Genomic DNA, 288358 nt, shown 5'->3' on the forward strand with positions numbered 1-288358 from the left:
ACATATCTCATCCACACTGAAATTTGCAGCATTCCAGTTTTTGTAGTAGATATTCACCAGGGATTTCATTCTCATTGCATTGCATATGGTAAAATCCACAACAAAAGCCATTAAAAAGATGTGAAACAAAATTCACATGTAAGGGCTCGTTCACATCATGTTTTTCACGTCAGTTTAACTGATCAGTTAAACGGATCTGTTATTTTAATCAAAAAACTGATGCAAACTGATGTCAATTCAGGCATCAAAAAGACTGATCCGTTAATGGATGTGCATCTATTTGCATCAGTTTTCTGCTAAAAAAATCGGATCAGTTTTTATGTTTACCTTGTGAAGCACTAATTAACCCCTTAGCGACCTTTGACGTACTATTACGTCATGGACGCGAGGTACTTCGCGCACCATGAAGTAATAATACGTCATGGTTATAAACAGCCTCCGTGTCTCAAGACACGGAAACTGTAAGAAGGTTGCTGCTGTCCATGACAGCAGACAACTTTCTTTACATGAATCGGAAGATTTAACCCCCTCCCTGCCACGTGGATCGCTGCAATTGGACGATTGCTTCGCAATGTCCAATTGCAGCTTGCCGGCACAGATCCAATGATCTGTGCCGACAGATCGGTACAAAAGTGACAGTGATTGGAGCTACACCTTGCACCAATCCCTGTCGAGTGTTTGGGGGGCGTACAGTGGTGCGACCCCCTCCAGATGTTTTAATTGGTCAATCTGCCAGCATCATGGCAGATTGACCAATCAATTGCGTGCAGGGCAGTGTAAACTTCGGGCACTGCTCTGCTTACATCACTCCCTCTGGGAATTGCGAGCAGAGCAGAACCCGTGCTGCCCTGTGAGCCCTGTGCGTGAGATTGCTGCGTTACCGCTGCGTCATACCTCGATCAGATTCTGCCAGACGTCCTAGGTCCTCTCCCAGCCAGCCCTCTACTGCCCATCTCTCCCCTCTGCCGTCTCCCGTCCCCCCTCCCATCTCCTCTCCACCCTTTCCTGACCGAGGCATCTGAGACTGTCTGGCTCCTCCAGCTTCTGGGTCCTAAACTCTGCATTCTGTGCAGAAAAGAGACTCACTTCCCTCCCCTTTTTGAGAAAGCCCTTTTTGGCATTTCTCCAAATTTTAATTTTTTTTTTGTTAGGTTTTTTTGCATTTTTGCATTTTTTTTCCTTTTCTTTTTTTTTGTTTGTGCACAAGCTTTTTTTTTTTGTAAAACTCGCCACCGCAAATTGACCAGTAATAAAATATACGTTATTGGTCACATTTGTGATTTTTGGCTCAGTTTTTTTTTCTAGTAGGTAGAAAAGAGAATTTTGTTTGTGCACAAGCTTTTTTTTTTGTAAAACTCGCCACCGCAAATTGACCAGTAATAAAATATACGTTATTGGTCACATTTGTGATTTTTGGCTCAGTTTTTTTTTCTAGTAGGTAGAAAAGAGAATTTTGTTTGTGCACAAGCTTTTTTTTTTGTAAAACTCGCCACCGCAAATTGACCAGTAATAAAATATACGTTACTGGTCACATTTGTGATTTTGGGGGCAGTTTTTTTTTCTAGTAGGTAGAAAAGAGAATTTTGTTTGTGCACAAGCTTTTTTTTTTGTAAAACTCGCCACCGCAAATTGACCAGTAATAAAATATACGTTATTGGTCACATTTGTGATTTTTGGCTCAGTTTTTTTTTCTAGTAGGTAGAAAAGAGAATTTTGTTTGTGCACAAGCTTTTTTTTTTGTAAAACTCGCCACCGCAAATTGACCAGTAATAAAATATACGTTACTGGTCACATTTGTGATTTTGGGGGCAGTTTTTTTTTCTAGTAGGTAGAAAAGAGAATTTTGTTTGTGCACAAGCTTTTTTTTTTGTAAAACTCGCCACCGCAAATTGACCAGTAATAAAACATACGTTATTGGTCACATTTGTGATTTTTGGCTCAGTTTTTTTTCCTAGTAGGTAGAAAAGAAAATTTTGTTTGTGCACAAGCTTTTTTTTTTGTAAAACTCGCCACCGCAAATTGACCAGTAATAAAATATACGTTATTGGTCACATTTGTGATTTTTGGCTCAGTTTTTTTTCAATCTATATATAGCTCCATTTTTGATAGAAGGGAAGGTTTTTTTGTTTTTTTTTACATAAAATACACGTGTTAAAGCACAACACACACACCACACTGAAAAAGTTTCAAAGAAATAAAGTTTCAAAGAAATAAAGTTTCAAGAAATAAAGTTTCAAGAAATAAAGTTTTATATACTCAAGTAAAACACCACACACACACAAAAATGTCCCAATCATCCCAAAGAAGGTTTTCAGTAGAAGAGGCGTACGCCATACTGGCCTCTGACACTGATACCGCCAGCGAGGGAGAAGAGGAAAATGCCCCATTCCTTTATTTTTCCTCTTCTTCCTCCTCCTCCTCCTCCAGTGATGAGCAACCCCAAAGGAGGCGCCCCAGAACAATTGCTGAGTTAGTTGCCCCACCTGTAGAGCCCATGTGGACCCCACCCCCACAAAATTATGAGCCTCAGCTTCCTGACTTTGTTGCCCGGTCAGGAATACAAATTGAGACTGAGGGCTTCAGAGAAAATGACTTTTTCAAAATCTTTTTCTCTGATGAGTTTGTAGATCTTATGGTGGCCCAAACGAATTTGTACGCTGAACAATTTTTGGAACAAAATGCCACCTCTTCCTATGCCAGGCCACAGAACTGGACCCAAGTAAATGCAGCAGAAATGAAGATTTTCTGGGGTCTTATTCTGCATATGGGCATAGTGAAAAAACCTAAAATTCGTCAGTATTGGAGTACAGACGTCTTGCACAACACTCCAATCTATCGAATGGCTATGTCCAGGAAGCGGTTTGAAAGTATCCTAAAGTTCATTCATTATAATGATAATTCCCAGTGCCCGCCCCAAGATGCCCCAAATTTTGACCGCTTATACAAAGTTAGGCCAGTCATTGACCACTTTAGTTCCAAATTTGCAGAGTCCTACATCCCTGATCAGAACATTGCAATTGATGAGTCTCTGATCAGTTTCAAAGGGAGGCTAAAATTCCGCCAATACTTGCCCAGTAAGCGGGCACGGTATGGCATTAAAATGTATAAGCTATGTGAGAGCAGTTCAGGATACACTTATAAATTTAGGGTGTATGAAGGAAGGGACACAAGGATTGAGCCCCCAGACTGCCCCCCAATCCTAGGAGTTAGTGGGAAAATTGTGTGGGATTTGATGCACCCACTGCTGGACAAGGGTTATCACCTCTATGTAGATAACTTTTACACCAGCATCCCACTCTTTAGGTCCCTGAGTTCTAGAGGAACTGCAGTTTGTGGGACTGTGCACAGAAATCAAAGAGGCCTCCCTAGGGCACATATTGAGCAGCGCCTCAGAAAGGGTGACAGTAGTGCCGTCTGCAATGAGAATATGCTGCTGGTCAAGTATAGGGACAAGAGGGATGTCCTTGTACTGACCACAGCTAATGGCAGCGGCAGCACCTCTGTCCCTCTGCGTGGCACCAGTACCACTGTCTCCAAGCCAGACTGCATCCTGGCATACAATAAGTACATGGGAGGGGTTGATCTATCTGATCAAGTCCTAAAGCCCTACAGTGCCATGCGAAAAACAAGAGTGTGGTACAAAAAGCTGGTCGTGCACATGGTTCAGATGGCATTGTATAACTCTTACGTGCTATCACGATGTGCAGGCCACACAGGAACTTTCCTTGAGTTTCAGGAGGCAATTATCTAGTCCCTGATATTTGGGGACCTAGAAGTGCCAGGCCCCAGTACTTCTGAAACTCATGGTTCCCGTATTGTACCAGGGCAACATTTTCCCGGCGAAGTCCCCCAAACTGCTAAAAAAGGGAAAACTCAGAAAAGATGCAGAGTGTGTTACAAAAGAGGAATAAGGAGAGACACCATTTATCAGTGTGACACCTGCCCTGATAAACCTGGCCTGTGCATGAAGGAGTGCTTTAGATTGTACCACACTTCCATGGAATATTAATTTTAGAATTTATTTTCCATGGAATATCGCCTCCTTATACCATCACGTACTCTGCACACAATTACTTTCATCCGGTTATGCAGTAATTTCTGGATAATAAATTATTGCCATACAAGCTGCATCCAAATGTTTGCTATACTTCTTGGTAAATTTTTTAAGAGGTGTAATTTAACACTAATGTCACTGAAGTCAAGGGGTCTAGTTTCCAAAATGGGGTCACATTTTGGGGGTTTCCACTGTTTTGGCACTTCAAGGCCTCTACAAATGTGACATGGTAACTAAAACCAATTTCAGCCAAATCTACCCTCCAACTATTGTTCTATCCCACTGTGTGACCATACATCACTTTACGTCCACATGTGGGGCATTTCTGTAGTTGGGAGAAAATGCTTGACAATTTGTGGGGTGCATTTTCTCTTTTAACCCCTTGTGGAAATGCATAATTTGGGGTTAAAGCTACATTTTATAGCAAAAAATGTCACTTTTCCTTTTGTTGGGCCAATTCTGTTACACTCCTGTAGGGTCAAAGTGCTCACTATACCCCTTGATAAATTCCTTGAGGGGTCTAGTTTCCAAAATGGGGTCACACTTTGGGGGTTTCCACTGTTTTGGCACCTTGGGGGCTCTGCAAAAGGAACATGGTGCCTGCAATCTATTTTAGCAAAATCTGGCCTACAAAATCCAATTAGCGCTCCATCCGTTCTGAGAGCGACCGTGTGCCCGTACATTAGGGTACCAGCACATATGGGGTATTGTCGTGTTCGGGAGAAATTGCGTAACAAAATGTGGGGTGCAATTTCTCCTTTAACCCCTCGTGAAGATGAAAAATTTGGGGCTACAGTGACATTTTATTATAAAAAAAGTAATTTTTCATTTTCACTTCTCAATGGTAAAAAAATCTGTGAAGCACCTGTAGGGTTCAAGTGCTCACTAAACCCCTTGATAAATTCCTTGAGGGGTCTAGTTTCCAAAATGGGGTCATTTTGGGGGGGTTTCTACTGTTCTGGCACTTCAGGGGCTCTCCAAATGCAACATGGTGCCTTGTACAAACTCAAGCTAAATTTGCCCTCCAAAATCCCAATAGCGCTCCTTCCGCTCTGGACCTTACAGCGTGCCCATAGATCACTTTACATCCACATGTGGGGCATTCCTGTTTTTGGGAGAAAATGCTTGACAACTTGTGGGGTGCATTTTCTCTTTTAACCCCTTGTGGAAATGCATAATTTGGGGTTAAAGCTACATTTTATAGCAAAAAATGTCACTTTTCCTTTTGTTGGGCCAATTCTGTTACACTCCTGTAGGGTCAAAGTGCTCACTATACCCCTTGATAAATTCCTTGAGGGGTCTAGTTTCCAAAATGGGGTCACATTTTGGGGGTTTCCACTGTTTTGGCACCTTGGGGGCTCTGCAAAAGGAACATGGTGCCTGCAATCTATTTTAGCAAAATCTGGCCTACAAAATCCAATTAGCGCTCCATCCGTTCTGAGAGTGACCGTGTGCCCGTACATTAGGGTACAAGCACATATGGGGTATTGTCGTGTTCGGGAGAAATTGCGTAACAAAATGTGGGGTGCAATTTCTCCTTTAACCCCTCGTGAAGATGAAAAATTTGGGGCTACAGTGACATTTTATTATAAAAAAAGTAATTTTTCATTTTCACTTCTCAATGGTAAAAAAATCTGTGAAGCACCTGTAGGGTTCAAGTGCTCACTATACCCCTTGATAAATTCCTTGAGGGGTCTAGTTTCCAAAATGGGGTCATTTTGGGGGGGTTTCTACTGTTCTGGCACTTCAGGGGCTCTCCAAATGCAACATGGTGCCTTGTACAAACTCAAGCTAAATTTGCCCTCCAAAATCCCAATAGCGCTCCTTCCGCTCTGGACCTTACAGCGTGCCCATAGATCACTTTACATCCACATGTGGGGCATTCCTGTTTTTGGGAGAAAATGCTTGACAACTTGTGGGGTGCATTTTCTCTTTTAACCCCTTGTGGAAATGCATAATTTGGGGTTAAAGCTACATTTTATAGCAAAAAATGTCACTTTTCCTTTTGTTGGGCCAATTCTGTTACACTCCTGTAGGGTCAAAGTGCTCACTATACCCCTTGATAAATTCCTTGAGGGGTCTAGTTTCCAAAATGGGGTCACATTTTGGGGGTTTCCACTGTTTTGGCACCTTGGGGGCTCTGCAAAAGGAACATGGTGCCTGCAATCTATTTTAGCAAAATCTGGCCTACAAAATCCAATTAGCGCTCCATCCGTTCTGAGAGCGACCGTGTGCCCGTACATTAGGGTACCAGCACATATGGGGTATTGCCGTGTTCGGGAGAAATTTCGTAACAAAATGTGGGGTGCAATTTCTCCTTTAACCCTTAGTAAATGTGTAAATTCTAGGGCTAAATGAATATATTAGTGATAGAAATTGAAAAATGTAAATTTGACCTCCATTTTGTTTTAATTGCTGTGAAATGCTGAAAGGGTTAAGAAACTTTCTAACTGCTGTTTTGGATTCTTTCAGGAGTGCAGTTTTGAGAATGGGGTGACTTATGGGGGTTTTTACAAGAGAGGCCTCTCAAGTTCCCTTCAAAACTGAACTGGTCCCTTGAAAAATGTGTTTTGGAAATTTTCTTGAAAATTTGGAAAATCACTGCTTGACTTGTAAGCCTTATAATATCTGAAAAAAATGAAAGGGTGATTAAAATTTGACTTCTACATAAATCAGAGACATGGTTAATTATATTTATCAAAAAATTTGGGTAGTATGGCTTTCCATTTGAAAGGCTTGCAATTTCAAAGTTTGAAAACTGCACTTTTTTCCAAATTTTCATCAAATTTCCTATTTTTTCATAATCAAAGGCAAAAAATATCGACAAAAATTTTCTACTGACATGAAGTACAATATGTCACAAAAAAACAATCTCAGAATCACTTGTGTAAGTTAAAGCGTCTCAAAGCTATTGCCATTTAAAGTGACACATGTCAGTTTTGAAAAAAGAGGCCTGGTCCTTAAGTCACTTTTGGGCTGTGTCTCTAAGGGGTTAAAGTGTGTTGATAGAAGATGGTGGATGTGGGTTTGGCAGTTTTGACTTTTTTTCTCGCTATGGCGTTTACCGTATAGGAAAAATATTTTTATAGATTTGTAAAGCGGGCGTTTTCAGACACAGGAATACCTAATGTGTTTCACAGTATTTAAGTACTTGTATATGTGTTCTAGGGAAATGAATTAATACTTTTTATTTAAAAAATGTTTTGTTTTTTTTTTTGTTTTTTTTTCTTTTTTGCATTTATTAGACTCCCTAAGGGTCTTGAACCCCAGGGGGTCTGATCACTAATGCAATGCAGTATAATGTTAATGCATTGCAAAAATCAGGCATTTCTATTGCAGGCTACATAGTAGCCTGCAATAGAAAGTATAGAATGACAGACCGGCTCCCGGCTGTCATAGCAACGGCACCCAGGACCCAAGTACTACAAGTCGCAGCACAAATAACAAAAAAAATTGTGCTGTGACTTGTGCTTGGGGGACAACTCCTCTGCCACCCCCCACATGTGCTTCACATATTACCATTAGGGGTAGCACATGTGGGGGAGGAGCAGCCAAGTGTGCTGCCCCTAATGGCTGCTACCCCTTCCCCCACCCGTGTTCCCAGCACTAGATATTCTGCCATTGTGATCCCCTTAAAGTAAATGTCTGCCCCCTCCCTTACCTTGTCCCAGCAGGAATGACACCTCCACCTATGGTTTCTTTTATATGCTGCTCCGAGTGTTGCCCCTCCCCCACTTCTCACTGCTTGCTTGTCCCTGCTCCTGAATGCTCTACTAAACTCAATGTTCTATAGTTAAGAATAAAAGTATATGATGTTCTAAACTGAGCAGAACCACATGAGGCCAGGTTTTTCAACCATAATGCAACTGCATTTTAGGTCTCAGTATAGTGTAATAAAAAAACACGACATGGTGTTGAATGATATATTTTTTAATGGCCTTCTTCAAGCCAGTTATTTAATGACATTGGTATTGGGACCACACTGTTTATCCATGTAATATAAACTTGCAGTCACAAAAGGGCACCTAAAAAATACCTGAAAATAGGTTAACAAAATGCCAAAGAAAATAATGCAGCACATGGAATAGGCCTATCAAACAATATCGGGGAAGGCTGACGTGGAAAACTATACAGAACTGGGATTCCATATTTGAAGATGATATTAAGCTCTGTAAAGTAATAAAACTGAGGATTATAGTTGAATATTACCGGGGTATTTTGGGAAGCTGGACTCATGGCCGGAGAGAAAGAAATAAAATGTATGGAAATGTATGCAATAGTAAATGACTTGGTAAGGCTGCACTGGTAAAGATTTTGATGGATTGTAAACTTACCTTTAGCAACTAGTGCTAGGCAGGTGCTGTGAAAGAAAATAAAATTATTGTATTATCAAAGAAGGCATAGAAGTACAGGCTTTGGGCCTATATGGTAATATCCCACACCATGTGATGTCTGGGACATTATCATACAGGCCCGAAGCCTGCTAGGATTAACATCAGATCGGGGAGAGGTGAGTAACACTGTTTATTATTTTCCCTCACCTCTCCTGGGGCTCCGATTATTATACTCGGAGGTCTGAAAAGACCCCTGAGTATAATAATAGTTCATGGGTGTGCAGCTGTGGGGCATAATAGTTGGGTGGGCAACTTCGGGACATAATAGGGCCAAAGTGTCCACTGTGGCCCCTGTAACCTCTATTATGCCCCATAGCAGCCCCCCTGGACCCTCTATCATGCCCCACAGTCTATTGTGGCAACTCTGGGACATAATATAGGCTGCAGGGGACGCTGTGGGACATATATATATATATATATATATATATATATATATATATATATATATATATAGGGGTTGGGTGCGTGGAGAAGTGAGGAGTCAAAGATGTCTGTGTTGCAAACTTTACAGAGTCAAGTCACAGCTGGAAGAAGTGGTCATGGCAGTCCAATGAGAAGAGACGGAAATGTGGGAAGACGTCTCCTGTGAGTACTACTCCACAAAATATTATTGCATTGTATTTATTGTAATGTTACTGCTAGCACCCCCAGTAACTTCTTTTGATCGTCCGCCTTGGGCAGCAGAGAGACTAGGTTCACCATTGGGTGGAATCAAAGGTTATCCCAGAGGCAGCAGACCTGTGAGACTAGAAATATAGTGGAGTCACTAACTGTGACTGATACCGTTGTTGGTGGTGTGGCATTATGGGACTGATGCAGATGTTGGCCCCTTTGTGTGGTGTCTCTCTCTCATGTAAAATACATGACATAAGTTTGTACTTTCAGGACTTTTTTCTGTTACAAATGTAAACAAACATGATGGAGGAAGGTGTTCATAATGTTTTTAAACTAGAGTCAATGGGAATGGACACAGATGGAGGGGCCACCATCAGCATCTGTCACTCTACTATTACAAATGTCTGTTGTTCTCTTCCTATGATGGATAAGAGCAATGGACATTTATAACAGTAGTGTGAATGTACTTAACAGTATAGTTTAGAACATGATATACCATATATACTCGAGTATAAGCCTAGGGGGGAAATGCAGCAGCTACTGGAAAATTTCAAAAATTAAAATGGTCGGAGTTTTTGGGTGCAGTAGTTGCTGGGTGCTGGGAAAGGGGAGGGGGTGTTTTGGTTGTCTGTCTGCCCCTTCCCTGAGCGTGAGTACTGTTTTTTCTTCCCCCACTTGGAATTCAGTCTGGCTGTATATAGGGTATCTGCAGTGCTCCTATTAACCCATTCCCGACAGAACAGGAGCATTGCAGATACCCTATTGTTATGGTCAGCAGGGTTTATTAAAAAAAAACAACTAAACCCTACGGAGCCCTCTGGGCTACTGACTGCTAAACAACCTGGTGTGAACACTGTCTAACAGTTACTGTCACTGCCAGCTAAATAAAAGGACCAGGTGTGCTCTGGTACCATTCACAGAGCTCAGTGCAGTCAGAGCAGCTGCACAAATAAATTAACTGGCTAGCCTGCACTCCTGGACTAGCCAGAGACCAACAAACCCTGTGTGCTTCCAGCCACCCAACCACCAATGCAGCTACAGCCTAAAAACTGGTCAGTGTGAATACTGACTGACACACAAGGCAGCATGCTGCCCAGCTATAAATGGCATTGCTGTCTCTGGGGATAATTCTAACTAGGACCACTGAGTATTTACAGGCTGGAACACACACACAGACACACACACACACAGACACACACAGACACACACACACAGACAGACAGACAGACACAGACAGACACAGACAGACACACACACACAGACACAGCAAATAGCCCAGCTGCCCAATCCGAGCGTCCATTGGTCGACACACATGTAGATCAACCAGTCGACCACACCCGGCTGTTGCAAGGCAGATTAACCCCTGCAACCCTGGATTGTGCAGAGGAACAGACAGCGACGCCCATATCATGGCCACAGTTACTGCACAATCCTAACACCTATATTCAGCAGACCGGGCACTTTCAGACACAGTGATAACTAATGTATATGTGATTTACAGTAATTGTCTACTTTTGTATGTATTCTAGGGAAAGGAGAGATTTAGAACTTTTATTTTTTTTAAATCTTTTTTTTTTTTTTTGCACTATTTAATGCTCTATACATTAATATTGTAGCTGGTCATAGATGCCCCCTCCTAAAATAAATAAATATTTTATTTTTTTTTTGCTGACTCGAGTATAAGCCGAGGGGGGCTTTTTCAGCACAAAAACTGGGCTGAAAAATTCGACATATACTCGAGTATATATGGTAATATTTACACACTTGGCTAAACTTGTAGGTTTTTGCACCATTTTATGAACAATTTAGTGTAGAAATATTTCAGCTTCCCAAATGTTTTCTTTCTTACTTTCCATGCTAGATACAAACATTGGTAAAACAGAGACTGTCTCCGGTTACTGGGAAGAGTTTGACTTTGTTATATAAAACAGTATCAAATGTGGAAAACAAAAATGTAATTGCCTATAAATAGAAACTATGTCTTAAGCAATAAATTATAAGCTTTTAGCTAGATTGAGAAAGAATTTTACAATGGCAAATTTTTTGAATGGTGATTTCCTGAGCCATTTAATATTGATGGCACTAGAGTACTCTTTATATAGATATTACTCATTTTGGCTTTTCAGATACAAATAACATCTTAAAGGAAACCTAGCAGTAGATTCAACTTTGCTTTACACCAGAGTGTTTCAGAGAAAATGTACATGTAACTAATAGAGATGAAGATGAGCGAATGGCGTTCAATCGAATTGGTATTCGATCGAATATCAGGACGTTCAAGATATTCAATTCCAATTGAATACCACGCAGCAAATGCACTAAAAATTTGTATCCCCTCCCATCTTCCCTGGCGCATTTTTTGCACCAATAACTGTGCAGGGGAGGTGGGACAGGAAATACGACAATGTAGGCATCGAAAAAAAATTGGAAAAAGTAATTGGCTGGCTAAATCAGGTGACCTCCACTTTATACGAATAGTGGATTTCAGATTCGGGTCATATGAGACTGTGAACTATGCGACTGTGAGACTGGGATAGATGTACTGGCAGGGTTAGCTAGGGATTACCTTTATTTAGGTGGGAATTTTACTCAAACAGCTCTTAGGGGCTCTATCTCGTGACCGCCCATTATATGCTAGTCGGGATCCCTGTCAGCTTGCGTTATGCGGGAGCTGACTTTTTCTCATAGGAATGCATTCACCAGCGTTGATTGGCCGAATGCCATACAGTGTACAGCATTCGGCCAATCAACGCTGGTTCTGCCGGAGGAGGCAGAGTCTAAGATCGGGCCACAGTATTCTCCATTGTGGTCTGATCTCAGATGTAGCAGAGTTGAAACAGCTCTGCTACATCTCAGGTATAGCAGAGTTGACACAGCGCTGGTACATCTCAGATGTAGCAGCGATAAGCACACAGCACTGCAACATATCAGGTATAGCAGAGTTGACACAGCACTGCTACATCTCAGGTATAGCAGAGCTGAGTGGGAGACAGGGATAGATGTACAGGCAGGGTTAGCTATGGATTACCTTTATTTAGGTGGGAATGTCACTCACCCAGCTCTTTGGGGCTCTATCTGGTCGGGATCCCTGTCAGCTTGCAATATGCGTGAGCTGACTTTTTCCCATAGGAATGCATTGACCAGTGTTGATTGACCAAATGCCATACAGTGTACAGCATTCGGCCAATCAATGCTGGTTCTGCCGGAGGCTCGTCTGTGAGGAGGCGGAGTCTAAGATTGGTCCACAGCAGTCTCCATTGTGGTTCGATCTCAGATGTAGCAGTGTAGAGTGCACAGCTCTGCTACACCTGAGATGTAGCAGAGTTGTGTCAACTCTTCTATACCTGAGATTTCGCCTGAAAAATGTACGCAGTCAACAGGAGGCGGAAAATCCACGTGGAACTGGCAAAAACCGGGTGAAAAAAATGCTAGTGTTTTTTTCAAGGTCCATATACTGTGCTTCAGTTTGTTTTCAGAGCAGCCTGTCTTGGGCTAGTTTACAAAAAAAAGATAATTTTTGTTTTCTTGTCAAATTGCTGCCCCATAGAAAGTGCTGTCTGAGGCAACTGCCTCACCTCGCCTCATTAGCAGTGTGGCCCTGACTGTACCAAACATCCATGGATGGATTGTATAATTTATTTGCCTTGTTATATCACCTCCTTATACCGTCATATACTCTGCACAGATTCACCTGTCAACCTCTATTATGGAGTAATTTGTGGAAAATAAATTAATGTAATATCTGTGGGGTACTTGCAGGACTTTTCTCTCTATATTTTTCTGCAATATGGAATTCCCAAACAGTCATGCAGTGCTAGCGTGACCATAGCTTTAGTATGGAAATTGTGAAGCTTCTATAATAATATGTATGCAGTAAACTAGCTAGAAGCAGCCATAACTTAGCTCTATGTTTATACAGTACAAATGAATTGGAGCTCTGGACTGGAAAAACGGAGCTCTAACTGCTGCAACGAAGTTATAAAATGAGTCAGCTCAGAATGCTGGACCAAAAAAACCACACGGTTCTTAAAGCAGTCCTTCAATTTAAGGATATATAATTACTGATTTTATCAGTATCAATTCTAACAGCTTAAATGAAGCCATTTTGTGGCATTCGCTTATTATTATTCATGGAGCTGTTTGGGATATTAGTTAAAATAAGAATGTAATGCAACCCGCAGAACGTACAACAGTGTATTTTAATTACAGTTCTTTTTATATTTTCTAGTGATACTTGAAGAATAGAAAAGTAAGTGATTAAATAACTTCCCACAATACATATTCATTCTTAATTATGATGGTGACTACTCATAAATTTTTCCAATCTATATTGTGTGATTGTCTTTGATCAGGAGACATCTGTTTTTCGGTTTATTTGTTTCATCTTCTTTTGAAGTCAGTGTTGCTATTTCAATATAGCAGGAATGCAGTTCCTTCCATTCAATACACACTCATACATTCACTATTATTTGCTTTCATGAACATTTTGTTCTTTATTTCATTATATCACATTCTTCTTAAATGACACTATATATTCTAAAGGCAATGAATATATTATATCTGGATATAGGCTTGGAAACAAATTATATAAAAAAATGTAATATATAAAATGTGCTTGCAAATAAAATGTATATAAAGCATATTAAAATTATGATGTACACAATGCATTCGTTTTTGGTATAATATGAAAAAACTCAAATGAATCAAATACACAGAAACTGTAATTTTTTTTTACTAACACATAAAAGTCAAACCTTTCAGTACTACTGGGTATTCATATTATTTGACAAAAGTGGATATTTTCTGGAAAGCTTATATATATTCGTATGTGTATATATATATATATATATATATATATATATATATATATATATACTGTATATATATATATATATATATATATATATATATATATATATATATATTTCTATAAATGTGTATATAAAACATATAACAATGTCCTGCCATATTTTTTTTCTATTTATTCATTAAAATAACTTCTTAAAGAGGACCTTTCACCATATCTGGGCACAGGCAGTGTTATATACTGCCAGAAAGCTGACAGTGCGCTGAATTCAGCGCACTGTCGGCTTTCCCGATCTGTGCCCGGTGTGAAGAGCTTACGGCCCGATACCGTAGCTCTTCTATGGTCAGAAGGGCGTTTCTGACCATTAGCCAGAGACGTCCTTCTGCCTTGCGGCGCCAATCGCGCTGTGCTGTGGAGCGGGGAGGAACGCCCCCTCCCACTGCTCACACAGCTCGTCCATAGACGAGTATTATCAGGAGAGGGAGGGGGCGTTCCTCCCCGCTCCACAGCACAGCGTGATAGGCGCAGCGAGGCAGAAGGACGTCTCTGGCTAATGGTCAGAAACGCCCTTCTGACCATAAAAGAGCTACGGTACCGGGCCGTAAGCTCTTCACACTGGGCACAGATCGGGAAAGCCGACAGTGTGCTGAATTCAGCGCACTGTCAGCTTTCTGGCAGTATATAACACTGCCTGTGCCCGGATATGGTGAAAGGTCCTCTTTAAGGCTAAGGCCCCAAGTGGTGGAACACAGGCTAAAAATGCTGTGGAAAAAAACAGAGTTTTTCTCTGAGGTTTTTCTTCCCTTATTAAATCTATAGGGAAAACATTTCCACGGGTTTTTGAAAATGCAGTTTTTCCACATCATGGAATGGCATGTTATTAACCAGAATCTCATTCACTTTGCTCATACTGTATAAGGCTAATGCCGCACGGGACGACCCGCAGCTATAAAGCGCTGCGGGAAAAACCATGGTAGCAACGCATCACGGTTCTTTCTGCAGCGCTTTAAATAGATAGTTTGCGGTGTTTTCCTCCATGGACTTTCTGTTACAATTATATCTACAGGTAAGCCGCCAGCGTTTCCATAGATATAATTGACATGCTGCGATTTCCAAAACTGTGCTGGTTTTGGAAATTGCAGTGTGTCTGTGCTGTGGTTGTTACTGCAAAGTGGGCATGGGATTCGCAAGAATTCTTCCTTCTGCTCAATCCACTCCTGGCTTTGGCTCAAAAAAAAAACAAAAAAACAGCAAAATCTGCAACAGAAAAAGCTGCTTTTCCGCAATGTTTTTATCAGTTGCATTTCTGCAAGACTGAAGCCCAACATTGCGAAAACGCAGTTTTTTTTACAGCATCTGCAAAGCGAATCCCATACATAAATAGTAGAAAAAAAATCTGCAGCGTAAAATCTGCTTTTTCAAAATCTCTCGCATTTTTAAAAATCGCAGCATGTCAATTATATTTGCAGAAATGCTGTTGCTTTCCCTATAGGTTTAATAAGGGTAGAGAGTCCTCAGAGGAAAGCTCTGTAAAAATGTAATGAAAAATGATGTGGAAAAAAACAATGCGTTTCTGCCATAGTTTTTCCGACTGCGTTTTTTTTGCTGTGTTTCACTATGTGGAGCCTTAGACAAAAAGAAGTTTGAAAAATAGATATGATAGAATGATATGAATGTAAGAGAGACTCAAAGAATCAGGGCTCGGTAGACAAGAAATAAGAGGTATACATGTTATATTACAATTTGGACATGATTTTCAGCCAGACTGGTTTGTATTTTAGATATTATTTTATTTTGTACAAAATATTTCTATGTGGGAAGTCATACTCCATCTCCAATAGACCTGAATGTTGAAGCCAGTTCAAAATGAATGAACAAGATCCTTTGAATTTAGGACTGAAAGGAAAGAATATAAGTAAGTGTTTGTACTAAAGCTGAAGGCAGTCGATGCAACCTGCCTGCCATTTAGAACTAAATTGCTTGTAAAAATACCTTAATGGCTGTGGCTAGCTGAGCACGGAGCAAAGAATTACATTCAGTTCACGTCACAATACTCTGTCAGGGAAGAAGGCAAGTTAGGTTTACAAAATTATGCAAAAAGAATGGATTGTGACATTCTCTGTTTAGTGTTGAATGGATGTCTTTGGATAAATTCATTAAATGCTGTTTTGGATAATATCCTTCTTATCTTTTGATGACGTTTTTAACCCCTTCCCGCCGATGGCATTTTTTGATTTTCGTTTTTCGTTTTTGACTCCCCTCCTTCTAAACCCCATAACTTTTTTATTTCTCCGCTCCCAGAATCATATGAGGTCTTAATTTTTGCGGGACAATTTTTTCTTCATGATGCCACCATTAATTATTCTATATAATGTACTGGGAAGCAGGAAAAAAATTCAGAATGGGGTGGATTTGAAGAAAAAATGCATTTCTGCGACTTTCTTACGGGCTTTGGTTTTACGGCATTCACTGTGCAGCCAAAATGACATGTCCCCTGTATTCTGTGTTTCGGTATGGTTCCAGGGATACCAAATTTATATGGTTTTATTTACATTTTGACCCCTAAAAAAAATTCCAAAACGGTGTTAAAATTTTTTTCTAAAAGTCGCCATATTCCGACGGCCGTAACTTTTTTATACATAGGTGTATGGGGATGCATAGGGCGTCTTTTTTTGCGGGGTCGGGTGTACTTTATAGTTCTACCATTTTCGGGAAATGTTATTGCTTTGATCACTTTTTATTCAAATTTTTATCAGAATTAAAACAGTGAAAAAACGGCGGTTTGGCACTTTGACTATTTTTCCTGCTACGGCGTTTACCGAACAGGAAAAATATTTTTATAGATTTGTAGAGCGGGCGATTTCGGACGCGGGGATACCTAACATGTATGTGTTTCACAGTTTTTAACTACTTTTATATTTGTTCTAGGGAAAGGGGGGTGATTTGAACTTTTAATACTTTTTATATTTTTTTATATTTTTTTTACTTTTTTTTTTATTTATTTTTTTGCATTTATTAGACCCCCTAGGGGTGTTGAACCCCAGGGGGTCTGATCACTAATGCAATGCATTACAATGCTAATGCATTGCAATGCATTGCAAAAAATCATCATCTCTTTTGCAGGCTGTATACACCAGCCTGCAAAAGACAGAATTTGCAGACTGGCTGGGAGCCCTTAACAAGGCTCCCGGCTGTCATGGCAACGTGACATCGGCCCTGGAGCATGCTCCAGGAGCCGGCGATCCCTGCCAAAATGGCGCCGCCGGGAAGATGGCGCCTCCGGCGCCTTTGACAGCAGCGCCGGAGGGGTTAATGCCTCCGATCGGTCCCCGGCACCCGGCTATGACGGCCGCCCGGCTCCCGGGCGGTCGCCATAGTTACAGACCCGACACGCGCCGTACTATTACGGCGCATGTCGGGAAGGGGTTAAAAGCCTACCTGTTGTTTTCTTTGACATTTTAGGAGAAGCTGTTATTCGTGTGTACATGAGGAGCGACACTATTTCTCACCATTATATGGTTTGCATTTTGCAGTCTTTAGCGGTTTCCCACTCGACATGCTGTATCTATAGTATTCATTACTCTTGGAGCTGGTACGTGGAGAAGAGCTGCCTGATAAGAGCATGAAGAATCATTTCTTTTCGATAAGAAATGTTGCAAAGTTACTTACAGCCAGTGCTGTTCTTTCTTCCCCTCATTTATATAGAGTTTGTTGAGATGACATTGCCTATTCAAATTGCTGCCAAACATTTGGTAATATTTCTAGTACAGTGTTGCACTGCTCTACTATATCACAACTTTATCTATGTCTATCACCCTACTCATGCTTTACATTACTACGCTGGGTAATCTGTTTCTGTAATGTAATATTTAATATCCACAGTTTGGGTCATATCCTAAAATTGCATTATCACATTTCATCTTAACTCTTTCCTGTCCAATTCTTTTTGTGTTATTCCACCAAATTTGATCCTCTTATCTAAAATGATCCCACATGCTCCATACCTTTAAAGAGGACATTTCTCCCTCTTTACCAGTTCCAACTCTTTGCATTCTTTAACAGGTATCAGTCCACTGGTTTTGGCAATTTTTCTCTCTGGTCCCCACCATTTTTCAGCAGTCATTTCTGTTAGTTTCAGCACACAATATACTATGCTCCCTATTGTCAGATGGGTAGTCCAGACTGTTTGCTCTGGTCCAGAACCATCCACGTGACAGTAGAGAAACTAATAAGCATTAGGTGCCAAAAATAAAAACACTGATTACTCAGGAATGGTGGAGTCTATAGAAAACATTTGGAATCAATGGAGCAGAGAATTATTGAACAATCAAAGAGGTGGATTTGGTGAGTTATTGAAAGGTCCTCTTTAAATGCACTTCATACCTCGACATTGATAATGACTAGAGATGAGCGAACACTAAAATGTTCAGGGTTCGAAATCCGATTCGAACAGCCGCATTATAGTCTATGGGGGGAAATGCTCGTTTCAGGGGTACGCAACATTCTATCAAATCCCGCACTACAAGCGGACATGCGCAGTCGTCTCTGCCCAGGCCCGATGCCTGGCAGAATGAATTCAGAGCCGGAAGAGGATGCGGGGACGCTGCGCAGGGAGAAGATTTCTAAAGGTAAGAGAACAGCGTTTATTGGCAGTGTATAGCATTCTGCCAATCAACGCTGGTTCTGCATCGAATCTTAACTTCGAACAGCTAGTAGTACTCAATCGAGTACGAATATTTTGAATACCGTAGTATTCGATCGTATACCTACTCGATCGAGTACTACTCGCTCATCTCTAATAAAGACCCAGATTTACCATCACCTGTGGTGCATCTTGGCACAACTAATTTGTGCTAAAATTTTTAGACTTGTGGAAGTGGAAATCCCAAAAAAGAGGTGTGGCTTCAATGTGCCAAAATGTGTGCCACAATTGTGTCATAAAATTCTGACTCAAAGTGAACATAGACAGTCCACAGATATGCCATATTTATCTTCCAACATCCTCCACTGTTATAAATCTGACTTTTTTCAGACTGCCTGACTAAATTTGCAATGTCTAACTATTAATCTGCAGCTTTATGTATATAATATCTTTATTGTTGTATAAAAGATGACAGGACCATTGTACAAAGCAAGTACTTAACCTTCTGTGTCACCCTTATTTCCTAGTAGATTGTAAGCTCTTGCAGGCATGGCCATCTCTCCCATTGTTTTATTTGCCAATTATTTTATGAGAAGGTGACGTCTAGCTAGTAGGTAGTATGTCATATGATGTTTCGTATTATACATAATATTTGTAAAATGAAATTCTAGTTCCCTTTCCCACAATTATTTTTATATTTATGTTTTAATCTTTGTGAAAAGGTGACTTCCAATTAGTATGCAGTATATCGTATGACAATTAAAATTTAATATCTTATATATGTAAAACGAAGGGCAACATGGTAGCTCAGTGGTTAGCATTGTATCACTAGGGTCCTGGGTTCGAATCCTGCCAAAGACATCTGCAAGGAGTTTGTATGTTCTCCCCGTGTTTGCATGGATTTCCTCCCATACTACAAAGACATACTGATAGGGAATGATATAGATTGTAAGCCCTATATGGGGCTCACAATCTGCATTTAAAAAAAAATAAAATAAAATGAAGTTTAGGTACCACAATTTCCTTGTAGCAAATGGGGACAAATAATAGAGCAAATAGCTTTTGCGCCTCCATAGAGAAATATCTTTCCAAGTGAATGAACACCAATTGAAACTGACTGACCTTGCCAGACCCTGAAACATGGATGACGGGGGCACTGCATTTAAAGAATTACTTTAAGGATATCTCATCAGTCACTGTTAGTACAGAACCATTTTAGTGAAAACTTTAGATAAAACTTTGTAAGCAAGTACTGGATAAGGAAAGACCCCAGTCTATAAAAACAACGTAATATCCTGAACTGAAGATTGTTTTGAACATAGTACGGTGAATATATTGTAATATGTCTACATGAGAAGATATATATGTACACATTCATCTCTCTCTGTCCATATATATATATATATATATATATATATATATATAGAGAGAGAGAGAGAGAGAGAGAGAGAGAGAGAGAGAAAGTGACGCATGAATTTGAGTGCTGAGACTATAGAAAAGTATTTAGATATTCCATGCATTGTAGTTATGGCTTATGCAATTGATAATTCAAGTTATGTAGCAGTTTTCTGCAGGGAGGAGACATTGAATCTCTATCCTGCAGCCTTTGGGTTTATTTTGATCTCCATAGTTCTGTTAAACAGAGCCATAATACTTCTGACAGTTAAGCTAAGGCCCTAAGCATCATTTTCTGTTGTAGATTTTGCTGCCTTTTTTTTTTTTTTAAAGTCAGGAATAGATTAAGCAGAAGGGAAATGTTGAAGTGCTTACTTTATAATTTTCTTTCTTTTTCAATTCACTGCTGAGTATGGCTCAAAAAAGCTAAATCGCAACAAATAACAGTGTTTCAACTATGTAGGGCCTTAGCCTAAATGGGAGTCTCAGAGTATGTTTTTCTAAGGGAGCGTTCACACTACGGTCAGTGTCCAACAGGTAGCGTCCGCTGCTAATGTCTGTTCAAAATCTCGCACGGACATTAACAGCGGACACTAGCTGTGTCCATGACATTTTTCATTCATTTAAATGGCGATCGGGTGCGTTGTTTTACACTCCGTGCCTGTGCTTAAGTGTCCGTTCCTAAAGATGTCCGACTTTTCAAGCGGACAGCAAACACCGACATGTAGGTTAATTGCTGTCCGCTTGAAAAGTCAGACATCTTTGGGAACGGACAGTTAAGGACAGGCACGGAGTATAAAACAACGCACCCGATCGCCATTTAAATGAATGAAAAATGTCACGGACACAGCTAGTGTCCGCTACTAAAGGCCATGCAAGATTTTGAACAGACACTAGCAGCGGACACTACCTGTCGGACAATGACGGTAGTGTGAACGCTCCCTAATAACTAAGAAATGCCTTTTGTTATCCTCTATATTGGCAGGTATAACAATTACATTTTTTTAATATAAACTGTGTGCCATAGCATTTAACTTTATTTTTTTGTCTACAAATGGTGTTGAAAATAATAAAAATAATAAGGCATGCCAATAATTGCTGTGGCAATTCACAAAACAGCACAAAATAGTACACAAGCCAACACTATGCCGTTACGTTCACCTACAAACACTTGAAACGTTATAATAGTGAGAGATAAGGAGCTTACAATGAGCCATGTTCAATGTTTGGACACAAGGATTAAATGCATGAAAAAATAAACTGCACTGATATTAACAGCCATTTTTTTTTTTTACCATTAAATAGGACAGTCTGTTTTTCTTGTCATGCCCATTTCATTACACAATAAATAACCAGTATCCAGTTATTATTGCCTACATCACAATTCATGAATAACAATCTACTGATGTACAGGGTGAACTGATGAAAATAGAATTTGTGGAGGCATCTGTAGAATTTTTTCGGGAACAACCATTCAAAGTTGATTCACTAGAAGCCGCTCTTTTCTTATGGCTGTGAATAGACTTCGAGTTTTCACCATCACTTGGATCAAATACAACAGTCATGCTGGATTCCATTCTGGATACTGTATACAGACTGCTCTGTCTAGTTGGGTGGAATCGGGTAGATTTGAGCTCTAGCTCATCATAACTGGACACTTCAATAAATGGACACCATCTGAATGCTCTTTTGAAACCAGCACGGAATCTGTCAATAAATAAAACAATAAAAGGACTTAAAAGGTGAAAATAAGAGAGGAATTATATATATGACTTTTACATATCTGTTGTCATATAGTGTTGTTTATAGGAGAACTTGAGCCACATATATTAACATATTATAAGGTAGATCTAATGTACGCTGATGCACATAGAGTAGACAAAACATAGATCTGCCTACTAAGAAATGAAGTGACTTCTCCAAATTTAAATATACAAAATGAAATATATCCACTGTTGCATATACTAACTAAAAAAATTGTACATAAATTGAGAAGGAAGGGAAAGTTGAAGAGGCAGTGGATTTGATAGTAAAGTAAAATATAACAAGGTGTTGAGCTGGTTTGTTCTTCTAGTCCTATAATAAGAATTTGTGCAAGCTATTTCTGGCTATAATGTACTGCAAGTGTTAAATCACTTGTAGATATTACCCATAGGGCTATAGAACTGAGGCCTATTATCTCCATTGTTTCCTATGGGGCTCATAGTAGTGATGTTAATTAATAGTCTAGACACTCTTGGTATGTGAAGATAAATTTAGATGTAAAACTGAAGGCCATCTGTGTAAACCTCGGGACCAAAGCCTCGCAATACTCCGTGAGACTTCTCCACCATATTCTGTTTCAGAACAGCTGGGACTTTGTTTCAGTGTATCAGACCAGTAAATACTCTTAGTTCTGGTTGGTAAAGAGTTCATCTTAGTTGCTCTGTGATAGACATTTTACCTTCCAATCACATCGCAGCGGATTCCAGGTTTCACATATACACCCCATTAGTCCACACATGGGTTTTTGTTGTTAGTCTCTTAGAGCATGTCAGCATATTACTTTCTCTCTGATATTCTGTATTCTGACCTTGCTTTGACCTCTTGACTGTTTTTATGGGTCCAGATTTTGTACCTCGTTGCCCATCTGGTTCCGAAGCTTTGCCTAGTTTGACATCTCCTTCTTGTAGTTTGTCTTGTCTGCATTCTGTGTTTCACTTACCATAGGAAGGGACCATCATCCAGTTGTCCACTGCTGCTAGGGTATTCGTGGCAAGCAGGTAGAGACATGGGGTGGACCTAGTATCAGGGCTCAGTCTGCGTCTTATCAGCTCCTCCCAGGTTGCAGCAGCAGCTACTGGTGAATTGCCTATTGGGCATTTCTCTAACAATGAGGCTTCAAATCTTCACTAGTGCACAGAGCCTAGACACTGCGGCTACATGCCAAAGGTAAGTATCAGTACCAACTTTGTTGCCTGAAGCTTGGGTTGAAACAAAAGTGTTGCGAGTGTGTATTGGCAAAATATTCTACACAGTTAGCTAACAGCAATGGAGAATAGGATGGAGTTATTGGTGATCTATCTATGAATGAAATGCTTATCCCTACATGCGTTTTGTCAGTTAGATTATCTGGCGTTTTCCCTTGAAATCCGGGACCTTTTTTTTTTTCTGTAGATTGTGAGCCCCATATAGGCTTACAAAGCTGTAGTGCTAACCACTGAGCCACCATGTTGCCCCTCCTTTAATTACATGAGGTAGATTGACATCTCAATCGTCCAATTGGAACTGGAATCAGACAGTCAGAGCAAAAATTGATTAAAAGGCTCTCATATAAGGAAAAACAAATATTGAAGCTATTCTGTATCTATTTACCTACAGCATAGGCCCGGTTCACATCTGCATTCAGGTTTCTGTTCGGGAAGTTCGCTTGGAGACCCCCCCCCCCCTGAATGGAAACCTATGTCCATTAGAAAGCGGTTAGTTAAAAAAACCACACAGACCCCATAGACTACAATGGGGTCCGTGTGGTTTCCACTCAGTATCTGCACGAATAATGCGGAGAGAAAAGTACCTCAAGCAGCATTGTGAATTGGGCCATACCTAGTATATGAACTTACCTGGCTTATGCCAATGTTTTGTTATTTGTGAATACAAAACAAGCATGAAAATAAAATCGAATATTTATATTGGATTGCTTACTTCATATTACAATCTCCCTAAAAGGAACTTGGTATACATTTCCAAGATGTAAAGAATATTGTTACTAGATAGCTCCTAAATAAACAATTGTATGATTTATGCACAGAGGATTGTTATTATAATGCATGAATACACCTGGAAATAGCCAAGCTTATAGCAATATATAATTTTTGGCTGACAGTTTTTACACCTGATGCCTGGAAAATATATCTGTATAATATCTAGTCTGTATAAATGCCCAATTTATGTCAGTATCTAATTGTTTATTCATAAACGTCAATAATAAAGCTAGAATTAAATATACATATTGGATCATTTCAATCTAAAAAGGATCAGATGTAATTTTATGGAAGGAAAAGTATTAAGGTTGTATGACTTCTGGATTAATGGATACATGGTAATTCTTCCATTTGATACATAGATACCTATAATGCATAGACTCATCTGTAAAGTATCTTAACCCCTTCCCACCGATGGCATTTTTTGATTTTCGTTTTTCGTTTTTGACTCCCCTCCTTCTAAACCCCATAACTTTTTTATTTCTCCACACCCAGAGCCATATGAGGTCTTAATTTTTGCGGGACAAATTTTTCTTCATGATGCCACCATTAATTATTCTATAAAATGTACTGGGAAGCAGGAAAAAATTCAGAATGGGGTGGATTTGAAGAAAAAATGCATTTCTGCGACTTTCTTACGGGCTTTGGTTTTACGGCGTTCACTGTGCAGCCAAAATGAAATGTCCCCTGTATTCTCTGTTTCGGTACGGTTCCAGGGATACCAAACTTATATGGTTTTATTTACACTTTGACCCCTTAAAAAAAATCCAAAACTGTGTTAATTTTTTTTTTCTAAAAGTCGCCATATTCCAACGGCCGTAACTTTTTTATACGTAAGTGTACGGGGATGCATAGGGCGTCTTTTTTTCCGGGGCTGGGTGTACTTTTTAGTTCTACCATTTTCGGGAAATGTTATTGCTTTGATCACTTTTTATTAAAATTTTTATCAGAATCAAAACAGTGAAAAAACAGCGGTTTGGCACTTTCGACTATTTTTCCCGCTACGGCGTTTACCGAACAGGAAAAATATTTTTATAGATTTGTAGAGCGGGCGATTTCGGACGTGGGGATACCTAACATATATATGTTTCACAGTTTTTAACTACTTTTATATGTGTTCTAGGGAAAGGGGGGTGATTTGAACTTTTAATACTTTTTATATTTTTTTTATATATTTTTTTTACTTTTATTTTTATTTTTTGCCTTTATTAGACCCCCTAGGGGTGTTGAACCCCAGGGGGTCTGATCACTAATGCAATGTATTGCAATGCTAATGCATTGCAATGCATTGCAAAAAATCATCCTTTCTTTTGCAGGCTGGATAGACTACCCTGCAAAAGAGAGAATTTGCAGACAAGCCTGGGAGCCTTGTGAAGGCTCCCGGCTGTCATGGTAATGTGACGTCAGCCCTGGAGCATGCTCCAGGAGCTGGCGATCCCGGGCAAATGCCGGAGGGATCAATGCCTCCGATCGGTCCGGGGACCGATCGGAGGCATTAGAGCCAGTTGTCTACTGCTTAAAGCAGTAGACACTCGGCGGATATGGCAGCCGCCCGGCTACCGGGCGGTCGCCATAGTTACAGACCCGACATGCGCCATACTATTACGGCGCATGTCGGGAAGGGGTTAAAGAAAACAGCCAAAATTATAACTATTGTTTAGTCTGTTTTTGATTTGAAAATCGAACAGCTTTCCTCTTGTTACAGTAAATTATCCAAATTTCTGCTAAGGATATCTGTGCAAATATGGCGTATGACCCGTCCCTCCAATTCTTTATAATTGGAGTTGTGTTTATCTTTATAGTGTCTGACTACTGGTGGAACTAGAGTATTCTTCCGAGAATTATCTTCTTTTCACTGATCAACATTTTTAATGATTAAGATGCGTTCCCAATATCCTTGATATTACAAGTACATCAGAGGACGTGTATTACGTGTGTCCTTAGGTGATGAGAAAAGGTGGTTGTCTTTGGCTGGAACCATGCTAAGTATACAAAATATGTCAGCATATGGCATTGCTATATATGAGGTAGATAACATTGTATTTATATCGAGTTGTACTGAACCTGACCTAATCTAGTCTAATCTAAATTAGCTTTACTTTACAGTCCAACTAACGTTCCATTTCTGGATATCCTGATCAAAACTGTCCCACTGGGTAATAGTGGGATGGAACGTTGTAGAAAAGAACTTGCTACAAATGGATTACTGGAGGTTTGAAGTGTTCATGATCCAAGAACGAATAGAAGAATACCGAAGGGGGAATTCCTAAGATAAAGAAGGAATTGCTGCTATTTCCAGGACTTCAAAAGATAAGCTCTCATTAAGAGTGCAAGAAAGAAATTATTCTAATAGAGCTTCAAAGCAGTGTACAACTATGCCATAACAATAGGCAGATGAACACTATTACAACCAAAACCCAAAATAGAATCAGATAAGAAAATAAGGTATAAGTTATAAAAAGACCAAAAATATTGGAGATGGTTTGGTTCAAAGTCATTTCAGATGTATTTATTAGAGATGAGCGAACACTAAAATGTTCGAGGTTCGAAATTCGATTCGAACAGCCGCTCACTGTTCGAGTGTTCGAATGGGTTTCGAACCCCATTATAGTCTATGGGGAACATAAACTCGTTAAGGGGGAAACCCAAATTCGTGTCTGGAGGGTCACCAAGTCCACTATGACACCCCAGGAAATGATACCAACACCCTGGAATGACACTGGGACAGCAGGGGAAGCATGTCTGGGGGCATAAAAGTCACTTTATTTCATGGAAATCCCTGTCAGTTTGCGATTTTCGCAAGCTAACTTTTCCCCATAGAAATGCATTGGCCAGTGCTGATTGGCCAGAGTACGGAACTCGACCAATCAGCGCTGGCTCTGCTGGAGGAGGCGGAGTCTAAGATAGCTCCACACCAGTCTCCATTCAGGTCCGACCTTAGACTCCGCCTCCTCCGGCAGAGCCAGCGCTGATTGGCCGAAGGCTGGCCAATGCATTCCTATGCGAATGCAGACTTAGCAGTGCTGAGTCAGTTTTGCTCAACTACACATCTGATGCACACTCGGCACTGCTACATCAGATGTAGCAATCTGATGTAGCAGAGCCGAGGGTGCACTAGAACCCCTGTGCAAACTCAGTTCACGCTAATAGAATGCATTGGCCAGCGCTGATTGGCCAATGCATTCTATTAGCCCGATGAAGTAGAGCTGAATGTGTGTGCTAAGCACACACATTCAGCACTGCTTCATCAAGCCAATACAATGCATTAGCCAGTGCTGATTGGCCAGAGTACGGAATTCGGCCAATCAGCGCTGGCTCTGCTGGAGGAGGCGGAGTCTAAGGTCGGACCTGAATGGAGACTGGTGTGGAGCGATCTTAGACTCCGCCTCCTCCAGCAGAGCCAGCGCTGATTGGCCGAATTCCGTACTCTGGCCAATCAGCACTGGCTAATGCATTGTATTGGCGTGATGAAGCAGTGCTGAATGTGTGTGCTTAGCACACACATTCAGCTCTACTTCATCGGGCTAATAGAATGCATTGGCCAGCGCTGATTGGCCGAATTCCGTACTCTGGCCAATCAGTGCTGGCCAATGCATTCTATTAGCTTGATGAAGCAGAGTGTGCACAAGGGTTCAAGCGCACCCTCGGCTCTGATGTAGCAGAGCCGAGGCTGCACAAGGGTTCAAGCGCACCCTCGGCTCTGATGTAGGAGAGCCGAGGGTGCACTTGAACCCTTGTGCAGCCTCGGCTCTGCTACATCAGAGCCGAGGGTGCGCTTGAACCCTTGTGCACACTCTGCTTCATCAAGCTAATAGAATGCATTGGCCAGCGCTGATTGGCCAATGTATTCTATTAGCCTGATGAAGTAGAGCTGAATGTGTGTGCTAAGCACACACATTCAGCTCTACTTCATCGGGCTAATAGAATGCATTGGCCAGCGCTGATTGGCCAGAGTACGGAACTCGACCAATCAGCGCTGGCTCTGCTGGAGGAGGCGGAGTCTAAGATCGCTCCACACCAGTCTCCATTCAGGTCCGACCTTAGACTCCGCCTCCTCCAGCAGAGCCAGCGCTGATTGGCCGAATTCCGTACTCTGGCCAATCAGCACTGGCTAATGCATTGTATTGGCTTGATGAAGCAGTGCTGAATGTGTGTGCTTAGCACACACATTCAGCTCTACTTCATCGGGCTAATAGAATGCATTGGCCAATCAGCGCTGGCCAATGCATTCTATTAGTGTGAACTGAGTTTGCACAGGGGTTCTAGTGCACCCTCGGCTCTGCTACATCAGATTGCTACATCTGATGTAGCAGTGCCGAGTGTGCATCAGATGTGTAGTTGAGCAAAACTGACTCAGCACTGCTAAGTCTCTGCATTCGCATAGGAATGCATTGGCCAGCCTTCGGCCAATCAGCGCTGGCTCTGCCGGAGGAGGCGGAGTCTAAGGTCGGACCTGAATGGAGACTGGTGTGGAGCGATCTTAGACTCCGCCTCTTCCAGCAGAGCCAGCGCTGATTGGTCGAGTTCCGTACTCTGGCCAATCAGCGCTGGCCAATGCATTCTATTAGCCCGATGAAGTAGAGCTGAATGTGTGTGCTTAGCACACACATTCAGCTCTACTTCATCAGGCTAATAGAATACATTGGCCAATCAGCGCTGGCCAATGCATTCTATTAGCTTGATGAAGCAGAGTGTGCACAAGGGTTCAAGCGCACCCTCGGCTCTGATGTAGCAGAGCTGAGGGTGCACAAGGGTTCAAGTGCACCCTCGGCTCTCCTACATCAGAGCCGAGGGTGCGCTTGAACCCTTGTGCAGCCTCGGCTCTGCTACATCAGAGCCGAGGGTGCGCTTGAACCCTTGTGCACACTCTGCTTCATCAAGCTAATAGAATGCATTGGCCAGCGCTGATTGGCCAGAGTACGGAATTCGGCCAATCAGCGCTGGCCAATGCATCCCTATGGGAAAAAGTTTATCTCACAAAAATCACAATTACACACCCGATAGAGCCCCAAAAAGTTATTTTTAATAACATTCCCCCCTAAATAAAGGTTATCCCTAGCTATCCCTGCCTGTACAGCTATCCCTGTCTCATAGTCACAAAGTTCACATTCTCATATGACCCGGATTTGAAATCCACTATTCGTCTAAAATGGAGGTCACCTGATTTCGGCAGCCAATGACTTTTTCCAATTTTTTTCAATGCTCCCAGTGTCGTAGTTCCTGTCCCACCTCCCCTGCGCTGTTATTGGTGCAAAAAAGGCGCCAGGGAAGGTGGGAGGGGAATCGAATTTTGGCGCACTTTACCACGTGGTGTTCGATTCGATTCGAACATGGCGAACACCCTGATATCCGATCGAACATGTGTTCGATAGAACACTGTTCGCTCATCTCTAGTATTTATCTCATAAAGAGTGACAAAAAATTTTGAGGGCTTTTTTCCTGTGGTATCTGTATCGCATATCATATTTTGCACAAACGTGAAAAGAAATTATCAGATGCAGATGGGAATCAACACAAAATTCACAATCATATTACATGTGCCAAAAAGGGCATACTATACTACCACTGATGTACATGTAAGGCCGGGTTCACACGGAGTATTTTGGTTCGTAATGTGGAACGTAGACGCCGCAGGAGCTTTTGCAGGCCGTATACGCTCCCATTGTTTTCAATGGGAGCCGGTACCGTATACGCGGCACTATTTTGCGGCCGCTGCAAAATAGCGCCGCGTATACGGTACCGGCTCCCATTGAAAACAATGGGAGCGTATACGGCCCGCAAGAGCTCCCGCGACGTCTATGTTCTACATTACGAACCAAAATACTCCGTGTGAACCCGGCCTAACATCTACTATGAAGGTAAAACTCGGCAACAACTAAAAATCAGGATTTGGGAACACATCCTAAGCATTACAAATGTCGATCAGTGGGAATATACTTTACAGAAAAACACAACTGCAATTACAAAGAATTGGAGGGCTGGGGCGTCCATCGTATTTGCACGGATAACCATGGCAGAAATTTGGATAATTTACTGTTACAAGAAGAAAGCTGTTGGATATTCAAAGAGAAACAATAAAACTTTTCGAACTAAATAATATTTGTTTTCTTTAAGACACTTTACGGATGAGTCCATGTAATGTAGATTTCCATGTAACAAATGGAAAAACTGCCATCTATTAATCCAAAAGTCATACAACTTTAATACTTTCTCTACCATGAATTGACATCTGATCCTTTTTAGATTGAAGTAATCCAATATGTATATTTAATTCCAGCTTTATTCTTGACGTTTATGTAAAAAACAAACAATTAGATACTGACAAAAATTGAACATTTGTACACACTACATTATACGGATTATTTTCGCATTACCCAGACATCAGGTGTAAAAGCTGACAGACAAAGATAATATATTGATATAAATTTTCTATTTATAAGGTGTATTTATGCATTGTAATAACAATCCTCTGTGCATAAATCATACAATTATTTATTTAAGAGCTATCTAGTAACAATATTCTCCTCTCATTATTCTTTACTTCATGGAAATTTATACCAAGTTCCTTTTAGGGAGACAGTAATATGAAATAAGTAATCCAATCTAAATATAAATATGCTTGTTTTGTATTTACAAATGTCAAAACATTGGAATAATCCAGGTAAGTTCATATACTAGGCATGCTGTAGGTAAATTGGTACAGAATAACCTTGGTACTGGTTTCTCTTTATATGAGAGCTTGTGTCTTTTTTCGCTCTGACTGTCTGATTCCAGTTCCAATTGGACTAGTGAGGCCTGGTTCACATCTATGTTCAGTATTCCATTCGGAGAGTCTGCTTGGGAACCCCCCAAATGGAATACTGAACACATTGACAAGCGGTGAGCAATAAAAGCACACAGACCACATAGACTATAATTATAGTCTAATTATAATTATATATTATCTTTGTCTGTCAGTTTTTACACCTGATGTCTGGGTAATGCGAAAATAATCCGTATAATGTAGTGTGTACAAATGTTCAATTTTTGTCAGTATCTAATTGTTTTTACATAACCGTCAAGAAAAAAGCTGGAATTAAATATACATATTGGATTACTTCAGTCTAAAAAGGATCAGATGTCAATTCATCTCAAAAGAAGAAAGAAAAAGACACCGAGCAGACCGTAGTGTAGATCTGTATAATTAGTATTTTGGTGAATTTACAATATAGGCTCACCTTCAAAGGTTGTGTGGATACACAACACTTCATAAAACAACAGGATCACTGGACAGGGATCCTATAGTTGGATACAGCTGCGAGGTACCTCACACCCCATGGGTGTGTAAATATGCAAGAAAGGACCGTCTGTCTAAACATCACATCAGTGTTACTTGGAGATTGTTTATTTTTTTTTTTTATAAGATGTCACTGTTTAATGTTTTTTAATGGTATTTTACTAAACAGTATTTATATATGTTTTTAGTCACAGACTATCTTTGCCTACCATTACACTTTGTAGGAAAAGGACTCTTGTCTCTTTTCGTTTTTCCAATTTTAAAATGATGATGACGTATGTCGTTTTTATGTGACCGCAAAGGATTTTAGGTACATAATTTGCTACATGATTTTTTATTATTATTATTTGTCTAGAACTATTGCACCTGAGGAAGGGCAGAGTGTATGCCCGAAACGCGTAGTGTGTTGTTCCAATAAAAGTCGTTTTTTTCACCTAACCTATCAGCGCGGGTCCTTCTTGTCCAGGATTTGTAATCCCAAATCGACAAACTCGGTCCTTTCTTGCAGATGTCAATTCATGGTAGAGAAAGTATTAAATTTGTATGACTTTTGGATTAATGGATGGCAGTTCTTCTTTGTTACATGGAAATCTACATTGCATGGACTCATCCGTAAAGTGTCTTAAAGAAAACAAATATTACTTAGTTCGAAAAGTTTTATTGTTTCTATTTGAATATCCAACAGCTTTCTTCTTGTAACAGTAAATTATCCAAATTTCTGCCATGGATATCCGTGCAAATATGATGGACGCCCCAGCCCTCCAATTCTTTGTAATTGCAGTTGTGTTTTTCTGTAAAGTGTCTTCCCACTGATCGACATTTGTAATGCTTAGGATGTGTTCCCAAATCCTGATTTTTAGTTGTTGCCGGGTTTTACCAACATAGTAGACCCTATTATAGTCTATGGGGTCCATGTGCTTTCATAAGCTCACCGCTTGTCAATGCGTTAGTATTCCTTCAGGGGTTACCCAAGCAAACTCTCTGAACAGAATACCCAATGCAGATGTGAACCAGGTCTGAGCTGTCAATCTACCACATATGATAAAAGGTCCTGGATTTCAAGAGAACCTGTCCCCAGAAAAAAATGAATATTCTAACTGGCGAAACATGCGTTTCATTCAGGGACAGATCACCAATACCCCCATCCTATTCTGCTTCACTGTTAGCTTATTGTGAAGCATATTCTGCCAATCGTGCCATATACAGTAAATACCATGGACTAGCCGGGTTTAGCGCAGCAGGTATATACACTCACAACGCTAGTATTATTTAATATCCCTATTTGTATTATCTATCAATGATTTAAGACTTGCAGTACTTTATAACCAGAGATAGTTTGCATAAATTCTTATCATAGGACTATAAGAACAAACCAGCTCAATACTTTGTTAAATTGATAATACTGGGTGTACTATTAGCCATTTTCTTATAAAATGCATATGGGTTAACGGCATGTCTTATAACATACTGACATCACTTAGATCGATGATAAAATTTAGTTAAATCCCTGAGGAGTGCTAAAGAGGAAACTTATTGCTCAAGTTCACACAAATATAATTTTAATCATAATATATATTTATTTTAGGGATAAGTAATAAAAGTCATATTTGACTTTCCTTTCAACTCTACTGCCTCTTCCACTTTCCAATTTACATACATACCGTAGACATAAATTTCTTTTAACAATTAGGGTTCACAATTAAAGAACATTTTATGTCTATTTTATAACATTATACAGAAATACAAAGGACCTAATTTTTCAAGAATCTCTCACAGCGAAACTGTCTTTGTCGCCCAATGACCTCTGATTGGTTGCAACGGGCAAAAAAGACAATCTTACTATTAGGCAATTTAGATAAATGAGGACCAGAGCAGTAAGATAGTTTTAATAATATCATAGTTATAGACACTTGCTCAAAGACGTAATGCCAACCTTTGCTCTAGGGGCAAAAAGTGAGCTGACAACTATATAACTAACTTTATCATGTTATATCCAGTCAAATTATTCACTTACATAAACTATCTCTAAACGTAAGGTCAAAATTATCATCATTATCTCATAACAAAGGGAAAAATGCTTTTTAGTTTCACCTGTAACCCATCTGAATACAAAATTGTTTTCTACGTCAAAGCTTATGATGGATATGTATCACATGAAACATATTATTTCAGATCATTGACTCTAAATACTTCTAACACTAATTATAAGACAGAATCACAGTCTGGAACTTTGCCAAAGAATTTTTCCCTCCCTACAGATTGGCTTTTTCTGCCTTGTTAAACATTCTGAACGACTGATTTAATTCTTGAAGGGTAATTGTTATATCAGGTTCGCTAATTGATAGATCCGGGAGCAAGGTCTTCCTGCATGTTCTTCTTACCTTTTATTTAAACAGCAATATATTATGGGGTTGTACATCGTTGAGCTCATTGCCAGCCAAAAAATGGCCAAGTAGATTTGTTGGATGTATTTCCATCTTTCCACTTTGATATCAAGGGCAGTTACAATAAAAAATATATGGTAAGGAAGCCAACAGATTGCAAAGGTCACCACCACCACAATCATCATTTTTACCACCTGCAAAAAGAACAAACAAACTTATTATGACAGAAACTGATGGAAAAGTAATGTATCCATGCAAAACATTTATGTCTAACATTTAGAATGTTTGTATAGTATGCAACCCCGATTCCAAACAAGTTGGCACATTGTAAAATATAAAGAAAACAAGAACACAGTCGCCTATCACTATATTTTATTCATAATACAACAAAGAACACATTTCAGAAGTACAAATGTATAAATTGATGGAAAAAATATATCTGATAAAAACCGGCTTCAGAGTCACTTTTTAAGTAAGTCACATAACGGTCTATAAAAAGAGCATGTTAGAGAGGCAGAGTTTCTCAGAAACAAAGATGATCAGGGTGCAAGGGAATTGCTAGTGTGCAATTTCCTAGTGCTGATTCAGGAACAATGGAAGAAGGGAGACAGAGACAAGGAGTCCTAAACTTGACCCAGCCCCTGTCCCTATCTACTTGCTAGACCTGCCCTAGGCGACAGAAGGCAACTTGGTGACAGTCCCTTCTCAGAATAAGTGTAAAATAGAACAAGACAAGACAAGAAACACAGAAATGAAGTTAGCAAGCCAAGGGTCAAAGCCAGAATGAAAAAGCAGTACAAAATCAAAATCTGAGAGAATAGTCACAAGGGAATCCAAAGGTCAGAGGTCAGTAATATAGTAGAAAGAGCAGGTAGGAAGCTAGCGAGAATAAAGTGACAAGACAGAGTCAAAATAGCCAGCAAACTTGTGGGCTGATGACCTGTATATAAGAAGTCCAGGATTTGCCCCAGACTTGATTGAGAGACAGGCTGTCAATCACACAGGCAAGGCTATGATTAACTAGTAGATATACAGAGGGAAACAAGGTGCAGGAGATGGGTTTGGTGGAAATTCAATTACAGAGGATAGGTAATAGAACACTATTCAGACAGAGCAACAAAAAACTCTAAGCAAGGAATAAAAGTGTGCATGCCTCCCGCACCGTAGCGTGTGTACCAGGTGGCGCAAAGAACCAAAGAGGCAGAGATGTTACACAAAGATTCACCAATATGTGAAAAACTACTGCCTGTACTGTGACATCCTAGTTCACATCACAGGGATAAATCATAGTGGGGTTATGATTTTATGCAGCTTCCCACACAGCTGCTGGTGATATTTTGTTTCAGACCTCAGGAAAGAAGCAGGTAGGTGCTGGTGGTGGGAGGCAGGAGTAAAGGGCTGCCTGGTAGTTCAAATGAATTTGCTGAAGCGCAACTTTGCAGGAAGATCATACTGACGTGATCCGCCCATTATGTTAACAAGGGCTACATCTATATGTCATATAATGAATAGAAATATTGTGACACTTCATGTACGTATACATGACAGCTTGTTCTAAAAAGTCTAATGAAATGGCAGGTAGGCTTAAAATGACACATATCATATGTATAATCAATAAAGTATATTTATAATTTGTTCAATCAAGATTCATTGTCTCTGTGTTGGGGTTATATTTGTAGTGTTGATATTCTCTTGCATACATATAAGAATCATCTAAAATTTGTATCAGAGGATAATCATACTCATTAGGGAGTGTGCACCTACACAAGCATACGGAGACTTACAAGCCATTTCTGCTCCGCTAGGGATTATGGGTAAAAAATATGCAAATCTGTTCTCCAGGATGTAATTAGGAGAACAGTGCATCTGTTTGCTGCCTTCTAGGGGCAGCCCCTTAACATCATGCATGATTTGTTTAGTGAGCCTAATAACATAATGCGGGGATTATTGCCAAACTTGTATTTCTATGGCAATAATCATGCATGATGTTAAGGGGGCTGTGCCTAGAGGGCACATTTTTTACCTAAAATTTGTAGGAAGTAACATTTTCATCAAACAGAATCTCTCATCACAAACTCTACTCTTTATAAACTTGTAACTTCTTTATCATCTCAATAGTGCAAGTGGCTACTATCTTCTTTTGTTTGTTAATGTGAAGGGCATACAGTAGATAACAAATCACTGAGGGACTTCTCCATACAGTAGATGATATAGATCAGAAGAATATATATTTGCTTGATAAATTGTAAACAAAGTATTCCATTTAGAATGGAGAACACGAGAATTATTATAATTAACAATCATTCATGTATTAGAGGCAAATGAAAATCTGCCAATCCTCTTTTTACTGAAGACAGAAGAACGAAACATTTACTGTAACTAGAGAAACATTTCCTTTACTATGGCAGGAATTGATTTTGAGCCTTGCTAAGCTGTATTCCCAGCTGAAAGAAAATTAACTGGATGCCTTCTTAACATGATGCTTTATTGCTTAACTATTATTAACCAATTAAGACATACAAAACACCTGATCTAAACTACATAAGATTGGCCATGAACATAAAATGGCGGTACTTGTTGGACAATAATTTGATCAACTGTCATCAGGTTTTATTTGCCATTAGGCATAAATTTTCCAAGGATTTCAGGTTCAACAGGTTGGTTCAAAAATGGTCAAAGAATAACTATAATCAAACCAGAATATAATAAAATAATAAGTGTTTAATAAATGAAAAAATATAATACTTAGTTATGGTTACAAATGGTGTAATAGTTCACTGGATGGGGAGCCCCATTATATATCATGCACTGACATATACTCATTGTTCAATGACTTCCAGAGGTGCATGGCAAGTATTTTAATGATCCACACAATACCTCTATACAGTTTTTATAGTACCTTTGGGGTGGGTGAAGGGCTGAGTAGCCAGCTTGTAACATGACCATTTATGGTATAGGAATTTGAAGAAATTCTTATCTACTGATCAATATAGAGTGATCAGTATTGTATACAGAAGTGCAGGCAAAGCTACAGAGTGAACCTCCTAAAGAAATACATATAGACTGATTAGTAAGACATTACCTCTGTTATTTCAATGATTTGTGTAGAAAAAACATGTCCTATTACATTCTGAACCAGAAATTTTTGGGGTTTGGTCACCCATGATCCACTTTTATTCTCTGAGGTGTCTTTATACCCAAGAGTATAATAATCCAAAAGCTAGGGGAGGGGTGTAAACATAGCAAAGAGTTAAACTCACCTCTCCTAGGCTCCGGTACTGGTCCTTGTCCTCTTTGAGCCTCTGCTTATGTCTAAGAATCATAGCAATCCAGGCCATTCAAGTCTTCTGGTGGGCAAAAAAAGCCCAAAGAGGATGGACATCTACACCGGATACTGCAATGGAGCCCTCTGGGCCTCCCATTATTATACTCTGGGGTCTGAAGAGTATAATAATATTAGTTCTGGTTCAGACCAAACAAGTTAAGTTTGAAACAAGGCTCCCAGGCAAACTATGCAATCTTGCAAGGTTTGTCCAACACTGTTTATCATGAAAACAATATGTTCAGCTTTGTATACGTTATTTTCTTTCAGTGTACAATTTTGTATAATTTCTAATTAAGAGTTTGTCTTTCAATACTAATTAAACAACTGATTTAAAAAATCTGTCACGTCCAAATCTGCACCCAGATGCAGTGGCCAATGGCAAAGCATGTGGTTGCAGTCATCAGCCTTTAGACATTAGCCACTGTGGATTTATGAAGTAGTGTGGATATGGCTCGTTCTGTATTGTGTGTGGTCACCTCAAATATCCTAGTTACCCTTTCCCACATCATTGCCTAAGTAAAAAGAACCCCCTTACACCCAGAAATAAATGTAAAGGGAACATATCAGTATGATTTTGCCCCTAAGACCATCAGCAGTACCCTTGGCATCTCACTTATTGCCCAAACTGTCTGCATAATCTCTGAGCACTGAGTCTATATTTAGAACAATTACTTTTATTCAATATACAATTTAGGGTTTTACAATCAGTTCAGTGGTTCTTAAGCTGGTAACTGAAGCAGGGTGTACACAGGGGTGAACTTGCCTCTTTCGCTGCCCGAGGCGAACTACAGAAAGCCGCTCTCCCCCGGGAGGAGGGGGCGTGGTGGAGCGCAAGGGGCGGGGGCGAACCAAAGGGGGCGTGGCTTAGTGGCATTCGCAGGCAGAGAGCAGACACGGAGAAGACCTGCTCTCTGCCTGAGGGGAGGCTGCTGGAGCAGCGCTGCTTCAGTGGCCTCCCGAATCCAGCACTCGGTGCTAAGCCAGCCCAGGACAGCTTGTCCTGGACTGGCTTATGTAATCAAAAATGCTGCCCTCCCTGGGGCCCTGACATAGCGCCGCCTGAAGCGGTCGCTTCAGGTCGCCTCATGGGAGGTGCGGCGCTGGGTGTACATCCTTGGCTTCATTTCAGCACTGCGCATGGACCAGGAGGTCAAGGATGCATCTCAGTCAGGTGGCTTCAGTGCTGAGAGGTCCGTGTGTGCAGTCATAGTCAAGCCCAGCATTGAAGCCATCTGTGATGAAATGAAGTCAAGGATATACACCTAGCTTTAGGGGTAAAGCATAAGAACATGTACTGTGATTTAATGAGACAAGAGTGTGTACGTCACAGGGGCTGGGAATGGTACAGTGTGGCAGAAGGGAGGCAATAGGACATGAAGAGGTTGACTTTATATGCTAGCTCTCCACAGGTTTGGCTTCAAAACCCTCATTTAAGCATTGAATAAAAGTAATTTTGTGTGGATAGACACATTGCTCACATTGAGATTATGCAGACAGCATTGAGCAACAGGTGTCTCGGGTATTGTTGATGATAATGATAACTGGCTCCCTTTAGTGCAATACCTAAGCAGTTGTCTAGAACTTGGAGCATCCTCAGGAGTGGCTAGGGTGGGTGACTAAAGAGTGTTCTTCTGAAGAACATTGACACATATTGTGGCACTATCCCAACTCCCACAGGCAGTAAGTTAAATAGAATTCTTAAGTCTACCGTCATCCACAGTCATCCTTCATCGGCCCCTGGAGATATTCTCTAGTTTTCTAACTTTAGAGGGTGAGTTAAGGGGGTGATGCAGGACAACCGTGGACTTAAATAGGTTGCATGGAGTTGGAGCAATCTCAGGAGTACTAAAACCAACATTTTACTAATTTTTAATTTTCACATCTCAATATAATAAAATCTGTAAATATAAATGGTCGTTATATCCCTTAATAAATTTCTTAAGTGGTGTACAAAATGTGGTAACTTTTGGAGTGTTTTCACTGTACTAGTACTTTAGGGACTCTGCAAATGAGATCCGACACTTGAAAACTATTTTCACAAAATCTGGTTTTCAAGTGCCCAGTGGTGCTTCTTCTCTTTGGCAGTTTACATATACATGTGGTGGATTTCTGTGCTCAGGAGAAATTGCATAACAAATTGTGGAATGTATTTTTTCCTTTAACGCCTTTAAAGCATCTCAAAGTTATTACCATATGTAATGGGCCCTATCCTTAAGGCTGAGGTCCCACGTTGCAGAAATGCAGCTTTTTTTTGTTGCAGATCTTGTGTTTGTTTTTTTTGAGCCAAAGCCAAGAATTGCTGCAAATGGAATCAGAAATATATAGAAAGCTCTTATACTTCTAACTTCTCAATCCACTCTTGGATTTGGCTCAAAAAAGTGCAACAAAATCTGCAACAAAAAAAGTTGTGTTTATGCAATGTGGGGCCTCAGACTTATGGTCAGACTTTTGGTCATATCCTTATTCTGGTTTCTTCATTGAACAGCTCCTTAAGTAGAATATTCGTGACTTCTTATATTTAGTAATTTTTTGTTAAGTCAAAAGACAATATGTGGCAATCAAAATGTCCAAAACTAAATACAAAATAATTTCAGCAGACAGCACTAATAGGTTAATATCTCACTGGATACAATTAGAAAAGACAGGTTAATAAGCAGTAATTAAGAAGAATAAATGAATTAACTGCAGATAATTTAGAGTAAAGACACATTATGTACATGAATGTGGGTATACTGGGGTTACACGCTATGTACTTGGGTGTAAATATATATCTACTCAGTCCTGGGGCCACAGGTGCTGTCACTAATATATAAATGGTAAAGCAGGGACATTGAACTGGGGGCAACTGGGGTGGACATTAGACTGGGGGCATCTTGAGGGGGGCATTAAACTGTGGAGGCAGATAGAGAAGGAGATTAAACTGGTGGCAGCTGGAGGAAGACATTAAACTTGAGGTAGATGGATGAGGACATTAAACTGGTGGCAGCTGGAGGAAGACATTAAACTGAAGGTAGATGGATGAGGACATTAAACTGGTGGAATCTGGAGGAAGACATTAAACTGGGGGAAGATGGAGGGGGACATTAACCTGGGGGTAACTGGAGGGGACATTAGACTGGGAGCATCTCAAAGGGGACATTAAACTATAGAGGGAGATGGAGAGGGAGAATAAACTGGTGGCAGCTGGAGGAAGATATTAAACTCTGGGCAACTGGATGACATCATGTATTAAGCCATGTATTAAGCCTTATACAGTCAGAGAATAGACTGCCCAGCAAGACCCTACAGATATTTCAACTTTTCATGAAAACTTGTGTAGCCTTTAAAAGTTAATGAGCAAATAACTTGTGTGATCTTGCCGTGTAGCCAATAATCTGCTGCTGTTAGATGCTGTAGGTCTGGTATCTGATTACTTGACAATATCAGGTATTATAATACACATAACCAGTGTTATCATGCATTATCTCTCTGTATTATAAAAATGAAATCTTGTCTGTCTGCCTGTCCATCTGTCTGTCTGTTCTCTAATGCAAACCAAACGACTAGACCGATCTTCACCAAATTTGGTACAGAGATACTTCAGGTATCCGGAAAGGTTTAAGATGAGACTTCAACTTGCTTGCTTGCTGAGATTCAGCATTCCAAACACAATGCCCCCCTCCCCCTTAGCCAATACAAACCTGCAAGTCTTTCACTCATATTCCAACTGCAATACACACGGTCACTCCACATGCACAATACAACACTGATATCCAAACTGAGATACACGCATCAGAGGATTAGATACACAGATCAGCACACAGTATCACACGCCAGAGGATTAGATACACGCGTCTGCACACAGTCCCACACACCAGAGGATTAAATACGTGCTTCTGCACACAGTTCCACACACTGAAGGATTAGATACGTGCATCTGCACACGGTTCCACATGCCGAAGGATTAGATAAACGCGTCTGCACACAGTACCACACGCCGGGGGATTGGATACATGCGTCTGCACACAGTGCCACATGCCAAAGGCTTGGATACACACATCTGCACACAGTTCCACACACCAGAGCATAAGATATGCACGTCTGCATACAGTACCACATGCCGTAGGATTAGATACGTGCGTCTGCACACAGTACCACATGCTGTGGGATTAGATACGCACGTCTACACACAGTTCCACACGCCGTAGGATTAGTTACGCGCCTCTTCACACAATACCACACAGGGGAGGATTAGATACGTGTGTCTGCACACAGTACCACACTTTGGAGGATTAGATACATGCCTCTGCACACAGTACCACAAGCCAGCTAATTAGATACGCATCTCAGCACACAGTACCACACGGGGGAGGATTAGATACGCGCGTCTGCACACAGTATTACACACTGTAAGATTAGATACGCGCCTCTTCACACAATACCACACAGGGGAGGATTAGATACATGCATCTGCACACAGTACCACACGACTGAGGGTCAGATATGCGGGTCTGCACACAGTTCCACATGCTGAAGAATTAGATACGTGTGTCTGCACAAAGTACCACACAGGGGGATTAGATACGCACCTCTTCACACAATACCACACAGGGGAGGATTAGATACGCACATCAGCACACAGTTCAACACGCTGGAGGATTAGATACATATGTCTTCACATAGTACCACCGCCAGAGGATTAGATACGTGCATCTACACACAGTTCCCCATGGGGGAGGATTGGATATGCACATCTGCACACAGTTCCATACGCCAGAGGATTAGAAACACACGTCTGCACAGAGTGCCATATGCTGGGGGATTGGATACACGTGTCTGCACACAATACCACATGCCAGAGGATTGGATATGTGCATCTGCACACAGTTTCACACACCAGAGGATTAGATAAGCACGTCTGCACACAGTACCAAATGCCGTAGGATTAGATACGCGCGTCTGTTTACAGTTCCACATGCCAGAGGATTAGATTTGCGCGTCTTCACACAGTTGTACACACCATAGGATTAGATACGCGCATCTGCATACAGTACCATATGCTGTAGGATTAGATACGGGCGTCTACACACAGTTCCACATGCCGTAGGATTAGATACGCGCCTCTTCACACAATACCACACAGTGGAGTATTAGATACGTGCGTCTGAACACAGTACCACACTTTGGAGGATTAGATACATGCCTCTGCACACAGTACCACACACTGGAGGATTAGATACGCGTCTCAGCACACAGTACCACACAGAGGAGGATTAGATATATGCCTCTGAACACAGTATCACATGCCATAAGATTAGATATGCACATCTGCACACAGTTTCACTTACCGGAGGATAGATACACGCCTATTCACACAATACCACATGGGGGAGCATTAGATACACGCATCTGCACACAGTACCACACGCCGGAGGATTAGATATGTGCATCTGCACACAGTATCTTACCAACAAGGATTACATACTTGCGTCTAAACACAGTACTACATGGGGAAGGATTAGATACAGCTTTACTCCAGGTATTCATAACAATTGATCCCAGATTTTTCACTGATATCCAAAATGAGATACACATAATCACATGACACTTATGGACATACACACAAACCACATACAAAATACACCAATGCAAATACAAATATAAAATGTAATATACCCATGCGATATTTTGCAGGTGACATCTGCTGCGCTGTTCTCTGCTATAAGGATACTTTTGGAATCAGATGACCTTGCTATGCTCTCATATTATGTACTATAAAAGATATCACATGTGTGATCATGCATTATGGCCTATGTCGTGTAGGTGATAGCTGCTGTGATCTGATATTTGGTTACCTCTACTGTAAGGTATTATAGAGAATATATTCTGTGTTATCATACAATTTGTTACTCCTGTTGTTTCCTATAGAGTATATAACTTGAAAGACCATACACTATGTCATATATTTTACAGGTGAAATTTTGTGGTACCAGGCACTATAGAGCATATAACCTGTTTGATAATGTGTTATGTCCTATATTTTGCTTGTTGTAGCTGCCAGGGTCTACAATCTGATTACCTGTGGTCTCAGGTATTATAAACCATATGTTTGTGTGATCACGTATTCTGTCTTAGGCTAGGTTCACATCTAAGTTGGGAATTTGCTGAAAATTGGTGCAGTGAAAAGTCCTGTAAAATGAAAGAACTATTGTTTCCTATCTCAATGGGACATCACCATGTACCCATAGATGGATTGTCGTTCAGCTGGGCATGCATACAAATGTTTGTGTTTCTCCCGTCCCACTGATGCAATGTGTTCAGGAAGAAGGTGAACAAACAGATGGATGACATAGCCATGCTATTGACTTGTTCTCTAAAAAGGGACACATGTTGGGAACTATCAGTTTGACACAATTTTTTCTTACAGCAAGAACTGCTTCATTCTGATATCAACAATCTTTGTCTTACCTGAAGTCTCAGTAGGATAATGTAATACAATGTGGCTTGTCTGTTTACAATAGAGTATGGAAAAAAAACCAAAATCCTTCTCTTAACCATTTTTTATTTTTATAGGAGGGTTCCATTAATATAAGAGATATACTTAGAAATATTTACTAACAAAGTCTATAAACCATTTAGAGGTTCTGCATCCACTTTGAACAGTTCTATGGACAAGAGTCCCAGATTTATCTCAGAGCCACACTTTACAACTTCAGCAGTATTAAGTGAAGTCTCTTTGGAACATATCAGCAGGGCAGCAACCTCACATCACTTTCAACCTTCAGTGGTTACAGGGTTCAAATCCTAACATCTGAGGGTTCAGTGGTTCAGAAATTTTACCCAATAATTTGTATCTGGCATAATCCAGCCAAACTAACTTGATGAGTAGTGAGCCGAAATCTTTTCACTCGACTGACCAAAGTCTTGCAATTAACTCATAAGCTACATATAAGGATCTAAGAATAGCTACTTGTTTTAAGTATTTATAAATGAGATCACCAAAAAAAATCCCAAAATTATATTACATGAACATTTTGGACTGGCATTTGATTTTTTTCTCCAATGTTATATCAATTGAAGTCGTATAGCACATTCTATCTGCAAACATAAATTGAGTATCTTTTTCTGTTAAATGTATTAATGACTCTGTGAATGCAAAAAAAAGTTATGTATTTTGGAAGGCAGGAGGTAAAAACCAAGAATGCAAAATAAATAAATACATTTGTTATTAAGGGCTGTTGTACACAATTGTTTCTGCTTTGGATCCAATCCAAGCGTCTGTGTTTTTGCATCTATTTCCAATCCATGTGTCTGTGTTGAACCAATTTTAAATTTGTTTTGCATCTACTTTTCACTGATATTTTCTTGAATCTATCTTGGCAATGGACCACTGAAAAACGGAAGGAATTTTGATGCCATCTAAGGGCTGTTTTCTTCACTAGTGCTAAGACATCACTGGGTTTGTCCAGTCAATTAAAACAGACCTAAATAGGACATACTGTAAAGAAAATATGTAAATGAAGAATTGAATCAGTCCTTTGTGTGAAAATTGTAATTTAATATTGATAATTTATAGAGTGATTTCAATTCTTCATTTCCATATACTATGGTTGGGACCTTATTGTAGCACCCACTAAGCAATCTTCACTATGAGTGCCACTGTTAAAGTATGCTATACATGAATTCATCTTTTCTAATACGGTATACTTAAAGATTTATAGTATTACAGCATAGATCATTAACCCCTTAATGACCAAGGAAAATAATAGCAATAGTACGTCCTTGGGCACATTGAGATGTATGGAGAGGGCTCAGGAGCTGAGCTCTCTCCATACACAGTGGATACCAGCTAAATGTAACAGCGGCATCTAAAGTGTGCAGGTGCCATGGATTGTAATCAGAAGGTAACTATTGGTTGTCATGATAGTCGGGAGCCTATTGAAGCTGGGAGCCACAGGCAACCCCCCCCCCAAAAAAAAAAAAAAAGTTTAAGTTTAACAAAAGTAAAGAAACACTTTAGAGATCCTAGTGCTCAAGAATGCTCAAACTATTAAAATATCCAGTATGGTGAATGGTGTAGCGAGGTAAAAAAAATCAAAATAGCCAAATAGTATTTTTCCAATACTTTGCCTCCTAACAAAAATTGAATAAAAAGTGATCAAACCATCAGATCTTCCCCCAAATAGCAGCAACAAAAAAATTTCATCTTGTCCTGCATAAAAAGATGCTCTACCCAGATCCATACGTATAAATATGAAAAAGTTACAGGTGTCAGAACATGGCAACAATTTTATTTTCTATTTTGCAAAGTTTTTCATTTTTTAAAAGGTATCAAAACATTACAAATACTAAATAACTTTGGTATCACCATGATCTTACTGACCCGCAGAATACAGGTAACATGTCCTTTTTACCAAGTGAACGCAATAAAAATTAAACCCAAATGAAATTGGCTCAAATGTGTATTTTTCCATTTCCACAAGATATTAATGCCATTACAAAGTACAATATGTTTCGCAAACAATAAGCCATCATGTGAATCTGTGAACTGGAAAATTAAAAAGTTATGGCTCTTGGAATGCAGGGAAGTAAAAACGGAAATGCAAACACGAAAACTGTCCTTGTCCTTAAGGGGTTAATTATGTGCCGTAAAATGTAATTTACACAGTTAGCAGATGATGTGAGGATACCTGCTCACACATAGTAATAATACAGTTCCAACTGACTCAGCCTGGTCCACTGGTGAACAGATGAATAACTTTGCAGGTCCTTGAACTGGGTGGATCCCAAGCTCACCCTGGCATGGTACATTACATTTAATGCACTTCATACAGATGCTCCATATTGGGTAGATTAATTAAGAAACTACCCAGTTAATCTGTATATACAATAGACACATTGTCCAGCTAAGATGACATCTAGGTACAGAGTCAGTCCAACCAATATTCTTCTTCCCTGGGCACCATCTTCTCAATCACACTGCAGGGACCCCCATCACTAGTCATCTTGCAGCATCTTGCTGCTTGAGGTCTGCTGCTCTGTGGGCACATATCTCCAGCTCACCTAGCTAAGAAGGCCCTAGTTCAAAGAAAAGTCAGGCATCAGGTTATTGACAGGATCCCCAGATAGTCATAAATGCGAATGAATGTCAGGTAATATTTACAGGCAGCTGTATAGTGGGAGTCCAGAATGAATATTACTTTGGGGCTGTAGACACACCAGTCCAAAAATGGCTTCCAATAAGACTTAAGATTTCATTTTCTTAATTACAATTACAGAACATTTCATTTGATTAAATAGAGAAAGTATTTTTGTATCCTTGGATGGATCACAATCTCCATATAGCCATTTATTCTAAAATAACTATGCAAGTTATTAATAAGTGTCTTTTAAAAATTAAGCAACATTGTTTCATATCTTACATAAACATTTGGTATGGAATGCATAGTTAGGCCCGGTTCACATTTGCATTTGGTAATCCGTTCGGGGAGTCCGCATGCGGACCCTTTGAATGGAATACCAAAGGCATCGACAGAGCAGTGAAAGCACACGTACCACATAGACTATAATGGGGTCCGTGCGTTCTCCGCACGGTGTCCACATGCATCCTGTCATGCGGACAGAAAAGTAGATCATGAAGTACTTTCTGTCCGCATGTTCCGCAGACATTGCACGGAAAGCACACGGACCCCATTATAGTCTATGAGGTCCGTGTGCTTTCATAAGGTCACTGCTTGCCACTGTGTTCGGTATTGCATTCGGGGGGTCCCCAAGCAGACTCCCTGAAAGGATTACCAAACACAGATGTGAACCAGGCCTTAGCCCCAAAAATAGTTTTCATATTACTTTTAATATCAATATTGATGAAACAATGTGTTTTTCTTGGCATATCATCACAATGATAACAGATAGAATCCTAGATCAGAAGTGACATTTAATATGAGAATGATGATTAATTGTAAAACAATTATTTCAATGAAGTGCAGTCATTTATTTCTCTTACAAATCAATACTTTTATGAAGATATAAACATGAAACAAACAGCACATAAGTCACAGCAGGGATCTCTTTGCATCTGACAAGAATCCGAAAGAATGAAGCAAAAACACTGATTCATGTGAAGAGGGATGTCAGTTGTGCTCTAAATTACCACATAACACTGCACTAGATACTAAGTATGTAGCGTTAACTATAGCCTGTGATGTTTTGTAAATGTTATATGTTAATTTTAATTAAGAGAACTTTTTGATGATTTTTTTTTGCCCTTGACATTTTTACTATGTTCTTCGTTAAGATACTTGAATAGTCAAATAATATGTCCTTTCTTAAAGAGGTATTCCTGTGTACATATCCATTTTTAAATTTATAGACCATTTAAACATAAACATTGTTGTTGCTGAATTTTTAAAATTTCTCAAATCATCTTAGTGATGACAGTATTGATCAGTTGTCAATGGATATGACCATGAATGCAGGAGGTTTTTAAAATATGACATTTGTCAGTAACCCAACCATGATTTCCTTGTTGTGGATGGATTTTTCTGTTGAATGCAGAATCCCGGTCAGATAACCAATAAGGAAATCATGGCTGGGTTTCTGACAAGTACCAGACCATAGAAAGTTTGTGTATTCATGGTTGTATCTACCGGCAACTAATGAAGACAAAGGACGGTCACCATTAATATGATTAGAGAAAATCTTTAAAACTCTACAAAATTTGTGATTGCTAATATTTTCAAAAATGTTCAACTTTCAATTGTCTACAAATTTAAATATGGTTATGTTCATGGGAAAACATTTATCTAGCTTGTGGAAAAGCAGCTTTATTGTAGCAGATTTTCCTGACTTTTATTTTAGCCAAAGTCAAGAGTGGCATGAAAAGAAATGGGAAATTTGTAGGAAGTTCTTATACTTCTCCCTTCTGTTAAATCCATTCCTGGCTTTGGCTCAAATACTAAATGGCAACCACTGAGCCACTATGCATACTGGCATAGCCAGACACTAGAACTAACACTTGTTTTTACAAATATTAATATTTTAAACACTCCAAAATTATTTGGGAGACAATTTTGTGGCTTCGAGCCAAATTTAAAAGTGAAGGAAAAAGCTACCATAAATTATCCCTTGGTGGGAGCAGACGTGGTATTGTGGAATGTGATGGGGGACCAGGCCATAGCATACGTCTGGATGAGTGTTGGCAGTGATGGTAGCTTTGGCAACATGTGTGGTATTCTAGAAGGTTGTAATATGATAGGCCAGGACACAGGACATGTCTGCCTAAATGGTGGTGGGAACTATGCAGCTGTGGCAACATGTGGAAGTATTAAGCAAGGCATATGTCTATGTTAGCATATGTCTAGTTAGTTTAGCAATAGCAGCCAGCATCAGCATGCCATCAACATGCCTGGACTGGCAGTGGAAAAAGTTAGAATATCTTCTGAAGTGGAAAGTATTCTATGACCCTGAGAACCACACTTGGGAGGTAGAAAAGAACCAGTATGGCAGCAAATTCCATATCAACATTGTGTTTGCACAGTGACAATTAAACAGAATTTCCAGAAACTTTGGAGCACACTATCAGTGTGCCTGGCTGCCAGCTAAAAAAGGAGGACTATCTTCCAAAAGTGATCATTGTGTCTGCTGCTATGGTTGTGCGTGCACAATCAACTAGTGTAGTGACAATTGACATAATTTCCAGAAAAAATTGGACACACTATCAGTATATCTACTGCCTAGCTTGCCAGTTGAAGATGCTTGCTTAACTAACTCCAAAAATGATCATTTTGTCTGCAGTTTGCTGCATGCAGTAATCATATACTGCTAAAACTGGCACTTCAGCATGTGCAAAAGTGCCACTCAATATGCAATTCACTTAACAACCATGAAACAAGGGAGGGGGAGCGGAACCAATGGCTTGCCATAGTGAAGCTGGGGGTTCAAATGATCCAGAAAATAGGAACTGGAGGAGGTGGATGGGTCCCGTCTTTTGTTGTTGAAACAGTGCTTTGCACCTGTGAGGTAACGTCAGTACTAGAAAGCACTGGGCCTTGCTCTGCTTCTACACTGGGACCTCTGATGCTCAAAACATTAACCCAGTGAGCCATAAAAGGTTATGTAATGTCCCCTGCCCATAATTGATGCTCCACAAATTGAAGGTGGCTACCAAGCAGTAACAGTGGCGGCTAGGTATTTTCCATGGAGACTACGCACTTCAATCAGCATGACTGCACCTCCAGAAACTTGACCAGGTGGAAATTAACCCCTTCCCGCCGATGGCACTTTTTGACTTCCTGACCAAGCTCGATTTTTCAAAACTGACATGTGTCACTTTATGTGGCAATAACTTTGGAACGCTTTAACTTACCAAAGTGATTTTAAGATTGTTTTTTCGTAACACATTGTACTTCCTGTTAGTGGTAAATTTTGGTTGATATGTTTTGTGTTTAATTATGAAAAAATTGGAAATTTGGTGGAAATTTTGAAAAATATGCATTTTATAAAGTTTGAAATGATGTGCATTACATACAGATAGTCAGACCGCCAAAATTATATCATAAATCTCATGTCCCAGATCTCTGCTTTATGTCGGCATCAAACTTTAGTCACCCTTTTAATTTTTACGGACATTATAAGATTTACAAGTGAAACAACAATATTCAAAATTTTCAAGAAATTTCCAAAACCCATTTTTTAAAGGGCCTAATCCAGTTATGAAAGCGTTTTGAAAGACCCTTGTATTAAAGCCCCCCATAAATCACCCTATTTTCAAAACTGCACCCCTTAAATAAGCCAAAACAACATATACCTAGTAATTTAACCCTATAAGTGCTTAACAGGAATTAATACAAAATGGAGGTGAAATTTTCAAATTTGAATTTATTTTACTAATATTTTCGTTTAGCCCTAGAATTTGCACATTCACAAGGGGTTAAAGGAGAAAACGCATCCCACAATTTGTTAGGCAACTTCTCCCGACTACCATAGTACCCCACTTGTGGGTGTAAACTAATATATGGACACACAGCGAGACGCAGGAGGGAAGGCGCGCCAAAGAGCTTTTAGAGGGCAGATCTGGCTGTGATCAGTTTCAGGAACCATGTCGCATTTACAAAGCCCTTGAGGAGTCAAAACAGTGGAAACCTCTAGAAAGTGACCCCATTTTGAAAACCGCACCCCTCAAAGAATTTATCAAGTGATGTAGTGAGCATTAGTAACCCCGAAGTGAATATGTAAGCTGTGCGGAGTAAATTGGGTACACCAAATCCCATTCTATTTTCCCACTAGCTCCTATGACACGGACGGGGAAGAGGGGCATTCTGGGGGATCAGCGCTGGTGTCTTCTCTCTCATAAGCTCTAAATATAGGGTGTCCCCTGAAAACGCTCGCACCGCTTACACATTTCCTTCTAGTCGCAGCCACTTATGTCCTAATGATTTGGCGACTTTTGGGGTTTTTGTCTTCACATTGTACAAGGTAGATTTTTATTTTTATTTTCTGGCAATGTGGCCATATGAGGGCTTGGTGTTTGCGGTGTTAGATGTACTTTTCAATGCCACCTTTTTGGGGCCTGTAACTTATTGACTACATTTTATTAACTCTTTCTGGGTGGGATGTAAAAGGAAACATCAATTCTGGCATTGCTTTTTAGCATTTTTTTTTTCCCGTGCAGCGTACAGCATAAGTAACATGTTACCTTTATTCTGCGGGTCGGTACGGTTACGGCGATACCTCATTTATATGATTTTTTAATGCGTTGCTATTTGTGCAGAATAGAATTCAATTCAGGGAAAAAAATCTATTGTTTTTGCATCGCCATTTTCTGAAAGGCATAACGTTTTTATTTTTCGCTAGACAGAGCTGGTTGAGGGCTTATTTTTTGCGGGAAGACCTCTTCTTTTTATTGGTACCATTTTGGTTTTCATCTGACCATTTGATTACTTTTTATTGAACATTTTGTAAGGGAAAGGTGGTGAATAATCATTATTTTGTGCGGTTTTCTACGTTTTTTTTTTACGACATTCGCCGTTCGGGTTAAATAATGTTTTAATTTTATTGTTCAGGTTATTACGGACGCGGCGATACCAAATATGTAATGTTTTTTTCTATTTTTCTTTATTTTACATAATAAAACATTTTATATGGGGAAAAAGGGATTTTTGGGGCTTTATTTATTTATAATTTATTTTAAACTTATTTAAACTTTTTTATTTTTACTTTTTTCAAACTTTTTTTTTCTGTCCCTATGGGGGATTGAAGCAGTGATCGGCTGATCACTGCTTCAATAGAGATACGCTGCAATACACGTGTTACACGTGTATTGCAATGTATAGGAAGCTGTCAGCCTGTGTAGACGCACAGGCTGACAGCTTCATTTACGGCAGGATCGGCCAGGCGCGAGGACGGGGTAAGTGAAGGGGCAGACCCGGGGTCACTGATCAGACCCCGGGCTGCCCCCTACGAACACCGGCACCCCCCGAAACCGGTGCGGGGGGTGCCGATCGGCACCATATTACACTGTAACCCCGGAGGTGCCGGTGGTCATGTTGATCACCGGCATCTCAGGGGTTAACACCCGCGATCGGACCCGGTTCCGACCGTGGGTGTTACGGGGCATTGTCAGCCATGTATTACGGCTGACACCCGCTGTGCATGGTGCGCACACAGTTTCTGTGTGCGCACCATGCATCCGCAGTAATAGTACGGCGGTTTGCGGGAAGCCCTTCCCAGCAGCGCCGTACTATTACGGCGAATGTCGGGAAGGGGTTAAAGTTGCAGACCAGCCAGATGACTGGGTCATTTCAAGTGGGAGGAGAAGCATATGGAGTTGTAATAATGAATGCTAATGTGACAATAACCATGTGCTCGGTGTGGAAGGAATTGCACAGCCTTGCTCACTTGATACTACTTTTCCAAATATGCAAATGATGCCAGTTCATGTGAGTACAAAGAGTCCTAGTTCCTACATGACTACATGATAATTAGCCATGTACCAGCATGCCTATGGCTATCTGTCTGCAGATTTTGCCATCATTTTGTCATTTGGTAATTTTAAAAAAAATTACTATACAGGAGATGACCACATGTAGCAGCTGCCGCCATAACTGGAAAAGAAGTGTCTGCCAGTGTCACCTGAGCTTGCCTTAGATCTACCCCAGACAGGTCTATTGTATGTTGGGGCTACACTTTGGGTGGAACTATTGCACTTCTTGTGTCACTCTGTCACTCTGAACTGGTTTCCATATTTAATCTGTAATAGAATCATCATCAGTCTCTGTATCACCTTTCTCACTTTTTTGTGACTCATCAAGGCAATGGAATTCCTTTGGGATTAGAAATCAAATGAGAATACCCCACATCATTTTTCCCCTAGTTGCAAGTAGCATAATTAAAGTCTTGTGAACCCTGGTGAAATCTTTTGTCTTGGGCCCCCTACCTCGTTCCTACAGCAAATTTTTGATAGTGACAGTTACGGTGCACGGCATGTAAACAATATAATAACCACACAATGTTATTATAGCTTGTAATAATAATGTACAGCTGCTGTAAAACAGTTGGCGTGCAATGTGAATAGTGAAGGGGCAACACACAGTATAATATCATCAACAGTGGCCCCCATACAGTACAATATGTTCCACAGTGACCCCCACAAAGTATAATATACTCCACGGTGGCCACCACACAGTATAACATGCTCCACAGTGACCCCCCATAAAGTGTAACATGCTCCACAGTGACCCCCACAAAGTATAATATGCTCCACAGTGACCCCACATGGTATAATATGCTCCACAGTAGCCCCCACACAGTATATGCTCCACAGTGGGAGCCACTGTATACAGTATAAAATTCTCCAAAGAGCCCCCCTAGAGCTGGTGCTCTTATTATACTCTGGGATCTCCTTGGGCCTCAGAGTATAATAAGTAGAGGCCCAAGGGAGGGTATTAAAATAACAAACACTTTTATTCACCTTGCTTCACCTCTCCTGGGCATCCTTGCTCCATCCGGCTCTCTTTGGGACTTTCTTTGGTCCTCTTTTGCCTGTGACTGAGGTAAATGAGCCCTAGACGTTACTGCTAGGGCTTATGATTGGGCCTCAGCAGTCACGTGGGATATAATGATGTTATTACGCGTGTCAACTCAGTCACAGGTCGGAAGAGCCCCAGAGAGGATGCTGAGAATCGTATAAGTAGTTCTCATATTTAATTACCTCATGCGATTGCGATCGTTATGACACTGTTAGTGACCCTACCAGCACTACTAATAGCACTATGGGATCTGTTTCAGTGAAGATGAAGGAGAAGACATGGTGGACAGTACAGAAAGACAGCATGGTAAATTACTTGGTCAGAGGGAACACACAGAACCCTCACTTCATATTAGTGGTTCACTTCTTTCAAAAATGTTTTTATTCTCAGGCATGACAACACTGTGACTACTGGCGGTGCTGCTAAAAGCAGATATAGTGTCACTGCTTTCATCAACATCAAGCATTATAAAACAGCAGACACCCGGCAGCTATGGCAGCTACCTGGCTCCCGAGCAGCCGCAATCTTTAAACACCCGGCATCTGCCATACTAGTGCAGCAGATGTCAGGAAAGGGTTAATAATTTATTACTCTGTAATGTTTAATTTTATCTATACATGTACCTTATGGTTTGTAGGGTGCTGTGCAACACATTTGCGCTATATAAATAAAAATATTTTTCTCTTATTAGATGTTCTAAGATTTGAGACTAATGCACTTTCTTTGCAGCTACTCAAAGATGTGATAACAAGGTTACAAATAAAAACATTTAACGGAGTCATAAATATGTCGTAGAAGATTTATACTATTAGCTTAAGTGCTTGTGATAGCAATTTTACCGTTAAACGTTTAGCTCCTTATAAATAATAACTTATAAATACACACCATACATTTTATTAAGTAGCATAGATAAAAAATATTAGGCTGAACTAGAACCTTAAAAAATGCTTAGCAGTCTTGATGCTGAGAAAACAAGTTAGTGGAACAGTTTTGCTAAAATGAGATCCCTGACAGGCCTGGGAAGGCAATTAAATATATGTAGAGATTAGATAGATTCAAGAGGAGTAACTGCAACTATATTGGCAAAGACTTGATTATCTTTTCGGTTGATGACTCATGAGTCAAGAATGGAAAGTCGGATTTTATTTTATACAGATCACTTCTTCCTATTACGGTTAGGAGTGGAAATAGAATTTTAGAGAAGCTTGATTTATAAAGCAGGTCATGGATGATAATCTATGTATCAGCTCCTGAATGGACTAAAACTTGGTGAATTGGTGATCCATACAAACCCATATCACCTCAGACCAATCACATCATTAAACATTAAAATAGTTTTTATTTGTTCTACTTTACTTTACAGCATCAAGTGCTGTCAAAAATCTATTAACTTGTTGCATAACATTTACATTTTTTAGTGAAAATGGCACCGGTTTTGTAAATCACAGCGTGTCTGCACCATGGTTTTTACCACAAAGTGGGCATGAGATTCACTAGAATCCCATCCACTTTGCAGTTACTGTAACTTTATGTAACAAAGTGTAACTAAGAGAGTGTGATGAACAATGCACACAGCATTAAGGGGGCACACATGCATGACCTGGAAATATTACTTGTTCTCATCATGATCTCTTCAGCTCCTCTTTCCAGATGTTTTTTTTTTTCTTCCAATCATTTTTAACTTTTATTTAATTAATTGTTATTTATATATCACCAACATATTAAGGTATATGATAAGCCTGTCTAAAAAGATGTGCATTTAGAGCATGTTTGAAGCTGTGGAAGTTGTGTAATGCACATCCTTGCATAGCCTTTAGAAAGGCTATTCCACACATACCTTTTGTATGTTATTGTATGTATATTACCTCAGTAGTTTTTGAAGGAGCCTGCTTTTATTTATATGCTAATTAGCCTCCAGCGAGCATCGGAAGTCTCAGTGAGCACTATGTGCTATGTGTACAGCACAGGCTGCTGCTGCTGCTGAGGACTCATCTCCTTACTCTCACATAGTACACAGACAGTGCTCTCTGAAAATTTCTGTGCTCGCTTGAGCCTAATTAGCATATGAGTAAAAATGGGCTCATTCAAAAACTACTGAGGCGATTTACATATAAAAGGTACGTGTGGAATAGCCTTTCCAAAGGCTATGCAAGTAGACTTTTCCCAATGATAGAGCCCCTTTAAGGTAATTGGCTGAGCGGAAAGGATGGGTAGGGTGATAGACAGAGATGAGGGAGGAAATGTAGGTTGGTACAGCATTTTGGAGGGTCTTATGGGTGAGTCTGATAAGTAGATATTGTATTCTGAGGTGGATAGTTAACTAGTGCAGTGCACATGTATCTGTGTATTGCTTGAGTCTGGCTGTTGCATTCAAGACAGATTATAGAGCGGCAGTCTGTATATAATGTTCATTATCATTTAAACCACAAGGATGCAGGCACATCATGAATTAAGCATTTCCTGCGCTGGAACAGGAAACATCAAGATGGGTAACAGTTATTCATTGGACACATTTATAACATCTCAACTAGCTCACTTATGAATACTGACATACAATAAATACAATATTATAAATGTTTACTTATATCCACATACGATTTTACATGCCTATAACACCATAATACAATATAGAAGGTGGATAATATGATATAGAAGGTGATTGTCCTCTAGTTATAAAATTCGCTGTGCAGGCCAACTCCTCATGGTTTTTTAACTTATTAGGATTATTCCATTAGTTTAAATGACACATAATAATTATATGTTATTACAAACATAGCAGTTCATCCACCCCCTGGTTTTCATCTTACCCCTACCCTCATATTACCTTGTTACATAGTTGCATAGTTATTAGAGTTGAAAAAAAAGATGCAAGTTTATCAAATTCAGCCAAGGGATGAGAAAGGACATGGCTAAAACAAAGGGGTGAGGAAAACAGTCACATAACCATTAATGCTTTTTTGCTGTAAGGCTAGAGAACTGTGACAATAGGAGTTCCACTTCTGACATGAATTTCAGGCTGTTAAACCCAGCGAATACATGGAAAGAGCTTCACCGGTGAGTTATGTGAATCTAGCCATAGGGTGCATTCACATTGAGGAAAATGACATGGAATCCGCATGGATTTTGGTGCGAATCCACATGGAATTAGTGCGGAATCCGCGTCAGATTCCATGCAGAAAAAAAGCCTCCCACATATTTTTGTACGGTCCATTTAAGTATTTACACAAATTTGTTATGATCCACTTAGAGGCCACTTCTTAAGATTAACTAAGCACCTCCTTACCTCCATCTTATCAGTTTTGGGGCATTTCTTTACTAATCTATTCTAGATGAGTCAGCACTCAGCACCAATGATTGGTATAGTAGTAATATTAATGAGTCCTTGCACCTTTTAATACATGACATTATCTTGCTGATCTTAGAGACAGCTGGCTGACTTATGCTGTTGACAAGTTAAATGGAAGTTGCTGTTGGTGGAATTTGCAGTTGGTACCTTAGATGGAGCAGGGACAGAAAGTGGAACTCGAGGATGTTGTTCATGAATAATGAATAATGGGGATGACTCCCCTGTGTGGTTATTGAAATAAAACTCAGCCCACTGAACCAGACGAATCCCATTATCATGACAAGATAAGATGAAATGCTAATGGAAAATCGCTGTGATCTGGTATGAGAAGAAGCCCAATGGGCCACAGAGAGCTCTCCAGAACCTAGATGTTAAAGGTCTTGAAACAATGGAGCCAGACAAGTTAGCTAATTACCAAATAGAGATCCTTGAGATATTCCTTGAAGTGCAAGTCAGTACAGGTGACAACAGAAATAATATCATCCAGGATGACTGGAAGGTCACTGCAGGCAAGCTCATCTTTATTGTGCCCTGACAAACTTTCCTAGAAAGTTGATACAAAGGGTTCAATGTTCCAGACCAGCTCAGAGGAAAGGGTGTGGAACTACATGGCATATTCACGCATAGTCATGGGACCTATGCATGGTCCTATCAAACAATGATGCCGTAGAATAGCATAGTTAAGTAACTCAAACCATCTCAGAAAGGTAGTCAGTAATTCCTACAGGTTAACTGTTACAGGATAAGCTTGCTTCCAAGGCACTATTAAGACAAAAATTTCTTCTCTGGTTAGGAGGGACACAATAAACTGCACCTTGACACAGTCTGAAGCAAACTAGTGCTCATGCAGCTCAAATTAGTTGATGCACTGGTTGATGAATCCATGGCAGGTCTTTTTGTCACAACTGTAGCACGGTGGTATGCATCATATGCAAACCGATACTACTAACAGGAGAACTTGGCAGCAAAACTGTGGCTTAAGCTGGAGCAAGTACAGGAACAGCAAAGGTGTATAAATCTTGGAACAACTTGTCCTAGAGGTTATGATGGCTAGTAGGTATCTTGTACAGATAATGCATTATGACCTTGGTGTGTGTGTGTGTGTGTGTGTGTGTGTGTGTGTGTGTGTGTGTGTGTGTGTGTGTGTAGGGGGGCAGTGTGGTTTATGGCCTGAGTAAACTGTAATGTAGTGTGGACACACTGTGTCATTGAATGGATTTGACTTGGGACTACTCCTAGAGGAACTGCCAAAGTGCATTGCTCTGTATTCACCCTTTACCCCATATATGGTGCTGTGGTAGAATTTGGTTCTGATCCCCCAATTAGGGATCACCACCTTGTTGTCTGTTATCTTCTAATTATTAACGGTTACCTGGGTTTTTATATTGAAATATCTGCAGTGCCTTGTTGGGTATTTCATTTTATGACATATAAGCCTTCATATTTTGGGTTCTATCAGTTTTAAATGATCACATTATGGAAGCAGCACATAATACATTTCAGGCAGGGGGCATTCACAATAAGGAGTAGTCGTTTGCCCTGCCTTTTCCATCACTACTAATACTAGTTCCTATACATGTAATTCTACCAGGAGTAACTGTACAATTGCCAAAAATAGCTGAGAAAAGCCCAAGTAAGCATAACATAGGATATTCGGGAACACTGACTGCATATACATGCAGTCATTATGCAGCCTATAAGATCTGTGACACAGGAAAAGGAAACAGAAATTATATATATATATATATATATATATATATATATATATATATATATATATATACAGAGTGAGAGGGTTTAATTTTCATATCACACCTGGGTAATCGGGAATTACCATCCAGTCTTCTTTTGACAGAAACGGTTCATTTACTACTGATATTCCACTTCCAACACTTACTACAATCATGAGAGATGCCCTAAACAATCTGATCACTGCTGAGGAGGTAGACCTCTCCATAATAAAGTCAATTCTAAGGCAATGACACTATTGACTTCAGGTACAGAAAAAGCTTTCAATAGAGGCCCATGCAGTATTTATTAGCTGTGCTTCATGTATTTGGGGGCTTTTGTTGACTTTATTTGATCCCTATACTCCTCCCCTAAGGCCTACCTCCAATTACCATCTGTCATGCTATGCCCAGTAAAAAAAAAAAAATCAAATCTAGACATTATAAGGTTAATTTTTTGCAGATTTACTGGTAACACTGATTGTCTCTCCCTAACCTCTTGCCCATTTTAGATAAATTGTCCATGCACTCAAGTCAGGGATTATGTTGTAAGGCCCGGTTCCCATGGAGTAATGCGCGCTCCGTTCCCAAGGCTTACGCGCGCTACACATTGAAATCAGTGGGTTATAAAGCCTCCCATTGAATTCAATGTGTAGCGCGCGTAAGCCGGCACTTATTGAAGTCAATGGGATCTGTTTTGAAGCGCCTCGCTCTGACACATGTTTACGTGTCTAAATGAGTGGCACGTTACTCCGTAGGAACGGGACCTTAATGTCAACATAGTAACTCAAAAGCTGATTGATTTAAATTTTAGGTTCCTTGTATTCCCCACCTGAGGATCCACCTTACCTCCTCCCTCTCTTTCCTATATGCATCCAATTACTCCAAAATATACCAGTTCATTTGTAAAGACCTCCAGTGGGATTTACCTTTTCTGTCATGGACGGGGACAATTAATACAAACAAAATAGTAATACTACCACATCTCCTCTATTTATTCTGCACCTTGCCTATCTCTATCCTATTAACCCCTTAAAGATTAGGCCTTTTTTTGTTTTCGTATTTTCATTTTTCCCTTTCATATTCCAAGAGCCATAACTTTTTCATTTTTCAGTTCACAGACTCACTTGATGGCTTATTGTTTGCAAAACAAATTGTACTTTGTAATGGCACCATTGAATATGCTGTGCAATGTATTGGGAAACTGAAAAAAATTCTGAATGAGGTACAACTGGAGAAAAAATGCATTTGCACCAATTTCATATGGGTTTAATTTTTACAGCGTTTACTGTGTGGTAAAAATGACGTTATCTGTATTCTGTGGGTCAGTATGAACATAGCAATAAAAAATTTATATAGTAATTGCAATGTTTTGATACATATTTAAAAAATGAAAAACTTTGCAAAATAGAAAAAAAAAATTGGTGTCGTCATATTGTGACACCTGTAACTTTTACATATCCTCTAAGTTCATTAACTTAGAAAAAAATGCAATAACATTTTCAGTAAAGGAGAAGACAGTAAATATACAAATTAACCAAAGAGGCAGGAAAACAAACTCATATAATCCTCAAATATTTCTGATAGATACACTTACCAAATTGCAATCTCGGTAGCCTACTAGTCTTAGGGTGCTTTCACAAGAAGGAAGTTGGCACTGATTCTGGCTCGGACCCCGCGTCAGAATCAGCGCTGATAAGGAAGTCTCCCAATGACTTCAATGAGTTCCGTTTTCCACGCGGAACCGATTGAAATCAATGGGAGGCTTTTTCCCATTGATTTCAATGGGTTCCGTGCGGAAAAGGGAATCCATTAAAGTCAATGGGAGACTTTGTTTTCAACTTCCTCCATGTGAAAGCATCTTTAGAGTAAGGGCTAACAACTGTTTGTGTAAGTTAGTCCACACATCTTAAGTATTTTGTATTCCTTGACTGCTTCCAAATTCCAGGCTACCTGTATTGCAAACTGCACTCAGTAAAAGTCACCGGCCCTTCCTAAGTAAATGTAATAAATATTAATGGGATATTAGGCACTCAATGAAAACACAGTGTGTAAAGACTCAAGAGACATTCAGGGAAGTTTCCAGGGATAGAAAGGTCATGGTCCAGCAAGCTGGAACTTATTATAGAAAAAAAGAGAATCAATCTGTTTGTAAAGGGAAATGAGTTTGTTGCTGTTAGATTAGGCAAAGCATCAAAGTAAGTGCTTGGAACTATTACTCTGCAGAGATGAGTGAGTTATTTATAAAGCAGGTTATAACCATATCTATTAAAAACGGCAATTCTTCTCATTTGGAAAATGCAAAATCTAATTTAAAAGTTATTTTATGTGGTTCAAGAATAAGAAGCCTAGTGTGTTTCAAATGTCCTTATATTTCAGCAAAGAGTGCGGGAGTGACCTGCATAGTCTATTAGGCCTAGACAGAATATTTAAAGTCATGTGTGGAGGATGAATGCTATGCTCCCTTGCTAATATTAAGACACTGTATGTATGTTCCACTATACCAGACTGCTTTAATATGTTGTTTGTTAACTATTAGTTTGTACGTTTATACAACTTTGTACAAAATAAGGCTGTGAGCCAATGTTATTGTCTAGGTGTTGCATTCAGCTACCATGGAGCACAGCAAGACGGCAATAGAGGTTGTTATGGAGAATTATTCTCTTCAGCTATGAGTCCTACTTTTGTCTAAACAGAATAGTAGCCAGAGATTGATCTGGAGACCACATGGGCAACCCCATGAACAGGCCGTCACAAGAGAATGATCACACTGGTCCTACTCCCGGGATTATTGAGTGGGGTGGCACAGTTACAGTAGCTGACCCCCATTAGCATTCATTTTAGGTATTGATTTGATTATATAACTGGTGGTGCAGCTGTTTCTGCAAAGTATCACAGTATTTTTAAGATGACAATGCAAGACCACATTTTGCTCATGTTACTGTGTTTGTGTAGTCTAAATGTGCTACTATGGCCTACAACGTCTAAAGACTGGCTCACATTGAGCACATCTGGGATGCCATTACTTGGCAATTGTAAAGGGATTTGCCAGCAACCAATCTTGATGATTTGTCCATGTGCATTTACAGAATACCAAGAATAACCTCATTGATAACATGCCAAGGTGTGAGCAAGTGTATTTCACCATATGACACTCATACTCAATACTGAATAATTTGAGATGTATTGAATATAGCAGAATTTATAAAGCAATATATTTAGAAAAAGGCTTCAATTTACATAAGCTACCACTATAGATAGGACCCTTGAGATGGGACAACCCCTTTAATGCTTCGCAGACCAAGGAAATGGTGGTAGACTTTAGTAAGCTAAGAAGTGCTCCAAATTCGGCGGACAGGCATTGAGATAGTCAAGACCTATAAGTACCTGGGTGTGCTCCTCAATAATAAGCTAAACTGGGTTGATCACCTGGATGTTTTGCACAGAAGGGGGTCACAGCAAGCTCTACCTGCTTAGTAGGCTGAGGGCCTTTGGAGTCCAGGGGGCACTTCTTAGGGCCTTTTTGAACTCTATGTTAGCATCAGCCATCTTCTTCGTAGTGGTCTTCTGGGGGAGCAGGGACAGAAACACACTCGATAGGCTGATTAGATTGGCCAGCTCAGTCCTAGGGAGCTCCCTGGACTCAGTACAGGTAGTTGTTGACAGAAGGATACTGTCCATGGTGAGCTCCATGATGGAGAACAACTCCCATTCCATATTTGAAACTGTGACAGCACTGGGCAGTACTGTCAGTGACCCATTGCTTCACCCCAAATGTGAGAAGGAGCGCTATCAGAGGTCCTTCCTCCTAACTGCGGTTAGGCTGTATAATCAACATCAGTCTCTTTTTTTTCTTTAGTTGCTATAATTCCTAGTATCTTTTTTATCTGCTATTCTGAGCCTTGTATGTGTTATTTCTTGTAATATTATTGTATTTATCTGTGCTGCTGTAACACACTGCATTTCCCCATGGTGGGACTATTAAATGGTTATATTTTCTTATTTACTGTACTGCTGATGCTGCCAGCTATTCCTAAACAGCTAGACATCATCTCTTGCAGTCCTGTCTATCACATTATTCCGTGCTGTACTGCCACTCATGTTGCCACAGCTACCACCACAAAAAAGACTAATTGCCTATCGCCAAATAAACCAAATTTCCCATCTATGAAACAATAAAACTTAACTTTTATACACTTCCTAAAATATTGCCTGTGCTTCTAGCACTTCTCGATTCACTATAGATAGATAATTGCTTGTACTGCCAGCACCTATCAACTCAAATATAGATATATAATTACTTGCGTTGCTAATTTTCACAGAATTTCTCCTAAATTATTCACAACAGATAAGTCAGACACATTGCATGAATCGAAAAGTGCTGAAAGCGCAGGCAATTATACATCAATAATGGAATAAATAGATGTTGGCAGCACGTGCAACTATATAGCTATAGTGGAATTGATAGGTGCTAGCAGTAGAAGAGTCCATTCACATGGAGGAAAATGGTAAGGAATTTGGTGTGGAATTTCAGCGCTGGTAAAAAAGCCTCTCATTGACTTCACTGTGGACACCCATAAACAATTATTATACTTTGGGGTCTTTCAGACCCCAGAGTATAATAATCGGAGACCCAGGGGAATAAAAACATAAAAAAACACTGTTACCTGTCCCCCGACTCCACTGCAGGCCTCCTCTGTCGGCTTCCGCTGTTGACCTTCAATGACGTTGGACGTCACATGACGCAGGTCGGGTTCATGTGACGTCAGAGACGTCAGACAACTAGGCCGAAGCCTGCCCGGAGCCTGGAGAGGTAAGTAACACAGTTTTTTATGTTTCTTACATCTCCCGGGCCTCCGATCATTATACTCAGGGGTCTGCAAAGACCCCCGAGCACGATAATAGTGTAGGTGGGGTCGACGGTGTCACTTACCGATCCCGGCCCAGTAAGGATGGGTAAGTAAATAGGGCCCGTTACCGGCTGAAATAACTCCAGCCGGTAACGACCTATTAAGAAAAAAGAAAAAACGCGGTGGTAGTGGATGTCACCGGGCCCCCTAGTGTCCTGGGCCCTGTGGCAGCTGCCTCCGCTGCTTCCGTGGTAGTTACGCCACTGCTTTTATTGCATGTTATTTGGGAGGCGAAACAGCAAAGTTTGATTTATCTTCCCATTACAGTGTTCACCATACGGTATAAATATTTTTTATATTTTAATAACGCAGACATTTTTAAAGAAATACCTAACTTTTTTATGTTAATTTTTATGACAGTACTTATTTCCAATCTTGGACATACCTGTCGGGTTAATTTTGAGTAAAACAGCAGATAACTTGAAGCTATGACACCAGCTAAGATTTTGAATACATGTTATACTTAAATAGGCACTGTAATTTGCATAAACCTTGCATAAATGTATAACACAAGCTATTCTAAGAGACTTTGTAATACAGTAAAACCTTTCAATTTTTCATATCCTACTAATATTATAAATGTGAAAGTTTGTGTGTTTGGATGTTTGTGAGTTTGGATGTTTGTTCCTCAATCACGCTAAAACGCCTGGACGGATTTGCGTGCAATTTTCCACAAACATAGTTTTCCCTCAGGATTGAGTCACAGGCTACTTTTGGTGCCACTAAACAACATGGCTTCCTAGCAGGAGACTCACAAAAGCAGGACTCCTAGCCCCAGCTATAGACTCACACACACTGCCTGGCATTTCCTGCCTCAACCTGCCTGCAGACTTCTTACTGTCACCTCAGGAGTAGCCCTCACTCTACTCACTCACATTTTACATATAGCTTTCCACTATGTAACACATCACATTGTCTGTATCACGACATACACAATACAACACATCACATTGTCTGACACAATACAACACATCACATTGTCTGAAAATACAACACATCACATTGTCTGTATCACGACATACACAATACAACACATCACATTGTCTGACACAATACAACACATCACATTGTCTGTATCACGACATACACAATACAACACATCACATTGTCTGTATCACGACATACACAATACAACACATCACATTGTCTCTATCACGACATACACAATACAACACATCACATTGTCTCTATCACGACATACACAATACAACACATCACATTGTCTGTATCACTAGATACACAATATAACACATCACATCACATTTGCTAGCCCACCAAACTTTGTAAAGCACTTTTACAGTTTCACACGTCTGTGTCCGCCCAATTCTCCAATCACCGCAGACGAAGTCGCGGGTAAAAGCTAGTTAACAATATGCCTTGAGAAGACCATCCCCAAGATCACTTTTAATGCAATTTTAGTTGCTTTCCTCCCTCTACTAAAACAACTTTCACTGTGAAAATCCCTGATATGTTCATCTCAAGGCAGAGTGCAGATGACTCATCTCTTTACATGTCTAATGAGTGGGACAGTGGCATAACTACCGGGGAAGCAGCGTAGGCAGCTGCCACAGGGCCCGGGACATTAGGGGGTCCGGCGACAGCCCCTACCGCTGGATTTAAATTTTTTTTTAATAGGCCGTTACCAGCTGGAGTTACTTACGACACAGGCTCCTGGTCACATGACGTCCCTGACATCATTGAAGATAGCCGACAGCGGGGAGCGCAGGGATAGGTAAGTAACAGTGTTTATGTTTGTATCCCCCTCTCGGTCTCCGATTATTATACTCTGGGGTCTGAAAAGATCCCAGAGTATAATAATTGTTAATGGGTGTCCACAAAGGATCATAATACTGGGTGATGGGGCCACTATGGGGCATAATACTGGGTGATGGGGCCCCTATGGAGCATAATACTGAGTGAAGGGGCCACTATGGGGTATAATGCTGTGTGCAGGGGCAGCTATAGGGCATAATACTGGGCGAAGGGGACACTGTGGGGCATAAGGCTGTGTGCAGGGGCAACTATGGGGCAGGAATGCAGGGGGGGGGGGTTGGTCGGGGTCTTCGGCGTCGGTTGGGGGGGCCCATTTCAAAGATTCGCCATGGGGCCCCGCCATTCCTAGTTACGCCACTGGAGTGGGAGTTAGTCCATAAAAAGAGGAGAAAATAGGGGAAACTCAGGTTTAGACTGATGCTAAAGATGAATGGAATTCTTCTATCCCAAAGCAATTTACACACATCAGTCCTGCAAGGTCTTGAGACTATTTCTATGAGAGAGGATTTTCCTCTACTTACTGTGTGTACTGTATAGTTTCTACCCGACATCTCAGAGGATTGCAATTTTTAGACATAACATGCAAAGGAGAAAAAAAACTGGATAATATAAGTTATATAGTGGCCAGGAACAGTACTACTTCTCATGTGAACACATAAGGCAGCTTATTCTGAAAAAAATCAAATGAAAAGAACAGACATAGTTTACCGTGCCAACATCACTATAAGTGTAGCGAGAATGTCAGCAAGGCGTTAATTGTTCTTGTAATACTGCTAGACATAATTTCGGAACAATGAAACAAAAATAACAAAAAAAATTTTTCAGTTAGCCTATCCAGTAATAAGTGTTTTCTGACTCAATATTGATTTCCCCTTCAGTAATATCATTGATTCACTGGTGACAGGCCTGCGAAACAACACATATTAAAGGCGACAAATAAATCAGTGGGCTATATATTGCGAAAGTGTTTTACTCAAGTATATATGGTAATTGTCTGTTTATCGGCGTTTCACACATGTGCATACTTCCTGCACGTGTTTGTTACGGTTCTGTCTATATATATGAAAATAATAGTTTTAAATGTCGACAGAACCGCTAGACTACAGACACTCCAGTGAGGTCCACAAGCCCCAGGAGGGCAGCCATGTGTCTGAAATGCTAACCACCAGTTCACTACACTGGCAGTGATGTTTGTGCGGTTCTAGTGTGAACAGACTGCAACAAACTCTCACCAGTTAACTTCACTGGGAAAGTGCACCTGTGTAAAGCTGCTGGGCGAAACCAAATGAAGCCTAGCATTAGTTTTCTGCGAACTTCCAGAAGAGAGAGAGACTCTAGCACATGCTTCACCCTGCTACACAGGGAAGGCTGCCAGAGGTTAAACATCACCCCTGGTCAGAAACATAAAGGACTCCACAACAGCTTGGAGCTACAATGTAAATGGACAGTCCAATAGGCTATTCAGGTCCCTACCGGCAGTGCCAAGGAATCCTATCCTAGATGCTTAATCTGACAACCTGCCTCACTGGAACCTAGCCCTGATCTCCTGTCTCAAAGTTATTTTGTCAAAGTGTGAGCACCGGCGGGCGCCGGCTCACACTATAAAAAGGCAAGTCCCCGCCCACAGGGCGGTGGCCATAACGTCACTGAACATGCTCAGTATGGACAAAATGGGACTTAGTATCCGAGCGGTTCCAACAGGTCCGAGCATGCTCAGTAGGGAGAGAATGGGACTTAGCCTCTGAGCACCTCCAAAAGGTCCGAGCATGCTCAGTAGGCAGAAAACTGGACTTAGACTCCACACATCCCACTGCACTACGCCAAGGACTGACCCGCAGGTGGCGCTGTGTGCTGGAAGGGAAACCTGTGGGACCCCATTCTAACAGTGTTGAATGCATTGTAGCGCTACTTGCCTATGCCAAGATGAGCTGCATTTTTGGATATCAGGGAAGGGTGAGTTCTTATAATGTTTACTTTATTGTATATATATTGAAGAAGACTCTGACAAGTCACTTTTTCAGTTTTATATGTAAGGACTTGTTTTTTGGTATTAACATCAGATTTTTTTAAAGTTACTTTTTATTTTCGGTTGGATTTTTTGTTCCTCAGAGTCAACTAGTCATTTATCAAAATACAAAGAGCAATACAAATACTGGAAAGGAAAGAGTGCAAAGCTAAAGGAACCAAAGCAAAACTTACCGACTCGGATAGAGTTGGTGAGAGCATCAGAAACAAAATGAATAGTAGGATAGTGGTCATGGAACATGATTGGGGAACTATTAAAGAGAGGATGTCTCAACCCAGAGATGAGTTCGGGTCAGGTCTCGGGTGAAAGAAAACCACCAGACTAGCAATCTGAGAAACTTTCCTAAGAAAGTGGGAGAGAGATGAGGGCCATGGGAACAATAAGGATAAGGGTTTCAATAGCAATAACTGTTGTCCTAGGATTTGGGTCACATTGATCTACTGTAACTATGGGTGTAATGTGTCTTATTAGGCAATTAAAGAGCGCTAAACAAGTCCATCTAGTATCACTCCTATGCAAGGGAAGTGCTTTGCAATCAGAATTTCCTCCAGGGGTCCTGCATAGTAAAAAGTTTAGAATGGGTTCTGTTTTCACATCTTAGCAGTTCTTCCATCTGAAAGACCTGGTCAACTTTGATTAGACGTTTCTCAATGGCAGTTCCTTACTAATTTCAGTGTTTTCATCTGTCTGACCACCTGTACTAGGTAGTGGACAGGTCACCCTTCACAGGTTTCCAAAATGTATGTGGCAACCACAGTAGATACGTATCATGAGTGAGAATAAGGTTGAATGCACATTAATGGGTGCTTTGTTAGTGTGCTGGCTATGTTTTTTTAATAGATATCACACACTGTTCCATTATTTTCTACGACTACATACACTCACCGGCCACTTTATTAGGTACACCATGCTAGTAACGGGTTGGACCCCCTTTTGCCTTCAGAACTGCCTCAATTCTTTGTGGCATAGATTCAACAAGGTGCTGGAAGCATTCCTCAAAGATTTTGGTCCATATTGACATGATGGCATCACACAGTTGCCGCAGATTTGTCGGCTGCACATCCATGATGCGAATCTCCCGTTCCACCACATCCCAAAGATGCTCTATTGGATTGAGATCTGGTGACTGTGGAGGCCATTGGAGTACAGTGAACTCATTGTCATGTTCAAGAAACCAGTCTGAGATGATTCCAGCTTTATGACATGGCGCATTATCCTGCTGAAAGTAGCCATCAGATGTTGGGTACATTGTGGTCATAAAGGGATGGACATGGTCAGCAACAATACTCAGGTAGGCTTTGGCGTTGCAACGATGCTCAATTGGTACCAAGGGGCCCAAAGAGTGCCAAGAAAATATTCCCCACACCATGACACCACCACCACCAGCCTGAACCGTTGATACAAGGCAGGATGGATCCATGCTTTCATGTTGTTGATGCCAAATTCTGACCCTACCATCCGAATGTCGCAGCAGAAATCGAGACTCATCAGACTAGGCAACGTTTTTCCAATCTTCAATTGTCCAATTTCGATGAGCTTGTGCAAATTGTAGCCTCAGTTTCCTGTTCTTAGCTGAAAGGAGTGGCACCCGGTGTGGTCTTCTGCTGCTGTAGCCCATCTGCCTCAAAGTTCGACGTACTGTGCGTTCAGAGATGCTCTTCTGGCTACCTTGGTTGTAACAGGTGGCTATTTGAGTCACTGTTGCCTTACTATCAGCTCAAACCAGTCTGGCCATTCTCCTCTGACCTCTGGCATAAACAACGCATTTCCGCCCACAGAACTGCCGCTCACTGGATGTTTTTTCTTTTTCGGACCATTCTCTGTAAACCCTAGAGATGGTTGTGTGTGAAAATCCCAGTAGATCAGCAGTTTCTGAAATACTCAAACCAGCCCTTCTGGCACCAACAACCATGCCACGTTCAAAGGCACTCAAATCACCTTTCTTCCCCATACTGATGCTCGGTTTGAACTGCAGGAGATTGTCTTGACCATGTCTACATACCTAAATGCACTGAGTTGCCGCCATGTGATTGGCTGATTAGAAATTAAGTGTTTTAACAAGCAGTTGGACAGATGTACCTAATAAAGTGGCCGGTGAGTGTACACATGCATGTGTATTATCATGGGTTAACGTAGGGGACCTTGAGTTCAGGGCAAAACTCAAGAATGGTCCTTTACTACATGAAATGAATCCAGGAACCTATAGATGCATACATTCATGTGCATGTAGCTGAATAAGATAATTACAGATCCTGTTGGCCAGTCTCTCAATATTTAGTCAGTAATTCTTTATGAGACAGTGCCACATTATGTTCCCTAATGTACTTCTATCTACTCTGTGTCTCCAGTAAGACTCCAGTCTAAGGAGGGTGGATGTTTTATACCACTTGCTCGTGGTTTAATAGGAGTGTTCTTGGAGACATACACATCCCAAAAAGTCATGTAAATTATTATGTATGAATGCTACTTCTGGCTCTGCAAATATTCTATCCAGATCACCTTCCCATTGCCTGATGTAGGTTGGCATTATCTTGGAGGTAAAAAGACCTCAGATTGAGACTCATTTTTGTGAACCACCCCTGTAGCCATGTAATATCTGACTGGAGAAGAGTATATTACTTGCAATTGTTCAGTTCAGCTATGTTTTTAAAAAAGGGGGAATTTAATTTTCACTAAGGGGTGATGACTTGGTGGCAGTGGATTGGTCTTGAGATTCTTGAAGGGGACCTTTTACGAGCCGATCTGTGAAGGCTTTAAGAGGAAAAGTGGTAAGACTGTCTGACATCAAGGGGCAGGGTACAGAAATCAGGCACTGACAACTGTACATGTCTGCAAGCATTTGAGCTATGTATTTAGTAATACAGTTCAGGCTGTGGTGTGGTGGACTCACCAAGAATATATGTATTAAAGAAAAATATAGCATGTAATAAAATTAATTAGATACTTTAGTCTCAAAGGAGCAGGGACTTTATATTTAACAAAAAAATCAAGGCTTGCTTGAATCTCGTGCACAAGGAACTGAAAATGTATTTCATTAAATTATTTATTATTTATTCTTTATTTAACTCAAGTATACTAAAATGGTTCAATCTTCCTGTGTGTCAAGTGTCATGTAAAAGATAAGTAGCAATAGTAAATAGTAATACTGTGCTAAAAGAAACAAAAAAAAAACAAAACAAACTACTTCAATGATGCAGTAGGTACTTGTAACATATATATATATATATATATATATATATATATATATATATATATATATATATATATATATATATACAGTATATATATATTACAATATGTTGCAAGCAGGGCTATTTTCCTGCATTGTCCCATACTAGTACTGTACTTTATTTATATGTGCACAGTAAAATTGTTCTGGTGCATTATCAATCTTTCCTAGACTTTTTTTTTTTTTTTAACAGACTTTATTTCTATATTTTATTTATTTATTTATACTGTAATTTTTTGTAATAGTAAAAACATAATTTAGTATTATTTATTATATATATTTTTTATTATTTTGCATATGTTTTGCTCAACTTTCATGGTTGAATTTTTTGTGAGGTTTCTAAGTTTGTTCAAAAGGTGTCGTCTCTTTCAAGTTATGGCAGAGCCAGAAGTCCGTGCATAAGACCTGAGATATAAATATAATTTACATTGCTAATGGACATCTTTTACAGAGGTAATCATAATTTGTTTGGGTATACTTGTGAAGTAGATTGTAAGCCCTTGTGGGCAGGGCCCTCCATCCCACTGTGCCAGTCGGTCACTGTTAGTATTATATATGTTAGTATATTTTGTGTACTGTATGTAAACCCTCAAATGTAAAGCACCATGGAATTAATGGTGCTATATAAATAATAATAAAAGTAGGATTGGCGGCAAGTTCATTTGGTTAGGAGATTGAACAGAGCTATAGGGAAGAGAACCGTTTCCTATAAAGGAATGGCAGCATAGTGGTAAGGCATTCTGATTTGGAAAGGGCATCTGAAGAATTTTGAGCAGTGATGTTGTGCAATTGAAAACTATAGGCATTGACATGTGGTGCATTAGCCCATATGAAGGAGCTGAAACAGTATTGTGGGTGTGGAGGGGTAAACCTGTATAGGGGTATTCACATGCAATAGAAGAGAATACATTTTGGATTATGGAAATATAATTATCATACATAATTTGACATGTATTATAGTAAACTTTAGCAGGTTTCCTGTTTGGATGGAGGGCCTAGGAATTGTATTTTAGAGCTTAATGACCTCGAGTGAGAGTGGGAAGCGAAGAGATGTGGTGAAACCAGTTGAGTTGAGATTGAATGTGTATATCCACATTTGTAAAGGGTGCATGAAAATAATATATGTTAAGTGCTTGATGGCTTCAATGACCCTCTTTGACTCTGGTGGTAATGCATTTTTTGATGATATATTATACATATTGGTCATTTGCATATTGTTGATATAATATATGTTTGTTGCATTTCTTAATAAAATTGGCTTAAGTGGTCTTTTCACCAAGTCTTTTGTCATTGTAAGTAAGATTGGGTATGGGAATTGGTGGTGTGTGATGCACCTGAAACACTTCATGTACATATGCTTGAGGCGAAGCAGTGGCGTAACTACAAATCGCGAGGCCCCATGGCGAACTTTTGACATGGGGCCCCCCGCCCGACACCGAAGACCTCGACCAACCCCTCCTACGCATTCCTGCACGCTCTATTATGCCCCATAGTGGTCCCTGCACACAGTGTTATCCCTCATAGTGGCCCCTGCACACAGTATTATCCCCCATAGTGGCCCCTGCACACAGTATTATGTCCCATAGTGGCCCCTGCACACAGTATTGTACCCCATAGTGGCCCCTGCACACAATATTATGTCCCACTGTGGACAGCCATAAACAAATATTATACTCTGGAGTCTTTTCAGACCCCAGAGTATAATAATTGGAGACCCAGGGGGAGAAAAACATAAAAAAACCTCTGTTACTCACCTATCTCCTGGCTCCTACGATGTTGGACTCGGAAGTAATCCATCTTCAATGACGTCAGACGTCATATGACCCGGGACGCAGACTGGGGTCATGAGACGTCAGACGACTAGGCCGAAGCCTGCCTGGATCGTGGAGAGGTATGTAACAGTGTTTTTTATGTTTCTTACCTCTCCCGGGCCACCGATCATTATACTCGGAAGTCCGAAAAGACCCCCGAGTATAATGATAGCAGCGGTAGCGGCTGTCACCGGGCCCCTAATTCCCGGGCCCTGTGACAGCTGCCTCTGCTGCTACGGCGGTAGTTACGCCACTGAGCCGAAGCCAATTATACATGCAATTAACATACAGTAAACTGTATACAATGTTGGCATTAATAGTTCCAATAAATATTTTAAGCAGCTCTGAATGTATGTTACTATCTAAATATATGTTGGTCAGCCAAGGACACAAACAGCCATATATTGTAAATGAAAATTGCTAAATGTTATCTTGAAGTTTTTCCTATCAAAAAGGGCAACAAAACAAATATTTTCAGTTAATTAGCATTTCCCTTTCAACATCCTGAAATGTACATAGCAAGAAAGGAAATACTTGAATGAAAGCAGTACTCAAAATAAAAACACCATCAACTGCAATTTCCTTTATTGTATCTAGAGTGTCTCTTAGCCTTCATCTATATCTTAAGTGATGTGTTACTCTCTCACCATAAGAAGTGATGAAAGCAATCTTTCAACTGTGTACTTACAAAATAGATATTCATTCTTCTCAGCATAGACTGCTTACGCATTGCAACAAACTGCGTGAGACATAACACATCATAATGGATGATCAGTTTGAAAGATTTGAGATGTCTAAAAGGTTTTATAAAAAAGTTTGCTTCATTCCAAATATAATAAAATAAGTTTGTCGTTTTGGTTGTAATACTGTTACTATTGAACCAAGTTCTGTAACTTGAACACCTTTGTGCTCTCTCTCATTTTTTGTAGCAGGTACACCACACATCATCGCTATTACTGACCCTTTATTTAGTTTTTTTTGTTATTAACTACAATGTACCAATACTGTATCTGTATGTCTAGCTGGGGCTATTTAACACTTTGGTTGACTCAAAGAGAAGTTTTAATAAGATGGACCCCTTCCCCTACCCAGACGTATATCCCAATCATTAACGGACAGCAGTAGGTACAAATCTGGCTATGCATGAAGTTCTTTATTGTTGAGCCCCACCCTAATCCTGGCTTTGTTCCCCTTGATCCTCTTCCCATTCCCACTCAATTCTTTGAGATCTGCTTTATGTAACATAGTGAAGATGCCTAATCACCCTCACACAAAACAATGCTTATAATACCTTCTTAGTGACCTCCAAACAGTATAATTCCCCCTTAACCACACAATGACATGTTTGAAATGTCCATTTTTCAGGTTTCATACTTTGTAGAAGTGAACTGGGAGGAGTTCTCTCAAAGTATTGCGCCCCCCCCCCCCCAATCCTGTCCCCTACCCAGGCAAAAAGTTATGGCATGTATCAAAGGTACTGCCAATAAATTAAGCAGCAGGGAGGAGGAAATAGAGGGAGACGGCACCAGGCTAGGAGGCAGAACCACCTCCACCTATGAGTCAAAAGATGGATAAAAACACAGAGGGGCATGGGAGGGAGATAGCAAAACCTACACCCACAAATAAAACCCCAATAGCAGATTAATAGTTCAGTAGGTAGGGAGGATCAACATCTGATTAAAGTAAGTAATGCCATAAGTACCTCATGGCGAAAGCAATTGCAGTTCAAGCAACAGTTTGAGGAATAGGATATCTTAGAGAGTCAAGCAAAGGCAGACAGATTAGTGCTAGAAATCAATAGAGCTAGGACAGGATCATAGGAGTGAGGCCAAATCTGTTACACTGCTTACACAGATATACAGACATGGCTGTTAACCTTTTCAATGCCAATAACCCTTATTATGTTTCTTCATATTTATAATTTCATATGGTATATTTCTGATGTGTGCACATATAGATTTTTTCACATATGAATTTTCTTTCCACTTGGTCTATTTTCTATATTTTTCTTATTTATGTTTTATTAGTTTATGCACTTGAGAAAGGGCTGTGTGTATGCCCGAAATGCTGCTGTGCTGTGCCTTTGTTCAATAAAGCATACAGTTACTTCCTACATTTGTCCGTCCTCCTTGACCAGAGTGCGCCACCCTAACTCCCATTTGTACTTTTCCTGTCTCATTCCCTTTCACGTGTCCAGTGTCCGGTCTGGATCTTACATGTGATTATGTCATCGTCACAACCACTGCAGGTCAGAGGCCAACTGGTCCAAGTTTTATCCTTTTATTTATATATATTAAATCACTGGTCCAAAGCTTATTACAGGGGTAAATTCCCTACTAGTTAAGGAGGTAAAAACACCATCACTTATTTGATGCCACTTATATTACTGTGTCTCTATCCCCCTGAACTTCCTGATGCTCACTAGCCAGATAACCATCTCAATTGAATTATCAGTGGCAACATGAAAGCAAGTCTATTTTATTCCTTCATCTTATGATTGTGATAGTGAGAAGACCACATCCATTCTACACCTAATAATAATTCATTATCATCTTAATCCTCTTCTCCTCTTCCATGCATTCCCTGCACTCAGTCATCTGGCTGTTCTGCAGCTTTCACTTCCACCTGGCCAAGTTACTGATGTTGGAGTCAATACCGTGCCACTTAGTGGAATCCACTGCATTTCATCAACTGATTGAAGTGCACAGTCTCCATGAAGAACACCGAGCCACCATTATTTCTAGAAGAAAGTTTTCCCTGCTTGACGGTCATTTGGGCCTCTCCTTGTAAATGTCCATGTTGGGAAAGGTGCATGCTACACTCAATGACATAGGAGCATGAATTATGATCTGCGGGTAATAATAATCTGTCATGGCACACTGGGTCAATGTTTTGAGTGTCACAGTCTAGAAATGCAGGTTTCTAGTACTGACATCACCTCAGGGGTGCAGGGCAGGCACATTCAACATCAGAAGGTATCCATCTACCTCTTCCTGGTCCTGCACACTGAACCATTTCCCACCCCCAACTTCTCCAGGGCAAGCCATTGGTTCGACTCCCCTTTTTTTCTCCTAAATAACAATAATGCTGTAGCACTTACAAGTCATCAAAATGGGCTAATTTTTCTACAAAGCCATTGTTTTTCAAAATAACTTCCATGTGTATTAAAACAAAACACGAGCGATCACCTTTTCCCCTATAAAATGGATAATATTAGGAGTGTTTTAAATGTTAAAAGGTGTAAAAGCAAGTGGTGGCGCAGAGTATGGTTAAACTAGTTTGTATCCACGGTTTACCGTTAGATTATTTTTATGGATATACAACACTTTTAGGCTAAGGCCCCACGTAGTGAAAGGCAGCACAAAAAGCTGTTTAAAAAAAGTGCATTGGATTTTTTTTCTTCAATGTTTTTCACAGAAAGTTTTCCTTTGCGGACTTTCTGCCATTATTATACCTATATGGAAAACATCAGTGACGAGCTGCGATTTTCTAAAACGGGTGCATTTTTGAAAATTCAGCTTTTCCTCTGAAGATTTTTTTTCTGTAATGCGTGGAGGAGATTAGCCAGAATCCCATCCACTTTACTGTGACCAAAACTCTTCATTTTAGCAACATGGAGCTCCTGCCTTACTTTGACATAACTTCGACTTTGCCTTAGCTAGAAATTGGATAGATATGTTCCTAGGAGCCCAAAGAGTTTTCATCATGTTTTCAGACAAGTTACGGTATGGTTCAGGCTGAACTTGCTCAACCCAAAAACAATCTTGACCCTGAGCCAACTGAACTGAAAACAAAATGAATCTTGAGAAGTTTTCCATCTCTAACTAATACCCAAAACTTGCCTTGTGAAATGAAAAGAAAAAAATAATGAAAGACTGCCCACATTAACCTATGGGTCCATGATCCTAAAAAACTGAATGGTTTCTGAGCAGACTCAACTTTATGTGATTATATTTGCATACTTAGTGGTAGCCATATATGATTCAATAGGTAAAGATAAACTAGACATTGTAAAAATGTACCAGATTTATTATCCGGTATTAGCCACAGTGACAAATCTATCAGAAAATCTGCCCGCTGTGTTTAAGCTGTTACACAGAAAGGTATATTGACTTTCTCTAAATGATTATTGTACTCACAGTAACAATAATGGTTCTAATACGATAAAAGGAAAATATTACTACAAATCCTTGAATCGACATCCAGTAAACAAAATCTGAAGCATATTAATGAGGAATGTCCTTCCAGCCTCCTATGCTAAATTGCTCTTCTAGCCATGTAACTAGAACACTTCCAGGATACAGCTTGAAATGCTACTTACTAAAATAGCTATTGAGAAAATAGGATTTGTTTCAGCATGCATGCCTAAATATGCACAAGAGGATCTAAGCAGCCATTATAACAGACATTAGGAGCAATCACGGTGTTCTTACCTCTGAGAGATATAGAGTAGGGTCTTCTACAAATGGCACAATAGAACTTTGGGCATGAAGTTGTTACTTTTCTACTAAGATAAATGACAGTGACAGATACATAAACTGGCAGTTACTTTAGAGGAAGTGGAATGTCACTAAGCAATTCCCAGCGTTATGTCTCCCTTTAGACTGGGAACCAAATGAGATTTACAGACACATAAAAGTCATCAATGTGTTTATTTGGTAGCCTCGGTGAGTTAAGTTTATGGAGTTAGATTCCCCACAATGTGACAGTAACATCTTACGATTTGGCATTTTGGTGAATGTTACAATTCTCTTTAATGTAATTTTCTGCCAAAGACATCCTGCCTGTATATTGTTTATGCATATGCAAAGGGGATGGGTGTGCTCTGCCTGTAAATCGAGATCTGAGACAGAAGCCTAACAATGCTAAGGCAAACCCACAAATCCTGCAATATGTTGAAAAAGGTTCTCCTTTTTGCAGATGAAGCAGAACTATGACTCGAGTCAATATCCAGGTAGTTAAAATCCCCCATTAGGACTACTTTACTTGTCTGTGCCTCCGGCTCCATTTGTGTACACAGCTGACCTTCTATCTCCTCAGTTATGGTAGGGGGCTTGTAGATTAAACTAAATATATATTTTTTTTTTCTGCTTTTACCTCCCCTTCTATTTTTAACCACAAAGTGCCAAAATCCTCATGCAGACATACTCCACCACCTTTCTTATGTAGCCTGTCTTAGTAAAAGAGTGTCCAACCCTGAATATTAACATCCCAATCATGAGGGGAGTCTAGGCATGTCTCAGTCACACCAATTGCATCAATATGTTCATCTCAGACCAGGGCCTCGTGTTCCCCCATTTTTCTTACTAGACATTTCAAGATGCTTTTTACTTTTCCACATATGATTTCTAGAATTTTTGTGGGCATATTCCTATTTTATGTTGATTTCTAATTTAATCATCTAAATAAATCATCCCCCATGGTCCACTTCTCTACCTACCACTACAGTCTGCCCCCTCTCTTAGGCCAGGTTCACATTTGCATTGGATTCTCCATAGGAAACCCTGCCGCAAATTTGGGCTAAAATCGGGAGAGAGAAAAGTCCTCCATGCAGGTTTCAATATACACCCGGCAGACCTCATTATAGTCTATGGGGTCCATGGATATCCATGGGTAACTGTTTTTTTTTTTACAAGATAATCTCTCCGTCATTTGGGTTCCCATGTGGACCCGAATGACAGAAGGCGAAACACTAGTGTGATCTTTTATCTTTTTCTATGTCTGCCTGGTCCTCCCCTGTTATTCCTACTTTAAAGAGGACCTTTTATCAGATCGGGCACATGCAGTTCTATATACTGCTGGAAAGCCGACAGTGCGCTGAATTCAGTACACTATCAGCTTTCCCGATCTGTGCCCCGGGTAAAGCGCTATCGGTCCCGGTACCGTAGCTCTTTAGTGTCAGAAGGGCGTTTCTGACAGTTAGTCAGGGACACCCTTCTGCCCAGCAGCGCCTATTGCGCTGTACTGTGGAGCGAGGAGGAACGCCCCTTCCCTCTGCTCACAGTGCTCGTCCATAGACGAGTATTATCAGGAGAGGGAGGGGGGAGTTTCTCCCCGCTCCACAGTACAGCGCGATAGGCGCTGCTGGGCAGAAGGGCGTCCCTGGCTAAGTGTCAGAAACGCCCTTCTGACTGTAAAGCCCTACGGTACCGGGACCGATAGCGCTTTACACCGGGCACAGATCGGGAAAGCCGACAGTGCGCTGAATTCAGCACACTGTCAGCTTTCCAGCAGTATATAGAACTGCATGTGCCCGATCTGATGAAAGGTCCTCTGCAATCCCACCAAAATTGTCTCAACCAGCACAGCAGACCCCCTTCTATTTAGGTGCAAATTATCTACAGAAAACAGTTTGTACTCCAATGAAAAACAAACACAAAAACAGATGCAAAATATAAATTAAAAAGACACTTGTCTCGGATCCAAAATTGAAACAGTCTTATAGATGAGTCCTTGGATAATATAGATAATAGGGTAGGTAATGTTCTAGTATAGGAGTCCCATGTGTGAGGTGCAGGAGTGCAGGATGGTGTATACTCAAACACTGACAAGTGTAGCTAGCTCCTGATTAGAATCTTTTTTGCATAAAACTGTAAAATCCTTTTGGACAATGTCACCATGTATTCTTTATATCAGTCTTTAACCCCCTAACAGTCACAGTCACATTAAAATTGGAAAAACCCTCCCCAAAAATTTTATGGCAGATTTTGGATGTATGTCTCAGGTGCATTTTAACCCTTTTAACCTATCATTTTTTAGTCTTAAACTCCTTTAAGCTAAGGCCCCATGTAGCGAAATACAGCACAAAAACACATTTTTTTTCCATATCGTTTATCATTGCGTTTCTGCAGAATTTTTTCTGTAATGTGTATATGATATTAGCCAGAATCTCATTCACTTTGAATTACTGTAAAACCCTGCGTTTATTGCTCTCTGCATTCTAGCTTTCATAAATTTATGTTAATATAGTTTTATACGACCTTGTATTTTGTGGCTACATAAGACTTTTTAATCACTTTTTATTACTTTTTATTTTTGAGAGGAGAGATAAACAGAAAACAACTGGCATCTGAATTTTAAGATTTATTGCTTTTATCACGTATAAATAAATAATGTAAATAATATGCTAATTTTACTTTATGGGACCGTTACAGATGCGGCAATAGCAATTATCTGTTTTTTTTCATAAACAAGGGAAAAAAAATACTATTTTTACTTTTTTTTTGTAACACCGCTTAGGTGCTGTGGTTAGCATTGACCGCAGCATCTAATTGGTTAAATAGAAAGTATTCTTTATGATTGGAGGTTCATTCTACCCCCTCCTCTGGGGTCATCTGAGGTCACAGGGATAGGCGAATGAGAAAATTACTGCATTCTCTATACACTGCTTACGCTGGGTTCACTCCGTATTAGGTTTCTGTCTTCTACCGGCAGAAGACGGAATCCTATCATGCTGAGTCCGGCCGTGAGCGCCGGTGAGAGTTTTCAGCTCTCCACGGCGAAACCGTTTTTTTTAAAACCGGACACAGAGTACTGCATGTCCAACTCTGTGTCCGGTTAAAAAAAAAAACGTTTTGCCATGGAGAGCATAAAACTGCAGGTTTCCGTCTCTTGCCCTGTTTTGTGCAGGAAATGGAAACCTGCAGAACGGAGTCCCGGGTGCAGATGTGAACGAGCCCTTAGAGTTCATAGTGTATTTCAAGATGTGTAAGCTGCCCATGCCATAGGCATTAATGCAGCCAGATACCATTAGAGATGCAGACTTGTACAGAGCTGTGTGCTGATGATAAGTTGGATGGTCATTCTCCTTTTGAGTCATTAGGACATGGTGTCCATTGTTTCCCTTTATCATTTCACATTTTGATTCATCTGACCATAGAACTGTTTTCCATTTTGAATGTCTATTATAAATGAGCTTTGGCCCATAGAAGACGGTGGGTCTCTGGATTGTGCTGACACTGTGTTCACAGACAATAATTTCTGAAAGTATCCCTGCACTCGTGCAATGATTTACATTATTAGTTCATGCCTGTTTTTAATACCCACAGATCCAATGTAATAGTCTGCTCCTGTTGGTCTGCTCTCCCACTATACTCTACCTCCAGCTTTGCTCTAGTTCTCATAGTGTGATTTTTTGACTCTCTCTGCTGCTGTGTGCTCCCTTTGGTTGCTGCGCCTGGTTCAGCCCATTGGTCTATTTTTAGTTGGCTCTGCACTCTGCAATGTTTCAGAGCAATATGTGTCTGGCTGAGCAAAGTATGTGTCTTTCAGTTCCTTGTTCTATTTGTATGCATGTTTCTGTTTTGGTTTGCGTATGTCTAGTAGGTTCTTAGTCTTTATCTGTTCCTGTATACCTGTAGCCTCTGGACTTTCTGCAGTGTGTGTCCTGTATACCTGTAGTCTCCAGGCTTTCTGCTATATCTCTTGATTCCTGTAGGTTTCTTGTGTTTTGCTTATGTTTTAACCTGTTCCTGTTGGTGCTGGTTTTAGACAGTGTACACATTTAACATTTAGTTTGTCCTGTTTCTGTGGTTCTGTCTGCCTGTTCAGCTGCTATCAAACTGGGACCACCGCCATCTGACCCCCTCCCCAGCAGCAAAGTCCAGATCCCCTAGTGGGGTTGAAGAGTGAAAACTGGGGTGTCTTCTGAGACAACTCTCTTAGAGGTGGCCACAAGCCAAACCAGTTCAGTAGCACAGCGGGCCCACAATCCACTGCCTATGACATTGGCCATCGGCCTTGTCACGTGCGTTTGGATTTCTCAGGATTCTCTAAATCATTTGATGATGTTATATACTATAGATGTGGGATATTCGAAGTATTTTAATTTTTAATTTTAATTTAATGTCTTCTCAAAAGACATTGCTGCCCACTGTGAAAAAATTGTATACGGTCGTCATCAGGTCACTAACAAGAATTTGAATGTAGGATTAAAGGCATGGTTGGGAGACCTGCATGGAGAACTATTGGGCTCAGGAATTAGGGTAGTAAATGGAACAAATTACGTTCACATTAAAGAGGACCTTTTATTATCTCTACCATCTCCAGTTCTTAACAGGTGTGCTCCACAGATTCAGCTCAGTTAGAATCTTTATCTATCCCCTACCGTTCACAAGCAAGGAGTTTTGGTGCCTAATATGCTAATTAGACCTTCTACTGCTGAGTGTGTAGTTTCAGGCAGAAGCAGGCGATTCAGAGCTGCAGTCTGGATGTGCAGTGTCATAGCTCCTTGTCTGTTCGTACCTGACACCACCCACCTGACAGTATAGATCTTCAATATCAGACACCAAAACTATTTGCACTGATTGGTTGGAAACTGTGGGAGCTAGGGAAAAAAATTCCAACTGTGTTATAATTGATAAAGTGTTGCATACTAAAAAATGCAAAGAACTGGAGTTAGTGGAGGTGGTGAAAAGATATTAATTTATTAATGAACTCTTTATCATGCCACTGTTTGAAATACATAAGAGTTGGAAAGTCAGTTCTAGAATGACAGAAAGACCAATTTATCAATATTTTCCCAGCCACAGTAAATACAGATTCCTGCTACTTCTACTAGAAAGGATCAGTATGAATTCGGTAAATCTGGATGCAATCCTGTAGCATAAACAAATTACTCATCTGTATGGGAGGTCAGGAGTGTTATGAAAGTATTATCACAGTTGGCAGCATGTACGGTATGCTTCACTGCATTATGTTTTGGGAAGTAAAATTGGATTGGGGCCATTTCCCTTTGTTGTTTTAGCTGTACACCTGTTGTACCTGCACCTTCCACACTATTATTTGTTGCTGTTTAGATTTCTACATTTACATTTTTTAAGTATATTCATTGACAAAACCTGTAAATAAAAGAAAAAAAACACTTAGAAATTGAGTTTTATTTCTTGGAAAGCATTATTGCGATGTCTCTGAATGAGAATTAAGTATACTAATTGTCTCTTAATGAGGCAGACGATACGACGAGTAAATGTTCTGTAACAAACAACATGCTAGGATTTAATTGCTGAAGTTATTGGTGCTGTAGCCGATGAAGATTGCTGAACAGCTCCCAAAGCTAGTGAAAAAGCAAAATGGTAAAACTTAACTTTTATCAATCTGCAATTAGAAATAATACAACATAGACACTAACCAATAAAACACACTGGACCTGTGACCCACAAACAGAAGCCTAATTTGCATAAAAAAAGCGGTTACCAATGGAAACCGGTGGACCCCATAGACTATAATGGGGTCTGCGTTGTTTTGAAGGCAGCGCTTTTTCCCTGCATTATTTATGCGGAGAGGGGAAGGGAATCTGAATAAGGAAAGTCGATGCTGGTGTGATTCATAGAAAAATAGGAAAAAGTGGGCACTCACCATAAGGTGTTCATTAAAAGTAATCCAGTCTTTATTACAAAACTTCAGACATAAAAAGAAGGGAAGAGGCATGCTTGAGTGGAAAGAGTGACAACTGTTTCGTGCGAGTTGCACTTCCTCAATCTGGGTTGAGCACAAAACGGTCATCGCTCTTTCCACTCAGGCGTGCCTCCTCCCATCTTTTTATGTCTGAAGTTTTGTAATAAAGCCTGGATTACTTTTATTGAACGTCTTATGGTGAGTGCCTAGTTTTTTCTATTTTTCTATGAACTGCTCTTACACTTTTTTAACAGTTGAGCACCACCAAGGATTCAAAAAAGCGTACCCTACGAACCATTTACATCTGCATTTTTCGTCTAATCTCAAGCAGTAGTGCCACCTTTCCTTTCTACTTTTGGATTGCTGGTGTGAACCCAGCCTTAGCACCTGATAATGTGCTCATCTTATGACAGTCATTTGTTTCATGGTGTGAATCTATTCTTAATTTGTATTTGTCATAGCACCACTGGTTACTGCTGACCATGGCAGTTATTATTTGAGATTTATTTGGTCAATAAGTACACAATGTTGGGCTGTTTTTGATCTCAGTTTAATAGCATTTAACTCTTTAGTGACTAGCCTCTTCTGGGCCTTGATGGCCAAACCATTTTTGGGATTTTTCCATCATCACATAACAAGCCATATAAGTTTTGGACCCTGACTCGTGTGTAAGCCGAGGAGAGCTTTTTCAGCATAAAAAATGTGCTGAAAAAGTCAGCTTATACTCGAGTATATACGGTACTTACTTTTGCAAAATAAAACACTTTTTTGGGATAATTCTTTTCTAACGCCACTTCCCCAGACCCATAACTTAATTTTCTTTTCTTTTAATGGACTTGTCTGAGGGCTTATTTTTTGTTGGAAGACCTGACATTTTCATTGATGCAGTTTTGGGGAACAATCATTTTTTATCTCTGTTTATAACACTTTTTCAGTGGCTGACACATAAAAAGCATCAATTCTGGTATCAGGTTTGTTTTATGTTTTTTTTACACAATTCAGTGTCTAGTTAAACTTAACTTTTTAATACATTGTTCGGGTCGATACGGATGCAGAAATACCCAATATTTGTGTTAAAAAATTACACATTACAAAATAATATGTTAATGTGATTTAACAATTTTTTTTAAAAAAACAACTTTATTTTACATTTATGCTACTGTTTTTAGACTTTGACTTGTGATCTTCTGTTTGCTTTTATAATGCTTTGTACTTCCTATGTAGTATAAAGCATGCATTAAACAGTACTTCTTGTTATTTTCTGATAGGCATTTTATTAGTCTATTACTGATAGATAATTTAATCTCTAGACAAGGGGCAACATGGTGGTTCAGTGGTTAGCACTGCAGCTTTACAGTGCTGGAGTCCTGGGTTCATATCTGCAAGGAGTTTGTTTGTTCTCGCTGTGTTTGTGTGTATTTTGTTTCATACCCAAAAGACATACTGATAGGGAAAAAAAAATGTAGCTTGTGAACCCTGTATGGGGGACTCAATCTACTTATTAAATAAATAAATAACCTATAGACATAGACAAATGTTAGTGTGACAGTTAAAGAAAATTACCTGTTGTCCTACAAGCGGCACAATATGGGGTATTTCTGCCCCTGTGTGCTGGCAGGACAGGCGGAATTTTAATTAGCCTATTAATCAATCATGGCTTGCTCTATAAGAGGGCACAAGGACCTTCCCCCTGTGTGTTTTTTCTGTCCTGTGTGACCGGACAGGTGGGGGACCTTAGAGGACCAGACTGAGGGTTTTATCTTCATCCTGGTCTTCATTCTTTGCTCATTCTTCACCTTTCTCTCTTCTTTCCCTGTTGGGAAAGATAGGCTGTGTATTTAGAAAACTATGTGGTTTTCTCCCTCTTCCTACGCTTACCTGTCACGTGCTGCTGCACTTCACTGGCTAGCGTGTACTGGAAGTGCTTTTACTATGCAGGCCGCGACCTGCAATGTGGTGAATAGCCTGGTCGTCCTATGCTGGCTATATTAAAGGACGACCAGAGGGTCCCCTGGCCTAAGATTTTGAATTATAAGGCCAGGGCTAATGGAATTGAGGGAGGGTGGGTGATGACTCAGACTCGTCTGATGGAGAATCAGTCCATTCCAGCAGACCTACATTTCATTATGATCAAATCAACAGGCTGCTGAAATCCATCCGGTCTACAGTTGACCACGATGTTGATGGGGAAGCCTCCACGTCCACCACTGGAGGGCACATTACCTTCCATGCAGACGCCTCTCTGGCCAGCATCATGCTCCAACAGTGGAAGCAACCTGAAAAGAGACATTCCTCCACCAGAGTGTTCCTGTACCCCATGGACCCATCGCAGTGGGACAAGTGGGGTCCTCCCCCAAAGGTGGACCTCGCTGTTGCTAAATTATCACACCAGACCGTAGTCCCATTAGAAGATGGCTCAAATCTTCAGGACCTCCTGGATCGCAAGGTGGACTCCAACCTAAAGAAGCTGTATTCTGCCAGTTCAGCTCAGGCCTCAGTAGCCATAGCATCAACTGCTGTGTCTGATTATCTGCAGACCCGTCTTTCTCAACTTGAGCGAGACATTGACTCGTGGGTACCTCGTGATAACATATTAGCTTCCATGGGTAATCTCCACAGAGCAGTAGACTACATCTCAGAGTTGTCCAGACAACAGCTAAAGCTTGCCTCCAAATCCATGGCTATGTCTATGGCCACTAGGAGGCCTTTATGACTAAAACCCTGGAGAGCTGATATGCCTCAAAATTTGCGCTCTACTCCCTTCCTTTTGAGCTTGGGAAGGTATTCGGCTGAGGGCTGGATGACCTCATGGAAGGTCTAGCTGAGGGCAAAGGGAAAAACCTGCCACAAGCCTCCAGAGGAAGGAGACCTCCTCATCCAAAGGCTCAAGGGTCACCGTCCTAGAGGCGCGGGTCGTGGTAATCCCAGGAATGACTCCAAAAAAAAAGCTCTCTGTGGCCATAATTCCTGTTGGAGGATGTCTTTTCCATTTTTCAGCGGCATGGAGAACCCACATAGAAGATCTTAGCGTTCTACAGGTGGTAGAATGCGATTACTCCATAGAGTTCGATCATCTACCTCCTGACCGGTTTGTTACCACCTGGCTTCTTCCCATTGCTCAGCAATGCATCCTCGAATCTTCGGTTGCTAAGTACATCAAAAAAGGGGCTCTAGAAAGATTTCCTCCCTCAGATTCGGTCTGGGGGTTTACTCTCCAGTCTTCCTAGTTCCAAAACTTTCAGGAGACTGGAGAATGATTATCGATCTAAGGTACCTCAACCGATACATAAAAAGAAAATCTTTCCAGATGGAGTCTGTAGACTCTGTAACATCTTTTCTACAGCAGGGCGAAGTAATAATCACTCTAGATTTCAAAGACGCGCATCTCCATGTCCCTATTTTTTGTCCTCACAGGAAGTATCTCAGAATTGCCATTTATATGGCCGGCCACAGAGAGCATTATCAATTCGTCGCACTGCCATTCGGCATTTCCTCAGCCCCATTTGTATTCACCAAGGTGGTCGCTCTGGTCACCGCCACCCTCAGATTAAAAGGCCTATTCATCGTTCCCTACTTGGACGACTGGCTCATAAAAGCTCAGTCTGCTGCAATCCCCCAACAACATCTCCAGATAACTATCAACTTCCTACAGAAGATATGTTGGATAGTCAATTGGGAGAAATCAGAGATCGTGCCAGCTACCCGGAAGAAGTTCCTGGGGTTCATTGTGGATTCAGAGCCGATGCAGATCTTCCTTTCCAGCCCAAGGAGGTTGAGAATAGAGACTGCCGCCCACTATTTTGGACCCAGCGAGTTACCATCCGCACTGCCATGAGAGACCTCGGCCTGATGTCATCCTCGGCCAGGGCGGTCCCTTGGGCTTAATGGCATTTGAGTTCCCTTCAGACAGAAGTGTTGAGAGCCTGGAATGGCTCTCCATGGGAATTGCACAAGAAGATCTGTCTTTCTCCCAGTACCCATCTTTCCCTCAGATGGTGGATACACCTAAAAGACGGAAGGTCTATGGTCCCGACAGTGTGGACCTTGTTGACAACAGATGCATCCCATTTGGGATGGGGAGCCCATCTGGAAGACAAGACTAGACCGGAGTTGGGAACATCCAATATCAAAGAGCTCAGAGCAGTCTAGCTGGCGCTTCTTCACTTTGCTCAGGATCTCAGAGGCAAAGAAGTGAAGGTTCGTTCAGACAACATGACCACTGTAATCTATCTGAACAAACAAGACGGCACCCGATCTCCAGCCCTACTCAGAGAGGCAAATCTAATATTCTCATGGATAGAAAAGAATCTGACGCAGTTATCCGCTGTTCACGTCAAGGGCTCCCTGAACATAGTAGCGGATCAGTTGAGTCAGGGTATCACCGTATCAGGAGAATGGTCTCTCAATCCAGACATTTTTCAGCAGATTGTCCAGAGATGGGGTCTCCCGTAGGTTGATTTTATGGCAACCCGACTCAATGCCAAGGTGGGGACCTTCTGCTCTCTGTACCAGGAGGAAAATCCCTTGTCAGTGTATGCCCTGTCCATCCTGTGGAGGTTCAGGCTATTCTACATCTTCCCTCCAATTCCAATCATACCAGGTATTGATAAAAATAAGACAGGACCAAACTTCGGGAATTGCCATAATCCCGTTCTGGCCAAAAAGGGCTTGGTTTGCCCAGCTCATGAAGATGAGTCAAGGCATAGCCTTGGAAAGGAAAGGAAAACCAAGGAAAAGCCTGCAGAACCTTCTACGCCATCAGAAGACAACTGTACCACCTCAAACCACCGGTGAGGGTCTAGTTGAAGATATTTGACGCAGTCATCGCTCCGATCCTTCTCTATGGCAGTGAGGTTTGGGGCCCAGCCACCTACTCAGACCAGTCAAAGTGGGATTCCAGCCCAACAGAGACCTTCCACCTGGAGTTCTGCAAGTACCTGCTCCATGTCCATCGCAACACCTCCAACATGGCCTGCAGGGCAGAGCTAGGCAGACTCCCCCTATGGCTCACCATGCAGAAGAGGGCGCTATCATTCTGGACACACATACAGGGTAGCAGCCCTGGCTCTTACCACCACCAAGCCTGGCTGAACCACAGAGCCCGGAGAAAACCTGATGCCCCCCAACCAAGCATCAACCATCTGCCAAACCAAAACCCCCAACATGCCCTGAACAAGGCTCAAATAAAAGGAGTCATTGAGAGAGACAAAGAGCGGTACGTTGCATAATGGAGAAGCGCAATAAATAACTCCAAGAAACTCACTGTGTACCAGTCATTGCAAAGGGACTACACCATGGCCACCTACCTGGAGAGAATACGCCACCCCAAACACAGACAGACCCTGAGCCGGTACAGACTGAATGCCCACAACCTGGAGATGGAGATGGGGTGACACAGCCAGACGTACAAGCCATGGGAGAACAGACCGTGCCAACACTGTGACCAGGGGGCCCTAGAAGACGAGACCCACTTCCTGCTACACTGCACCAAATACTCAGCTGTGAGAGCGGTCTACTTTCAAAGACTCTCTGCCCACATCCCAGACTTTCACATCTGCAGACGAGAAGAGGAAACTCTATATCATACTGGGAGAAGAAGAGGCCACTGTGGAGATCGCTTCCCAATATGTGTCCAGCTGTCACCAAACAAGAGGTAGATGAGACCCCACGGACTGTTATACCCCAAACCACCCACCCCACCTCCCCATATAGTGGTCTCCAACTAGAAGGAATATGAGACTCCACGGACTGTTATACCCCAAATCAACCCCACACCCCACACCCCCATACCCACCAAACCCCCTTTCCCCCCCAACTCCAACTCCCCCCCCCAAAATATCTATTCGTGTCAATAAAGCCTGTTTGATTTGATTTGATATTGGAGGCTTCCCCCCCTCCTAGACCTGGTAACCCAAGGAGAGCTGAGATGCCAGGATCTGAGGAGACTCAACCTCGACAGCCTGGAGGTTGACCAGTCCCTTTTAAGGAACAAAGGACTGTTGCAAGCCGTTCTGAAGACTCTCGCAAGCGCCAGAGCTGTTTCTACTAATAACAACTACAGAAGTATTGGCAACATCTTCAATGCCTGGTGTCTTGAACATGAAGTAGACTCCTCCGATCCCCCAATAAGCGTGATCCTGGATTTTCTTCAGAACAGACTAGACAGAGAGATGGCTGCTGCCACCCTAAAGGTACATGTAGCTGCTCTGTCCACCTATCTGGGGAGTCATTTGTCTCAAGATCCTTTAATAAGCACCTTTATAAAAGGGGCAACTAGGCTGAGAACTGTGGTTTTCCGGATCGCGTTTAGCTTAGGTTCCTTCCGGGCTTCAGACCTAAAATTCTTTCCACCACAAATATAAACCAGCTGATCACCTTACCAGCTTTTTTTTCCATGTCTTTCATCTGCTGACGAAGAAAAGTTCCATACACTGGACCTTGTGAGATGCCTGAGAATCTACCTCCAACATACGCATTCCTTCAGTAAGTCTGAAAACCTCCTCATCAACTTCTTGGGGAGACACAAAGGGCTTAAGGCTTCCAAAGCCTCAATTTCATGCTGGGTCAGGGAGACAATTAAGATCTCCTATTCAACACAAGATTTATCTCCTCCGCCCCTTCTAAGAGCGCATTCTATGAGGTCGGTTTCCACCTCCTGGGCAGAGACAAAAGCCTTGTCTCTAAGTCAAATTTGGTCTGCTGCTTCTTGGTCCTCGGAGTCACCCTTTGTGTCCCACTACCGCCTGAACACTCGGGCTTTAGAAGCTACTGCTTTTGGTTGCACGGTTTTAAGTGCAGTTGGTGGTGAGGACCCACCCTAGGGGATTACTCGCTAACTCCCCAGATTGTGCCACTGGTAGAATGACCGGGAACGAAGGATTATGAAGATAAGACAAGACATCCCGCCCATAAGAATTTTGTCAGTATTATTAATATATTGTGTTACCTATGTATAATTAGGTTACTCTTGTATATACACTAAGGGGGGGAGGTCCTTGTGTCCTGTTATTGGGCAAGCCATGATTGATTAATTGGCTAATTAAAATTCCGCCTGTCCTGCCAGCACACAGGGGCAGAAATACCCCATATTATATTGTGCCTCTGTTAGGACTAAGGGAAACAAGATTATCTTCATAATCCTTTGCTCTTGTCTGTTACAGAACAATGCCTAAGCTTTTTGCTCCATTGCAGAACAATGTCCGGTGGTTTGCCGAGTCTCATAATGAAGGACTTTCGTAGTCTGTAGCTCTTATTTAAGACAGCAGTACCTTATAGAAGTAAATGTACATCAAAGTACAGTTAGCCATATGTTATGCTTTCTTTCTTAACTGGACTATACCACATAAAAGACTCTAGTTGGGACTTTATATGTGCTTATTATCTCAGATAAAATATCACATAATGGTAAATATTTAGATTTTGTTTAAAAAAACCTAATCTTTTTTTGCCAAAATAAGAAGTAGAAACAGAAGAAGAAGGAGAATTTCATATATATGAACAGCTCACGAAGCTCTTGGAATAAACGTAAGATAAATTGCAAGCTTCAGTAAGCAGCAGTCTGTTGTGCGATGATGAATCCAGAGAGCAACAGTTGGAAAAAGTCAAATATCTTTAAAGCCCTGATAGTGGGACACTTCCAAAGGATGAGTATTTCACATGGTAAGCCTACCTTCAGAAATGTGATTCAGCAAACGTCTTGAAATATTCATGCAGTTTCCTCATGAAGTAGACTAACATTTCAAGTTCAATAGAGAATGTGTTTATAAGGGTACCTTTCCCAAAACTTCTGTGCTTTTATAGCTTACATGAGTGCTGGTGCTTTCCTAAAGCCTGCGATGTATTTGGTAGTGTGTCAGCTGTCAGAATATCCACTGCACCAGTAGTGAAAGTCACTTCCTGAGGTATACCAATAATCGATATGCGGCTTTCATTAGAATGGCAGTATTAGATATTCTGACAGCTGATGGGAAGAATGGATTCTGCAGTTCCAGAAACTGTCAGGGCTTGTATGATTTGGTGATCATTTGACAATGTTTCCATAAATAATGTGTTCTGCAGAGGTGACCAAAGAGAGAAGGGGCACAGTTGACCACAAAGGTACACAGCCATAATACCTGGAGTTCAGCTGTCATCCTGCAATCATATTCTACATGTCAGCGGAGTAGACAACACATATCAGTACATTGGCTGCTGACTGTCATATAGTAAACTACAATAGTCAGGGGACTAAGTATTGTCATGATTTATAATATACAACAAAGCCTAACCAACAGGTTGTCAAGATTGTTGATGTTGAAGGGAAGACATGGCTTTCTAAAAACCCTCCTCATCTTCGAATTTGACAGTATATATTTAAGGTAAGATCAGCAGACAAATAGAATTTCAAAAGGAGGATGAATACAAAGACATTTAGCCGAAGGCTGGACAATTGCTTTGTGTTGAGCCATAAAACATTTTAAACCTCATTCAAGAGCAAAGTGCTTATTACAATGAATTGCTGTTGTCTTTAGAAATGGAAGGGAAAAATAAGCCTTAGGGATTGAACCTGATGCTTCATTTATTGCAGTCTCTAGCCTTTTGATATATTAACCATGATATGAGACGTCTCCTCTACGCCAAGTAAGAGAATAAAACTTCTGATGTATGCTGCAGGTTGTATATCAGCATAATTTCTCAATAATACAAAAGAATTTTACTTTAGCGATAAACATAAATACAATAGGAAAGAAGAAGGAGCATACGTTACCTTTCTTTTTGCCCTAAGTTGTTCATGATATTTGTCAGATGTGTCCCCCGGTATTTCTCCTCCCCACAGCGTAATTCCAACAATTGTGTATGTTATGCCCATGACAAGTAATGGGAAGCAGTACACAAACAGAACCACAATGATTTGGTACCTAAAATGTAGAAAACAAGATGATGTTTTATATTGTTTCATATTTATTGTGCTTATTAATATAAGGAAATGTTCATCTCCTCTGACAGTAGGTAAGTAAAGATAAAAAGGACAAAACTACATCAGATTTTCACACAAGTCCTCAAAGTAGATGTAGAGAACCAAATCAAAGAAATGAGTCAGAAATATTAGATTTGGTAACTTATTTTTAGAATGATCTAACATGTTTTCAATGAATAGAATGGCTTTATGTAAGAATCATTGATTTAGCAAAGTCTGATGTCCACAACACATGTATGTGGAAATGTATCAAGGCACGGACAAAGGAATTTTCTAAGGACCTTAGAAGAAGATTTGTTTATGCTCATCGCACTGAATAAAGTTGCATATTTTTACAAAAAAGTTAGTTTTTAGAGTGTTCCTTCAGGCTAGATCTTTTTCTACCTGTGGTGAAACTTAAGAGCACTAGTGTCAAAAATACACTAAAACAGAATCTTTTTTATGTGTTTTGGTTTGATGTCTATATTATACCTCTGGCAGGTTGTGCTATTGCACAGGATATATTATTGATGATTTATGGGGTACATGTCTGAGGACCATTTAACTGACTGATTAAATGTTTTAGTTTATTTCTGATACTAGTGTTGTTATGTTTGTACTTGGTGTCTTGATAAATTCGCTCCTGTAGGAGGTTGTGTATGTACCGAGTGTTTTTTTTTTTTGTGATCCTATTGCAGAGAATTATACAGGATTGTAATATAAAAGTAACAGGCAGCCTTAGACAGGGTCTTATAGGCACTCATGAGAAGACAGTCTACTTTTTGTATTGTTAATATGAGACTTCAGCCTGTTTTATTGCAAAGGAGCAGCAACTGAATGCCACCTTCATTCTGCATATATACAGTCCTATGAAAAAGTTTGGGCACCCCTATTAATCTTAATCATTTTTAGTTCTAAATATTTTGATGTTTGCAGCAGCCATTTCAGTTTGATATATCTAATAACTGATGGACACAGTAATATTTCAGGATTGAAATGAGGTTTATTGTACTAACAGAAAATGTGCAATATGCATTAAACCAACTTTTTGTATCCTTCCCCTGAACAACTATGTTGAACAATCTTTGTTTTCAGATCATTTGAGAGTTGTTTTGAGTAGCCCATGATGCCACTCTTCAGAGGAGATTCAAATAGGAGAACAACTTGCAATTGGCCACCTTAAATACCTTTTCTCATGATTGGATACACCTGGCTATGAAGTTCAACGCTCAGTGAGGTTACAAAACCAATTTTGTGCTTTCAGTAAAAAGTAGTCAGGAGTATTCAAATCAATAAAATGATAAGGGTACCAAAATTTTTGCACCGGTCAAATTTTGGTTTAATGCATATTGCACCTTTTCTGTTAGTACAATAAACCTCATTTCAATCCTGAAATATTACTGTGTCCATCAGTTATTAGATATATCAAACTGAAATGGCTGTTGCAAACACCAAAATATTTAGAACTAAAAATGATTAAGATTAATAGGGGTGCCCAAACTTTTTCATAGGACTGTACATATGTGGACAAAATTGTTGGTACCTCTCATTTAATGAAAGAAAAACCCACAATGGTCATAAAGAAAACCTTGAATCTGACAAAAGTAATAATAACCAAACTACATGTTGACGATCCGCAAAGCTTCTGGGAGAATGTCCTATGGACAGATGAGACAAAACTAAATCTTTTTGACAAGGCACATCAGCTCTATGTTCACAGAAGGAAAAATGAAGCATATCTTTAAAAGATCACTGTCCCTACTGTGAAACATGGAGGAGGCCCTGTTATGTTCTGGGGCTGCTTTACTGCATCTGAAACAGGGTGTCTTGAATCTGTGTAGGGTATAATGAAATCTCAAAACTATCAAGGGATTCTAGAGAGAAATGTGCTGCCCAGTGACAGAAAGGTTGGTCTCAGCCGCAGGTCATGGGTCTTGTAATAGGATAATGACCCAAAACACACAGCTAAAAATACCCAAGAATGGCTAAGAGGAAAATATTGGACTGTTCTGAAGGGGCCTTTACGAGCCCTGGCCTAAATCTTATTGAGCATCTTTTAAAGGAGCTGAAAAATTGCCATCTGGAAAAGGCAACCTTCAAACCCGAGACAGCTGGAGCAGATTGCTCATGAGGAATGGCCCAAAATACCTGCTGAGAGGGGCAGAAGTCTCAGGGCTCGTTCACATCTGCGCCCGGCACTCCGTTATGCAGGTTTCCTGCATAAAACAGAGCAGGAGACGGAAACCTGCAGGAGTCTTTCTCACCCATTCATATGAATGGGTGAGAAAGCTGTCCGGCCGTGAGCGGCGGTGAGCGTTTTACGCTCTTCGCTGCGAAACCAGGTTTTTTAATCCGGACACAGAGTCGGACATGCAGTACTCTGTGTCCGGATTTTAAAAAAACGGTTTTGCATAAAACGCTCACCGCCGCTCACGCCGGACCCGGTCTGTGCTTTCCTTCTTCTTGCATGTAGAAGACGGAAACACAGAATGGAGTGCTGAATGCAGTTGTGAACTTAGCGTCATTGACACTTACAGGAATGATTTGAGCGATTGCCTCAAAAGGTTGTGCAACAAAATTTTAAGGGAACCATCATTTCTGTCCAGGCATGTTTCATGAGTTTTAGTTTAAAAAAAAAATCTGTTGAAGCACGGTTAAAAAGCAATGTCTGACTTTCATTTGTTCATTTTCATATTATTTATTATTACTTTTGTCAGATTCAAGTTATTTCTGTGACCATTGTGGGTTCTTCTCTCAATAAACGAGGGGTACCAACAATTTTAACCATGTGTGTATATACCATGAACACTTAATTATATACAGATGTAGCAGAGTTAACCCAGATTTCTGTAGTTGTTTAAACTGCTGCAACATGATATCTTATCACAGAAGATAACAAAAACCAATGAAAAGTCATTAGAAAAATATCTTTCAATGACTGTTCATAGTTTTTTGTTTTCTTCTGTGAAAAGGTTTTAAGCTGCAGCAATTTAACAATTGCAGAAATCAGGATTAACTACATTTGTATATGAAATATAGTTTTGTCTTTTTTTTAATTCCTGTATCTGTAGTTATATGAAAAATCAATCCATGTCTGCTTATCAGTGTCCAGAAAGTAAGGATTACAATGACAGATTAAAGGAACACTACACATAGAGCATACAAAAAATATAAAAGCAATTCCACTATTATCCTTTTTTATCCTATTTTGTTTCATGTGCAACTGAAAAAGAGGAACATATAAAGAAATCTTCTTTATGTGTCCAGTCTACGCTCACCGTCCTTGCAATCCTGCGTCTTTCTGAAAGACACCTAGCTAGTGCAGACCTATCTGCAGATGGGCGCAAGGATTGTTAAGACATGTCACCTTGGTTGAAGCTCATGTCTCAGTCGCTTACCATCCAAAATGTGGGAATGATCAGTAGGAGATGAATCCTTGTGTTCTTTGCTTATTTTATGTGTAGAGCTTATGGTACTACCTATCCCCCTCACCTCCCCCTAGCCGCAGCCACTGTCAGTTATGTTCTGCTTGCCAAGTCTCTCGTCCTCTCAGGCACCATCTCTGCTTTCAGCCTCCTGTTTCTCTGCATATCTCTTAGATGACTCTTGCTCTGTCAGTATTAACATCTTCCTCAACAGGAAGGTGCCGGAGCAATAAGGTTCCTTGTTTTATGGTGTCCTGTGAAAGCTTTCTTTTCAATATTCTAACCTCTGCCTTTACACCCAACTTTGAACCTACCCCACCTGCCCTGAGCTATGTAAGTTACCTCTAATGAACCAGTGCCAAATGCTTTTATCTTACATATGAACTCCACATGCCCTGACATCAATTTTCCATTGATTACCTCTTTGACTGTCCCTTCGGATCAACTAAGACTACTCCTAGAGTTAGCAAACTGGTGGTTCCCTGTAGTACCACATCTCCTTATGGCGGTTCAGGGATTAAATCTCAGACACAAATATCCACAAGTCAAATCATTTCAGTTCTACAGTGGGCCAACATATGTAAAAAAAAAAATCAAGCAGACAGTGTGGCTAAGTAAGTTTATCTGCTGTTCTCTTTTACCATTCATTTCAAGATTTAGTGTCTGTTATTTTTCTCTATTTTATTCTATTTTATTGTTTTCACAGTAAGGCTACTTTCACACTATAGTTTTAACATCCATTGCTCTGATCTGTCAGAAAATCTAAGCAATGGATAATAAAAAAGCAAAATGATACGAACAAAACACTTAGTATAAAACCAGTCATATAAAGTGAAATGTTTCAGTTTCTAGCCCGATTAAGTTCACCAAGACCATTTTTTGCCATTAGTATACAGTCTGTCAGTTCTCTATCTCTGGTCACAGGGTGTTACAATAAGGAAGTAACAAGAAAAAAAGCGTTTCAGCTCACCCTGTAACGTATTGTAAGGGCTTCTTGGAGAGCCCCGCTTGTGGGCGGACTCCTACCCTCTGACACAGCAGTAGACAACAATAAGAGACGCCAGCTGCATCCAAGGTGCCAATTTAGAACAAGGATCCACGAGGTTAAAAATTAACTCTTTATTCTTCCATATTAAAAAGGTTACAGATGTAACTGTACAGGTTAGTCTGGTACAAGGCTACGTATTTCGGGCGCTATACGGCCCTTCTTCTCGACTCAACCTCCCAAACTAACTGAGTTGCTTATAAACAATACCTGTACTAACCCCTCCTACTAACAATCATTAACATGTTGATCAGGTGTTTATCTAAGAAAATCTAATAGCATACAATATAACAACAAATAGTAACAGATAATAAATACATGTTCAATATTGCAAACATTATACATAGAAAACATCAACATGCACAATAATCATTATGTTAAACCGTTGTGGATCATGTAACTGAAAATCGCATCATGTGTGAATAGAGTCCACTGTTAATAAGTCAGAACAAAACAGAACCATACCAATAAAGAAAAATTTTTTAACCTCATGGATCCTTGTTCTAAATTGGCACCTTGGATGCAGTTGGCGTCTCTTATTGTTGTTAACTGCTGTTACAATAAGGGATGGGGAAGGGGGGGTGCAGCTGTATGGGAAAGTGTGGAAATTCCTCCAGGGTAGACCATAGAGTAGGTCTCCTGGCTAATGGTGATGTGAGATGACCTTGTGTGGCAGCTGAACATGTATACTTTTGGTTCAGTTTACTTTGGAGAATCTTTAAGTGACATGTAACATGGAAGCATAGTTTCTTAAGCATGCAGTAACGACTCACAGAGATCTCTACAACTATAGATGGGAAAGGCATTAGCTCTTTACTCCCTCCTCTAGTCTTCTGTCCTTTTACACCATGGGGTGACCCGGCTCCAAATCCTAGCTCCATGGTGCTAGCTTGACCCTTGCTTTCAGCTGCTCTTGGGGAAATACTGGACTTGCATTGGCCATGGATACTCCATTACCCACTTATTAGAAGTGGAGATTTTCCATACAGAAACAAGACTATTTGTGCCAATTTCTGGGGGCCAATGTTGAGGGACAGCCTATTGACTAACAAGCACAACTTATTCAATCTTTTCTCTTTAGATACCATCTCTAAGTGGACTCCAACAGACTAACGCTAAGGCCCCACTGTTTTCCTCCGCGGACTTTCTGTTACAATTATATCTATAGGAAAGCCGCCGGCATTTCCATAGATATAATTGACATGCTGCAATTTTTAAAACCGCGCCGGTTTTGGAAATCGCAGCATGTCCGCGCTGAGATTTATTTTGCAAAGTGGGCATGGCATTTGCATGAATCCCATCCACTTTGCAAGTGCTGTAAAATGCTGCGATTTTTACCAAATCGCAGCATTTCCCGGACAGTGGGGCCCCGACCTAAAGAAGGCTATAATCTAACTCAACCCACCTTCTAGAAACATCATAGTTGATGCCATTCCCATTTACAAAGATAATGCTGCAAAAATGGCATGCTTTCTCTTAAGGCTAAGGCCCCACGTTGTGGAAATGAATCTTTTTTGTTGCAGATTTTGCTGCAGTTTTTGAGCCAAAGTCAAGAGTGGATTTAACAGAAAGTAAATGAATAAGCGCTTCCTTTATATTTTCCATTCTAATTCAAGCCACTTCTGACTTTGGCTCAAACATCTATAGTAAAATCTGCAACAAAAAAACACTACGTTTCCACAATATGGGGCCTACAGTAAGGTGCCTTAATTGCCATATTAGCCTATAGACAGGTGGAAATGCTGCAGTTCTCTGGAATCTTTGCCGTTCTCTCAGAGCACTTGCAGGATAATTTGCCTATCTGTAAAAAAATGATTTTCTCTGCATTGCTTCTTCAGTTTGTTGTCATAAAGGTATTTTTCTGTTCCTATTAAAAAATCACATTTTTTATTTGTGAATCATTTTGGATTTGGCATATTTCCTTTAAAGGCACATTGTGAAACTAAAAAAAAGTGCAAAAATACATTAAAACATTAGCAAATAGCAGAAAACATATGTATGGTCTAAGCAAGTACAATTTTTTTCCACGAGGAGTGTTCTTGTGAGACACTAGTATATACATATATAATAACAGCCATAATTCTATGTATGAATAAAGACTTGACAATAACCAACCACCAATAATTCCGCGGTAAGACAGGTGTCATGTTATACTAATATATGAAAATAACTTCTGATAGCAAGTGGCAAAGAAATTCATTCTCTGAACAGTGAATGTCCTCTGGTGAATTAAGCTATGGATATTATTTCTTACATGACAGGTACAAAATCCATGTTATTGAAACTGGATCACTGTGTCTTCGATGATACATTCCTATGTCGATGATAAAATTGCCTTTATTCCATTAGCACAGCTTCTTGACATGTTGTCAGTGCTGGGTAAGAATGTGTTTCAAAAATCTTTCTGTTGACCTTGAATGTGTTTTTCTTATTTACTTGTGTACCTCTGTTTTTTTTTAACTAATGCAGCGTGACTCTGAATCAACCGACTAATCCGAAGGAAGCAACCAATTCATAATCAATTTTATATAGACACAAATGGAAAGACCTGTCTATCAGGCTGCGATGGAACGAAATAAGCCAGAGGAAAGCCAACCAGTGGACATTTGTCTTCAAGCCTGATATTTAACATAAGCTACAACCTAGTGTTAAAACTCTTATTTCTCTAATACCTTGGAACTCTTTAGAACAAAACCTCGTTTATTGTATTCAGGGCACATGTCACTCTATCATGCCGTCTGTGGTTAGGGCAGAATGGACAAGCCTATACATTTCATATAAATCCTTTAATTGCTTTATTTCTACAAATTATCTCATATATAAATCTAAATAATGTGTATTTTCATTAGATATGAGCGAACTGATTTGTAACAAATCAGCTTCGACTCAAATTTTCCATAAGTTTTGTTACAAAACTGAAATTTTTGGGATTCGGCTGGGGTGAACTAAAATGGCTGCTGCCAGATGAAATATCAGATAGAATAGCAGAGTAGGAGGAGGTCTCTGTGACCTAGATGGGCTTCTGACATCACCTACAGCCTCTCAGCCAATCATGAGTAGTATGTGAAGAAGTTACAAGTCTGATGTCATAGTCTGAATATAAGATTCAGTGGGCAGTAAAGGAGAAGAGCCATTTTTTGAAAGAGAGCCTAGAGGAGAGATGTGTTATTAGTTATTGTATGATCCAAAGGAATTGCTGCTACATTGTTGGTGGAAAAACAACACTAACAATGCAATAGAATTACAGAACTATAGGAGAGGAAGACTAGTATGGTTCATAGTTTAGTTAGATTTAATAAATTTTGCTGTGACTGTAATGTTCTTTGTGTTACACAATCACACCCCAGGCCACCCATTCATTGCCAGTAGTCTCATGTTAAATCTTTTTTTGCAATAGTCTTTGTTTTTTCTTTTAATACAGTGTCAGGTTTGTCTATACAGTAGCTTATTGCTCTGTGATTTGACTGTTCACAGAATGTATTACATTGTTTTAGCAACAGAGTCAGTTCTTTCAGTGCAAAATCAAAATCAAATTCTAATTTTTTTTTTTTTTGCAATAAAATTTAGTGATAAAAATTCAAACTGACTCCTACAGCGTGTTCTAGCCCAAAGACCACCAAACTGATGTGGGGCACACGGCATAATGGCACATAATGGAGGGCCACTATGGGGCATTACACTGTATTTTGCCACTATGTATGGACATTATACTGTATGGAGAGGCAACTATGATATGTAGGGACACTGTGGGATGATATGCAATGATATATTAGTATATAATATGCCACACTGTATAGAATATGAAAGGTCCTCTTTAAAGCATCTCCAGTTATAAGCAGCTTTGCATAAATTTATAATAAATAAATAAATGCAGGAATTGAAAGATAACAGAGTAGTAGAAAAAGATATCTAAAACTAAAAAACAGCACTAAGAACTTGATTTGAGGCACCCCAAATGACATGACCAGAGCTGGTTGGACTTCAGCTAAATTTGCACCCAGATTATCACCCCAGACACTTAGTGTGAGAAATAGACGCACTATCAAGTGAAATCAAACCAAGACCCAGAGCAAAACTCACAAGACAGAACAGGAGAGTGGAATCAAAGGAATAAATGTACCAAGGTTGATCTGAGAGTTCACGTCAAAGTCAAAATCAGAACACAAACAAATACCGGGTAACCAAGCCAAGGTCAGTAGTACAGCAAACATACAGGCATGAATTAAACTATGGAGACTAGCTAGTAACAATTAACTAATAGCAGGTGCATGGAGAGTTTGGGACAGACTTTAAATAGCTCTCCTCACCTCCTGAGCAGTACTGAGATTCCTAACAAGCTGAATACAAGAAATCTGCTCTCGCACTAAATTCAAATCTGTCAATCATATGAGAGCAGCTTTTGAATTTTGAAATACCGGCGGTTGCCCCTTTATAATCTTTCCCTGTCACAGGGATGTCACAGTATAGGGATAGTAAAAAATGGTGGCAAAGAGTGAAAAACAAAACCACAGCAGAGATACCCTCACCACTGCCAATGGTGACCCTGCTATGTATAGATACTTTGACCATTTTAATTTAGTGCCAAATCATCTATTCTGGCACTAAATTCAAATGGACCAAACACAGAAGAGCCACTGCCGCCATCGAATTCAATAGTGGGAGCAGCTGTCCTGTGATTTCTTTTTTTAACCCACTTCCACCAATTTTTTTTACTATCCATAGTAGCAAGAACACTATCTTTATTATCAGCAGTAGTCCTGCTATCACAGACCACTGCCACTATTGAATTCAGTAATAGTAGCCGCTTTTCTGTGCCAGCGACAGTGACTTTAGTTAAACTTTGACAAGTCCCAAATTATTTGGTTTTGTTAAAAAAACAAATAAATAAATATTCGGTTCGAGTTCAATTCATTCATCTCTATTACTGACCTATCCTTAGGCTAGATTATACTTTTAGTCTAGAAAACCTTTTTCCTATAAAAATGAATTGAGAATAACATATTAACAAATTGCCTCGTTTTAGGTATTATAGTTAAATGTACAAGCACTGTGTGAAAATAAGTTGTAGATCCACTTGACATTTAATTAAAGGATTTTTGATTACCATGTTCATGTTCTGAACTTAATGACATAAAATATATTATGTTAGAATACAAAATAAAAAGTATACGTACGTTAATTTTTTTCCAAACCCTGGCCAGACAAGTAAGCATAGAGTTCTTCTTGGTGTCACTTTGATTTCTGAATAAAGGCACTGAGGGAAAGCCAGCACAAATGCAAAAACCCAGATACTTCCAATGACGACTTTCGTTGACGTGGCAGATAGACGTGGCTTCAATGGATTAATAATAGCCATATATCTATAAGACAAGCATATTAAATCATAATGTCAGAATTCTAAATTGTTGCAAAGAACATTTTCTGTTTATAGACAATGATCATCATAGCTGCAGTAAAATATTATGTTCATTCTTCTCATAGAAAAACACTTAAAGCAACTCTTTACACTGCCTCTTACTAAGGCTCATTACCCTCAGTATTTGTGTCTCAGTTACATAATGATCAGCTTTTTTCTCATTAGGCCTTTTTGATATTCTCAACTTTTTCATCTAAAACTTTAAATTGCATATATATATATATATATATATATATATATATATATATATATATATATATATATATATCATGTAACCCCTGCAATAAGCACTTTGCATACAGCATATGCTACAGTTAAAGGGGTTTTCCCATCTCAGTACTTCAGCAGTCTGCCTGCAGTCTGTTCTTCTCACTACCTGTATCCCCCCCCCCCCACCTTTGCTGAACGGGCTTGATAAGGATCACAATACTTATACCAATCAGGTAATATGCAGATGCTTGTACACAATGGATTCAGTATTATCTGGGTGTTTACATAGAGAGATAACAGACTCGGCTTTATCAGCAAACTGCAATTATCTGAACTGCTTGTCCTGCTGGCACTGAGTAAGTGACATCACTTGTCCTATCTCACAGGTCCGTAGTTATAGTAATTCTGTGTAAACAATGGTAGGAATAAGTTCATTAGGAAATGTCTTCATTTTACATAAGCTACCAGTATAGATAGGATCCTTGAGATGGGACAACCCCTTTAATGCCAAGCAAGGACCCATTACATCAAACATTAGCTCTTTTTATCCTACAGGATAGGGGATTAAATTACCCTACATCACTTGCTTTCCCATGTCCTTGCATCTTGGGGAGGAGCATCAGAGAGAGAGACTGATAGGTCCAAGTAGAGGATTATGGAAATTGAATAAACAGGAAAGAGAAAGCCAGAGAGCACATACTATGACACTGGGTAATCCAGAACATAGAGAAAATTCTACCAGTCCAACAGCTCACTCGCAGATATATAAAGTAATTTTTTTCTGGTGTGGCAAACAATTTTGAGGCAACAAAAAGTGTAGCTATATTGGTTGTCACTAGAGATGAGTGAGTAGTGAAATATTCGAGATTCTATATTCGTTTCGAGTAGTCCCTCAATATTCGGCTATTTGATGGAATATTGAATCCCATTATAGTCTATGGGAATAAAATGTTCGTTTCAGGGTAAACCACTATTCGACAAATGGGAGTCACCGCGTCCACAAGTAGCAGGAGGAGAGTGTTGAGGAGGAGCGAAGGAGAGCGTGGTACTTGGGCAGTCAGCACCGGGAACTATCTAGGGCCGGATGCGGTTTCTCTAGATTACCAGGAGAGCACAGACTTTCAAAACTAGCCTAGTACCCGAGCGCTGGACAAGTAAAAACAAAGCAGAAGGAGTCTGGGCCCACATACAGAGAAAGAACAATACAGAGCAGGACATGGCAGGGAGAGAATGATAGACCCACATGATAGTGTTTTACCTTTGAGTAGCAATCTCCAACATCCCTCCTGCAGAACCAGAGTTGATTGGCTGAATGTTATACAGTGTATAGCATTCGGCCAATCAACGCTGGTTCTGCAGGAGGCTCGTCTTTGATGAGGCGGAATCTAAGATCGGACCACAATGAAGACTTCATTACAGCAATATTAGAGCAATAAGTAACAACCAATATGGCTATGCAAAAATACCAATTGGAAGAAAACAGAAAGATGCCAAGATTTCTACAAGGAAAACAAATGATATCAAACCTTTAGTGCTGCCTTAAATACTATGTATACCTTTCTGTTTTTTGTTTCCAATATTTATTTGTGTATATTCAGAGAAATAATACATTTTTGTAGTTGAGTACAATTAAAATGTTTGCTTTGTTTGTCTTCTACAGCTTACATGTATAAGCAACTTGAAGAATGCTATTTCTTATCTAAGGTTGCCTTCACATGGAGTAACGCCGGACTTGTAAAAATCCTCATTCACAGCCGTACACACGAGTGCTGCGGAAGGCTCCTGAACACTTCCCATTCACTTCAATGGGAGCGCTCGTAAAGCCGGCGTTACGAGCACTCCCATTGAAGTGAATGGGAAGTGTTCAGGAGCCTTCCGCAGCACTCGTGTGTACGGCTGTGAATGAGGATTTTTACAAGCCCGGCGTTACTCCGTGTGAAGGCAGCCTTATCCATCAGACTGACAGCCTGACCACTCATTTTCCACCTTTCCGCTTTACTATTATTATTAAAGATGAACTTTGATCTGGTCATAAATCAGCTTTAGGCTGAAGCCCCATGTTGTGGAAATGCTGCTATTTTTGTTGCAGATTTTGTTGCGGCTTTTTGAGCCAAAGCCAAGAATGTCTACGAAGCTAATGGGAACTATATAGGAAACTCATGGGGTCCATTCACACGGAGTAGTGTGCACATAATATGGCACGTATACGGCATGTGAGACTTTGAGCGCCGTAAAAGCTCCCATTGATTTCAATGGGAACCTGGATCGTATACGCCGCGTTATTTTGCGGCCGTGATTTTGCAGCTTTTACGGCGCTCAAAGTCTCACACGCCGTATACGTGCCACATCATGCGGCATGTTACTCCGTGTGAATGGACCCTTATACTTCTACCTTCTACTCAATCTACTTTAAAAAAAAGCAATAAAATCTGCAACCAAAAAAAGCTGTGTTTCCGCAATGTGGGGTCTCATCCTTAATGTCCACACATACATTGAATAGTCCCTTTGGTTCAAAACTATGTATTCACTTCTTCATTAACAATCACATGCATACAGTATACTGTCAGTAAAATCATGAACGCACAGAGATATTTATCAATACAAAGCCTTGAAGCAAACAAGTTGACACACAATAGGACAAGGGTAGATTTTGAGTGGACACACCAGTTGTCAAATTATTTATACATTTCCAGAAGGAATAACATGAGCACATCACAACAAGAAAAAATGCTCTAAAATGATTATTTCCAGGAAACACAATGTTCTAAATAAAACACGAAATTGTTTGGAGTAGAGTAACAATTAAAATAGTAATACAAAATGAAAGTTTGTGTCGTACAATGGTGGTACATAATATCATTTCAATTGTGTTATGAGGTAGAATTTGTATTTACAAGTGAGTTGTGTTTAGAAATGATTTAATATTATCCTGGCACTATAAAAAACATTTTGTTTGCCTGAGGCATTCAGAATGTCTACAGACCTTTTTACTTTTTTCAGATTTTGTTATGCTGTGACCTATGCTAAAAAATATAATAATCAAGTCTTCTCCTATCATTCTGTACATAATACCCCCTAATGAGAAATCAAAACAATGTTAAAGGGGTTTTCTGAGATTTTTTTTCAATTTTTTTTTTTTTTTTACTGATTTGGTGATGAATACATTTTCTAATTGAGACCACATAAAAATGTTTTACCCTTGGGGGCCACATGGTGGCTCAGTGGTTAGCACTGCAGCCTTGCAGCGCTGGGGTCCTGGTGTTCAAATCCCACCAAGGGCAAAAAACCATCTGCAAGGAGTTTGTACGTTCTCCCCGTGTTTGCATGGCTTTCCATCCCATATTCCAAAGACACACTGATAGGGGAAAAAAATGTACATTGTGAGCTCTATGTGGGGCTCACAATCTACATTAAAAAAAAAAGTTTTACCCTTTTGCAGAACTTTATGAGAAACACAGTTTTTGTTACAATCATTCATTACTGGTCCTTATCATGTGTAGAGATGAGTGAACCAATTTCTTGCAAGTCGTCATCAACCAAAATATTCCAAATTGTTTGGTTTTTATTTAAACCAAACAAATGGTGATTCATCTTGGACAAAGTAAAATGGTCAACGCCACATGTATGGTGCAGGTAAAATACAGAAGAGACGTGTCTTGTGAGTCACTATGGCATTCTGGCATCAGCTCACAGCCTCTCGGTCAATAGACAGTGGTAGGTGGGCATCATATAGCGCTGATGTCATATACTCGTACACTATATAAGGTGCCATAAGAATGATCACCAGGCATTGCATTAATGGTGGCTGTACAGGTGGATCTTTGATTCATCTCACAGTATAATACAAAGCACTGAGTTCTGAAAAGCTCACTAATTGCAAGAAATAGAGCTAGAGAATATTAGGAACAACACAGTTTAGTTAGATTTAATCAATTACAGGCAGATTAGTTGTAGAAATCAAAAATATTAGGATTGAGGGAGAATATCTGTACTTTGTGAACCTGACAGAACAGCATCCTGCACTAATACAATTGACAGTTTACCCTTTCATTGCCAATAATCTAATTTTTTTTTACAAGCCGGTTAGTGAAAAATATTTTCTTGAGAGGTTTTTGGGCAAAAGTTAAAAGTTTTTCCCTTTTTTTCCCCATTAGATTCATAGAAACTGCTGTTCTAACAGCAAAACACTGATTCTACCTGCGCTAATATGAAAAAAATCTTTTATTATTTAAGGTTTTTTTTTTGTTGTTGTTGTTGTTCTTCACAGACTATATAGTCTCACAGCCTGTACTAGTCTGGAAAAAGACCCTATTATTAAAGAGTTTTTTCTGCTCTACTCCACCAATACACAGTGTGACTGAGTGAGCCGAACTGAAAAAATATAATCGTGGGACTCTTAAGACACCAGAGTATAATAGCTTGAGGCCCAGGGGAGTGACAAAAATAATAAAAAAAAGTATTTATAATGACTTTCTGTTAGCACCTTTGGGCCTCTTCACAGCATCTTGTGTTTAATCACAGGCCTCAATGGTGATCCGGGCGCAGGACGTCATAGAGGAGTGCCAGACACTGTGAGGAGGAAGACAGCATTGGTTGCAGTAATGGGGCTCAAAGGAGGTAACATAAGGTGTGTATAAATGTTTGTTTGCTTTTTGTCCCCTCCCCTGCACCTCCAGCTATCATACTCTGGGGTCAGAAGACACCCCATAGTAAAATAATTCACCAATGGCAACCATTTTAGCTTTTCCAAGACAAATCCTAAATGGCTTTGTTGAAAACTGAACAATTTGGAATATTCTGGCCAAATCCGGTTTGTTGCAAACTGATTTTCCCATCTTTAGACAGGGCAGGAGCTTCACCGCACCTTAGACTGGGAGGCCTGATAATCTAGGCCTTGGCTTCACTCATGGCCTTCACTCATAACTATCAATTACAAAAGTTCCCTAATTGGAGTAATATATGAAAATATAGAGCAGGGCCCACAGAGCAGCACCACATCTCAAATGCTCATAGTGCAGAATTTGTGAGGATTAAATTGGCAAACAGCTGAGCTACAAGTAAAGATGTCTGGCCAGTTTCCTGAGTGGTTATACCCCCAACATTTCTAAAGCAGATTTGTTAGAAGGGCTGAAAGGATCGTAAATACTCATTTAATTCTTTCTAAAAAAAAAAATTACTGGATGTTTAGACCTGGCACAAACTATAAGGAAAAAGTTTTGGTTAATAGTTGTCATCACCTTCTTCATATTTAAGAAGGGTCTTACAGCAAATAAACCCTATGGCAGTTATTTTGTCCCGTGTTACATAATGGAATTCATATTTACTAACATTGCAAAAAACTATAAAATAATTATTTTTGTTAAAAAGATACATTTTATATTTTAGCCCTGTAGTACATACTGATATGTAGTGAATGGTGGCAGCCATGACCTGCTGCATCTCTGACTTTGAGCTCCGTAAGAGGTCTGACTTGCCAGGTTATACACCATTAGAACTCAATTTTTTTTAATGAAAGCCTGGATGTTACTCTCTCACAGTCTTGCGTAAAGTATAAAATAAGAATAAAATATATCCCCAGAGCAGAGCTTTAATTATACAAAAGGGAATTTATCATACAGTCTATTCCATTGACTTCCTAGTTTTTGAAATAGGCAATACAATTCCTTGTCACAGAGCTTATATAGTATTGTGGCAGAAAGGTGAAGAGTGGCAGAAGTGTACAGGATGACTAATTCCGTCTAAGGTTTACAATAATCGTAGGAGACTTGATTACGCCAGAGCTGTGGCCTCTTAATCTGCAAGCGACGCTGAAGCTGATGGGTCTTGAGAGTGTGACTGTAGACAGGCAAACAAGCTCTTTCCCTAGAGACAAGATGGCATTTTAGAATCTTTATTAACCTATATCTCTCTATATTATAAAAATTAATTTCTGACTGTCTGTCTGTTTGTCTGTCTATTCTTTATGCGCGACCAAACAACTGGACTGATCTTCACCAAATTTGGTACACAGATACTTCAGGTGTCCGGGAAGGTTTAAGATGAGGCACCAACTCACTCAGACGTACCGTTGGATATACAGCTTTCCCAACACCCTGAGCCCAGGGGCGTAACTACCATAGAGGCAGCGGAGGCGGCTGCCACAGGGCCCGGGACATTAGGGGCCCGGTGACAGCTGCTACCGCTGCGTTTTTTTGTTTTCTTTTAAATAGGCCATTAGGGCCCCTATTCACTTGCCGATCCTGGCTGGGCCGGGATCGGCAAGTGACACTGTGGGCCCCATAAATACTATCATTATACTCGGGCGTCTTTGTAGACCCCCGAGTATAATGATCGGCAGATCGGGAGAGGTAAGGGAACATAATAAACAGTGTTACTTACCTCTCCACGATCCTGCCAGGCCTCCTTTCTGACATCTCTGACGTCACATGAACCCGGCCTGTGTCCCGGGTCATGTGACGTCTGACGTCATTTCATAAGGACGCCAGCGGAGAAGACACCGTAGGAGCCAGGGGACAGGTAAGAAACAGTAATTTATTTTTTTTTATTCCCCCGGGTCTCCGATTATTATACTCTGGGGTCTCCAAAGACTATGGGGGATAATACTGTGTGCAGGGGACACTATTGGGGATAATACTGTGTGCAGGGGACACTATTATGGATAATACTGTGTGCAGGGGACACTATTGGGGATGATACTGTGTGCAGGGGACACTAAGGGACATAATACTGTGTGCAGGGGCCACTATGGGGGATAATACTGTGTGCAGGGGCCACTATGGGGGATAATACTGTGTGCAGAGGCCAGTAAGGGACATAATAGTGTGTGCAGGGGCCTCTATGGGGGATAATACTGTGTGCAGGGGCCACTAAGGGACATAATACTGTGTGCAGAGGCCACTATGGGGGATAATACTGTGTGCAGGGGACACTATGGGGGATAATACTGTGTGCAGGGGCCAGTAAGGGACATAATAGTGTGTGCAGGGGCCTCTATGGGGTATAATATTGTGTGCAGGGGACACTAAGGGACATAATACTGTGTGCAGGGGACACTATGGGGAATAATACTATGTGCAGGGGCCAGTAAGGGACATAATACTGTGTGCAGGGCTTACTAAGGGACATAATAGAGTGCGGAGGAGGGGGTCAATCAAGGTCTTCGACGACGGTGTCGGTTGGGGGGGGCCCCATGTCAAAAGTTCGCCACGGGGCCCCGCCATTCCTAGCTACGCCACTGCCTGAGCCTCCATTAGCCAAAACAAACCTGCAAGTCTTTCACTCATATTCCGACTGCAATACACACGGCCACTCCACATGCACAATCCAACACTGATATCCAAACTGAGATGCACGCCAAAGGATTAGATACGCGCATCTGCACACAGTTCCACAAGCCGAAGGGTTAGATACGCGCGTCTGCACACAGTTCCACATGCCAGAGGATTAGATACGTGCCTCTGAACACAGTTCCACATGCCAGAGGATTAGATATGCGTGTCTGCACAAAGTACAACACACCGAAAGATTACATATATGCGTTTGCACACAGTTCCACATGCCAGAGGATTAGATACGTGTGTCTGCACAAAGTACCTAACGCTGGAGGATTAGATACACAGGTCAGCACAAAGTATCACATGGCAGAGGATTAGATACACACATCTGCACAAAGTACCACACCGAAAGATTAGATATGCACGTCTGCACACAGTTACACATGCCAGAGGATTGGATAAGTGCATCTGCACACAGTTCCACATGCCAGAGGAGGATTAGATATGCATGTTTGCACAAAGTACAACACACCGAAAGATTACATATATGCGTTTGCACACAGTTCCACATGCCAGAGGATTAGATACGTGTGTCTGCACAAAGTACCTAACGCTGGAGGATTACATATACATATCAGCACACAGTATCACACACCAGAGGATTAGATACACAAGTCAACACACAGTATCACACGCCAAAGGATTAGATACGTGCATCTGCACAAAGTACCACATGGCTTAAGATTAGATATGCACGTCTGCACACAGTTCCACATGCCAATGGATTAGATACGCGCGTCTGCACAAAGTACCACACGCCAGAGGATTAAATACACAAGTCAGCACACAGTAACACATGCCAGAGAATTAGATATGCACGCCTTCACACAATACCACACGCCAGAGGATTAGATACGCATCACAGCACACAATACTACATGCAGGAGGATTAGGTACGTGCCACTGCACACAATACCACATGCTGGAGGATTAGATACACACCAATGCACACAGTTACACATGCCGCAGGATTAGATACGCACATCTACACACAATACCACATGCTGGAGGATTAGATTTGCAAGTCTTTACACAGTTTCACACTCCAGAGGATTAGATGCGCACCTCAACACATAGTACAACATGCCAGAGGATTAGGTACACACGTATTCACACAGTTCGAAATGCCGAAGGATTAGATACGTGCGTCTATACTCATTTACACATGCCACAGGATTAGATACACGTGTCTTTACACAATAGCACATGTTGGAGGATTAGATACGCACATCTGCACACAATTCCACATGCCACCGGATGAAATACACGTGTCTTGCACAGTTCCACACTCCGGAGGTTTAGATATGAACATCTTTACACAATACCATACAATAGAAGATTAGATACATGCCACAGCACAAAATACTAAATGGCGGAGGATTAGATACGCAATACTGCACACAATACCACACGTGAAGGTTAGATACATGTATATGCACAGAGTATCACATGAGGGTGGATTAGATACGCATGTCTGCACACAGTACCAAACGCTGGAGGATTAGATACACAAGTTAGAAAAAAGTACCACATGCCGGAGGATTAGATATACGTGTCTGCACACAGTTCTATATGCCGGAGGATTAGATACGTGCGTCTTTACACAGTTACACATGCCACAGGATTAGATACGTACGTTTGTGCACAGTTACAAATGCCGGTGGATTAGATATGTACGTCTTTATACAATACCACATGATGGGAGATTAGATACGCGTGTCTGCACACAGTACCACACGCTGGAGGATTAGATACACAAGTCAGCACACAGTATCACACACCGGAGGATTAGATACGCGTGACTGCACACAGTATCACAGGCCGGAGGATTAAATACGCACGTCTGCACAAAGTACCACAAGCTGGAGGTTTAGATATGTGCATAACCACAGTACCAAGCGCCAGAGGATTAGATACACATGTCTTCACACAATTCCACACGCCAGAGGATTAGATACTGATGTGGATACTGATGTGTCATCACAGGGACAAGCCAATCACAGAGCAGTAGTGAAATCATCACAGGTCCTTTTGCAGAAGTAGGGAAGAGACAGTTGGAGCTGGTGAATCGAAAGCAGGAGGAGGGATACATACATAGAAGAACCACAGAGGAGGGTGTGAACAGAGGGGTGCACGGGAACGCCCATGGTGTATTTACATATACGTTTAAAAGGTAAATCATTAAAACGGGGGGGGGGGGGGGTCTTTTAACAAATGATTGGCAGGACTTGAATAGCCTTTTTACAGGTTGTTCAGGCATATGTTTATCTAAAATAGCGAAAATCCAGTGATAGAGTCTCTTTAAAAATTGAGAATTGTTCTTTTCACTTCAGAAAATTCTATAGCCCACATATATTATTATTCACAATTTGTATCTCATTTTAATTCATTATGTGTAAAAACATTGTATAATTTTAATAAACTCACATATTCGCGAGATAGTATAATAAAACTAGAGACTGTTTAAAGAGACAGTAGAGATTTATAAAGAGACTGTATAAGGTTGTATTCACATTTTGTATGGGACATACAGCTAATACTTTTTCCTCTTTGTAGATGAACTGTTTTGTTTATTAATAAATAGGTAGCCCACACAAAAAATTGTAACTTAAAAAAGTAAAACATTTTTAAGGCTAAGGCCCCAGCCAAAAAGCGCTGCAGGAAAAATTGTGGCGGCAATGCTTTGCGGTTCTTCCCGCAGCGCTTTAAACAGAAAGTTTGTGGAGTTTTCCTCCACAGACTTTCTGTTATAATTATGTCTATGGAGAAACCGCCTGCATTTCCGTAGATATAATTGACATGCTGTGATTTCCAGAACCACGTTTTTTACCGCAAATTGGGCATGAGATTCGCTTCAATCCCATCCACTTTGCTTGCACTGTAAAATGCTGCTGTTTTTTACGCAGCGTTTTCGCCATGCGCAACTCGCTATATTTCCGACCCATGGGGCCCCGGCCTAAAACTGCTTCTTTAAAGGAGCATGTCTATTATTCATAAAGGAGACCCTCCTCTAGAGTTGTCAGATGCCCCTTTCTGTTGGCTCCCATGGAAGCTGTTAAAGTTTAGTCCATGAAAATTTATCATGGCATATGCTTGGATATTTGTTCTCTAATCCTATTAATATTATAAATGTGAAAGTTTGTGGGTTTGTGAGTTTGGATGTTCGGATGTTTGTTCCTCAATCACGCAAAAACCGCTCCAACGATTTGGCTGAAATTTTCCACAAACATAGTCACTACACCCGATTGCGCAATAGGCTACTTTTCGTCACAATAGCGCACATACTTTTGTGCCAGGACCCCCACAAAACCCAAACTCACACCACCATCTCTGCAATCTCACACACTTTGGACCATAGCAAGCCACAAAATTCATATTGCCCTCTGCAGCCTCGCCCCTAACCCCACACAATCTCATATACATATACTTTACCACTTTGCCCCTCACCTTAACGATACTCCAGGAGGTTCTCTTTAACGCTCTGGAGCAGCCATGTTTGCCGACCCCCACCGCTCTGACAATCCGCGACACCGCCCACCCATGTCAATACCCCTAGGCGGTCTAATAAATGCAAAAAAAAAAGTTTAAAAAAAAAGTAAAAAAAAATATAAAAACAAATAAAAAGGATTAAAAATTCAAATCACCCCCCTTTCCCTAGAACACATATAAAAGTAGTTAAAAACTGTGAAACACATACATGTTAGGTATCCCCACGTCCGAAATCACCCGCTCTACAAAGCTATACAAATATTTTTCCTGTTCGGTAAACGCCGTAGCGGGAAAAATGGTCAAAAGTGCCAAACCACCGTTTTTTCACTGTTTTGATTCTGATAAAAATTTGAATAAAAAGTGATCAAAGCAATAACATTTCCCGAACATGGTAGTACTACAAAGTACATCCGACCCCGCAAAAAAAAACCGCCCTATACATCCCCGAACAAATACGTATACAAAAGTTACGGCTGTCGGAATATGGCAACTTTTCAAAAAAAAAATTTTTTAACACAGTTTTGGATTTTTTAAGGGGTCAAAATGTAAATAAAACTATATAAATTTAGTATCCCCGGCATCGTAACGAAACACAGAATACAGGGAACATGTCATTTTGGTTGCACAGTAACGCCGTAAAACCAAAGCCCGTAAGAAAGTCGCAGAAATGCATTTTTTCTTCAAATCCACCCCATTCTGAATTTTTTCCCTACTTCCCAGTACATTATATAGAATAAATAATGGTGGCATCATGAAGAAAAATTTGTCCCAGGAAAAATTAAGACCTCACATGACTCTGGGAGCCGAGAAATAAAAAAGTTATGGGGTTTAGAAGGAGGGGAGTCAAAAACGAAAATCAAAAAATGCCATCAGCGGGAAAGGGTTAACTTCAAATACTTCTGTCCCAAAGTCACTATGTAAAGTTTCTCACAACACCGTATAGCAGCTCAATTACAAAATAACTTCAACACAAAAGTCTCACGTATTCTCTGAATTACAGAAACAACAAGATACAAAGTTACTTACATTTCATATCCCATACCTTATACACACTACGAAAACCTTACCCACGCCTGTATATACCCACTTCTACAATCACCGCAGACGAAGTCGCGGGTACCAGCTAGTCATATATATTGTTTTGATATAGCTAAAAGGATATTTTTTACTGCAGTAAGAAACCAAGAGTTTCTACCATTCATAAGAATCTGTGTCAAATCAAACTGAATTTGATGTGTTGAGCTGCTTGAAAAATAGTCTCCATTTATCACAGCTTATTGCCCAGAATAACCAATTATCGCGCAGCTTTCATTTTTCAGAGCAGTGATTGGTTATGATGGGTAAAAAACTTTTCGTGAGACAATTTTGATAAAGTTGGCTTCATTTATTGTTTTATAATATTTTTCATATATACTTGTATGCATACCAGTTTTTTAATGCTAGGAGAAGAAGAAGAAGAAGAAGCTAAGACATACTGCTAGTTACCACAATTAAAGTCACTGATGGGTAATTTACTCAGTATTGTAGATACATTCACTGAAGGAGTAAATCTGAAACTTAACCTTTATTAGGTATGTTAAAAATAAACAAGTGCCCAAAATGTGATTAAAAACAAGTGAGGGAGTATATATCCGTTAATGGGGATGGAGTAGGTAGAACCCCAACCCCTATTATATATACATACTCCCAAGTTCCTTTTTCCCAAAATTAGATATATATGGATTATAGTGTCCACTACACTGCTGATTCCAGGGGCAGGTAGGGGCTATTGTTACAGAGACATGTAGATTTCTCCTAGTTAAAGGTCCATCAGATAAGGATAGCAAATAGCCCTTAGCAAGTGTCCACTACTGCTACTATTTTGAGATGTAGGCCGTGCAGAAATTGTAAGGGTTCAGATGAAGCCAGAGTTACTATTTTTTGTATGTGAGGTTTTCCAGAGTCATCTAGGGTATCAAATAGGTTGTGGTAGCTTAGTCTATGCCAGAAAGCGGTTGGTACTCTTTCCGACTTGGATTCCCAAGAGGGGAGGGCACCAATCGGGTTAAGAGGTGAGATATCGGGAGCCAGCGAGTCCGTCAATGAGCTCCATGTTTCAGCTGCTCCAAGAAGCAGTTGGTTCACCTTCTTTATCTGTGCCCTGTTCGTGAGTGTAACCAGAGGTCAGCTATCGAGGTGGGACCAAAAGTGGAGAGTGAGATCGAGTAAATGGTGGGATTTACATTAGGTACTTCGATCCATCTTTTGAGTTGAATAGCTTTGTAATATTCTTGGACATCGGATAATCCGATACCCCCAGCTAGTTTTTTCTTCATTAGGAGTTTCAGTGGAAGCCGAGGGCATTTGGATTTCCAAAGAAAACTCATGAATATAGATCTCATAGATTTGAAGAATGAGGGAGGAAGACGAATCGGGAGCATGTGTATGTGATACAAAATTGTAGGCATAGCGTAGGTTCTGAGTAAGCTTCGCCTGACAAACCGAGAGAATGAGAGAGATGTATAACAGTGCAGCGTATTTTTAATTTCTGACAAGAGAGGTAGAAAGTTTTCTTGGTAGAGTTGGGCAGGGTCAGCCATCAGTTTGATTCCTAGGTATTTGACTGATTTGGTTGTCCACTTCAAAGGGAAGGCCAGTTTCAAGTGGGTCATTCCAAATCGGGGGATATTTATGTTTAGGACTTCAGATTTCTCTAGATTTGTTTTATAGCCTGAAATAAATCCATAATGGGTAAGAGTTTCTAGGATTTTTGGTATACCTGTCTCAGGGTTGGTAACTAATAATAAGACATCATCCGTCAATGCTGCAGAGTGTAGGATATTTTGTCCGATTTTCAGTCCCGAGATATCTGGATGGTCTTGAATAGTTTGCAATAGAGGTTCTAGAGTGAGAATGAAAAGAGAGGGGAGAGTGGGCAGCCCTGTCTAGTTCTATTATGTATATCAAAGGAAGGGGTGAGTGTCTCATTTATTTTGAGGCGGGCATTGGGTTGATCATAGAGTGTGAATATTGCTGATATGAACTAAGGTGGGAAGTTAAATTTTTGTATTGCTGACTGCATGAATTGCCAACTGACTCTGTTGAACGCTTTTTCTGTGTCAAGGCTTAATAGAGCAAGCTCAGAGTTGGTTCTTTTGGTGAATGAGATTGCATGTAGTAGACGGTGGGAATTGTCCTTCCCTACCCTTCCCAGGACAAACCCGCTTGTTCCGTGTTTAAGAGATTGAGGATTAAATATTTGATTCTGAGGGCTAAGACCTTTGCCCATATTTTGAGGTCAAGGTTTAATAAGGAGATTGGTCTGTAACTGCCACATTGTGTATGGTCTTTACCATCTTTCAGAAGGAGAGTTATGTGTGCCTCTTGAGTTTGTCTGGGAAGGGAGGTGCCCGTGAGAAGGGCATTGCAAGTTCAAGCCAGGTGAGGGACTAGTTCAGATTGGAAGGTCTTGTAATAATGTAACAGAAATCCGTCTGGGCCAGGACTTTTTCCTGTTGGAAATGATGAAAGAGCTGTATTGATTTCCTGGTGAGAGATAGGGTCAGGGAGTTTGGAGGGTTACATGTTAGGGAGGGTGACTGAATTGAGAAATAGGTCAGTTTGGGATTTTTTCTGTACTCTTGTTTTTGATGTGTCTAACTTATCTAAATTATAAAGGTCAGAGTAGAAAGCCAGAAAAGCAGACGCTATGTCTGGGGTGGACTTACAATGCTTGCCGTGTTTGTTTTTGATGTGGGGAGATAAAGCATTTTGATTTACACTTGTGCAGCATAGATGTCATCAGTTTCCCCCCATTATCCCCATGGGCATAGAGTTTGTGTTGATAGTGCAGGTAGTGTTTGGCTGTATGTGCATTGATGATGTCTTTAAGTTTCTCTCTAAGTTTTTGAAGTTACTCTCGGAGGGGCAGCTGTTTGCTAACTTTCCTTATCCTTTCAATCGCCGCAATGTCATCTAATAATTTATCAAGAGCAGCTTGTGAGTCTTTTTTGAGTTTAGAGGCCATGAAAAGTCTGCTAAAATAAAATAAAAAGTTGGGCTATTTTCCATAAGGGACCCTTAATCCCTTTCCAGCCAGTTTTGGTGAATAATTTCCCCGTTCGTCCCTTTACTGCTATTTAATTACTGCACGGCTCATGGAATTCAACCATTACATTTAACTTGATCCACTTCTCTGCTCGCAGAAATTATTTTGGCTATTTTTGTATTGACATGTTTCAAAATTCATATATTTCCAAAGAAAGTCATAATTGTCAACAGTGAATTAACCCATTCCCACTGCAGGCATTTTTCGACTTTTCAATTCACAGAGCTGTATGAGCACTTCATGTTTGCCAGACAAATTGTATTTAGTAATGGTATGATTTAGCATTCAGTACGATTCACCGAGAAGCTGAAAAAAAATTGTAATTAGGTGGAATTGGAGAAAAACTGCGACATTCTTACGGGATTCGTTTTTACAAAATCATTTGCGTAGCCAATGACATGTCACCTGTGGGTTGGTATAATTCCAGGGATACCAAATTTTTATACTTTTTTTGTCTACGTTTTAAACCCTTAAAAAATATCTAAAACTTTGCTAAAATAAATTTTCCTTGAGTCACCATGTTCTCATGATCCAAAGGCCCCTTTGTCACAAAAGAAAACACAACTAATGTAAGTGACTCTTGATAGTACTTGCTTCAAGTTTATAGACGTATTGGGAGATCAAGCAAGACTGTACTATCCTATACGACAATATTAATAATACAGACTGACATACGTCTTAAAGAGGTTTTCGAGCACTTTGATAATAATGACCTATATAGAAAAATTACTAACACTGAAAAAGTTACTTTAGAAAATGAACTTTTATTCTATGAAAGGAGATTGAGTTTAAAAGATGGAAGGCGTACTGTATGCTATTGTATTTTGAGATAGGAGTTTTGTATCTACCAAAACAGCAAAACCTTCATATCTATCATCAGCCTTCTAAGATTTCAGACATCTAGCTTAACAATGTCCTAGCCCTCAAAAGGAACTTTTTAATGATCACTCTCACAGTCTAAAACCTTACCTGAACAGAGATACTGTATCTCAGTCTTACCTTGACTGAGATTCTTTCCCTGTGTGTTTCTTTGTGGTTTGAATGAAATCTTCCACTATTAAATATAATTATTATGCATATAGTAAGCCTACCTTCATTATATACAGTTAGGTTTTACTGCCATGGCTGCCAGATATTGAAACTAATTATACAAAATGAATCGGAGAGATTTTAGAATTCTTGTGCATTTATCTGTCTCTCTCTTCATACTGGATTCTGTCTGCTTAGAAAATCTTGTCATTTCTGACACCTTCTACTGTAATTAGGTTCTAATTAAGTTATAGGAAGTGATTAAGTAATATTCAATTGCAAATAGCAGTCTTTGTGTATTGTACCGAATGCTATAATAGAGTTCTATCATCTGTCACAAACTCATCAGATGCTCCTATGGAGAACGAAATGACAGCCAGCCATAATTTTATGTTATGCAATTGTGGCTCCATCATGAATGATAAGAGATCTCCGGGATTGAAGAAACAGATCAACCTGTGAGAGTTCCAACAACCCCCTCCCCTTCTTTTAATATTACTGTAGCATCACCACTCTGCAGCTGCCAAGTAACATGTATGTACATTCACCGGCCACTTTATTAGGTACACCTGTCCAACTGCTCGTTAACACTTAATTTCTAATCAGCCAATCACATGGAAACTCAATGCATTTAGGCATGTAGACATGGTCAAGACAATCTCCTGCAGTTCAAACCGAGCATCAGTATGGGGAAGAAAGGTGATTTGAGTGCCTTTGAACGTGGCATGGTTGTTGGTGCCAGAAGGACTGGTCTGAGTATTTCAGAAACTGCTGATCTACTGGGATTTTCACGCACAACCATCTCTAGGGTTTACAGAGAATGGTCCGAAAAAGAAAAAAACATCCAGTGAGTGGCAGTTCTGTGGGCGGAAATGCGTTGTTGATGCCAGAGGTCAGAGGAGAATGGCCAGACTGGTTCGAGCTGATAGAAAGGCAACAGTGACTCAAATAGCCACCCGTTACAACCAAGGTAGCCAGAAGAGCATCTCTGAACGCACAGTACATCGAACTTTGAGGCAGATGGGCTACAGCAGAAGAAGACCACACCGGGTGCCACTCCTTTCAGCTAAGAACAGGAAACTGAGGCTACAATTTGCACAAGCTCATCGAAATTGGACAATTGAAGATTGGAAAAACGTTGCCTGGTCTGATGAGTCTCGATTTCTGCTGCGACATTCGGATGGTAGGGTCAGAATTTGGCGTCAACAACATGAAAGCATGGATCCATCCTGCCTTGTATCAACGGTTCAGGCTGGTGGTGGTGGTGTCATGGTGTGGGGAATATTTTCTTGGCACTCTTTGGGCCCCTTGGTACCAATTGAGCATCGTTGCAACGCCAAAGCCTACCTGAGTATTGTTGCTGACCATGTCCATCCCTTTATGACCACAATGTACCCAACATCTGATGGCTACTTTCAGCAGGATAATGCAATGCCATGTCATAAAGCTGGAATCATCTCAGACTGGTTTCTTGAACATGACAATGAGTTCACTGTACTCCAATGGCCTCCACAGTCACCAGATCTCAATCCAATAGAGCATCTTTGGGATGTGGTGGAACGGGAGATTCGCATCATGGCTGTGCAGCCGACAAATCTGCGGCAACTGTGTGATGCCATCATGTCAATATGGACCAAAATCTCTGAGGAATGCTTCCAGCACCTTGTTGAATCTATGCCACGAAGAATTGAGGCAGTTCTGAAGGCAAAAGGGGGTCCAACCCGTTACTAGCATGGTGTACCTAATAAAGTGGCCGGTGAGTGTATATTTCTAATGAAAAAGACCCTCGCGTGACAATTTTTTTGTTTTTTTTGAAAATTGCAGTATGTGAATTATACCTCAACAAACGCAATGAAAAACACTGCAAAAAAAAAATGTCATGTGTTTCTGATGTGTTTTTTTATGCAACTTTTTTTTTTTTACTGTGTTTTGCTACATGGGGCCTTAGCCTTGCAGAGGTTCTATCATTAGAATCCCGTTTTTAGCTAAACCCATATCGGAATAGCCGTAAGAAAGGCTATTCTTCCCCTACCTTTAGAAGTCTTCTACGGTCTGCCATTTGATATATATTCCCGGTTTCTTCATTATGGTAATGAGTTTTTTCGCAGCACTGGGGGCGGTCCACAGAGATCAAACAGCACTGAGGGTGTCCTCTGTTCTGCAAGAAAACTCTCCAGTGCCGCCACCTTCTTGTTTTGTGCCTCTTCTCTCCTGTTCGGCCATGGGAAAATGTAAAGTCAGCCATTTTCCTGAGGCCGAACAGGAAAAAAGAGGTGGAGGCGAAAAACAAGAAAAGGGCGGTGCTGGAGAGTTTTCTCGCAGAACAGGGCACGCCCCCAGTGCTGTGAAAAACTCATTACCATAATGAAGAAAATGGAATTATATACCAAATGGCGGCGTCCAGAAGACTTCTAAAGGTAGGGGAAGAATAGCCTTTCTTAAGGCTATTCCGACGTGGGTTTAGCTAAAAATGGATAACACAGATGTCATTGCTTTCTTTTCACAGACCCATTATGCGTCATCACCAAACCAAAAAAAAGGCTGTGATTCTGTTGTTTTTTTTTTATGGAGCTGCAATCTACAATAAGACACTGAAGTCCGAATAAACTCATTGAAATGAATGAGTACGTATGTACAGGATAAGCGGACATGTGAATGAGGACTTAAATTCTAACCATGAAATTTATTGGATGTCATCTCTTTATGTGCTCTGGGATCAAAACTGGGAACTTCAGGGCAAAGGTGCAGACGTCAATGCATACCAACTTGTTATAGCTAAATATTGCCTGCCATTTCAACAAGCTTATGTGCATATGATAGCTAACTTAATGACTATCAACTGTGAAAACAATTTTATACACTTTCTGCCTGGAATCAAGCCCTGCAGTGTCAGCCACGAAGGCTAAATATGAGCACGAAATTGGAACATGCAGTACTTGAATGACATTAATGAAAGAGCCTGGACTGACAATGATAGGAAATGTCCTGAGTTTTTGTTATCCCTGACCACAGCCAGACATGGTTGTATGCCTGGAGCCATAGAAATGAATGGATTGGTGTGCTATCCTTTTTTTCAACATATGGTCATAAGCATTATAGTGGTTTTGCAGGGGGAGGTGGAAAAAAACCCAAAAACATGCCTATGTGCAGTGGTCTGGTGTCTCCCAGCGTGGTTCTGCAGCTCTGTTGTTTTCTTCCGGCGCCATTTTCCCAACACGTGTCCACTGAAGCCAATCAGTAGTCTCAGTGAAAGACACAAGACGTCAATACTTGTGACCTCACCAGGTCCTTTCCCTAGGCTGCTGATAGGGTAAAATTTAAGCTGGACAACACCTTTAACCCCGTCCCAACATCCACTGAAATAGTACAGCACACGTCGGGTGTTTAAACAAGCCACCCAGGTGTCTGCTGTTTTATACAGCAGACACCAAGCGCTAATGCCCGCTATTGGTGCCCTCAACTATCACGGGCATTAACCCTTCTAGCACCTCAGTCAAAGTTGACCGAGGTGCCATTTTCCCAGCAGCACGTGTGCGCCACTATTTTTCCGGTGATCACCAGCACCTGGAACAAGCTCTAGGGCTGCGGTCCTGTTGGCACGACAGCGAAGAGCCTTGTGAAGGCTTCCCAACCTGTCATTCAATGGATTCCATTGTAGGCTACTCTGCAACAATATTACAATGTTGTCCTAGTGGCTCTTCACAGTATAAGGTTTCCTTAGTGCACTCACAGTAAACCACTACCTTTGTGTTCCCACACAATACAAACATTATATTGTGTATATAGTCATATAATATTATTTATTTAGATTTCAAAACTAACAAAATAAAATAATTGTGGAACAATGATTTTGGTATTCTCGGTTCTCATCAACAAAACAACATGCCCTACACGTACCACAACGTCTGGTGCCAACTGCACCAGTTGAACCCAACCAGGTCCGATCAATATGTGGAATGTAGTAACTCTGCACGAGCTGGTCCCTCAGATTTGGCCCTCTCCTATACGTAATACTGGGTGACGCCCCTACTTTATCTCCCACAGCTGGATCAAGGCAGAAGATGTTCCAATATTTGGCTACTAGCACAGTCATACGTGCCTATAATCCGAGGGAGGGATGAATCATCATCACTATTTCGTGGGACTAATAGGGAAGATCTGTCCTGTTGACGGGCATACTTATTCCACAATTATTTTTATTTAGATTTCACCATTAATTCCATAGTGCTATACATTTATGAAAGGGTTTATATATACAGTACAAAAACAAATACAATAAACAAAAAAACTAAGTAGATGACTGACCTGGTAAAAGCAGGAAGGAGAATCCTTCCCACAGTATACAACCTATAACTATAATCTGCATATTATGCATCATAAGGGATACATCATTAATACACTATAATGCTACATACCCTGTTTCCCCGAAAATAAGACATGTTCTCATAATTAATTATCTAACAAAATATATGACCTTTCTTATTTTCGGGGGATGTTTTATGCAGCGGCTGGAGCGGGGAACAATCGGCAAACAAAGCGGGGAACAATTAGTGGAGTGCCGGCATGACTGCCGGTTGTATGTGATCCAGAAGGTGAAGGGGGGGGGGGTGTCTTATTTTCGGGGAAACAGGGTAGTACATGCATTTCTTACAAGAGCTTGCTCCCTTCTCTTCCTCTATCCTGGAGGGCTCAAAAAGAAGGAGAACAAGACTGACACCACCAGACAGGGAGTAGGAGGGCAGCGTAGACAAAGTGCTTCACTCACTTCTTTCCTGTGGCACACATGCTAGCTAGAAGCTGGTGCAGGCATCAAGTAATGATGGACTATACTGTACTGTATTTGGGCACAGACCACTATCTCACCAACCTGTGAGTTGCGACAGTTTGCTGCACTATAGGAACAAACTGTCTAAACTCAGTAATGCTTCATACTAAATCTATGGAACTATTTTCAGTATCTTCAGAAATACAGTAATAATTCACACCTTGACTATTTGAAGGAATAATTTTGAAGTACAGTAGTTGTAAATCTACAAATAAATCCCGAGAAGAGAAATTTTTTGATACATAGATCAGTCAGGCATAACTAATATGTGCTTGAAAAAACTGCCGAAACAGACTTCCTAAATAGAGATGAGCGAACACTAAAATGTTCGAGGTTCGAAATTCGATTCGAACAGCCGCTCAATGTTCGTGTGTTCGAACGGGTTTCGAACCCCATTATAGTCTATGGGGAACAGATACTCGTTAAGGGGGAAACCCAAATCCGTGTCTGGAGGGTCACCAAGTCCACTATGACACCCCAGGAAATGATGCCAACACCTCTGGAATGACACTGGGACAGCAGGGGAAGCATGTCTGGGGGCATCTAACACACCAAAGACCCTCTATTACCCCAACATCACAGCCTAACAACTACACACTTTACACACTCAATACCACCTCTCTGACAGTAGGAAAACACCTTGAAACATGTGTATTTGGCACTTGCAGTGAGGAGAGCTTGTCACCAGCAGTGAATTTGGCCCTTGTAGTAAGTTGAGGTTGGCACCAACATTTGTTTTGAAAATCAGGGTGGATTGAGCCTCTAACCAGCAGAGTTTGGGCAAATTCATGGTGGAGGGAGCCTCTAACCAGCCCAGTTTGGACCAATTAATGGTGGAGGGAGCCTCTAACCACCCCAGTTTGGACCAATTCATGGTGGAGGGAGCCTCTAACCAGCCCAGTTTGGACCAATTCATGGTGGAGGGAGCCTCTAAAAAACCCAGTTTGGACCAATTCATGGTGGAGGGAGCCTCTAAACAGCCCAGTTTGGGCAAATTCATGGTGGAGGGAGCCTCTAACCAGCCCAGTTTGGACCAATTCATGGTGGAGGGAGCCTCTAAACAGCCCAGTTTGGGCAAATTCATGGTGGAGGGAGCCTCTAAAAAACCCAGTTTGGACCAATTCATGGTGGAGGGAGCCTCTAACCAGCCCAGTTTGGACCAATTAATGGTGGAGGGAGCCTCTAACCAGCCCAGTTTGGACCAATTAATGGTGGAGGGAGCCTCTAACCAGCCCAGTTTGGACCAATTAATGGTGGAGGGAGCCTCTAACCACCCCAGTTTGGACCAATTCATGGTGGAGGGAGCCTCTAACCAGCCCAGTTTGGACCAATTCATGGTGGAGGGAGCCTCTAAAAAACCCAGTTTGGACCAATTCATGGTGGAGGGAGCCTCTAAACAGCCCAGTTTGGGCAAATTCATGGTGGACGGAGCCTCTAAAAAACCCAGTTTGGACCAATTCATGGTGGAGGGAGCCTCTAACCAGCCCAGTTTGGACCAATTAATGGTGGAGGGAGCCTCTAAACAGCCAAGTTTGGACCAATTCATGGTGGAGGGAGCCTCTAAAAACCCCAGTTTGGACCAATTCATGGTGGAGGGAGCCTCTAACCAGCCCAGTTTGGACCAATTAATGGTGGAGGGAGCCTCTAACCAGCCCAGTTTGGACCAATTAATGGTGGAGGGAGCCTCTAACCACCCCAGTTTGGACCAATTCATGGTGGAGGGAGCCTCTAAACAGCCAAGTTTGGACCAATTCATGGTGAAGGGAGCCTCTAAAAACCCGTTTGGACCAATTCATGGTGGAGGGAGCCTCTAACCAGCCCAGTTTGGGCAAATTCATGGTGGAGGGAGCCTCTAAACAGCCCAGTTTGGGCAAATTCATGGTGGAGGGAGCCTCTAACCAGCCCAGTTTGGACCAATTAATGGTGGAGGGAGCCTCTAACCAGCCCAGTTTGGACCAATTAATGGTGGAGGGAGCCTCTAACCACCCCAGTTTGGACCAATTCATGGTGGAGGGAGCCTCTAAACAGCCAAGTTTGGACCAATTCATGGTGGAGGGAGCCTCTAAAAACCCCAGTTTGGACCAATTCATGGTGGAGGGAGCCTCTAACCAGCCCAGTTTGGACCAATTAATGGTGGAGGGAGCCTCTAAACAGCCAAGTTTTGGGAAATTCATGGTGGAGGGAGCCTCTAACCAGCCCAGTTTGGACCAATTCATGGTGGAGGGAGCCTCTAAACAGCCCAGTTTGGGCAAATTCATGGTGGAGGGAGCCTCTAAAAAACCCAGTTTGGACCAATTCATGGTGGAGGGAGCCTCTAACCAGCCCAGTTTGGACCAATTAATGGTGGAGGGAGCCTCTAACCAGCCCAGTTTGGACCAATTAATGGTGGAGGGAGCCTCTAACCACCCCAGTTTGGACCAATTCATGGTGGAGGGAGCCTCTAAACAGCCAAGTTTGGACCAATTCATGGTGGAGGGAGCCTCTAAAAACCCCAGTTTGGACCAATTCATGGTGGAGGGAGCCTCTAACCAGCCCAGTTTGGGCAAATTCATGGTGGAGGGAGCCTCTAAACAGCCCAGTTTGGGCAAATTCATGGTGGAGGGAGCCTCTAAAAAACCCAGTTTGGACCAATTCATGGTGGAGGGAGCCTCTAAACAGCCAAGTTTGGACCAATTCATGGTGAAGGGAGCCTCTAAAAACCCGTTTGGACCAATTCATGGTGGAGGGAGCCTCTAACCAGCCCAGTTTGGGCAAATTCATGGTGGAGGGAGCCTCTAAACAGCCCAGTTTGGGCAAATTCATGGTGGAGGGAGCCTCTAACCAGCCCAGTTTGGACCAATTAATGGTGGAGGGAGCCTCTAACCAGTCCAGTTTGGACCAATTAATGGTGGAGGGAGCCTCTAACCACCCCAGTTTGGACCAATTCATGGTGGAGGGAGCCTCTAACCAGCCCAGTTTGGACCAATTCATGGTGGAGGGAGCCTCTAAAAAACCCAGTTTGGACCAATTCATGGTGGAGGGAGCCTCTAAACAGCCCAGTTTGGGCAAATTCATGGTGGAGGGAGCCTCTAAACAGCCCAGTTTGGGCAAATTCATGGTGGAGGGAGCCTCTAACCAGCCCAGTTTGGACCAATTAATGGTGGAGGGAGCCTCTAACCAGCCCAGTTTGGACCAATTCATGGTGGAGGGAGCCTCTAAACAGCCCAGTTTGGGCAAATTCATGGTGGAAGGAGCCTCTAACCAGCAGAGTTGTGGGAAAGCAGGGTGGAGGGAGCCTCTAACCAGCAGAGTTGGTGGAAATCAGGGTGGAGGGAGCCTCTAACCAGCAGAGTTGGGGGAAATCATGTTGGAGGGAGCCTAGTATTAGCAGAATTGTGCAACGCTTATGGTGGATGAGTATGAGGATGCGGAGGAATTGGAGAGGTTGAGTACAGACATGGAGTTTCATGTTGGGGTGCTTTACACAGGTGGGCACAAAAATGAAGGCTCTATCCAGTGGTGGTTCATTTTTATCAAAGTGAGCCGGTCGGCACTCTCAGCTGACAGACGGGTGCGCTTGTCAGTGATGATGCCACCGGCTGCACTGAACACCCTCTCAGATAGGACGCTGGCGGCAGGACAGGACAGCACCTCCAAGGCATATAGGGCAAGTTCAAGCCACAGGTCCAACTTCGACACCCAATACGTGTAGGGCGCAGAGGGGTCGGAGAGGACAGGGCTGTGGTCGGAAAGGTATTCCCGCAACATGCGCCTATACTTCTCACGCCTGGTGACACTAGGACCCTCCGTGGCGGCACTTTGGCGAGGGGGTGCCATCAAGGTGTCCCAGACCTTAGACAGTGTGCCCCTCGTTTGTGTGGACCGGTGAGAACTTGGTTGCCTACTGGAGGAACTGCCCTCCCTGCCGCCAACGTCACATGCTGGAAACATCTCCATCATATTCTGCACCAATTGCCTGTGGCAAGCATTGATGCGATTGGCCCTCCCCTCTACCGGAATAAAAGACGAGATGTTGTTTTTATACCGGGGGTCAAGGATAGCAAAGATCCAGTACTGGTTGTCCTCCATGATTTTGACAATACGCTTGTCGGTTGTAAAGCACCCCAACATGAACTCAGCCATGTCTGCCACAGTGTTAGTTGGCATGACTCCTCTGGCCCCACCGGAAAGTTCAATCTCCATTTCCTCCTCATCCTCCATGTCTACCCATCCGCGCTGCAACAATGGGACGATTCGAAGTTGCCCGGAAGCCTCCTGTATCACCATCACATCATCGGACAACTCTTCTTCCTCCTCCTCCTCCTCCTCCATTAAACGCAGTGAAGCGGACAGATGTGTGGACCTACTCTCCAGCTGTGACGGATCGGATGCTATCCCTAACTCCTCTGTGTGATCTGAGTTATCCCTGATGTCAATCAGGGATTCTCTCAGAACACACAAGAGCGGGATTGTAAGGCTCACCATCGCATCCTCAGAGCTCACCCTCCTTGTGGACTCCTCAAAGACCCGTAGGATGTCACAAAGGTCTCTCATCCATGGCCACTCATGGATGTGAAACTGAGGCAGCTGACTTTGTGGCACCCTAGGGTTTTGTAGCTGGTATTCCATCAAAGGTCTCTGCTGCTCAACCACTCTATTCAACATCTGAAACGTTGAGTTCCAGCGTGTGGGGACGTCGCACAAAAGCCGGTGTTGTGGCACATGCAGGCGTTGCTGGAGAGATTTTAAGCTAGCAGCGGCTACTGTCGACTCGCGAAAGTGGGCGCACATGCGCCGCACTTTCACCAGTAGCTCTGGAACATTGGGGTAGCTCTTTAGGAAACGTTGCACCACTAGGTTGAAGACGTGGGCCAGGCATGGAACATGTTGGAGTCCGGCAAGCTCCAGAGCTGCTACCAGGTTCCGGCCGTTATCACAAACGACCATGCCTGGGCCCAGGTGCAGCGGCTCAAACCATATTGCCGTCTCATCGAGGAGGGCATCCCTCACCTCGGAGGCAGTGTGCTGTCTGTCCCCCAAGCTGATCAGCTTCAGCACAGCCTGCTGACGTCTACCAACGCCAGTGCTGCAACGTTTCCAACTCGTAGCTGGGGTCAATCTAACAGCGGAGGAGGAGGCGGTGGCGGAGGAGGAGGCGGTAGAGGAGGAGGAGGAGGGGGGGTGTTCTTCTCGTGTCCCTGCCAGGAATGTTAGGCGGGGAGACGAGGTACACCGGGCCAGTTTGGGAAGCAGTCCCAGCCTCAACTACATTCACCCAGTGTGCCGTCAGTGAAATGTAGCGTCCCTGTCCGCATGCACTTGTCCACGCGTCGGTGGTCAAGTGGACCTTTGTGCAAAGCGCGGAACTAAGGGCCCGCCTGATGTTGAGTGACACGTGCTGGTGCAAGGCGGGGACGGCACACCGGGAGAAGTAGTGACGGCTAGGGACGGCATAGCGAGGTGCCGCAGTTGCCATCAGGTCCAGGAAGGCGGGAGTTTCAACAAGCCGGAACGCCAACATCTCCTGGGCCAGCAGTTTAGCGATGTTGGCGTTCAAGGCTTGCGCGTGTGGGTGGTTAGCAGTGTATTTCTGCCGCCGCTCCAATGTTTGAGAGATGGTGGGTTGTTGTAAAGAAACGCCTGATGGTGCCTTTGATGGTGCAGGAGAAGGAGATAAGACAGGACCAGGGGAGGATGAGGTAGAAGTCAACAAAGTGGCGGAGGCAGATGAAGTGGTGTCCTGGCTCGTCCTCTGGAGTGCATCGCCAGCACAGTCAGCAGTGGCAGTGGCAGAGGCAGAGGCAGTGGCAGAGGCAGTGGCAGTGGCGTGAACGGCAGGCGGCCTTTGTCCTGCCGTTGCTGCCTGCCACTGATTCCAGTGCTTGGATTCCAAATGACGGCGCATTGAAGTGGTGGACAGGTTGCTCTTCTCAGAGCCCCTAATCAATTTCGAGAGGCAAATTGTGCAGACAACACTATATCTGTCCTCGGCGCATTCCTTGAAAAAACTCCACACCTTCGAGAAACGTGCCCTCGAGGTGGGAGTTTTTCGGGGCTGGGTACGAACTGGAACATCTTGGGAGATTCCGGGTGTGGCCTGGCTTCGCCTAAGCTGCTGACCTCTGCCTCTGCCTCTAGCTACCCTTTTTGGTGCTGCACCTGCCTCAACATCCACACTACTTTCCCCGCTTGACATCCCCCCTGTCCAGGTCGGGTCAGTGTCCTCATCATCCACCACTTCCTCTTCCAACTCCTGTCTCATCTCCTCCTCCCGCACAATGCGCCGGTCAACTGGATGCCCTGACGGCAACTGCGTCACATCATCGTCGATGAGGGTGGGTTGCTGGTCATCCACCACCAAATCGAACGGAGATGGAGGAGACTCTAGTGTTTGAGCATCTGGACACAGATGCTCCTCTGTTAGGTTCGTGGAATCGTGACGTGGAGAGGCAGGTTGAGGGACAATGAAAGGAGCGGAGAACAGCTCTGGGGAGCAGGGACAGTTTGGGTTATTGTTCTGTAAAGCTTCGGAATTTTGGGAGGAAGGAAGACAAGACTGTTGGGTAATAGGAGGAGAGGAGGCAGAGTCTGACTGGCTGCTGGACAATGTGCTGTAAGCGTTCTCTGACAGCCATTGCAAGACCTGTTCCTGGTTCTCGGGCCTACTAAGGTTTGTACCCTGCAGTTTAGTTAATGTGGCAAGCAACCCTGGCACTGTGGAGTGGCGCAATGCTTGCTGCCCCACAGGAGTAGGCACGGGACGCCCTGTGGCTTCACTGCTACCTTGCTCCCCAGAACCATTCCCCCGACCTCGCCCACGGCCTCGTCCACGTCCCTTCCCGGGAGCCTTGCGCATTTTGAATTCCTAGTTAGAAATTGGCACTGTATACCAGTAGTAAAAATTGTGGGTGCACGTAACCCCAATATATTCTTTGAATTCCCAGTCAGACACTGGCACTATATGGCAGTAGCAAGAAATGAGGGTATTTGTATTCCCAATATACTCTTTGAATTCCCAGTCAGACAATGGCACTGTATACCAGTAGTAAAAATTGTGGGTGCACGTAACCCCAATATATTCTTTGAATTACCAGTCAGAAACTGGCACTATATGGCAGTAGCAAGAAATGAGGGTATTTGTATTCCCAATATACTCTTTGAATTCCCAGTCAGACAATGGCACTGTATACCAGTAGTAAAAATTGTGGGTGCACGTAACCCCAATATATTCTTTGAATTACCAGTCAGAAACTGGCACTATATGGCAGTAGCAAGAAATGAGGGTATTTATAACCCCAATATATTCTTTGAATTCCCAGTCAGACAATGGCACTGTATACCAGTAGTAAAAATTGTGGGTGCACGTAACCCCAATATATTCTTTGAATTCCCAGTCAGAAACTGGCACTATATGGCAGTAGCAAGAAATGAGGGTATTTGTATTCCCAATATACTCTTTGAATTCCCAGTCAGACAATGGCACTGTATACCAGTAGTAAAAATTGTGGGTGCACGTAACCCCAATATATTCTTTGAATTACCAGTCAGAAACTGGCACTATATGGCAGTAGCAAGAAATGAGGGTATTTATAACCCCAATATATTCTTTGAATTCCCAGTCAGACAATGGCACTGTATACCAGTAGTAAAAATTGTGGGTGCACGTAACCCCAATATATTCTTTGAATTCCCAGTCAGAAACTGGCACTATATGGCAGTAGCAAGAAATGAGGGTATTTGTATTCCCAATATACTCTTTGAATTCCCAGTCAGACAATGGCACTGTATACCAGTAGTAAAAATTGTGGGTGCACGTAACCCCAATATATTCTTTGAATTACCAGTCAGAAACTGGCACTATATGGCAGTAGCAAGAAATGAGGGTATTTATAACCCCAATATATTCTTTGAATTCCCAGTCAGACAATGGCACTGTATACCAGTAGTAAAAATTGTGGGTGCACGTAACCCCAATATATTCTTTGAATTCCCAGTCAGAAACTGGCACTATATGGCAGTAGCAAGAAATGAGGGTATTTGTATTCCCAATATACTCTTTGAATTCCCAGTCAGACAATGGCACTGTATACCAGTAGTAAAAATTGTGGGTGCACGTAACCCCAATATATTCTTTGAATTACCAGTCAGAAACTGGCACTATATGGCAGTAGCAAGAAATGAGGGTATTTATAACCCCAATATATTCTTTGAATTCCCAGTCAGACAATGGCACTGTATACCAGTAGTAAAAATTGTGGGTGCACGTAACCCCAATATATTCTTTGAATTCCCAGTCAGAAACTGGCACTATATGGCAGTAGCAAGAAATGAGGGTATTTGTATTCCCAATATACTCTTTGAATTCCCAGTCAGACAATGGCACTGTATACCAGTAGTAAAAATTGTGGGTGCACGTAACCCCAATATATTCTTTGAATTACCAGTCAGAAACTGGCACTATATGGCAGTAGCAAGAAATGAGGGTATTTATAACCCCAATATATTCTTTGAATTCCCAGTCAGACAATGGCACTGTATACCAGTAGTAAAAATTGTGGGTGCACGTAACCCCAATATATTCTTTGAATTCCCAGTCAGAAACTGGCACTATATGGCAGTAGCAAGAAATGAGGGTATTTGTATTCCCAATATACTCTTTGAATTCCCAGTCAGACAATGGCACTGTATACCAGTAGTAAAAATTGTGGGTGCACGTAACCCCAATATATTCTTTGAATTACCAGTCAGAAACTGGCACTATATGGCAGTAGCAAGAAATGAGGGTATTTATAACCCCAATATATTCTTTGAATTCCCAGTCAGACAATGGCACTGTATACCAGTAGTAAAAATTGTGGGTGCACGTAACCCCAATATATTCTTTGAATTCCCAGTCAGAAACTGGCACTATATGGCAGTAGCAAGAAATGAGGGTATTTGTATTCCCAATATACTCTTTGAATTCCCAGTCAGACAATGGCACTGTATACCAGTAGTAAAAATTGTGGGTGCACGTAACCCCAATATATTCTTTGAATTACCAGTCAGAAACTGGCACTATATGGCAGTAGCAAGAAATGAGGGTATTTATAACCCCAATATATTCTTTGAATTCCCAGTCAGACAATGGCACTGTATACCAGTAGTAAAAATTGTGGGTGCACGTAACCCCAATATATTCTTTGAATTCCCAGTCAGAAACTGGCACTATATGGCAGTAGCAAGAAATGAGGGTATTTGTATTCCCAATATACTCTTTGAATTCCCAGTCAGACAATGGCACTGTATACCAGTAGTAAAAATTGTGGGTGCACGTAACCCCAATATATTCTTTGAATTACCAGTCATAAACTGGCACTATATGGCAGTAGCAAGAAATGAGGGTATTTATAACCCCAATATATTCTTTGAATTCCCAGTCAGACAATGGCACTGTATACCAGTAGTAAAAATTGTGGGTGCACGTAACCCCAATATATTCTTTGAATTACCAGTCAGAAACTGGCACTATATGGCAGTAGCAAGAAATGAGGGTATTTGTATTCCCAATATACTCTTTGAATTCCCAGTCAGACAATGGCACTGTATACCAGTAGTAAAAATTGTGGGTGCACGTAACCCCAATATATTCTTTGAATTACCAGTCAGAAACTGGCACTATATGGCAGTAGCAAGAAATGAGGGTATTTATAACCCCAATATATTCTTTGAATTCCCAGTCAGACAATGGCACTGTATACCAGTAGTAAAAATTGTGGGTGCACGTAACCCCAATATATTCTTTGAATTCCCAGTCAGACACTGGCACTATATGGCAGTAGCAAGAAATGAGGGTATTTGTATTCCCAATATATTCTTTGAATTCCCAGTCAGACAATGGCACTGTATACCAGTAGTAAAAATTGTGGGTGCACGTAACCCCAATATATTCTTTGAATTACCAGTCAGACACTGGCACTATATGGCAGTAGCAAGAAATGAGGGTATTTGTATTCCCAATATATTCTTTGAATTCCCAGTCAGACAATGGCACTGTATACCAGTAGTAAAAATTGTGGGTGCACGTAACCCCAATATATTCTTTGAATTCCCAGTCAGACACTGGCACTATATGGCAGTAGCAAGAAATGAGGGTATTTGTATTCCCAATATATTCTTTGAATTCCCAGTCAGACAATGGCACTGTATACCAGTAGTAAAAATTGTGGGTGCACGTAACCCCAATATATTCTTTGAATTCCCAGTCAGACACTGGCACTATATGGCAGTAGCAAGAAATGAGGGTATTTGTATTCCCAATATATTCTTTGAATTCCCAGTCAGACAATGGCACTGTATACCAGTAGTAAAAATTGTGGGTGCACGTAACCCCAATATATTCTTTGAATTACCAGTCAGAAACTGGCACTATATGGCAGTAGCAAGAAATGAGGGTATTTGTATTCCCAATATATTCTTTGAATTCCCAGTCAGACAATGGCACTGTATACCAGTAGTAAAAATTGTGGGTGTATATAGCCCCAATTCTATTGCTAGGGGACTTGCAGGGTATTTCTGGGGTGAAGGTGGGGGGGCACACCGTTGGAACGGGTATCGGGGTATATATCGGGTATACGGGAATACACTGACAGTGTATTCCATTCAGGATCCTGGGAAAGCTGGGTTGCGGCGATTGAGCCCGTCAGTGCCACGTTACACTGACAAGCTTCTCCCTGGAATTTAGCTCTTACAAGAGCTGTTGGTTGTCTTCTCCTTCCTATCCTAGCCTGTCCCTGCCTACCCAGAATCTAAGCCCTAGCTAGCTGGACGGAAACCTCCGTCCTCGGTGAATTGCAAGCTCAGAATGACGCGAACCTGGGCGGCGCTGTTCTTTTAAATTAGAGGTCACATGTTTTCGGCAGCCAATGGGTTTTGCCTACTTTTTTCAACGTCACCGGTGTCGTAGTTCCTGTCCCACCTACCCTGCGCTGTTATTGGAGCAAAAAAGGCGCCAGGGAAGGTGGGAGGGGAATCGAGTAATGGCGCACTTTACCACGGGGTGTTCGATTCGATTCGAACATGCCGAACAGCCTAATATCCGATCGAACATGAGTTCGATAGAACACTGTTCGCTCATCTCTATTCCTAAAGTATCAAAAAAAGATGAAACAGAATGTCAACATATTTCCCTGAGTCTAAAAAGACTTCTAAGGTATCTTTAAGATATAGTTTGCAATCCGTAAAGAAACTTCTCACTACTGTTTTTCTAGCTCACCCTTAATTGGAGTGCTAAGGGACCACATTGCATACAGGGAGCTTTCCAAACCAAGAAACTTCCATTCATTACGGAAATCTGACAGGCTTGTCATGGAAAGCAAGTGTACTTTTGTATCAACACTGATACTTTAGGTTATTCCCTAAGCTTTAATACTGCATACCCTCCACTGCACCCATGTCGAACAGCACTTGGATGACAGGGAATGTCTAGAGAATTCATTTCTTGCCTTTGATATGGTAATTTGAGAACAGATGGCTAAATCTCAACCAATCTTGAAAATACTAATCCTAGTTGGAAGGCATATCTAGTAGCAACAATTTAACTTTTACTGTATTTGCGCTGTAGTTAACGTACCAAACTTATTTCATTTTTTACATATTAAAGATCTGCTGATTTTTTTTGTTTCACTTGTATTGAACATATTTTTGCATAAACTATGGTATTATATAGAGAAGAAGGGAACTAGTAGAAATGAGGAATTTATGTAGCAAGAACCTTCTTTACAAAATGTACTTCATACAGATAATTCAACATGGACATCCTATAAAATATATAAATCTAGTTCTAGTACTATATGCACCACTGAGGGACCAATCATAGCATTTAAAGAGGACCTTTCATGTCCTCATGAATGTGCAGTTTTATATACCACTAGAAAACTGCTTTCCCAGTATGTGCCCTGGTGGTGGAGATATTGTTGCTGTTAATTTCAGCACTGATATCTCCCCACTGTCAGAAGGGTGTTCCTCAAACAGTGTTGGCCAAAAGTATTGGCACCCCTGCAATTCTGTCAGATAATACTCATTGTCTTCCAGAAAATGATTGCAAGTACAAACTCTTTGGTATTAATATATTCATTTATTTTGCTTGCAATAAAAAAACACAAAAGAGAATGAAAAAAAGTGACAAAAGTATTGGCACCCTCACCCTCATCCTTGGTAGCACAACCTTTAGACAAAATAACTGTGAACAACCGCTTCCGGTAACCATCAATGAGTTTCTTACAATGCTCTGCTGGAATTTTAGACCATTCTTCTTTGGGAAACTGCTCCAGGTCCCTGAGATTTGAAGGGTGCCTTCTCCAAATTGCCATTTTGAGATCTCTCCACAGGTGTTCTATGGTATTCAGATCTGGACTCATTGATGGCCACTTTAGAAGTCTCCAGTGCTTTCTTTCAAACCATTTTCTAGTGCTTTTTGAAGTGTGTTTTGGGTCATTGTCCTGCTGGAAGACCCATGACCTCTGAGAGAGACCCAGCTTTCTCACACTGGGCCCTACATTATGCTGCAAAATTTGTTGGTAGTCTTCAGACTTCATAATGCCATGCATACGGTCAAGCAGTCCAGTGCCAGAGGCAGCAAAGCAACCCCAAAACATCAGGAAACCTCCGCCATGTTTGACTGTAGGGACAGTGTTCTTTTCTTTGAAGGCCTCTTTTTTTTCCTGTAAACTCTATGTTGATGCCTTTTCCCAAAAAGCTCTACTTTTGTCTCATCTGAAAAGAGAACATTCTTCCCAAACGTTTTTGGCTTTCTCAGGTAAGTTTTGGCAAATGCCAGCCTGGCTTTTTTATGTCTCTGGGTAAGAAGTCCTTGGTATCCTTCCTGGGTATCCTACCATACAGTCCCTTTTCATTCAGATGCTGATGGATAGTACGGGTTGACACTGTTGTACCCTCGGACTGCAGGCCAGCTTGAACTTGTTTCGATTCTTTATCCACCATCTGCACAATCTTGCATTGAAATCTCTCGTCAATTTGTCTTTTCCGTCCACATCTAGGGAGGTTAGCCACAGGGCCATGGGCTTTAAACTTCTTGATGTCACTGTGCACGGTAGATACAGGAACATTCAGGTCTTTGGAGATGGACTTGTAGCCTTGAGATTGCTCATTTTTCCTCACAATTTTGCTTCTCAAGTTCTCAGACAGTTCTTTTGTCTTCTTTCTTTTCTCCATGCTCAATGTGGTACACACAAGGGCACAGGACAGAGGTTGAGTCAACTTTAATCCATTTCAACTGGCTGCAAGTGTGATTTACTTATTGCCACCACCTGTTAGGTGCCTCAGGTAAGTAACAGGTGCTGTTAATTACACAAATTAGAGAAGCATCACATGATTTTTCAAACAGTGCCAATACTTTTGTCCACCCCCTTTTTTTATGTTTGGTGTTGAATTATATCCAATTTGGCTTTTTCACAATTATTTTTGTGATTTTCCATTGAAGACAAATTAAATGAAATAATAATACCAAAGAATTTGTGATTGCAATCATTTTCTGGAAGAAAATGAGTATTATCTGACAGAATTGCAGGGGTGCCAATACTTTTGGCCAACACTGTAGCTAAGCATCATTGCTGGGCTGAATGTACTGCTGAAAGTACTCATAAATATACTTTGCCCTGGGGAAGGGGGATGGCATTCTTCACAGATTAGTGTCACTGCTTGGTGGTAAGGAACACCCCCTCTGACAGAACAAGGATCTGTAACAGTACTGTCGGAGTGGAGACAGTGGGGAGACTTTTTGACAGTGGGGAGATAATTGGTGCTGATATCTCCTACACTGGGGCACATTCCGGGAAAGTTGGCTTTCTAGCGGTATGTACAACTGTACATTCATGATAACGTGAAAGATCCTCCTTAAGCGGTGTCTTGCGATATGTTGCAGCTGGCTTCTTAAAGACAATGGGAGAAATTTGTCATAAGGATAATCCTTATGCTAAGATCTCACGTTGCAGAACCACAGCGTTTTTGGCTGCTATGGAACTGCAGTTGAAAAGATGCTGCAGTTTACAGTACTAACAAAGTGAATGAGATTTATGTAATTTCATGTACGCATGGAAAAAAAAGAGCATGTTAATTTTATCTTTGGAATCATGAGCGGTTTACCTACAAATTTAATGAGTGAATAAAAAGCAAAAAGAAAAAAGCACCTTGTGTGACTATATCTTCTGATATAAGGTCAGGTCAACAACAATGATGGCTGTGGCTTACTTGTCCTTTAGGCTGAAGCCTCACATTGCTAAACTTAGTGTCTTTGTCAATGCGGAAATGCTGTGACAAACAACACTGCATTTTACAGAACCTGCAAAGTCAATGGAGTTCTAGCTAATTCCATCCATACATTGCAGAAAAAAATCTTCAGCAGAAAAGCCGCGTTTTTGTAAATTGCAGCATATTAATCAAACCTATGGAAACGCTGGCATTTTCTGCATAGGCAGGGACATAATTAAAGGGGGTGGCCACTTTCAGACCAATATTGACAAACAAATGTACAATAAAAAGATATACAATTTTCCAATATACTTTCTGTATAAATTCCTCACGGTTTTCTAGATCTCTGCTTGCTGTCATTCATTCTGTTACTTCTAGTGGATAAAACTCTGACCATGGTCATGTGATTTACGGTCCATGGTCATGTGATGAGCACACAGGTGTCGCTCGTTACAGTGACAGCACAATAATCAGACATCTGCCTGGTAATCAGCTGTGCACCTGTGTGCTCATCACATGACCATGGAGCGTAAATCACATGACCATGGTCAGACTTTTATCCACTAGAAGTAACAGAATGAATGACAGTAAGCAGAGATCTAGAAAACTGTGAGGAATTGATACAGAAAGTATATTGGAAAATTGTATATCTTTTTATTATACATTTGTTTGTCAATATTGGTCTAAAAGTGGCCAACCCCTTTAACAAAGACTGTGCCCCATACCAAACTTTTGACTTGACTATCCCACAAGACATAGCACCTGCTTTCCTGGCCTCCACACAGTATAATGTCCCACATTACTACTGCTACTGCTGCTACCCAGGTAGTTATGCCCCTAGTCGGTGTGCTATCTGGGTTTTTCCTGGATAGCACACTGACCCATTCTTTTATGTGGGCCCATGTACATGACTGTGAATTACATGGTTCCGTGTGAAAGCCCAGGACGTAAAATATGGAGAAGGTTGTATTCCTGTCCGATATTGCAGCTGTGGTTCTGTGGCTTCTATTCATTGAATGCACGGTCGCTGCATAGGTGGCACGTGTGCTGCCCGTGCGCCAGCTGTGCCATTCATTAACGGCCAGCGATTAGCACATGGTTGTGTGCAATGCAGCTTAAGAAGGTTATGTGTCAGGCTGTTTGCATCTATATATGGACAGACCAAAGCTGAAAAAACATTGTTGGCAAATTACAGCAATTTAACTGGATTTACTGTAACATTTATTTCTATATATAAGTACTTATATATTAGTACATTTGCACTCAAGGTCTTTTTGTAGAAAGGTTTGCCACTTTTAGTCTAAATTGTGAAGTTAAAAATAAGTTAAGCCTTGTACCACCTTGTACCACCATTTTAACCACTTCCGGACCGCCCATAGACTATAAACGTCCGGGAAGTGGTTGCCTAGTTCTGACAGGACGTACTGGTATGTCTAATCAGAACACAGCAGCTGCACAGAGATCGAGCAGCTGCTTTCACTGGGAGCCAGCTGTAACTTCAGCCGGAGCTCCCAGAGAGATGGCAGGGAAAGTTTATTCCTTTCCTGCCTTCTCGATTGCTGTGTATACAGTGCTCAATGAGCACTGTATACACAGCTATGGGCGCCGCCATGATGCGGCCGCCCTCTGTCCTGGCGGTCACGTGATCCACCGGGCTCAGTGTCTTACAAGAGCTGCTGAGTCCTACAGGACCCAGATCAGCTCTGTAAGTGTAAAGGACAGTGTGCAGGAGGCTGGATTCCTCCTGTAACTGAGGCTAAATGTAATAAAAAAAAGTGATCAGATGTCCCCAAAGGTCTCTTATGACCTTATCATCTGGAAAAAAAAAAAAAGTGCCTGGTCCTGGACCACAAATTGGCCCGGTACTGAAGTGGTTAAAAAAAATAAATAAAATAATACGCTAATAAAACAACGTTATTAAAGGTTATAGCCCCACCCCCGACAACACCATACAAAATAAAAATTACCGTAACGGAGAGAAAAAATTATTTTATAAAGATTTTCAGTAGCACTTTGTGTTATTAATAGAGATGAGCGAACAGTAAAATGTTCGAGGTTCGATATTTGTTTCGAGTAGCCCCTCAATATTCGACTACTCGAATCGAATATCGAACTCTATTATAGTCTATGGGGGGAAAATGCTCGTTTCAGGGGTAGGCAAAGTTCGATCAAATTATACTTACTAAGTCCACAAGTGAGGGTCGGGCTGGATGCTCTGAGCAGTCTTCTCCTTGCAGTGTCCACGCGGCATCTTCCGGCTCTTCATTCACTCTGCCAGGCATCGGGCCTGGGCAGAGCCGACCGAAAATGCCCGCACTACAAGCGGACATGCGCAGTCGGCTCTGCCCAGGCCCGATGCCTGGCAGAGTGAATGAAGAGCCGGAAGACACCGCGGGGAAGCTGCATGGAGAAGACTTCTAAAGGTAGGAGAAGAACCAGCATTGATTGGCCGACTGTATAGCATTCAGCCAATCAATGCTGGTTCTGCATCGAACTTTTACATTCGAACATTGAGTGGTACTCGATCAAGTACGAGTATTTCGAATACCGTAGTATTTGATCGAATACCTACTCGATCGAGTACTACTCGCTCATCTCTACTTATTAAATTTAAAAAAAAAAATAATAAAGTGAAAACCAGACACAATTTAACTCTTATTATGTTTATATTTTCCCGGATATAAAAAAAATTAAAACACATTCAAAAAACAACATAAAAATAAAGTCCTATGTGTCCCCGAAAAAAGATGCAAAAATTAGTTGAATGAGACATACGAGAAAAATGTTACAGCCCTCAAAACCGCACATACAAAAAAATCCCACATATTGGCCCGGTACTGAAGTGGTTAAGAAACTCCTTCTTTATCAAAAGGCTGAGAAAATGACAATATTGTAGCTTAGCAGCAAGATAGTATCATTGACTATCATGTATTTATTCTGAATAACTTGCAGACTGGTACCGTTTATGCCACATCTCAGCCGCAAGTAATTTACATTGTGAGAATTATTTTTGATGCACTTTTTTGAAGCCAAAATTAGCAGTAAATGGAACAAAAAGTGGGTAAGTAAAATTTGTCCTTAAAATTTTCTCTTTATTATTCACACTTGGTCTTGGCTTTCTATAATTCTATAATGGAATGTGAATGTGGAAGCCAAGCATTAAAAGGATGTGGCTCTGCGGGACTGAACATGAAGGATTTTGTCTCATGTAAGTTCAACATATTTAAAGTAGCCAGAAATGATTTTAGGTTTCAGCCATCACTTCAAACGAATGACAGTAATATGAGCTTTTGAATGGGAGCTAAACTGTAGAAACTGGCCTGGCCACTACAAAGAGAATGGTGCTATACTTCTGGCTCTGTTCTCTGCATTAGTTCTATGGCTGAAAGCTGCTAGAAGTGGCTGATCAGTGGGGGTGCTGGGTGTTAGACCTTCATCAATCTGTTATTGATTACCTATCCTAGGAAAAATCCTTTTAAATCTTAAGGAAAAAGTGAGACTTTGGTATTACAAATCCCTTTTATAAAACACAGTATTAGGATCTACCCCTTCAATTAGTAGTAACCAGTTTCCATTGTATTTATAAATGTCCAGGATGAAAATATACTCCAGAATTGTCCTTCCATGAAGAATACAAGTGCTAACTAAACTGGGCATGTCAGGAGAGCTGAGAGGTCCTCATTGATCATCAAATGACTGCTTATTCTGCATCGTTATATTTCTTTATAACATTGCTAAGCTCCATTGGTTTCTGAATCATAATACATTGTAGCTGCCACTTCATCATTGTAGATATTAATTACTGGATAAGGGCTACTAATGTTGGCAAGCATCTTGATTCCCCCTCCCCCTACACACACTCACAAATTAGATTCATTGCAATCATTTCCACAGAGTGCGATATATTTCCGGCACGTCCACACAAGCTGTACTCATTGAAAAGAGTAGCAATAATGTGGTGATATTGGATGTAATTTCACCTTGGTGGAAGTAATCGCACAACTGTCTGTTGTGATTATACTGCAGTTCATGACAGGCTAAATACAAAAACGAGTCAGTAAAGAAATGTTACTACCTACTGTAGCTTCTAGTATAAAATGAGTAAAAGGTCTGTTAACCACTCTCAGGTTAATAGAAAAGTTACATAGTTATGCAAATATTATTGCAAGCAGGGCTGTTTTAACATTTTAGTGGGTCCAGTTCAAATGTTTCATAAATTGCATAATCCCTACACACAGTGTAATGCCCCCTTAGTGGCCCTACACAGTATAATGCCCTATTAGATCCCTCGCACACAGTATAATGCCCCCTTAGTTCTCCAAAAGTATTATGCTCCTTTGGTGGCCCCACACAGTATGATGTCCCATTAGTGCCCCAAAATTAAATCTGTGGGAGAAGGCATCAGCTTTAACATTCTTAAAACCTTGTCTAAAAGTAATCATAAAATCGAACCAAGTAAAGAACAAAGCCCATCGGGCTTGTCTAGGATTTAAGCTCTTAGCTGATTCCAGAAAGGTAAGATTCTTGTGATCAATCAAAACATTAACCTTATGTCTGACCCCTTCTAGAAAATGTCATCATTCCTCAAAAGCCTATTTGATAGCCAACAACTCTTGGTTCCCAATATCATAATTTCTCTACATAGGAGAAAACGTTTGAGAAGAGAAGGCACCAGGTCGAAGCTTAGAATAGTCACAATAGAGAGAAGCTGCAGAACTGAATGATCGCGAGCGGCGAATACATAACCAAATTGCTACACATCCAGTATGCTGTGAGGGCCGTTGAGGGGAATGTTGATCGATGGAGCCTTATTTACATGGGAGACATCAGGGGGCAGTAACAATTTAAATGTACACCTTTTATATAACGGGCATTAGGATGAATTATTAAAAGAGTTGTCTGGGATTGAAAAAGGTATACAAAAATAAAAATGCATTCTCTCCTCCATTGCTACGCCATCTCCTCCACTTCTGTTAGTGTACAGAGCAGCTACAGTGGTCATTTTGCGTCAACAAGATTGCTGCAGCCAATGAGCATAGCATATCGCTGAGAGCAGTGAATGTCATCAATCTAATGTCACTGCTGCAGTCACTCTGTATGCATGCATCGGACGAGATTGCAGGAACGGAATAAGTATAAATGCATTTTCCTTTTTTACACCTCTCCTGCTTCCTGCATTAATTTTTTTACATCCTGGACAAACCCTTTAATACAAGGGGCTTACTAGTTATGTATGGGGACATTATTAATTTAGAGACACTATTAATTTAAGGATGAACACAGGGCCTTTGTTAATTTAAAGAACGCACACAGGGGGTATTATTTGTATCCTGGAATTTTTTTAGATTATATATTTTGTAACTGAGGATAGTAACACAAAAATGTGGGTCAGGTGTCTAGAAAAGTGATAAGCCAAAAATGAGTTGCAAACTTTACAAGACAAGTCACAGCTGAAAGAAATGGTCATGGCGGTCCGGAAGGGAAAAGTGAATTATTACTGTCAGACATGCTACCTGTAAGTCACCAAAATGTTCCTGCACTGTATTCACTCAAATGATCTACAGAGCCCTTTGTGGAGCTACTGTCTTGGTCATACCCATTGGCAACCTATCAAAATCTTTAACTCCCTCCCGATATCCACTGCAATAGTATAACAAATGGGTCTTTAAATATAGTGTCAGCTATGAAGCTGAGAGGACCCCATAAGTTGCAGATGGTAATGACTACGATCCGAGTTCTCTTTGATTGTAATGCCCATGATACATTCATACACATTAAATTATTATTTTTTATTTATTTAAGTAATTTAGCATTAGCAATTTAAGTTTCCACAAATTTTATACTCCTCCTTGGTTAAAAATATTCATTAGAAGTTGTAAGACGAGCATTTTCACCCTGCTGAAATGTTTTTGTTCATTCTTTGAATGTATATATTCATAGGCACATCAGAATATTGACGAGGACAATGCTGCTGATAATCCCGAGTCTTCGCTAAATAATTAGCAGCCAGCTGCAGTGGCTGGAAAGTCCTACTTCTGCCCATAGCATCTCATTCTCCTGACAATCTCCCCTGTGTATTTGTTTGGTAGTTGCTTTGTTTTGCATTGGGATTCTTCCTGCTCTCTGTTTCCACCTGCTGCTCTACATTCAATAGATTTTACAAATTTAAAATAAGTGCCGGACTGGGGGTGCCTATCACCAATAAATTCCTTCTGAGGGCCCGTTATACAGTGCAATGTAAATATTATTCAACACGTGTTTGCAAGTGCTTGAAATCTCACCAACATAAATGACTTTCCAGCAGTGGCTTGCTGCCTAGTCCCTTCATTTCATTGGTTCCTTCCTGGGGTCCAGTCAGTAGTCTGCTGCCTGGCTGTTGCCCTGAACTAGGGACCTCTTGGCTCTGAGCTAGGTATATGTTCTCATTCAACAGCAGACCTCAGGCTGCAGAAATATGTGGCAAGTTAATTGGTGATGGGGTCCCATGCAGGGATTGAGAAGATGTGACCAAAAGAGAAAGGATACTGGTTGGCCTGACTCTGCACCTAGATATCATCTACATGTGAGACATATACAGAGAAAGATCCACCACACAAAAATTTGATGTTACCTAGTGTCAGGATAGCAGTATACAGGTCCTGTAATATGACACTACAGTGGGACCATCTATCTCAGAGGTGTGTTTCTGGTGGGACACTTATTGTAGTGCACCTCAGATAACAAGAAGAAGGGAGGTCCTACTCTCCATTTTGATGCAATGCATGTCCCTTAGGCTGGTCTTACATGACCGTAGTTTTACACCGCAAATGATCCGCAATTGCTGGTTTAAAATTGTGGACCATTTACAGTCCCATAGTTTTCTATGAGGCCTCTTACACCACCATAGATTTTGTCAGTGGTGTGGCGCGCTGCAACCGTGGTCCGGACAGTATACCTGTACATTACATATCTGTAATGGCCGCGCTTTTACGGCACGGAAGGTCCAATAGAAGTCTACGGGCATGTGCATTTTTGCGGATACACACAACACATGTTCAGTGTGTATCTGTAATTGCAGATGTCAACACTGGATGCTGCCGGGGGGTTAGTTATGCTGGCTACTAGGGTGTCTATATTGCCAATGGGGGTTAGTTATGCTGGCTACTAGGGAATGAATATTGTGGGGGGGTGGGGTTAGTTATGCCGGCTACTAGGGAATCAATATTTCCGGGGGGGGGGGGGGTAGTCATGCCAGCTACTAGGGAATGAATATTGCCGGGGGGGGTTATTTATGCTGGCTACTAGGGAATGACTATTCACAGTGGGTGTGGGTTAGTTATGGCTAGTAGGGAATGAGCCACAGGGTAACACAATACTGTAATATTTCATAATGTTTTATCGATCATAATAAAAAAAATTGACAATATGTACAATATTTACAATATTTTACAGGAACGCCCATTACTATGGGATAAAAGGTGCGAGAATTATCTCAACAAAATCGGGAAAGACCACGCATGGGAGGAAATATTTAAAACACTTCACCCTGATGAATGGGATACAGCATCTACTGTGAAACGCAAAACAATTGCGTAAGTACGAAAGGGAAAACACTACAAAATCAACAAACTATTTACATTTTCATACATGGTGATTAGATGTAAATTTTTAAATATTTTTTTCAGTTGATAATATCAAAACTCGGTCGAACACATGCAGAGACCAATTTCTGTGCGAGTTAAATGCCCAAAAGGGGAAGAGTGGAGCTGGTCACCGGACTAAAAAACCGTACATGTACACCCAACAACTGATGTTTTTAAAAGAAGTGATGGACATTGGAGAGTGAGTATATATTTGGTATATAGTGTACAGTGAAATTGTTTAGTCAGGCAGTAAAAAATACTAAAGCATTGTTTATGTTTTTGCAGAATTCTTGACAATCTGGAAGGTGGTTTTGAGCCTGAGGACCAAGGTGCAATCAAATGTTCTCACGTTTCTTCACCATCATAAACCCCTTCATCGCCAAGTCTGGTAAAGCCCCCAAGTTCAACAAGAACTACTGGTCATGCCAAGAAAAAACTCGCTCCAGGGACAGGCATGGATTCATGTTCCATGCTGGATGCACAAGTCCTGTCGTTCATGCAAAAACGCAGTAAATGGAGTGCTAATGAACATTTCGGCATGATGGTGGCAAGGCACATGGAGAAGATCCCTCCTGAACGGCAGCTCTTGTGCCAGTCCACAATCATAAACATTGTAAACCAGTTCCAGGGTGAGCAGGATCATCTTTCCAGTCTTATACTGTCTGGTCCTATGCCACCCAACAACCCCAACAGTTTAGGCCATTTGAACTATCACAGGGCCAGTATTCCCAGGAAGGTGGGTTGTACTGCAGTCAGGGTCAGTATCAACACCTTGCGGGTACAGTACCAGTCTTCTCTTCAGGGGCAAGGGCATGTTAGGCAACAAGTTGACACTCGGGCATCCAGTAGTCATACAACTGGCTCCTTTACCCAAGAACTGTTCACCTTTTAAAAATGTTCTTATCATGTAAAAAAGTTGTAAAAAGTTTTTATCTATACTAAAAATATTTTAAATAATTAATATTTTAATAATATTTTATAACAGTTATTTCACAAAAAATATTTTGGGTTTTTTTGTTAATAAAAAACTTGATAAACCCAGTCACGAGTCCTGAATGTTTTTTACACACATGAATGTTCAATTTATTGGAAGCCAGGATTGCAAGGAATCTGAAAAAAAAAAAAATATCAGAAATTACTCCAGTGGACTGAGGGACAGTCAACTGGCATGCATGTAGGCTATATTGGATGACATTTCAATAGATGCAACTGTGTACAGTGTGGGCAAGAATGATAAGGTGATACACAGTACACAGTATTGGATACCATAAACATACACCTATGCTAGTATGGTTGAAATGTCAAAGTACATGCATAAAACATAATACATAAAATATCGATACAAGCTATGGCATATGGGTTGAAAATGACACACGAAAATGTGGACAAAACAAAGGTACCTGGTGTGATATGAGCAATTATCAAAGGGTTATTTACCTGAGCGTCCACCGTAAATGGATCCATGCACAGAAGTCGCCAGACCGCTGAACAAGAGCATAACAAGATCGCTGAACTGTCATAGCAACACAGAAGAATTGAGCATGGGTTGTAACTATGCAGTGACATCATTTTTTTTTTGTCAGGGGGTGTGCTTCTTTTTTGCGGATACGCAAAAAACGGATGCACACAGAGGCTTGCAGATACACTTTGTGGTTGAGCACTGCCATCTGCGGAATGTGTTTTTTTTTGTGAAATTGGTGCTACGGATCCGCAAATTGCGGACCGTAAAAACCACTACGGTCGTGTAAGACCAGCCTTATGATTACAGATAAATGTTAATAAAGAATATAAACCCCGCCCCCAACCACACCAGTGTCAACTCATTAGGTGTGCAACATACAGTCAATATAAACATGACAACTCGAAAATAATCAACCCAGTATATTATACTGATACATAACCGGGTTAAGATGCTGTATGACAAGTATTTGTATGAAGTACAGTGAGTGTGCTGCACCATGCATGGCCAACCTGGAAAATTCACCTGTTCATATGTGGACCAGTCTGTTATCAGAACCTAAACTCAGTACAATATTCTGATCTCCAAATTATTTGTAATTCATATCCCCTGTGAGTTCACGAAGGAAAAACTACTGTGACACATACAACTGATGTTATTAAAGCAAGTTTGTGTTTATTGAAAAGATAAGATTTTATACAGGAAAGTAAATGGTGTCAATTACAAAATAGCAAGCATAAAAACAGGTAATCATGATAGATCATTGACTGGAGAAGGGTCTTGACACCCCCCGTACTCATCTGCATAATCAAAGCATATTAGTCTTATTAGTCCTAAGAACTACATATTGCAGAGTCTTGTTGGGACCCATTGTTCTACATTGGGAGAAGTTGATTCTAAGTTGCGCAGCTACGTGCTGGGGGGGGGGGGGGAGCTTCTTACATAAGCAGTGTTGATTTCATTCCAGCCTCCAAACTGAAGGACAAGTTACAGACACACAATTGTTGATCAGTCATCTTGACCCAGGTTGTTTGTTGTCTAACCTTGGGTACAGTACATTCTTATCAAGAACTGTAAGCTTCTGCTATTTCTATGATTTTTTTTTAAAAAAGTAAAAGCAAGCTAAAAATTAAAGAGACATCACACTTGTATAACAAGTCCAAGACTGTTTAAAAAAATAGGGCCTAGAAAGCTGTGATGAACGTAAGCTTTACTAATCAGAAAGAGGAAAAAGAAACAACAAAGACTTACAGTTGTATTTCCTTTAAATCTCAAAGTGGTACACTGGGGCTGACAGAGGAAACTTCATGATTTTTAGATTACTACGGACTTGTTTCAGTGGTGAAGGTATTTTTTTGTATTTATCCCCAAAATGCGTTTCTTACACAATATCGATCTTGCTCAAAAGCTTTCAATCAGCGTAATTTTTGGACTGATATAACTTGGACGAAAACCCTATGAACTGTGAGTTGTATCGTTGCATCCCAGACTTGGGAGAGATGGTTGATCTATATATACTATACCCTGTAGGAGTTGAGTGTGGATCATCCTACTCACAGTTAATTGATATGTAATATGTGTTTTATTGCCAGTAGCATCCCCATATGTGTAACAAATGGCATTACTGCTATTGTTAAATTCAACTAATATGATCTATAAACTACACATGTATAGGTTCTTATACATATTTGATCAAACACTAAGAAGCCCACTTACCACAACAACTCCAATGGGAGGCTGGTGACTTTTCTCCCCTGGTGTCCCTTGCAAGTCTTTTGTCCTGCCATGCGGCACAAAGCTCTATCCATATTGCTCTCATAGTGTATGTGAGGTCAACTTGTGGTCTTTTCAAAAGGGTTCCCACTGAAACTCCAAAAAGTGCTCAAAAGGTAATCTTTAGGCTAAGGCTCCACATAGCATGCCACAGCAAAAAGCACTGCGGGAAAAACCGTTGCAGAAACGCATAATGGTTTTTCAAACAGAATCCTGTTTTCTTTTTTTATGTAGATTGTGAGCCCCATATAGAGCTCACAATGTGCTTTTTTTTCTCTTCTCCTATCCATATATCTTTTTTTGTAGTATGGGAGGAAATCCACGCAAACATGGGGAGAACATATAAACACCTTGCAGATGTTGTTCCTAGCAGGATTCGAACCCAGGACTCCAGTGCTGCAAGGCTAGCCACTCAGCCACCATGTTGCCCCCAACGAAAGCCTGTTTTCAACAGAGTTTTGTGTCTCCGTCTCTGACAGTTTAAGTCTGCACTGCTGCTGCTACCTTACTCTCCTCCACTAGATAGATAGATAGATAGATAGATAGATAGATAGATAGATAGATAGATAGATAGATATTACATACACACACACACACACACACACACGTGAATGCTACCTCTCATTTTGGCTTCAGCAGTACACCACTGAGGCTATTGTGGATTTATGCTTCACTATACTTTGCTACCCCCACACATCTTAAATTACATCACATACAGTCCAGGCAACATAATTCTGGTGAATTAAATATTTACCTCTTTGTCCCGCAAAAAGATGATGTGGCGCCGGGCTGTGCATCTCTTCTATTGTCCTGTTGGTTACCCTATCACTTGTGCTATGATACCGCAAGCTATACCATAGAATGGGAGACAGCATAGCCGGAGGACAAGGTGAGGGGATGCTATTATTTGTCATTTAAATGCACATCTCTTTTCCCCTCTTATGTATAATACTATCATATTGTCTTATTTATCTGACAGATTTCTGACAATTGATAGTACATTTTAGAGAAGGGACTAATTAATTAATTAACTAATTAATTAAACTCATTCCTGAATTTTCAATGATTAGAATTAGATTTGAAATGACTAATGTGGAAGAAAAATGGAGTTCAGCTTTGGTGCTTTTATAACTAGGAAGACAGGTAAGTATGACGGGGTGGAGGTGGATTTGAGTTATTTGGGAAATAGTAATATGTGGCTGGCTAGCTGGGGAAACAGAGACGGGGTGTAAACAAGGGAGGGGGAGGGGGAGATAGCGTGAGTCAGCTCTTAGCGAAGTGCAATGCATCATGGTAGTCATAGGAAAAAAGAACAGGAAGCTAACCATGTAAACAAATGCAGAGGATGCCAGGAACTCCCAGAGAAATTCAGAAAACATTCACCCTTTTGCCTGACAAACACCCTTAAGGGTGAATAAAGCTAGGGTTCTGTGCACTCCAAGCTATGATGTAGTCACAGTCAAGATCATTTTCGAGCTTCTCTGCCTCAATGAGTTCTTTAACCAAAGCTTTCCAAATGGCATCTGCTTACTATCATTCTTGGCTCAGTTCAGGAATAAAAAAGCATTTTCTTTGATAAAATATATTTCTCTTTCTTATATTTGATTGTACTATTGTTGGGAAGTTGGTGATAATCTAAGGTACTCTACTACTGCAAAATTACGTGACTGTTACTTACTACTGAGCTAAGAAAAAACATTCACTTCCTAAGACGGTTTCTTTTTCATTCCTCTTTATCATCGGTGTTTCACTGCTGTAACTGTAATTTTGGTCTCCATGCTATTTACAACACTTATTTACCTCTCAAAATACACATGCAAAATAATGCTCTAAAAGCAATCTACTGTATCTCGAACTGCCAAACTCAATAAAATAGCAGAAGTAAAAGCATTCTTCATGTAATATTATAAGATTGATCATCATGTCCTTGACAATGTCTTCAACTTTCTAGCTGCACTGTGAATTTTTCACTACTATTGACAGAGGATTACTTTTTTATGGGGTGTTCACATTTGTGCCCCTGTATGCTCTGTGTCATTCCGCCGGGTTTCCGCCCTAAGCCCCTGCAAAACTGGACAGGGGACGGCTTCCCAGCAGTCAGTTTTAAAGCCCATTCATTTACATGGGTTTTAAAAGCAAACTGCTAGTGTCCGCCTGTAGGCTGTCCGTGGGGAAACCTTTTTTTTTCACCAGACACAAAGTACTGTATGCCCGACTTTGTGCCCAGCCAAAAAACGGTTTCCCCGCAGAGAGGCAGCAGGCAGACACCAGCGGTTTGCTTTTAAAACCCATTCAAATGAATGAGTTTCAAATCTGACTGCCGGGAAGCCATCTCCTGTTCAGTTTTGCCAGGGCTTAGAATGCAAACGCAGTGGAATGACACAGAGCGCACAGGGGCACAAGTGTGAACGCCCCCTTGCCTGCCATTGAACTCTAGACTTACCCCAACTGTTTAACAGCCTATAGTTATGGTGGTCATACACATTGACCCCTTCACACACTATCACATACCATATCATGTACCTGGGAGAATGTGGATACTTACTGCTTCCCCAAGTGCATGTACGTGATCGCAGGGGCTCAGAGGCAGAGCCCTTGCGATCACCATAGGAGCCCGGCTGTATATAACAGTCAGGCTCCCGCTGCAACAGCGGGGACGATGATTACATTGATCCCCGCTATTTAACCCTTAAAATGCTGTGATCAATAGAGATTGCGGCATCTTAGGGGTTTGTCACAGGCTTCAAATGCTGCCGGCGGCATCAGGAACCGGTGTTAGCTGTATCTAACAGCTAACACCCTGCTGCTTAACCCCCATTGGAGCTGAGCTCCGATGGGGTTTTTTAACATCTTGTATACCATCACGGCGAGATCAGGGTGTGCTGGCATCTATAATTTGTTGCCAGTGACCGCAGGCTTCTATGATCCACAAATACCTGGTTGATCCTGCCTGCGATAGAGAGGAAGTCTGCATAGGCTAACTTCCTCTATAGACTGTAATACAATTGTATTGCAAGTCTATAATATAGAACCAGCGATCCTCTCTGACCTCTGGTTCTAGTGTCCTTATAGGACAAAGACATTTTTTTTAAAAAAAAATAAAAAAAATAATAATAATAAAGATAAAGATAAATAATAAAAAAATTAATATAGTTATAAAGCCCCCCCAAATTCCCTTTTCCTATATAAAATGAATTATATAGAAAAACCCAAAATATTTATAAAAACAATACATGTTTGGTATCACCGCCTCCGTAACAACCTTTACAATAAAACTTAAACAATATTTAACCCGCATGGTGAATGTCGGGGAAAAAAACGAAAAAAAAAACAAACATCAGAAATAAAGGTTTTTGCACATTTTGCCTTAAAAAAAAATGCCATAAAAAGTGATCAAAAAGTCAAACACACCCTCAAAACAGTACTAATAAAAAGTACAGCTTGTCTCGCAAAAAATAAGCCCCAATAAATCCTTCAAACCGAAAAATAAAAGCGCTACACATCTCAGAAGATGGTGATACAAAAATAATTGATTTATGTCCCCAAATGTGTTTTTGTTCTGCAGAATTAGTAATGCATAAAAAAATAATATAAATGAGATATCGCTGTAATCGTACCGACCCGCAGAATAAAAGTAACATGTTACTCATACTGTACGCTGCATGGCAAAAAAAATATGAAAAGGTGAAAAGCTATGCCAGAATTGCTGTTTTGCTTTGTTTTTTAATCCACCAAGAAAGAGCTAATAAAGTTTATTCTATAAGTTATAGGCACGCAAAAATGATGTCATTACAAAATACATCTCATCCCGCAAAAAACAAGCCGTTATATGGCCACATCACCAGAGAATTTACAAAAATATAGCATCTAGCAATGTGAAGACAAAATCCCCCAAATCACCAAATCATTAGAACATAACTGGCTGCAGCAGGAAGGGAATGTATAAGCTGTGAGAGTAGATATAAGGGGACACCCCCATATTTAGAGCTTACAAGTAGGGTTGAGCCAATCCTGACTTTTCAGGATCGATTTTAAAATCCGATTTCCGATCATTTTTCATTCGAACCCGATCTCAATCCCAATTCTGATCCCAATGCAAGTCAATGGGATTTTTTTTATTAATCAGAGATCGGATTTTAAAAGCAATCCTATTCACTATACAGCATGGAATCTAACAATTGAACGCTTTAATTGTTAGAATCCACGCTGTGTAGTGAATCACTAAGTAGCCAGAGGATTTTTTTTTAATCCTCTGGCTACTTAGTCCCCCCTGGTATCCACTTACCTGCAGAGATAGCAGCTTCGGTGTTCTTCTTCACCTTGCTGTCGCTCCACGCTGCTCTTTTCGCCTCGCTTCCTCCTGCCTCCCAGTTTAGGAGAGTGTGAGAGGGTACTTGGAGGGGAGACGTCAAGTCTCCCTGCCCTGTACCCGCCCACACTCTCCTAAGCCACAAGCCCCGCCTTCCTAGCTCTTTAAACACTAACCTGGGAGGTGGTGGCAGCGAGGCGAGAAGAGCAGTGTGGAGCGGCAGCGAGGCAAAGGAGAACACCGGGCACCAGACCAGCCATCTCTGCAGGTAAGTAGCTACTAGAGATGTTAGTTTAGTCTCCCATTAGGGAGGGCAGGGGGTTAAGACTGTGTGCCGGCTGCTTCCATTCATTCCTATGGAACTGCAGCGGAGCCTTCACACTGAGTATACACTCCACTCAGAATAAGCGGAGCGTATACTCAGTGTGAAGGCTAAGCAAAGCATTGTGGGAAATAGTACCGATCTCGATCCCACCTAAAAAGATCGTGTTCTGAATTCTGATTTTTTCCGAACACGATCGCTCAACCCTACTTACAAGAGAAAAGACACCAGAAGTGACCCCCCCATCATAGGAGTTACTGAGGATATAGTAGGGAATTTGGTGTTCGCAATGTACTCTGCACAGCTTATATATTCACTTTTCATCATCCACTGTTCAGTCACGTCTGGAATACTAATTCTCACTGCACATACTGATAAATTCTTTGAGGGGTGTAGTTTCCAAAATGGGGTCACTTTTTTGGGGTTTCCATTGTATTGGTACTCTAGGGGCTCTGCAAATGTGACAAGGTGACTGAAAACTATTCCAGCGAAATCTGCGCTCCAAAACCAAAAAAGCGCTCTTTCCATTTCAAGCCCTGCCATGTACCCATACAGCAGATTATGGCCACATATGGGGTATTGCCACATTCATGAGCAATTGTTTAACAAACTGTGGGGGGCTTTTTCTCCTTTAACCCCTTGTGAAATTGAAAACTTTGGGGATAATGTGACATTTCAGTAATTTTTCGCTATATTATTATTATTTTATATGTTGATAAAATCTGTGAAACGGCTATAGGGTCAAAATGCTCACTATACCCCTTGATGAGTTCTGTGAGGGGTGTAGTTTACAAAATGGGGTCACTTTTGGGGGAGTTTCCATTGTTTTGGTACTCTAGGAGCTCTGCAAATGAGACATGGCACCTGAAAACTATTCCAGCACAATCTGCTTTTCAAATGTCAAGTGTCACACCTTCTGTTCCATGTGCTGCTGTGTGCCCAAACATTAGTTTACACCCACATGTGGGGTATTTCTGTGCTCGGGAGAAATTGCATAATAAACTGTCAGATGTATTTTCTCTTTTAACCCTTTGTGAATGTGTTAATTTTAGGGCTAAACGAATGTATTAATGAAAAAAAATTAAATGTCTAAATTTCACCTCCATATTATTTTAATTCCTATAAAATGCTTAATGGGGTTAATAAACTTCCCAAATACTGTTTTGAATTATTTGATGGGTTAATTTTTGAAAATTGGGTGATTTATGGGGGGTTTCTAATATATAGGCCTTTATAATCTTTGTCAGAACTGAAGGGGTCCTTAAAAAATACTTTTGGAGAATTTTCTTGTAAATCTGGAAAATCACTGTTACACTTGTAAGCCTTGTAACGTCTTAAATAAATTAAAAACGACTAAAATATGGGTCTGTTCCACAGGATTTTCGCGTGACAGATGTGGTGCCAATTTTCAAAAAGTGAGCCTGGAAACTATAGGCCAGTAAGTTTGACTTCTGTGGTGGGTAAGATATTTGAAGGTTTTCTATACTGGAGTATCTCAATGTAAATAATTTTATAGCATTATAGATTATAATCTTATAATCTACAACTTTATGAGAAATGGGTCCTGTCAAACTAATCAGTTCTAGATTGGACATTGGTAATATGGCAGATGTTGTGTATCTGGACTTTTCAAAGGCTTTTGATACTGTACCACATAAAAAGTTGGTATTCAAAATGAGAATGTTGGGACTTGCGGAAAACATCTGCATTTGGGTTAGCAACTGGCTCACTGATAGGAAACAGAGGGTACTTGTTAATGGTAAATACTCAGACTGGGTCACAGTCACCAGTGGAGTACCACAGGGGTCAGTATTGGGTCTTCTCCTGTTAAATATGTTTATTAATGACCTAGTAGAGGATTTTACAGGGCAGGGTGTCCATATTGACAGATGATTCTAAACTCTGTAAGGTAACCAAAAATGAGAAGAATAGCAGAATATGGAAGGAGGAAGCATGCGCAGAGACTTTGCAAATGAAGTTTAATGTAGACAAATGTAAAATTATATATTATGGTCGAAGAAATAAAATGTATGATTATGTAGTTAATAATAAAATACTGGGTAAGACTGCCAATGAAAAATTTTGGTGGACAGCAAGCTTACCTTTAAATTATAGGATGCATTAAAAGAGGATTAGATTCTTATGACAAGAACATAGTTTTGCCTCTATACAAATCACTGGTATGACCATACTTATAATACTACTCCCAATTTTGGGCCCTAGCTTACAAGAAGGACATAACTGGACTGAACTAGAGATAGTGCAGAGAAGGGCAACCAAAATTATTAGGGGAATGGGTGGAATGGAGTACAATGAGAAAATAATAAACGTGGGTTATTTCATTTTAGAAAATAGATCTCTATCGGGAGGCCTAACGACAATGTACAAATACATGAAGGGACAATACAAATAACTTTCTAATGATCTTTTTACTTCTAGGCCAGTGACAAGGGGACATCCTCTGCGTCTGGAGGAGAGAAAGTTTCACCAGAAACATAGAAGGGGATTCTTCATAGTAAGAACAGTGAGGCTCTGGAACTCTCTGCCCCAGGAAGTGGTGATGGCGGATTCATTAAACAAGTTCAAGGAGGGCCTGGATGCCTTTCTCGAACAGAAAAATATTACAGGGTATGGATTCTAGAATTTGTTAAGGACAAGTTGATCCAGGGTTTTATGCTAATTGTCAGATTGGAGTTGAAAACATTTTTTGCCCTGACATGAGCAATTGGCATAAGCCTCATGGTTTTTTGTTTTTTTTTGGTTTTTTTTGCCTTCCTCTGGATTAACACTGTAGGAGACTGTAGGGTTATAAGTTGGACTTGATGGACCGGTGTCTTTATCCAACCTTATCTACTATGTAACTATGTTTTATAAATTGTAGAGACTGTATAGGCTGTATATGCCCTAATAAATAAAATGTTACCATCATGAAAACTAAAGTTTAAAGTTTTTAAAGGGCAAAGTTATTGCATTAACTTTATTAAAGGGCAATTCTCATATCAGCATTTCAAGACTGAGATGAGACTACCAGTGTCTTTGGACTGCCACCTTGAGGTGTTCAGGAATTATAGAAATGGAAGCTGTTCTACTCTGTTGCCATAAGTCCTGTAGACGTAAATGGGCATTATGGAAACATCATAGCACAGTAAGTTATGTTGTATCTTAGAAACAGATCTTGGATATTGAATCCAAAAAGCACCTTCTCTCTTGCAGAAATGCCTATATTATAAAAGGAGTACTTCCTGCATAAAATACTAAGGATACGCTGTCACATAACATTCCCCCTTGATAAGTTGTGATCAATGTAGAGAAGCAAATATCGCTACTACATGATTAACACAAGCATTTCTACCTAAAAGCTGATCACAGGGTGTCTAGCTGAAGGGACTACCCCCTGCAATGCTCTGGCAGGCAACTGGCAGAAAGTGCTTAATTTTCCTTCAGCACCATCACTTGGGAAATGTAGCATTACATAGTCCCCATTGATATCAATGTTATATATGGATGTGTTAGGTCCACAAGTTTAGGAGATATGATAGCCACCACCCCATCTGCCTAACACATGAGAATCCTGAACAATGAACCCTTGTTTATTACATATAAGTAAATTTCAGGGAATTTTAAGAGGTTTTCCTATACCAAGCAAATATATATATATATATATATATATATATATATATATATATATATGTAAAACAAATATATATATACACACACGCCTGGAACTATATTTAACAACATAACTTATTAATGGAAAATTAAAAAGTCCCAAGTGACCATATAAGTACCTATATTATAAATACAGGATGCATTTTGTTAAACTTGCTAAGAAATTAGTAACAGCAATATAATGTGAATAGTTCTCGCTTTCTGGTGCACACAGCTATACAAGGGCAAACACTAATCTACATTCCAGTAGTTCATTCATAAATCAGCCATGACCTGCACTGCCACTCCATCTGTGTAGCTCACATATTAATCTGCACTTGGTAAACTGCAGCATACAGTGTCTGGAAATTGTGGATTATTATTGGGCATTTGGTAATCTGCTTGCGGCTATTATAGTTATGCACATACTTTATAACATCCTGATATCTCATTATCAAATGTATCTTCTATGTACTTTATTGCCCAATTTTTCCCATCACACAACAACAGGCTAGTTATTTTGCAACTTTCTACTACATCTATATACTAGTGAGACACAAATTAATTATTTCTTTTTAGAAAAAAAGACTTTTTTTAATAATTATCTGCAATATTTTTAACCCAGACATGTTTTAGTGACATTGACACTAACTTGTCATTTCACACCAATACATATTGTAATATTCCCAAAGCACGTGCATTATATACATTAAAATAATGTCAGAGTAATTAATCTTTTGGTCAAAAGAATTAAAAAACATATTAGATGGCATTTTTTTTCAAACTTCATCCGTAGTTTACAGTTATAGACTGATATATGGTTAAATATGCGTTATATACATCAACATTAATGCAGAAATATATAACTATATTTTCACTCTTACATTATTATTATGTAGTATCTAAATGTTATTGATATTTAAAATAACCACTATATATATATATATATATATATATATATATATATATATATATATTTATGCAGATAGATGGATAGATAAATAGATAGAGATATTAAACATGAGATGTGGATCAAAATATTAATATATTTATTACTTAGATATTAATTTACACTGTTGTTATGTACAATGTACAAACCCAAACATTACAGTATATTTCAGGTGCACCTGTGCTGGTTAACTCACCTATCCACAGCTATAGCTGACATGGAGTAGATGCTGGCAAAGATAGCTGTAATGGGGAAGAAGTTGTGAAACCTGCAATATGCCTCCCCGAAGTACCATTCATTGTGAAGAGCATAGATGAAATTCACCAAGGTATTAAAAGCAGCCATTGATGCATCAGAGAAAGCCAGGCTGACCAGAAAATAGTTAGTGACTGTCCTCATTCTCTTGTGAGCTAGTATGATCCACATGACAATGATATTCCCAAATACAGCTACAGCCACCATTGAGCCATAAGCCAATGACCAAAGGGCTATACGCCAGGGAGGTTGCACAAATCTATGAGGAACTGGAGAAGTGACATTAGTAGTTTGAGTCACATTCTTCTGCCAAAGCAAACCTTCTCCAAGAGGAGCAAAAATCCCCACTCCATCCTCTGTGACATTTATTGGAGAAGAGGTCATGTTAGTCCCTTCTACAGAAATAAAGCACTTTCAACAATTGGGATGATCAGTATAAGAAGGACAAGTTCAAGAAAAGGTGCATCATAAAGTCAGCTCAGAAGTGTCTTACACATTTCCTTGAATGATCATCAGGAATGGAGCTTGAAAGCAGAAGCTTTGAACTTCTTCTTAAGTTCCTCCCAGCAGCTGAGCACAAGTGAAGGCATACACAACCAGTACAAGGCTTATATAGAACCAGTTCCTCCAATGTCTAGGAAAATGCCTGTGACATCACAGTAGGGAGGGGGGTGAGGGAAAGACCACAAGGCACACTTATACACTCCCTCTTTGCACACAGGTAGGCTTACAAACCTCTATGGCACAGAGGTGATATTGATGCCAGTCGCTTTATCTCTGGTGTTCCCATGCCTGGAGCTTGCAGGGATGCTGTGCTGTTTGTGTAATGTGCATGGAGCTGCCTCAGTATATGGAGCAGCCTCAGTATATGAAGCAGTCTTAGTATAAGGAGCAGTCTCAGTATATAGAGCAGCCTCAGTATATAGAGCAGTCTTAGTATAAGGAGCAGTCTCAGTATATAGAGCAGCCTCAGTATAAGGAGCAATCTCAGTATATGGAGCAGCCTCAGTATAGGGAACGTAAGGTCCATTGTGCTGAAATGTCTCGAGTGATGTTGCTGCACTGTATAAATCACATTTATGGAGTGTCACCCTATTCCATACAAGCACTGCAACCTTCCGTTTCTATTGTGTCTATATATCCTTTCATCCACCAGTGTCCATGCTGAATTTACTGGCGTGCTTGTTCTTCTCAATGAATCTAGTTGTAGCTGTATCAGCCATGTATATTGAGCTATTGGCACTAAGATCAGCGTGCCTGCTGCCTGGAGTATGCAGCTAATCCTCTAAAACAGGGCTCTGTGTACAGGGCAGCTGTTAACCCTTGTGTGTACAGAGGTTTACCTGCAAGTACAGGATCTGCTGAAAGATATTGGCTAATAATTATAGATAAATGATAGAAGATGCTCCTTTACCATCTATACCAATGCCTGCCCAGGACAGTACAGTTATGTATACGCTGTGTTATCTGTACCCAGGTACCTAGCTACATAGCAGAGCTCAGTTTATCAATGCAGCAGAGTGGAGGCAGTTATTGGCTTGTGCTTTTTGACATGTTACTCATTTCATGATAAATCAAGTATTTATGTATAATAAAATAACTATTCAATAATACTTAACAGTACTTCTACAATTATTTTAACTGTGGCATTGAGAAATACATTTATAAATATATTTTCAAGACTGATACTAGAATGCTGTTTATTTTAATGTATACGTCATAATTCATAATTAATAGTTATTTAAACTCACTTTCATATTGATAAAAAAAAAAAAGATTTATTTGGCATCAGAGGCACAGATTATCAAGGGGAGGGAGAGAACTGTTTAATTCAGGTGACCTAAAAATTATCTCATTGTGAGGCTGGGTTGGTAAGCTGGGTTCTGATGACAGACTCCCTCTATTAAACAATGTGTTATCTTTTTAATATGGATTTCATGATTGTAGTATTACTATACATCTATTTTTGTCATGCCCCTGCCATTGCCAGAGCACCAGTAGACTGCCATAAGAATCCCCTCAGAATACAGTGCAAATAAACCTAATGATTTACTGATGGTTCCTGTGGTTGGTTTTCCTCGGTTTCCTTTTTTCTCAGTTTAACACAGATTTTAGGTGTGCACAATTGTTCCTAATATACTACCATCTCCATTGTTTAAGCACACCCTGAAGCAAGAATAAGCAGTGCTTTCTTCTAGGTTCTAGGCTCTGTCACTATGCGGTTGTTTCTGATGAGTTCATCAAGGTCTGCTATATAAACCCAACTACTTTCTTTATTTGCTGCCTGATTCCCAGGGTCGATGCTGTGTTTCCTGAAGGGCCCCTTCACTGCTTTGATTTTCTTAAATGTGCTTCAAGCCACCTTGTTGCAAGTGTTGTTCTAAGTGTCTTCCAAGTAATTATTCCTTGGAATCAGTGTTGGACAGAAGTGCCTAGAGCCCACCCGAGGACCTTGATAAGTTCACCCTGCGGCTTCCTGGTAATAACCTACATCACAGCTCTTTCACTGAAATCTTGCATATGTGCTAACTGCCAGACAACGAGCGTAGCGCATAACTGAGTAGTTTCCCTATATCATCATCCCCCATGGTATTGTGCATATTTCTCAACCAGTACTTTATGGGGAATGACACAGACACAGCGCACTCAAGACAAGCACAAAATTTTAGTGAGGGAGCTTTGACACAGGCATAGCACACAGAGCTATCATGAATTTCTTGGCCCCCCTTCTTCACGATGTATCTTACAGTTTCTGGCCCTGTGGCCCCCACACAGCATACATAATGTACCCCCTGTGCCCCTTTTCCTGCCTCTGCTCCTCTCGCCTGCACCATCATGCACCTCTTCCCAGCAACTCCCCATCTCCCAGGTTTCATTGCAGGCAGAAGTACAGCGCAACCCCCCACATGCCAAAGTCTTCAACGGCCTCATATCAAAACTGCTGGCCCTGGAGATGTTGGCGTTCCTGCTAGTGGAGACTCATGCCTTCCATGACCTGATGGCACCTGCGGCACCTAGCTATGATGCTCATAGTCGTCACTACCTCTGTTGGTGTGCCGTCCTCACCTTGTGCCAGCACATGTCCCCTAACATTAGTCGGGCCCTGAGTTCCGCACTTTGTTGTAAGGTCCATTTGACCACCGACGCATGGACAAGCACCTGCAGTCAGGGACACTGCTTCTCTGTAATGACAGGCCGGGTGAATGTAGTTGAGGATGGGCCTGGGGTGCAAACTGGGGTGGCCTATCTCCTCTCCCAGCCCAAAATTCCTGGCAGGGCCTCTCTGAAAGCCCACTCCTCCGATGCAACCTCAACCACACCTGCGACCTGTAAGTGCTGAAGCTCATCAGCTTGGCCGACAGAAAACACACTTCCCCTGAGGTTAGGGATGCCATCCTCGATGCGACGGCAACGTGGTTTTCCCCGCTGCACCTGGGCCCAGGCATGTTGGTGTATGTGATAATGGCCGGAACCTGGTAGCAGATCTGGAGCTTGCCAGACTCAAACACGGTCCACACATGGCCCACGTTTTCAACTTGTTGGTGCAAAGATTCCTTGAAATCTACACCATTGTGCTTGATATACTGGTGAAAGTGCGGCCATTTTCATAAGTGAAAAGAAGCCTCTGCTAGGCTGAAAACATTCAGAGCACACTCCTGTCATCTTCGTACCGTTGGCTGGTGGAGGAAGACGAGGTGGATGAAGTGGCATTTCATGTCACTGTCCCACACAAGGCTTGAGGGTGAAGTTCAGTGCATCCCATTGCTTTAGCATGGATGGTGTGAAGGGGAGTGGAAAATGGAGGAAATGGAGAGTGACCCTAACAGTTGGGGGCAGCGAAGTCATGGAAATAACACACTGGCACACGTGGATGACTTCATGTTGGTTTGCTTTTCAAGAGTTCACATCATGGAGAGCAAAAATACTGACTGAATTGCTATGTATCCCACTTAGCTTTTGGGGGGTACAGCATTAAAAACGGGTTTGAGTATACATGGACTGACTGAATTGCTGTATATCCCACTTAGCTTTTGGGGCGTAGACCATTAAAAATTGGATTGAGCTTATATAGCCTGACTGAATTGCTGTGTATCCCACTTAGCTTTTGGGGGGGGGGGGTACAGCATTAAAAACTGGATTGAGCGTATGTAGCCTGACTGAATTTTTGTGTATCCCAGACAGGTTTTGAATGAAATGGAAAGACGGCGCTCTCTTTCCATTTCATTGAAAACTCTATCTTCCCTGGCCTTGGCTGGTGTCCATCAGACGTGCTGCCTCCTCCACCTGACGGTAAACCCCAAACGTAGTTGTGAGCGATTGTCACAACCTCATCAGGTGAGAGGCCATTTGGTCCTTTTAAATCTTCTGGTTATTTCCACCAAAATTTATCAGACATTCTACACTATATAGTGTGCTCGGTGTCTCTTTTGTTTTTTAGACAGGTTTTGGGGGGTAGACCATTAAAAACTGGATTGAGCGTATATAGCCTGACTGAATTTCTGTGTATCCCACTTAGGTTTTGGGGGTACACACCGTGAATATCTGGATTGAGCGAACATAACATGACTGAATTTCTGTGTATCCCACTTAGGTTTTGGGGGTAAACACCGTGAATATCTGGATTGAGTGTACATAGCCTGACCGAATTCCTGTGTATACCACTTAGGTCTTGGGGATACACACCGTGGATATCTGGATTGAGTGTACATAGCCTGACTGAATTTTGTGTATCCCACTTAGGTTTTGGGGGTACACACCATGGATATCTGGATTGAGCGTATATAGCCGGACCTAATTGCTCTGTATCCCTGTTAGTTTTCGGGGGGACACCCCGTGGAAAGCTCGACTCCTCTCCCTGCAGTATATAGCTCTGAAAAGAGTTGTTTTTTTTCCTCAATTTTCCCTGCCTACTAGAAGGTAATCCCTATGTAGCCCTCAGCAGCTCTCTCTCTCCCTATCTCTCACCGCAAATAAAAAGAAGATAGCGGCCGCTATTCTTATAAATCCGAGGTCACATGTTTTCGGCAGCCAATGGGTTTTTTTCAATTTTTTTTCAATGCCTACATTGTCGTAGTCCCTGTACCACCTTCCCTGCACAGTTTTTGGTTCAAAAAATGCACCAGGGAAGGTGGGAGGAGATACAAATTTTTACTACGTTTGCCATGTGGTACCTCGAACGGCCTGATATTCGATCGAATACCTATTTGATCGAACGGCGTTTGCTCATCTCTAATCATTAGTCATCATCAATAACTCAATGAAAACAACAATAAGCACCCAGTCATCCACATGTTCCTCAACTGAACTCGCACCGGACCAAGATGCTGGTGCAGTTGCTGTTATACAACCAATAGTGTGTCCTCAGTTTTCATTGTTCCACAATCAGTGGAGAGATGCCTAATAAAGAATCCCAAGTCAGACAGTGAGTATACAGAAGTATCAAATTATAGTCACCAAAAGAATTTATGGAGAAGGGAGCAGGGAGGAGGAACCAAGTGAGAGAGAATTAGGATATGTTCACACAGAGTTTCTTGCAGGTTGAAAAAATCTGCTTCAAGAATTAGGAAATGTTTTTTGATGTGTTTTTTACATGATGTGGTTTTTGTCATGTTTTTCATTGCGTTTTTTATTGAGGTTTTTGTTTTAAGCCGGGTCCCCGTGGGCCAGAAACGCAGTGGGAAAAATTGCTGCTTTTTACAGTATTTGAAAAGTGGATGGGACGCATACGAATCCCATGCCGACTTTGCAGTAAAAAATTGCAGCGCAGACACACTGCAATTTCCAAAACTAGAGCAATTTTAAAAATCACGGCATTCCCATAGATATAATGGTAACAGAAAGTCTGCGGAGGAAACCTCTGTGAACTTTCTGTTTAAAGCGCTGTGGGAAGAACTGTGATGTGTTCCCTCCACGGTTTTTTGCTCCAGCTCACTGCATGGACCTGGAAACTTTGTCGCGTTTTTTTCGCCTACCATTAAATTCAATGGCTTTTTCAAGGGAGAATCCACCTTGAAGATAGGTCATGTCACTAGATTTCCCTTTGAAATGAATGGCAGGTGTTTTTTGAGGCAGTTTTTGAGCCAGATTCTGTTTCAAAATCAGCCTTCAAAGAAACTCTGTGTGAGCATACGCTTAAACTAAGGCCCTATGTAGCAGAAATGCAGCTTTTTTTTGTTGCAAATTTTGTTGCTTTTTTTTTTTTTAACCAAAGCCAAGAATGGCTACAAATGGAAAGGGAAATATATAAGAATTACTTATATTTCTACCTTCTGCTCAATCCACTCCTGGCTTTGGTTCAAAAACTCACAACAAAATTTGCAACAAAAAAAGAGACACAGACACAGAGAGGATTCCGAAGCTAATGGATGATTTTCTATAACACCTCAGGAGATAGACAGGGAACCCATTGCTGGCCCTATAAAGCCAAATTGGAGAATTATGTTTATAATGACATGACAACCTCTGGTGAAAATTGTGGAATAAATAGAAGGTGTGAATATAGCCATAACTAGAGATGAGCGAACACTAAAATGTTCGAGGTTCGAAATTCGATTCGAACAGCCGCTCACTGTTCGAGTGTTCGAATGGGTTTCGAACCCCATTATAGTCTATGGGGAACATAAACTCGTTAAGGGGGAAACCCAAATTCGTGTCTGGAGGGTCACCAAGTCCACTATGACACCCCAGGAAATGATACCAACACCCTGGAATGACACTGGGACAGCAGGGGAAGCATGTCTGGGGGCATAAAAGTCACTTTATTTCATGGAAATCCCTGTCAGTTTGCGATTTTCGCAAGCTAACTTTTCCCCATAGAAATGCATTGGCCAGTGCTGATTGGCCAGAGTACGGAACTCGACCAATCAGCGCTGGCTCTGCTGGAGGAGGCGGAGTCTAAGATAGCTCCACACCAGTCTCCATTCAGGTCCGACCTTAGACTCCGCCTCCTCCGGCAGAGCCAGCGCTGATTGGCCGAAGGCTGGCCAATGCATTCCTATGCGAATGCAGACTTAGCAGTGCTGAGTCAGTTTTGCTCAACTACACATCTGATGCACACTCGGCACTGCTACATCAGATGTAGCAATCTGATGTAGCAGAGCCGAGGGTGCACTAGAACCCCTGTGCAAACTCAGTTCACGCTAATAGAATGCATTGGCCAGCGCTGATTGGCCAATGCATTCTATTAGCCCGATGAAGTAGAGCTGAATGTGTGTGCTAAGCACACACATTCAGCACTGCTTCATCAAGCCAATACAATGCATTAGCCAGTGCTGATTGGCCAGAGTACGGAATTCGGCCAATCAGCGCTGGCCAATGCATTCTATTAGCCCGATGAAGTAGAGCTGAATGTGTGTGCTAAGCACACACATTCAGCACTGCTTCATCAAGCCAATACAATGCATTAGCCAGTGCTGATTGGCCAGAGTACGGAATTCGGCCAATCAGCGCTGGCTCTGCTGGAGGAGGCGGAGTCTAAGGTCGCTCCACACCAGTCTCCATTCAGGTCCGACCTTAGACTCCGCCTCCTCCGGCAGAGCCAGCGCTGATTGGCCGAAGGCTGGCCAATGCATTCCTATGCGAATGCAGACTTAGCAGTGCTGAGTCAGTTTTGCTCAACTACACATCTGATGCACACTCGGCACTGCTACATCAGATGTAGCAATCTGATGTAGCAGAGCCGAGGGTGCACTAGAACCCCTGTGCAAACTCAGTTCACGCTAATAGAATGCATTGGCCAGCGCTGATTGGCCAATGCATTCTATTAGCCCGATGAAGTAGAGCTGAATGTGTGTGCTAAGCACACACATTCAGCACTGCTTCATCAAGCCAATACAATGCATTAGCCAGTGCTGATTGGCCAGAGTACGAAATTCGGCCAATCAGCGCTGGCTCTGCTGGAGGAGGCGGAGTCTAAGATAGCTCCACACCAGTCTCCATTCAGGTCCGACCTTAGACTCCGCCTCCTCCGGCAGAGCCAGCGCTGATTGGCCGAAGGCTGGCCAATGCATTCCTATGCGAATGCAGACTTAGCAGTGCTGAGTCAGTTTTGCTCAACTACACATCTGATGCACACTCGGCACTGCTACATCAGATGTAGCAATCTGATGTAGCAGAGCCGAGGGTGCACTAGAACCCCTGTGCAAACTCAGTTCACGCTAATAGAATGCATTGGCCAGCGCTGATTGGCCAATGCATTCTATTAGCCCGATGAAGTAGATCTGAATGTGTGTGCTAAGCACACACATTCAGCACTGCTTCATCAAGCCAATACAATGCATTAGCCAGTGCTGATTGGCCAGAGTACGGAATTCGGCCAATCAGCGCTGGCTCTGCTGGAGGAGGCGGAGTCTAAGATAGCTCCACACCAGTCTCCATTCAGGTCCGACCTTAGACTCCGCCTCCTCCGGCAGAGCCAGCGCTGATTGGCCGAAGGCTGGCCAATGCATTCCTATGCGAATGCAGACTTAGCAGTGCTGAGTCAGTTTTGCTCAACTACACATCTGATGCACACTCGGCACTGCTACATCAGATGTAGCAATCTGATGTAGCAGAGCCGAGGGTGCACTAGAACCCCTGTGCAAACTCAGTTCACGCTAATAGAATGCATTGGCCAGCGCTGATTGGCCAATGCATTCTATTAGCCCGATGAAGTAGAGCTGAATGTGTGTGCTAAGCACACACATTCAGCACTGCTTCATCAAGCCAATACAATGCATTAGCCAGTGCTGATTGGCCAGAGTACGGAATTCGGCCAATCAGCGCTGGCTCTGCTGGAGGAGGCGGAGTCTAAGGTCGGACCTGAATGGAGACTGGTGTGGAGCGATCTTAGACTCCGCCTCCTCCAGCAGAGCCAGCGCTGATTGGCCGAATTCCGTACTCTGGCCAATCAGCACTGGCTAATGCATTGTATTGGCGTGATGAAGCAGTGCTGAATGTGTGTGCTTAGCACACACATTCAGCTCTACTTCATCGGGCTAATAGAATGCATTGGCCAGCGCTGATTGGCCGAATTTCGTACTCTGGCCAATCAGTGCTGGCCAATGCATTCTATTAGCTTGATGAAGCAGAGTGTGCACAAGGGTTCAAGCGCACCCTCGGCTCTGATGTAGCAGAGCCGAGGCTGCACAAGGGTTCAAGCGCACCCTCGGCTCTGATGTAGGAGAGCCGAGGGTGCACTTGAACCCTTGTGCAGCCTCGGCTCTGCTACATCAGAGCCGAGGGTGCGCTTGAACCCTTGTGCACACTCTGCTTCATCAAGCTAATAGAATGCATTGGCCAGCGCTGATTGGCCAATGTATTCTATTAGCCTGATGAAGTAGAGCTGAATGTGTGTGCTAAGCACACACATTCAGCTCTACTTCATCGGGCTAATAGAATGCATTGGCCAGCGCTGATTGGCCAGAGTACGGAACTCGACCAATCAGCGCTGGCTCTGCTGGAGGAGGCGGAGTCTAAGATCGCTCCACACCAGTCTCCATTCAGGTCCGACCTTAGACTCCGCCTCCTCCAGCAGAGCCAGCGCTGATTGGCCGAATTCCGTACTCTGGCCAATCAGCACTGGCTAATGCATTGTATTGGCTTGATGAAGCAGTGCTGAATGTGTGTGCTTAGCACACACATTCAGCTCTACTTCATCGGGCTAATAGAATGCATTGGCCAATCAGCGCTGGCCAATGCATTCTATTAGTGTGAACTGAGTTTGCACAGGGGTTCTAGTGCACCCTCGGCTCTGCTACATCAGATTGCTACATCTGATGTAGCAGTGCCGAGTGTGCATCAGATGTGTAGTTGAGCAAAACTGACTCAGCACTGCTAAGTCTCTGCATTCGCATAGGAATGCATTGGCCAGCCTTCGGCCAATCAGCGCTGGCTCTGCCGGAGGAGGCGGAGTCTAAGGTCGGACCTGAATGGAGACTGGTGTGGAGCGATCTTAGACTCCGCCTCCTCCAGCAGAGCCAGCGCTGATTGGTCGAGTTCCGTACTCTGGCCAATCAGCGCTGGCCAATGCATTCTATTAGCCCGATGAAGTAGAGCTGAATGTGTGTGCTTAGCACACACATTCAGCTCTACTTCATCAGGCTAATAGAATACATTGGCCAATCAGCGCTGGCCAATGCATTCTATTAGCTTGATGAAGCAGAGTGTGCACAAGGGTTCAAGCGCACCCTCGGCTCTGATGTAGCAGAGCTGAGGGTGCACAAGGGTTCAAGTGCACCCTCGGCTCTCCTACATCAGAGCCGAGGGTGCGCTTGAACCCTTGTGCAGCCTCGGCTCTGCTACATCAGAGCCGAGGGTGCGCTTGAACCCTTGTGCACACTCTGCTTCATCAAGCTAATAGAATGCATTGGCCAGCGCTGATTGGCCAGAGTACGGAATTCGGCCAATCAGCGCTGGCCAATGCATCCCTATGGGAAAAAGTTTATCTCACAAAAATCACAATTACACACCCGATAGAGCCCCAAAAAGTTATTTTTAATAACATTCCCCCCTAAATAAAGGTTATCCCTAGCTATCCCTGCCTGTACAGCTATCCCTGTCTCATAGTCACAAAGTTCACATTCTCATATGACCCGGATTTGAAATCCACTATTCGTCTAAAATGGAGGTCACCTGATTTCGGCAGCCAATGACTTTTTCCAATTTTTTTCAATGCCCCCAGTGTCGTAGTTCCTGTCCCACCTCCCCTGCGCTGTTATTGGTGCAAAAAAGGCGCCAGGGAAGGTGGGAGGGGAATCGAATTTTGGCGCACTTTACCACGTGGTGTTCGATTCGATTCGAACATGGCGAACACCCTGATATCCGATCGAACATGTGTTCGATAGAACACTGTTCGCTCATCTCTAGCCATAACCTATACCTTTATAGTCATACCTATATATGGACCCACACTGCTAGTCCATTTATAGAAAGTAGTAGTGTAAGAGTGGCTATGGTAACACCACTAACAGTTGCTTAGAAGCATCTAAAGGTAGATGCAGAGATGTCGGAGTTTGGACTCTGATCTGCAATTTGACAGCACAGAACTTTATACATAGCCTTGGTTTTACTAATATTTTTTTTCATTGTTATAGCCCCAAACTGGAAGAATACAGGGTTATTTTTTCTGATACATTGTTCTGAAATGCTATTTGTTTTCCCTATATTTTAGCATGTTTTAATAAGCTCCATGTTCCACTGAGCACATCAAAATGTAAACAACATTCTAGTCATGTTGCAAATGTATCAACCATAAAAGAAGATGTAAAATATTCTTGATTCTCCGATAAACAATGTACCAATCTATTCCAGGTGAGAAAGCAACGTGGAAATTAGTATTCTATGCACTTAGTGAATTAACTAATTTCCGTTTAAAAATACATTTATGCAAACTACAGTAATTTCAGAGAGCACAAAATGTATGCTTTATTTACCCGAAACGGATTCCTGATCTTAACATATTGATTGGTCTGTTAGCGTACCCAAGTTTGATATTCTTGCTAATGCCATCCGTGTAACTGCAAACTTGAAAGATAATGACACCTAAGATGTATAATCTTCCAATGTGTCGCTTAATCCTTGGTTTACCTAAAAATCATTTTACAATTATATCACACATTTAGCAGGTCTTCAACACTCCACTAATTCACTACCTACAGTATTAAGGCATTAAAGAGGTTCGGGGTCTTAAAAGGATTGCTTAGGTTAAAGAAAATCTACTATTGCTCCAGAAACATCCTGACTTTTGGATGAGCAGCAATATCTATTGATATATGTCCTTTGTTTCCAAAGTATGTATTAAAAGGGTTCTACCCCAATTACATGTATATTTAACTAGTTTGACTTTTAGTAATGTACACAGATTAAAACAAATGCCTTATTGCAAATATATCTCCTGTAGATTTAATCATAACTGGGATGCCCCCTAGTGTTACTGTAGCTACCTGCTTTGTTCGTCCATCTATAATGAAGGAAATAATTATTTGATCCGTTGCTGATTTTGTAAGTTTGCCCACCGACAAAAACATGAACAGTAGAGATGAGCGAGTAGTGAAATATTCGATATTCATTTTGAGTAGACCCTCAATATTCGACTATTCTACCAAATATCTAATCCCATTATAGTCTATGGGGAAAAAATGCTTGTTTCAGGGGAAACCACAATTCAACTAAGGAGAGTCACCAAGTCCACAATGACACCCCAGGAAATGATGCCAACACCTCTGGAATGCAACTGGGACAGCAGGGGAAGCATGCCTGGGTGCATCTAACATGTCCAAGTCCCATGTCCAAGTCCCAGTATTACCCCACTACAGCCTGTCAACTAGACACTCTAAACTCAATAGAACCTCTATGGAAAGTGGAAATATACATGGAAACCTTCTTTCCTCTACATTAATATTGACAGAAATACAAATTTAAAGCTAAAGAAACATTAGCATGAGCTTATCACAATCCTTGACTTGATAGCTGCATTAAGCAGGGTGCAGGCTACAACGCTGACGAGGCCTGAGCACTAGGTACAGGTGTTACAATGGCTAGCGGATAATGCTTCCAGCTGCATTTACACCAGCCAGTCAGCCACTACCTCCAGTCATGTTCAAACCCAAGAGTCTGCCCCTCCTTCCTCCCAACATGCCCAATCTTCCTCGCAGAGTCATCCCATCCTTGCCCCCTCCCAAGAGCTGTTTTAGGGTCCTTTTCCACTCTTCGACTCTGTTCAACCACTTCCCGAATCCAAGGAGCTAACAGACGAATTTATCTGTCCTGATGTCCAAACACTGGAGCATCCACCATCTCCTGATGATTTTGTGGTTGTGGACCCGCAACCAACGTTTCTCAGCCTCAGTGATGATGAGACATAGTTGCCATCAGGGCAGGCTGTGGTTATGTGCGGTGTGCAGGAGGAGGAGCAGAGTGAGCAATTGAAAGAGGAGGTGGTGGACGACGAGGCCACTGACCCAACCTGGATAGAGGTGATGTCTAGCGGGGAAAGCAGTTTAGATCTGGAGGCAATCGCAGCACCAAAAAAGGTGGCTAGAGTCAGAGGCATGTCCAGAGGCACAGGACAGCTGCTTCATAGAAGCCAGGCCAGAGCCAGCAAGGCCCAAGATGTTCCCTGTACTAGCTACTTGCCCAAAAGTCACCCATTGAGGCCAAGGCCCTCGATGGTGTATAGATTTTTCAGCATATGCATGGAGGACAAACTGAGTGCGGTTTGCACACTGTGCAACTCAAAACTGAATAGGGGCTCTGAGAAAAGCAACCAGACCACCTCAGCCATGCGCCGTGATTTGGAAGGCAAGCACTGGGCTCAGTGGGAGAGAGCAAATGCAGGACAATCGTCGGTCAGCGTTGCCGACACTGACTCTTCCACTGTTTTCAGTACTGGCGCTGTAGTCCAGACCACCAGCCAGGACACCTCCACATCTGCCTCTGACACTTTGGGGACTTCACCCTCATCCTCCCATTTTCCTGCTCCTTTTTACTGCACCATTATGCTCCTCTTCCCAGCAACTCTCCATCTTCCAGACGTTTGATCGCAGGCAGAAGTACAGCGCAACCCACCAACATGCCCAAGCCTTGAACCGCGACATCTCCAAACTGATGGCCCTGGAGTTGTTGGCGTTTAGGCTTGTGGAGACTCAGGCCTTCTGTGACCTGATGGCAGCTGCAGGACCTCGCTATGCTGCCCCTAGCCGTCACTACTTCTCTTGTGCTGTCCCTGCCTTGCACCAGCACATGTGCCATAACATCAGGTGAGCCCTGAGTTCCACGCATTGCTCTAAGGTCCACTTGACCACCGATGCCTGGACAAGCGCATGCGGACAGGGACGCTGCATCTCTGTAATGACAGGCTTGGTAAATGTAGTGGAGGCTGCAGTCGGATCACAAACTGGGGCGGTCTATCTCCTATCCCCACTCAAGATTCCTGGCAGGGGTTCTCACAAAGCCTCCTCCTCCACCGTGACATTGACCCCAGCTGCGAGCTGGAAACGCTGCAGCACTGACATGGGGAGACGTCAGCAGGTCTTGCTGAAGCTCATCAGCTTGTGCGACAGAAAATACACTGGCCCCGAGGTGAGGGATGCCATCCTAGAGGAGTGTTTTTCACCGATGCACCTGGGCCCAGGCATGGTCATGCATGATGATGGCCGGAACCTTGTAGCGGCTCTGGAGCTTGCCAGACTCAAAACACTTTCCATGCCTGGCCAAAGTTTTCAAGTTGGTGGTGCAAAGGTTTTTAAAAACCTACCCCAATGTGCCGGTTAGAATGAGTGAGTGCACAAACTGATGCATACAAGTGTTTTTGATTGAACTACACACAGAGGGTAGATATATTGAGTGTTTATCTACTGCCGTATATACCGGATAACAGTATACAGGTTTCTTCTCACCCAATTGGACAGGTACAATAAGTGAGTGAACAAAACACTTGTATACATCAGTTTGTGTAAAGTATACACAGAGGGTAGATAGATATAGTGCTTATCTACTACCGTATATACCGGATGCAAGGTAAACTGCTAGCTTCTCACCCCAATGGGACACATTTGTACTGTATACCAGTAGTAGGGAATTGGAGCCCTAAAAAGGGCTTTTGTCAAAATTAGCTGCAGGATGAGTATATATACTAGTGGTGTATATGCACTCATCAAGCAGTGTAGCTCTGAGAATGTTTACTTCCTGCTTAGCAGTAGCTAATCCCTCTCTAGCCCTCAGCATTGTCGCTCCCTATTTAATTCCAAGCCGAAAAATGACACAAACATGGCTGCCGCTATTCTTATAAATCCGAGGTCACCCTATTTCGTCAGCTAATGACTTTTTCCTATTTTTTTTCGATGTCTACGTTTTCCTGCTTCCTGTCCCACCTCCCCTGCACAGTTATTGGTGCAAAAAAAGTGCCAGGGAAGGTGGGAGGGGATACAAATTTTTACTTAGTTTACTGCATGGTATTTGATCGGAATCAAATATGTTGAAGACCTTAATATTCGATCAAATACCTACATGATCGAACGGTATTCGCTCATCTCTAATGAACAGTCTATAATTTTAAGGGTAGGTTAATTTTAACAGTGAGAGATAGAATATCAAAAATAGAATCCTGAAAATCACATTGTATAAATTTTATAAATATATCTGCATTTTGCATAGAGAAATAAGTATGTGATCCCTCTGGCAAACAAGACTTCATACTTGGTGGTAAAACCCTTGTTGGCGCACACAGCAGTCAGATGATTTTTGTAGTTGATGATCAGGGTCGCGCACATATCAGGGCAATTTTGATCCACTCCTATTTGCAGATCATTTCTAAATCATTAAGATTTTGAGGCTGTCACTTGACAACTCGGAGCTTCAGCTCCCTCCATACGTTTTCTATGGGATTAAGGTCTGGACATTGGCTAGGCCACTCCTTGACCTTAATGTGCTTCTTTTTGAGCCACTCCTTGTTTACCTTAGCTGTATGTCTTTGGTCATTGTCCTGCTGGAAGACCCAGCCACGACCCATTTATAATGTCCTGGAGGAGGAAGGAGGTTGTCACTCAGGATTTTATGATACATGGCTCCATCCATTCTCCCTTTGATGCGTTGAAGTAGTTCTGTGCCCTTAGCAGAGAAACACCCCCAAAACATAATGTTTCCACCTTCATGCTAGACAGTGGGGACAGTGGGTCATAGACAGTGGGTCATACTCAGTATTTCTCTTCTTCCAAATATTGTGAGTTGAGTTAATGCCAAAGAGCTCAATTTTTGTCTCCTCTGACCACAGCACCTTCTTCCAGTGGCATTAACTCAACTAAAATCACCCCCCTCTCCCTAGAACACATATAAAAGTACTTAAATACTGTGCAACACCTACACATTAGGACGCCCTATGCATCCCCGTACACGGAAGTATAAAAAGTTACAGGTGTCAGAATATGGCGACTTATTGAAAAAAACATTTTTTTGTACTGTTTTGGATTTTTGTTAAGAAAGTTAAAATGTAACTAAAACCATATAAATTTGGTTTCCTCAGAATCACACTGAAACATAGAATGCAGATAACATGTCATTTTGGCTGCACAGTGAACGCCATAAAAACGAAGCTTGTAAGAAAGTCGAACAAATGCACTTTTTCTTTAAATCCACCCCATTCTGAATTTTTTTCCAGCTTTCCAGTACATTGTACAAAATAGTTAATGGCGGCACCATGAAGAAAATTTTTTTCCTACAAACATTAAGACCTCATATGCCTCTGAAAGTGGAAAAATAAAAAAAAAGTTATTGGGTTTGGAAGGGGGGAATCAAAAAATGAACAGAAAAATTGAAAAATTCCTCTGGTGTGAAGGGGTTAAAGGATGCAAAAACTGGAGATGGTGAAAGGTCTACAAATAATACTAATATATAAATAGGATAAATATAGATAAATAAATATGTGTAATGGTGACCGCATTCCTTTCAGAAGCTTAAAAAGCATTGTTTTGTCTAGAAAAAGTGAACTCTATTGTGACTCCTATATAAAAATGAAATGTCACAAGAGACTGGTAGCAAAGGGGGTGAAAAGAAAGCTTATTTGGAACTGAACTGTTTAGAAACTTCTCTCTCTTTCAGGGTCAGATAAAGATGCTATGTGGAAAATGAGTGGGTTACGGGAAATAATTTTATGCAGAGTTTGATAGAATTTCTCTACATAGGACATCAATCTTGGACATAAAATGGCATTAGGACATTAATATGACAAAAAAACTGATGGATTTTATAATGCCATTTCAATAGAATATAGCCAAATAGAGAATACCTATAGACCATTGTGTCCATTAAAAATTTTAGGGTTAATAGTATCAACTGGTGCTCAAGGGGATAAGAGAGGATAATGTAAAAATTCTTAGGGTAGTGAAGGGGTAAATAAAAATTCCCTTTGGAATAGGTTATGAAACCAGTTATACAACTGCAGCAACTTGACTTTTGACTGCTTTTGCATCAAACGTACTTCTGAAGGGGGAGGACATCTGTAATAGCATCTGCAGCCACAGACAATTTATTTCTTATGTATAAAATCTATCATCTGTAAACTGTGCAGATGTTAAGAAGATTATAGCTCTTATACTCTACAGAGCATACATTAAAATTAAAAAGTGTAACATTTCTATGTACACATTGGGGAAATGGGTTAAAATGTGTACACTTGAAAACTGATGCAGACGTGGGGCATCTTTGGCGCACAGTCAGCAATGCACTGTTTTGTCCTTTCTCTACCTTGCTTGCCATCTATTAAGATAATTGGAGATTGCGGTGGGGATCAATGAGATCAATGCTTCAGCCTGATAGATTTACTATAACTCATGTGAGAAAACATGTTATAGTAAGTCACCCTTGGCTTGCATTCATTTTAATTCTTTCACACAGGAAAAGCCAAAACGCACCATAATTATTAAGAGGTGGGGACCTCTTAAAGGGATTCTGTTACCAAGGTGAAGCATATCAAACCAACAACACAGTTAGATAGGTCAGGCTCACCTAAATGGGATGCCTTTTTCTCCATGAAAATGTATGCCTCCATAATAGAGATATTAACAGATGGTAGCTCTGTTGCTCCAGATTTCTACAGCCTGAACTGCTCTAATACACTGTCCTTCACCCCTCTCTTCTTTGAGTGACAGGCCCAAGGAGCTATGCTAAAATCTCACCTTGCCCTGTGTTCTTACGTTAACCCTGCTGTATGGCAATTTGAAGCAATGGAGTCGCCCTTAGGACTTCAGACTGCTCATTTGCATATTGGAAAATAAATGAATATTTCATCAAGAAAGACATGGGTAAAAAGGTGAGTCTGAACTATATAGCTGTTTTGCTGGTTGAATATGCTTCACCCAGGTGACATATTTAATAACTTAATAATTCTGGAGCATCCACTCCTGTAAGGGAACTGAATAAGACTGGCTACTAAAATAAGTTATTCCCAGTATATAGAAGCTGATTTATAACCTTAGTAATACTGTCTATGTAAAGTGTCATCTGTGTGCAGTGACATATACACAGATACAGGCAAAACACACTGATCATAAGAAAGTAGCATAACATACCTTATGGTGGAGCCCTATCAGCTGTACATATTATATACTCTATGACATTACTATAATTATTACTATTGAGTTTACCAATCAGGAGAATAGGGGAGTTTTGCCTCCCCTTCTAAATGGAATGGTGGTTGGGACCAAAGTGCACTGTCCATTTAGTACAGAATTCGGGATAACTTCTTAAAATCGGAAAAACCCTTTAATGTTAAAGTACTTTATAGTTTAGGGTAATTTAAAGGAGTTAATGGGGTTTACCTGGTTCACAATACTGATGGCCTATCCTCTCGGCACTCCACTGAGACCAAGTTCAAGTGAGTACTGTGGCCTTTTCAATGTCATTGTACCTTGGTCCATCTACTTACATTCCATCTACTTAGTAGCAGCAATTCATTATATTAGAGTTAGACAATACTATATGAAAAACAACATAAGAGCAGGGAGGAGGTTATAACTTCATAATAAAGATGTCAGTAAGTTATTCAGTAACACTAGCAGTACCTGCAACTTCGTCCGCCGCCCCCTGACACCCTGCGCAACCCACCTCCTGCGCACGCCTGGGCCCACCGTCTTCAACGCACCCTTCCTCATGTGTCTCCCCCACCGTGGCGCACCCTTTGCCGCCAGTCCTGCCCGAACGCTCCACCTTCCCCTCTCTGCGGCTCGCGACAATGGCCCCCGCTGGTTGAAGATATGTAAATCACGCCCCGCTGCACCCCTAACACAGTTCCCTGCGGGCCTACCCCTGGATACCTGGCTCCCCATTCCCCACTCGACCTCCAACATCCCTTCCCCCCCCAACAACCCTCTGCATCCCCGGACCCCCAACATCCCTTTCCCCTCCCCCCAACAACAACCCTCTTCATCCACGGACCCCCAACATCCATTTTCCCTCCCCCCCACCAACAACCCTGTTCATCAAGGAGCCCCAACATCCCTCTTCCTTCCCCCCCTCATGCACTGTGAAAGCCCCTAATCCCCGCAGACAGCAAGCCCTACCTGGAGGCTACTACAGGGCATCTCGGCCCTGCAGCGTGGTAGCCAGAGTCCCGCGGCTGTTCTTCCCGACGGCACGTCCGTGCTGCTTATGCGGCCGTCTGGCGATTGGGTGCTGACGCGGCGAGAACTTCTGCCGACTCCACACACCCGGCTGGCTTGGCAGCGTCGCTCCGGACCTGAGAGAAGCCGCCATTTTCTCCGGCACGGACTTTGAGACTGGTGCAGCCCACGCAATGCCACGAACCTATGAGGCCGCTCGGCTTCCACTGCGGCCTGCCCCCAGACTGCAGCCATGCAATCGCAGCCCAGCTGAAAGACCTGCGATGACGTCATCTCAGGTCCTACAGCGGAGGCAGAGAGAGTGTTCGCCGGTCGTGGTCGGGATACCAGGTGAGTGTGGGACCTAAGAAGTACCCTACTGCTCCTTCCTAGTGAATATGTAGGTATGTATGAAATCTGACCTAAATCCGTTCAGCCGTTTGACTGTGATTGAGGAACAAACATCCAAACACACAAACTCACAAACATCCAAACTCACAAACTTTCACCTTTATACTATTAATAGGATAGGATTACACTACACAGAGACCCATCTTAAAATGTATGGACAAAGCTGTTTGTACTGGAGCTTCTTTAATTCTTCTATATTTTGCTTGCTAGCTTTCAGACACTGGATTTACTGTGTATCACAACATACTTGCTTGATATAAAAAGCTACGTGACCATTCGATGATATATTTTACAAATGTCTAATAAAACTACATATGGCCGAGCAGGTGTATTAATTAATATAGATTATGCGTTCCAGCTTTCGAGAAATTTATGCGGTCCATTCAGCATAACGGCAATTAAGAAGAAATTTGTGCTTTTATGCCGTCATATACGCTGATAGTTCAATTAACAAAGAACCTACTTTGGTTTTCTGTCAGCAGAATTCATTAACCTTCTTTAAAATAATTGTGCTCACATTAATGAACAGCTTTTACATTTCTGAACTGTAGAAAACGAAATTGTCTCATTAATACAGTCACATATTCAAGGTATTTGACCTTTAAAGGGCAATTTTACTAACTTTTATTTTAGATAATGATACATCCTTGTAAAAACGAACGTTGCTCTTTATATTTCCCTTAATGCTGTATTTCTGCATTATATAGATAGCATCTGTAGCAATGGTGATATGCAGCTACAGTAACTGAGCTGAAACGGTGAGCTGAAACCCCCCCGCTGTCCCTTCCTGCTTGCCGGTCCTATCCTACGTAGTAGGCGGCAACTGGGTGACAGGCCCTTTCTATATATGTGAAAACACAAAATGCAGACAAGACAAACAACAACAAAGGGAGGTCAGCTAGCCAAGGGTCCAGTAAACAGTCGAGCAACGCAGTACCAAATCGAGATCCAGAGTGTAGTCAATAGGAAAAGCCAGAGGTCAAGAATAATAATACAAGTAACAAACAGCAAGAGAAAAGCCAGCATGCACAAGGCAATAGCAAGCACCGATATGAATGTGAATAAATGGGGAGAAAGAACCCGCCCCAAACTTGATAGGAAGACAGGCTGTCAATCACAGGGCAAGGCCAAAATTAACTTTTAGGGTAAGTTCAGATGGAGTTTTTTTAAATCAATGATCGAGATGCTCATTCTTCAGGCTGTTTCGCCTCGCGATTTGGCCTGAAGGCACGTCCTCCTTCAGACTAGGCCCATTCATTGGGCCTAATCCAGAGCGGAGTGCACGGCTGGATGCTGATGCATTGCACCGGCTTTCAGTCACAGCTACCCTGTTTTTGGTCCTGAAACTGAGGTGGCCTCCACCTCAGGTTCCGGACCAAAAATCTCTGTGTGAACTTAACCTTAGAGGAGCAGAGAAAAACTAAGGTGCAGGAGATGGGTGTGGAGGAAAATCAATTACCAAGGTGAGGGAATAGGAGAGTGTTCAGACAACACAAGAAGAACCCTAAGCAAAGAATCAAAACTGAACATGCCTTTTGTGCCGCAGTGTGCAAGCAGCTAGCGCAGAAGTTCGAGCGGATGTAACAGTATATTTAAGTATTAGGAATACCGACACTTGCAGCATCCCAGAGGGCTCCTGCATAGATTGTCTTTGTTCCTCTGGATGTGTTTTGTATGTCTTGTTGTTTTATGATAAATGCATTGTTTTGCAGCTTTCCTTTTTTAATCCCTTGTTAGTATCCATTGACTAGTTCCCTCATACTTGGTACAGCTCTGCTGGGTGGGTTCTGGGAGACTTTTGGTCTCCAGGAAACTGTTGGGGCCTCAATTACAAGTTTGTAGACACAACGTACGCTAGCTCTGTACTCTGACACCCAATGGCTTCCATTCAGCCCCTGAGGGAGAAGATTGAGCCCATGAGTTTTATCAAGACCTCCTTGAGACAGGGAGGATTTATGTCCAGTATTCTCACACAGAGCCATGAGGTATCATCCGTGACCTGGCTCAAAGGGTAACCATGCCCCATAAAGGACTACCTTGTATGACATCTGTTGGCTGTGGCTAAGTTCCTGAGAGACAGAGAGATTTGGAGTGGAGTACACTACACTGAAACTTTTTCACACCTGGGCATCCCTCAAGACCAAGTCTGGGCATACTTGACAGTGGGAGACTACTAACCCCATTGAAAAGATGCAAGGTTACAGTTGCCAAGTAAAGTTCAAACAGTTTGACTGCACTACTGTCTCCTGAGTCATTTCTGCTATAATATCAAGGCCCTTCTGAACACCATCACACCGACTCAGAATAGGAGAGGACCCCTCTGTAACTGGAAGTGGGGTAGCCCAACAGGACCACTAATACTACTCCCATCGTTCAGTTCCCTCCATTTGGGCTGAGGCACACTCATGTTGCATAAAATAGTAATGTTATCTAGGCCTCACCATCAATCTTAGATAACGGATAACCTCTAGCAACCCCAAATACTACATTGCAGCTGGAAATACTACTGCCAGGAGTGACAGTGTACAGAAAATGTCTCACCTGACATGCCAAACACCAACAGCACAACATCTCAACCTAGGAGCACCAAACCAATATCACAGTGCAGCACAAAATATCTCTGCAGAAGCACCAAACACCATAAAACAGCATCACTAGTAGCTGCATTACCCTGTGACCTAATGGCAGCATCAGGCCCCCAAAATAAATCTGTCCACACTTGCAGAAAATCCAACCCATACAACACTGATACTAGAAGTAGGAAGCTCTGCACAGTGTATGCCTCCAGATTAGACTCTGCAGACTCTGGAGAAGTACCTGTGGAATTTTCATGATGCCATCACAGGTCCTTCAGACTTTCTAACTATCAAGACGGCACTGATAATGCAAGACTGGTATTATCAGTGCAGTTTATGTTTTAGAGTCCCAGCTTTATGCCAAAGCTGACACTGGCAGGGGCCTGCACCTCACCAGGCAGTGAGTCCCGACTCCTTACAGTTTGAAAACACTACTTGAGAGTTTGGTAATACAAAACACAGTGGGCACATTTATCAATCCAAGTCCAACACTTTTTTGTCTATATTTGCGCCAAAATTCATAGTGCACAGCATTTACGACATATTTATAAACAGTGTATAACCGAAAGAAAATAAAAATACGACTGGCCAGACACATTTGTAAAATGTGCATCAGAATGGGTGAAGGTTAGAAGTATGTACATTTACAACAATTTATAAAACAGAAAAGAACAAATATGGTGCAGATTTCCTGTGCAAAGTAGACCATGTTTAAAATGGTGTAAAGAACTGACGACAATTTACTTTGTCCAAAAGTCCCTGTCTGGATTTGTGTTTGCTTATGTTATGCCGAGAATTGTAAGGTCTTTTTTATGCAAAATATTTGTTCCTTACATCTTTCAAGTTAGGATTTTTGTCTACATGTTTCGCTCCAAATATTTGTAGCCATTTTTGTGCAAATATTTGTCACGTGGTGAGCCAGAATTTTGGAGCTTCTAGAAACCACCCCATGCAAATGGGAATCATAGTTTAAGACAGATGAAAGATAGACAGTATTGATAAATATGCCCTAGTATGTACTATAGTATTTAGGTGAGTGTTTCTCCTAAACTTCACTTCTGATCTTCCATTTGAGATGCTAAATATGATCATTTTAAACACCAATCATTTAGGGAAGAATAACAGAGACATTGTACAGTAAGTTTGCATACAGTACAGTTTATCATATTTATATGCCTCTGCCTTTGCTGCGCTATAGTTACTAGGTGTAATATCTGCACAGGATCTGTCTGTATCTTGTTTGGGGTCTAAGTCAATGGTGCACATGTTCTTTTATATTTTGTAAAATGTTTTTGTATTTTAAAGAGGACCTTTCATGGTTTGGGGCACATGCAGTGTTATATACTGCTGGAAAGCCGACAGTGCGCTGAATTCAGCGCACTGTCGACTTTCCCTATCTGTGCCCTGGGTAAAGAGCTTTCGGTCCCGGTACCGTAGCACTTTACAGTCAGAAGGGCATTCCTGACAGTGTAACAAGAACATCCTTCTTCACAGCAGCGCCTATCGCGCTGTACAGTGTGAGCGGGGAGGAACGTCCCCCTCCCCTCCTGTTAATACTCGTCTATGGACGAGCACAGTGAGCAGAGAGAGGGGGCATTCCTCCCTCCTCACACTGTACAACACGATAGGCGCTGCTGTGAAGAAGGACGTACCTGACTGACTGTCAGGAACGCCCTTCTGACTTTAAAGAGCTACGGTACTAGGACCGAAAGCTCTTTACCCGGGGCACAGATCGGGAAAGCCGACAATGCGCTGAATTCAGCGCACTGTCGGCTTTCCAGCAGTATATAGAACTGCCTGTGCCCCAAACCATGAAGGGTCCTCTTTAAGTGTTCAACTTTAAAAAGCCAATACTTTACCCCAGAAAGATACCATAGGGGGCAGGAGGGAATTCAGACCCCAGATGCCATGATCTTGGAGCCAGTGTTGGGAATATAGTTGACCAAAGTGGAGCTGCAGTTACATTCATACATTGAATTACCCAGATGATTTGCAAGAATACTTGGTGAAGGTCTTTCTGTCAGTGGGGGAGAAGAAATATTGATCATGCTTTAGAGATGACATGTAGGATAGCAGTTAGTAGTGTTAAGCTAACAGCTACTGTCTGACTCTAGGTTCACATCTGTGCTTGGGTTTCCAGTTTTCTTATCCGCTTACCCGCAGAAACGATAGACTTATAGACTATAATGGTGTCTGATGGGTTTCTGACTTTTCTCTCCGCATATTTAAAACAGAATTGGGAACAGAATCTCTGAGTGCTTACTGAGCACAGATGTGAACTTACCCTGAGAGAGCAGCTCCAGTAGATGCAATTTGAAGCAGGAGTAGTGCAGACCTTTAGGGAGTGATGCCTGAAATTGTTTCTCCCGGTGAATGAACTGACACTCTTTTTAAAGGGAACCTGTCAAGTGGTCTTTCCACCCTAAACTGCTCCCATATGTGCAGTATCAAGTAATGAACTTTGCTGCTGAAAAGTTACATTATAGGCTTCTAAAACCTTTGATTGGGATATGAATATGTACCTATAGTAGTCAGGAGACAGGGAGCAGCTTCATCTAGTCATGCAGTCATTGTTCTAACCTTTGAGGTCAGCAGTTAGGTAAGGAATTAGTTTGGTGTGCCACAATGACGAATATGTCAGTCAGGAAATGCTGTGGCAAAAATTGTGGCATTTTACAATACCTGCAAAGTAGATGGGATTCTGTCTAATCTCATCTGCACATTGCAGAAAAATATCCGCAGCATGTCAATTATAATCATGGAAATTCTGAAATTTTTCCTATAGGTATAGTTGAAGCAGAAAGTGTGGATTTTTGACTGCAGCACGCTACACAGGGCCTTAGCCTTAGAGCAACAACTACATGACTAAATGAAGGTCCTCCCCACCCCTGCGACTAGCTAAAGTAAATTTGCGTAAGGTTTAAAAAGTTGATAACTTGGCTTTTCGCCAATTCAAAGCCCATAGGAATAGTAATTATTTGATGCTTGGATCAGTTTAGGGTGGAAAAACATACAGACAGGTTTCCTTTTACTGTTTTTACTGAATGAATTACTGTATTGTTTTGACAAACTGATAAGTATAAAATGTACATTGGTAGAAACTAGGCAGGTAAGTATTTTCCTCTTTGAGTTAAAAGTAACATCCTGCCAATCCCCTAGCAGCCATGACACCTGTCCTGTCACTTTCTGCTTACAATACAACAAAGAATTAAGAGAAAATATGCTCTATATTTCTTATTTCATGAGAATGTAAGTATAAAGGAGATCTGACAAATACTCTTATACTAATGCTCTCATATTATCATTGAATAAGTACTATATTATTCTTCAAGACCTACCAATCCTCTGATCTTTTCTAAACTTTGATGTTCAACTCTCTTAGCATTCTTCAGTTTCCCATAGCATAGTTCCCTCACTGTACAGCTAGCATATTATATGTTTGTCAGCATCTGTTCAAAGACATCCAGGATATCCCTGGACATCCTCTGATGATTTTCAGGACTCCCGGGACAAAATACATAGCGTGACAGGACAATATAGGATTGTTTATGGTGCAAGTTTCTGAATTGCCCTTGTCAGGGTAGGAGTTATATTTGGTGGTAAGGAACAGAGGTCCAGGATCTAACAGAGTAATCACAGGGACCGGTAACTCCCACAGCTGTGGTGGAGTGTCCCCATTGTCCCCATCCTGCATTTGTCCTCTCTACCCAGGAGTTTTCTATCTTCTGAACACATCCATGGTAACACTGTTTCATTTGCATTTATACATGTGATTGTTTTTCATAATGCATAACAAATATGCCAATCTATTCTCCAGGATGTAATTAGGAGAACAGTGCCTCTGTATGCTGCCCTCTAGGGACAGCCCCCTTAACATCATGCATGACTCAGTTAAAAAGTCTACTGACATGATGCGGAGTTTATTGCCAAATTAGTATTTCTATTCCAAAAGGAACAGATTCCCAGCTATGGACAGTGCTGTTTCGGTCTTTTGAACCTCCTCAGCATAGCGCAGGGATACTGATTTGGCAGAGTGAGAGACTATAGACCAGGGTCAGGGGATAATCATACACATTAGGGAGAGTGTGTGCCTACATAGGCATAATGGTCAGTTGGGTATACACCTCCTGGTTAGATTATACACTAGTGCTGGATATGGGTTTGGTTCTCTCATTTTGAGTATTTGTGTTTGTCACTTTTTTACCTTTTTAGATTAAAAGTTAAGTTTTAGTCACTTTTTTTCCTACTTGATTTTTGGTGGCTACATAGACTGTGAACATTGTTGTTGTGTGGGTGGCATAGTGCTTTTGGCTGCCATACTTTTTGCTGATTGGTCCTTATTAGAAGTTTCAGGCTCTAAAGTACTCTTGGCAGTTCAATATACATGAATTGCAGCTCTAGTTTCTTAAAAAAAATCAACATTTTATTCTTATGCAAATTAGCTGAAATGGCTTTAGGAGCGGTCTTCTCCTACCAGGGCTTTGCTTTTCACTCTGGATAATCGCCCTAATGTCTGCCTAGCTGCACCTTCCATTGCTTGAGCGACATCTCTTACTTTGTAACACTTTGTTAGTAGGGGCAGTTATCTAGAGTATCGAGTGAAGTGGAGAAGGAAATTTCTTTTAATAAAGATACATTACAGTTTCTTATAGTCAATGGTACTAATTTAATCCTTTTTCCCTAATACTGCTTTTTTTTAAACATACAACTCGTGTTCTTAGTAGAACTTTAGTTTCACACTCTAAAGTACTCTTGACAGTTCAAATTGAATCAATAAATATAACCTTTCTTCAAGTGAACATTACCGCTCTCACAATTAGATTTCTTTGTTCTAAAATGTGAATCAGCGTTGATGCTCTGCATGTTAATTTTTGCAAATTGTATTTATTTACATTAGGAACTACACAGATCATGCATGGACTTTATATCTGTACTCCCTAGGTATAAGAAATTAGACACTGCCTCCAATTTGTAATGTTCATTGCATCTAATATGCAGTTGTGAGACCTATGACGGGTGTTTTTCAACCTATCTATTGGAAACCATGAAACTTATGACAGGTGTCTTTTACACTCTGTATTGGAAGCCCCATTTCAGTATGTTAATATTGTGAGTAAAATTATAATATTTTTTTATCTATCACTGGTAATATATTGTATTTTATAGTTCAGCTGGTTACTCAATTTCTTCACTACATAGTCATATGCCTGCCTGACTGGCTAGTCACTTGGAGAATTATTAAGAAAATAACAATAGTTGTATGCTTTATTTTAATCCTTCAGTCCTTCCTGTGTTCAGTTATGATATCCAACACAATTCTGAGATTCTATACGTTTATTCTCTCCTAATAAACAAGTTATTCTTTCTGCTCTGTATTCCATTATAAAACAGTTATTCTTCTCCCAAACGGGAGAAGCCACAGGAAAATGGCTGACGGACATGAGCAGTCAGCACTTTTTTACGAAGAGAGGAGGAGCGCGAGAGAAAACCCAGAGGCGGAGAAGAAGACAGAGAACATTGCTGGAGAATTGTCAAGCAGCACTGGGGACACCCCAGTGCTGCTTGAGCACAGGGGAATGCCCCCAGTGCAGCAAGAAAACTCATTTACATAAGGAAGGAAGAAGATATTTCTCAGGAACAACGGCGATCATAATAATAATAATAATAATAATAATAATAATAATAATAATAATAAAGGTAAGAGAAGAATAGACTTTCTTAAGGCTATTCCTATGAGTATTTAATTTAAAAAGGGTATTATAAGGATAGAATCCCTTTAAATACTATTTATGATATGATTAGAAATGGGACCACCACAATCAATTGTCGTTGGATTGATGGCAGCATACTAAGACTGTGACAAACAATACTTCTTAGGTTAGGGTCGATTTGTCTCGGATAAACTAAGATGTCCTAGTGTCACTTGACAGCCTCTCAGCCAATAGGCAGTGGTAGGTGGACACTATTATGTTAGAGTTTCAGGAGAAAATATCACAAAATAACAGGATCTGGCTGATAACAGAGAGTAATAGAACAGCTGCTTAAATCTTATACAGTGCTGAGAGATATAACTGGCCCCTTAGCACCTTCATCAGTGCCAGCCAAAAAGCCAGATGGACAGATGGACTTTGTTGAATGTGGGGTCCAAGTTATCACCACCAGAAATTGTACAAGAAGTTCTCTACTAACTGAAACCAAACCAGAAGCCACAATTAACTTACTGGGTACATCTGAAACATGAGAATAAATGTCCAGGCAAATGGTCAGAACCAAGAGGTAATGTCAGAGGTAGAATCAGAAGACAAAATGGATATCCAATATTAAGTCAATGTTCAATTCCAAGAGGTCACATCACAATCCAAAGCAAGTATTCCACTTTGTTCTAAAAAACACAGCATTGACAGCAGCAAAACTTGCAATAGAACTACAGGAAAAATGGGAGTGAGATAAGTAGAACAAAGTTTAGTTAGATTTAATAAATTACATCAAGATATATATAAATGAGGGAGAATATCTGTGCTCTAAGAGCCAGACTGACACGACAATACAAACAATGGACAGTTAATTTTGTCTAAGTCTTTTTTGCAAAAGATTAGTTTGATCTGTACACAGAGTGCCTTATATTATTTTTACTCACAAAGTCAATGTTAATGAAAAATATTTTTAGAAGGTTTTTTTGGGGGGCAAGGGTTTAAAAGTTTTCATTTAATACATACAAACTGCCATTCTGGTGGCAAAACACTGTTTATGCCTGCACTAATCTGAAAAACTTCAGTTTCATAACCCTTACTATTAAGTCATGCTGAGAGTATAGTTAAGTAGGTACCCTCCAAAAATACTAAAATATAACTTTTATTGATAATTTAGTTAAAACAAATAGGCGACAAACACCATGTATTGTAATGTGAAAGGATGCAAGTCACTACAATGTCAATGAATGTGAATACATAAAAGGCAAGTAGTCATTCCTATGCCGTGGGTTCCTGCAAAACACATCTGAGTCCAATGCTCAGGCTCATTCAAAACATGGATGCCACAAAAGCAAAAGGTCTCTATTACTACCAGGGCCGGCGTCAGCGCACGGCGTAGTCGGGCAAGTGCCGGGGCCCATAGAGCCTCTGGGGGCTCCCCGACACTTGCCCGCCCCAGCACTTGCCTTGACTGGGGGACATGAAACTGTGGGCAGATGAAGGGGGGAGAACGGCATAAAACTGGGGACAGAGATGGAGGGGGGACATGAAACTGGGGGCAGAGGAAGGGTGTATATGAAACTGGGGGAGAGATGGAAGGGGGGCATATAATTTACGGGTGACTGTAGGAGGATTATACTGTGTGGGAGCACACGAAAAATGAATGAGAATGGGCGGAGTCAACATGAAAGTGGGCAGAGCTAAATTTGCTGCAGCGAGCAGAGCTGAGGCTCTGTTGCCCAAGGGCCCATAAAAACCTGGAGCCGGGCCCTGATTACTACTACCCACTGATATTAAAAGTGTTCACTCTAAGAGAGAGCACCACCCTCTGTCTGTGATCCTAACAGGTTAATGTTAACACATTGCAGTCTGAGAGTGAACACTTTTACTATCAGTGGGTAGTAGTAATAAAGACCTTTTGCTTTTAGAGCATCCATGTTTTGAATGAGCCTGAGCATTGGACTCAGATGTGTTTGGCATATGTCTCCCAAGTCTTAAGCTTACAAATTAAGGTTTTATAATTATTTATATTATAGTAATTATTTATATTATATATTATTTATATTGTATAATATAATGTTATGCAATGTTATGTAACTAACATGTCTCCACTTCCTTACCTGTGGCCACTGATTAGCCTCAGCAGTCACTGGCCTTCTGCCGGCAAGGGTACAGAGGCTGCAGTGGAAACCAGATCCAGATGAGTAGGATTCTTTTTTTATGTTTCACCTTCCTCAGCCTCCTCCCTGATTTCAAAAAATTCTGAACAACCCCTTTTAACCCTTTCGCTGCCAGGCACGTACACTGTACGTGCTCCCAAGGTGGCACTTCAGTAGAGGAGGACGTAGTTAATACGTCCTCCCTACTAATGCCGATATCTCTGGACTGCATCAACATATCTTGATGCTTTAAAATGCATTTTAAAGAAGAGAATCTCATCTTTAAAATGATACCAGGGACTTGATGATTTTACTTACAGTTTTGTAGTGATTCACTGTTGAAAACACTATTTGGCATTGAGATCCAACTGCAGATCTCAATTCCCAACAGCGTTTCAACAGTGAATTTCTCCAAAACTGTACATCCAAGTTCTTGATATCATTTTAAAGATGAGACTCTCCTCTTTAAAATGAAATTGAAAGCATCAAGATATGTTGATGCAGTCCAAAGATATAGAGCTCCAAAGTGTCCCCCCCTCCTGTCTAAGCAAGCAATTTGCGATCTAACAAGAAAGGGAGAGGGACACGGAGCAGTGCAGCAGAGAGAGAGAGAGAGCGAGAGAGAGAGAGAGAGAGAGAGAGAGAGAGAGAGAGAGAGAAACAATCTCTCTGCATAACTTGTATGTGACAGCAGGGACTCTATTGTCCCTATTAACCCCTTAGAGACACAGCCCAAAAGTGACTTAAGGACCAGGCCTCTTTTTTCAAAACTGACATGTGTCACTTTAAATGGCAATAGCTTTGAGACGCTTTAACTTACACAAGTGATTCTGAGATTGTTTTTTTGTGACATATTGTACTTCATGTCAGTAGAAAATTTTTGTCGATATTTTTTGCCTTTGATTATGAAAAAATAGGAAATTTGATGAAAATTTGGAAAAAAGTGCAGTTTTCAAACTTTGAAATTGCAAGCCTTTCAAATGGAAAGCCATACTACCCAAATTTTTTGATAAATATAATTAACCATGTCTCTGATTTATGTAGAAGTCAAATTTTAATCACCCTTTCATTTTTTTCAGATATTATAAGGCTTACAAGTCAAGCAGTGATTTTCCAAATTTTCAAGAAAATTTCCAAAACACATTTTTCAAGGGACCAGTTCAGTTTTGAGGGGAACTTGAGAGGCCTCTCTTGTAAAAACCCCCATAAGTCACCCCATTCTCAAAACTGCACTCCTGAAAGAATCCAAAACAGCAGTTAGAAAGTTTCTTAACCCTTTCAGCATTTCACAGCAATTAAAACAAAACGGAGGTCAAATTTACATTTTTCAATTTCTATCACTAATATATTCATTTAGCCCTAGAATTTACACATTTACTAAGGGTTAAAGGAGAAATTGCACCCCACATTTTGTTACGCAATTTCTCCCGAACACGGCAATACCCCATATGTGCTGGTACCCTAATGTACGGGCACACGGTCGCTCTCAGAGCGGATGGAGCGCTAATTGGATTTTGTAGGCCAGATTTTGCTAAAATAGATTGCAGGCACCATGTTCCTTTTGCAGAGCCCCCAAGGTGCCAAAACAGTGGAAACCCCCAAAATGTGACCCCATTTTGGAAACTAGACCCCTCAAGGAATTTATCAAGGGGTATAGTGAGCACTTTGACCCTACAGGAGTGTAACAGAATTGGCCCAACAAAAGGAAAAGTGACATTTTTTGCTATAAAATGTAGCTTTAACCCCAAATTATGCATTTCCACAAGGGGTTAAAAGAGAAAATGCACCCCACAAGTTGTCAAGCATTTTCTCCCAAAAACAGGAATGCCCCACATGTGGATGTAAAGTGATCTATGGGCACGCTGTAAGGTCCAGAGCGGAAGGAGCGCTATTGGGATTTTGGAGAGCAAATTTAGCTTGAGTTTGTACAAGGCACCATGTTGCATTTGGAGAGCCCCTGAAGTGCCAGAACAGTAGAAACCCCCCCAAAATGACCCCATTTTGGAAACTAGACCCCTCAAGGAATTTATCAAGGGGTATAGTGAGCACTTGAACCCTACAGGTGCTTCACAGATTTTTTTACCATTGAGAAGTGAAAATGAAAAATTACTTTTTTTATAATAAAATGTCACTGTAGCCCCAAATTTTTCATCTTCACGAGGGGTTAAAGGAGAAATTGCACCCCACATTTTGTTACGCAATTTCTCCCGAACACGGCAATACCCCATATGTGCTGGTACCCTAATGTACGGGCACACGGTCGCTCTCAGAGCGGATGGAGCGCTAATTGGATTTTGTAGGCCAGATTTTGCTAAAATAGATTGCAGGCACCATGTTCCTTTTGCAGAGCCCCCAAGGTGCCAAAACAGTGGAAACCCCCAAAATGTGACCCCATTTTGGAAACTAGACCCCTCAAGGAATTTATCAAGGGGTATAGTGAGCACTTTGACCCTACAGGAGTGTAACAGAATTGGCCCAACAAAAGGAAAAGTGACATTTTTTGCTATAAAATGTAGCTTTAACCCCAAATTATGCATTTCCACAAGGGGTTAAAAGAGAAAATGCACCCCACAAGTTGTCAAGCATTTTCTCCCAAAAACAGGAATGCCCCACATGTGGATGTAAAGTGATCTATGGGCACGCTGTAAGGTCCAGAGCGGAAGGAGTGCTATTGGGATTTTGGAGGGCAAATTTAGCTTGAGTTTGTACAAGGCACCATGTTGCATTTGGAGAGCCCCTGAAGTGCCAGAACAGTAGAAACCCCCCCAAAATGACCCCATTTTGGAAACTAGACCCCTCAAGGAATTTATCAAGGGGTATAGTGAGCACTTAAACCCTACAGGTGCTTCACAGATTTTTTTACCATTGAGAAGTGAAAATGAAAAATTACTTTTTTTATAATAAAATGTCACTGTAGCCCCAAATTTTTCATCTTCACGAGGGGTTAAAGGAGAAATTGCACCCCACATTTTGTTACGCAATTTCTCCCGAACACGGCAATACCCCATATGTGCTGGTACCCTAATGTACGGGCACACGGTCGCTCTCAGAGCGGATGGAGCGCTAATTGGATTTTGTAGGCCAGATTTTGCTAAAATAGATTGCAGGCACCATGTTCCTTTTGCAGAGCCCCCAAGGTGCCAAAACAGTGGAAACCCCCAAAATGTGACCCCATTTTGGAAACTAGACCCCTCAAGGAATTTATCAAGGGGTATAGTGAGCACTTTGACCCTACAGGAGTGTAACAGAATTGGCCCAACAAAAGGAAAAGTGACATTTTTTGCTATAAAATGTAGCTTTAACCCCAAATTATGCATTTCCACAAGGGGTTAAAAGAGAAAATGCACCCCACAAGTTGTCAAGCATTTTCTCCCAAAAACAGGAATGCCCCACATGTGGATGTAAAGTGATCTATGGGCACGCTGTAAGGTCCAGAGCGGAAGGAGCGCTATTGGGATTTTGGAGGGCAAATTTAGCTTGAGTTTGTACAAGGCACCATGTTGCATTTGGAGAGCCCCTGAAGTGCCAGAACAGTAGAAACCCCCCCAAAATGACCCCATTTTGGAAACTAGACCCCTCAAGGAATTTATCAAGGGGTATAGTGAGCACTTGAACCCTACAGGTGCTTCACAGATTTTTTTACCATTGAGAAGTGAAAATGAAAAATTACTTTTTTTATAATAAAATGTCACTGTAGCCCCAAATTTTTCATCTTCACGAGGGGTTAAAGGAGAAATTGCACCCCACATTTTGTTACGCAATTTCTCCCGAACACGGCAATACCCCATATGTGCTGGTACCCTAATGTACGGGCACACGGTCGCTCTCAGAACGGATGGAGCGCTAATTGGATTTTGTAGGCCAGATTTTGCTAAAATAGATTGCAGGCACCATGTTCCTTTTGCAGAGCCCCCAAGGTGCCAAAACAGTGGAAACCCCCAAAATGTGACCCCATTTTGGAAACTAGACCCCTCAAGGAATTTATCAAGGGGTATAGTGAGCACTTTGACCCTACAGGAGTGTAACAGAATTGGCCCAACAAAAGGAAAAGTGACATTTTTTGCTATAAAATGTAGCTTTAACCCCAAATTATGCATTTCCACAAGGGGTTAAAAGAGAAAGTGCACCCCACAAGTTGTCAAGCATTTTCTCCCAAAAACAGGAATGCCCCACATGTGGATGTAAAGTGATCTATGGGCACGCTGTAAGGTCCAGAGCGGAAGGAGCGCTATTGGGATTTTGGAGGGCAAATTTAGCTTGAGTTTGTACAAGGCACCATGTTGCATTTGGAGAGCCCCTGAAGTGCCAGAACAGTAGAAACCCCCCCAAAATGACCCCATTTTGGAAACTAGACCCCTCAAGGAATTTATCAAGGGGTATAGTGAGCACTTGAACCCTACAGGTGCTTCACAGATTTTTTTACCATTGAGAAGTGAAAATGAAAAATTACTTTTTTTATAATAAAATGTCACTGTAGCCCCAAATTTTTCATCTTCACGAGGGGTTAAAGGAGAAATTGCACCCCACATTTTGTTACGCAATTTCTCCCGAACACGGCAATACCCCATATGTGCTGGTACCCTAATGTACGGGCACACGGTCGCTCTCAGAACGGATGGAGCGCTAATTGGATTTTGTAGGCCAGATTTTGCTAAAATAGATTGCAGGCACCATGTTCCTTTTGCAGAGCCCCCAAGGTGCCAAAACAGTGGAAACCCCCAAAATGTGACCCCATTTTGGAAACTAGACCCCTCAAGGAATTTATCAAGGGGTATAGTGAGCACTTTGACCCTACAGGAGTGTAACAGAATTGGCCCAACAAAAGGAAAAGTGACATTTTTTGCTATAAAATGTAGTTTTAACTCCAAATTATGCATTTCCACAAGGGGTTAAAAGAGAAAATGCACCCCACAAGTTGTCAAGCATTTTCTCCCAAAAACAGGAATGCCCCACATGTGGATGTAAAGTGATCTATGGGCACGCTGTAAGGTCCAGAGCGGAAGGAGCGCTATTGGGATTTTGGAGGGCAAATTTAGCTTGAGTTTGTACAAGGCACCATGTTGCATTTGGAGAGCCCCTGAAGTGCCAGAACAGTAGAAACCCCCCCAAAATGACCCCATTTTGGAAACTAGACCCCTCAAGGAATTTATCAAGGGGTATAGTGAGTACTTGAACCCTACAGGTGCTTCACAGATTTTTTTACCATTGAGAAGTGAAAATGAAAAATTACTTTTTTTATAATAAAATGTCACTGTAGCCCCAAATTTTTCATCTTCACGAGGGGTTAAAGGAGAAATTGCACCCCACATTTTGTTACGCAATTTCTCCCGAACACGGCAATACCCCATATGTGCTGGTACCCTAATGTACGGGCACACGGTCGCTCTCAGAACGGATGGAGCGCTAATTGGATTTTGTAGGCCAGATTTTGCTAAAATAGATTGCAGGCACCATGTTCCTTTTGCAGAGCCCCCAAGGTGCCAAAACAGTGGAAACCCCCAAAGTGTGACCCCATTTTGGAAACTAGACCCCTCAAGGAATTTATCAAGGGGTATAGTGAGCCCTTTGACCCTACAGGAGTGTAACAGAATTGGCCCAACAAAAGGAAAAGTGACATTTTTTGCTATAAAATGTAGCTTTAACCCCAAATTATGCATTTCCACAAGGGGTTAAAAGAGAAAATGCACCCCACAAGTTGTCAAGCATTTTCTCCCAAAAACAGGAATGCCCCACATGTGGATGTAAAGTGATCTATGGGCACGCTGTAAGGTCCAGAGCGGAAGGAGCGCTATTGGGATTTTGGAGGGCAAATTTAGCTTGAGTTTGTACAAGGCACCATGTTGCATTTGGAGAGCCCCTGAAGTGCCAGAACAGTAGAAACCCCCCCAAAATGACCCCATTTTGGAAACTAGACCCCTCAAGGAATTTATCAAGGGGTATAGTGAGCACTTGAACCCTACAGGTGCTTCACAGATTTTTTTACCATTGAGAAGTGAAAATGAAAAATTACTTTTTTTATAATAAAATGTCACTGTAGCCCCAAATTTTTCATCTTCACGAGGGGTTAAAGGAGAAATTGCACCCCACATTTTGTTACGCAATTTCTCCCGAACACGGCAATACCCCATATGTGCTGGTACCCTAATGTACGGGCACACGGTCGCTCTCAGAACGGATGGAGCGCTAATTGGATTTTGTAGGCCAGATTTTGCTAAAATAGATTGCAGGCACCATGTTCCTTTTGCAGAGCCCCCAAGGTGCCAAAACAGTGGAAACCCCCAAAATGTGACCCCATTTTGGAAACTAGACCCCTCAAGGAATTTATCAAGGGGTATAGTGAGCCCTTTGACCCTACAGGAGTGTAACAGAATTGGCCCAACAAAAGGAAAAGTGACATTTTTTTGCTATAAAATGTAGCTTTAACCCCAAATTATGCATTTCCACAAGGGGTTAAAAGAGAAAATGCACCCCACAAATTGTCAAGCATTTTCTCCCAACTACAGAAATGCCCCACATGTGGACGTAAAGTGATGTATGGTCACACAGTGGGATAGAACAATAGTTGGAGGGTAGATTTGGCTGAAATTGGTTTTAGTTACCATGTCACATTTGTAGAGGCCTTGAAGTGCCAAAACAGTGGAAACCCCCAAAATGTGACCCCATTTTGGAAACTAGACCCCTCAAGGAATTTATCAAGGGGTATAGTGAGCCCTTTGACCCTACAGGAGTGTAAAAGAATTGGCCCAACAAAAGGAAAAGTGACATTTTTTTGCTATAAAATGTAGCTTTAACCCCAAATTATGCATTTCCAAAAGGGGTTAAAAGAGAAAATGCACCCCACATATTGTCAAGCATTTTCTCCCAACTACAGAAATGCCCCACATGTGGACGTAAAGTGATGTATGGTCACACAGTGGGATAGAACAATAGTTGGAGGGTAGATTTGGCTGAAATTGGTTTTAGTTACCATGTCACATTTGTAGAGGCCTTGAAGTGCCAAAACAGTGGAAACCGCCAAAATGTGACCCCATTTTGGAAACTAGACCCCTTGACTTCAGTGACGTTAGTGTTAAATTACACCTCTTAAAAAATTTACCAAGAAGTATAGCAAACATTTGGATGCAGCTTGTATGGCAATAATTTATTATCCAGAAATTACTGCATAACCGGATGAAAGTAATTGTGTGCAGAGTACGTGATGGTATAAGGAGGCGATATTCCATGGAAAATAAATTCTAAAATTAATATTCCATGGAAGTGTGGTACAATCTAAAGCACTCCTTCATGCACAGGCCAGGTTTATCAGGGCAGGTGTCACACTGATAAATGGTGTCTCTCCTTATTCCTCTTTTGTAACACACTCTGCATCTTTTCTGAGTTTTCCCTTTTTTAGCAGTTTGGGGGACTTCACCGGGAAAATGTTGCCCTGGTACAATACGGGAACCATGAGTTTCAGAAGTACTGGGGCCTGGCACTTCTAGGTCCCCAAATATCAGGGACTTGATAATTGCCTCCTGAAACTCAAGGAAAGTTCCTGTGTGGCCTGCACATCGTGATAGCACGTAAGAGTTATACAATGCCATCTGAACCATGTGCACGACCAGCTTTTTGTACCACACTCTTGTTTTTCGCATGGCACTGTAGGGCTTTAGGACTTGATCAGATAGATCAACCCCTCCCATGTACTTATTGTATGCCAGGATGCAGTCTGGCTTGGAGACAGTGGTACTGACAGAGGTGCTGCCGCTGCCATTAGCTGTGGTCAGTACAAGGACATCCCTCTTGTCCCTATACTTGACCAGCAGCATATTCTCATTGCAGACGGCACTACTCTCACCCTTTCTGAGGCGCTGCTCAATATCTGCCCTAGGGAGGCCTCTTTGATTTCTGCGCACAGTCCCACAAGCTGCAGTTCCTCTAGAACTCAGGGACCTAAAGAGTGGGATGCTGGTGTAAAAGTTATCCACATAGAGGTGATAACCCTTGTCCAGCAGTGGGTGCATCAAATCCCACACAATTTTCCCACTAACTCCTAGGATTGGGGGCAGTCTGGGGGCTCAATCCTTGTGTCCCTTCCTTCATACACCCTAAATTTATAAGTGTATCCTGAACTGCTCTCACATAGCTTATACATTTTAATGCCATACCGTGCCCGCTTACTGGGCAAGTATTGGCGGAATTTTAGCCTCCCTTTGAAACTGATCAGAGACTCATCAATTGCAATGTTCTGATCAGGGATGTAGGACTCTGCAAATTTGGAACTAAAGTGGTCAATGACTGGCCTAACTTTGTATAAGCGGTCAAAATTTGGGGCATCTTGGGGCGGGCACTGGGAATTATCATTGTAATGAAGGAACTTTAGGATACTTTCAAACCGCTTCCTGGTCATAGCCATTCGATAGATTGGAGTGTTGTGCAAGACGTCTGTACTCCAATACTGACGAATTTTAGGTTTTTTCACTATGCCCATATGCAGAATAAGACCCCAGAAAATCTTCATTTCTGCTGCATTTACTGGGGTCCAGTTCTGTGGCCTGGCATAGGAAGAGGTGGCATTTTGTTCCAAAAATTGTTCAGCGTACAAATTCGTTTGGGCCACTATAAGATCTACAAACTCATCAGAGAAAAAGATTTTGAAAAAGTCATTTTCTCTGAAGCCCTCAGTCTCAATTTGTATTCCTGACCGGGCAACAAAGTCAGGAAGCTGAGGCTCATAATTTTGTGGGGGTGGGGTCCACATGGGCTCTACAGGTGGGGCAACTAACTCAGCAATTGTTCTGGGGCGCCTCCTTTGGGGTTGCTCATCACTGGAGGAGGAGGAGGAGGAAGAAGAGGAAAAATAAAGGAATGGGGCATTTTCCTCTTCTCCCTCGCTGGCGGTATCAGTGTCAGAGGCCAGTATGGCGTACGCCTCTTCTACTGAAAACCTTCTTTGGGATGATTGGGACATTTTTGTGTGTGTGTGGTGTTTTACTTGAGTATATAAAACTTTATTTCTTGAAACTTTATTTCTTTGAAACTTTATTTCTTTGAAACTTTATTTCTTTAAAACTTTTTCAGTGTGGGGTGTGTGTTGTGCTTTAACACGTGTATTTTATGTAAAAAAAAAACAAATAACCTTCCCTTCTATCAAAAATGGAGCTATATATAGATTGAAAAAAAACTGAGCCAAAAATCACAAATGTGACCAATAACGTATATTTTATTACTGGTCAGTTTGCGGTGGCGAGTTTTACAAAAAAAAAAGCTTGTGCACAAACAAAATTCTCTTTTCTACCTACTAGAAAAAAAAACTGAGCCAAAAATCACAAATGTGACCAATAACGTATATTTTATTACTGGTCAATTTGCGGTGGCGAGTTTTACAAAAAAAAAAAGCTTGTGCACAAACAAAATTCTCTTTTCTACCTACTAGAAAAAAAAAACTGAGCCAAAAATCACAAATGTGACCAATAACGTATATTTTATTACTGGTCAATTTGCGGTGGCGAGTTTTACAAAAAAAAAAGCTTGTGCACAAACAAAAAAAAAGAAAAGGAAAAAAAAATGCAAAAATGCAAAAAAACCTAACAAAAAATAAAATAAAATTTGGAGAAATGCCAAAAAGGGCTTTCTCAAAAAGGGGAGGGAGGTGAGTCTCTTTTCTGCACAGAATGCAGAGTTTAGGACCCAGAAGCTGGAGGAGCCAGACAGTCTCAGATGCCTCGGTCAGGAAAGGGTGGAGAGGAGATGGGAGGGGGGACGGGAGACGGCAGAGGGGAGAGATGGGCAGTAGAGGGCTGGCTGGGAGAGGACCTAGGACGTCTGGCAGAATTGATGTCTGATCGAGATATGACGCAGCGGTAACAGGGCAGCCCGGGTTCTGCTCTGCTCGCAATTCCCAGAGGGAGTGATGTAAGCAGAGCAGTGCCCGAAGTTTACACTGCCCTGCACGCCATTGATTGGTCAATCTGCCATGATGCTGGCAGATTGACCAATTAAAACATCTGGAGGGGGTCGCACCACTGTACGGATTGGTGCAAGGTGTAGCTCCAATCACTGTCACTTTTGTACCGATCTGTCGGCACAGATCATTGGATCTGTGCCGGCAAGCTGCAATTGGACATTGCGAAGCAATCGTCCAATTGCAGCGATCCACGTGGCAGGGAGGGGGTTAAATCTCCCGATTCATGTAAAGAAAGTTGTCTGCTGTCATGGACAGCAGCAACCTTCTTACAGTTTCCGTGTCTTGAGACACGGAGGCTGTTTATAACCATGACGTATTATTACTTCATGGTGCGCGAAGTACCTCGCGTCCATGACGTAATAGTACGTCAAAGGTCGCTAAGGGGTTAACCCTTCTCCTGCCAATCAGAGCGTATACTATACATTTGTCTCTGATTGTCACATACAGTTATAATGTAATTCCCCCCTGAGCTTTACTAGTGGGGTATTCTTATGTTATACCTCCTGAACATAACCAGGAAGTTTGTTGGCACTGTGACCCAGACGTTTACCATTGTCCAGGTCGCAGAGCCAAAAAAAAAAAAAAGTCACACCAAACACTTACACAATATATACATAAAGTCGCAAATAAAGTTTACATTTCACCAAATCCCTGTCCTGCCTATACCGGAGCTTTCTACAGTAAAATACGTCTAATACACGTAAATACACTAAAATAATAGTAATAATGATTATCAATAGAGATGAACGTATAGGTTGCTAAAATTATTATAGGGGGATGGAAAATAACATTTTTATGTAAAGTCCTATTTAATTTGCATGCACAAAATGGGATGGCGCATTTCTGTGATTTTGGCGATTCTTTAACACCCGCCCCTGTAAATATATACATGTGTGGTATGTATGAACTCCTCACATATTGCAGTTTTATGGACAGTACATTATGTTTGCATAAAGGGATTTCTTGAGCCGCACTTTAGTGGAAAATTTGAATTTTTGCGCAATTTTTGCTAGCAATCTCTGTTTGCGGCAAAGTTGAATGAAGGTGGTTGTATATATAAACTGTTCAATTGTGTTTTTATATACGGTATGCTGTGTACTCTGAAAAAAGATAGAATTTGGTATCACAGTCACAGTTTGGTAGGTGCAGTATAGCTTTTTAACATATTAGTGAACAACAGCAAAATCCTGCTTGTCTTCTGTATTCGTGTTTTTGGGAGTCCGAGCTCTTGTTGTAGTTGATGTATGCGGTACATATAGTATATATACACATTGTATACACCATAAGCTATTATTTTAAAAGTATTTTGTATATGAATGTGAGATTGAACATGAGTTTTAGGTGCAAATATGTGTTTTAGCGTATTTTTTCAAAAAATTATTTGTGTTGGTCGCAAAGTTGCATGAAGGTGGATGTGGTTATCGATGACCCATTAAGACATTTGTAATCTTCAGGTTGTCTACTTTCAAAAAATATATAGGGTTTAGGGGTTCACTTACTTTTCATGGTGTGTAATCCCTACATTTTATAGGATGATACTTTTTTAACATTTCCAGCTTCAAAGCAGAATTTTGTTCCTTCCAGTTCTAGCGATTTTCTGAAGACCCGTGCATGCGGGTTCAGGCCATAGTGATATGTATGAACTCAGTACATGTTGAACTCTTATTTTTAGGAGGTTTGGTGCATTTAATTTTTTGTTTAGTTTCCGCTTTTAACAACTAATATACATTTATTTGCATTTTTTCATAAAACATTCACTTTAAATCAAAATTGCATGAAGGTGCCTGTTCGTATACAGTACCAAGTGGCATTCTGACAATGCTGCAGGTGTCTACTTTAAGAAAATATATAGATATGGGGGGATTGGATGCTTTTTTAATGTTGGAATTTAGTTTTGATTTGTCCATCTCAAAACTGTGAAAATTACTCTGGCTACTGGAGGTGCAAAATTTCCAGAGACCCTTGGCAGCGAAAAGGTTAAGCCTTATATTGTTAGCTTATTTTGTGTTGGTATCTATATTTTCCACTATTTATCTGCATTATCTTGCACTATGATGTACACCTTGGTTTATTCCAATTTGTACTTATGGCACTTTTAAGTATTTGTAAATATATTTCTTGTGTGTTTGCCGCTGACTGTTTAAATATTGGATTTAAGAAAGCTATTTTTAAATCATTTCATCCTTTTATATTTTGTGTACTTATCTGAACAGAGCAAAAAGTGAAATCAGAAATAGAACTGTACCAAGGAAATGGGGAAACAGGTTGTGTCTGTATGTTTTAAGACAAACTGGAATCTTCAACCAAACTGGAGATCAGTTGAGTCTGCATACATGTGTGTAATGAGTGTATCAATACATTATATAAGCAATCTGTAGGTTGTATTGTGAAGCTCTATAGAGGGACTAGAACATTATTAAGTACAGTTAAGTAAAATTTAATAAAAAAAAAAAATCTTTGTAAAAAAAAAAAAAATTGTCCCCAAAAAAGTGGTTTCCTTTTTTTCAAATGAACAAAAAATTCTCACGAAAATATAAAAATTGTAGACCTATTACAGTCGAAGGTCCTCCAGGCTCAACTGAAGGTCTGCTAACCTGAATATACAGCATCACAAACAACCAGTAGATTTGTTAGAATTCAATTATGCTAAAACTTATGGTATGTCTCTTGAAATGCAACTGATTGAAGAGGTTACAGCGCTTGGGTAAGCTGCAGCCTCTTCATTGTTTGCATATATTGTGGCAGTGCAGGAAATTACAGCTTTAATTCTGTCCTTAAATGAGGCACAACTCTAATGCCCTGCACTAAGTAGACATCTTACACATAGACAATGCCAACAACAAACAGGTAGTGATGCAGAGAGTATTGTAACTCCTCTGATCTGATATTAATGCTTTGTCATAAGAAAAGGCCATAAATAATGTGAAACTGAAAAACCCCTTTAAGGCCGGGACCCCATAGGCCAAAAATGCCACAATTTACTCACGGCGGAAACACCGCGGGAAAAATCGCGGCGTTTTACAGTACTTGCAAAGCGTTTCTGCAACCTGGGGCTTAAGTATTGAAAGGTCAACGCAAATGTGACTAAATGTAGGCAATAATTAAAACCATTTGATTTTCTTCTGCAGCCATTAGCCGAATAAAAAGAAAAGCTTTATTCAAATGCAAACTGTCCCTGTGGTTGTTCACAACACATACTTACTCAACATACTCTTCTATAATATTATATTTATTTGCATACAAGTACACTTGTATGGAAGGGTTTATATGGGTTTTTCTTTTTAGTATTTTAGACATTTATTATTTCCATTGACATAAATGTATGTTGATCATTAGAACTCCCCTCTTGCTAAAATACTTCCAAAATAATCAAATCCGAAGTTGCATCTATGCCCAGTTTGGTACCTGTAGATAGTCGAGGTTATTAATAGCAATGTCCTGCATTGATACAGAGGTGTTCTGGTCATATAAGATCAGTATCAGCCTCAGCTTAATGATGTCTTAACAGTTCTCCTTGTAAGACAATCATTCCCTGCTCCTTCTGGTCATGTGACTCCGCTCTCATTGTCTGTTTTGCTCCCCCTTGCCTTATTGAAGATCACTCACACATTCAACCTCCCCAACATCCGATATATATTTTTTAGCAGAAAATGTTTTCTTCTAGCGTCAGACAAAATGGTTTCTACATATAAAGTGCCTTTTAGTAATTTATTCATGTATTAGGTTTAGAGGTTGACCTGAATTCTTTCATCTACATCCAAATTTAAAATTAACCTATGCCAAAGATGGGGCAGCTGTGTTGTGGGATGAGACTGGATGATTTCAATTCTTCCGGGAGGATTATGAGTCATTGGTATGAAATGCATGAAAATAGACTAGGTGCTAGTATTTTTAAGATGCATGCAATAAGTGAACAATCCTTTGTGACCTAATTTCTATGTATTCGGTAGCTTCTTATTTTGTTGTCCACTATTTAGAGTTATCTAATTGTTTACTTTTGGGTTCGGGTGACTCCAGTCCCAGATTTGTTTAGTGTCAAAGAAGTTTGGTATGAACCACTTTTTAAATAAGCTTACAACATAGTGTTTAACACTGTCAGGGCTCGTAGTTGCAAACTCCAACTGGGCAGCGTTGCCAGCAACAAGGGCATCAATATTGTGGCTGTGCTGCAGTCAGGCTGAATAACACTTTGTCCCTATATGGTTCATGTTGTTAATCTGGTGGCTTGATGCTTTATTAACCTATATAGTGGTTTAAAAGAGGTGGTCCTCATGGCCAAAATAGTATTGGCGCATTTTAGCTGTTCTTATATTGCTAAAAACATCCTGGTTGACATACAGCAACAAAACAAACTGCCTTTCCACAGTCTGATCTGCAACATTCCAGCTTGATGGAATTCCACCTTAAACATGCTGAGGCATCTGGTGAAGCAGAAGCCGAATTTGGAGAATGATTACTGCATGCAGCAGGCCACAGGGACAATGTTTTATTTTGAGATATGTCATTGGAGGCTCATTAGGGAAGTGTTTTTGACTTCTCAATGCCTTTGAAGGGGCCATCAAATTTGACAGAAGGGATCAGCGATGTGATCCCTTTATGGTATACAGTCCTATGAAAAAGTTTGGGCACCCGTATTAATCTTAATCATTTTTAGTTCTAAATATTTTGGTATTTGCAACAGCCATTTCAGTTTGATATATCTAATAACTGATGGACACAGTAATATTTCAGGATTGAAATGAGGTTTATTGTACTAACAGAAAATGTGCAATATGCATTAAACCAAAATTTGACCGGTGCAAAAGTATGGGCACCTAAACAGAAAAGTGACATTAATATTTAGTAGATCCTCCTTTTGCAAAGATAACAGCCTCTAGTCGCTTCCTGTAGCTTTTAATCAGTTCCTGGATCCTGGATGAAGGTATTTTGGACAAACAATTCAAGTTCAGTTAAGTTAGATGGTCGCCGAGCATGGACAGCCCGCTTCAAATCATCCCACAGATGTTCAATGATATTCAGGTCTGGGGACTGGGATGGCCATTCCAGAACATTGTAATTGTTCCTCTGCATGAATGCCTGAGGATTTGGAGCGGTGTTTTGGATCATTGTCTTGCTGAAATATCCATCCCCGGCATAACTTCAACTTCGTCACTGATTCTTGAACATTATTCTCAAGAATCTGCTGATACTGAGTGGAATCCATGCGACTCTCAACTTTAACAAGATTCCCGATGCCGGCATTGGCCACACAGCCCCAAAGCATGATGGAACCTCCACCAAATTTTACAGTGGGTAGCATGTGTTTTTCTTGGAATGCTGTTTCTTTTTGGACGCCATGCATAATGCCTTTTTTATAACCAAACAACTCAATTTTTGTTTCCAAAATGAAGCTGCCTTGTCCAAATGTGCTTTTTCATACCTCAGGCAACTCTATTTGTGGCGTACGTGCAGAAACGGCTTCTTTCTCATCACTCTCCCATACAGCTTCTATTTGTGCAAAGTGCGCTGTATAGTTGACCGATGCACAGTGACACCATCTGCAGCAAGATGATGCTGCAGCTCTTTGGAGGTGGTCTGTGGATTGTCCTTGACTGTTCTCACCATTCTTCTTCTCTGCCTTTCTGATATTTTTCTTGGCCTGCCACTTCTGGGCTTAACAAGAACTGTCCCTGTGGTCTTCCATTTCCTTACTATGTTCCTCACAGTGGAAACTGACAGGTTAAATCTCTGAGACAACGTTTTGTATCCTTCCCCTGAACAACTATGTTGAACAATCTTTGTTTTCAGATCATTTGAGAGCGGGCTGTCCATGTTCGGCGACCATCAAACTTAACTGAACTTGAATTGTTTTGTAGAAAGAAATGGTCCAAAATACCTTCATCCAGGATCCAGGAACTGATTAAAAGCTACAGGAAGCGACTAGAGGCTGTTATCTTTGCAAAAGGAGGATGTACTAAATATTAATGTCACTTTTCTGTTGAGGTGCCCATATTTTTGCACCGGTCAAATTTTGGTTTAATGCATATTGCGCATTTTCTGTTAGTACAATAAACCTCATTTCAATCCTGAAATATTACTGTGTCCATCAGTTATTAGATATATCAAACTGAAATGGCTGTTGCAAACACCAAAATATTTAGAACTAAAAATGATTAAGATTAATAGGGGTGCCCAAACTTTTTCATAGGACTGTATATATATATCTTCAACTGAACATCTGTCAACTTATGTGACAGTTAGCAGAACATCCTAGATATGCACAAAATGTTACATATACCACAGCACTGAGCATCAACGGTCATGTACACCACAACTTCTCATATCTACAGGTTTTTTAGAATGATAACAGACTACGTCTAACCACTGGTGTGCAGTTATCTATAGATCAGCAGAATGAATCTAACTGCTAGCGTGCAGTCTGAGACTTGTGGTTTTGTTGTCCAACTGACTTTGTCTCTTAATAAAAGAGCAAGTTTATTTTAACCCTTACAAGACCCTGATGGTGGGTGCTGATACTTTAGAATTTCTTCTGCCGAGTGGCTGCACACCTGTGCTCTATATGTGGGGCTGACAGGCTCCTGATGGCCAATCCCGCAGGTACATGAGGTGGGTGTGTCAGCAGAACCACACCCACTGCTTCCAATTGGTTAATACCACGGGAGTGTTGTATGGCAACGGCTGACGCTTCCAAAAGCCTCCGCCATGCCACACATTATTGTGATCAGTCTAAACACTGAAAACTTCAATGCCATCAATGATATCGGATACAGCAGAGGTAAGTATGGGATGCGACTTTAGAATCTATAGAGTGGTCACCAGACCAGAATCAGATGTTTGGATCACTTTACAGGAGTAAAATCATTGACGCTCTCCGCATAGTTAGATCACCGTCACCGTGCTGCAACTTCATATGATGGGATGTCCATGATTCCTAAATAACTTTATGCGCCGACCATAGAGGATATGAAGATGACAGCCTCTCCTGGCCACCACACAATGTTTATCCCTCATAGTAATCTAGTAAATCACAATGAAAATGTCCATGTTGTATAACTTTAACCCTTCACAGGGGTGTCACAAACACCCCTCAAGAAAATAAGTCCTGGTGGACAGCTGTACAAGTTTATCATTCATAACTAGTGATGGTAATAGTCAGGTATGCTCATGAAAGATGGAAAAGGAGTATGTAGTTCTATAATCTTTTGATTCTATAGCCTAAGGGAATTAAGGAGAAGTATTCCTAAACTGATGTTTTATTAGAGATGGAGTATGAAATAGTCTTATACACCTGGAAAATGTGGGTGCTAAAAGTGTATCAAAAATATATCAAGGCATTTCATGCATTCACCTACTAACTCTCATTGGTTCTTGCGAAGAAGATTGGAGAGAGTAGAAAGAAGATGGAGAGAGGGGGGGATTTACTTCTTATTCATATAAATGCAGTGAATGATATCATCTCATTCAGGCCCAGAGGGCTCACCAATTTAAAATGGTAAGTCCACTTCGCCTCCTTCTGAAGCAGTTTCCGGACTAAATCTCCTCCTCTGATATTCAAGCCAACCTTTTCTATTCTTCAAAAGAAAATTTCTCCAGCATCTCCATTGTGGTATTCCCAGATGTGACAACTAATTGGTTGGTCTTCCTGTCTGTTAATATTGCCAATATGCTCTAAAATTCTTCTCCTGAGCTCTCTCTTGGTCTTCCCTATGAAGTTCTTCGAGCATGAGCATGTAGCTACTGTACTATAAGACGCACCGGACTATAATACGCACCTAGGTTTTAGAGGAGGAAAATAGGGGGAAAAAAATGAAAAATTGAAGCAAAAAAATGGTAAAATATTTAATATATGGGAGTTGTAGTTTTGCAACAGCTGCAAGGCCACATTGACAGGTGACCCTGCAGCTGTAGGAGATCCATAGAGCGTTTTTTTTTGCGGGGCCAGATGTACTTTTTAGATATACCATTTTGGGGAATGTCTATTGCTTAGATCACCTTTTATTTAAATCAGAAGCAAAACGGAGAAAAAAAACCCCACGGCGATTTGAAAAATATCAGTAGACCGGACATTTTCGGATACAGGGATACTTTTATATGTACTCTAGGGAAAGGAGGTGATTTTGAAGTTTTATTTATTTTATTTTATTTTTTAAAGCTTTTTTTTTTTTTTTTTTCACTATTTCATTTCCCCTTCCCCCTAGGTGGCAATCATTTGATTGCAAGTCTCATAGACGGTAATAGAAGTGTATTGCCATCTATGGGAGATTCTCTACATTACTATTACAGCTGGTCATAGACCAACCGCAATAGTAATATAGCTATGACAGGCCTGGGAGCCTTCAGTTGGCTTCCGCTTGTCACCAGAACAGGTTGGCTCCTGCGATCTCGCCGCGCAGGAGCCGGCCTGCAACTGTACAGGTATGGAGGTGTATTCTACACTTTGGGGGGAAGGGGGGCTAAGTTTTAATGCCCACAATTAGAATGCATTCTAATTGCGGGCATTATCTTTGGGCCTCCGCGTATAGCGGAGACCTGGTTGCTATGGCTGCTGCAGCAGAGCGGCCGCCATTATTCTTACAGACCCGGCATCCCGGCAATAGAACAGGAAGGGGGTTTCAGACACCGGCAACTGGTGCCGGGGCCTGCAGCATTGCCACGCTCCTGTCACTGCAGGAAGCCAGCAGAGGCAGGAATATGGCAATTTCCACTATTCTTGTCCACATTCGGACTATAAGACGCACCTTCATTCCCCCCCCCCCCCCCGATTTTTGGGGAAAAGTTGTTTTACAGTTAATAAATTTGCGGTTATGATAAATTTTATTCGTAACAGCACTTTTGAATGCCAAACTTTTTTGAACATACTGGCATGCTTTACAGCTGCCACATTTAAATGTGCCTTTCGGAATGTTTTTTTTTTTTTTCCAGCCAAGTGCACTCCTTTTTGTTGTGGATGCAAATGGCTGTGTGTGAGCATATCCTTCAGGTTCCGGCCTCTACAATAGGTTACTGATAAATTCAGGTATGTGGCTGCTCGGCGGCAGGAATTCTGAAGTATCGGTACCCACCATCAGGGTGTTGAGAACTGTGTTTTTTACCGCAACATCATCCCTGTTAGGGTTTATTAGAGATCACTCTCCTGATGAACTGGGTCCAAGAAATGGTGGCACAGTGAAACGTGTTGAGAGAGGCATGAGTTATTGAGTGAGACAGAACTTAGACCGAATATGGCATATGGCATAGAGGTGAACGGAGGACTAAGATATAAGTTCTACTCTGCAATTTGGTCTTATACATTGTTGGTATTTGAAGCAGACAGACATTAGTCTGCGGCATTTACTATACTCAGGGATAACTGAATGTGCAGCTGATTAATGAGTGTTACAGTTGATCATATCATTTAGTCACATTAGTGTACCACTGCATCATTCTTCGATTTCTGCCTTCCGTACGCCGTACATGCATTTCAGTAACTTGTAGGCAGATATCTGTAGATAGGTGATGATTCACATTATATAAAATCTACTGATTCAGTAAACCTACTTTACTCAGGGTGTATCACATGTATGGGCCGAGCTGTAACAGGAACCTCTTATTACCTTGAAGCTCACTACTTCTTTTCCGACGGCATCCCTACGTAGTGAGTTTTGTCATTTTTAATTTATTTTTGGAGTTTTAGATATCGTAATTAAAAGTTAAGTTTTAGTATTAGTGATATCCTTGCCATAACTTACAAGAATAGTTTGCTATACTTACCTTATTATGCTTTCCAGCATGAAGTGCATGACGTTGCTTTGCAGGTCTCACGGGATCTTCAAACGCTACTGGGCGCACATGACCGGTGTGTCCCTTGACTCTGCCTGCTCCTTTTGCGCATTCACGGTAGCAATCCAGTGATGCCATCAAAGAGTCATGAGCTATAGACTTGGCTGAAACACTATTATGAGTATCTCTGTATATACTCTTCCTGGTATACCTCAAGACGCGGTGAAGACCTCGTTCCAGAAGAAGATGGAGGCGGCACTGGAGAGTTCTCTGGAAGCATTGGGGATGCCCCTAGTGCTGTTTGAGCACTGAGTGTCACCCCCTGTGCTGTGAGAGAGCTCATTTGCATACTGACAAGAACCGGGATTCCTATGGAACAGTGGCGCGGAGAAGACAATGAAAGGTATGAGAAGAATAGCCTTTTTTAAGTGTCCCCAAACGGACTTCCCGAATGCAAACCCGAACATAAAGACTGAATAATAATATTTACTGATTCATATTAAAACTTAAAGGCACTTATAATATCTTGCTGGTTGATTGTGTTTTATAAGCAGTGGTGGAAACTGGAAGTATAAAGCCCCTAGATAGGTGAGGTTCATGGCCAAATGTCCTTTGCTCTCCATATAATCTGACCATGCCAAGATCCTAAACATTTCTAAGGCCTCATTCATGCATCCATTTAATTCACAGGCTGCATTTGCTCTATTTGCTTTAATTTGGTTTATCGTGGTACGTTTTGAGGACCATAGAGCACAATTAGAGTGTATCTCTAATTGATAAGCAACTTGACTTCAATTCAACTGGACTCCGTTATAAATTCCAGCCAATTCTGTAAGGGAATTGCTATAGGAGCAATTCCCCAGTAGATGCTGGTGAATCCTGGGGGGAGGGCACAATAGACAGTGAGCCCTAAGCTGAAACCACCCCGCTGTCCCTTCCTGCTTGTCAGACCTATCCTAAGTAATAGCTGGCAACTGGTCGATGGGCCCTTCCTATATAAGTGACAACAGAGAATGAAGACAAGACAAACACAAACAAAGGTAGGTCAGCTAGCCAAGGGTCCAGTAACAGTCGAGCAACGCAGTACAGAATCAAAATCCAAGAGTAGTCAAAGAGTAAGTCAGATGTCAGAGGTCAGCAATACAATAGTAGCAGAAGAGGAGTGTAGCAGGGACAAAGTCACAATAGCCAGCCCTTCTATGAGGGCTGATCTCCAGTATATAGAAAGCCCAAGACCCACCGTAGGCTTGATTGGAAGACAGGCTGTCAGTCACAAAGGCTAGACTAGAATTAACCATTTGATGGACAGAGGAAACAAGATGCAGGAGATGGGTGGTGGAAATTCAATTACAGAGATAGAGTAGTGTTCACACAGTGTAACGAAAAACACTAAGCAAAGAATCAAACTGAACTCACCTCCTGCATCACAGTGTGCGAGCGAAGGGTGGCACAGAGACCCGAACAGGCAGAGATGTTACAAATACATAACCCATTTTTTCTAGTGCTAATTCAGCCATGTGATGGCCTTTAATGGTGTAGCCAGGCAGTGTAGCAACTGTATGCGGATGACACCTGTCCTCCCATGGCGCCAAATTTCCACACAATGTATTAGGTAAGACTGCTGATGAAATGTTTAAAAAGAAAATGTCAAAAAAAAAATCATTTGTAGTGATGTTCTTTTTTTTATTTTTTTATTTCTACTTTAGACTTCATCTCTTTTTTTATTACAGCATTGAAATATTTAGTTTTTTTTTCCAGACTAGTGTGCTCATTAATGTGAATGTTGTCTTTAGACAATTTTATACCATGACATGTCCCGTACCTTTATCTCTTATATTAAATTATATGATACACCATCATGATTATAAGAGATTTAATGTAATTAATTAGTTAACGTGTTAATCAAAAGAAGTCAACCCCAAACCACAAAGACTATTATTACCATTATCATAATTTAGAAAGTACTAATGGATTTTTTTTTATTATACCGGACCTTTTTAGGAATAGGAAAAGCTTGAGCTATTACATAGCATACAATAGAAGTTTTCTTTCTATTTTTATGTCACAGGACCATTATAAACGTTTTAGAGACTAGTTTGGAAAATGAAATGACATTTCTCGTTAAATAGAAAGAAAAGAGTTCAAAAATTTGTAACAAAGTTAGAGCTAAAAACATTTAACTCCTTAATATCTGTCTTGAGCCTTAGGAAAAAATAATTTTTTCCTGTATTTAACTCGCCACATTTCAAGAGGCATTTAAATTTTTTTCTCAATTTACCTGTACGAGGATTTTGTAGAACAAATCATATTTCTAAGGGAGCATTCACACTATCATTGGTGTCCGCTCTGCAGTGTCCACGGCTATTGTCCGTACAAGATTTTAGCAACAGAAACTAGCTGGTCTGTTTGCAATTTCCATTCATTTTTTTTTTAAATGTAGATTGTGAGCCCACAATGTACATTTTTTCTCTATCAGTATGTCTTTTTGGAATATGAGATGGAAATCCATGCAAACACGGGGAGAGCATACAAGCTCCTTGCAGATGGTTTTTTTGCCCTTGGTGGGATTTGAGCACCAGGGCCCAGCGCTGCAAGGCTGCAGTGCTAACCACTGAGCCACCGTGTGGCCCCCCTAATTTCCATTCATTTCATTTGGACTTTATATGCGTCCTTTAGTGTCCGTTTGTGTCCTTTAGTGTTCGTTTACAAATATGTTCATTTTTTCACGTGGACAAAAAAATCCTGCATGCAGGACTTTTCTGTCTGTTTGAAAAAATGTACAGCAAGTGTTCTTATTTTTTTAACATTGAGGTCTATGGGCAACGGACATATAATGGACAGTAACTGATAGCCATCAATCACTATCTGTTATTTTGTGTCCGTTTTTTTAAACCGGACACAAAGTCGGACATGCAGGACTTTGTGTCCGGTTAAAAAAAAAAAAGGTTTCACTGCGGAGACAACAAACTGCTCACGGACGGACATGATCTGCCGGGTTTCCGTCTCCTGTTGGCAGAAAACGGAAACTGAAAGCGGAGACCAGGGCGCATATGTGAACAGTTAATGTCTGTTATGATAGATACCTTCATAATGGAATTCAACGGTAGTGTGAACCCTGCCTAATGTGGTAAATATAATTTATTAATTAGCATATTTATGTCCGCAAACATACATTGGGCTGACACTGCTTCCTGCCTCTGTACAGTGCCATTACTGGCTGAAGATCGGCTGCAATCAAGGGAGAGGTGGAGCTTATGAAGGAGGGACGGCATGTAATAGACTGCTGCTAATGTAATGGAGAAAGAATTACAAATGTGTGGTTTTCAGCTACTTTATGGAAATGACCCAATGTTCCCAGATTTCCAAACTTAGCTTATGGTTAAATTTTCACTTTCACTTTTACATAACTTCAGTTGTGTTTGCCTTGGAGAGCCAGAAATTGAATAGATAGGTTCCTTGGAGTCCTTACAGTGTTATACACTATGTTTTAAGTCAATTTATGGTGTGGCTCAAATCGAACTTGTTCAATCCGAAACAAATGTATGGACCCAGTGCCACCTGAACCCAAAACAAAGTTAATCTTGAGAAGTTCACCCATCTCGATAACTAGAGGTTTTGTTGTCACCTGAGATGGTTCAATGGGTCATTATTGGTAGCAACTAGTGTTAAAGAATTGGGTAATTCATAACACAGTTTGCCAATTTGGTGGAAAAAAAATACTCAGCAGCTAAGAAACTACTTAAGGTCACCCAGCATCAGTCCTCAATCCCTTGGGGGGAGGGGGATCTTTTTGGGTGAAGAACAGACTGTGAGCCTGATAAAATCTAAAACTTTTACTTTTAGCCTATGTAAGGGACCCATAAGATGTTTCTGTTGCAATTAATTTAGTCTTATGAACTGTCCTCTAATTGTTAAACCTTCACAATGTGATGCTTCATTCTTGCAGAAACGTATGTCTATGTTTGTGATACCCACAAGAAAAGCAATCGTGAGTATGACACTTAGTATAAAGGAAATATACTACACATCCAGTTTAGGTCAATAATCTTGTCATAATTTTATTTATTACATAATACACATATATAAAAGATGGACATTAGAAGGGGATTTACAAATACAAACTGACTGGGTAAAAATGAAGTGCAACAGATGGTATGTGGTCCCTTTAAGTATTTACATACAATGGAATGCACATGGATTAAGCTAATGCCAGAAAGGACCTCAGCATTGGAGTCCTTTATACACCGTGTGTGGGCTTTATATACACATAGCAATAGTATCAATAGCCGCTGAGGTATATATCATGATTGGCCACTATAAGTTATACACATTGCCACAACAGCTCAAAGAAAGTGCTAGAAGTTTAAAGTTACCATGTGGTCCAATATATGTCTCCTATCCATTAAAGTAATAGCATTGATATACACACATTGGTGACTATAACAACATAGGTTCACATGTATCCTATACCACTATATACAGCTTTAATAGCACTGTGGCTTACCCATGTTGCCAATATAGGAGGTATACAAGTCAGGACAGGCACTCACTCCCCAGTACCTGACGCGCGTTTCAGCTATGCAGCCTTCGTCAGGAGGTATGTTTGTGATACATAGTGTGCACTGATGCATACTCAGACAATTCCCACACAATTATAGTATGTTGAGAGTCGATAGTAAATATCTAATTTCATTGCTGGACTAAGGGAGTGTGATAATGCTGATGAAAGTAAACCTGAGGTTATGTTTACATGTAGGCATTTGCTGCAGATTTGGGGACAGATTACACCTCCAAAACCATGGTCCATTCCACTTTGTTTGCCTTTAATTGAAAACAATGGGAGGCAGAGATTGCAGCAGGATGCTAAAAAAAAAAAAAAACAGCATCCTACTGGATCTTGCTGCATATTCTGCTACTCAAGACTCCCTTCTAGCTATACTGGAACAAAAATAAATAAATAAATAAATAAATAAATAAATAAATGCTAGAGATGAGCGAACAGTGTTCTATCGAACTCATGTTCGATCGGATATTAGGCTGTTCGGCATGTTCGAATCGAATCGAACACCGCGTGGTAAAGTGCGCCATTACTCGATTCCCCTCCCACCTTCCCTGGCGCCTTTTTTGCTCCAATAACAGCGCAGGGTAGGTGGGACAGGAACTACGACACCGGTGACGTTGAGAAAAGTAGGCAAAACCCATTGGCTGCCGAAAACATGTGACCTCTAATTTAAAAGAACAGCGCCGCCCAGGTTCGCGTCATTCTGAGCTTGCAATTCACCGAGGACGGAGGTTTCCGTCCAGCTAGCTAGGGCTTAGATTCTGGGTAGGCAGGGACAGGCTAGGATAGGAAGGAGAAGACAACCAACAGCTCTTATAAGAGCTAAATTCCAGGGAGAAGCTTGTCAGTGTAACGTGGCACTGACGGGCTCAATCGCCGCAACCCAGCTTTCCCAGGATCCTGAATGGAATACACTGTCAGTGTATTCCCGTATACCCGATATATACCCCGATACCCGTTCCAACGGTGTGCCCCCCCACCTTCACCCCAGAAATACCCTGCAAGTCCCCTAGCAATAGAATTGGGGCTATATACACCCACAATTTTTACTACTGGTATACAGTGCCATTGTCTGACTGGGAATTCAAAGAATATATTGGGAATACAAATACCCTCATTTCTTGCTACTGCCATATAGTGCCAGTGTCTGACTGGGAATTCAAAGAATATATTGGGGTTACGTGCACCCACAATTTTTACTACTGGTATACAGTGCCATTGTCTGACTGGGAATTCAAAGAATATATTGGGGTTATAAATACCCTCATTTCTTGCTACTGCCATATAGTGCCAGTTTCTGACTGGTAATTCAAAGAATATATTGGGGTTACGTGCACCCACAATTTTTACTACTGGTATACAGTGCCATTGTCTGACTGGGAATTCAAAGAATATATTGGGGTTATAAATACCCTCATTTCTTGCTACTGCCATATAGTGCCAGTGTCTGACTGGGAATTCAAAGAATATATTGGGGTTACGTGCACCCACAATTTTTACTACTGGTATACAGTGCCATTGTCTGACTGGGAATTCAAAGAATATATTGGGAATACAAATACCCTCATTTCTTGCTACTGCCATATAGTGCCAGTGTCTGACTGGGAATTCAAAGAATATATTGGGGTTACGTGCACCCACAATTTTTACTACTGGTATACAGTGCCATTGTCTGACTGGGAATTCAAAGAATATATTGGGAATACAAATACCCTCATTTCTTGCTACTGCCATATAGTGCCAGTGTCTGACTGGGAATTCAAAGAATATATTGGGAATACAAATACCCTCATTTCTTGCTACTGCCATATAGTGCCAGTTTCTGACTGGTAATTCAAAGAATATATTGGGGTTACGTGCACCCACAATTTTTACTACTGGTATACAGTGCCATTGTCTGACTGGGAATTCAAAGAATATATTGGGGTTATAAATACCCTCATTTCTTGCTACTGCCATATAGTGCCAGTTTCTGACTGGTAATTCAAAGAATATATTGGGGTTACGTGCACCCACAATTTTTACTACTGGTATACAGTGCCATTGTCTGACTGGGAATTCAAAGAATATATTGGGGTTATAAATACCCTCATTTCTTGCTACTGCCATATAGTGCCAGTTTCTGACTGGTAATTCAAAGAATATATTGTGGTTACGTGCACCCACAATTTTTACTACTGGTATACAGTGCCATTGTCTGACTGGGAATTCAAAGAATATATTGGGAATACAAATACCCTCATTTCTTGCTACTACCATATAGTGCCAGTGTCTGACTGGGAATTCAAAGAATATATTGGGGTTACGTGCACCCACAATTTTTACTACTGGTATACAGTGCCATTGTCTGACTGGGAATTCAAAGAATATATTGGGAATACAAATACGCTCATTTCTTGCTACTGCCATATAGTGCCAGTGTCTGACTGGGAATTCAAAGAATATATTGGGGTTACGTGCACCCACAATTTTTACTACTGGTATACAGTGCCATTGTCTGACTGGGAATTCAAAGAATATATTGGGAATACAAATACCCTCATTTCTTGCTACTGCCATATAGTGCCAGTGTCTGACTGGGAATTCAAAGAATATATTGGGGTTACGTGCACCCACAATTTTTACTACTGGTATACAGTGCCATTGTCTGACTGGGAATTCAAAGAATATATTGGGAATACAAATACCCTCATTTCTTGCTACTGCCATATAGTGCCAGTGTCTGACTGGGAATTCAAAGAATATATTGGGGTTACGTGCACCCACAATTTTTACTACTGGTATACAGTGCCATTGTCTGACTGGGAATTCAAAGAATATATTGGGAATACAAATACCCTCATTTCTTGCTACTGCCATATAGTGCCAGTGTCTGACTGGGAATTCAAAGAATATATTGGGGTTACGTGCACCCACAATTTTTACTACTGGTATACAGTGCCATTGTCTGACTGGGAATTCAAAGAATATATTGGGAATACAAATACCCTCATTTCTTGCTACTGCCATATAGTGCCAGTGTCTGACTGGGAATTCAAAGAATATATTGGGGTTACGTGCACCCACAATTTTTACTACTGGTATACAGTGCCATTGTCTGACTGGGAATTCAAAGAATATATTGGGAATACAAATACCCTCATTTCTTGCTACTGCCATATAGTGCCAGTGTCTGACTGGGAATTCAAAGAATATATTGGGAATACAAATACCCTCATTTCTTGCTACTGCCATATAGTGCCAGTTTCTGACTGGTAATTCAAAGAATATATTGGGGTTACGTGCACCCACAATTTTTACTACTGGTATACAGTGCCATTGTCTGACTGGGAATTCAAAGAATATATTGGGGTTATAAATACCCTCATTTCTTGCTACTGCCATATAGTGCCAGTTTCTGACTGGTAATTCAAAGAATATATTGTGGTTACGTGCACCCACAATTTTTACTACTGGTATACAGTGCCATTGTCTGACTGGGAATTCAAAGAATATATTGGGGTTATAAATACCCTCATTTCTTGCTACTGCCATATAGTGCCAGTGTCTGACTGGGAATTCAAAGAATATATTGGGGTTACGTGCACCCACAATTTTTACTACTGGTATACAGTGCCATTGTCTGACTGGGAATTCAAAGAATATATTGGGAATACAAATACCCTCATTTCTTGCTACTGCCATATAGTGCCAGTTTCTGACTGGTAATTCAAAGAATATATTGGGGTTACGTGCACCCACAATTTTTACTACTGGTATACAGTGCCATTGTCTGACTGGGAATTCAAAGAATATATTGGGGTTATAAATACCCTCATTTCTTGCTACTGCCATATAGTGCCAGTTTCTGACTGGTAATTCAAAGAATATATTGTGGTTACGTGCACCCACAATTTTTACTACTGGTATACAGTGCCATTGTCTGACTGGGAATTCAAAGAATATATTGGGAATACAAATACCCTCATTTCTTGCTACTACCATATAGTGCCAGTGTCTGACTGGGAATTCAAAGAATATATTGGGGTTACGTGCACCCACAATTTTTACTACTGGTATACAGTGCCATTGTCTGACTGGGAATTCAAAGAATATATTGGGAATACAAATACGCTCATTTCTTGCTACTGCCATATAGTGCCAGTGTCTGACTGGGAATTCAAAGAATATATTGGGGTTACGTGCACCCACAATTTTTACTACTGGTATACAGTGCCATTGTCTGACTGGGAATTCAAAGAATATATTGGGAATACAAATACCCTCATTTCTTGCTACTGCCATATAGTGCCAGTGTCTGACTGGGAATTCAAAGAATATATTGGGGTTACGTGCACCCACAATTTTTACTACTGGTATACAGTGCCATTGTCTGACTGGGAATTCAAAGAATATATTGGGAATACAAATACCCTCATTTCTTGCTACTGCCATATAGTGCCAGTGTCTGACTGGGAATTCAAAGAATATATTGGGGTTACGTGCACCCACAATTTTTACTACTGGTATACAGTGCCATTGTCTGACTGGGAATTCAAAGAATATATTGGGAATACAAATACCCTCATTTCTTGCTACTGCCATATAGTGCCAGTGTCTGACTGGGAATTCAAAGAATATATTGGGGTTACGTGCACCCACAATTTTTACTACTGGTATACAGTGCCATTGTCTGACTGGGAATTCAAAGAATATATTGGGAATACAAATACCCTCATTTCTTGCTACTGCCATATAGTGCCAGTGTCTGACTGGGAATTCAAAGAATATATTGGGGTTACGTGCACCCACAATTTTTACTACTGGTATACAGTGCCATTGTCTGACTGGGAATTCAAAGAATATATTGGGAATACAAATACCCTCATTTCTTGCTACTGCCATATAGTGCCAGTGTCTGACTGGGAATTCAAAGAATATATTGGGAATACAAATACCCTCATTTCTTGCTACTGCCATATAGTGCCAGTTTCTGACTGGTAATTCAAAGAATATATTGGGGTTACGTGCACCCACAATTTTTACTACTGGTATACAGTGCCATTGTCTGACTGGGAATTCAAAGAATATATTGGGGTTATAAATACCCTCATTTCTTGCTACTGCCATATAGTGCCAGTTTCTGACTGGTAATTCAAAGAATATATTGTGGTTACGTGCACCCACAATTTTTACTACTGGTATACAGTGCCATTGTCTGACTGGGAATTCAAAGAATATATTGGGAATACAAATACCCTCATTTCTTGCTACTGCCATATAGTGCCAGTGTCTGACTGGGAATTCAAAGAATATATTGGGAATACAAATACCCTCATTTCTTGCTACTGCCATATAGTGCCAGTTTCTGACTGGTAATTCAAAGAATATATTGGGGTTACGTGCACCCACAATTTTTACTACTGGTATACAGTGCCATTGTCTGACTGGGAATTCAAAGAATATATTGGGAATACAAATACCCTCATTTCTTGCTACTGCCATATAGTGCCAGTGTCTGACTGGGAATTCAAAGAATATATTGGGGTTACGTGCACCCACAATTTTTACTACTGGTATACAGTGCCAATTTCTAACTAGGAATTCAAAATGCGCAAGGCTCCCGGAAAGGGACGTGGACGAGGCCGTGGGCGAGGTCGGGGGAATGGTTCTGGGGAGCAAGGTAGCAGTGAAGCCACAGGGCGTCCCGTGCCTACTCCTGTGGGGCAGCAAGCATTGCGCCACTCCACAGTGCCAGGGTTGCTTGCCACATTAACTAAACTGCAGGGTACAAACCTTAGTAGGCCCGAGAACCAGGAACAGGTCTTGCAATGGCTGTCAGAGAACGCTTACAGCACATTGTCCAGCAGCCAGTCAGACTCTGCCTCCTCTCCTCCTATTACCCAACAGTCTTGTCTTCCTTCCTCCCAAAATTCCGAAGCTTTACAGAACAATAACCCAAACTGTCCCTGCTCCCCAGAGCTGTTCTCCGCTCCTTTCATTGTCCCTCAACCTGCCTCTCCACGTCACGATTCCACGAACCTAACAGAGGAGCATCTGTGTCCAGATGCTCAAACACTAGAGTCTCCTCCATCTCCGTTCGATTTGGTGGTGGATGACCAGCAACCCACCCTCATCGACGATGATGTGACGCAGTTGCCGTCAGGGCATCCAGTTGACCGGCGCATTGTGCGGGAGGAGGAGATGAGACAGGAGTTGGAAGAGGAAGTGGTGGATGATGAGGACACTGACCCGACCTGGACAGGGGGGATGTCAAGCGGGGAAAGTAGTGTGGATGTTGAGGCAGGTGCAGCACCAAAAAGGGTAGCTAGAGGCAGAGGCAGAGGTCAGCAGCTTAGGCGAAGCCAGGCCACACCCGGAATCTCCCAAGATGTTCCAGTTCGTACCCAGCCCCGAAAAACTCCCACCTCGAGGGCACGTTTCTCGAAGGTGTGGAGTTTTTTCAAGGAATGCGCCGAGGACAGATATAGTGTTGTCTGCACAATTTGCCTCTCGAAATTGATTAGGGGCTCTGAGAAGAGCAACCTGTCCACCACTTCAATGCGCCGTCATTTGGAATCCAAGCACTGGAATCAGTGGCAGGCAGCAACGGCAGGACAAAGGCCGCCTGCCGTTCACGCCACTGCCACTGCCACTGCCTCTGCCTCTGCCACTGCCACTGCTGACTGTGCTGGCGATGCACTCCAGAGGACGAGCCAGGACACCACTTCATCTGCCTCCGCCACTTTGTTGACTTCTACCTCATCCTCCCCTGGTCCTGTCTTATCTCCTTCTCCTGCACCATCAAAGGCACCATCAGGCGTTTCTTTACAACAACCCACCATCTCTCAGACATTGGAGCGGCGGCAGAAATACACTGCTAACCACCCACACGCGCAAGCCTTGAACGCCAACATCGCTAAACTGCTGGCCCAGGAGATGTTGGCGTTCCGGCTTGTTGAAACTCACGCCTTCCTGGACCTGATGGCAACTGCGGCACCTCGCTATGCCGTCCCTAGCCGTCACTACTTCTCCCGGTGTGCCGTCCCCGCCTTGCACCAGCACGTGTCACTCAACATCAGGCGGGCCCTTAGTTCCGCGCTTTGCACAAAGGTCCACTTGACCACCGACGCGTGGACAAGTGCATGCGGACAGGGACGCTACATTTCACTGACGGCACACTGGGTGAATGTAGTTGAGGCTGGGACTGCTTCCCAAACTGGCCCGGTGTACCTCGTCTCCCCGCCTAACATTCCTGGCAGGGACACGAGAAGAACACCCCCCTCCTCCTCCTCCTCTACCGCCTCCTCCTCCGCCACCGCCTCCTCCTCCGCCACCGCCTCCTCCTCCGCTGTTAGATTGACCCCAGCTACGAGTTGGAAACGTTGCAGCACTGGCGTTGGTAGACGTCAGCAGGCTGTGCTGAAGCTGATCAGCTTGGGGGACAGACAGCACACTGCCTCCGAGGTGAGGGATGCCCTCCTCGATGAGACGGCAATATGGTTTGAGCCGCTGCACCTGGGCCCAGGCATGGTCGTTTGTGATAACGGCCGGAACCTGGTAGCAGCTCTGGAGCTTGCCGGACTCCAACATGTTCCATGCCTGGCCCACGTCTTCAACCTAGTGGTGCAACGTTTCCTAAAGAGCTACCCCAATGTTCCAGAGCTACTGGTGAAAGTGCGGCGCATGTGCGCCCACTTTCGCAAGTCGACAGTAGCCGCTGCTAGCTTAAAATCTCTCCAGCAACGCCTGCATGTGCCACAACACCGGCTTTTGTGCGACGTCCCCACACGCTGGAACTCAACGTTTCAGATGTTGAATAGAGTGGTTGAGCAGCAGAGACCTTTGATGGAATACCAGCTACAAAACCCTAGGGTGCCACAAAGTCAGCTGCCTCAGTTTCACATCCATGAGTGGCCATGGATGAGAGACCTTTGTGACATCCTACGGGTCTTTGAGGAGTCCACAAGGAGGGTGAGCTCTGAGGATGCGATGGTGAGCCTTACAATCCCGCTCTTGTGTGTTCTGAGAGAATCCCTGATTGACATCAGGGATAACTCAGATCACACAGAGGAGTTAGGGATAGCATCCGATCCGTCACAGCTGGAGAGTAGGTCCACACATCTGTCCGCTTCACTGCGTTTAATGGAGGAGGAGGAGGAGGAGGAGGAGGAAGAAGAGTTGTCCGATGATGTGATGGTGATACAGGAGGCTTCCGGGCAACTTCGAATCGTCCCATTGTTGCAGCGCGGATGGGTAGACATGGAGGATGAGGAGGAAATGGAGATTGAACTTTCCGGTGGGGCCAGAGGAGTCATGGCAACTAACACTGTGGCAGACATGGCTGAGTTCATGTTGGGGTGCTTTACAACCGACAAGCGTATTGTCAAAATCATGGAGGACAACCAGTACTGGATCTTTGCTATCCTTGACCCCCGGTATAAAAACAACATCTCATCTTTTATTCCGGTAGAGGGGAGGGCCAATCGCATCAATGCTTGCCACAGGCAATTGGTGCAGAATATGATGGAGATGTTTCCAGCATGTGACGTTGGCGGCAGGGAGGGCAGTTCCTCCAGTAGGCAACCAAGTTCTCACCGGTCCACACAAACGAGGGGCACACTGTCTAAGGTCTGGGACACCTTGATGGCACCCCCTCGCCAAAGTGCCGCCACGGAGGGTCCTAGTGTCACCAGGCGTGAGAAGTATAGGCGCATGTTGCGGGAATACCTTTCCGACCACAGCCCTGTCCTCTCCGACCCCTCTGCGCCCTACACGTATTGGGTGTCGAAGTTGGACCTGTGGCTTGAACTTGCCCTATATGCCTTGGAGGTGCTGTCCTGTCCTGCCGCCAGCGTCCTATCTGAGAGGGTGTTCAGTGCAGCCGGTGGCATCATCACTGACAAGCGCACCCGTCTGTCAGCTGAGAGTGCCGACCGGCTCACTTTGATAAAAATGAACCACCACTGGATAGAGCCTTCATTTTTGTGCCCACCTGTGTAAAGCACCCCAACATGAAACTCCATGTCTGTACTCAACCTCTCCAATTCCTCCGCATCCTCATACTCATCCACCATAAGCGTTGCACAATTCTGCTAATACTAGGCTCCCTCCAACATGATTTCCCCCAACTCTGCTGGTTAGAGGCTCCCTCCACCCTGATTTCCACCAACTCTGCTGGTTAGAGGCTCCCTCCACCCTGCTTTCCCACAACTCTGCTGGTTAGAGGCTCCCTCCACCATGAATTTGCCCAAACTGGGCTGTTTAGAGGCTCCCTCCACCATGAATTGGTCCAAACTGGGGTTTTTAGAGGCTCCCTCCACCATGAATTGGTCCAAACTTGGCTGTTTAGAGGCTCCCTCCACCATGAATTGGTCCAAACTGGGGTGGTTAGAGGCTCCCTCCACCATTAATTGGTCCAAACTGGGCTGGTTAGAGGCTCCCTCCACCATTAATTGGTCCAAACTGGGCTGGTTAGAGGCTCCCTCCACCATGAATTGGTCCAAACTGGGGTTTTTAGAGGCTCCCTCCACCATGAATTGGTCCAAACTTGGCTGTTTAGAGGCTCCCTCCACCATTAATTGGTCCAAACTGGGCTGGTTAGAGGCTCCCTCCACCATGAATTGGTCCAAACTGGGTTTTTTAGAGGCTCCCTCCACCATGAATTTGCCCAAACTGGGCTGTTTAGAGGCTCCCTCCACCATGAATTGGTCCAAACTGGGCTGGTTAGAGGCTCCCTCCACCATGAATTTCCCAAAACTTGGCTGTTTAGAGGTTCCCTCCACCATTAATTGGTCCAAACTGGGCTGGTTAGAGGCTCCCTCCACCATGAATTTGCCCAAACTGGGCTGTTTAGAGGCTCCCTCCACCATGAATTTGCCCAAACTGGGCTGTTTAGCGGCTCCCTCCACCATTAATTGGTCCAAACTGGGCTGGTTAGAGGCTCCCTCCACCATGAATTTGCCCAAACTGGGCTGTTTAGAGGCTCCCTCCACCATGAATTTGCCCAAACTGGGCTGGTTAGAGGCTCCCTCCACCATGAATTGGTCCAAACTGGGGTTTTTAGAGGCTCCCTCCACCATGAATTGGTCCAAACTTGGCTGTTTAGAGGCTCCCTCCACCATGAATTGGTCCAAACTGGGGTGGTTAGAGGCTCCCTCCACCATTAATTAGTCCAAACTGGGCTGGTTAGAGGCTCCCTCCACCATTAATTGGTCCAAACTGGGCTGGTTAGAGGCTCCCTCCACCATGAATTTGCCCAAACTGGGCTGTTTAGAGGCTCCCTCCACCATGAATTTGCCCAAACTGGGCTGGTTAGAGGCTCCCTCCACCATGAATTGGTCCAAACTGGGGTTTTTAGAGGCTCCCTCCACCATGAATTGGTCCAAACTTGGCTGTTTAGAGGCTCCCTCCACCATTAATTGGTCCAAACTGGGCTGGTTAGAGGCTCCCTCCACCATGAATTGGTCCAAACTGGGTTTTTTAGAGGCTCCCTCCACCATGAATTTGCCCAAACTGGGCTGTTTAGAGGCTCCCTCCACCATGAATTGGTCCAAACTGGGCTGGTGAGAGGCTCCCTCCACCATGAATTTCCCAAAACTTGGCTGTTTAGAGGCTCCCTCCACCATTAATTGGTCCAAACTGGGCTGGTTAGAGGCTCCCTCCACCATGAATTTGCCCAAACTGGGCTGTTTAGAGGCTCCCTCCACCATGAATTTGCCCAAACTGGGCTGTTTAGAGGCTCCCTTCACCATGAATTGGTCCAAACTGGGTTTTTTAGAGGCTCCCTCCACCATGAATTGGTCCAAACTGGGCTGTTTAGAGGCTCCCTCCACCATGAATTTGCCCAAACTGGGCTGTTTAGCGGCTCCCTCCACCATTAATTGGTCCAAACTGGGCTGGTTAGAGGCTCCCTCCACCATTAATTGGTCCAAACTGGGCTGGTTAGAGGCTCCCTCCACCATGAATTTGCCCAAACTGGGCTGTTTAGAGGCTCCCTCCACCATGAATTTGCCCAAACTGGGCTGGTTAGAGGCTCCCTCCACCATGAATTGGTCCAAACTGGGGGTTTTAGAGGCTCCCTCCACCATGAATTGGTCCAAACTTGGCTGTTTAGAGGCTCCCTCCACCATTAATTGGTCCAAACTGGGCTGGTTAGAGGCTCCCTCCACCATGAATTGGTCCAAACTGGGTTTTTTAGAGGCTCCCTCCACCATGAATTTGCCCAAACTGGGCTGTTTAGAGGCTCCCTCCACCATGAATTGGTCCAAACTGGGCTGGTTAGAGGCTCCCTCCACCATGAATTTCCCAAAACTTGGCTGTTTAGAGGCTCCCTCCACCATTAATTGGTCCAAACTGGGCTGTTTAGAGGCTCCCTCCACCATGAATTTGCCCAAACTGGGCTGTTTAGCGGCTCCCTCCACCATTAATTGGTCCAAACTGGGCTGGTTAGAGGCTCCCTCCACCATGAATTTGCCCAAACTGGGCTGGTTAGAGGCTCCCTCCACCATGAATTGGTCCAAACTGGGGTTTTTAGAGGCTCCCTCCACCATGAATTGGTCCAAACTTGGCTGTTTAGAGGCTCCCTCCACCATGAATTGGTCCAAACTGGGGTGGTTAGAGGCTCCCTCCACCATTAATTGGTCCAAACTGGGCTGGTTAGAGGCTCCCTCCACCATTAATTGGTCCAAACTGGGCTGGTTAGAGGCTCCCTCCACCATTAATTGGTCCAAACTGGGCTGGTTAGAGGCTCCCTCCACCATTAATTGGTCCAAACTGGGCTGGTTAGAGGCTCCCTCCACCATGAATTGGTCCAAACTGGGCTGTTTAGAGGCTCCCTCCACCATGAATTTGCCCAAACTGGGCTGGTTAGAGGCTCCCTCCACCATGAATTGGTCCAAACTGGGGTTTTTAGAGGCTCCCTCCACCATGAATTGGTCCAAACTTGGCTGTTTAGAGGCTCCCTCCACCATGAATTGGTCCAAACTGGGGTGGTTAGAGGCTCCCTCCACCATTAATTGGTCCAAACTGGGCTGGTTAGAGGCTCCCTCCACCATTAATTGGTCCAAACTGGGCTGGTTAGAGGCTCCCTCCACCATGAATTTGCCCAAACTGGGCTGGTTAGAGGCTCCCTCCACCATGAATTTGCCCAAACTGGGCTGGTTAGAGGCTCCCTCCACCATGAATTGGTCCAAACTGGGGTTTTTAGAGGCTCCCTCCACCATGAATTTGCCCAAACTGGGCTGTTTAGAGGCTCCCTCCACCATGAATTTGCCCAAACTCTGCTGGTTAGAGGCTCAATCCACCCTGATTTTCAAAACAAATGTTGGTGCCAACCTCAACTTACTACAAGGGCCAAATTCACTGCTGGTGACAAGCTCTCCTCACTGCAAGTGCCAAATACACATGTTTCAAGGTGTTTTCCTACTGTCAGAGAGGTGGTATTGAGTGTGTAAAGTGTGTAGTTGTTAGGCTGTGATGTTGGGGTAATAGAGGGTCTTTGGTGTGTTAGATGCCCCCAGACATGCTTCCCCTGCTGTCCCAGTGTCATTCCAGAGGTGTTGGCATCATTTCCTGGGGTGTCATAGTGGACTTGGTGACCCTCCAGACACGGATTTGGGTTTCCCCCTTAACGAGTATCTGTTCCCCATAGACTATAATGGGGTTCGAAACCCGTTCGAACACACGAACATTGAGCGGCTGTTCGAATCGAATTTCGAACCTCGAACATTTTAGTGTTCGCTCATCTCTAATAAATGCATGTCAAACAAACATATGTTGGTAAGTACATACCCAGATATATGAAACAAAGCTCATACAACAAAAATAATAAGTATAAAGATTGCTGTTTATTAGTTACATAAATTCACAAAAAACCCCAGAATAAATAAAGCAGAGAATTACCTTACCTTAATCACAAAATGTCATTACAGTTGGAAGGCATATGTAACAGTAAAATATATGTCTCCTAGACACATCATCAAAGACTGATAGTTTGGTGGAAAAATTCAATAAAACTTTCAAACAGATATTTAAGAAGGTGACAGACAAGGATAGAAAAAAGTATGACTTCTTATTTCTGTATTTGCTGTTTGACCTAAGGGAAGTGCCACAGTTACCCAGTGGGGTTTTGCCATTTGAGCTTATGCATAGTAGATAGAGATGAGCGAACAGTACAATATTCGATATTCGTTATTCGTTTCAAATAGCCGCTCAATATTCGACTATTCGAAAATAGCCGCTCAATATTCGACTATTCGATCGAATATCAAACCCCATTATAGTCTATGGTTTCAGGGGAACCCACCATTCGACTCAGGAGGGTCACTATTTCCACTATGACACCTCAGCAAATGATGCCAACACCTCTAAAATGCAACTGGGGCAGCAGGGGAAACATGCCTGGGGGCATCTAACAAGCCCAAGTCACAGTTTTACCCCACTATCACAGCCTATCAACTACACACTTTCTACACTCAAAAAAACCTCTATCAAAGTGGAAAAATACCTGAAAACCTTCTTTACTCCCCAAATAGATGGACACAAACCCAAATTCAAGCTAAAGAAACATTAACAAGCACTCCTTTAAATCACATTGCCTATGACAACCACAGATGGAATAGGGAATGGGAAATCCAACAGTACCCACCCTGAACTGTCATTGTGGATGTGTGTGTGTGTGTGTGTGTGTGTGTGTGTGTGTGTGTGTGTGTGTGATGTGGTAAGACCTTCCAAAATTCACTTTTCTAGCCCTTAACATGAGCCCTTCAAAATAAGTTACAGGCCCTTAAGCTGAGCTACCAGCAGAGATTGAGGCCCTTTAGGTGACTTCAGCCTCTTACCAGCAGAGTTTTAGGCCCTTAGAGTGAGTAGAGCCTTGCACCATCAGAGTTTTGGGCCCTTAGAGTGAGTAGAACCTTGCACTGGCAGTGTTTTTGGCCCTTGGAGTGAGTTGAGCCTCTAACCAGCAGAGTTGGGGGGAATCAGGGTGGATTGAGACTCTAACCAGCAGAGTTGGGGGATCAGGGTAGATTGAGACTCTAACCAGCAGAGTTTGGGGGAATCTGTGTGGATTGAGACTCTAACCAGCAGAGTTGGTGGGAATCAGGGTGGATTGAGACTCTAACCAGCAGAGTTGGGGGGAATGAGGGTGGATTGAGCCTCTAACCAGCAGAGTTTGGGGGAATCAGGGTGGATTGAGACTCTAACCAGCAGAGTTGGGGGGAATCAGGGTGGATTGAGACTCTAACCAGCAGAGTTGGGGGGAATCAGGGTGGATTGAGACTCTAACCAGCAGAGTTGGGCGGAATCAGGGTGGAATGAGACTCTAACCAGCAGAGTTGGGGGGAATCAGGGTGGATTGAGCCTAGTAGGAGCACAATTGTGCAACGCTGACGGTGGAGGAGTATGAGGAGGAGGAAGAGGGTGTAGAGGGTGAGCACACATATGAAACTTCATGTCGGGGTGCTTGACACCAGTGGACATGAAAATGATGGGTCTATCCAGTGGCTATTCATTTTTATGAGCACTGTCAGCTGACAGCTGGCTGTGCTTATCAGTAATTATGCCACCAGCTGCGCTGAAGACCCTTTTTGAAAGCATGCTGGTGGCAGGGTTGGAAAGGACCTCCAATGCGTACAGCGCCAGTTCCAGCCACAAATCCAACTTGGAGACACAATAAGTATAGGCCGCAGAGGGATCAGAGAGGACAGGGCTGGTATCGGCCGCAACATGCGCCTATACTTATCCCTCCTGGTGACACTAGGCCCCTCAGTGGCGGTACTTTGGCCACGGGGTGCCATTAACATGTCCCAAACTTTTGAGATTGTGCCCCTGCCAGGTGTGGACCGGATGACAGTTGCTCGCTTGTTGGAGGAACTCTCCTGTGTACTGCCAACGACAGTTGATGGAAACATCTCCATCATATTCTGCATCAGTTGCTTGTGGCAATCACTGATGCGACTGGCCCTCCCCTCTACCGGAATAAAATTACTTTGTCCCCTCATGCAGCAGTAAGCCTCCCATGCCATCATATGTACACCCCATTTCTATTTATAGTGCTCTCTTTGTGGCAGTAAAATAAAAAAAAGAAGCACAATACATTTGGCTTGATGCAGTAATGTAGTCTCACTGCCTGATGTCTAGTATATGTTCTGGACATCTGATAGGCTTCTGGCTTACAAGAGTAATTGATAGTGCAGAGAGTCAACGGCCTAACTTTCAACTGCATGGGCACCATTAGGCCCCCTTTCCCACTGTGAATGTGATTACCGTATTTTTTTGACTATAAAACACACTGGACTATAAGACGCACCTAGGTTTTAGAGGAGGAAAATAGGGGAAAAAAATTTTGAAGCATAAAATGGTACAATATTTAATATCTAGTAGTTGTAGTTTTGCAACAGCTGCAAGGCCACATTGACAGGTGACCCTGCAGCTGTACGGGGATAGAGCATTTTTTTGTGGGGTCAGATGTACTTTTTAGTTATACCATTTTGGTGAATGTCTATTGCTTAGATCACCTTTTATTTAAATCAGAGGCAAAATGGTGAAAAAAACCCCGCAAAATCACGGCCAAAAAATAACGCGGCATATATACGATCCTAACTCCCATTGAAATTAATGGGATCTTTTTGCGAGCGTAATCTGCTGACACGTGTATATGTGCCAGATTGTGCTCCACTTTCCTCCGTGTGAACTCACCTTTATAGTCCGAAAAATACGGTAATATATCGCTGTCTGTACATTATTATTTTTTCAAAAAATTATTTTTTTGGAAAGTGAAAACTTGGAATAGACAGTCTTATATTGCGTCACATGCTGTTAGATAAATCTATCATATTCTTAGACTCTCTAGTCTAATTCTAGACCTCCTAAATTAGGCCACACCACTTCAATGAGGCCATGCCCTTTTGTCATTCAAGTCATAACAGTGTGTAAAAAGTGTCTAAAACCCTTTATTAATTTTAGTGCTCAGTATATTAGATCAGTTTAACTACAAATTATGCCAGAATCCTGATGCTTTTTCCCCGTGAAATCTCCTTCAATGTACTATTACACATTTGGATATTAACTTTGAGCATTCATCCCTATAAAAACATAAGGAATTATTTGAAATATACCATATATATAACATACATAAATTTACTGAGTAACTGTTCAAACTGTTATAAATAAGTTGCAGTTTTATCTTCAATTTCAATTGAAAACAACCCGTATACAAAAATGCATTCACTCCTGAAGTGCATAAAACTGCTGCGACTTCTGAGATCTTCTTTCCATGCTGTTTCAGCGTTCCTTTCTTGCTCCATATGCCACCCAAGGCAGAAGCAATGTGGTCCAACATCAAGAGATGTTTCAGGGACGTTCCCCCTTTTTTAGACATGTGAAACCCACATTCACAAAATATACTGATTTCAATTGGGAATTTCTAATATTAATACAATTAGTTACTAGCAGTAGAACATGGCTCACGAATATTCACAATATACTATTTTTTAAAAAGGAATTATACATTATGAAATTCTATCTCAGCCAAATTCAATAAAATAGTAATTATAGAAATATGTTAAAATAACAACACTTGTTGAGCCCTTTAGGCCACCGTGGTTTATCCATAGTTTTTCTTTTACTCTGTCTCCACTTTCAACTTATTTGATATGACCTCAGGTCCAGTCCTGTTCTTACGTTTCCCCTGAACGCTCTTTCATCTTTTCAAAGTCTCAGAACGGTGTTTACTGAGACGTATTTTAATGGACCTTGATGTCTGACCTACATAAAGTTTGACACATGGGCATTTGAATATATAAACTACATATTTTACATCACAAGAAAACCAACTTTTAATAGGCAATTTTATTCATTGAGTAGGTTAAAATTTACATTACACTTTAATGATAGAATTATGATTCTGACACAAAATGTTCCCTTCGTGCTGCTAAAAAAGCCTAGTGGGATATTTTTGGCAGATATAAATCTGCCCCTCTATTGTCCTATAGTCTAAGGAGTTGACTAAGTCCTTCAGCTTCTTGCAATGTATGTGGACAACTTTCTTAAAAAAAATCATGCACTTACATTTAGTTGTTTTCAAGATGAAAATAATTTTTTCAATAGATAACAGCTGTGAGGATGTAACTTTATTTTGACCATTTGATATTAACAACTATTAAACAAATATTACGGTTAATGAAGCTCCTGGCATGTGAAGAAACAAAAGCCAGAGCTTTTTACCGAACTACTTGGGACAGAAAGGGTTACCTTTATTACAATTGAAAGAATACATTGGGCTATCAACTCCCAAGAGACATAATCTGTGTCCTACTGTCTTTGTTAGACACCATGGCTTGCACAGTATTGTAAGATTGCTGCAACCAGCCACTGAAAAAGGAAGTTTTGCCTGAGACCTTGGTCTTGGACTGGGTGAATAGTAGCAATGGATAAACAATGGTGGTCATCATATCCAAGTGATTCTTTGTGATAGTTATTCCCAGATATTTGAAGCGATTTACTATTTTGAGGACTGATGCAGTACTACATGCAGGACATTTTCAAGCATTGGAAAAATACATTGAGCAGAATTTAACCCAATTTTCTTTAGGCCAGGAAGAGATCCAATAGAATCACTCAAACTAATGGCATGTGGTACTGTGACTTCTAGGTTGTCCATGTATAGCATCATGTCGTCTGTATAGAGGCCCACATGATCTTCTCCAGGTGAATGAGAAATGTCAGTGTAAGTGTGGTTTATGCAGAGACGTATGGCAGGTGGTTTATGGTGATGGAGAATAGACTTGGCAAGAGCGTGAATCCTTAATGCTTGCCTCGAGCCAATGGGCATGACGCAGACTGGAGGTTGTTAAGATATATGGAGGCCCCCAGTTTTTGGTAGAAAATAGAAATGAGGAAGTTAGGTCAAACCCAAAACTTTGTAGTACTTGAGTCAAATAAAACCATTCGATAGAATCAAAGGATTTTGTTCTAGTAGGAGACGCACAAACTCATGAAAAGACAATATTCCATCATCCATCTTCTCTATTTTGCCTTTCCAGAACAAAAATTTATTCATCAAATTGGAGAAAACTCTAGAATAACTAGCAGACGGAAATGGACACTTGGCCAAATTTAACTGAAGCAATCTGTTTCCAGAACAAACTGGGATGGAATAGAATACATAATGGGAACAATGAAGTTAGGCTCCAAGAGCCACCAGTAAGTGATCTTCTATTATAGTGAAAGGATACAACTTCAAATTTACCAGAATTTCCATCAGACAGACTCCAGATATCACAAGTTCATTACATTTCCTGGCCCATCCTTACTGAACAGGCAAGATAATCTACTCAGATTTTCTTTCAATGAAAAACCAGACAAGTGAAGACTAGTCAAGGATGTAGCAGGTATGAACAAGTATCCAATGGAGAAGGTCAAAGTGGAGACCATCTTACCAGTTACAACAATCTTAAAGCTAGATGGCTTTGTGGTCTCCATACTCTTATATGATACATACCTATATATGCCTGCATTGTAATTTCTAATGCGATGTGCTCTGCATCACTTCCACTCCCGGTGTCTACAATAAGTGCAGCAGTTCTGACAGCCAAACTTTGTCTCTATTGACTCTTCTCACTTCAGAGGTTCATAGTTCTTGATTTAGGAAAACTCTTGACTATCACAATTTCAAAAAATAAAATTTCTAGATGCAGAATCCATTCTCAGTTACTCACAGAACACATGGATATGTGTTATCTCAATCACACTGTCTATTTGCTGACTTATGAGGATGTTCTTATTAGCCATTGATGCCATCCCTTGGACCAAAACTCACATTCACTTTCAACAAGTTAACATTTTGTCTGCATGAAGCAGACATCAAGTTTCTTAAATAGACTGATTTCTCACTCAATGCATGTGAAAATTTAATATTGCCAACAAAGACAGACTCTTACACAGAGGGTTGTCTTCTAATTTAGCATATATAAGGTAAGGTGGCACTACTAGAATAGGCAATAGCCAGAGGTAGGGACGATGTAATACGCAGTATATGGGTGGTGCTCAAAGTGAAAAAAGTCCAAGTAACATCAAAAAAGTAAGAAAACTAGGCACTCACCCTTAAACTTGCATTAAAAAGTCCAAACTTTATTGTAGATATCCAGATAAAAACATTAGCGGGAGGAGGCACTCTACATGAGGAAGAGCGACAGCTGTTTCGTGCTGTTTGGTACTTTATCAAGCTCTGTATGGTTCCTCAAGGCGTGCTAACTTCTATTTGTAGCAGAACACACGGGTAGATGTCAAAAAGATACTGAAATGGATAGTCATGAAGATATAATGGATATTGGGTACGATTAAACTGTTAATAAAGGGAGAGAGGACGCTCTTATGTTTTTTTCTCTTATGTGACCAAAAAGACCAACTACAAGTCATAAGTATAATATCCTTAGAACAAAAAATGTTCACCTTAGCTGAAAAGGAAATCAGAATTTTCTGGACGATTAATTCGCTTCAATCATATAATATTAATAATCGTGTTCCAAGAGGGCTCAGGATGTATAAACACCCATCACTGTTTCACAACGACCCAGAGTTTTTATCAAAATGGAAGAGCCTGCACTTACAATATTCTCTCAATATAATGAAATTAATTTTAAAACGTAATGAAAAAGAATATGAGAAAACTACAGCTGAGCTCTGCAAAGCTAAAACAGAATTAAGAACATGTGTAAAAGATGAACATTTTATTACAATCTCTAAAAAGTTGTAACTGAAACTTGCTTCTATTCAAGCTGATATAAAAGAGCACAAAAGGGACAAATTCATCCGTGATAAGCTTGATTTTGAAGAGGGCCGAATATTTTATTGGTCTGAGAGCAGCAATATAAGTAAAAAAAGAGGTTTTGATACTAGAAAAAGATGTAAAAAAAAAAACTGCAATAATGCCGCAAGTCACACAAAGAACTGCAATAAAGACTACTGGACTACGGATACCGAATCTAGCAACTCAGATGATCCGAGTACCTCTACCAAAAAGAACCTACGGGGATTAGAAAGAGACTCTGAAACCAGAAATCTCCCCTTATACAAAAACACGTCCGGCGAGGAAGAGGAGGAACTAAGAACCAGCACAAAAAGAAAGCAAGCATCATGGAAACAATAGTGGAGAAAAGACATCAACATTTAGAACCCAGAAAATAATGTTATCAATCTGACTGATATTCAATTAAATGACAGCTGTATCTCACTCCTCTCAAAAGGACTTAATTTTGGTATCGTAGAGGACTTTAATCCTGTTGAATTTGAAATAGATTTGTTTAGAAGTCTTAATCTGAAGAAACATTATTCACAGAAAAATGTTGTATCAAATCACCCGATAATGAACAAACACACTTAATAGGTGAGCGACAATGTGAGATAGGTCCATTAGGATTTTTCTGTTCTGACACTTTCTCAGAGCAAGAAAAACAGGCTATACTTGACTTAACTGAGTTGAGTGACCCTCATGGAATCGCAAGTTCTTACACTTGTTCAACTACTTGTAACACTTACTTTAAAGGAGGAGTCCCCTCTAGATTTAATCCCCCTATTCTAGCAGGGAGCAATATCGATATTGTTCACAAACAAGTCCTTCAAGATACTAAAAAGTTAATATATATGAAAGACAACCCTAATTTAACACCTCAAGAATTGAGAGCTTTAAAATGATTAAAAAATAATAAACACCTTATAATCAAAAGAGCGGACAAGGGAGGGATCACAGTGGTCATATCACGCACATACTATTTTACAGAAGCTAGTCGTCAATTAAATGATTCAGCTACATATGTTAAATTAGAAAAAAGTCACCAATTTTTTCTATTAACAACAAGATCAGAACATTCCTTCATAAATATGTAGAAAAAAATGTCATATCCAAAAGACTCGCTGAGAAACTATTCATTGAACACCCCAAAAAACCTAATTGGTACTTCTTACCTAAAACACATAAGTCTATAAAAAATCCACCTGGCCGGCCTATAATTGCGGACATTAACTCCGCAACAGAACCGCTTTCACAATACCTAGATTGGCTTCTCAGACCCTTACTCCCTAATATTCCCTCTTATATCAAAGGAACAAAAGATTTTCTTTCAGCCATTAAAGATGTCAAATGGGAAAAGAATTGTAAATTGGCTTCAATAGATGTTGAATCTTTGTATTCCATAATACCACACGATGAAGGAATATTAGCGGTAAAAACCATCCTGGAACATGACAAAGAACTAATTGAATTTATTTTAGAGGGTTTGTATTTAGTTCTCAGAAATAATGCTTTTACATTTAATAATCAATGGTATAGTCAAAAGACCGGAACAGCTTTGGGAACGCTAGTCTCCTGCACTTTTGCAAACATTTCTTTAGTGGTTTATGAGGATAGATATGTATTTAATCTGAACAATCATTTTTCTAAATTTATCCAGACATATTATCTTTACATAGACGATGTGTTTATAATCTGGTCAGGCACATCTGCTGAATTTGAGAGCTTTGTTGAATATCTTAATAGTAGAGATGAGTGAACAGTAAAATGTTCGAGGTTCTATATTCGTTTCGAGTAGCCCCTCAATATTCGACTACTCGAATCGAATATCGAACCCTATTATAGTCTATGGGGGGAAAATGCTCGTTTCAGGGGTAGGCAACATTCGATCAAATTATACTTACTAAGTCCACGAGTGAGGGTCGGGCTGGATCCTCCGAGCATTCTTCTCCTTGCAGCGTCCCCGCGGCATCTTCCGGCTCTGAATTCACTCTGCCAGGCATCGGGCCTGGGCAGAGCCGACTGCGCATGCTTGCACTACAAGCGGACATGCGCAGTCGGCTCTGCCCAGACCCGATGCCTGGCAGAGTGAATTCAGAGCTGGAAGACGCCGCGGGGAAGCTGCACGGAGAAGACTTCTAAAGGTAGGAGAAGAACCAGCGTTGATTGGCCGACTGTATAGGATTCGGCCAATCAAAGCTGGTTCTACATCGAACTTTTATATTCGAATAGCCAGTGGTACTCGATCGAGTACGAGTATTTCGAATACCGTAGTATTTGATCGAAAAGCTACTCGATCGAGTATTACTCACTCATCTCTATTTAATAGAAATGACTTTAATGTGACATTTACGTCAAAAATTAGTGAAGACAAATTAGAGGTTTTGGATGTACTTCTATATATTGAGCAGAATGAAATACACAATGAGGTTTTTAGAAAACCGACTGCTAAAAACACAGTTACATTTTGATAGCTAGTAGAGATGAGCGAACAGTGTTCTATCGAACTCATGTTCGATCGGATATTAGGCTGTTCGGCATGTTCGAATCGAATCGAACACCGCGTGGTAAAGTGCGCCATTACTCGATTCCCCTCCCACCTTCCCTGGCGCCTTTTTTGCTCCAATAACAGCGCAGGGTAGGTGGGACAGGAACTACGACACCGGTGACGTTGAAAAAAGTAGGCAAAACCCATTGGCTGCCGAATACATGTGACCTCTAATTTAAAAGAACAGCGCCGCCCAGGTTCGCGTCATTCTGAGCTTGCAATTCACCGAGGACGGAGGTTTCCGTCCAGCTAGCTAGGGCTTAGATTCTGGGTAGGCAGGGACAGGCTAGGATAGGAAGGAGAAGACAACCAACAGCTCTTATAAGAGCTAAATTCCAGGGAGAAGCTTGTCAGTGTAACGTGGCACTGACGGGCTCAATCGCCGCAACCCAGCTTTCCCAGGATCCTGAATGGAATACACTGTCAGTGTATTCCCGTATACCCGATATATACCCCGATACCCGTTCCAACGGTGTGCCCCCCCACCTTCACCCCAGAAATACCCTGCAAGTCCCCTAGCAATAGAATTGGGGCTATATACACCCACAATTTTTACTACTGGTATACAGTGCCATTGTCTGACTGGGAATTCAAAGAATATATTGGGAATACAAATACCCTCATTTCTTGCTACTGCCATATAGTGCCAGTGTCTGACTGGGAATTCAAAGAATATATTGGGGTTACGTGCACCCACAATTTTTACTACTGGTATACAGTGCCATTGTCTGACTGGGAATTCAAAGAATATATTGGGAATACAAATACCCTCATTTCTTGCTACTGCCATATAGTGCCAGTGTCTGACTGGGAATTCAAAGAATATATTGGGGTTACGTGCACCCACAATTTTTACTACTGGTATACAGTGCCATTGTCTGACTGGGAATTCAAAGAATATATTGGGAATACAAATACCCTCATTTCTTGCTACTGCCATATAGTGCCAGTGTCTGACTGGGAATTCAAAGAATATATTGGGGTTACGTGCACCCACAATTTTTACTACTGGTATACAGTGCCATTGTCTGACTGGGAATTCAAAGAATATATTGGGGTTATAAATACCCTCATTTCTTGCTACTGCCATATAGTGCCAGTTTCTGACTGGTAATTCAAAGAATATATTGGGGTTACGTGCACCCACAATTTTTACTACTGGTATACAGTGCCATTGTCTGACTGGGAATTCAAAGAATATATTGGGGTTATAAATACCCTCATTTCTTGCTACTGCCATATAGTGCCAGTTTCTGACTGGTAATTCAAAGAATATATTGTGGTTACGTGCACCCACAATTTTTACTACTGGTATACAGTGCCATTGTCTGACTGGGAATTCAAAGAATATATTGGGGTTATAAATACCCTCATTTCTTGCTACTGCCATATAGTGCCAGTGTCTGACTGGGAATTCAAAGAATATATTGGGGTTACGTGCACCCACAATTTTTACTACTGGTATACAGTGCCATTGTCTGACTGGGAATTCAAAGAATATATTGGGAATACAAATACCCTCATTTCTTGCTACTGCCATATAGTGCCAGTGTCTGACTGGGAATTCAAAGAATATATTGGGGTTACGTGCACCCACAATTTTTACTACTGGTATACAGTGCCATTGTCTGACTGGGAATTCAAAGAATATATTGGGAATACAAATACCCTCATTTCTTGCTACTGCCATATAGTGCCAGTGTCTGACTGGGAATTCAAAGAATATATTGGGGTTACGTGCACCCACAATCTTTACTACTGGTATACAGTGCCATTGTCTGACTGGGAATTCAAAGAATATATTGGGAATACAAATACCCTCATTTCTTGCTACTGCCATATAGTGCCAGTGTCTGACTGGGAATTCAAAGAATATATTGGGGTTACGTGCACCCACAATTTTTACTACTGGTATACAGTGCCATTGTCTGACTGGGAATTCAAAGAATATATTGGGGTTATAAATACCCTCATTTCTTGCTACTGCCATATAGTGCCAGTTTCTGACTGGTAATTCAAAGAATATATTGGGGTTACGTGCACCCACAATTTTTACTACTGGTATACAGTGCCATTGTCTGACTGGGAATTCAAAGAATATATTGGGGTTATAAATACCCTCATTTCTTGCTACTGCCATATAGTGCCAGTTTCTGACTGGTAATTCAAAGAATATATTGTGGTTACGTGCACCCACAATTTTTACTACTGGTATACAGTGCCATTGTCTGACTGGGAATTCAAAGAATATATTGGGGTTATAAATACCCTCATTTCTTGCTACTGCCATATAGTGCCAGTGTCTGACTGGGAATTCAAAGAATATATTGGGGTTACGTGCACCCACAATTTTTACTACTGGTATACAGTGCCATTGTCTGACTGGGAATTCAAAGAATATATTGGGGTTATAAATACCCTCATTTCTTGCTACTGCCATATAGTGCCAGTTTCTGACTGGTAATTCAAAGAATATATTGGGGTTACGTGCACCCAAAATTTTTACTACTGGTATACAGTGCCATTGTCTGACTGGGAATTCAAAGAATATATTGGGGTTATAAATACCCTCATTTCTTGCTACTGCCATATAGTGCCAGTTTCTGACTGGTAATTCAAAGAATATATTGTGGTTACGTGCACCCACAATTTTTACTACTGGTATACAGTGCCATTGTCTGACTGGGAATTCAAAGAATATATTGGGGTTATAAATACCCTCATTTCTTGCTACTGCCATATAGTGCCAGTGTCTGACTGGGAATTCAAAGAATATATTGGGGTTACGTGCACCCACAATTTTTACTACTGGTATACAGTGCCATTGTCTGACTGGGAATTCAAAGAATATATTGGGAATACAAATACCCTCATTTCTTGCTACTGCCATATAGTGCCAGTGTCTGACTGGGAATTCAAAGAATATATTGGGGTTACGTGCACCCACAATTTTTACTACTGGTATACAGTGCCATTGTCTGACTGGGAATTCAAAGAATATATTGGGAATACAAATACCCTCATTTCTTGCTACTGCCATATAGTGCCAGTGTCTGACTGGGAATTCAAAGAATATATTGGGGTTACGTGCACCCACAATTTTTACTACTGGTATACAGTGCCAATTTCTAACTAGGAATTCAAAATGCACAAGGAAAGGGACGTGGACGAGGCCGTGGGCGAGGTCGGGGGAATGGTTCTGGGGAGCAAGGTAGCAGTGAAGCCACAGGGCGTCCCGTGCCTACTCCTGTGGGGCAGCAAGCATTGCGCCACTCCACAGTGCCAGGGTTGCTTGCCACATTAACTAAACTGCAGGGTACAAGCCTTAGTAGGCCCGAGAACCAGGAACAGGTCTTGCAATGGCTGTCAGAGAGCGCTTACAGCACATTGTCCAGCAGCCAGTCAGACTCTGCCTCCTCTCCTCCTATTACCCAACAGTCTTGTCTTCCTTCCTCCCAAAATTCCGAAGCTTTACAGAACAATAACCCAAACTGTCCCTGCTCCCCAGAGCTGTTCTCCGCTCCTTTCATTGTCCCTCAACCTGCCTCTCCACGTCACGATTCCACGAACCTAACAGAGGAGCATCTGTGTCCAGATGCTCAAACACTAGAGTCTCCTCCATCTCCGTTCGATTTGGTGGTGGATGACCAGCAACCCACCCTCATCGACGATGATGTGACGCAGTTGCCGTCAGGGCATCCAGTTGACCGGCGCATTGTGCGGGAGGAGGAGATGAGACAGGAGTTGGAAGAGGAAGTGGTGGATGATGAGGACACTGACCCGACCTGGACAGGGGGGATGTCAAGCGGGGAAAGTAGTGTGGATGTTGAGGCAGGTGCAGCACCAAAAAGGGTAGCTAGAGGCAGAGGCAGAGGTCAGCAGCTTAGGCGAAGCCAGGCCACACCCGGAATCTCCCAAGATGTTCCAGTTCGTACCCAGCCCCGAAAAACTCCCACCTCGAGGGCACGTTTCTCGAAGGTGTGGAGTTTTTTCAAGGAATGCGCCGAGGACAGATATAGTGTTGTCTGCACAATTTGCCTCTCGAAATTGATTAGGGGCTCTGAGAAGAGCAACCTGTCCACCACTTCAATGCGCCGTCATTTGGAATCCAAGCACTGGAATCAGTGGCAGGCAGCAACGGCAGGACAAAGGCCGCCTGCCGTTCACGCCACTGCCACTGCCTCTGCCACTGCCTCTGCCTCTGCCACTGCCACTGCTGACTGTGCTGGCGATGCACTCCAGAGGACGAGCCAGGACACCACTTCATCTGCCTCCGCCACTTTGTTGACTTCTACCTCATCCTCCCCTGGTCCTGTCTTATCTCCTTCTCCTGCACCATCAAAGGCACCATCAGGCGTTTCTTTACAACAACCCACCATCTCTCAGACATTGGAGCGGCGGCAGAAATACACTGCTAACCACCCACACGCGCAAGCCTTGAACGCCAACATCGCTAAACTGCTGGCCCAGGAGATGTTGGCGTTCCGGCTTGTTGAAACTCCCGCCTTCCTGGACCTGATGGCAACTGCGGCACCTCGCTATGCCGTCCCTAGCCGTCACTACTTCTCCCGGTGTGCCGTCCCCGCCTTGCACCAGCACGTGTCACTCAACATCAGGCGGGCCCTTAGTTCCGCGCTTTGCACAAAGGTCCACTTGACCACCGACGCGTGGACAAGTGCATGCGGACAGGGACGCTACATTTCACTGACGGCACACTGGGTGAATGTAGTTGAGGCTGGGACTGCTTCCCAAACTGGCCCGGTGTACCTCGTCTCCCCGCCTAACATTCCTGGCAGGGACACGAGAAGAACACCCCCCTCCTCCTCCTCCTCTACCGCCTCCTCCTCCGCCACCGCCTCCTCCTCCGCCACCGCCTCCTCCTCCGCTGTTAGATTGACCCCAGCTACGAGTTGGAAACGTTGCAGCACTGGCGTTGGTAGACGTCAGCAGGCTGTGCTGAAGCTGATCAGCTTGGGGGACAGACAGCACACTGCCTCCGAGGTGAGGGATGCCCTCCTCGATGAGACGGCAATATGGTTTGAGCCGCTGCACCTGGGCCCAGGCATGGTCGTTTGTGATAACGGCCGGAACCTGGTAGCAGCTCTGGAGCTTGCCGGACTCCAACATGTTCCATGCCTGGCCCACGTCTTCAACCTAGTGGTGCAACGTTTCCTAAAGAGCTACCCCAATGTTCCAGAGCTACTGGTGAAAGTGCGGCGCATGTGCGCCCACTTTCGCAAGTCGACAGTAGCCGCTGCTAGCTTAAAATCTCTCCAGCAACGCCTGCATGTGCCACAACACCGGCTTTTGTGCGACGTCCCCACACGCTGGAACTCAACGTTTCAGATGTTGAATAGAGTGGTTGAGCAGCAGAGACCTTTGATGGAATACCAGCTACAAAACCCTAGGGTGCCACAAAGTCAGCTGCCTCAGTTTCACATCCATGAGTGGCCATGGATGAGAGACCTTTGTGACATCCTACGGGTCTTTGAGGAGTCCACAAGGAGGGTGAGCTCTGAGGATGCGATGGTGAGCCTTACAATCCCGCTCTTGTGTGTTCTGAGAGAATCCCTGATTGACATCAGGGATAACTCAGATCACACAGAGGAGTTAGGGATAGCATCCAATCCGTCACAGCTGGAGAGTAGGTCCGCACATCTGTCCGCTTCACTGCGTTTAATGGAGGAGGAGGAGGAGGAGGAGGAGGAAGAAGAGTTGTCCGATGATGTGATGGTGATACAGGAGGCTTCCGGGCAACTTCGAATCGTCCCATTGTTGCAGCGCGGATGGGTAGACATGGAGGATGAGGAGGAAATGGAGATTGAACTTTCCGGTGGGGCCAGAGGAGTCATGCCAACTAACACTGTGGCAGACATGGCTGAGTTCATGTTGGGGTGCTTTACAACCGACAAGCGTATTGTCAAAATCATGGAGGACAACCAGTACTGGATCTTTGCTATCCTTGACCCCCGGTATAAAAACAACATCTCGTCTTTTATTCCGGTAGAGGGGAGGGCCAATCGCATCAATGCTTGCCACAGGCAATTGGTGCAGAATATGATGGAGATGTTTCCAGCATGTGACGTTGGCGGCAGGGAGGGCAGTTCCTCCAGTAGGCAACCAAGTTCTCACCGGTCCACACAAACGAGGGGCACACTGTCTAAGGTCTGGGACACCTTGATGGCACCCCCTCGCCAAAGTGCCGCCACGGAGGGTCCTAGTGTCACCAGGCGTGAGAAGTATAGGCGCATGTTGCGGGAATACCTTTCCGACCACAGCCCTGTCCTCTCCGACCCCTCTGCGCCCTACACGTATTGGGTGTCGAAGTTGGACCTGTGGCTTGAACTTGCCCTATATGCCTTGGAGGTGCTGTCCTGTCCTGCCGCCAGCGTCCTATCTGAGAGGGTGTTCAGTGCAGCCGGTGGCATCATCACTGACAAGCGCACCCGTCTGTCAGCTGAGAGTGCCGACCGGCTCACTTTGATAAAAATGAACCACCACTGGATAGAGCCTTCATTTTTGTGCCCACCTGTGTAAAGCACCCCAACATGAAACTCCATGTCTGTACTCAACCTCTCCAATTCCTCCGCATCCTCATACTCATCCACCATAAGCGTTGCACAATTCTGCTAATACTAGGCTCCCTCCAACATGATTTCCCCCAACTCTGCTGGTTAGAGGCTCCCTCCACCCTGATTTCCACCAACTCTGCTGGTTAGAGGCTCCCTCCACCCTGCTTTCCCACAACTCTGCTGGTTAGAGGCTCCCTCCACCATGAATTTGCCCAAACTGGGCTGTTTAGAGGCTCCCTCCACCATGAATTGGTCCAAACTGGGGTTTTTAGAGGCTCCCTCCACCATGAATTGGTCCAAACTTGGCTGTTTAGAGGCTCCCTCCACCATGAATTGGTCCAAACTGGGGTGGTTAGAGGCTCCCTCCACCATTAATTGGTCCAAACTGGGCTGGTTAGAGGCTCCCTCCACCATTAATTGGTCCAAACTGGGCTGGTTAGAGGCTCCCTCCACCATGAATTGGTCCAAACTGGGGTTTTTAGAGGCTCCCTCCACCATGAATTGGTCCAAACTTGGCTGTTTAGAGGCTCCCTCCACCATTAATTGGTCCAAACTGGGCTGGTTAGAGGCTCCCTCCACCATGAATTGGTCCAAACTGGGTTTTTTAGAGGCTCCCTCCACCATGAATTGGTCCAAACTGGGGTTTTTAGAGGCTCCCTCCACCATGAATTGGTCCAAACTGGGCTGTTTAGCGGCTCCCTCCACCATTAATTGGTCCAAACTGGGCTGGTTAGAGGCTCCCTCCACCATGAATTTGCCCAAACTGGGCTGTTTAGAGGCTCCCTCCACCATGAATTTGCCCAAACTGGGCTGGTTAGAGGCTCCCTCCACCATGAATTGGTCCAAACTGGGGTTTTTAGAGGCTCCCTCCACCATGAATTGGTCCAAACTTGGCTGTTTAGAGGCTCCCTCCACCATTAATTGGTCCAAACTGGGCTGGTTAGAGGCTCCCTCCACGATGAATTGGTCCAAACTGGGTTTTTTAGAAGCTCCCTCCACCATGAATTTGCCCAAACTGGGCTGTTTAGAGGCTCCCTCCACCATGAATTGGTCCAAACTGGGCTGGTTAGAGGCTCCCTCCACCATGAATTTCCCAAAACTTGGCTGTTTAGAGGCTCCCTCCACCATTAATTGGTCCAAACTGGGCTGGTTAGAGGCTCCCTCCACCATGAATTTGCCCAAACTGGGCTGTTTAGAGGCTCCCTCCACCATGAATTTGCCCAAACTGGGCTGTTTAGAGGCTCCCTCCACCATGAATTTGCCCAAACTGGGCTGGTTAGAGGCTCCCTCCACCATGAATTGGTCCAAACTGGGGTTTTTAGAGGCTCCCTCCACCATGAATTGGTCCAAACTTGGCTGTTTAGAGGCTCCCTCCACCATGAATTGGTCCAAACTGGGGTGGTTAGAGGCTCCCTCCACCATTAATTGGTCCAAACTGGGCTGGTTAGAGGCTCCCTCCACCATTAATTGGTCCAAACTGGGCTGGTTAGAGGCTCCCTCCACCATGAATTTGCCCAAACTGGGCTGTTTAGAGGCTCCCTCCACCATGAATTTGCCCAAACTGGGCTGTTTAGAGGCTCCCTCCACCATGAATTGGTCCAAACTGGGTTTTTTAGAGGCTCCCTCCACCATGAATTGGTCCAAACTGGGCTGTTTAGAGGCTCCCTCCACCATGAATTTGCCCAAACTGGGCTGTTTAGAGGCTCCCTCCACCATGAATTTGCCCAAACTGGGCTGGTTAGAGGCTCCCTCCACCATGAATTGGTCCAAACTGGGGTTTTTAGAGGCTCCCTCCACCATGAATTGGTCCAAACTTGGCTGTTTAGAGGCTCCCTCCACCATTAATTGGTCCAAACTGGGCTGGTTAGAGGCTCCCTCCACCATGAATTTGCCCAAACTGGGCTGTTTAGAGGCTCCCTCCACCATGAATTTGCCCAAACTGGGCTGGTTAGAGGCTCCCTCCACCATGAATTTGTCCAAACTGGGGTTTTTAGAGGCTCCCTCCACCATGAATTGGTCCAAACTTGGCTGTTTAGAGGCTCCCTCCACCATTAATTGGTCCAAACTGGGCTGGTTAGAGGCTCCCTCCACCATGAATTGGTCCAAACTGGGTTTTTTAGAGGCTCCCTCCACCATGAATTTGCCCAAACTGGGCTGTTTAGAGGCTCCCTCCACCATGAATTGGTCCAAACTGGGCTGGTTAGAGGCTCCCTCCACCATGAATTTCCCAAAACTTGGCTGTTTAGAGGCTCCCTCCACCATTAATTGGTCCAAACTGGGCTGGTTAGAGGCTCCCTCCACCATGAATTTGCCCAAACTGGGCTGTTTAGAGGCTCCCTCCACCATGAATTTGCCCAAACTGGGCTGTTTAGAGGCTCCCTCCACCATGAATTTGCCCAAACTGGGCTGTTTAGAGGCTCCCTCCACCATGAATTTGCCCAAACTGGGCTGGTTAGAGGCTCCCTCCACCATGAATTGGTCCAAACTGGGGTTTTTAGAGGCTCCCTCCACCATGAATTGGTCCAAACTTGGCTGTTTAGAGGCTCCCTCCACCATGAATTGGTCCAAACTGGGGTGGTTAGAGGCTCCCTCCACCATTAATTGGTCCAAACTGGGCTGGTTAGAGGCTCCCTCCACCATTAATTGGTCCAAACTGGGCTGGATAGAGGCTCCCTCCACCATGAATTTGCCCAAACTGGGCTGTTTAGAGGCTCCCTCCACCATGAATTTGCCCAAACTGGGCTGGTTAGAGGCTCCCTCCACCATGAATTGGTCCAAACTGGGGTTTTTAGAGGCTCCCTCCACCATGAATTGGTCCAAACTTGGCTGTTTAGAGGCTCCCTCCACCATTAATTGGTCCAAACTGGGCTGGTTAGAGGCTCCCTCCACCATGAATTTGCCCAAACTGGGCTGTTTAGAGGCTCCCTCCACCATGAATTTGCCCAAACTGGGCTGGTTAGAGGCTCCCTCCACCATGAATTGGTCCAAACTGGGGTTTTTAGAGGCTCCCTCCACCATGAATTGGTCCAAACTTGGCTGTTTAGAGGCTCCCTCCACCATGAATTGGTCCAAACTGGGGTGGTTAGAGGCTCCCTCCACCATTAATTGGTCCAAACTGGGCTGGTTAGAGGCTCCCTCCACCATTAATTGGTCCAAACTGGGCTGGTTAGAGGCTCCCTCCACCATGAATTTGCCCAAACTGGGCTGTTTAGAGGCTCCCTCCACCATGAATTTGCCCAAACTGGGCTGGTTAGAGGCTCCCTCCACCATGAATTGGTCCAAACTGGGGTTTTTAGAGGCTCCCTCCACCATGAATTGGTCCAAACTGGGCTGTTTAGAGGCTCCCTCCACCATGAATTTGCCCAAACTGGGCTGTTTAGAGGCTCCCTCCACCATGAATTTGCCCAAACTGGGCTGGTTAGAGGCTCCCTCCACCATGAATTGGTCCAAACTGGGGTTTTTAGAGGCTCCCTCCACCATGAATTGGTCCAAACTTGGCTGTTTAGAGGCTCCCTCCACCATTAATTGGTCCAAACTGGGCTGGTTAGAGGCTCCCTCCACCATGAATTTGCCCAAACTGGGCTGTTTAGAGGCTCCCTCCACCATGAATTTGCCCAAACTGGGCTGGTTAGAGGCTCCCTCCACCATGAATTGGTCCAAACTGGGGTTTTTAGAGGCTCCCTCCACCATGAATTGGTCCAAACTTGGCTGTTTAGAGGCTCCCTCCACCATTAATTGGTCCAAACTGGGCTGGTTAGAGGCTCCCTCCACCATGAATTTGCCCAAACTGGGCTGTTTAGAGGCTCCCTCCACCATGAATTTGCCCAAACTGGGCTGGTTAGAGGCTCCCTCCACCATGAATTGGTCCAAACTGGGGTTTTTAGAGGCTCCCTCCACCATGAATTGGTCCAAACTTGGCTGTTTAGAGGCTCCCTCCACCATGAATTGGTCCAAACTGGGGTGGTTAGAGGCTCCCTCCACCATTAATTGGTCCAAACTGGGCTGGTTAGAGGCTCCCTCCACCATTAATTGGTCCAAACTGGGCTGGTTAGAGGCTCCCTCCACCATGAATTTGCCCAAACTGGGCTGTTTAGAGGCTCCCTCCACCATGAATTTGCCCAAACTGGGCTGGTTAGAGGCTCCCTCCACCATGAATTGGTCCAAACTGGGGTTTTTAGAGGCTCCCTCCACCATGAATTGGTCCAAACTGGGCTGTTTAGAGGCTCCCTCCACCATGAATTTGCCCAAACTGGGCTGTTTAGAGGCTCCCTCCACCATGAATTTGCCCAAACTGGGCTGGTTAGAGGCTCCCTCCACCATGAATTGGTCCAAACTGGGGTTTTTAGAGGCTCCCTCCACCATGAATTGGTCCAAACTTGGCTGTTTAGAGGCTCCCTCCACCATTAATTGGTCCAAACTGGGCTGGTTAGAGGCTCCCTCCACCATGAATTTGCCCAAACTGGGCTGTTTAGAGGCTCCCTCCACCATGAATTTGCCCAAACTGGGCTGGTTAGAGGCTCCCTTCACCATGAATTGGTCCAAACTGGGGTTTTTAGAGGCTCCCTCCACCATGAATTGGTCCAAACTTGGCTGTTTAGAGGCTCCCTCCACCATTAATTGGTCCAAACTGGGCTGGTTAGAGGCTCCCTCCACCATGAATTGGTCCAAACTGGGTGTTTTAGAGGCTCCCTCCACCATGAATTTGCCCAAACTGGGCTGTTTAGAGGCTCCCTCCACCATGAATTGGTCCAAACTGGGCTGGTTAGAGGCTCCCTCCACCATGAATTTCCCAAAACTTGGCTGTTTAGAGGCTCCCTCCACCATTAATTGGTCCAAACTGGGCTGGTTAGAGGCTCCCTCCACCATGAATTTGCCCAAACTGGGCTGTTTAGAGGCTCCCTCCACCATGAATTTGCCCAAACTGGGCTGTTTAGAGGCTCCCTCCACCATGAATTTGCCCAAACTGGGCTGTTTAGAGGCTCCCTCCACCATGAATTTGCCCAAACTGGGCTGGTTAGAGGCTCCCTCCACCATGAATTGGTCCAAACTGGGGTTTTTAGAGGCTCCCTCCACCATGAATTGGTCCAAACTTGGCTGTTTAGAGGCTCCCTCCACCATGAATTGGTCCAAACTGGGGTGGTTAGAGGCTCCCTCCACCATTAATTGGTCCAAACTGGGCTGGTTAGAGGCTCCCTCCACCATTAATTGGTCCAAACTGGGCTGGTTAGAGGCTCCCTCCACCATGAATTTGCCCAAACTGGGCTGTTTAGAGGCTCCCTCCACCATGAATTTGCCCAAACTGGGCTGGTTAGAGGCTCCCTCCACCATGAATTGGTCCAAACTGGGGTTTTTAGAGGCTCCCTCCACCATGAATTGGTCCAAACTTGGCTGTTTAGAGGCTCCCTCCACCATTAATTGGTCCAAACTGGGCTGGTTAGAGGCTCCCTCCACCATGAATTTGCCCAAACTGGGCTGTTTAGAGGCTCCCTCCACCATGAATTTGCCCAAACTGGGCTGGTTAGAGGCTCCCTCCACCATGAATTGGTCCAAACTGGGGTTTTTAGAGGCTCCCTCCACCATGAATTGGTCCAAACTTGGCTGTTTAGAGGCTCCCTCCACCATGAATTGGTCCAAACTGGGGTGGTTAGAGGCTCCCTCCACCATTAATTGGTCCAAACTGGGCTGGTTAGAGGCTCCCTCCACCATTAATTGGTCCAAACTGGGCTGGTTAGAGGCTCCCTCCACCATGAATTTGCCCAAACTGGGCTGTTTAGAGGCTCCCTCCACCATGAATTTGCCCAAACTGGGCTGGTTAGAGGCTCCCTCCACCATGAATTGGTCCAAACTGGGGTTTTTAGAGGCTCCCTCCACCATGAATTGGTCCAAACTTGGCTGTTTAGAGGCTCCCTCCACCATTAATTGGTCCAAACTGGGCTGGTTAGAGGCTCCCTCCACCATGAATTGATCCAAACTGGGTTTTTTAGAGGCTCCCTCCACCATGAATTTGCCCAAACTGGGCTGTTTAGAGGCTCCCTCCACCATGAATTGGTCCAAACTGGGCTGGTTAGAGGCTCCCTCCCCCATGAATTTCCCAAAACTTGGCTGTTTAGAGGCTCCCTCCACCATTAATTGGTCCAAACTGGGCTGGTTAGAGGCTCCCTCCACCATGAATTTGCCCAAACTGGGCTGTTTAGAGGCTCCCTCCACCATGAATTTGCCCAAACTGGGCTGTTTAGAGGCTCCCTCCACCATGAATTGGTCCAAACTGGGTTTTTTAGAGGCTCCCTCCACCATGAATTGGTCCAAACTGGGCTGTTTAGAGGCTCCCTCCACCATGAATTTGCCCAAACTGGGCTGTTTAGCGGCTCCCTCCACCATTAATTGGTCCAAACTGGGCTGGTTAGAGGCTCCCTCCACCATGAATTTGCCCAAACTGGGCTGGTTAGAGGCTCCCTCCACCATGAATTGGTCCAAACTGGGGTTTTTAGAGGCTCCCTCCACCATTAATTGGTCCAAACTGGGCTGGTTAGAGGCTCCCTCCACCATTAATTGGTCCAAACTGGGCTGGTTAGAGGCTCCCTCCACCATTAATTGGTCCAAACTGGGTTTTTTAGAGGCTCCCTCCACCATGAATTTGCCCAAACTGGGCTGTTTAGAGGCTCCCTCCACCATGAATTGGTCCAAACTGGGCTGGTTAGAGGCTCCCTCCACCATGAATTTCCCAAAACTTGGCTGTTTAGAGGCTCCCTCCACCATTAATTGGTCCAAACTGGGCTGGTTAGAGGCTCCCTCCACCATGAATTTGCCCAAACTGGGCTGTTTAGAGGCTCCCTCCACCATGAATTTGCCCAAACTGGGCTGTTTAGAGGCTCCCTCCACCATGAATTTGCCCAAACTGGGCTGTTTAGAGGCTCCCTCCACCATGAATTTGCCCAAACTGGGCTGGTTAGAGGCTCCCTCCACCATGAATTGGTCCAAACTGGGGTTTTTAGAGGCTCCCTCCACCATGAATTGGTCCAAACTTGGCTGTTTAGAGGCTCCCTCCACCATGAATTGGTCCAAACTGGGCTGGTTAGAGGCTCCCTCCACCATGAATTTCCCAAAACTTGGCTGTTTAGAGGCTCCCTCCACCATTAATTGGTCCAAACTGGGCTGGTTAGAGGCTCCCTCCACCATGAATTTGCCCAAACTGGGCTGTTTAGAGGCTCCCTCCACCATGAATTTGCCCAAACTGGGCTGTTTAGAGGCTCCCTCCGCCATGAATTGGTCCAAACTGGGTTTTTTAGAGGCTCCCTCCACCATGAATTGGTCCAAACTGGGCTGTTTAGAGGCTCCCTCCACCATGAATTTGCCCAAACTGGGCTGTTTAGCGGCTCCCTCCACCATTAATTGGTCCAAACTGGGCTGGTTAGAGGCTCCCTCCACCATGAATTTGCCCAAACTGGGCTGGTTAGAGGCTCCCTCCACCATGAATTGGTCCAAACTGGGGTTTTTAGAGGCTCCCTCCACCATTAATTGGTCCAAACTGGGCTGGTTAGAGGCTCCCTCCACCATTAATTGGTCCAAACTGGGCTGGTTAGAGGCTCCCTCCACCATTAATTGGTCCAAACTGGGTTTTTTAGAGGCTCCCTCCACCATGAATTTGCCCAAACTGGGCTGTTTAGAGGCTCCCTCCACCATGAATTGGTCCAAACTGAGCTGGTTAGAGGCTCCCTCCACCATGAATTTCCCAAAACTTGGCTGTTTAGAGGCTCCCTCCACCATTAATTGGTCCAAACTGGGCTGGTTAGAGGCTCCCTCCACCATGAATTTGCCCAAACTGGGCTGTTTAGAGGCTCCCTCCACCATGAATTTGCCCAAACTGGGCTGTTTAGAGGCTCCCTCCACCATGAATTTGCCCAAACTGGGCTGTTTAGAGGCTCCCTCCACCATGAATTTGCCCAAACTGGGCTGGTTAGAGGCTCCCTTCACCATGAATTGGTCCAAACTGGGGTTTTTAGAGGCTCCCTCCACCATGAATTGGTCCAAACTTGGCTGTTTAGAGGCTCCCTCCACCATGAATTGGTCCAAACTGGGCTGGTTAGAGGCTCCCTCCACCATGAATTTCCCAAAACTTGGCTGTTTAGAGGCTCCCTCCACCATTAATTGGTCCAAACTGGGCTGGTTAGAGGCTCCCTCCACCATGAATTTGCCCAAACTGGGCTGTTTAGAGGCTCCCTCCACCATGAATTTGCCCAAACTGGGCTGTTTAGAGGCTCCCTCCACCATGAATTGGTCCAAAGTGGGTTTTTTAGAGGCTCCCTCCACCATGAATTGGTCCAAACTGGGCTGTTTAGAGGCTCCCTCCACCATGAATTTGCCCAAACTGGGCTGTTTAGCGGCTCCCTCCACCATTAATTGGTCCAAACTGGGCTGGTTAGAGGCTCCCTCCACCATGAATTTGCCCAAACTGGGCTGGTTAGAGGCTCCCTCCACCATGAATTGGTCCAAACTGGGGTTTTTAGAGGCTCCCTCCACCATTAATTGGTCCAAACTGGGCTGGTTAGAGGCTCCCTCCACCATTAATTGGTCCAAACTGGGCTGGTTAGAGGCTCCCTCCACCATTAATTGGTCCAAACTGGGCTGGTTAGAGGCTCCCTCCACCATGAATTGGTCCAAACTGGGCTGTTTAGAGGCTCCCTCCACCATGAATTTGCCCAAACTGGGCTGTTTAGAGGCTCCCTCCACCATGAATTGGTCCAAACTGGGGTGGTTAGAGGCTCCCTCCACCATTAATTGGTCCAAACTGGGCTGGTTAGAGGCTCCCTCCACCATTAATTGGTCCAAACTGGGCTGGTTAGAGGCTCCCTCCACCATTAATTGGTCCAAACTGGGCTGGTTAGAGGCTCCCTCCACCATGAATTGGTCCAAACTGGGGTTTTTAGAGGCTCCCTCCACCATGAATTGGTCCAAACTTGGCTGTTTAGAGGCTCCCTCCACCATGAATTGGTCCAAACTGGGGTGGTTAGAGGCTCCCTCCACCATTAATTGGTCCAAACTGGGCTGGTTAGAGGCTCCCTCCACCATTAATTGGTCCAAACTGGGCTGGTTAGAGGCTCCCTCCACCATTAATTGGTCCAAACTGGGCTGGTTAGAGGCTCCCTCCACCATTAATTGGTCCAAACTGGGCTGGTTAGAGGCTCCCTCCACCATGAATTGGTCCAAACTGGGCTGTTTAGAGGCTCCCTCCACCATGAATTTGCCCAAACTGGGCTGGTTAGAGGCTCCCTCCACCATGAATTGGTCCAAACTGGGGTTTTTAGAGGCTCCCTCCACCATGAATTGGTCCAAACTTGGCTGTTTAGAGGCTCCCTCCACCATGAATTGGTCCAAACTGGGGTGGTTAGAGGCTCCCTCCACCATTAATTGGTCCAAACTGGGCTGGTTAGAGGCTCCCTCCACCATGAATTTGCCCAAACTGGGCTGGTTAGAGGCTCCCTCCACCATGAATTGGTCCAAACTGGGTTTTTTAGAGGCTCCCTCCACCATGAATTTGCCCAAACTGGGCTGGTTAGAGGCTCCCTCCACCATGAATTGGTCCAAACTGGGGTTTTTAGAGGCTCCCTCCACCATGAATTTGCCCAAACTGGGGTGTTTAGAGGCTCCCTCCACCATGAATTTGCCCAAACTCTGCTGGTTAGAGGCTCAATCCACCCTGATTTTCAAAACAAATGTTGGTGCCAACCTCAACTTACTACAAGGGCCAAATTCACTGCTGGTGACAAGCTCTCCTCACTGCAAGTGCCAAATACACATGTTTCAAGGTGTTTTCCTACTGTCAGAGAGGTGGTATTGAGTGTGTAAAGTGTGTAGTTGTTAGGCTGTGATGTTGGGGTAATAGAGGGTCTTTGGTGTGTTAGATGCCCCCAGACATGCTTCCCCTGCTGTCCCAGTGTCATTCCAGAGGTGTTGGCATCATTTCCTGGGGTGTCATAGTGGACTTGGTGACCCTCCAGACACGGATTTGGGTTTCCCCCTTAACGAGTATCTGTTCCCCATAGACTATAATGGGGTTCGAAACCCGTTCGAACACACGAACATTGAGCGGCTGTTCGAATCGAATTTCGAACCTCGAACGTTTTAGTGTTCGCTCATCTCTAATAGCTACCACCCGTCATATGTTAAAACTGCCCCACCATATGGTCAATTTTTACGTTTAAAGCATATTAACTACACAATTACATTTGAAAAACAAGCTAACGATTTAAAAATGCAATTTGTAAAAAGAAAATATCCTAAGAGAATTGTTGATGAAGTTTGGATAGAAAAACTTTATTAGCTGAAAAAAAGGAAAAGGCAGATAATGCTCAGTTCTGCTTTTCTTTTCGACTTAGCTCTATGGCTAATGCCATAAAGACTGCTATTAGAAAAAATTGGCATTTAATAGAGAATGACCCAGTATTAGCCACTATAGGCAAAAATTACCCTATAATAAGTTTCAAAAAATGCAACACTATCGGGGACCATTTAGTTTCTAGTGTATTCACTCCTTTATATGACAACTGGTTGAACAAAAATCTGCCTAAGGCCAATTACAGATGTCAATCGTGCTCATTTTGTAGATACAACTCTGAGATAAAATATTGTAAATTAGGAGGACAAGAGATTACGGTTAAACAGTTTATTAATTGTCGCAGTAAGTATGTAGTTACACGATTTTCTGCCCTTGCGGCTTTTTCTACATAGGAAAAACTATAAGAAATTTATTTATAAGGATTAGAGAATGCTTTAGATCTATTGAGACCAAAAAGGGTTCCCTGAGGTTTATTAATCACATTAATGATGTACATAGAGGTGATGTTATTGGTCTGACATTTGCCGGTTTATTAAAATTAGAACCCTCATTAAAAGGAGGCGATATGAATCGATACCTCTTACAACAAGAAGCCAAATTGATAATGTCAACGGGTGCGACCGGACCTCTAGGACTCAACAATAAGCTCGATATGAGCATTTTTCTGTAAAAAAGTTTTTCATATATTATGCATATTTCAATGCTCTTGTGCATATATCACTCTTCTTTATTAGATTATGCTCACATCTATGACAAACTATTCTAAGATATAACATCAGAAGGCCCTCTTCTAATTGGTTCCTTCTTAGTCACATGTTCCTCTAAAGATTATTAAAAACCTTTTCTTCGTTTGATAGAACTGTTATAGTAGGGGCTCTTTTAATTGGCCAGTCTCAGGTCACATAATGCATAATGTGGATCACACTCAGCTCAGTTCTACAACATAGCAATAAGAGGAGGAGCCGTCAGTAGGCTCCGCTATGATTGGCTGATACATTCCCTATATTTAGAGTCGAAAAAGGCATCATTTTGATTGGCCACCGGCTTTTTAGTCTATGTTATACACTGAGCTAAGCGGTTTTCTTTCTGGTCCACTTTTTCTAGAACACTCCTACTATAGGAGGAGCCTCTGGTCAGCAACATGCCGATTGGTTGTTGTTTCTTTTCCCATTCAGTATGGCTCTGTTCAGCTAGTGTGAAATAGTGTGGTTTCCATTGCGGTCCGAAGTTCTAAACACTCCCATTATAGGAGGAGCCTATTGTCAGCTTTATGCCGATTGGCTAAATAATTTCAAACAGAGAATTGACATTAAAAGATTTTATACTCTGTTTTTGATTAAATAAAATAGTTCTGTATTTATTAAACAGTATATAATTGAAAAGGAACATTTAATAAATAACTCCATTTATATGGTCACTAAGGAATTGCTTTTATGGAGGTGTTTATTCTATGTCAATTGTGATTGTAGTAATGAAAGAGTTAATAATTAGTCTGTCAAATCTACCCCTGTGTGTTCTGCTACAAATAGAAGTTAGCACGCCTTGAGGAACCATATAGAGCAGGGGTAGGGAACCTTTGGCTCTCCAGCTGCTGTGAAACTACAACTCCCAACATGCTCCTTTCACTTCCAAGGGAGTTCCCAGAACAGCAGAGCCAGTATGCATGCTGGGAGTTGTAGTTTTGCAACAGCTGGAGAGCCGTACGTTCCCTACCCCTGATATAGAGCATGATAAAGTGCCAAACAGCACGAAACAGCTGTCGCTCTTCCTCATGTAGCGTGCCTCCTCCCGCCAATGTTTTTATCTAGATAGCTACAATAAAGTTTGGACTTTTTAGCGCAAGTTTAAGGGTGAGTGCTGAGTTTTTCAACTTTTTTGATGTTACGTTGTCCTCTACTTTGATTGGAGTCGCCAAGCTTATTTTTGCAAATTTTTTGTCCTCTTGTGGACAATTATATTGTCCTTGTTTTAGTAAATCAACAAACTAAAAGGATCCAGACTCCGCTCTCTGTCCAGAGAATGTACAGTCATTGCCCTTCTCTAAGATCAACTGCATCAACTATTCTGATTTTCACATTTGGCCACACGTAACAGGAAATCTTATTGTCTCAGCCGCAGCGCCCTCTACCCTACAGAATAAAACCTGACTTTTCCTGTCCTCCCACAAATTGTTAAGTAGACAGAGCTTCATGTTCTCCATGTAAAGGCAACTCACGTCCATGCAAAGCAAACTTTTTTCTTCTTTTCTGTATTAATAGATGAAATATTCATGAGTTGGACAAACACATGTTTTTTGTACTCCTCAATTTCCATCTGACACAAAATTTCCAGGAAGATGGTGAACAAGCAGGTGCATGCAATAGCCATAATGGTACTGTCTCTTATGGTTCTAACATTAAGGTGCAGATGTTGGGGACTTGTAGTTCAGCAGGATCTTCTCTTCCAGAAAGGGCTGCTTATTCTTATGTTAACCATCTTTAACTAACCAGCTCCACTCATCCCACCCCACACCAGGGTCCCACCCCCACCTGCTTATACTCAATTAACATCTGGCTACAATCTGATCTTCACAGAGTCTCAAGTGTATAGGGAAATCAGGAAGATAAAAGCAGATAAGGCCGAAGGACCCGATGGGATAAGCGCAAGAGTTCTTAAAATGTGCAGAGACCAGCTGTGTGGTGTTATTACACACATGTACAATATAAGCCTGATATATAAGCCACAACTGTAGAAAAAATCTTGTGTGGCACCAGCTCCAAAGACACCTCATCCGAAGGACCGCAATGGCTACAGACCTGTAGCATTGACATCCCACTTGATGAAGGTTCTAGAGAGACTGGTCCTGACACATCTCCAACCTCTAGTGAGCTCTGCTATGGACCCCCTCTAGTTTGCCCATCGCCTCGGGCATTGGGGTGGATGATGCCATCATCCACCTTCTTCACATAGCTCTTTCTTACCTGGAGAAACCAGGGAGCACTGTGAGAATAATGTTCTTTGATTTCTCCAGTGCGTTCAACATCATTCAGCCAGGGCTATTGAGGGAAAAGCTGAACCCTAGTGAAGTGGACCACCACCTGTCCAGCTGGATCCTAGACTACCTCACAAACCAACCTCAGTATGTCATAGCCCAGGGCTGTGTGACTGACACTGTGATCTGTAGTACAGGAACACCACAAGGTACGGTTCTTGCCCCTTTCCTCTTCATACTTTACACTGCTGACTTTAGGTGCAACTCATCTAGCTGTTACTTGCAAAAGTACTCCGATGACTCTGCAATAGTAGGATTCTTCACAGAATGAGATGACAGGGAATACAAAGACACAAACTGGGATTTTGTAGAATGGTGCCACCTCAGAATTAATGCTGGGAAGACCAAGAAGATGGTGGTGGACTTTAGTAAGCGGAGAAGTGCTCTGAATCCAGTGCACATCCAGGGGACGGGCATTGAGCTCCTCAGTAATACCTTGGACTGGGCTGATCACCTGGAAGCGCTGCACAGAAAAGGTCACAGAAGGCTCTAACTGCTCAGCAGGTTGAAGGCCTTTGGAGTCCAGGGGGCACTTCTTAGGGTCTTTTTCAACTCTGTGGTAGCATCAGCCATCTTGTTCAGAGTGTCCTGCAGGGGAGTAGCATACCAGCCAGAGACAGAAATAGACTTGACAGGATGGTTAGAAGGGCCAGCTCTGTCCTGGGGAGCCCCCTGGACCCAGTACAGGTGTTGAGTGACAGAAGAATACTGTCCATGGTGAGCTCCATGCTGGAAAACAACTCCCATCCCATGTATGAGACCGTGACAGCAGTGGTCAGTACTGTCAGTTACCGACTGCTTCACCCCAAGTGTGAGAAGAGCGTTATTTAAGATCCTTCCTCCGAACAGCAGTCAGGCTGTATAATCAACATTTAAATTTCCTTGTCCAGAGGCAGCACTCATACATATAGTTTTTTACCTACAATACAAGAGTAGTTTGATTTCTCCAGTCTTAATATATGCAGTCCATAGTTAACTTATCTTAATTATTGCTTATTAACCTCTCTCTTCTAATTGTACCCAAGAAAATATTATTCTATTTGTGCGCTGCCTCCAGACTCCAAGAAAGGAAAATTAATAAAATTCAATATACTCTGCAAATTCAGAGACACTCCACGCACAACGTCATGCTTGTGTAAAAGTGAATACTGTCTTATCCTCTAGATTTGAACCAACAAATGTAAGAAAGTAAAGGTGCTCCCTTTCCCCTATGTTGTCTGTTATTGTTCTAGAAACTTACCATAGGCTGTATGTTAACACCCTAATATAAAAGGCTTACATTTTGGGAAAAAAGAACTGCGTGACTTGGCCTTCGCTGTTTATGTTTTGTTTCTAGTAATGAACCCACATGACAGTTTGCCAGCCATAATATAATTACTATTAATTTTGTGCCTATTATCCTAGGGTAAACTTCCCTTATCATGGTTTGGAAGAAAAAGCTCCAGACCTACAGTATCTCATACAATAGGGTGCCCTGTAGCACCAAATTTTGCAAATATGTTTGTCTTATTTTGAAAGTAAATTCCTGCTACAGCATGTGTACAGTAGCCACATGGAGCTTTAGGTATGATTTATGGGCAATGTGTTTATGGTGTGGACAGGAAGTAAAGAGGAATTGGATGAATTTGTCCTGTATCTTAACAGATGCCATACACTGATTGAATTGTCATTAGAATGTGATCCTGTAGTAATGCACTCTTTGGATATCGAAAACCAAATGATGCATGACTATAGTGGTTTTGTGATCCCACTATTTTCATCCCTATGAACCGTAACAATTTATTGAGAAGGGATAGTTTTCATGCCCCTATTTCTTTTTTAGGGATGTTTCGAAGGGGCAGTTGTTTGAATTAGGTGTATTTGTGGTACAGATGATGAATAAATGAAAAAAAAAAAGGATTTATTGGTGTCAAAGATGATTGAAAGAGGTTATTTTAGGCATTTTAGTGGCACAGATATAGGCAATCCCTATGTCTAGTGTCAAAATTGTAAGTCTATCATTAAATGTGAATGTACATGTCACCCTACTCAAGGAATGAAGATACCTATTAAAGATTGGTTTTCTTGTAATCCAAGAAAATGTAGCTTATATATTAAAGTTCCCATTTTTATGTAGGCCAGACATCAAGGTCCATTAAAATGGGGAAAGTAGGATAAGGACTGAATCTAAGGTCATATCAGAGCAGTTAAAAGTGGAGACTACGAAAAAGAAAAACTCTGGATAAACCACTGTAGCCTGTCTTTTTAATGAAGCAGGCGAGTAGCAGAATTAAAGTAGATGATTCTTAAGAAGATAAAAGGGATCAATGCAAAACAGATTAGGAAGAAGCTTCTCCAGAGGGAAATTTATTTGTTCTACACATTGATTTGTGAAGTGTAGTAAAGCATTAAGGCTATGGCAACACTGTGATTTTGGCTGTGGCTGTGGTGTCCCTTTCATAACCAAAAATCCCTGTGCCACCCTGAAACTCCTTCATTATAAGTGAATGGAGCTGCATTGCGACCATGTGGGTGTAGCAATAAGTCGCAATAACATACAACATTACTCAATCTTTTTGTGACTAGAGGTCACAGTCTCAGTGCCCTTGCAGTCGCATTGCAATTCCATTCACTTACATTAGCTAATGGTCAGTTTACAATAGCATTATTGCAATCTGTTGTTGTCATCCATCATAGGATTAGTGCATTGGACATTAACGGTAGTAGAGTAATGAATACAGACAAAGTACACTCTATCTGCATCTATTCCCATTGCTTATAATGTAAGAAACATGACAGGTTTTTCCTTCTGTCATGATTGTTTACTTATGTAACATAATGCATGCACAACTTTTTCTTCTGTCAGAAAAGTAAAAAAAAAACTGAAGGAAGAAAGCATCCGTCATGTTTTTTAGGGGCTAAATGTAGATGTACACTAGACGGAGATTGCTCCATCTGCATCTGTTATTTAACCTATTCCCAATATAGTATGTTGGATGTCAGGTATTTAAATATGGTAGCTGCTCAGGAGCAGAGCAGCTGCCATAAACGCTGGGTCTATGCCACATTATACAGCAGAGACTCAATGCTAATGCCCACAATCAGTGCTTGCACTGATTGTGGGCATTGAGGCCATTTTGGGGAGGATTGCCATTCCCTGGAATGAGATACAGGGCCGGCAATCTATTGCCATTACAGTCAGGAGCCTATTGAAGGCTCTCAGGCTTATCTTGGCAAGGTACACATCTGTGCTGAGTGTCTGATCCATCTAAAATCGCCAGACACAAGAAATCGTCCAAGTTCATTACAAAGAATAGACCATCAATCACCAGATGGACCCCATTAAAGTCAAAGGGCTCCCTCAAGTTCTGTTAGGGGGCATTCACATTACCATCAGTGTCCGACAGGTAGTGTCCGCTCCTAGTGTCCGTTCAAAATGTAGTCCGACATGTAGGTTTTTTCTGTCCGCTTGAAAAGTTGGACATCTTTACAAGCGGACAGTGAAGGACAGGCACGGAGTGCAAAAGAACGCACCCGATCGCCATTTAAATGAATGACAATTGTCACGGACACAGCTAGTGTCCGCTCCTAATGTCCGTGCCAGATTTTGAACGGACACTAGGAGCGGACACTACCTGTCAGACACTGACGGTAGTGTGAACGCCCCCTTATTTTTGCAGTTGCATTTTTGTTGTCCTCCAAAGGACCAGAAAAATGGAAACCTGCTGCAGAAGTAGAATTTCACTACACACAGGTTCAAATTGGGAGAGGGGCTTTTTTTTTCTTTACTGAAATTATTTTTTAAATAAACTGAGGGCAGTTATTACATTCACCAGGGACAGAATGGTCATTTTTTTGCCTTCCCCTGGATCAACACTGTAGGGGATTGTAGGGTTATAGGTTGGACTTGATGGACTAATGTCTTTATCCAACCTCATCTATTATGCAACTATGTAACTATTGGTGGCTTGATATGACTTGTCTAAGACCATGTTGTGTCTCTGCATTGCCTGGAAAGACCTTTTATGAGTAGATTAACTATAAGAGGCTATTTGGTTCATTGGAGAGACTGTGATGTGTAAGGATTAATGTTGTATTATAGACATTTTAGATGTTCAGATTTAGACAATACATGGTTAGAATAGCTTAAATATAACAAGAAGTTTTGGAGACGTGCTTGCACTGTCTGTATTTTCATTTTATTGTACACTCATCATATGCAGCTGGATGCCACTCAGTGCCAACAGAAACCTAGAATAGACAGTATACAATGTAGTATAAAAAGAGCCTAACTGCTAAGTATTTAAAGAGGACCTTTCATGTTCTCAGGCACCTGCGGTTTTATATACCGCTAGAAAGCCGACAGTGCCATTACTGATATCTCTTCACTGTCAGAAAGGCATTCCTGACAGTCTCCTGGCAGTACTCGTCCATAGTTCCTTACCGCCCAGTGATGACACTGAGTGCTGAGGAATGCCTTCTCCCCACAGTACTAATCTATGGATGAGTACAGTCAAAGGTGGTGTTCCTCACAGCTCAGCATCATGGCTGGGTGGTAAGGAACGCCCCCTCTGACAGTATAGTACTATGGACGATTACTGTCAGGAGGGCCGTCCCTCCCAGCCCAGCTAGACTATCAGGAATGTCCTTCTGGCAGTGGACTGAGATCATTGCCATTATATGCAAGGTTACCTCCAGCCCTGGGGCACAAAACGGAAAAGCCAACAGTGAGCTGAATTTAGCGCACTATCGGCTTTCTAGCAGTATATAAAACCACATGTGCCCGAGGACTTGAAAGATCCTCTTTAAGAGAGATACTCTCTTCTTTAAGCTGTACTTTATTTACTCACACTAAAAGTTTAGTAAAAAAACAGTATTGTATGCTATATATTTGTATAATCACCTAGAAGTATTGATGGGCAGCAGGGTTACACATATGTATATATGCTTACAGATGTAATGAAGGTTTCCACTTTATTTTGAAACCAATATAAAACAATATCTCAAGCCACACCATGCTAACAAAAGTCTTGATAGCCTGCAATTCCCCCTCCTGCCCAGGGTGGTCTCACATAGACACATATAGGATAGTTTGTGTATCATTTTTTGATAATTTGTCACCTAATCATGTTAGATTTGCAAACATTGCCTCCCAGCGCGGTCCATTCTTCCCTAAAATAGAGGAGTTTTGCTGTAACTGTCTGACCATTGCTGTCTGTCAGCCATTTATAAAGGAGTTAGTAAGACTGTGGAAAAATACAGGAGTTGAAGTTTTTGGTTTGGCCTATTAACTACACAGTCCTGACCCTAACTATCTAATACACCAGTTTTTAATTTTATTTTCAATCCCAATACACATTTTTATATCAAGGATCCTTAAAGGGAATTTCTTAGGGTGATTTGTGATGCTAAACCACCCACAGGTCATTATGGATTGGCGGGTTTAGTGTCCCAAATTGCTAAGTTATAAAGCCATTTATGCTCGCAATAAAAATAAAAAAGCTTTATATTCACCATGCCGCATAGTACTTATAAAAAATAAACATCACCCATACGCCAGGGGTTTAGTGTTCCAAATCGTCCTGTTTTAAATCCACCCATGCCTGCATTTAAAAAAAAATAAACATTTATACTTACCTACAGATGAGTCAGATGAAAAGTAGACCTCACCTCCAGTGAGTATGCCTTATATGTTCGGAACTTGCACAGTAAAGCTGGGGTGTACGTCCTCGGCTTCACTGAGGAGCTGCATAGGTGTCAGGGGCTCCAGAGATGAGTTCGATGAGTCTTATTGGACTCATTTTTAGTTAAGTATTAAGGCAGGGGTCGGCAACCTTCGGAACTCCAGCTGCTGTGAAACTGCAACTCCTAACATGTTCCACTCACTTCCATGGTAGTTCCAAGAACAACAGAGCAAGTATGCATGCTGGGAGTTGTAGTTTTACAACAGCTGTAATGCCGAAGGTTGCCTACTAGAGATGAGCGAACACTATTCGGAACAGCCGTTCCGAATAGCAAGCTCCCATAGAAATGAATGGAAGCGGCCGGCACACAGACTTTGCCGGCGGCCGGCCGCTTAACCCCCCACGTGCCAGCTACGTCCATTCATTTCTGTGGGAGCGTGCTTTTCGAAACGGCTGTTCCAAAAAGTGTTCGCTCACCTCTATTAAGGTTTATTTTATTTTAACGCCTATGTGGATGGATTTAAAACAGGACAATGTGAAACGCTAAGCCCCCAGTCTATAAGGATCTATAGGTGGTTTAGTGTCATAAATCAACCTGACAGGCTCCCTTTAATAGCGGATCCTTAATCCTTAATACTTTTTCTTTACAAAATTGTCACTTACTAATACATAAAGGTGATCGATATCTAAAGGATTAGTATGCTAAGAGTACTTTAGGCTTCGAGGTGCTCTCCTCAGCTGTTATCTTTACTGGCACGGATTAAAATGAGAATGTACACATATGGTTCAAACTCACCCCTGCCATGCTTTGTTTAGAAATATGTTCTGTCTTGGAGAGTCCCACTGATTGCCAAAAGATATAATTTTTATATACTTAAGGTTTAGCTTTTTTTATATGTTTGATACATTATTTTATTGCATGTCATTGCTTCTAAACTGGTATTGCTAGATGTACTTGGGACAGGACTATTGTAATTTCTCAGAACAAAGAGGCCACGGTCCTCGACAAAGTACAATATTAATTAACAATTAACACAGGGTTTTTAGTGCAGGCAAGCACAACATGATACCAATAATACCATTAAAGTCATTTGCAAGAGAAATCCTATGTTGTATTTTCAGTGTAATTTATGACCACTTCTAAAAATTGGAACGTGTATTAAAAAGCTTTGTTCTGGGAATCACTGGAGATCCCAGTTTACAGATTTCCATTAACAATCAATTCTTAACTGCTCAGATAACATCTGATAACATGTTTTATCTAGGTCTACATTAAATTAAATTTGTAATGGATGGTAGAATAATTAAATGTTATACTGATGTTTTGTAATGCCAAAAAAATTAACTACAGTTCATTAGATATGTGTAATGAATTATGTCACAGAGAAGTGAATATCTTGCTACAAACACAGAAAAATTGGTCAGCACTGCCAAACAATGTGAACAAGAAATGCAGGTACAAGAAATGTAGGTGCACGCTACTGTGGCTGCAATACAATTGCAAAAACAAAAAATTGCAAAATCATTCTGTTAGCACCAAGGGCATTTCTATTTATAAGGATACATGAACATGAGGTTCTTGGTACTTTACACTTTGATAAAATTGTAACGTAGCAAGAACCTTATTTTTATATATCATTATATACAGTAGGTTTTAGCAGTAATGTTCTAGGCGTGCTGTTGCAATTTTTTAGTTTTGCAATTGTATTCCAGCTGTAGCAAAGTGCACCTGCATTTTTTGTTCTCATTGTTTGGTAGTGATGACCAAATTTTGTGTGTTTGTTGCATTTTACTTTTGGGTTGTTTGGCTGGCCTCCATTTTGGCTTGTCCACACCACTAATGTCTCTAAAGCTGATTTTAAGTAGAGCATCATATAGGCGAATTACATTCCTCTATTTATTCAGAGGCCACAGGTGTAGAAATAGAAGACTATTTGTGATGATATGGTTGAAAATCACATTTTCCCTTAACTCACGGGAGACTGAGGTCCTAGGAGAGGTGAATCATTGTAGTGTAGGGACCCGTCTAACAGAAGTCGTGTGTAGATGGCAGTGTAGAGAAGGGAATGAGCACCAAAGAACTTCCAGGTACCATGCAATGATTTGCAGAGCTCCTAAAGTACAAGTACAATGGAAAACCCCCAAAAGTTACTCATTTTGGAAACTCAAAGAATTTATCAAAAATGATAGTGAGCATTTTGACCCCACAGCTGTTTCACAGATTTTATTAATATTGGGACATGAAAAAATACTTTTTCCCCCAATAAAACATTGCTTTAGTCACAATTTTTTTATTTTCAAGAGGAGTTAAAAGAGAAAAAAAGAAAAACACGAAAAAAAAAAAATCTATTACACAATGTCTCCTAAACATGACATTACCCCAGATGTGGTCATAAACTTCTGTATGTGTACATACACATGGAGCTTGTAATGATATTTGACTTTTGGAGCGTAGATTTTGGTGAAATAATGGGTACACATGGTGGCTCAGTGGTTAGCACTGCAGCCTTGCAGCACTAGGTCCAGGTTTCAAATCCCGCCAAGGGCAAAAAAAAAACATCTGCAAGGAGTTTATATGTTCTTCCTGTGTTTGCATGGATTTCCATCCTATATTCCAAAAAGACATACTGATAGGGGAAAAAATGTACATTGTGAGCTCTATGTGGGGTTCACAATCTACATTAAAAAAAAAAAAAAAAGTATTTGCAGTGTCCCTGATGTATCAGTGTATGAACCATCAAAAAGTGACCTCACTTTGGAAACTACATTCCTCAAGTAATTTATCAAGGGGTAATATAGAGTACTTTGACCCTGCAGTTGTTTCACATATTTTGATAACAGTGGTACAAGAAAAGGAAAAATTACTTTTATCCAATAAAATGCTGCTTTAGTCCCACATTTTTCATTTCCATAAGGGGTTTAAGGAGAAAATGCACTCCACAGTTCATTACACAATTTCTCCTGAATACAGCAAATTCAATATGTCGTTTGTCTACATGCTGGGGTACGGAAAAGCAAGACCACTATTTGGATTTTGGAGGGCAGATACTGCTGGAATAATTTCTGAGTACCATACTGCATTTGCAGAGACCCTAAAGTACCAATAAAATGGAATCACCAGTACAATCAAAAATTCTAAAAAGTGAATCCATTTTGGAAACTACAATTTATAATAATATAATGAGTATATAATGTACCATTAAAGTGGAATTTCCTGTAACCTGCACCACTAAAAGAATGTATTAAGGTGGTATAGTGAATGTTAGTTTTCCAGATGTGACTGGACAGTAGATGGTGAAACGGGAGTATGTAAATTGTGCAGAGCACATAAGGTACACCAAATCGCCCACAATTTTCTCACTAACTCTTACAGTTGGGGAGGCATTCTGAGGGGTTATCGATGGTGTCTTTTTCCTCATAAACTCTAAATCTGCGGAGTACCCTGATGTGCGTTTGCGCAGAATACACATTTCCCTTTCCTGCTGCAGCCCGTTTTTTTTTTTGTTACAATGTACATAATTTTTTTTTTCTATTGATGTAGGCATAGGAGGGCTTGTTTTTGTGTGATGAGATGCCATTCTTAATGGCACCATCATGGGGTGCCTGTAGCTTTTGCAGATCTCCATAGAGCATAATTAACATGTTAACTTTATTCTATAGGTCAGTATGATTAGAATGATAACCAATTTATATATTTTTTTTTATGCGTAACTAATTTTGCAGAATAAAAATGCCATTTTTGTGCATCACCATTTTATGAGAGGCCTAAAAGGTTTATTTTTTTGTTGTTGAAGTTGGTTGAGGGGGTGGACATGGCTGGCTGTGAAGACTTATATGGAAGTAGCTCTTCCATAATATCCAGAAGACCCAGCTTAATTTGGCAGCCTCTATCTAGTTTCTAGTATGTGTTACAGGAGATCCCCATTCAGCTTCCATGTTTCTTTTATACAGTCGGTGGTTTGTTTCTTTTTCCACATTTCATGTCAAACAAGTTACATAATTACATAGTGGATGAGGTTGGATGACGACATCAGTCCATCCATCCCAACCTATAACTCTACAATCCCCTACAGTGTTCATCCAGGGGAAGGCAAAAAGCCCCATGAGGCTCATGCCAATTTCCCGATTTCAGGGGAAAAAATTCCTTCCCAAATCCAATCTGGCAGACAGTATAAAAATTCTGGATCAACGTGTCCTTAAAATCTAGAATCAAGTGTCGCCATAGATTATCTTTCGCACAATTTATACAAAGAGGAGAGACAGATTTTCTCTCCTAGATATTTATTGATACTATATTGCAAAACCAGGTAGATAATGCTTGTTTCACAAGTGTCCATTCATACTGATATTGAAAATCAATTGCTAGACCAGAAAAATCTGAACCTATTTATGGGCTCTTTCGAAATAATTTCCTCTGACTTGAATTGATAGTTCTTTAACTAGATAAGCAATAGAAGCATGTTAATTCATTCAAGTGCCTTCTACCTCCTGGCTGTCTCTCTCACTGATGTTACTCACATCGTTGATACAAGAATTATTGAATTAAGACCCAATGACACTAGACCCTCCCTGGCACTTCTTGAACGGAATTCCCTTAAAATCTCTTTTCCAGCACTTGGTGCTCCTGTGGCCCACCTGAAGTCAACCAATGGGTTGAGAAAGTGAATTATTTTTGAAGGTTCGAGAAGCTATTAGAATGAGTGTCACAATCTAGGACTAGATTTCTAAACACATGGATTCCTTGGCTTACTTATAGGGAAATGACTCCTTTTAACTAAACCTACTGTTTAGCTGCCACACAAGACTCTAAAGGTCGTATGGACTCTTTCACCTTTTCCTGTCATTTACAGGGACTAATGACGTTCCCGCAATCCCACTCCCTTCTCCAACTTATAGCTATATGTATGTTACCTTTATAAGAAAAGATGATGTTTCAGAGCTGTGTACCGTTTATTTATGTGTAACAAAACCATAGAGTTCTTACATATCCACTCTCCTCAGATGATTTGATAAAATTCTAAATTATGTCTTGAGCCTCTTATTACTCAGGTAAATTTTTTAGATGAGATGAAACTTTAATTGGTGTAACCTAAGCATGCAAATTGTCACATTCTGTTTTGTCCTAAAAATGAAAAAAGAAAATCTTAAATAAAAAGTGAAAAAATAAGAAGCTGATCGAGGGCTATTTTTTGTGGGACCTACTGTGCTTTTTATTGGTATCATTTTTGGCCAAATATGACTTTTTGGTCACTTTTCATTCCGTATTTTGTGTAGCAAAAAATCATTATTACTTATGGTGCAAAAACAATGTTCAATGTGCAGGTTAATGTTCAGTTTTATTGTACAGGTTGTTTTTTTTTTAACATTTCTGAGGTTTAGTATGGAAAAGGGGCATTTTTGAGGCAGTTATTTATTTATTTTTAATATATTTTAATTTATTTTCCTGTTGCACTATGAGACTTGAACCAGTGATCTTCTAATTGCTGGTTCAATGTAATGCACTAAAATACACATGTATTCCATTGTCCTATAATACACATGTACTACAAAGCATTCAAGTGCATTCAGGCTGTCAGCCTGATCGATCATGCCAATGGCAGATCAAAATAGATGCACAAGGAGGCAGGAAACCATGGAAACCAATTGGCACCTCCATGATCTCATTACAATGGAGAAGATCAGTGGTAGAGTATATCAGAAAACCTCTTATGTGCTGGGGTCATGATTGACCACAGCATCTAAAGGATTAACACCTACGAATGGAATTCAGCTCTCACTGCAGGTATTACAGTCAAGTGTGAGATACATCATACAAACAATACATAACAAAAATTGTCCTCTGGATTTGAGGGACAGATTTCCTGATGATGAGCCATTTGCACCAATAATGCCATTTTTCAGAATTGCAGGATTTAGCTCTAGGAAGAGTCTATAGTGCTTTATAAAAAATACTATGGGAAAAATATGCAAATCTGTTTCCCAAGATGTAAATAGGGAAACAGTGCCTCTGTTTTCTGCCCTCTAGGGGTAGCTCCCTTGAACATCATGCCCGACTTTGCAAGAAGCCTTTACTGCAATGATGCAGGATTTTGCCAAGTCAGTATCCCAGCTGTGGACCGCGCTGTTTCGATCTGGTTGGAGCTCTTCAGCACAGCGTAGGGAAAACTGACTGTTTTCTGCCCTCTAGGGATAGGTCCCTTGAAAATCCTGCATCATTGCAGTAAAGGCTTGATGAAAAGTCGGGCATGATATTCAAGGGAGCTACCCCTAGAGGGCAGCAAACAGATGCACTGTTTCCCTATTTATATATTGGGAAACAGATTTGCATATTTTTCCCATAATCCCCTCAGTGAAGCTAAAATGGCTTTTTGTAAGACTCCACATGCCTGAGAAGGTGGTATCTCCTTAGGGAGTGACATTATTGCCATAACCTAAAAAATACTAGTTATGCTATGTACAAGTACTGTAAGTTAGCTCAATAAGTGGGTACCTGGTCTGAATGATTTGGACATGGTTTAATCTATTGTGCTATGTATTATTGGCTGTATAAAAAAATCAACCAACAATACTGTAATGGAAATATCATACAGTGCTCTACTGCCACTTACAACACAGTGATTGCAACAGGCACTACATGCTTAGATAGATTTCACAAAATGTGCGGCCTTTTAGCTAGCCATACTCTCTCTACACCATAAACATTTTAGGACGTTTGGTGACAAATTTTTTTGTGAGTACTAATTTGCGCTGCATGTATCGTTGGTTGAAATGTAATACTTCCTCTGTTTCATGATAAACATTGTGTGTTGTTCATATCACCTGTGGTTCCACATGGCAAAGGGAAGTTACTGTACTTATGTGATTAAACCCCTTATCAAAATTGTGCAAATTGGAGAGAAACCCATAGATTGCTAAAAGATTTCTACAGTGGTCAATGACTGGCCTGACTTTGAATAGGCGGTCAAAGTATAGGGCATCGCAGGACTGGCACTGTGTATTATAGTGTAAAAATTTCAGGATCATTTGTGTCCTGGTCATGGCCAATCGATAGATAGATTGGAGTGTTATACAAGACTTCTGATCCCATAATATTTTCATTAGCATTTACTGGGGTCCACTTTTGGGGTGTAGCAAATGAAGAGGTGGAATTTTGTACTATAAATTGCTGAGCATACACATTTGTTTGGGCCGCTATTAAACCCATAAACTCATCAGAGTAAAAGTCAATTTCATTTAAGCTTTTATTCTCAATTTGGATTCCTGACCTGCCTGCTAAGTTTTCAAGGGGTGTGGCTAAAATGAAACTATATATATATATAGAGAGAGAGAGAGAGAGAGAGAGAGAGAGAGAGAGAGAGAGGGAGGGAGGGAGGGGGAGACTTCTATCTATGTATACCAACTGATTCTACATAAAAACGAAAAAAGCCTGTGTCGAAAAAATTTGAGCACATATACGATGAGAAACATAAATGTCACTGACCAGCACTTAATGATGACCACAGGCATAGGGAATAAAAAAATAAATAAAAAGGGGATGGACAGTGGCAGAAAAGGATGGCAAAGAAGGATGGACGGTGGCAGAGGATGATGGAGGCAGGTAAGTAGGTAGGTAAGGTAGGTAGGTAGGTAGGTGCAGCACGGTGGGGGGGACTCAGTACAGAGGGAAGGGATAGATGGAGGATGATAGAGCAATGTAAGTGGTACTATTCGCAACGGTTTCACCCTTTACAACACAGAGTAACACAGTGGCTGCTCTGCTCGCAATCCCATTGGGAGTGATACAAGCAGCCATCCCTCAAGTTTGCAGTTTTTGCTGTGCAAACCCACTAGAAAGCTGTAGGTCTTCTTTAACTTTCAAACTTTGGAAGGCAAAATTTGAAAAGTATGGGTGAATTCTGCAGGTATAATTGACTTGCCCCTACTTGTGTAATGGCCCCTTATGCCCCCAAAAAGTAATATTACCTTCTTGTGCCCCATAATGTCTTTCTTATGTCCCCCTTACAGTAGAGTGGCCCCCTTAGGCCAAATACAGTAAAATGGTATTCCTATATGCCAATATAATGCTCCCTTTATATGGACCTCTTAGCCCCTATACAGTACAACACCCCCATATAATGCTCCATTTAAAGTAGTCTCTTATTCCCCCATATATTGGCCCCTTATGTCCTCATACAGTACAATGTTACCTAATGCCCGCCATATTATGGCCCCTTACCATATATACCTGTAGAATACATTACCCCCATATGATAGATATAATAGTTCCTTATGTCCCCCATCTGGCTTTGCTGGGTGCTGGTCCTGGCGAAATGACCTAGTCGAAGATAAGGATTCAAATAAAACTGAATCTAAATAAAGTAATTCTGGCTGAATGATTGATTTATACAAGAATTTGAAATATAATTAAAATGAACAATTACAAACATGGCTTTTTAAATGTTTTCTGTTTTCAGGGTTTCTCAGATAAAAAAAAAAGTACCGCTACCAGAATCATTACACAGGATTTGACACAAACTAAAAATATCTGTATTGTTCAGGAACTAATTGGTTGCCTTAAGATTCCTTTGTTATTAGAGATTTTCAAGGATTTAGTAGGAGACCAAGTGAGCTTAAAATGCTTTGTACAAACGGCTCAAATTTGTTAGGATCAATTACTTTAACCAGGGGTTTAGTGGAATAATAACTTTTCATTTTTATTACTTTTGTAAAAAAACACAACAATAAATAGATAAGGGAAGGTCTAATCACATGAAACCACGACATCCTAAAATGGATTAAAAGCAAAAAAAAAACAACTAAATTTTGAAGACAGCAATGCATTTAAACTATGTTGTCGCTGAGGTTTTATGACGTCAATCTCTAAGTACAGAGGCTAATACCTGTTAAGTCCTTGTACGCAGAATGAAGGTGAAAATACATCAAAACATATATAGTTCAGGAGTTCATTACTGAATGGAATATAATCAGCTTGGAAGAATGAGCAACTATTGAAATGCTATTTTCCGTAACAGTTACTGTATGTGCGCCCCATGCCATTCAAGTTCCATTTTCTGTTTGCATAAAAAACTATGGAGAATGCTACGTACTTTTCTATCTGCTCTTTAGATTAGACCAGATGCTTTCATAAACTGTACTATTCCTACAGGTCCTCTCAGTGTTGTTCTACCTATTGCTTTTGTTTATAACAAGATATTTTCATTTTTGGATGCAGGTCACATATACGCAGTGTAATTGTCATGCACTTGAAGTCATAGTCTTGGGTTTTACTAAATGCATGTGAAACCAGACAAATCTAAAAAGCGGCAGCAGCTTTTCATTCAATTTGTATAAACTAGAAGTCATTGCTGAAAGCTGTGAACTGTAATTTGGCAAACACATGCTTCATGAATTCAGGTATAACACAAATGCGAGTTAAAAAAAACATAAACCATTCTTTTAGTTCCCCGTTTCCTTTAACACAATGTGCATACGTTATTATTATGTTGTTATAGAAAGATAGTAAATTCTCATAGCAAACAAATTGCAATGGTCAGAGATAACAACTAGAGATGAGCGAACAGTAAAATTTTCAAGGTTTGATATTCGTTTCGAGTAGCCCCTCAATATTCGACTACTCGAATCGAATATCGAACCCTATTATAGTCTATGGGGGGAAAATGCTCGTTTCAGGGGTAGGCAACATTCGATCAAATTATACTTACCAAGTCCACGAGTGAGGGTCGGGCTGGATATCTGGATTTGGAAGTCTTCTCCTTGCAGCGTCCCCGCGGCATCTTCCGGTTCTGAATTCACTCTGCCAGGCATCGGGCCTGGGCAGAGCAGACTGCGCATGCCCGCACTACAAGCAGACATGCGCAGTCGGCTCTGCCCAGGCCCGATGCCTGGCAGAGTGAATGAAGAGCCGGAAGACGCCGCGGGGAAGTTGCATGGAGAAGACTTCTAAAGGTAGGAGAAGAAACAGCGTTGATTGGCCGACTGTATAGCATTCGGCCAATTAATGCTGGTTCTGCATCGAACTTTTACATTCGAATAGTGAGTGGTACTCGATCGAGTACGAGTATTTTGAATACCGTAGTATTCGATCGAATACCTACTTGATCGAGTACTACTAGCTCATCTCTAATAACAACCTCCTTTTTTTTGGACAATTTAAAAAAAAAAAAAAAAAAAGTAAAAAGCTATAAGTACCATGATGTATGTCTATAATCTGGACCCAATGACATTAGAAGTCACTATTCTTATGAATTACAAAATTAGGTCCTCTGTAGGAGCTTTTTTCTTTCCTCCTCTGGTTTCTGTAGACATTTGTATAGTGGGTCATTTCTTCCTGTTATGATGTCATAGTTGTGCTATGTACCTGACCAATCAAAAATTTCCCTACTGCAGCTCCCACCACCCCTCATTCTATTTCCTCTAAGGACTTATTACAACATAAGTGTTTTGCTCAGTATTTTGTATCAGAGACTAAGGAAATCGCTCAGTTACCTACAGAAAAGCAACATTAAAGCACACTTCCAAATTTATATATAGTATATATTCTAAAAAGAAAAAATATAATATTGACCCTCTAAATGATGACCATTAGATTATGGCTGTAGAATAGTCGAAGGTTGAAAATGCCGTCTGAGCAAATGAAATGTCTTGTAACAGATTCAGTACCGCAGGATTGGAGAGTGGCCGACATATTGTCTGGTAAGTTTGACATCTTTGGCATGTAAAATATTTGAAGGTATTCTACAGGGTGTCCCACTTGGGAGCACAATTTTAAAAATGCAAATTATTCGCAAATGCGTGAGTGTAAAGGTCGAGCTGTAAGAACTTAACATACCTGTATTTGGTGGAAAACAAGTCCACATTACAAAAGATGCTGAAAATGTCCTCCCCCAATGTCCACACACAAGGAAACGCAACGCTCTATATTTGTGTATGTCCTCATCTGAGGTTGTCCTCCAGAATGTTGATCAACCAGGCTTCCCGTCGCCTCCAACTTTTTGCCTAATTTTGTGATGTTTTGAAGGTAGGTGGGTTTCTTCCTCCAAATTTAGTGAAATAATCCCTCTGACAGTGTTTTGCTGATCTTGTGACCCAATAGGTCTTCACAACGAACACTCTTTGTGGTACGGTATAATGTATGCTTGCTTTCGCCACTTTGCCAACTATAGTGCCCGCCTCTTTAAAACACAGAATCAACTCTTCATTAAATAAGGAATATTTTGAACCTTGTTGCATGATGATACATGCCCACCTTGCAGAGTAATTCACATTTTTAAAGTTATACTCCCGAGTGGGACACCCTGTATAAGGTAAGCTTCAACAGTATATTGTGCCAAATCATTTGATAGCTAATAGCATGTATTCACAAAAAATAGGTCATGCCTCACTAATATGCTTGGCTTTGTATGAGGAGGTGACTGCTAGATATTGATCATGTTGCCCTTGCGATACAAGACACTGTCTAATTTTCGGGAAACAGGGTAGGTAAATAATTGGTTGCAGAGTACATGTTCAGAATGGGCTAATGTCAGTAGTGGGGCTCTACAAGGATCAGTTTTAGGCCCAACCTGCTTTAAATTCTTTAATAATGACATTGTGGATGGGATAGAAAGTAAAGTGTTAGTCTTTGCTGATACAGAGCAACATCATATAATATTACAGAAAGACCTTCATAAACTGGTGGCATAGGCAAGAGTATGGGAGATGAAATTCAATGGTGATAAATGTTCAGTAATGAACCTAGGCCTAGGATATAGCAAAGTGAGAGTTGGTTCAATGGTAGGCAACCATATTATTAAAAAGGATGGAATGTCTTATATAATGAGAGACTACACTAGTTAAGCATGTTCATCTTGGAAAAAGACAACTTAGAAGTGAGCTTATGTAGAGTATGTGTACAAATATATGTGTGTGGTCAGTACAAAGCAATGCTAGTGCAAAGCACCACCCAAAACACTGATGTGTGAATAACACCTAAATCTAAATGTAATTGTTCCCTTCATAAGGTTCACACTTGTATTTGTTTGCAATAAGTGAAGGAACCCTATTTGTTTTAACCCATCATTTCCAACATGGCAGGTTTCCTTTAGACTAAGGCCCCATGTGGACTCCCCCAAACCGATTACCAACGCAGATGTGAATGAGGTCTTAGTCTAAAGGAAATCTGTCATGTTGGAAATGATGGGAAAGTACTTTACAATCTACTTCATGTCCGCATGTTCCGTGCGGAAATCTCGCGGCAAGCACACAGACCCCATTATAGTCTATGGGGTCCGTGTGCTTTCACTGCACAGCACTTGCAAATGTGTTTGATAGTCCATTCGGAAGGTCCCCATGTGGACTCTCCAAACGGATTACCGAACGCAGATGTGAATCAAGGGTAAGGTACCACATTGTGGAAAATCACCTTTTTGTTGCAGATTTGACGGCGTGTCTTTGAGCTAAAACCAGGAGGGGATTCAGCAGAAGTGAGAATTATAAACGCTTCCTTTATATTTTCCATTCCCTCTGTAGCCACTCTTAGCTTTGTGTAAAAAAAAAAATCATAAGAAAATCTGCAACAAAAAAAAAGCTGTATTTCCGAAATGTGGGGCTTTAGCCTAAAGCATATTATGTGGTCTATTAGACCATTATGCATTAGTCTTTTGCAAATTGAGAAAGGTGCTGTATCTGCTACACATATATCACATTATATTATATATGGGGTTTAAATATTTGATCAATAAAAGTTGAATTTTATTTATTATATCTTACATTTTGACCATATTTTCTACTTAGCATTAGCCTAAAGCAACAGATTTGTAAGGTGTGCCCTCAATTTAGGTTAAAAACAACACGTCAGACCTAAATGATTTTTACACAAAAAGCAGCGGTCAGTTTGAAAAGCACATCAATATTAAGCTAGTCCGTATAAATAGTTTTTACTACTTTTTCCTTTACTAGCTATTTTAATGCATTGCCATATCCTCCAGGAAAGACTTTTTTACTTGTCGACAATTATTCCACTTCTGAGTGTTCTAACTAATAGCAAAATAACGTTTGCTGTAGAAGGCTGGAATGACTTTTAGACTACTTACATAAAAATTACAAGGATAAAACATATCATTATTTGCTCTTTAAGCTTCACTGATGTTGTATTGCTTGAAATGTTAACACTGCAGGTAAGTGATATAATTTAGCTCTAATGTGTTCTATGCCATGTTAACTGTATATCTATAATTTACACGATATGCATGTCTAAACCGTCTCATTTGCTCTTTAATTTTAGAGTATAATTTTAGTCGTCCTAGGTTTTGGACTGTTATAATTTCCAATGAAGCTGCAATCCTAATGAACCCTCACGGCAGTTTGCCAGTATTGGCTGTGAGTTTGCATTTTACAACCCAGCACCATATCCATTAGCCTCATCTTTACTGAAGGCAGTTTAAAGTCAGCATGAAAAATAGCTCCATGACACAATCAGGGGTAAAGGAATATGAGAGTATGTAATGAAGGAAGTAATGATATGCAGCCAAGTTAACAATATGACGTGGAAAAGGCAATGTACGGTTTATAAGAAGAATTCTGAAGTATCAGCAAATGTAAAGAAATATCATTTATGTGATTGTATGTAATGAAATAATCAAAGTTTCCTAAAGCATGCAAACATTTCTGCATTTAATAAGAGCGTAAACATTTTAGGTAATCGGCAGAACTGTGACTGATTGCTTGGAGAATTGATGGAAGAAACAAGACGTTTCTGCATCTCCATGATTATAAAAGGAAAAGTAAAGTCTGTAGTCTGTGATGTGATATCTGTTAATGTAATAAAACAATTGTTTGAATTAATGTATTCGTGACACCTTGTTTGGTTCTCATTATTGTATTTTACAGGGTTAATCTCAGTATTCGTGATCTGTGAGGCTCCCTGGTGTCAGACCCCCATAAATTTAATATCAATGGCCTATCCTAAGAAGCCTGCCTCGATATTGGTAATCTGTGAGGCTCCCTGGTGTCAAACCCACTTAGATCTAATATTGATGGCCTATCCTAAGGAGCGTGAATCAGTATTGGTAATTTGTGAGGCTCCATTGTGTCAGACCCCCATAGATCTAATATCGATGGCCTATCCTAAGGAGCCTGCCTCAGTATTCGTAATTTGTGAGGCTCCCTGGTGTCAGACTCCCATAAATTTAATATCGATGGCCTATCCTAAGGAGCCTGCCTCAGTATTCGTAATTTGTGAGGCTCTCTCGTGTCGGACTCCCACATATCTAATATCGATGGACTATCCTAAGGATCCTGCCTCAGTATTGGTGATCTGTGAGGCTCCCTGGTGCCAGACCATCATAGATCTAATATTGATGGTTTATCCTATGGAGCCTGCCTCAGTATTGGTGATCTGTGAGGCTCCCTGGTGCCAGACCATCATAGATCTAATATTGATGGCCTATCCTATGGAGCCTGCCTCAGTATTGGTGAACTGTGAGGCTCCCTGGTGTCAGACACCCACAGATATAATATCGGTGGCCTATCCTAAGGAGCCTGCCTCAGTATTGGTGAACTGTAAGGCTCCCTGGTATCAAACCCCCACAGATCTAATATTGATGGCCTATCTGAAGGAGCCTGCCTCAGTATTGGTAATCTGTGAGGCTCCCTTGTGTCGGACTCCCACAGATCTAATATCGATGGCCTATCCTAAGGAGCCTGCCTCAGTATTGATGATCTTTGAGGCTCCCTGGTGTCAGACACCCACAGATCTAATATTGATGACCTATCCTAAGAAGCCTACCCCAGTATTGGTGATCTGTGAGGCTCCCTGGTGTCAGACACCCACAGATCTAATATCAATGGCCTATCCTAAGGAGCCTGCCTCAGTATTGGTGATCCGTGAGGCTCCCTGGTGCCAGACCATCATAGATCTAATATTGATGGCCTATCCTAAGAAGCCTACCTCAGTATTGGTAATCTGTGAGGCTCCCTCGTGTTGGACTCCCACAGATCTAATATCGATGGCCTAGCCTAAGGAGCGTGAATCAGTATTGATAATTTGTGAGGGTCCATTGTGTCAGACCCCCATAGATCTAATATCGATGGCCTATCCTAAGGAGCCTGCCTCAGTATTGGTGATCTGTGAGGCTCCCTGGTGTCAGACCCCCATAAATTTAATATCAATGGCCTATCCTAAGAAGCCTGCCTCGGTATTGGTAATCTGTGAGGCTCCCTGGTGTCAAACCCACTTAGATCTAATATTGATGGCCTATCCTAAGGAGCGTGACTCAGTATTGTTAATCTGTGAGGCTCCCTGTGTCAGAACTCACAGATTTAATAGGTCATCAATTGTAGAACTTGGATAACTGGATAGACTGTAGATGACAATACACAATGCCCCCAGCAAAGATAGATTAGCATATCCTGAGGAGAAGGATTTGTTCAAGGTTATGTTCAGTTCTGCTGTAAGTTGTATTTTAAATATAACTACATTCTGTGTTTTTGGCAGATCTGGAGTGCGCACATCATGGTTACTACTTGTATGTTTATTTATTTTATAGTAGCATATGTGAAGTATTTTGTTATAAACACTCATTGTGTATTTGCCACCTTATGGATTATTATAGAGTCACACACTGTAACCATTATAGTGGTGTCTATTCAGCATTGAGGTATGAGTAACATGATATTTGAGTTTTCAGTATTCGCACATTTATATGACATCAGATTTTGCACCTTACTTGATTATTGACCACAGAATAGCTATTTGATTTTTATGTCTACTGTCTCATCTTGGCATGCATAGTAGAATACCAATTTTAACGTATATCCATTAAAAGTTATATTTTAGAGATTCTTGCTATTTATAATATGTTTTCTGGGATTGATTAAGTATTGATTTGGTTGACAACCTTATACTTGCTGCTTTTTTCAGTTTCTCCTATTTGCACACAGGATTTCTAAACTTCAGTCAGATGGACCTAGGAGTTCTCAGCCACTTTTATTACCAAGTCCCTCTTCCCCAATTAGTTAGTTTGGTAAGGCAGCCATCTCTAGGTAGAGTCCTAATTGTTCCAAACATTTAGTAATTATGGAGTCCATTGTGCTCTTGGGAACTTTTAGCGCAGCAGAATTTTTGTACCCTTTTTCAGATCAGTACCTTCACACAATCCTGTATCTGATAGTTCATCCATCCTTATAGGCTTGCATGATATGCATTGTCAGCTGTGACAACCTTATAAAAACTGGGAAGTGTCTTTCCAAATCATGTCCAAACAATTGAATTTACCAAAGGTGGACTCCAATCAAGGCGTGAAAACATCTCAAAGAGAAGAGAAATGAGAGGCCTCTAGAGCTGAATTGCAAGGTTGAAAGAAAAGGGTCTGAACACTTATGTCCATTTCAAAAATTCTGTTGTATTTTGGTGTATTGAGAGCAGATTTCAACAAAATTTGCAAAAAGTGAAATGATTTGAAGAATTTTTTAATGCATTGTACATACCTTATACGTTTCTTATCCTGCTGCTGACAGCCTTGCCTTAAAGGATATGGTGATTTTTGGAATTTTCTTTGTTGAATTATATAAGATATATTTTGATTTTGACCTATCCATACAAAGACTTACTTGGGACAAAATTATCACTCCATGATAAATTCCTGAAGGGGTGCAGTCTCTAAAATGGGGTCATATATAAGGGTTTTTTTATTATTAAATTTCAGAGCCTCAATCAATTCAGGGTAAATAAATTAGGACAGAACAATGGAAAAGTTAACAGCAATAAGAATATAGCTTAAGCCTTTTATTGTATGAAATTCTGGTATTTCATTTTGTTATTATCATAAATGGGTTTTAAGTGGACTTTAATATTGATAGCCTTAGGATAGACAATCAACTTCAGATCAATAGGAGTCTGACTAGCGAAACCACCACATATCCAGTGAATGAAAGGGTTCTACTCTGTTTACCAGGCACAGTTTTGTGTATTTTGTAGTGGTTTTGTCTGGCATTGCAGTTTAATGCTGCTCAGACACATTCTAGTGACAGATACTGATCTTTAATACCAGTAAGACTGCAAAATGTATTGATTTGTACCAGGTAAACAATAAGTAGGACAGCTTCTCGAGCGCCTGATCAGTTTGGACCGAGATGTTGTACCTCCATGGATCTGATATAGATGACTCATTCTAAGGATAGGTTAGCAATAGAGTTGAGCGAACACTTAAATTTTCCGAGGTTTGAAACACTGTTCGACTGTTCGAACGGATTTCGAACCCCATTATAGTCTATGGGGGGAAATGCTCATTTCAGGGGTACGCAAAATTCGATAAAATTATACTTACCAAGTCCACGAGTGACGGTCGGGCTGGATTCTCCTTGAAGTCTTCTCTCGGCGCAGCGCCCCCTCGGCGTCTTCTGGCTGGAATTCACTCTGCTTAGGCATCGGGGCCTAGGCAGAGCCGACAGCGCATGCAAGGGCATGTCCGCGCATGCGCAGTCGGCTCTGCCTAGGCCAGATGCCTAGACAGAGTGAATTCCAGCCGGAAGATGCCACGGGGACACTGCACAGAGAAGACTTCTAAAGGTAAGAGAAGAACCAGCGTTGATTGGCAGAATGCTATACATTCTGCCAATCAATACTGGTTCTGCATCGAACCTTAAACTTCGAACAGCTAGTAGTGTTCGATCGAGTACGAGTATCTCGAAACCGTAGTATTTGATCGAACACCTACTCGATCGAACACTACTCGCTCATCTCTAGTTAGCAATATTGAACCTCCAGAAACCCCTTTCAATTACAGAAGAATTTATTGTAAGTAGTAATTTTAAAAATTCTACAGTTTCAAAATGTATTTATATATATATATATATATATATATATATATATATATATATATATATTTCTACAAATTATGATAACTTGATAATGTGTTAGAGGAATTAATAATGAAATTCTCCGAAAGTGCAAATTTAATACAGTATAGAAGACAAGCCATATAATTGCTATGTTGGCACGGTAACAAATTTCCTTTATCATCTGTCTAGTGTGTTGTGTAAAGATGACTAAGTCCTTTCAACTACCATTTCAATTCATTATAAATGCCAATTGCTGAAATGATAGATTCTAGTGGATGAACGGTAATTAATAGTATGTCCATAATCACACTGTTACACTTCATTAACTACCTACCCTAATGTAATACTATCCTAAGAGCCAATATATATGTATGTATAGTCTATAATATTCTAAGGTATCAAATTATTAGATACATGAAGTTAAAAAAAAGTAACACAAAAGTGGGGAAATTATTTTGAAAGTTTCTCCAACCAAACTTAAATAAAGAAAAATAAGATTAATTAACAGGTTGAGCTGAAGATGATGGGTGTTGGCATTGGTGGCAATAGTGGCATACACATTACCATTGCAGCTGGTATTGGTCAGCAACTACACGTGGTCATCTCCCTTGTAAGGATTTTTTTGTACATTGCCAAAAGAAAAATCCATGGCAATGGTAAGCAGAAACTTACCTGTAGCTTGAAGGAACAAATGTAAAAGCGACTTCTTTACATACTCACATAAAAAGACATCACCATCTTACATGGAAAAATAGAGTTGACAGTAGCACTGGCAGGGGAAGTGAACAAAACCATCCAACTCCCTCTCTCCATGATCTTCCGTCCAGGCAGGCCAAAGAAAGTCTGTTAAATCTCTTTCAACAGTATAACAAGTCTAAAAAACTGATCTAATCTATTCTAGGTTTTTATAGTGAAAGAAGTTAAGATTAGAAGAGTCGGTCAAAAGGCATGGTTAAGTCTCCTGTGGAAGCTTGGGCCAACTCCCACCCTTTAGCAGTGAATTGTATGTGTCTACTAAACAAAGAAGCAGCAGGAAAACTTTATAATATAACAAAGATAAGCCATTGGGTCCTTCACTTTACCTGGGGGAAAGCTGAGAATAATTTTTCTTAACTCCCCTGGTGATATAGGGGCAGTTAATGTTAAGGTTTTCTTTGAGACTATGGAGGGTAAAGTTATTGTGTCTTTTTAGGGTTCACTAGTTTCCGAGGCGAAAGTTGTAAAGTTCTGAGTAGAAATCTCGGAAGGCTGATGCTCTCTAATGTTGAAGACAAAACATTGCTTCTAGAATTCTTAATTTGGTGGATGAAGGATTTTTAATTCTTTTTTTTTTTTTTTTTTTTAATAAGGGAGGTCATCAATCAGCCGCTCTTATTTCCGTGGGCAAATATCTTTTTTTTTTTCCATAAGAAAGATGGGACCTGGATAGTTTTTAATTCATAAGTGACTTCAACCATTCATTGAACTTAATGAGTTCATTATGAGCTAGGTGAACCTGGGAGAGTTTACGGACTCGATCCAAGCCTGCAATCTGTGATAGTAGGGAGTCAATTTCCTTCTGTCAGTCTTTTTTTAATTTGGTTCCCAAGGAAATGAAAATTTCCCTAATGTATGACTTATATATTTCCCATATAAGTAGGAAGGCAATGTCAGGGGTATTATTAGTTGAAAAGAAAAGCTGAAGTTGGGTACGAACCATATCGCAACATGTCTTGTTATCTAAGATATTTTCATTGAGACGCTACTACCACTCTCAGTGTTAAGTGTTGTCATTTAAATTGAGGGTGGTCTGAAACTGTAGTGCTTCCGATTTGTGCTGTAAAGGCTGATAATAATAAGGGAGAAGACATTATATATACCGAGGAGTAAAAAGAGAAATCTTTCTCCTTAGGGTGAAGCACTCGACACAAGTTCATCAAACCAGTAGCTTGCATTTTAAGATAAAGTGTTTGGATAGTTGTTTGGGATGTATGAGATTTCCCTGATGTTGAGTTCAAGGTGGGATTGAATACGATATTGAAGTTGCCCCTTAACATGATCTGACCTTTGGTAAAAAGCTGTAACAAATCTATGGAGAAGTCAGGATACCTGATTTATACTTGGCACATGGATATTGGCTAGGGTGTATGTAGTACCTGCGAATTTTCCCTTAATGGAGAATAAAACCATATTTGCATCATTATATTGTACAATGACTTTAAATGGAAGGGAGTGATGTAGGGCAATGGTTACCTGTTGTGATGAGGATAAAGTGCTGGTACTATGATATCATTGCTCAAAGTAGTTTTTTTGATAAATATGCTTTAATTTACAGTGTTTTTCTAGTATTAATGAGATTGTTGTTTTAAGTTTCTTAGTCAACAAAATGACATGGTGACATTTGTTTGAGAGTGTCAACCTTTCACATTAAATAAGATAAGATAATCCTTTAATAGTCCCACAATGGGGAAATTTCAGTGATACAGTTTCATGGATGGTACAGTAGTATATAACAAGAGAGAAACACGTACAAGCTCATGGCAGATAGAGAAATCCTAGGAATCATAGCAACTAAAAAAGAAAGAAACACAGACACACTGCAGGATCATTTAGTTCTCTGTGCGGAGTGATGTTAGTAACACAGCCCAGCATGTAGATATAACAGGCAGAAACGTTTTTGCAGAGGTGGGGACATATGCAGCTATCACGATAACATGTGGCAGTTCCTTTGGTAGGTAGTGAGATCTCATGCTCACAGCTGATAGTTCAGTATCTTGCATCAGCACTATTGTCCATTAACCACAATAAAATGCCCCAAATGTCCTTCATCACAAGCCCTCCTCCTCCTTACCACTGTGTTCTACTTCCCCAAAGAAGTTTGAAGCCATCCAGGTAGACAGGGTGCTGCTCTCTTGCCAAGCTTCCATAACTCCTGGGGTAGGTGGGTGATGGTAGACTCCCAGGCTGTAACAGAGTCCCACGTGTCCACAGTAAGAAAGAAATACCAGTCATCTGTAGGCATCTTCACACATCAGCAATAGACAAATAAATGTGGTAATACTCACATCAGACAATTTTAGCTAGCTTTTTATGGGGTACAATTAGGCACAAAGGTGTACTGAAATATATGCTGTGGGTTATACTTGATCAGTTAGCAGGCTAAAAACAAAGATAGATGGAAGGAATGTAGTCTGAGAACCGTAGGTGTGATAAGGTGTGTGAAAACTTGAGACAAAGTAGTATTCTAAAATCTCTGCCTGTTCAGACCTCTGCGCTGCACTCCACTCACACACAGCACAGTAAGACGTGTTTTCAATTATTATTCCTTGCTTTAGGTTCTTCTTGTATTGTCTAAACACTATTCCCTCAGACCAGATTTTCCACCACAACCATTTCATCCATTTCACTTTGGTTTCCCTCTGCTCCTCTAATAGTTAATCTTAGCCTAAGAATCGGTTCACATTAGCATATGTATTCCATCCAGTTAGAGTCCGCATGGAGACCCCCCAGATGGAATACAATTGCAATTGCAAGCGCTGTGCTGTAAAAGCACATGGACTCCATAGATTATAATGGGGTCCATGTCCTTGCCTCACACTGCCTGCACGAATGATTCATGTGGGTCATGCATGGCAAGCACACGGACCCCATTATAGTCTATGGGGTCCATGTGCTTTTTCAGCACAGCGCTTGCAATTGCGATTGTATTCCATCCAGGGATCTCCATGCGGACTCTAACTGGACCGAATACTTATGCTAATGTAAACCGGCCCTAACTTGCGTGATTGACAGCCTATCTGCCAATCTAGTCTGGGGCAGATCCTAAACTTTCTATAAACAGGTCATCAGCCCACACAGGTTTGCTGGATATTGTGACTTGTCCTTGCTAAGGTTTCTGCTTGCTTTTATTGCATTGTACTTACTGACTTCTGACCTTTGGCTTTTTTGTGATTACTGTTTCGGTTTGCATTTTTGTACTGCTTTGTCTCTCTGGCTTTTACCCTTGGCTTGCAGACTCCTCTTCTGTGTCTTTTGTCTTGTCCACGTTTAGTGTTTACACTTATTCAGAGAAGGGACTGTCGCCCAGTTGTCCCTGTCATTAGAACAGTTGTGACAAATAAGTAGGGACAGGGGCTGGGTCGAGTTAGAACTCACTGTCTCTGTCTTTCCCTTCCTTCCTCTTTTCAGAAGCAGCACAGGGGAATTGCTCAGCTAGCAATTCCCTTACACATATACCAGAGAAGTAATAAAGTATGAACAGACTAGCTGGGTTCTTGAGTCAGGATGACGTGAACCCAGGAAAATGTCACAGGTGGAGTTTCCTATATTATCCCTTAAAGGGAGATTTCTCCACATGTCCACTCTATTGACTCCAGTCATCCCTAGTTTTTATGTGGACTTTGATATTCAGGCTCCATATCTCACCATCCACTACATCTTCAAATATGAGAATACAGGCATTTTATAAACAATCATCTTGACTCATACATACATTTGACTTGCAACTATTTAGCATATGATTAGTTATGGAGACTCTTGTCATATAAATGCAATGTTTACTGTTTAGCTCCTGGTGGTAGAAAAATCTTTTCTTCATGTATACTACAAATTACAACTTATTCTTATATTCCCTAATAGCTCAGAGTGTTATTAGGTTGATTCCCAAGCAAAAAGACACTGGTTCTAATCGAGGATCATCCATGAAGATTTCCCAAGAATAGAGAAACAGCATCATCCAGGTCATCAACAGTGGTCTCTCCGCCAAGAAAATTGACAAAAACTGCATCATGTGCCATGACAGTTGGAAGAATACAAAATAAAGTCTGTTCACCCATTCAAAAGCCTATTCAACCTCAGATCATCACAAACTCTATCAGTTCTGGTGCGGCAAACACGGCAGTGCAGGTGCCTCGTATGCTTCGTAAAAGTGAGATCACAGACATCCGTGCAAGAACCATGTGAAGTGCATTACACAATTCTAGAATGGTGGACCAAAAAAAGGTGAGAAATCCTCCACTTCAATATCGTCTTAAGAAGTTTTGGCTTGAATTTGCAAAAACAAACAAACATAAAGTGTACAGTAGAGGAAGGAAATTGGTGCTTGGGAGCAATGATATGAAAGTCAATAGACTGAGCTCTGACAGGTGCAAATGGGTGTGGAAGAAAGAAGATACTGGCTTCCCTGGTGATCAGCCCATTAAATACATTTTAGACAAACGCTATCTTGATCAGTAATGACATCATGCACATGCTATATCAGATGGGATGACCGGCACACGGTGTAGTTGAGCAGAACTGGCTCAGCACTGCTAAATCTCTGCATTCCCATAGGAATGCATTGGCCAGCCTTCGGCCAATCAGCGCTGGCTCTGCCGGAGGAGGCGGAGTCTAAGGTCGGACCTGAATGGAGACTGGTGTGGAGCGATCTTAGACTCCGCCTCCTCCAGCAGAGCCAGCGCTGATTGGTCGAATTCCGTACTCTGGCCAATCAGCGCTGGCCAATGCATTCCTATGGGGAAAAGTTAGCTTGCGAAAATCGCAAGCTGACAGGGATTTCCATGAAATAAAGTGACTTTTATGCCCCCAGACATGCTTCCCCTGCTGTCCCAGTGTCATTCCAGGGTGTTGGTATCATTTCCTGGGGTGTCATAGTGGACTTGGTGACCCTCCAGACACGGATTTGGGTTTCCCCCTTAACGAGTATATGTTCCCCATAGACTATAATGGGGTTCGAAACCCGTTCGAACACTCGAACAGTGAGCGGCTGTTCGAATCGAATTTCGAACCTCGAACATTTTAGTGTTCGCTCATCTCTATTTGGTATTAATATCTTCATTTATTTTGCTTGCAATGAAAAAACACAAAAGAGAATTTAAAAAAAGTCAAATCATTGATCATTTTACGCAAAACTCCAAAAATGGGCCGGACAAAAGTATTGGCACCCTCAGCCTAATACTTGGTAGCACAACCTTTAGACAAAATAACCGCTTCCGGTAACCATCAATGAGTTTCTTACAATGCTCTGCTGGAATTTTAGACCATTCTTCTTTGGCAAACTGCTCCAGGTCCCTGAGATTTGAAGGGTGCCTTCTCCAATCTGCCATTTTGAGATCTCTCCACAGTTGTTCTATGGGATTCAGGTGTGGGCTCATTGCTGGCCACTTTAGAAGTCTCCAGTGCTTTCTCTCAAACTATTTTCTAGTGCTTTTTGAAGTGTGTTTTGGGTCATTGTCCTGCTGGAAGACCCGTGACCTCTGAGGGAGACCCAGCTTTCTCACACTGGGCCCTACATTATGCTCCAAAATTTGTTGGTAGTCTTCAGACTTCATAATGCCATGCACACGGTCAAGCAGTCCAGTGCCAGAAGCAGCAAAGCAACCCCAAAACATCAGGGAACCTCCGCCATGTTTGACTGTAGGGACTGTGTTCTTTTCTTTGAAGGCCTCTTTTTTTCCCCTGTAAACTCTATGTTGAGGTACTGGGGAGTGAGTGCCTGTCCCGACTTGTATACCTCCTATATTGTCAACATGGGTAAGCCACAGTGCTATTAAACTTGTATATAATGGTATAGGATATATATGAACCTATGTTGTTATAGTCACCAATGTGTGTGTATCAATGCTATTACTTTAATGGATAGGAGACATATATTGGACCACATGGTAACTTTAAACATCTAGCATTTTCTTTGAGCTGTTGTGGTAATGTGTATAAATTAGTGGCCAATCATGATATATACCTCAGCGGCTATTGATACTATTGCTATGTGTATATAATGTCCACATATGGTGTATAAAGGACTCCAATGCTGAGGTCCTTTCTGGCATTAGCTTAATCCATGTGCATTCCATTGTATGTAAATATTTAAAGAGACCACATACCATCTGTTGCACTTCATTTTTACCCAGTCAGTTTGTATTTGTAGATTCTCCTTTCAATGTCCATCTTTTATATATGTGTATGATGTAATAAATTATATTATGACAAGTTTATTGACCAAGACTGGATGTGTAATATATTCCTTTTATACTAAGTGTCATACTCACGATTGCTTTTCTTGTGGATACTCTTTTTTTTCCCTGTAAACTCTATGTTGATGCCTTTTCCCAAAAAGCCTTAGTTTTGTCTCATCTGACCAGAGAACATTCTTCCAAAACGTTTTTGGCTTTCTCAGGTAAGTTTTGGCAAACTCCAGCCTAGCTTTTTTATGTCTCTGGGTAAGAAGTGGGGTCTTCCTGGGTATCCTACCATACAGTCCCTTTTCATTCAGACACCAATGGATAGTACGGGTTGACACTGTTGTACCCTCGGAATGCAGGGCAGCTTGAACTTGTTTGGATGTTAGTCAAGGTTCTTTATCCACCATTCGCACAATCTTGCATTGAAATCTCTTGTCAATTTTTCTTTTCCGTCCACATCTAGGGAGGTTAGCCACAGTGCCATGGGCTTTAAACCTCTTGATGACACTGCGCATGGCAGACACAGGAACATTCAGGTCTTTGGAGATGGACTTGTAACCTTGAGATTGCTCATGCTTCCTCACAATTTTGCTTCTCAAGTCCTCAGACAATTCTTTGGTCTTCTTTCTTTTCTCCATGCTCAATGGGATACACACAAGGACACAGGACAGAGGTTGAGTCAACTTTAATCCATTTCAACTGGCTGCAAGTGTGATTTAGTTATTGCTACCACCTGTTAGGTGCCTCAGGTAAGTAACAGGTGCTGTTAATTACACAAATTAGAGAAGCATCATATGATTTTCAAACAGTGCCAATACTTTTGTCCACCCCCTTTTTATGTTTGCTGTGGAATTATATCCAACTTGGCTTTTTGACAATTCTTTTTGTGGTTTTGCATTGAAGACAAATTAAATGAAGATAATAATACCAAAGAATTTGTGATTGCAATCATTTTCTGGAAGAATATGAGTATTATCTGACAGAATTACAGGGGTGCCAATACTTTTGGCCAGCACTGTATCTATTGGCAACAGAGCAAGACAACAGACTGTCTTCACTAAGATAGTTAGAGAAAACCTTTAAAACTTTACAGAATTTTTAACTACTTATATTTGCAAAAATGATTAACTTTTAATTATCGGCAAATATAGATATGTTTATGTACATGGGAATACCCCTTTAAGGAAACCATGATAGTAAACCTTAGTACTTGGGGGCCACACGGTGGCTCAGTGGTTAGCACTGCAGCCTTGCAGTGCTGGAGTCCTGGTGCTCAAATCCCGCCAAGGGCAGAAAACCATCTGCAAGGAGTTTGTATGTTCTTCCCGTGTTTGCATGGATTTCCATCCCATATCCCAAAGACATACTGATAGGGAAAAAAAAATGTACATTGTGAGCTCTATGTGGGGCTCACAATCTACATTTAAAAAAAAAAAAAAAAAAAACAACCTTAGTACTTGGAAACACATATAAGTCTAAGTTCATTTTCAAAAACAACCTGTAGAACCCATACATCACAAGGGTATGGGTATTCATACACATAATCTGAGTGCACCCTGTCTATGCCCCCCCCCCCCCCCAAAAAAAAAAAAAAAAAGTGGTCTCTTTTTATAAACGCTACTTCTCCACATTCAACTAGGTACATTGGCACCATTGTTTCTTCAAAATAACAAAACTGATGAAATTGTAAAGGCCATTATAACCGCCGTGTGTATGGAATACACACTAACAGTGTAGTATGTGGTTAAACAGGCAGCTTTTTCCAACTACTCACCATTTTTGCATACATGTTATTGTCTCTTTGATAATACTTTGCCTGTGTTTCCCTTATAGAACTAGAAATAGGTTAAATATGGTCCTTGGAGTCCTGATAGTTACATACACTTTTTAAGCTAATCTAAACTTGAACCGACTGCATAGATTTATTTTTTCTGCGCTTTCACTTAAAAAAGAATAATCAAAAATTGCACTTTTTGACCTTGGCCTAATAGGCTGTCGAAATATGCATATTTTAATTATCAGTGGATAATGTAGCACAGTGAAAGACGGCCTGTTTAATTATTCTCTATGCAGTCCACAAATATGCCTTCCAACATGTTATACTACTTTTACTAGAGTGAAAGATCAAAAAGGTAAGCTGGGAGCGCTGGGAATGAGCTATTTTAAGCTGCAGAATAAATTTGTTGAAAATATTGAAAAGCTGTAAAATGAAGCTTATGCTGTCACAGTATACAAAACATATTTAGTGCAGTATACAGCACAGTATATATTGCAGTATGTACAATAGAGAAAAAGCCATTAGCCTTCGTCAAGGGTTATTATTATTATATTTAAAAGTATGATTTTATTTTTTTTTTTGTAGAATACAAATTGATTGACAAAATATTAGAACAAATTGAAGAAAGATTAAAGACATATTTACAGCCTTAAAAATCTTATTAATTTGAGGTCATGGCCTGACCATGGCGCTGCAAAGTCAATTGGAGTGAAAGCTCCAGCTTAGAAGCCAGTGTTTCAGCTAACTAACATTGTCTTTCAGCTTCAAACATTGCTCGCATGAAAACCTGAGTGCAGACCCCAGAAACCTGCCAGACTCTCTGCATCTCATACCTGCGGAGATATCCTGTGTTTCCTCACTATCCCTTAGGAACAGTGAAACTGCAGCTTCAAGATGGTGACTCATCCTCTTCCCACAGCGCAAATAGAACATTTGACAGTGACAATCTCCAGCTTGTCTGGTCTCAATGGATGCTGATGCCGAAAAGGCATTTCATTAAGTCCACTGGTTGTTTCTTAGGAGTGAGACCATCCTTCCTAGGTAAAATTATTTCCCTCTATTTGTCCCTGAGTATCCACATCAGGGAAAATTCTATCCTATCATCCATATTTCAAATAGTTAATGAGACTAGACAGGGATGTCCTTTGTCACTGTTATCGGATTTTGCTAGGTATCACCAGCACCGCACCTCTAATGAGGTGAGGTGAGGCGCCCACCTCGTGCGGCGCATGGGAGGGGGCGGCAGCCCGGGCGATTTTTTTTAATTTTTTTTAACTTTTTTTTCTTTGAACCAGCACAAGGAGAGCTGTCGTTATCCTTGCGCTGGTTCAGAAGTCTACGTATCAGCGTCATCACGCCGCCTACGCTGATATGTAGACGTCTGACTGCCGAGAGAAGAGGATTGCGGAGGCAACGGGAGCCCTCTTGGTGAGATTAGGCAACTGGTTTCACTTTATCAGTAGGTACGGATTGAAAACTCTCTGACACTGCTTTCCTTATGCTTGCTACCCTGGATATCTCCTAGTGACAGACCAGCCATTTATGAAATATGGACTACATCAAAGACCTGATATAATGACCCCTCAGTTCAACAACCTTGCTTTAATTACTCCCATCTCCTAACTGCTAAACAGTATGATGGGAGGTGAGACAGGAACTACGACAACGTAGGCATTGAAAAAAATTGGAAAAAGCCATTGGTTGCCGAAATCAGGTGACCTCCACTTTAGACGAATAGTGGATTTCAGATCTGGTTCATATGAGACTGTGAACTATGTGACTGTGAGACAGGGATAGATGTACTGGCAGGGTTAGCTAGGAATTAGCTTTATTTAGGTAGGAATCTTTCTCAAACAGCTCTTTGGGGCTCTATCTCGTGGCAGCCCATTATATGCTAGTTGAGTCTGTGTGAGCTTGTGTTATGCAGGAGCTGACTTTTCCCCATAGGAAAGCATTGGCCAGCGTTGATTGGCCGAATGCTGTGCAGTGTGCTGGTTCTGCCGGAGGAGGCAGAGTCTAAGATCGGTCCACAGCAGTCTCCATTGTGGTCCGATCTCAGATGTAGCAGAGTTGAAAGAGCTCTGTACATCTCAGATGTAGCAGCGTTGACCGCACAGCACTGCTACATCTCCGGAATAGCAGAGTTGACAGAGCTCTGTACATCTCAGGAATAGCAGAGTTGACAGAGCTCTGTACATCTCCGGAATAGCAGAGTTGACAGAGCTCTGTACATCTCAGATGTACCAGCGTTGACCGCACAGCACTGCTGCATCTCCGGAATAGCAGAGTTGAGTGGATGCTGACTTTTCCCCATAGGAAAGCATTGGCCAGCATTGATTAGCCGAATGCTGTACAGTGTACAGCATTCGGCCAATCAACGCTGGTTCTGCCAGAGGAGGCAGAGTCTAAGATCGGTCCACAACAGTCTCCATTGTGGTCCGATCTCAGATGTAGCAGAGTTGACAGAACTCTGCTATATCTCAGATGTACATGGAAAAAGGAATCCAGCTCCACTCCAATTCCATAAAATGTAACTTTTATTGCATCAACTTAAAAAATCCATGAAGGATGCAAACAATGACTGATGTCACAGTAAGTCCATGACAATAAAGGGGAAAGAGCTGACGCGTTTCGAGGTAGAGAAAAGGACCTCTTAGTCGTAGTCTAACATTTCACTGTTCGCTCATCTCTAGTCTTTAACTTATAATAAAGATTACTAAAGTCACATACTGTACATGTTTAAGACCGTTGTTGTATACATTATGCTCCTAAACTTTAACAAAAAAAAAATCTCTTTGCCTAAGTAATGAAAATTTATAGCATGTCCACTTAGGAGACATCACACATTGCTCTGTGTACTGAATCTGCATAAATTGAATTTAGCTTTATTTATTTTTATAATTTGCAATTTCTTTTCAGTATACTGTGCTTGTTAATGTTTGTGGCTGTCACCTTGTGAATACCACTGTATGTCAGTACCAGACCCCTTAATGTTTCTTTATCTGACTCATGTTGTAGCACGTGCACAGATTTTTTTTTCTCCAATTCCTTGAAGGGTTTAACCTTGGCACAGCACAGAGATCATTAACCACAATGATTTTCTGTAGGGCAATAATGTGGTGCAATAATTAACATTCATGAAGTAAATTGAAATACCTCTGGTTAACATAAAAGTGAATAAACAGTGTACTTGCTCAATAACAAATTTTAAATGACTTTATAATGAAAAGTACAGTTTACAGTTGTTGTTTGCTGCTGAATAGGGACAAGTGTAGAATATTTAAATCTACTTATTTTTAAGCAGAACAGTGTGTTCATTCCAGTAATATTCTGATTTAAAGGGTAGGGGGTTCTAAAAAAAAAAATGAAGCAGTGATCACCTACTCCCAGTCATCAGTTCCAGTGTTAACTCCCCCCCATTCCATTCCATGCCCATACTGGCTGGACTGAAAGTTAAGCAGCACAGGCAACTGCTGTGACCAATAACTGGCCTAAGCGGCCACATGGCCGTATATTGGGTACCAA

The 288358-nt window shown here is 41.7% G+C and overlaps 1 protein-coding gene across 1 annotated transcript; it reads right to left on the reverse strand.

Moving 5' to 3' along the window:
- Nucleotides 1-20995: 20995 nt before the first annotated feature.
- TACR3 (tachykinin receptor 3) lies at nucleotides 20996-156770 on the reverse strand. Its single transcript, XM_075285764.1, has 5 exons — nucleotides 156153-156770; nucleotides 100433-100618; nucleotides 90600-90750; nucleotides 33305-33501; nucleotides 20996-21614 (listed from the first exon to the last, which is right to left on the reverse strand). The coding sequence occupies exons 1-5, from the start codon at nucleotides 156593-156595 to the stop codon at nucleotides 21293-21295; spliced, it is 1299 nt and encodes a 432-aa protein (XP_075141865.1). The 5' UTR covers nucleotides 156596-156770; the 3' UTR covers nucleotides 20996-21292.
- Nucleotides 156771-288358: the final 131588 nt, after the last annotated feature.

This window comes from Leptodactylus fuscus, chromosome 1 (genome assembly GCF_031893055.1).
Source record: "Leptodactylus fuscus isolate aLepFus1 chromosome 1, aLepFus1.hap2, whole genome shotgun sequence".
Lineage (NCBI taxonomy): Eukaryota > Metazoa > Chordata > Amphibia > Anura > Leptodactylidae > Leptodactylus > Leptodactylus fuscus.

What these genes read in the sequence shown, in the direction of transcription:
- TACR3 (XM_075285764.1), bottom strand. Translation starts at nt 156,595, where the DNA reads ATGACCTCTTCTCCAATAAATGTCACAGAGGATGGAGTGGGGATTTTT. An exon ending in AACTTAGGGCAAAAAGAAAG is followed by an intron (nt 33,502 to 90,599) that starts GTAACGTATGCT and finishes TTCTTTTTGCAG; the next exon opens with GTGGTAAAAATGATGATTGT. An exon ending in TATTGCTGTTTAAATAAAAG is followed by an intron (nt 21,615 to 33,304) that starts GTAAGAAGAACA and finishes ATTTATTGACAG; the next exon opens with ATTCCGTGCTGGTTTCAAAA.